Source organism: Diadema setosum, chromosome 10 (genome assembly GCF_964275005.1).
Source record: "Diadema setosum chromosome 10, eeDiaSeto1, whole genome shotgun sequence".
NCBI lineage: Eukaryota > Metazoa > Echinodermata > Echinoidea > Diadematoida > Diadematidae > Diadema > Diadema setosum.
The window spans coordinates 28,505,803-28,794,160 of record NC_092694.1 but is presented as its reverse complement, the minus strand read 5'-3'; the positions used below and the strand labels follow the sequence as shown (position 1 = coordinate 28,794,160).

At 39.1% G+C, this 288,358-nt stretch overlaps 2 protein-coding genes and 1 long non-coding RNA gene across 3 annotated transcripts; all 3 read left to right on the top strand.

Annotated features, from left to right (window-relative positions):
• Positions 1–69,972: 69,972 nt before the first annotated feature.
• On the top strand, positions 69,973–135,134 carry LOC140233700 (nucleolar protein 4-like). The gene is made up of 8 exons (XM_072313799.1): positions 69,973–70,335; positions 110,521–110,665; positions 121,963–122,123; positions 123,943–124,122; positions 127,492–127,695; positions 130,450–130,584; positions 132,059–132,293; positions 134,963–135,134. Exons 1-8 carry the CDS (start codon positions 70,294–70,296, stop codon positions 135,121–135,123), a joined length of 1,263 nt encoding a protein of 420 aa, XP_072169900.1. The 5' UTR covers positions 69,973–70,293; the 3' UTR covers positions 135,124–135,134.
• Positions 135,135–147,484: 12,350 nt separating this feature from the next.
• LOC140234169 (protein EFR3 homolog B-like) lies at positions 147,485–182,411 on the top strand. Its single transcript, XM_072314241.1, has 22 exons — positions 147,485–147,495; positions 148,724–148,800; positions 150,179–150,306; positions 151,896–152,046; positions 152,543–152,664; positions 154,772–154,918; positions 156,516–156,644; positions 159,291–159,369; positions 160,719–160,854; positions 161,763–161,933; positions 162,505–162,637; positions 163,601–163,649; positions 164,053–164,146; positions 165,714–165,871; positions 168,540–168,701; positions 171,719–171,850; positions 172,586–172,653; positions 173,387–173,511; positions 175,040–175,125; positions 176,600–176,767; positions 178,027–178,076; positions 182,300–182,411. The coding sequence occupies exons 1-22, from the start codon at positions 147,489–147,491 to the stop codon at positions 182,409–182,411; spliced, it is 2,484 nt and encodes an 827-aa protein (XP_072170342.1). The 5' UTR covers positions 147,485–147,488.
• A 47,328-nt stretch (positions 182,412–229,739) lies between these two features.
• On the top strand, positions 229,740–233,021 carry LOC140234152 (uncharacterized). The gene is made up of 3 exons (XR_011901589.1): positions 229,740–229,865; positions 231,390–231,475; positions 232,932–233,021. It is a non-coding gene; the product is annotated as an uncharacterized lncRNA (long non-coding RNA).
• The last annotated feature ends 55,337 nt before the right edge of the window (positions 233,022–288,358 follow it).

Genomic DNA, 288,358 nt, shown 5'->3' with positions numbered 1-288,358 from the left:
CATCCCGTTTTCGGTTTATCGGGCAGATGGGGGATGGGGGGAGCGGAAGGGGTGTGGTATAATCCGGAGGAGCCCATCCGCATGTTGGAGTCTGACAGTGTATCGGTTGGAGATGGACAGAGATGCAGAAAAATGAACAGATAGATGGATGGATGGATGGATAGATAGGATTAAAGAAATAGGCAGAGTGAGATGATAGATACTTGAGTAGATGAATATGATAGATGAATAAATATATATATATATATATATATATAGAGAGAGAGAGAGAGAGAGAGATAGAATATATATATATATATATATATATATGTATGTATATATGTATATATATATATATGTATATATATATATATATATATAGAGAGAGAGAGAGAGAGAGAGAGAGAGAGAGATAAATAGATTAATAGATAGATAGATTGGTGGATAGATAACTGGAGAGAAAGAGAGAATTAGATAGAGACAAAATAGTAGAAGAAAACAGGAACGAAAATTTCAACCGCAAAATAATACAGAGGAGGAAGTTAATGAAGTTAAAAACAACAAACAAATTAACTATCAATGGTACTTTTTTTCTCATTCAAATACTACATGAGTGACGGCAATAGAACTACACATGATAAGACGCTGCTGGAAATTTGGGATGCAAGTACAATATCATGCATACATGTATATAGTCATACACGTTTACTCACATGTTTATATATCTATATATATCTTTGTATTTATACATTCATATATTAATATAGAGAGGTGTATGGGACCATGCGACTACTTTTCGTATACACATATGCTTGCATGTATCGCTTGGTAAAGCAATATCTATAGCAGGATAAATGAATTACTGTAGCTGTGTAGGGTTGCAATGGGGAAATTTCAGTCCATCCCACTTTCTGTTGCATGACGGTGTTACCACAACACGGTATATCCCGAACCAGTACTGCTACATGGCCCTTTTTGCTGTATCGCTTTCTTTTCTTTCTATATTTTTTTTTCTTGGTCGTTTCTAACGTCTCTTTCCCTCTCTCCGACTCTTTGTTAGGGCATTGATAGAATTATCCACGCCGTCCCGGCTTCAGTAAAGAGCCGGAGCAAATCAAGAGGGGTTTCCATAGCAACTGGTGATTTCCGTCAGTGCATCGCAGACCGTGGTTATTCAAAGTGAAACAAAATTGTGAGAGCGCGCTAATAGCTGGGATATGACAAGATGGCGAAGAGAAGAGGGAGACAGCGGGTATAGAGCCTTAAAAAGAAGGAGAGAGCGCTAAAGAGAAAGAGAGAGAGAGAAGAATATATAAAGAAGGAAAAAACTTGCTTAATGATGAATATCAGGCAGTAGAACGGGAAAGGGACATACTGACGGTTGAAATCAAATAGAATGGCGAAGCCCAGAATATCACAAGGGAGATGGTTTGAATGCATTTCATTTTGTGGCAAAAAAAAAAAAATACCACCCTACAAAGGGAAATATAGCTAGACGGAGATGGCTTGAATTGTATGGACATGGGATGGTATAAGGACGGAGGTAACCACACCAAGCCCGTGCCATTCAATGAAACGTAGAGATCTGCTTTTACAATAATATGGGAACTCGGGTCACGCGCTTCTTTCTTTCTTTTTCACGCGTATGAAATAGTCAGAAGATTTTTTTTTTTCAAATATCTTATTTTATCTAGCTCTCATTCATTACCTTACGTTTCGGCTGAATGTTCAAATCAACAAAAATAAATATAAATAATGATAATCTCCCATCTGGAAGCTACGCTTGAACATTCCACTTGAATGTTCAAATGTTCAAATGTACCCATTTTCAAATATACAAAATATATTATTTCCTGTATAGCACATGAATTAATCTAAAAGAAATCTTCTATGAAAAAACAAATAAATGAAAGAAAAATATTATTCAGAGGGGTGAAGGTTCAGGTGCGAGTTTCTTCACTTTGTCTCCCTCTTCAAATTAACTTTGTTAAGATAGCAACTGCTGATCTGTAAATTAACAAACATGTCGGAAAAAAAGGAACCAGTGGGACTCGAACCTGTCATCTACTGCTTTCCGGGCAGCGACACTACCACCAGGCTGTCCCTGGTTGTCGGCAGTGACACGATGAACATGGAACAAATACCCAAGCTCCGAAATTCCGACATTGTTATGTTAAGTAGTTCAAGGCGGACAAGGCATATTAAATGAAAGAAAAATATTATATTAACAAAGTTAATTTGAAGAGGGGGACAAAGTGAAGAAACTCGCACCTGAAAAAACAAATAACCACACTTTGTAAATGACACATTTAAAAGCTCTTCCTTTATAACTGTAAGTTGGTTCGTATGCCCTTTGCTAGCCCCCCTCCTTTTTTTCTTTTCTCCTCCCTTTCACTTATATCAATCTAATCCTATCCGTATTCCCTAACCCAGAAAAACCCCGACCCAAACACACTCCATCCACTTCTATTTTACCTGTTTATCTGTTACGAATTGTTCCCCTTGTCAAGACACAGACATGATTATTTTGAAACTGCAAAAATTCCAAAGCTTTCTGAGAGAGACGGATGCGAAAAAGAAACACAAGGAAGAGAGACAGAAAGAAGAGAAAAAGAGAAAGAGAGACAGACACACGAACAAAGACAGAAGTTCTCTCTTTTTGATAGTGGATAGAATCCTCCTATTAACCTGCAGAATCTTCTTTCATAGATGTATGTGCATTTCTTTATCTATAAGTATTTTTTTTTTTGTCTCATTGTGAACAAATGGCGTGCATTTGAATATCATCTTTATAGGCAAAGGTCACAGTGTACTTTACTTTGTTTATATGCAAATTTCATATTGTATAACTTTCTTCGGAAATGAAATAAAATGATATGAATGAAATGTATAGTTTTCTCTGAATACACATACCCCACCTAGACATATCAAAGTAGAATTGACACACGTTAACCCTCTGTGTGCTGTGCAATAATTTCCTGTCCACTGAAATGTGTGCACATGCTCGACTCAATGACACCGAACGGGTTAAAGAAAGTGAGGAAGCATCAAGCCATATCAAGAAGAGACAAAGATATTATATTCCGAAATGATTCCTCGCTATCTCTATCAGCCGAGTCTTGACTGGGACAGGTCATTATGTAACATCTCATCTTGCTAATTGAAAAAAAAAACAAAAAAACATACGCACACCAAGAGAAGGAAAAATAGTTAAGACAAATCCCTTGTTCGGGATATGGAGTGCGTATTAAACTCAAAGGAGCGCGATGATAGAATAGAGTATGGTATAAGGAGGTGATTAGGCATAAGTTGTGTGATTATCGCAGCATGCTCTTGAGAGAAAAGACGGAGAGATCTCGCCACCTCGGATGCCTCCAAGGGATGGCGCGGCTACCCGCCCCACCGGGGTGGAAGGGCCTGCGAGGCATCGTCCTGCGTCTTTAAACCCCGAGACCGACCACTCATCCGCCTTGCGCGTGGATGCTCACTCGTCGTCCTTCTCCCCTCTCTATCCGATCTCGCAGCTAGCTCAAAAAGAGGTTTAAATGAATCAGCAACATCATCCTTATGTGTTGGAAATCTTGAGGAATGTTAGCCTTATCATCATTGTTATCATTCATTTTGAGGGGGAGATGTTAGCTGCATCCAGCGTAAACCCTGATCATATTACTAATCTACGTGATTTACGTGAAGCTTTTTTTTTTAAATCTTTGCTGAGATACTCTGGAAAAGTGGACAAGACTCTTGACGTTACATAATTATGTTTATGACTTTATTTCATAATTTTGACAAAAATAAAGTGTGTATTTCAATTTCGATAAAGCCGTATTTATTCATTTATTTATTTTCTTATTTATCTATCTATTTATTTATTAATTCATTCATTTATTCATTCATTTATTTTTAGGATCGTTGACGCACCAGGATGATGTCACTAGTATAAAGTTATAAATGCAAACATTAGAAGGTATTCACATGCATGTCATGTATGTCCTAATACTATTGACCATCAACCTTCAGTTTATCTGCGATAACCCAATCTATCACTTGGACCATCACCAATGTGTATGCAGTCTTTTATCAGGTACAGCATGGAGCTACGAATAGCTGCAAAGTTTAAGTGTGTGTACGTGACATGCGAGCCCGTTTTTAAGTATTATGTGTGAATTTTTAGGTTCAGATTTTACCGCTAGATTTCTCAGTCGTCAGTTTGCAACGTTAATCAACAGATGACGCTTTCGCGACCTAGAATTAAGGATAGCACATAATTGTATCAACATCTCATACACTCAGACACATACTACTACTATGCACAAGCACATACACAGACACATAAATACACACACACGCTCATATACAAACACATACACACACATACACTTACATGCACAGAAACATCCTAATCGATAGTCAATAATTATCATCATTGCTTGCGAATATCACGCTTCGTTGATTATTCGTTCGTGTTTTCGTGCCCCGCCCTAATTTGATACCCGTGTAGTCGGCAGAGCACGTTGGGCAGATTCCCAATATTTTCATCATCGATTAGTCGGGTCTGTCGTCTTTGATGCCAATTTCAAGAGGACAAAATCTTCTCCCCTTCTCAGATTAGGAGGATGGAGATAATCTCTTTGTAGTAGGGTATTCTCTCAATAGATATCTGCTCATGGTTTGATCTTCACTCACCGACAACGGAGCTGTTGTTCCTCTGTTTGTTCTGAATTTTTCGGCACTCTTCCTTTGAGAAAATTTGGGCACATCGTATTGGTAAAAAAAAAAAAAACTGATCCTGACTTTATTGTCGAACTGTATCAACATGACCAGGAACTGAAAAAAAAGAACGCTTTATATCAGTTATAGGAAGAAAACTTGTTTGATTAGTTCTTCAATAGGGTCCAATGTTGTCCAAAAATAGGCACTAGAGATGTCCTCTGTCATGTATGTTCAAAGGTGAATTGTGTTCGTTGTATTTATTCATTTTGTTTTGTTTTTTACTTTCAACAAAGTACAGAATGTACAAAACATATCATGTTAGAAATAACAGTAAACATATCCTAAATATATCCAAATATGGTATAATCACAATATAATAGGGTTTAAAGCAAAGATGCATGAAATTAACTACTTAGTGTCGAAAATGGAGGGGAAGCTAGAAAGCAGGGCTTGTATAATATGCATTTCCCTCAAATCAATTATTACTGAAAATGTAGGCCTACATAAAAAGTGGCATATATAGTGAATCATAATTGAAGCAAGCAATGAGCAAATGGAAAATCAAATCTTTTTCCACCACTTACATTTTTCGAAGAATACATTTCTCCCAAATGGAATTCAGCCCACACTTCTTCCGTGTTGTTGATATCAAAGTTTCATCCGCTAAGAATGTGAAATAGGAAACGTTACCTTAATCATTAGTCTGTCAAAATATTACTCACACTGGAATTACCTAGCCGACTGTTAGAAAAAAAAAAGTAATACCGGACGACATACTTTTATTATAAATCTCAGCATGAGCAAACAAATCCAAGGTGAGCACATAAGTGAGGATATTGATTCTCCTACCTATTAACCGATAACAGGACATGATATATGTATATCTATATATAGATACATCTATTTATGTACACATGGAATGAAAACTCCTCGCTGTATTACCATGCCCTTCAGCGCACAGGCATAGTTTTTAAATATACCCTTGCGACTGAAGATATACATTCATCAATAAGGGAAAGAGAAAGGAAATTCCATTAAAGCATTCATGGTTTTCCCAGCATAGTGACCAGTGTTCAGGACTTAAAGGTATTAATTGTTTACCATTGGGAGCAGTGATTTAAAAAAAAAAATATTCGAAATATCATACTTGATGCATATGTGTAGGTCAGATGTATCACAAAACATCCTACCATACATAAGGAATATGGCAATAAAGCCTTAAACATAGGGAGATATCACTATTTTTCTCACTAATCATAACTGTAGACGGTTTAGTCTACAAACATTTTTTGTTCAAATTCATTGTACATTTAACAATAGCTAACATTGACTGTAATGATTGAAATCTTAACATTGGTTGTTTCTATCCCTACCGCACATTTTAGAACTACTTTGAAGCACTAGAGCTGGGTTTTTGTTTAATCTGCAAAATTAATGGTAAACGAGATATGAAACTCGTCACACTGAAGACGAGTTAGGTGATACGCTGGGGGTCATCAGATGTCGGTCATCCGTGATCGACAAAGAAAAGAATGTAATATAGCACCTTGAAGTTATAATGAGATACTTAGTTGAACTTTTTTAGGCCTACATTATTCAGATCACATTTGCCGCGGCCGCGGCCAACCTCAATTGCGAGGCCGAACCCCGCAAGTTAGTCCGTTTACACTGCCGGCAGCGTTGCCAGGTCCCAACAGAGCAAAATCACCAAAAGGCTTGTAAAAAATCACCAAAACCCATCAAAAATCACCAAATTTGGAAAAGCGTTGGTAAAGCTTCAATTTCAAGACAAAATTATATCAATAAACCTTTATCAAACACTGCGCGAGTCTCGGTGCAATTTTCGGCGCACCGTAGTCACACACACTAAGTGCAAAATGTGTATGATGTGTATGGATATATGACTATGAGTGTTTGTGTGTGTCGCTGTGACCCCCCCCCCCCCCCCAAAAAAAAAAAAAAGGGGGGGGGGGGCACATGTTATGTTTCTGCAGGAAATAAGGGGAAAACTTTGGGCAAAATGCATTTTCGTTTTCAATTAGTGTGATTATTTTTTATGGGTCTAAAAATCACCAAAAAGTTACCAAAAATCACCAAATTTTGATTTGGTTACCAGGCTAAAATTTTGTCACCAAACAACTTCAAAAATCACCAAATTTCACCCTTTTTGGTTCCCGAAATCACCATCTGGCAACACTGACTGCCGGGCTCGGCCGCGCTTTTGATTCAAACCTTTCAATATTTTGTCGTAGTGGCGCTCTACTTGTAAACAAACGCAATTTGGTATTGTCTGGTTTTCAGATCCTTTGCCAACTGAATTCCGTGGCGACAAAGTCGCCGTTCGGGCAAAGGCCTTTGCCGAAGGAGAAAATCCTTTGCAGGACAAAACTACCTTAAACTATACTAGTTTTCGACGTTGAAGTGGTTAATATCCTGAATAGCGAAATAGTACAGGCTAGGGTTTGGAAACCAGACTAAAATTGGCCGCGCATTTAGCCCAGTTTGCGTTTAATACACTGAGAAAAAGGCCGGGCGCGACCGCGGCTCGGCCGCGGCCGAGACCACCTCCAGAGCGTGGCCTAATGCGAGGCCAATTTTGGCCCCGCATTGGGCCTTTTGCGCATTTACACCGAAATGAAGGTGGGCTCGGCGCGGCCGAGCCGCGGACGAGCCTCGCACTGTAAACGGGGTCCAAGTGATCCTCGACACGTACAACTAAAACATGACAATTAAGTGTTTATAACCATCTTGGCTTTAACAGTGGCCTTTTAAAACATGACCTTTGACCATTATGACTCCCTCTAATCTTGCTATCATAGTGATTCTTTCAGAGAGCTCTTACAGCTATATACAAGCCTGTGAGATTTACCAGCAGTAAAACCAATGAAGCCTCCGATACAAAACAAGGGATATTGAGCAAGTGAGTCTGTTTACATGAGAATGTGATTTATCCTGGACGAAAGTGATGCCTCAATTAAAGAGAAAAGGGCAAAAGAAAAACGGGCCAAACGTACGGCTCCAGCGAAAGAGACATCGCCTTTAACCATGTAACTATAGGTCTCCTCCAACTAAGAGTACACTTTGAACGTAAGCTTATTACGTGAATGATAATTTATGACGATCTCACGTGATCGACACACATTCAAAGGGGACAGTTAGAAGTGGAAGGAGTGCTTAATCGTGTCATTAATTCCTAATCAATGACACCACTACTATAGGCATGTCATAATTTCTCATCTAAAATCAATGGCCTATAGGACTCATGCACCATTACTTGTATCGTGCATAAACTTTGTTTTTTAAGCTTTGAGTGAAACGTGTCATAACATAATTCTGTAATTCCATCAGCAGTGATTGACATAATAAAGAAGAGAGATATATCACCGTATTGAACGCTTAGAACCTAACGGGGGGGGGGGGGGGTATTATAGCATGATACTCGGTTCTTTTCTGCCCAGATGCCAACAACACCCATCACCCACGGCCACGCATAGAGAAACAGCCATGGCGAAAATAAAACTTTGCTTTCTCATAGGCAGAATGACACAGAACCCCGTCAAACACACTTCACTTTTATTGGCAGGGATGGACATGAAAAAATTCATTACTAATACTAAACAGCGTATGCATTCCATTCATGTGGCGCGAGATACCTCTATAGCAACATAAAGCCTGTCTTCAACTCCGTTGATCGAACAATGACAACCTGAAATTTCAAAGAGATGAGCGAGACGCTATATACACCTGGCCTAGAGTTAATCTATATTCAGTTCTCATTCCTACTTCAAGTTGGGTTATGTTATTGTAATCATTCCCATCTGCAGTATAACAAAACCAAAGTGAGGGAAAAGGGGAGAGAAAAACGAAAGGTGGCGGAAGTAAAACTGCATGCACAACTGCAATCCATATCATTGCGTGTGACATGTGAAGCAAATGTATTAGTTGTTATAGCAGTGTTTTATGAGCATAAACAGGCAAATAGACAGACAATGTCAAATATAAAAACCATCAATTTAATGTCAGAGAAGATGGTAAACAAGATGCATTGAAACTGTAACTAAATCGCTGCTCGGTCACGGAACGTCCAACTTTATATTCAACCAAAAAACATGTTAGGGGAAAGAAACAAATTTAGATATAACATTCTTAAATTAAAAACAAGAAAAAGAAAATGTCCACGTCAGGATTAAAAAAAAAAAAAAACGCCGCACGAACATGCATTATATTCTAGATGGGAATACGGTCTTGATGCAAAGGTCCAATGATTGTCTCATTACTTTAAAAGCAATCTATGGTTCCCTTACCATCACCAGTACCACACCACAATGACGTCTCTAAAATCAATGGTAGCACATTTATCATTGCATCGTGCATTAACTCCCTTTTCCTTAACTACCAATGGAACGTGTCATATTATATTGTGTATTTCGATCAGTAGTGATTGACTTTAAAGAAGAAAGATAATGCAAAAAATTGAACGCTTACCACATTGCTTATAGGGCTATTCCAGTTTGGTACTCATCTGTTCTATTCTCCCAGATGCCAACAACATAATATCACCTATGGCTAAACTAGTGAAACAGCCATGACGAAAATAAACGACAGAGAACCCCGTCATAATCACTACACTTGGAAAGGTGTTGCCCGAAATTCCTCATTATGAAGCAATATCAAGTCACTTCCTTCCCTGCCTGTCTTTAACTCCGTTATTTGGTCAAACAATAACCGACAACCTGGAATTCCAAAGAGATACAAAGCGAGACGCCATGCACCTGTCCTGGACTAGAGTTAATTAATTCAGTTCCCATTCCTGTTAGTTATGTAAACGTACACATTCCTAAATATCCTACTACAGTATAACAAGAACAAATGAAGAGAAAAGGAAAGAGAAAACGAATGGTGGCAAGCGGGGTACTGTTTCAAGGGGCAATTTACAACATAACGTGTGACAAAATTAAAGAAGCAAACCCAACCTCCAAACTCCAATACAAAACAAGGGAAATAGAGTAGCTGTGTTCATGACATCAGAGTGAAGCTGAACTGCAGAAAAAAAAAGAAAAAAGAAATAAAAGGAAAAAGTCCTGCGGGACTCGATTAACTTCTCTCCTTCCGGTCGGGCATTATAAACACGCAGCGTGCTAAGCGATTCTGCCTCACGGAAGATCCGAAGATCTTCTGCGAAACTTAAATCTATCTATGGATGCTATACACAACACAAATTTACATTGATATTCAGTTTTTTGGCGATATACGTCAAGTGACTGATAGCGCTATTCAACTTCCCACGAGTGGCCGCGTAGATTCGATCATTATACAGTTGCAAAGATAAATCGGGAATCGTTTCGACCAGATTCCATTCTCATTTTCAGTGATCGACAACGAAAATAATGTTATGTAGCGACTTGAAGTAATATTGAGAAATATTCGTGAAGTCCAATTCTTTATACAGTCCTACATAATTCAGATGGAATTGTTTCTGTCATGCAACCAATTGAAAATTTCGTGTGGTGTCGGCGTGTCCAAGTAAGTTGATTGGAAAGGATATGTGAATGAGTATTTACCAATAGGTCTTTATATTGTAAAAGAAAATCAAACATGGCCATGCGGTCTTTTAAGAGCCATCTTCACTTTAACATTTGTAATTTCAAGTCCAAGTTGACAGTCAAAGCAATGTGGTCTCCAGCACAAAACAAAGGGATATTGTATGTGTGTGTGTGTGTGTGTGTGTGTACCTGTGTGTGTGTGTACGTTTACATGAAAACGTGATTTCTACATGGACGAAGGTGAATACTCCATAAAAGAAAAAAAGCAAAAGATGTAAGCATTTTAATTGTTTCGTGCTCTTATGGGGTTCGAACCCGTACGTATGCAACCTCACGTCTCTTGTGACGTCGCCTTTATCCTCTCGGCCATGTACGTCTTGACGAGAAAATGTGAGGAACGTAAGCTTACTATGTGAAAGATAATTCAGGAATCGTTTGGTCCACATTCCATTCTCATTTTCAGTTTTTAGCGGCAAAATTATCAACCTGATGAGGAGATTTGAAAAAAATAAAATGCATGATTACTGCAGCTTATTGTCTGAGCTACCACATACTTAAGTTTCAGAGGAAATGGAGCAAAATCAGCTGAAATAAAGGTGCTTAAACGTTGTCAAGTCAATGCATGGTTTTAAAAAAAATCACCTCCCATAGACATAACACGTCAACTTGTCTGATTTTGAGTCTTTACCTTTAATCATAATTTGAAGTATGATGGTAAGTCTTCTCGAACTAAGAGTGTGGAACGGAAGCTTCTACGTGAAAGATGAATCACGATGATCACCCGTGACCGACACATCTTCAAAGGGATCAGTTATCAGAAGTGGAAGCCCTCGTGCCAAGATAATTATTGTCTCAGCAATTCCAAGGCAATGATACCCTTATATTTAGGTATACCATAATTTCCCTCTGAAATCATTGGTATTATTCATGTACAATTGCTTGCCTTGTCCATAAACTTTGCTTTACAAACTTTCAGTGAAAGGTGTCATAACATAATTCTGTAACTCCATTAGCAGGGATTGACTACATAAATAAAGATATATCAAATTGAACGCTTAGCGCGTATAACTAGGGGGGATTTTAGCCTGATGCTGTGTTATTCACTGCTCAGATACCAACAACACTCATCACCTACGGTTACGTATAGAGAAATAGCAATGACGAAAATAAGGTTTTCCTTTTGTTCGGCAGATAGACACACAACCCCTTTGAACACACTATAATTGACATGGAGGGACATGAAAAAGTTCATTACTACTACTAAACAGTGATGCCTTCTACTCATGTGGCACAAAATACCTCTATAGCAACATAAAACCTGTCTACAATTCCGTTATTGGGTCAAACAATAACAACCTGGAATTTCAAAGAGACGAGCGAGACGCCATACACCTGGCCTAGAGTTGATTTATTCAGTTGCCATTCCTGCTCCAGTTGAGTTATGTTAATTATTTTCCGACCTGTCTTGTGCAGTGTATAACAGGAACAAACGTAGAGAAAAGGAAAGAGAAAACGAAAGGTGGCAAGCGGGGCACTGTATACCAAGGGCAATTTACAACATTACGTATGATAAATGAAGCAAATCCAACCTCCAGCCTCCGACAAAAAAAAAGGAACTTGAGTGACTGTGTGTCGTGGGGTAATGACATCGGAATGAAGCTGAACTGCCAAAAGAAAAACAAAGAAAGAGAGAGAAAAAAAAATAATAGCGTCCTGCTGGTCCCGAACATCTCGTCCTAAGGTAGTGCATAATGACCATGCAGCGCGCTAAGCGACTATAAGGCCACACGGCTGTCCCGAAGATTGGATGTGAAATTCATATCTTTATATCATTTACAACATGAAAAAGTTCATTACTACTACTAAACAGTGATGCCTTCCATTCATGTGGCACAAGATACCTCTATAGCAACATAATACCTGTATACAACTCCGATATTGGGTCAAACAATAACAACCTGGAATTTCAAAGAGATGAGCGAGACGCCATACACCTGGACTAGAGTTAATCATATCAGCTCCCATTCCTGCCAGTTATCTAAACGTACATGTTCCTACCTATCCTGTTACAATATAACAAGAACCAATGAAGAGAAAAGGAACGAGCAAACGAAAGGTGGCAAGCGGGACACTGTAACAAGGGGCAATTTACAACATTAAGTGTGACAAAATTAATGAAGCAAACCCAATCTCCAAATCTCCAATACAAAACAAGGGAAATAGAGCAGCCGTGCTCACGAGTTACGTATACTTGATAAAATAATACGATAAATGACATCGGAGTAAAGCTGAACTGCCGAAAAAAAAAAAGAAAGAAAGAGAAAACTCCTGCGGGAGTCGAACTTCTCGCCGTCCGGGTATGGAGTTATTAACACCCAGCGCGCTAAGCGATTACGCCACACGGCTATCCTGAAGATCCCATGAGAAACTTAAATATATGATAATACTATCGTGACACTGCTGATTGAGATGGCGCTATTCAACTTCCCACAAGTGGCCGCGTGGATTCGACCAATATACAGTTGCAAAGAACAATCGGGAATCGTTCCGTACAGATTCCGTTCTCATTTTCAGTCTTTAACTACAAAATTGTCGACCTGATGAGGAGATTTGAAAATATAAAATGCATGATGACTGCAGCTTATTGTCTGAGCTACAACATACTTAAGTTTCAGAGGAAATGAAGCAAAATCAGCTGAGGTAAAGGTGCTTAAACGTTGTCAAGTGAATGCATGGTTCTAAAAAAAATCACCTCCCATAGACATAACACGTAAACCTGTCCAATTTTGAGTCTTTACCTTTAATCACAATTACTAGTATGATGACGTCATCATATTTCAAAACCATCACGTGGACTTGAGAGGCAAATGTTCAAAGTACAACATATCTGAATTTGGGATAATATTGAGCTTAAACAACAGAGATACGAGCAAATGAATGTCAGAAACAGTACCTCAAAAAAATCAATTCCACTTTTTTTATTTAAAATGACGATATGATGACGTCATCGCGTTTTCCTGGCAATATTGATACTTGGAATGTTATTTACAATTCATATACTTTTGTAATATGCAATAGAAATATAGGGTCGACGGACGATTTAAAGAGCTATGGCGAAATAAACAAAGACATATTTTTTCACTATATTTGCAGAAAGACGCGCACGCGGAAATTCAACTTTGACGCCAGTGCATTCCTTTGTTATAGGTCGAAATCGATCGGAAATCAATGGATATTGTTACTCAAAGTATCAGAAATCCAAATCAGTCAAAAAAAATGCATTTTCATGTTGCTTACCGGCTCTGCGCGCGAAATTGCGCGGACGGACGCGCACGCGAGAAAATGTTTGAAACGCTTAAAATTGTCTGAAACTTCGAGATTTCCCATTGGGAAGTCGTTTTGAGCCTTTTAAAATTTTGACGCGCGCTTACGCGCGCGTAATGATGACCTGTGTAACTAGCGTTAAAAAGTAAGATAGAGCGTGACCTGAACTTCATGTCCACCGAAAATGATACAGAAATGACATCTAGTTATGAAGTTATGATCGATCCTGTGACAAGGTCCGAAAATCACAAAATGGCGCCTAGATGACGTCATAGATATGTTACTGTAATGAAAACCTTATTGTGGCTAGATTTTGTCATGAGACATGTTGACTGAAAATGTCATGTTATTTCGTAATGTCATTCTTGAGATATTGACGACACAAAATTGTCCAGAAAGAAAGAAGAATAAAAAAAAATAGAGATTTTGACAATCACAATAGGTGATACGCTGATAGCGTATCACCTAATAATGCCTTTCAGACTTTCATATCGATGAACTCGTGATTTCCACTTATCGAACTATCATGTTCTGTCCAAACTTTGGTATCACTCTGGCGGGCCTCGTGTAAGAGGGAGATTAAACCTGCGATAAAAACACAAAAACTTGATGCAGCCCCCTCCACTTCTTTGCATTATAGCTCCTTATTAAGGCAAACACAGCTCATTTCTTCTGCGTAAGATCGTCGGATCATTTCTACTCCTCTTGAAAAATTATGAGATCATCTTGAAGAGGGCTGGTGTGTCACCCCCTCCTTCCCCATCCCTTTTAACCCGGGCATTTCTTTTTTTCTTTTAAAGAATCTCCTACCAAGAAGACACCCGCCATCATCATGGTGTATTTTCATGCCATATGGCATGCCAGGGCTCCACAAGTGTTGGAACCATAAAAAGGAGCCCTGCCTTTATGATATTATAAAATATATAACAGACACAGAAACTGGGGGAAAAGGAGAGATGGAGGAAGGTAGGGATGGAGAGTGAGGAAAGGGGGGGGGGGGGTTGAGAGAAGAGAGAGAGAACATGTGATACGAGAGGCCCATTATATTCCATTCTTGCAGCGTATTCATTCACTTTGATCATTTTGATGGGACGGGTTTGACGGGGCCGCCTCTTCCAGACGTGATATCCCGCCTACAGCGGGCTGCTATCTTGTCTAATCAGTCACGGATTTGTTCATAATTAATTACATATTGGGAATAATGGACGCTTGCGTACTCGAACTCTCTCCTCTCTCCTCTTACTTTGGGTTGATTTTTTTTTTCTTTTTTGGTTATCTCGATGAGTGGATCGAAAAATATATTCCCGTCGTGTCCCGAAGCATACGGTTTGTGTCATGCACGTCCGAGATGCATATCTTGGTTGTTGTTTGGCTGTGTGGATATGCATACTGGCTTATGCCTGGGTCTCATTTACTTTAAGGTGGGCTTGGGGTACCAATTGCTCTTAACGTCCTTGCTTCCACCGTTCTCCTCCTCCTCCTCCTCTCCCTCCTCCTTGTTTTCCTCCTCCTCCCCTCCTCCTCCTCCTCCTCCTCCTTCTATTTTCCTTCTTCCCTTTGTCCTTCATCATCATTATTTTGTTCTTCTTTTCTTGTTTTTCTTTGTTGCCTTCCTCGTTTTTATCTTCTTTATTTTTTGCTTCTTCTCTTCTTCCGTCTCCTCTTGCTCTTTCTTTTTTCCTCTTACTCTGTAATTATCATGTTTGCCTTCTTCTTTTTCTCCCTATTCCTCCCAGATTAACCATTCTTATTCCATTCTTCTTCCTGGCAAAGCATAATCCTTAGCGTATGATTGCTCCAGAGTTTACCACTAAACTGAAAAAAAAAAGAAAAGAAATAGAATTGATAGTTTGTGTAATGATTGGAAGAGGCACGGCTTCTACTCTGCCAAAGTTCAGTGGGGCGTGGGAAGTTCATTTAGTTGATTGTTTAGCGTTATACGTTGTGTCAAAATCAAGATGTGCCGCGACAATGTCCTCTGCCATTCCGTGGCAAAAGGATTCAACAGACAATTCATCCAAAAGCGTGATGATTTTTTTTATAGATTGGATTTGGATACCAAGCTCTGAGCAGAAATGCGCATCCTTCCCGAGATATAGCTGGGTCAAGATGTTTCAACATTCTGGGATGTCAGTGTATTTGCAATGTATTTTGTTCATATCATAGGAAATGATACCGTTACTCTTACTACGTTGCGTTCACTTCTTTCAGCCAAATTCTGTCAATGCCGTGATTTGGCTTAGCTGATAGCTCGTCTGACTCCAGATCCGAAAGGACCCGGGTTCGACTCCCGAGTCAAACTGAGCGATGCTGCGTGTATACCATTCCCTCCTATACGAGGCAAAACCTGCCCCTCAGCTAAGACATAAACTTGAGGTCCCGTTTGCGAGTAAGTCACAACTCATGCACGTAAAAGATCAAACTTCGTTCATTCCTCGCAGAAAAAAAAAGAAAGAAAAAAGCACGGTACATAACCTGGTGAAGTAGTCTGGCCTCACACCCAACTGGACCCCATAGAAGACCAGCTATAGTGTAGCTGAATATAGGCTATCTACTCATCTTCTCAGGTGGGAAAATGAAACAGAGTAGAGCTCCTGTTCTGCGACCAGTTTCATGATCTCACAGTTCACAGCATCAGTAACCATGGCAACATCCTCCTTCTTTTCACCACCATTCCATCACTTATCTTTGCTTTTCGGAATATTTATGTCAAACAGCAAAATATCAGCTTATTAGGATTTGACATAGTATGATATGATAACATATCGCAAAATGACACATTAAATAATATGCGTGGTAAGAGCTAGGGTTGTGCATAAGAACTCGTCATTAGGTATTTTCTTATTATGAATGTGTAAACTACAAAGAATACGAATAATGTGTACCAAGGCGTGCGTTGCTTTAGTGTCATTATGGAATTGTCAAAGAAACACGCCTGAAAGAGAATGGAATAAAATGGTATCGATGTCTTCCCCATTATCGGCGTCAACTCCGTAATCATTATCATCATCATCAGCACCAGCACCAGCACCACCACCATCATCATCATGAATACCACCATCATTATTATCATCATCATCATCGTCATCATCACCATCATCATCATCATCATCATCGACATCATCAATAACTTCATAGTCATTGTCATTTTCCCCAGTTAGCACTATCAACCTGCAATCCTGTTTATTTAGTTTTATTTGGTTTGGTTGCGCAGTGATATTATAGGTATTCGATCCACTACCATTCTCATGATCAATACTGTTACCACCAGCGTCATCATCAAAATCATCACCATCATCATCACCGTCTTCATCATCACCATCCTTATCGTCACCATCATCATCATCATCATCATCATCATCATCATCATCATCATCATCATCATAATCATCATCGTCATCATCATTAAAGTTTTATCACTTTTGTCATTGCTGTAAATACAGTCATAGTAACTGTGATTCAAATGTTTTGTATTTTCATTTTTCGTGCTTGCTCCATGTGTATAAGAGGCAGTGACACCTCCAACCCACCTTAGTGTAATGAAAGCTTATGTCCTGGCGTCTTTATTTTCTATTCATTCATTTATTTACTTATTTTTACTCACAAAAAAATCGCTAGTATTGAGCTCTGTGCCTGCATTGTATATTCATGATTAAACAAAGCAATAGTTCTACCTGGACGTAATGAGAACGCTTGGGATGATAAGAAAAAAAAAATTGTTAATAGATGTACGATAATGAGTGCCATTATGTACGCAGGTGATCATGTGTGTGTGATTTTTTTTTTCTTTTGTCCTCGGAATGTAACCATGGGACGGGTCACCTAAAAACAACAACAATATCGTACATGGATTCGTGTGGGCTCTCGGCAACGGGGAGATGTAGGTGAATAAATTAGAGATCTGTAGCATCATCTCTCGTCTTTGTGAATTCGGATATGTTAATCCCAGGCTACATGCTGCGTGCACAGACCCAAACGAGCGCGGCTTTCCCCAATTCTGAGAGCTTGCGCTAGTTTGACTCGCATATATTCAAGGACCCACATAAGCTCGGTCAGTCAGAATGGTTCCCCTTAGCGGCCGGCCACTCCCAAAGGCAGTTCGGCAATACATTCATGGTCGTCAGCGGGTTAAATCCAAAGAACCATTATCGCTCAAGTGCGGAACAATATCGCGCCTTGTGTTCTGCTCTTTTTTCTCCCTTTCTTTTCCTTTTCGCTTTTTATTGCTACCATTGCCGAGCTTAGCGTGTACTACCATCAGAATTTTTGCCCGGCGTGGAGGCCGAAGAACGTGACTCCAGCGAGAAAATCGCCCATTATGAATGCCTTCGGTATTTTTCAAACACGCCTCAGTCTTACCGCTTCAGTGTACAGGGTTGCCGAAGGAAGAAAAAAAAAATCATCTCCCCGTCCTTCCCAAACGAGGAAGAATCTTACCAAGAGTTTGACTAGCTATGTTTTTACTAGGCTTTCCTGCTTTCATTTCTTAATTCATTTTTTTTTTTCCTTCTGATGTTGAATTGTACGATTTTTGCGATCATATACTGCTGTGAATGTCATATTACATTTTCAAAGTCTTATCACTTTGAACAGAAATTGGCAATCATGGTTTGGGATGATCATAGGCCTTTGTCTTTCGAAAGTAGGCGCCACTCTGGTACCTCTGTCGTGTAACGATGAGCTCGCTTTTTTTTTTGTCCGCCACTCCTGTCGGAGAGGGAGAGGAGGAAGAGGAAAGACAGCGAAAAAGATAGATGAATAGGTAGAGAAAGAGGGATGAATAGATAGATAGATAAATAGACAGATAGACAGACAGATAGATAGATAGATAGATAGATAGATAGATAGATAGATCGATAGGTAGGTAGATAAATAGGTATATAGAAATATAGATAGAAAGAAAGATAAATAGGTAGGTAGATAGATAGAAAGATAGAAAGATAAATAGATAGATAGATAGATAGATAGATAGATAGATAGATAGATAGATAGATAGATAGATAGATATGTAGGTAGATAGATAGATATAGACAGACAGATACACATTGTGGATAGATACGTAAATAAATAAGATGGATAGATATGTTGGTAGATATGGAGATAGATAGAGATGGAGAGAGAGGGAGAGAGAGAGAGAGGGAGAGACTGGGGGGGGGGGGGGAACGTTTTGACATGATTATATGCTGTATGACCACGAGTCATTCACCATGACTAGTAAACGACTCGCTGTCCGATGCCTGAATCCGTTTCAGACCAGCACGAACTGATTGACCGGAAACGCTGGCAGCCAACATCTCATATCCGATACTTCTCACCCAACTCGCGAGTTCTCAGTCATTTCGTCGACTTTCTTCACACTGTCAAATTTCTTCGAGTAAGAGAAGAATAACATTTATGATTGGATGGCAAATTTGGTTGTGCGTCTATAATGATTATCGTGAGGATTCGATTACATAGAGGTGCACCCATTTCGTCCCATTTCCTAGAAGTATTTTAGGCCTGATAATTGGGTGAACGCTTCTATTCCGTTTGTAAATAGTTTGTCAGAACAAGGCTTTGCTTTCAGACAGAGCGCATCCATCCAATCATTGCTTTTGTCAGCTGGGACCCTGTGCACACACGTCGCCTACTTGCACAATCCACATGTTCTTCAAGTTGCGCCAACCAACGATTGTAAAAATCTCCTTACCAGCTTTCAGAACACCAGCCCCATACATTATACATCGGCAGAAACGACTACACCTTTAAGCTTACAATATCTGTTACAGCCATCATAGACCCCTCCAAGATTTCTTCCCATCCTCGAGCCATCCGCGCCAGTTCTGGGACTGTCTACCACCTCAAGCAGTGACTGCACAAACTCTTACTGCTTCCCAGGAGGCTGCCCTTGACTTATAAAAAGATAAAACCTGCTATTAGTGACAGGATGCCGAAATTAAAGAGCATCTTTAACTTGCACTTGTTAACATGTTTTAAATTTGCATTTTGGAATTGCACACTCACCATCACATACTGAAACCCAACCGATCCCAGTTTTGCTGTGTTGCAGAATGATGCTATAGGGATTTTTTTTTTCTTTTTCCATCAAGACTCGGAGTTATACATGTATCTGGAGTTCCTCTATTGCGGGGATTGCAACCGTGTGGAAGCGTTTGGCGTTTCCTGTGCAGCGATGCAAAGTGCTCACGGGTTAGAGATCGGCACAAATCTAATGGAAGGGCGCCCTCATCGTGGAATCGAGAACAATGAAACTTTATCGCAATCAATGGGATGTTGGCAATCATGGGAATTCTACGCGTACCTACATGCCGTTCAACGTTTGGTGTTTAATCATTCGTGGGATCTTGGGAGTTTTCTCTTAACCCACCCTCCTCCCCCAACATGGAAGATCTTTCAAGAGAAGTAGCGATTGGTCTTCTATCGATTTATGAAATCTAATAATAGGATATTATTCTCCCTCCCACTCACACAAGCTAAGTCTTCACTATCATGACCGGGCACAAACATCTTTTGTTATCATGAAAAGCACGGAAGAAATTTATACCCAGCATGTGCATTTCTTCAATATGTGTTATGCAAACTGCATTCACGTTACCAGTCCTTTCGAAGAATGTGCCATTCCAGTCATTAGTAATCTACTATGCCTTCCAGTTTGACCGGGAGAGTATGAGATATTAAGCGTAAGGAGAAAAACAAAAACAAGAAACAGATGAAAAGTACCGTTCTCCGATTATAAATCCTCCCACACCCACCCACTCAAACCCACCTAGAGTCCAGCCTGTGAAAGAAACGACTCAAATTATCATCCCGATTTTACAAACGCGCCCAAGGAAAGAAAAAGGAGAAAGAGAAGACATTAAGAGGTGAACTCAACAGGCCCGCAGTGAAGATTAATGGTGTGATATAACGCGGGACAATGAGACACGGGAATACAATTCGTCTTGTCTCCCTTGCCTCGGCAAGCCACGGCCCCTCGCAGCCGGCGGCGGTCTTGTTGGCACGTAACCATGGCAACGGGAGGCATGAATCTCCGTGGTTACATAATCGCACCCTTGCCTGAGCCGTTGGTCAATCGGGCGTCCAAAGCGAGGTGACTTGAAAAAAAAAAATGCTGTTCAATGATATTCATTTCCGTCAAAAATGCGTATAACTTTTCCCAACAGAAAATAGGGTAAACAAGACTATCCGAAATGAAAAGAGCATGCAGCAGTATCGGAACCTTACCGTAGTGATTGTGCTGTATAATAAAATACTGAAGTGATAAAAATGAAGGAAAATACAAGTATGCAATACGCGAAAATGGAGAGATCCAATGAAAAGACAATGCTTGTAGGTGTAGAATGTGAGCAGGCGCGCCGGAAGCAGTTTTGGATTGGGGGGGCAAACATTGGAGGGGGCTCAAGATTAGACCATGCATATGTTACACAATATACACATACACACACACACACACATTAGACCATGCATGTGTTACACAATATACACATACACATACACACACACACACACACACACACGCACACACATCTATTAGATATATATATATATATATATATATATATATATATATATATATATGTAAAGTGGCGTATACGGTGGGTCGAAACATGGGGGGAACCATAAAGTAATTTTGACGGTCTGTATGCTTGTGCGTGTGTGCGTGAGCAATAACGGGACTACAATACATTACGGAATGTGATTTCAACAACGCAGTCATTGAGGAGTTTTCCTCACATGGATTATTCCTCACATGGATTATGGAATGACGGTGTGAAACGATCGACAAATTATATACTGTCAGCAACATAAGGTGAATGGCATAACAATAAAATGCGAGCGAGCGAAGCGAGCGAGCTTGAAAATTTTGATGTTCTACAGTTCCAAAACTGGAGTTTTAATTGTAGCTACATATTTATAACATATATAACATTATAGTTTTAATTGTAGCTACAACTGCTGGCAATTATTGGCAGCAACATTAGGAGAATGGCATAACGATTCAATGCGAGCGAGCGAAGCGAGGTAGCTTGGAAATTTGACATTCTACCGTCCCAAAACTGGGGTTTGTAGCTATATCTTTCACTTTGGAAATTAATGGGGCGGCGCATCGGGCGCAACTGCTGGCAATTACTGGCAGCAACATTAGGAGAATGGCATAACGATTCAATGCGAGCGAGCGAAGCGAGCGAGCTTGAAAATTTTGACATGTTACAGTCCAAAAACTCCCGTTTGTAACTATACCTTTCGCTTTGGAAATTAAGGGGGGGGGGAGGCATCGGGCGCAACTGCTGGCAATTACTGGCAGCAACTTTAGGAGAATGGCATAACGATTCAATGCGAGCGAGCGAAGCGAGCGAGCTTGAAAATTTTGATATTCTACAGTCCAAAAACTCCCGTTTGTAACTATACCTTTCGCTTTGGAAATTAAGGGGGGGGGGGAGGCATCGGGCGCAACTGCTGGCAATTACTTGCAGCAACTTTAGGAGAATGGCATAACGATTCAATGCGAGCGAGCGAAGCGAGCGAGCTTGAAAATTTTGATATTCTACAGTCCCCAAACTCCCGTTTGTAGCTATATTTATCTTTCGCTTTGGAAATTAAGGGGTGGGGGCATCGGGCGCAACTACTGGCAAATTACTGTCAGCAACATTAGGAGAATGGCATAACGATTCGATGCGAGCGAGCGAAGCGAGCGAGCTTGAAAATTTTGACATTCTAGAGTCCAACAACTGCCGTCGTAGCTATGTTTTTCGCTATAGAAATTAAGGGGGAGGCGCACCGGGCTCAAATGCTGGATGCGAGCGAGCGAAGCGAGCGAGCTTGAAAATTTTGACATTTTACAGTCCAAAAGCTGCCGTTTGTAGCCATATTTTTCCCTTTTATTCATATATATACATATTTATTTTATTTTCTTTGTTTATTCATTTATTTTTATTATTATCATTTTTTTTTTTTTTTTGGGGGGGGGGGCTTTTTGGGGGGGCAAAAATGCGTTTTGCCCCCCCACTTTTTGGATTGGGGGGGCGGCCGCCCCCCTGCCCCCCCACTTCCGGCGCCTATGAATGTGAGTCTCTCTGGTGACGAAGATCATCAGAAAGTATTTCCATCGATACATTTTGAGGTAATTTTGACTCCTACAAAATCTTGCAATTCATTCAGAACATCTTTTTCCAGGAAGCATCTACAAAACTTGGTGCAATATGACATGATATCTCGTTGTGATGTTATTAAAGATCACATAGGAACAGACTACCAATAATGAGTGCAGAGAAATGCAAAAGTCGGATAGAATCATGAAAAAACGCAGGATACGCACAAACGCACTGAAATGGAGACTTCCGTTAAATCATCTAATGAACAGGGCGGTGAGTTGGCTCAGTCGGTAGCGCGTCTGCCTCACGATCACGCGGCCCGGGTTCGAACCCGAGTCTGGACTGAGCAATGTTGTGTGTAAGCATACCGTCCCCTCTAGCAAGAGGCAAAACACCCTGTCCCTCGAATAGGACATAAAATGGAGGTCCCGTGTCTGAAAGAGCAACAACTCACGCACGCAAAAGATCCCGCTTCATTCATTCATCGCAAAGAGCAGGGTGTTTAACCCGGTGAAGTGGTCCCACATCACATCCAACTGGACCCCATGGAAGACCAGCTTAACGTAGCTGAATATAGGCTATCCAGCCATCTTCTCATATGGAAAATGAACAAACAAACAAACAAACACAATACTCCTGAGCAAAACGGAAATCATTTCATATATGACGCAATCATGTTATTTTAGTAACTTTTGCGGTGGGGGGGGGGGGGTGCGGGGGCAAGGAAGACAAGAGAAGATTTGCTGTTGTTGTTGTTGTTGTTGTTTGTTGCTGTTGTTGTTGTTGTTGTTTTTTTTTTCCAAGCAGATTCTCCTCTCCATAAACGTTTAACTTTACTTTAGTCAGTCACGTGTCGCCATGTTCCGGAGCTTTCCTATCGGTCCATTTAGTAGAATAATTCTTATTCAGGCACTGCTGCGGCATATTGCTACCCTCTTCACACCCTCAAACCACTTTAACTGCACATGATAGCCGTTACTTCACGCATGGTGATTGTGCCCTTGCGCAGTTCGCATGAAGAAATAAAACCCTTGTGACTGCATAGTTATAGACACGTGAACGCTGCGACGTGACACATAAACGGCACTGCCGTATTAGACAACTTCATTACAGCTAACCTAAATAAGCCAGTACTATATGTTGCATTTGACATGTCTCACGTATATACAGCACCGACCAAAAGAAATGGAATTTAATTGGTCAGTCAATAGTTATTTTGTTTGTATCGATCACTAAAATTGCATTGTCTCTGCTTTTGCATAAACCGTACAGTTTTGATATGGATGAATTATATTCAACTGACTGTGGAAGTTGTGGGTTTTATGATATCATCTTACAATAAGTATTAAAGTCAGTTAAAGTATTAAAGCAATATACAACGCATTTTGCAACGTCCAATGCCGTGATATCAACAGGGTAAGACTGGGCTGTTATTGCAGCCACCCTGAAAGTCCGAATACGAAAGCAAGTTCTCTTCATTTGTGCCCCTACAAAGGTTGTGGTGATAAGAAGTAATAATTTGACCCCAGTTTATACCTTACAGTGACATTTTCTTAAGTTGATGTAGGGAGGCGAATAGTGACAAATGGTGAATGCGATCAAAGTGTATAGCAAATGCGTGATGACTCCATCCTAAAATTGCCTTGCGAGCTTGCCTGCGAAGCTCCACAAGATATCAATATACCACGTAGGAGAGGGTAAAAATGATTTCCCTCATCCTGTGGGTAATCTTATGAGGCTTCAGGAACTGAAGGTACAAAATGATAGGTCTATCCCTGCTGAAAGGAACAGATTGTCCCACAGTGTGAGGACACAATGTCAAACAACAGTGGGAACACAGTGTGAAATCTCGTCACATTGTTTAATTCAAGCGTTTTAAACAGTCTGTGTGAATCATCAATTTACAGTGTGAAACAGAACATTACTAAGCGAACGCTGCAAAACACACACACACACACACACACACACACGGACACACACACACACACACACACACACACACACACACACAAAGCAGTGTGAAAATTTTACACCACACTGTGTTGGATTTGAGCGTTTTCACATAGCAGACTATATGTGGATACGCTGTGAACACACTGTGGGACACTGTGTTCTTTCAAGCTGGGATAGTTATACTATAGTTATACTTCGAAACACACAGCTGACATGGTATTTATACCTCTCCTCACCCCCTCCCCGAGATCAGGCTGTATTTCCGTGTGGTGACATTACCTAATGGGATACCGAACAGTCGGTATCTGTCTTCTCTTTACCTGTCCATCCTGATCACTTATGATCCATTCTTTCTTCACATTTTCAGTATCACTGCCATTCATTATTATAATGACACAGGTAATATACCATTCTTGCCTCATTATACTGCAATTCTCGCTCCATGTCACAATCTCTCCACTGCTGTCCAGATATTAGTGAGAAACGCGACTATAAATATTAGCACTACAGATCATGATTTAACCAAAATATTGTTTTAACACTGATCTGAGCTGAATATTCCATCAAAGGCAAGATTCTTATCTCATGGATTTGCGTCTTTATTTTGTTCGTTTGTTCATTAATTCATTCAGTCTCAGTGGGGCAAGCATAAAGTCCCGAAATTTTGTTTCATTTTGATAATCACACATCAGTGGTAATGTAATTACAACATACTCCTTTCGTTTGTTTTGAAGATCTGCAAGTAAAATCGATAGAATGTCGTGCAGACACATAAAAAGCAAAGTAAAACAAAACCCCTTACCTCCGCAACAAGTTCATTCATTTGCAATTTAAATTTTAAGCGCCTTGAAGAATCCAAAATTACGTCAGTTGTAACGGAAGCCATGCTGAAACCATGATAACCATGACCCATGCTGTGTTTTAACACTGCAACATTTGATTCAGTGTCTATAAATACGTGCAGCCCCGACCCGACGCCTCCACGTTTAACCGTCCGGTGCGTGACGGCGCCGGCCCCTTGTACAGACGATAACAGTTTCCTGCCGCTTTTTGTCTTAATCCTGATTCATTGTATTCGATTTTGGCTTCTCCTCCTCTCTCTCCCTACCCCCTCCCCGTCATTTTTGTGATTATCTCATGAAATCGTCAAGTGTTTATTTCCCTCTTTGGTTTGTCGAATTTCTGTGCCTGAGTGTGCTTGCGTTAACTATAGTCTGTGTTTGTGTGTGAATATTCATTTCTCGCCAGTGAATAGAGTATTGCATCCTTATCCATTCTTTGGGACGACGCGACGTGACAAAAACTTATCATCCCCTTAGCACAATAGGATCATCTAATATCGTAATTACAGCTATTACGTAAGACTACACTTCGACATTTGAGAATAGTAGTCGCCTCTCTGGACATGCGATCTATACTCTATGACAGGGATAAAAAATAACCATGTTGGCAGGTATTAATGTTGTACACTTGTATCTGTTCCTGCACTTACATGCAAAAATTAATGTCTTAACCATAGCCCCTCTTTTTTTTTCACTTTTATGTTAAGATTCTCAAAAATTGTGTGCGAACCTCTGGATATGCACTTTTTAATCTGACACAGTGATGACATTCGTGTTAGTTTATTAATATATTCATTCACTTATCTATTTATCTATCTATCTTTTTTTTTTAATTGATAGACATTCATTTATGCATTTTGTTTATGCATTAATTCATTAATTTTCTTGTCCATTTATTTTGAGGAGAATACATATCAATTTTCATATTTCTTTTAGACTATTCAATTTCGTTCATGGTTTTAGTTGCCGACAATGGTCACGCGGACGGGTCTGTATCAATTTTTCCCGTAAACTTTTTTTTCTTCATTGACTATTTCGTCCAATGATACTATTCATGATGATAGCTAGTCGCCCTCTTTTACACACACACACACACACACACACACACACAGGTGGTTAAACACATGCCTTCCAGCCTCTATGGCACCCTTGAAAAGCAATCAAATCTTCATTAGAGGGGAAATACAAGTTGATCTGAAAGGAGAGAGTAAAGTATGAGAAGCGCAAAGGTGAAAATTTGGCCAAAAGCGCATTAAAAGGAAGGAAGTTACAAAGGTTTGAAGATTCGCAAATGTTTGCAGAACATTTCTGGAACAGTTGATATGAATATGTAAATGAGTGAGCAGATGTTGTTATCGCCTCACATTTTCAATTGATCGCGTACCAAAGATGACACAATTTTTTTCTCTTTTTTGCTATAAAAGTGTAAAACATGAAGTTATTTCTGGTTGAATGATTTGAAACTAATGATCAGTCAGATATATCAGGATTTAATACTGAGGCATCATTACATTCGAACAAAAAAAAAAAAGAAGAAGAAATTTTCACTATTTTATGGCAACCGTTATGAAAAATTGTGTGTTGATGATGATTATCATCATCAATTCACTATTTACACATTCATATTGACTGTTCACGACCGTTTCGTGAAAATCAGCGAAACTTCACAATTTCTTAACTTCTTTAATTTTCATTCACCTTTGATCAAACTTTGTATGCTGTGCCTTGAAAATTTTACTCTTTCTTTTCAGACAGAAATCTGTAAATTAGACTAGAATTCCCTCTTAAGGGCCACAGTTAACTCGCTCGTTGCCGTTGTCATCCACACTGCATCTTTTTTGAGGTGTTTGCGCGCTGGCCGTTCTGCGTACTCATGACGAAAGGGTTAAATTTCTCACGCTATAGCTTTGGGTTTTCCTCATTGGCTGAGAATAGAGAAGCGCCGCGACGTGCCAACCCAGCAACCAATCTTCACCAACCTTTGAGAAGAGCAAAGAAAAGAAAACAGAATAGAAGACAGAAAACAAAAACCGTCCAGGTCAAATTCTTTCATCGCGTTCGTCCCCTTTTCATCGATGCATTTTGAGTGCTTCCTCCACCACTTTCTTCTCCCCTTTGCACTCCAGCACCCATTTCTGTATTAAAGTCCCCACTTTTCGCTATAGCGAACAATGGAAGAATTTCGTGATGTCGGAGAATACCCCGCCTTGACTTTAATTGTGTACCAATTAGAAGACATGATTCAACAGGGCCCAATCAGTGGCTACGCCGTATATTTCTCACATATTTTGTAGTCGGAATAATTTTCCAAGCTTCACTTAGCATGAGACGCCCAGTCCAGCTATTCTTGAGAGAGAGAGAGAGAGAGAGAGAGAGAGAGAAAGAGAAATAAATAAAAAAAAAGAGTAAGAAGGAAATTAAAACAAGAAAAAAAAATCGGCATCGAAGGGAATATAGCGGTTGCCAAGGCAACGAACTACTTTTTCCCCCTCCTCTATTGGTATCCCGCCATCTCGCACGCGATGGAACCGACCGGCATTGTTACAATTTCAGCGCCTATGCAAATCTGGTTTCGCTACAGGACAACCGAGAGGCTGCTAGTCTCTGCAACGAGACCGCCTTGTTGCTTTTAACTATCCGAAAGCGGTTCTATTTGGAGGCCATACAAAGTAATAAGGTTCTTGTTCATTGACGGCAGAATATACAACAAATCTTGTCCAGTAGGTTTCAGGAGTGTGGCATTCAAGACTATTTTGAGAGTACATAGCTTGTACATTCAAAGGTATTATAAACACTATTATCATTAAAAAAAAAAATAAACATAGTGATACGTACGTGACAATCCAATAATTATACTAGAAATCATGGTAATATTCATGGAAATAATGATGTGAATGATATGCGAATTTGTCGTGACGTTCTTGGATAATATTTCAGTATGGCGATGTCACCGGTGAACGCTGCAAGCTTGATTCTTTACGTCAGGTATTCGAAATCATCATCCATTGGGTTTTGTGTTCTTTGTTTTGTTTTATTTTGTTTCACTCAGCTGCTGAAAAATGGTGCTCGTGAGAACTTCGCAATGATAATCGCTTTTTTTGGGGGGGGGGGGGGGGTGTGAGCCGCGTTCGAATGGTCTACCACTTATTTCTTTAAAAAAGTCACAATTTATGAAGATTCAGTGTCAATGATACAGGCTAAACATCGATAAATAGGTGAAATGTTTTCAAAGAAATTGAATGTGGTTCATATGTTTATAATGTAACGATATCAAAATAAACATGAACATATTATTATGTAAATACATTTGCATACATACATACATACACCTAAACACAAACATAAACATAATACTATACATATAGATATACAAAAATACAAACACATATACACACATATATATTATTATATCATAACTTTGGAACCTACATCCTACAAGCATTGCTTTTTAGTAGGTTTCTCATATTACACATCATTTTATCATAATTATGTCTTTATAAAATTATGTCTAAAATTAACTGTTGTGTTAAACGTATTTTACTTCGAAATCAAATGGAATATGAAACCTGAATATGAAATGTGGAATATCGAACATGAATAAAAAAAACAAACAAACATATGCATAAACAAGGTTTTGTACATACGTGTATCATTTTGAAGGGTGCAGTCACGGCGCTCAACTCTAAAGGTATAGAACACGTCATTTTTCCTTTGGAGGCTGAATAACGAGACTAGAGCAAAGAGAGTTTTCGCAGTAATACTGACTCTCGTCGCTCGGCTATCACTAACGATTTGAATTCAGATAAAAAAAAATAATGCATAAATTTATGGGTTAGAAAACATTAGAAAAAATCATTAAGAAGAACAGGAAGATAAAAAAGGAAGCCTTGCGATGCATTTGTTTTCTTTATCCGTGAGTACCTTGGGCAATGTATCGGAGCATGGTTGACTAGGTTTGATTTATTCAATCAATTTATTACGCTTTATTTCATCGCCTGGCACCATATCAATGCCGCAAACTTGTTTAACTCGAGAAAGATCTATACCGATAGAGGAAGACAAGGGAAAAAACGTGAACTGGTGAGAACAGTCTAAAGATAAGCGAGGCGCAAAGGGGGATACTTCTTTCGTTCTGAGTTTCGTAGGGTTTTGTTGTTGCTGTTTCTTATGGCGCGCCTAATTTAGCTCAAGTATGACTAGGCAGGTAGTGCTGTGAGAAACGCAGGAATCCTAGAAGGGAATTATCCCTCAAGATCAATGATACCCAAGCGGCGGGAACATCTTTGAATATTTCACGCGACAGAATATAGACGTATTATATAACAGTGACAGAAAATACTAATGAAAGTAACAACAGCAACAACAATGATAATGGCAGTAGGATTAATATGATGATGATGATGATTGTAATCATCATCATTATCAATGATACCCAAGCGGCGGGAACATCTTTGAATCGTTGTCATTGCCGTCATCAAGAAACAAATAACAAGAATGTTAACAATAATAATGATACTGAAAGCATTGATAAAACCATTATGATTAGATTGTCATTGTTTTAATAATTCTTCTTAATAGATTGGTAATGGAACGGAATTGTGGCAGCAATGAAAGCTTGTTGGTTGAAGTCGCAAATGGCTGCAAAACGGTCTATGTGCCATTTTTTTTTATTGTTAAGTAAGTCATCATCAGATAGGGCAATTAAAACCTTTCCAATTATATCCGTCATTTGTTACATAACGAAATATTCTTGAAGGTATGGTTAAAGGGAATGGCTAGTAACTGATCAGTGGGAATCAGTGGGAATGTTGGGGGATGATTGTTTCGATCCTTGTGGGATTCATTCAAGAGTACATTATATATTTACTGTTGCGTGAAAATTATTTGCTTCAGAACGGTCTCATATTCAAGTAATGTGCAGTTTAATGCCCCGACACTGTACAGGCATGCTAACCTGGAAACATTAAACTGCACATTACTTGAATATGAGACCGTCCTGAAGCAAATAATTTTCACACAACAACAGATAATGTACTCTTAAATGAATCACACAAGGACTGGAATAATCATCCCCAAGCATTCCCACTGATTCCCACTGATCAGTTACTAGCCATCCCCTTTAAAATATCTCACATTTTCCTGTAGCTTTCTTCGTTTTTTGAAAGCAATTTAAATAGCAAATATCTCAAACTAACAAAAATGGAGATAACTCGCTTTGTGATCAAACACTTCAAATGATTTAGATGGAGACGACTAGTGATCGATGGTCATAATAATGATAATAATGATTTAGAGGAGGTGGTGGACCTATTAGTATCATAGTTTTTAGCTTCGATGCCACCTCCCTCCCTCATTCTTTTTTTTTATAGAGTTAAGAATAGAGTCTCCCGAAGGGTTACAATTTGGATTTAATGACAGGATTCTATATAAAGTTGTGTTCGAATCCACAGGATCATGAGCAAATCCACTCTTTGTGTATAATCGTGTTCATGAACGCCTGACGACCCAAGCCGCGAAAAGCGGTATCGATGTCGCGCTGTTGGACCACTGAGGGCGCACATCATGTTACAACTCGGTTTTATCTTTGACACAAACCGATTCATGAAGCGGCCTTGTCTTCAGTGTATTAATTTCTTCTGATTGTTTATCTATTTTGGCGGGCTTTGTTCACTCGGGGGAGCAAACTTTACACAGGCCGTCGTACACAACGTGACTAAAATGGAATCTTAAAGGGAATAACGATAATATAAATGCTTTGTCAAGAATGCAACTGTTTTTTTTTTAATCTCTTTCCCTCTTTCTCTCTCCCCCTCTCTCTCTCCTCTTTCTCTCTCTATACAGTGAGATATTGGACAACCACAGGACCTATATAGTTACGACACAAAGGTTTATGGATTGATGTTTTCCTTTTCTCATATACATTCTGTCTTTTCTCATCTGCTCAAGTAATTATGATCGTATTACAATAGAAGTACTGTAGATCTACTTCAAAGGCGAGCGCAACAACTATACAGTAAAACCAGTCTATAGCGTTCAGCAAGCGAGGAGGAAAATGGCCTTTATAGAAAGGTGACCGCTTTAAACAGGTTCTTGAGCGTGTTTTTTCTATCCGGAGGAATTTGTTTTAGTGACGGTATACGGCAGGTAGCCGCTATGGACAGGTGACCGCTAAAGAAGGCTTGACTGCACTCCAATTACTGTGTGTGCTCTCTTCCTTCTTCGTCTGTTCCCTCTTAGCATGATTGTCATGATGATGATGACGACGACGACGACAGTGATGATAATAATGGTTATAGTTATTAATATGAAGAGTTTCCTTACAAAGGAGATAACTCCATATTGTGATTTTGAGATGTTTGCTGGAAAAAAAAAACTAATAGAGTGACATAAAAATGAGATATTCTTGTTCCTAATTTTAGGAATATTCCTTGTTTTGAAGCATCACTGGAAAAGTTCTATTTGTTGCTACTCTGATGATGGACCTACTTTAATTGTTTAACAATGGCGCACTATTTGTGCCATCATCGTCTTCGTATTATCATAATCAATGTTATTATTATCATTACAGCGATAAATGTTATATTTGTCATAATTATTACCATATTCAGCATTGTGATTATTGTTATCATTATTGCTATCATATCATAATCATCACAATAATTAGCATAATTTGTTGGTCATTGTCGTTGGCTTGCAGGAATCGGATGGGACGATCGTGGACCGCGGCTACAAGCGCGTGGCCGTGGTCGAAGACTTCTACACCATCATCCATAGTGTACACGTCGGGACGGACAGTAAGAACGGCAAGCATGCGGGGCAGAAGCGGACCTACAGAGCGGTGAGTAAAGGAAATTTACTAATAGTTAAAACCACTAATAAAAGTTGTCCAGCACTATAGACACTTATTTCTTTATCTGTGTGTATCTGTCTCCCTCCCTTCCTCCTCATCTCTTTCCCCATATATATAATTTGATATTGCAACTTGAATTTGAAATTCCTTGTCGTCTCATTAGTGCTGGGCAGCCCAGAGTGCGTCTTACATAAAAAATAAATAAATAAATAAATAAATATTCTACATAAAACATTTAGTGGCCGCTTCCTTCTTCGTTATTATGAACGGTAAATAAGAATGGAAGGAAAAGGTCAAAGGGAACAATCTAGACATATTTTCCTGGAAATAATTTCGATTACCAAAACTGACGTAAGGTTTAAAAGGGCAGTACATTTTCTCCTGTGTTATTTCACAATCGATTCTATACATTAAAAAAAATTACCCAAACAAAATGTATTTTGGTATCTTTTATTTTATTAAACTTTTGGTCTTGAATAGAAGGGAATCATCAACATATTCGTTCATGTTCTTGGGTACCTCCACTTAAGTCTGTGGGCTTAAAATAACCCTGTGTGCCCACTATTTTTGCAACATGCAGGTCGCAGAGAGCTACGCCTTTCTCCCGCGCGAGGCCGTTACCCGTTTCCTCATGAGCTGCAGCGAATGTCAGAAGCGCATGCATCTGACCTTTGACATGTGCGCCGAGGGGGGTCAGGCGGGGCGGGCCGCAAAACCTTCGACCAATGGGAACGCAGCATGCGACGAGGCGGTGAAGGACATTGACTACAACCTGCCAATCACAACCACGTATCTCAATCACCTCAGGAACATGCGCATCACACAGAATGAAAATGGCGAGGTAAGTCCAGGCACGCTTCTTCATGCTGCTGGTGTTGATTGTTGCTGGTGTAGTTGCCCTTGTCGTTGTTGTTGCTGTCGTCGCTGTTAGTTTCAAAACCAGAAGGGCACATGTGAATCTACCCATGGTGTTATTATGATATGGAATATTAGTACACAGATGCCAAAGAAAGAAAGAAAGAAAGAAGATCGATACACCATGAGATGCTCAGACACAGACATGACAGAAGAAACGATAACACAACACCTGAACAACAAGAGTAGGCCTACGCCAGGAAAGGTCAGTGTCGAAGTTCAATAGCAGGAGATAAAATCAATTTTGACAGGTGAGTTTTATGATATTTCTAGTTCGAAATGTCCATGCGCTGGAATACTCACTCTTCTCTCGTCTAGAATGCCCGTGAGAGTGAGATCATGTCTTTGTTTGTGCCCGTACCCTCATCAAAGTCTGGATTAGTGAAATACCGCCATCACGTGGTCGGATTTGTCACAGTCTAAAGTGGTTGTCGGCGAAAAGAATCTGAAATGGTGACATGCCGTACATTATGTATGACAGGCGTAATGTACTGCACTTTCCGTGTAACGCTAATAGACCCCAAGTATCTGGAAATGATCAATCTCATCAGGAATAGCGATGATTAGTATCACCAGCAGCTAGTTCTGGTTAACAACGCATTGCTACTGCACGGTTATGTCGTTATGTACTGGCGATCCTGGCGAACAATGGAGTACCGTGAGTCAGTTCAGTTCAGTTCAGTTTTTATTTCTGCATTTCAAAATCAATACAAATCAACACATCAACAAAATACTTACATAGTCATTTACACAGCTAATATTCGTAACGTTTGGAGCTTACATACATTTTCTTTTTTTCAAGAACGAATATCATATATGAAAGGAAGCAATAGGAAATGATAAAAATGAAATGCAGGGGACCATCATCATAAGCTAAGTTTGACGAGGAAGTTGGCCCCAGGTAAAGAGATACATAAAGAAAATCTTGCCACTCACTGAGTGGGGGGTCATTGTGCGAAGGGCACAATCAAGAGCAATCATAGAATTAATAAAAAGCAATCATAAAATGCAGTCAAATATCAAAGGAATGGTTCTGGTTTAGATGGGGATTTAGATTTCATATTTTGGGGAGATAGTTAGAAACCCCTCATATTACAAATCAAAGAACATGCAATTATCAGAGGAATTGAAAGTTTATGGATGAAATTTGGTTTGGAAATGGCGGAGATATCCAAAACACAAAGAGGTCCCAATAAAAATTGGGACCCAAAACTATATAAACTATTTCATACGGCAGTAATGAATGATATTTATATCTTACGTTAGTGGCTTTGTGTCTGACCTCGGACAAAAAATTCGCGTGAATATTGTCCTCGGACAATATTACACAAAGGGGGAATAATATCACGTCAATGATATAATCACATCTCATCAAAGCTGTTTCAGTCACATTCAGCCAAGAGTTGAATGTCCACACGAGGGGTTAAAATCTTCCACAGATGACTGCCCGTTGACACTTCACCTAAGAAGTTGTCGCGTTTGGAAATAGTAATTCAGAAATAATTACTCTCGAGATAGCCGTCCAGATATTTCCATTCAATTCAAGTCAGTTTATTCTATTTTCAATTCGTTATTATCATTATTATTATTATTATTATTATTATTATTATTATTATTATTATTATTATTATTATTATTATTACTCTTACTACTACTACTACTACTACTAATATGACTATGACTATTATTATTATTATTATTATTATTATCATTATCGGAATGATTCGCCATTATCACCTATGTGCAGACATGAATTTATAGATGGTGTGCAAAGGTGATATCTGTCTCCTCGTATTCATTTGAATGTGACACAATTCTGCCACTGTATAACAGTGAAGGAGACGTGGCTAGAAGAATAAAAACAACATCTCCCCCATCTATGTATACATACCCCAATGATGATACTTCCCATTGCTTCTGCGACAATGTTGCTCCCATGAAATATCTACACTCTAAGCCAAACGTAAAAGTTAATTGTACCCACAAACATAATCCTATATCCCTAATCCTAATCCTCTCATCACACTAAACCTAAAACCCTATCACAACCCTAACCCTAACCCTAAGTTTTGGGGGGAAATAAGACCGGAACAATAATTGTCGCAAGTCCTACTTCAAACCTGTGCGTGTTCTCCAGGTGATGCATCTTACCCAAAAGGCAGCACTGTCACGAGCGAGAGCAATGGGAAATTGGAAAAAAAATCATCCTGAAAGAGTTAACGTTTGGCCAAATCAGGGACCGTCTGTTTTAGGCCGTCATTATAGCAGAGAGACCTTTAGTCCCACCGACCTACCCCAGCGGGGCCCCTGGCTCGCGTTGTGTGCCTCCCCCATCAAAAATTCAATCTCCTCTTAACTGTAACACAGTGATTCTTTTTTCCACACACTTTCTCTATGTGCGCGTGTGTGTTGTTGTCGTTATTGTTCCTTTTTGGATACGAAGTAGCTCGAGTCTGTCCCCTGTTGGCGTGCAAGCGCAATGGCGGATGGGGGGGGGGGGCACCGTGCGCCCCCTGTATATAATTATATATATATATATATATATATATATATATATATATATATATATATATATATATATTTCTTTTTACAATAAAAGAAATGAAAAGGTCAGCCGATAAAACCGGAAGTGGCAGAAATAATTTTCGCCCCGCTCCCCTTTTACGGAATTCCTGGATCTGCCACTGAAGCTTAAATCTTGTATACTAAGAGTCTTGTAACCCAGCTTGAAATTAATGAGCAATATAATTACGAAGAGAGCATTTCCGAGGACTATACTATATTAGGCCTTACTTTGTATGGCTTCTGGCTGCAGAAGCTCCGGAGATCTTTGGTAATCGCATGATGTGCACTCTAAAAAACAATCCGGGTCAAAACTGACCAGTGGCGTATCTAGGGAAAACGGCGCCCGGGGCAAGCGCGAAAATTGCGCCCCTAATTTCTGAAAAAGTGTTCAACCCCATCCCGGTAGGGACTTTAAAAAAGTCTGCATGATATGCTTTTTCAAGCACTTAAAAGGGGTCTTTTGAGGGTAATTTAAATGTAATAAATTTAGATAAATTTTGGCGAGCGAGCCGAAAATTTTTGTATATTTCCGCGTCATCATCACGTTTTGTTCTTATCTTTTTTTGTGTGATAAATTTCGGCGAGCGAGCGCAGCGAGCGAGCCGAAAATTTATACCAACAAACTGAGGACTTGAAAAAAATACTACAAATTAGTACGCGCGTGTGAGCTGAAATTTGTATATTTCCGCGCCATCATCACGTTTTGTTCTTATCTCTTTTTTTTTGGAGAAATTTTAGCGAGCGAGCGCAGCGAGCGAGCCGAAAATTTCTGTATTTCAGCTTACAAGACATGGAATTGTTGTCATTTTTTGCTTATTAAATCTTACAATTCTAATAAAGATAGAGTGACGGCCTTATAGAATGAGGGTAATTTAAATGTAATAAATTTAGATAGATTTTGGCGAGCGAGCGCAGCGAGCGAGCCGAAAATTTTTGTATATTTCCGCGTCATCATCACGTTTTGTTCTTAGTTTTTTTTTTGTGATAAATTTTGGCGAGCGAGCGCAGCGAGCGAGCCGAAAATTTTTGTATTTCAGCTTACAAAACATGGAATTCTTGTCATTTTTTGCTTATTAAATCTTACAATTCTAATCAAGAAAATTAATGGTGACGGCCTTATAGATAACGATTTATACCAACAAACTGAGGACTTCAAAAAAAATACTCTAAATTAGTACGCGGGAGTGAGCCGAAATTTGTATATTTCCGCGTTTTGTTCTTATCTTGTTTGATTTGGTTTTTTGCGCCCCCCCCCCCGTATGTTCGACACCTTTGGCGCCCTCGTTTGATCCAATAGGCGATCGCTTCAGAACGAAAGAAATAAAATTGCAGCCGCTGCTCCGTGTTACATTTTGCCTTCTAACGATGGCATGTGTGAACACAATATACATAGTCATTTTGTCCGCGTCATCATCACGTTTTGTTCTTATCTTCTTTTTTCTCTTTATATGAATTTTGGCGAGCGAGCGCAACGAGCGAGCCAAAATTTCAGCTTACAAAACATGGAATTCCTGTGTGAACACAATAAACATTGTCATTTTTTGTTTTAATCTTGTTTGATTTGGTTTTCTCCCCCCCCCCCCCCCCACCCCCGTTCTCCCTCCTTCCCGGTCCGGGCGAGTTTTTTTTTTTTTTTTTTTTTTTTTTTTTCTTCTTCTTCTTCTTCTTCTTCTTCTTCTTCTTCTTCTTCTTCTTTTTCCCTTCTTTTTTTCTTTTTCTTCTTCGTTTTTTTTTCTTTTTTTTTCTTTTTTTTTCGTTTTCGGCGCCCCCAAAAAGTGGCGCCCGGGGCACGTGCCCCCCTTGCCCCCCCCCCCCCCCCCCCTAGATACGCCACTGAAACTGACCCGGCGAAACTGGGTCCGTTTGGGTCACACACCGTTCCGGGTCAGAAATGACAAGGAATGGGGTCAGGGTGGATGACCCCATCCAGAGACATGAATTGGGTCAGGGTGAACCCATTCCGGGTCTTCATGACCAAATTCCAAGTCATTCTTGACCCGGAACGGTGTGTGACCCCAACGGACTCAGTTCCGGGTCAGTTTTGACCCGGATTTTTTTTTTTTAGAGTGTGTTTTTGCAATTTTTTCGGAAGCATTAGAGCATTCCATTCAATTCCGGCGTCTGGAAATATTTCAGTGTTTCATTTGCCACATTTGAACACAATATTTCCACATTGTATGCCTTATGTCATGTTTGCCTGCAGCTATTCTAATGTCACCCCCCCCCCTCTCTCTCTCTCTTCATCCGAGCTGCCCAAGTTTGATTTTTTTTTTTTTAATGTCATTCAACCCTCATGATTATTCATACTTTGGATACACTCATATCTAGCATTTTAATCATTGGTAAAAACATGTACTTCTTGGTCGCTGAGCTCTCTCTGTAACTGTATGAAAAAAAAAAGGAAATTAGAATAAATCTTATACGGTCGAAATTCATTCACTTTGGACAAGTATCAATACATCAGTGGGGGACACTGTTACATGGTGAAAAAGACTCTATACTTTCAGTCGGAGGTTCCGAGTTCAAAACCTGTCAAGTACCTACATCAGTGGACAAGATATTTTTACCCACCACGGCTATCTCGACCCAGGTGTATAATTGGGTTCCAGCAACGCTAGTGTAATAATGACAGCACGGAACTCTCTGGTAGAGGTTTGACAACATTGAAGAGGCTACCCTGGATAAAGAAGACCATAATTGTCGTTACACCATCTTCTCTTTTTTTTTTTTTCATATCTTTCAATGGTTTCTATTCATCTCAACTGGAACTAGCAACATGCTTACCTGAAAAATCTTAACTGACCACTGTCACCCGTCATGAGCCTCCTAATTTCTTACACTTCTCGGGTCCTTGCGGTTCTCTTAGAGAGTCACTTTCTCTTCATTCCTTTTCTCCGTCCTCCCCTTTCTCTCGTGCTCACCTTATACATGACACCAGTGGACGTTGACTATTCCTTTGAGAATTAATCAAAATGTATGAGTGAAGCGTGTCTTTACTTAATAGATAGTATACATGCACCACCATTCTTTCTGCGATATTTTCGTAGTGCATGGTATTCTGCCAGTACACGCTTTTCATTATTCTGAAGTTTAGCTTCAAAGCTAACTCGCTTGGACTGTGGATGAACGAAGAAATCTCCAAGTTTTTAGCGCTTTTATCAATTCATCCTTTGTTGTCTATTCCAATTTCATTTGTGTAAGTGTCGTCGTTTAATTGCGTATTCCTTTCAATACATTATGTACGTATTCCTTTCAACACATTATGTAGAGCTTTATTCAGTACTTGATGATGAACAGAAGTACTGTACTTCGTATTATATTGCCCACTCCCGTACTCTTCTTTTTTTTTTCCCCCAGGTTTAAACATTGATGTCATGATTTTTGTTTTTTGTTAATTTCGACATTATTTCAACCCCTTCTAATGCAAGAGCAATATGATTAAACTTTGATTAGCTTCACGACTGATATCAAGCACACTACCTATGGTCTCGAGGTTTGTCCATCTGCTTTATTGCAAAGTAACGTGGCCCCTCGTGTCAAAGCAACTTTATTTCATTATGATTAATAACTATTATCATTACCATCATCAGCAACAAAAGGCAACGCCTTGTACGTAGGGGAGACAAGAACGTTTGAGTGCGTGTGATGCGTCGTAATCAATTTCATCGCATGCTTAGAATTGATTTTGTTCCACGGCTTATATTCAAGTAACATGATAAACAAATTCAATAATGTTTGCATCATTGCAATGCATCATGTAGCTACACATACATTTAGTTTGTCAGTCCATGATAGTTCCTTCTAATTTGACAACGATATACCACCATAATGGACGCGAGAGTCATCTGAACTATCGCTATAGTGTGTGTTGATTTTGGAAATGGTAAGCATCTTTCTACACACGGACGTGAAAGGAGGCTTGTCTCAGGCTATTTGCTAATAGCCTTCACTCCTCAATATCTTCGACGATTATGCAACATCACACACCCTCATCGCAAAATGGTTGTGCATACTCCCTCTCTTCCTCTCGAAGTAGCGGGCTGGGGTTGTGGGCTGCGGGTGCAGTAGATGCACGGCAGCTCCTGGTGGCCATAGCAACGTTACCTGGCAGCGCCCGGTAGCCATGGCAACGAGTAGATGGCGTGCCACTTGCGGTTTGAGTCGGCTCCGTAGCGCGCTCCTTCTTCTCATCATTACACGCTATGCGGGGGCAAGTCCCATACAGCCAGTACGCGGCGGTGATTCCACGGGGGCGTTTTGTGTGCCATCAAGGAGCTCTTCCGCACCCCATCATCATTTCGCCGCAACATAACGCATGCATCGCATATCTCACTCAGCCCGTGTGCCATTATGCCACGCCATGCATTGTTCAGTCAAGTACCCAGCGTTTAATAGCCCGACTGTGTCATAGCACCGTCTGGACTGAACAGGTACAGTCCGAAATGACTGCATGCCCGTCACGTTCGCGCGGGGTCGGCTAGAAAATGGTTGCTTTGAGTAAAGTCCCAAGATTTTTTTATTAAAGCTAGCAGCCCAAAGCGATGACACTTCAATGTGTTATTTCATCCTTCAAAGTACAGGAGTTTGGTAATAGAGGCAAATACCATGACATTGTTGCAGCATTGCTTGATTTATTCAGAGCTGCAGTAGAGCTGTTAAATTCCTAATGTATACATAATATATCAAATAAACAAATCTATGTACACACACACACACACACACACACACACACACACACACATATATATATACATATATACTGAAAGAAATTAGACTATATACACACACACATATAATAGCGTGTGTGTGCGTGTGAGCGTGTATGTGTGTGTGTGTGTGTGCGTGCGTGTGTGTGTGTGTGTGAATGTGTGTGTTTGTTAAACCAGTTACCAACGATAATCTTGTGCATACTGTAAAGAGCTTTAGAATGGGGATTTCAGAATCTCCCAGGGAAACGGTTTAATCGTCAGACGGTCCTTCCTCACCCGCATTAGGACGACATCTTAACAGAACTAATTTATGTGAAAGTGAGGTCTGACCAAGGACAGACCTTTAGCAATGCAAGTGATATCTTCATATGATAGTTCAGAGAGATATAAGACAAAACAGAGAAAAAAAAAACACAACAACATTTTGGTTATGACGGTTAATGTTCTATAACTCCTGCGTCCGCTAGAACAGTATGTGAGGTACGTTGCCAATAGTGGCCACAGTAGCCTTTTGCCAATGCCGTCTCGCCGTATGGTGGCGAGCGAATTGGGGCGAACGAAGCAAACCCAGTCTGGCGGGGCCTTGTCTAAAGGCTATCAGCGTAGACAGCGTCACAGTGAACCCAAATTACGACATGCAATGTCCACAGAGTTTCGCCATATGGACAGCAACCAGAGGTAATGGCGCCCAAACTTGGTGGCAGTTGGCGCCACTCCGCTCCATAGCACAGTCAGTCCTGACGTGCGGGCCGCATTTCAAGGCTTTCTAGGGAAGACTGCAAGTTTGGTAAAGAGAAGGAATCGATACCCAAGGATGTATAATATTTATTTTAAAAGTATAAACTCTCAGAAACTTTTCCAGCCCTACGTGAGAGGTGCTGCCTTCAGCTTCCAGGAAAGACTGAAGGGAATTCCCCTTGCCTGAATGAGTATCCTTTCTTCAAGATCATACACGGTTACATACGTACATACGTACACACGCACATACACCCACACACACATACGTACAGACAACACACACACACACACACACACACACACACACATACCTATACTGTACCAAATGCATACACACACATACACACACACACGCACCATATGCATAAATTATAATACACTGTACTTACATGGCCTTCAGCTGGTTTTAATAGTTTCGGCCAACTCAACACAACTATTAAGAACGAAATACTTTCGAAATGTAATTTCTTTCTACCGCTACTAGACTAGGACAATAACTATAAGTGGATATCACTTATCATGAGAAAAGGGGAGAAATAGAAAGGGAAAGAGGGAAAGGGGGAGAGATGGGGGTGGAAACCAAACGCGACACGACCTTCCGCCAGGCAATGTTTTCAACGGCTACTTTGTACTCATCAATTCAAAAACAATTGATCATCTGAAAACAAGCATTGTTCTTCGTGTGCTGGAGCACAGGATGCATTGAGCACTGACTTGGGAAGCCAGCAACCTCAAGATGGTGGAGCAGCATTGGTAGGCAATCAACCTAAATAAAGGATTCTTGATATCCAATTCCGGTACTGTGTCCATGATGATGACTGCTAATATGAATTGATCTTGAAATCACAAATTCATGAACTGTGTCATTGAAATGTGTATCAGTATTCTAAATCATTTCATCTTTTGTTTTCACACAGTCACCTCCATACTAACACACACACACACACACACACACACACACACACACACACACACTGTGACGATGATATTTTTGCCTGAAGAAGAGTTATGTTTATGTAGTATATTTTGTGCTACTTGATATTCGAAATCGTATTGAATAACATGCCAGATTAAAAGTTATTACATAATGTTTGAAAAGCAGAAAGTTGCCTCGGCCAACTAAGATGTTTACAAAGTTTAAACCTCTTTACCCGCTGTAGTGATCCCGCCAAAGTTACTATTGTTTTGGCGATCCCTGCGTTCTAGATGTCAGTACCTCCCGTTTTAGCCGGCCCGAGTAGACTCTGCCCACAGCCGGTTAATATTATAATCATAGTTTGTGACTGCCACAGCCAGATTTCGAGCTAATTTCATCTGATAAGAGACGAACACTTGTGTACAAAAGGAATCTCCATGACACACGATCATAAAATTCTAGGTCGTATAGTTACGTATTATAACATACGCTGCGTTTGCCGCTCTCTGCGCCTCGTTCATTAGGAACCAATCGCATCCATCGTCTGATGAGCACGATCAAATTTCGCCATCTCGAGCATTCCCATCGTTGATGGAACATAACCTCTGTGTGAAGTGGCCAGGTGGACTCCGCTCTGTACAGACAAGGAAAAGTATAAACTACATTGAAATTTAAGGATAGAAAATGCTGCCTCGCTGAAAGGCCAAAACAACAACCAAAATGCATCTGAAATGTGTAAAAACGAAACTATGAAAAAGAATTATCTTTTATATTATATTTATTCTATATTATATTTATTATTCATTTATGCTTCAAAAGAACGATACTCTATGAGTGACTCGATTTGCCATTCTCAGTTTACCGTTATTATAAGAATTATCGAATGAAGCCTTTCAGAAACTGTTTGCTAACATGGTGATAGCTGCATATTGTACGTCTTGATATTCAAGTGACAGCATTCCATTGTCAAAACTTTCGTGTCAATGAAAGATTCTTATTTCATAGTAAACGTTCACACACAACCCTTGCAGCCATCCAAGTTCAGCAAACTTTGTGAGCTGAGGCACCCTTTGGCGAGAACAACGGCGGTGTTTCGTGCCGTGTTTCGGATCGAACATTACATTCTTGGCTCTTTCTCTTTGGTGCATCTTACATGATACGAATACGGTCATAGCAGTTGAAACGTGATGGACTTTACAGTACAGTACTATAGGCAGAGCCAACATCTCTGGGAACACCATAAAACTGGCAAGACCACTTGCACGGTCTTCTCCAGAGCACTGGGCCGTGACGATAAGGTTCCGGACGCTTGAAAAGAATGACGTCAACCTCCTCAAAAACAGCTTTTTTTAGTTCAAGACAAAAGAGGACAGTTGGTAAGGATGATTTGTGGGCAGGAGAAAACAGGACGATTTTTAGCATCCACTCGTCTAAATCTATATAATTATTAAACTGCGACTAGTTTCACTTCACTACTTAATGAAACCACGCAAGTGTGACTTTAATGTCCCACAACTTTCGTCCTTGGTGTCCAATTTCCCGAATTGTTCTTCTGTTTTTTGTTGTTGTTGTTTTTCTATTTGACAATATTCATTCAGATTAAAGTTGAACTTGGAAAAGAAATGCAAATCAGCAGAAATCAATGAAATAGTTTGAGGTGATAACAAGACTCCCATCTTTTTTGCAAAGGAGATGACGCTATTCCTATCTAAAGGGACATTCCAGATGATTTTTATAATTTCACATCATGTAATACAAAAATCGACAACTCCGTGTATAGATTTGTGGAATTTATAGTGGTTCTTGAGCAGAGAAACAATACTTTGAAAAACCTTAAACAAATTACACTGAACAAGGATGATGACATAGGAGGTTCACATATTTCAGAAATGTAGCAGTGTAATTCCATTACAATACCGCTTGCTTGCGAGTTCACCTGTGTATAATCTATGCATGCCTTCTTCTTTTGTTCTGCTTCCTTGAACCCCAACTTATGCATTCTTATGGTGACTCTGCTATGTCATCATCCTTGTTCATTGCAATTTGTTCTAAATTTTGAAAATATTCTTATTCTTCATCCCAATTATCACAAATTCTGAAACTCTGTCCTCAGTATAACTAATTTATAGTTGTTCAAATGTAAAAATCTAAAAATCATCCGGAGGTCTCCTTTAACAACAATAAATGTGTGTAGTTGCCGGTCTTCCCACTACTCGTAGTGGTCAGCTTGACGTCATTGCTAGAATTTATTTTCGTGTTAAGAAAATGAGGGCCGTTGAGAAATTGATTTGTGTCTTCCTTCACAGCGCTTGGATGCACGTAGATTTAGCGACTGCAAAACCGCAAGAAAAATATTCCTTGAAGTACTAGTATCTTACATTAGAGAATGATTTGCCGCATTAGAAATGACTGAATGACTGGAAAGAAGTCAAACTGAAAACTGGTCCTCAATCAGCACGTCAAAATATTTCTTCCTAAAAAATGTGTGGTTGAGTAAGCGAGCATGAAAATCATTTGTCGATCTATTGCTCAAATGGGTCGAAAGTTGACTTATCCTCAATTCTTTTGCTTGACTATAATGATTATATACGGATACTGTGTTCTAGGCGACCTCATTACACATTCCACTGTTTGTGCAAATAACCTATTGGCATGCTATAATACATAATGATCGCACTAAATAAACGATCGTCATGAACATGTCCATACCATAACTGCAAAAGATTCAATTTTATTCATCATTCATTTATGATGTTTTTAAGTGCGCGCGTGTGTGCGTTTTAGGAGCTGCAGACATAGTGTATAGTCTCGCCATTTGCTTTTTACCCTATCAAAGGAAAATTGTGAGGGTATGACATGGGCAGCTCACTAATTTGCATATTCATATTCCCTGTACAATAACTGTTTTGCAGAAATTAGCAAAACTTCAAAATGTCATAATTTTCTTATTTTTCATCCGATTTCAATCAAACTTTTACCATTTAACTCATAAGATTTTACTTTCTTTTTATCAGACTAACTTACATTTTGACTGGATTTCCCCTTTAAGTTATATCATTAGCAACACTTTGATATTGACACATATTTGCACGACCTTTTTCATTGATAATAGGGTAAGTGCATTTACATTCATTGCAGAGGTGTATTGTATAATGAATACAATCAAATTAAAAGGAGGTAAAATACCTCCTTGATACAATGTACTTGAACGATCTCTGAATTTACACGCGAGGCCTATCGCACACAATCCAGACACGTACAGACGCAGATAAAAAGTTGTGTGTTCAGAATCATAGAGAAAGTGAAAGGCTTGAGTGGGAAGGATATGTATGGAGATAGCTGTGCACTGAGAAACAGGGGGCATGAGAGAATGCTATATAGAAGCCCCTTTCAAAACACACACATACTAACCATGTAAATACGCTTTCTTTGAATACAATGCCCTACTGATGATCCGATGAAGAGAACAAAACTATACACTTAATATAGCATTCACAAGTTGCCGGGTATAACAATGGAGGCCTTGCTACCAACGCGTGGGTGTGCGTTCATAACGATCGCGACTTTCAGGCCCAATGCATGCATGATCGTGTTGCTCAAATCGCAGCCAAATCTTGGCTTTGAATAAAACAACAATAAACAAATAGCCTATTGGAAATTTACTACAGTTGTTTTGGGTCAATATATCTAAACCAGTTATTACTTATAGCCTCACATACAGTGAAAATGTTATAAAACAGCAAAACATCAAAGGCAAGACCTCAAGAGTAAGTAACGAAATGACAATATACCATAGACTTTTCACTTCTTGTTTAAATCACTAATGCTGACACTCTTATGTTGGAACTAGATATCCATTTATTCCTGTTTGTGTTATTCATGATATTTGCTTTTACAGTAATATTAGTTTTACAGTAGCAGTAAAATATTCCATCAAATTTTGTCCTTTGTTGCTTGTTTATCCCGATTGCAGAATTTTCTTAAAAAACCTCACTGATCACTAATTTTAAAATTGACACTTAAATTGACAACACACGTGAAAAAAAAAGTTCATGCTTCTGTTGGAAACGTTTTTATGATACTGCGTAGGTTGACATTAAAGTTGAACCAGTTTTAGGTAATCTTTCCCAAAATACAGAATGTGCTGAAAAATTGAGAGTTTTCAATTTGATAAGGAAAAATCGTTAATTTCTGTGGCAAAATTAGTCCAGAACTTGATCGATTAAAGTGCACATATGGATCTACCCACGCCTCCTCGCTTTCCTTGTCGAAAGTGGAACTTCGCTGTACCATCGTATGTCGAATCCCCTGAAAGCTAATTGTGGACTTGGGGTCAACACGCGAACTTCAATATTATCATGTGCTGAACATAACGCACAAAAATTGAAAAATTAAACGTCTCACACTGTTCACAAACCTAATAGCTTCATACCCAAAATCATTGCTCTTTCAACCGCTAACTTTCCCAATTCTATAACATTTTTTTGTAATCAATATTAAGTCTACTTAGAGAGATATGAATGCATCTAAAGTTGTGGTTTTCAGTAGAAATCACCGGTATAAAACAAAAGAATTAAAAACTGATTTGAAATAAACAACAGCAACAACGCTGTAGAACTAGCTAACGATCGAATGAGTGCATAAAAGAATGAACGTGATGCCTCTTGAATATCTGTACATCAACAAAGAATGGTGTCCTGTGCGCATGTCCAAATGACAACAATGATTATTGATGTTAATAGTTCTATAGTCCTTACCCTCATTTGTTACACATTGAGAAAAGTTAGAGTGTAGTACGTGAGTACCTCTCTTGTAAGGAAATATAAGTTATTTATATCATACCTCAGGGTAGTTCAAACGCATGGATGTCGTACACTGCAGTTGCTCTTTATCCTTTTCTTGGCATAGAATGGACGCCAGGAGAGGGCCCCTTTGTAATTAGAGGGGTAGCAGAGGGGTGCAATATCCGAAGATAGGGGGTACAATAATCTGCTTAAAAGAAATAGAGAGAAAGAAAAAGGAGGGAGAGAGACAGCGTCCGAGAGGGGGTGAGTGGAAGAGGGGGGAAAGAGGTACATGGCAGGGGTAAATTACAGGGTCAATTTAGTTAATATTGACTTCCCTTTGCCACGGGTGAGAAGGGGCTCCGCTTGGGGATAAGGGGCCCTTTGGTGAAAGGGGCGCGGTGGGGAGCCCGCTTCGGGCACGCTTGCCAAAGGGGGTACACAGATGCCGCGTATATCGTGATTATCATTATTATTCAGACATGTCAGAGACAAAGGAATTTGCTGGCACTCAGAGGGTGAGCCATCACATGGGGGGGGGGGAGCGGGGGGGGGGGGGGGGCGAAGAAGGGGAAGCACTATGCTACTACGACAAAGAAGAGACAAAAATTGACTTGGAAATCATCGCCCAAACACTTCTCTATTATCATAGCTTTCCTACTTTGGTTTGACATGGCGATGTATATGTGAAGACTCGTTGAGAAGTATCGTTCATATTGATAACGTATGGGGATGGGTCTGACGAAAGCAACTATTAGGCTTGACTACAGCGTATAACTATACTTAAGTACCCCAAACGAATCATACACGAAAAATCGGGATATAACATAACATCACACTCATTATTCGGAGGATCCGTCTATACAAACAATGGGACCTACGGGCAGCCCGTCAGCACCATAATAACTTTCAAAGGGAAATTCAGCAAACGCTTTCACATTTTGTTTTTTGTTTCTATCGATTGTTTGACTCTTTCATCCGTAATGGCAATTACACCGCATTGATTATTAACGGTGTAATCAAAGTGTAGGCATTGAGAGAGTTAAATCAGGTTGGAATGAGTATTCCCTCTGACCCGACTTAAACTTCGACGAGAGTTGGACGGAGATGCCGTTGGAGGCGCTTGCCTCTATTATGGTATAGCCTCTATCTTCTTTAGCCCGCTCAGAATAACATATGGTTTGTTGAAGCCATGGGTACAAATCACTGGTATGTGAAATTTTCTTTATCAAAATATGACAACCGATTGTTGAATCAGTGACAGGACGCCGGGCTATCTTAAAACAGATGAATCTTGACTGAAAATTAAATACTTATATCTGCAAAAAAAATGTTGATTCATTTCATCTCATGCATTTAACTCTTCTTTTACTCTTACTCTTTAACTCTGCTTTTTCACACGTGTGAAAGAGTTGTATAGAAATCAATCTTATTACGAAAAATGATCCCAACATGTATATCTCCTATCTTAAGTATTTTTCTTTTGCGTGTAGAGTGTGTCTGTGTGTGTGTGTGTGTGCGTGTGCGTGCGCTCAAAAACTTTATTTGTCACCTCCCCCCCCCCCCCCTCTCTCTCTCTCTTAAGCTGAAGCGGGGATGGAGTGGCTGAAAAGCATATTAATTTGTTCCTATACGCAGGCTTTGAAAGCGTGCCCTACCAGCTTAAAACGGAAGATTACGTGGGTATAACCAGACCAGCGCCAGAATATGAGCGATGAATATGTGGGTGTGATACCGGCCCCTCCCCTGCTCCCCGTGTAGCGTTATAAGATACAGACCTTTGGTTGGTATAATGGAAACAAAGAAGGGGCTTGTAATAGCTTCTTGATAGCATCGCTTTGATGCAGTATAAATGCAGCCTGGTGTGGTAGATATATATATATATATATATATATATATATATATATTGAAGAGTTTGTTTGCAAAAACCGATAAGTCCATATTTGCCAAATGGAGATATTTGCGATTAAAGGTCAAGAAAAATAAAGGGAATAATAAGAAAATTTGTGCTTCTTTTGACCATATCTTCAAAGATATAGCTTTATATGTAGTAACCAATATATCATTTAAAAGGTATTATTTTGTACTTTATGAAAGAGATCTTACTTCAAAATCTTCAAAAATGGACTTATCGGTTTTTGCAAACAAACCCTTCATATATATATATATATATATATATATATATAATAGACAGATATAATAGATACATAGATAGCTAGCTAGCTAGCTAGATAGATAGATAGATAGATAGATAGATAGAGAGATAGATAGATAGATAGATAAATATAGATAGTGGTCTGATAGACAGAGATAGATAGATTGATAGAAAGATAGGTTGATTGATGGAAATATGAACAGATAGATAGACGAGACAAAAATTGATGGGGGAGGGACTGGCATGAAGAAAGATTGAGGAAAGTAATAAACAAAAATGGAGGGGGGGGGGTTGGGGTTACAACAATGTGGAATTACTTTGCGGGAGATATTCTGGGATGAAGCATTGAACGTGTAGAAGAAAAAGGGGTGGGGTAGAGAAGTATTGTCCTCGACCGAACACGGAAAAGGTAAGGGTAGGCCAGAAAGAAGAGCCTTGCCACCCCCGCGCTAAAAAAAAAAAATAAAAAAAATAAATAAATAAAATAAAAAATAAAAAGAATAAAACATTTCAGTTTCAGCTATCAAGTTTAATGTGTATCCATGCGCTTAACGACTACCTTCATGTTTGATTGTTGTCATGCTTAATAGCGATAGCAGACTAGAGAGCTCCATCATACAAGTAATGTCCCTCCCACCAAGCATAGAAAAAAAAAAATCTGCCTGGTCCATCGCAACAACCAGGAAAGACAATCTTCACCCTCAATAATGTCGAACCTTTCTTCACAAGGGCATGATTTTAATCGCCTTATTTCATCTTTCATAAAGCTTTCATCTCGTGAGCGAGTGAGGTACTTACTTTTAACACAAGGTACTTCAAAAAAAAAAGCGTAATAGCCGTGTGTGGTTTATACTCGCAGTGTACGTGGTGTAGTCTGGATGTTGAAAATCCCTTTCGGTGACAACGCTCACCCTGTAGTAGGACAAGATGTAAGCTTTACCCACTTTGTCCCCCTCGACGCGGATGTAGGTACGGGTACCTGCCATGGGGTAATAATGACGGCAGGGGCCCTCCGAGGCTCTGTAGGGGACACTGTCAGTACTGACGATGTAGACCGGAGTATTACTTCGTCAAAATCTTCCCCCTTTTTCGCTCATGTATCGATTTAATGCATGTAAGTTTAAACAAAGACACGTTGATTTACATCGGTGTGTTGAGTTGTACTCAGATATGCATTCTCTGTTTTCAAATGACAGAATTCACTATGGAAGTGAAGAGTTAAGTCTATACTTCTTCAGTTTGACAGAGGCTCCTAACTTTTGTCAGGAAGGGTTCAGCCGGGTGGAGAACGTGTTCCCTTACATGATCAAGAGCCACGTGATTGCGCAGTTTTTACTCCATCAAAATCAGACCATGCTGATTAAAGGTTTTCTCCCCTTTCTACCCCTTTCCTACCGCACTGAGTTTTGTCGGTGTTATTTTTTTTTTTAATTCAAGGTGTGTAGGTATTATTTCTATTAATAAGTAAGGACATGGTCCCAGATACTTAAAGTAGCATCTTAATCGTCCCAGTGGCTACTTTAGGTACAGTCTTTTTATTGCGAAAAAGCACTCGGTGGACTTTTGGGTCCCCTCATTATCATGTCAATCCAACATTACGAGATACTCATGCCAACTGTATTAAGAGGGAAAGGGAATAGTATTATGGGGTGTCCTTTCCGGCCAGGTTTCGAACCCATGGTCTCCTGTGTTCTGAGTCTGGAGTCTTGTCCACTATACCACAACACTCCTAATGAGAACAATTGCAAAAGCACACTATTATAACATGCATTTTTATTTTTTTTTTTATTTTGGGGTACATTTTCCAAATTTGGTACTCATGAGTTGTTGTACACTTCTATATATATTCGTCGCAGTTGAATAGGTTTCTCATTTGATATTGTCAAACCTTCAAATTAACATTTATTTCTAAGAGCTCCATTGGTGGCGTGTATAAACTACGACTTAAGAAAATGAGAAATCCGAAATAACACAAGCAAACACCAGCGCAGAGATCTGCTCCTTCAATATTATGTCTTTATCAAGAAATATATTTTCTTTCTTTTGCTTTCTGCTTCCAAAGCTAGTCCCTTCCCTGATTGTACACACGGAACCGACCCCCTCTTTTCTTCTTCTTCTCTTTTTTCTCTCTTGGTCTTTGTACCCCAACTCCTTGCTCCTTCTCCATCCTTTGTTCCCTCTTCTCCTTCCTCTTAACCTTCTTTTTCTCGTCCTCTTCTAGGAGAAGGACGTCCTCTCCTCTACCTCCTCTCCTCATTAGTTTCCTCTTCTCCTTCTGTAGTCATATCTTACTCCTCTTCCTACTCCTCTGCCTGGGCTTCTCTGCCTTCTCCTCCTGCTGCTCTTATTTCGTCTTCTCCTCCTATTCCTTAGCAACCTCTTCCTCTTTTGTTATCTTCGTTTTTCATTTCTTTTCCTTTTCTTTTTCACTTTCATCTTCTGTCTGCTTGTTCTTTTTAATTTTCTTGTCCTTCTTCTTCTTCCACTTAACCTGCTTTTTTTCTTTCCCTCTTCTTCGAGGACGTCCTCTCCTCTTCATCCTCCTCCCCCTCATTCGTTTCCTATTCTCCTTCTGTAATCGTCTTCTGCTCCTATCCCTTAGCTACCTCTACCTCGTTCGTTATCTCCTTGTTTTTCTTCTCCTTTTTCATCATCTTCTTCTTTATACTATTCGTTCTTCATATTGTTTTCCTTTTTTCTACTTTTTCTTTTTGATCTTCTTCTTGTTTTTCTTTCTGCTTTTTCTTCTTCCTGCTATTCTTGTTCTTGTTGTTGTTCTTATTCTTTTCTTCTTCTCGATCCCGTACCCCCTCTTTCTCTTTCCGATCCTACCCGTGCTCCTGTACCTAATTGTCTGTCCCATTGTCCTTCGTATCGTTTTCGCTGTTTGTACATACCATTTGTTCTCTCGCTATAGAACGTTGTCTATCTCCATAGTGACCTTGTTTTGTTTTCCTTTTCAACGTTGAAATATATATATATATATATATGTGTGTGTGTGTGTGTGTGTGTGTGTGTGTGCGTGTGTGTGTGTGTGTGTGTGTGTGCGTGTGTGTGTGTGTGTGTGTGTGTGTGTGTGTCCGTCTTTCTTCTGTGAAAGGAATTGGGGTGGCTTCACCACTGGCTGCTATAGTGAATCCCGTCCGGTTAAATATGTTCGGATATCCAGCTTTTTTCTTTTCCGTCGAGTCGTAAATGCAACCAACTCCATGCGTGAAAAAAAAAAAACGGAAAGAAACAAAAACTAAACCAAAGCAAACACAAACACGACGAAAGAAAGAAATAACGAAAACTGAAGTCATGCACATTTGCAAGTCCATGTCGTGAGGTGAAACCAATCGAATGAAGATCGCTTTTTCCGAGGCGTGCGCCCCTTTTCCAGACGAACAAAAGATTTCCGCACTCCGTGCGCCCGCTTTTAGATAAATATTTGCCCGGTCCCGCTCTCGAGAATGCGCGTTATTATTCACGGAGTGCTCCAATTACAAGTGTGCATTTCGCGGATTGGTCAAAGGTTAAAGCAGCCGGAGGGTGAGAATTTGTAAACATGTGTATCCACTTTTATCAATATGAACGGTGAGTCGGGGAGAAATACACCTTCATGAAAGATAAGTGATTGGTTGCTATGATTTTTTTCATAAGGTAGTGAATTCAATTCAGTAAAAGTACGGTTCATATTTTATGTATGACCTAAAATACTTACCATTACTTTCATGTTGATGACTTGAATTTTTAACTCACATTTTGGAACTATCTACGATTACGATATATCAACGATAACGTTTGCGAATGTATAATTTGTGTCTAATGACCGTCTTCAGAAGTTTACGTGGAAAACACAACAACATGTCCAGGATGTCATTAAAGGTCGCCAACAATTCATAAAATCAGTGGCCTGCGTGTCTGGCGAGTTTGAACTCCGACAACTTGGTCCCAAATACCTGTTGCCATAACACCTTGATTTGAATTCGTGTTGTGCAAATCTCACGTTCTCTACGTGTATGTGAGTGTGTATGTTTTGTTTTCAATTCAGTTCATGGTTTATTCAATTATCTTCGCAGCTGATTAGCTGAAATGCAATTATTGTACACTGTAATATCATGACATTTAATACGCGATAATCATTGCTTTATAAAAGTCGATTAAAGCACACAAAAGATATATACTAGTAGTATTTACTTCTACTTCATACATAAAATAGCATTAAAATCTGACTAAATAATTTCATTCATCACTAAAGAATCATATAATTATCAAACGCTTTAAGTAAGCACCTAAGTTAATAGATAGTATTTCATATTATGATAAAATATAATATAAATTCACCATCAAAAATTAACATATTTGACTTGAAACATCTTAGTTGTGAATAAATGATAAACAGAATACTATTGATGCTATGTGATTTATATCTAATTCATTTTGAAATTAAATATAATGAAAGAAAAAATGATGTAAGAAATTCAAATTAAACTAAAATAAGGATTAGAGTGATACACAAAAATGGCTTATCATTGCTACTTAATTCATGCAATTGCACAAGAATTTAGCGTACACTGGTACTTGAGGAAATTGTGTAAACATTGCGTAAATGTAACTGTAAATAAAATTGATTTTCAACGATGAAATTATATAATAATGTCATTATCTTATGACAAAAGTTAATAACACCAATGTCCTAAAATCACTCCATATTACACAGTTGCATAAAGTAAAAGTAGGGTCTCTCCTCCTCCTCACCCTCCCCAACCCCACCCCACCCCCTGCCAGCCTCCAGCCAGCACTATAGACGGGCTGAGTGGCAGATAAAACAATTTGCAAATATCAATATCAGAGGTCAATTATTATTGGTATCAGCGCTATCCAACGAAATTAGTCCTGGCGTACACGTATCTTATTGTGTCTGTGCCATTTGATCTCCGAATTAATTTGATTTGATTTGATTTTTGCATTCCTTTTCTATACAAGAAAATATCACAAAAGTAAGTTGAACAAAGTAATTCGTCGCTGTCACCACGAACTGGCATTTTAGCGCTCTAGCGCACGAAAGTTGATTTCGAGTAAATCACGTTTAAAGTTTTCATGTTTTTAAACTTTATGTTTGAATGCGTTAATGGAATAAGATTACACTAAATTTGATATGTAGTCAATCTACATGACTTAGGCTTTCTATTGGAGTATTTTTTTATGATCAATCATCAAGAATTTCGTCAGAATTAGCTTCCATACAAAAATGTCAGTTCGTGGTGATTAAAGAAATCGTTTTCCCGCTGTGCGCAGTCACCACGAAGTGACATATTCAGTGTTGCGTACGCATTGTCAATGGAGTATCCAGCACAAATCATAAGAAATCGGGCAATCGTTTGTTTGTTCATATTTCTATACTTGAACTTATTGAAAATATTTCAAAATTGATTAATGAGAATAAACAGCACACAAACTTTCTATAGATATGAATTGTGCTGAAATATCAGTTCTCAGTATGCCAATATGGGCTCCCAAACAAAAATGTCATTTTGTGAAAACTTCACTACACAGTCCGAAGTTTTGACAAAGAGACATAAATGCGCATTCTCACATTTGATAACACAAGGTGTACACAGACATTATGGGTACACACAGACAAACACACACACTCACAACCCCCTCCCCACACACACACACACCCACACACACAACACACATACACACCAACAGAAGCTCACACAGCTAATATGCAGTATGACATATTCAGCCATCTCGACTAAAACAAAAAAGGTGACTTTTCGGTGATCTTCGGGCGCTCACCATCCCCCCCCCCCCCCACGCGTGATATTATGAAAAAAAAAGAAAATATGCGACGCGCGAAAACAAATGCAAAACAAAACAAAAACAAACAAACTAAAAAGGTTTGGGGGAGGAGTCGAGGCATCAAAAATGGTCAAAAATGGTCTGAAAAATAAAAACAAATTTGGATTCGCGGGGGGGGGGGGGGCAATTTGCGCTCGCGCCCCACCCCACAGACACTAAATCCTCGCCTGGACACAATGAAGAAATGTGTAACACATTTACATGTGAGCAAAACACTCTTCTGGTACAATACAACCATATCAGAATGCTGATCATCATTCCAAAGGTAAACAAGTATGCAAATGATTGAAAAAATGAAATTTTTGTCAGCATCCAAATTTGTTTTATTTCATAACACTGGCACTAGTATTTCATTACAAGAATTCAAAAGCGTATGTTCGCTTTATTGTTGAATATTTCTAAGATTTGATTCAAGAGAAGAATGTGATTTGTTGGCTGTACCAAGTTGTTCAAAAGGGAAAAAAAAAAAGATCAGTTTCTGAAACCGAAGTATTAAACGGATGCTATCACTATATCAAATGGAATTAGCTAACTTACTATCTGCATATCTACAAACCATCCCCCATGAGGTTTTATCAAACTACAACAACCATATCTCGGAGAAGTATGATGAAATTCGTTGCTTTCACTTCTTGAAGCACCTAACAAACTATTTGAAGTGAAAGTTTCGGGGCTCCATATTTACACAGCACCAGGGACAGTGAAAGCATACTAGAGCTACACATCTAACAGATTTGAGAAACTGCAAAAATATAGTAAACAATGTTCTTACGACTATAAACAGCATATCACCAATTACACATTCCCTAGACTCCGGCACATAGAATTGGGAAATGTTTCATGCTGAGCTCATATCACGGTTATTATGAAATAAAATGGATATATTAATACATAATTGTTCAGCTTTTTGAATGGAAGAGTGAGTCGTTGTCAGGAGCATTGCTACTTCCATCAGGAGAAAAGTCTGTCTCACCCCACACGACTGTTAGAAGCGCCTAGTTACTCCCACTGAAACAGATTTTACCTCATATAAGTAGGCACCTATTTTCACTCAAAATGCTCAAAACAACATCAGGTAAATTTGATTTTGTGCTTGCCACTGTAAAATTGACACATTTTTGTGTCTGGAGATGAGTACTTTGCTCACACCTTTCCTTTTGTGATGAATTCTGAAATCATGGAATAGAACCAATGTTAATACAATGCAGGTGATTCATGATGGCTATGCAATGGGATAGGTCCATATTAGTCAAGGGGCTTGATTTACACCCGTTTGCCTCCACCTCTATAGGGTGATCTGCTGCTGCCCAGCCCTCGCGATCGCAACCCCTGCAATCATGCAATTGCCTTACAAGGTACTTAGGGGTCACTGGGTGATCTTGCCATAGAGATAGGGTGAAGGCATGGGGACTTGCTTGAGCACTCCTAATACAGAAGATCCAAAGCCCAACCTTACCAGCAACCATCCACAGAGCTATCTGACAATAGGCATGCTGACATTGTGGCCTAAATGCAGCCATAAGTGAAAGGCTTCACTGTTCTCGGGGTATAAGATATAGATGGATTTTACCGCCAGTTTTCTCGGAGTGAATGTATTTGCATATATTATGATGTCAAGGGAGCCTTTGAGATCTGTAAGGTGCTACCTCATTCTCATCAATGCCTCTGAAATCCCACAAGCCAATCTAGATTTCCCTCCCATCACTTGAAACCTTTGACACCCCTCCCCCCCCCCCCCCAAAAAAAAAAAAAAAAAAAAAATGGTGGTGCAGATGCTGGTCTGATGCCATCTCTGATACCGCCCAAGTTACCTACAATCTGGCCTGGCAACAAAGCCAAAGGGCTTCAACGGGTGGTGAAGCAAATCTTCATGTCTTCATCCTGTTTCTATGGCAAATGATTACCCTCTGACCCCCGAGGAAGTTCTGAACATCATCAGATGTGGTTGTAATTAAGGCAATTGCAGGACTGATATGCATCTTTCGCCTGAGAATCCTGCAAATTTGGGGCTGATGTCGCCTGCTGCCAAACATCAAATTAAAGAGATCTTTGAAGACAATAAAAAGGACAGTTTTAGTTTTAAGACAAGAATGAATGACCTCATGATGTCAAAGTGTATAAATCAACACCTGAGAACTGAGAGAGAATTGAAAAAGGTACCTCACATTGCTCGATGGTTGATGTTTAATGAATAGTTTGTACGGTATTGCGTTACGACAGTTTCATTTATGCCTTCACCAGTTTTTGTTGTTGTTTTAATTCAAGAAGAAAATCAAGTTTGCTCGATAATATCAAGGCGGTACTCCTAAAATATATCATATCGCAGTGATGGAGGTTATGATCCATTTCAAACTCGCCTCAGGACCCCCCCCCCCCAACTCCTTGCTAAAAAAAGCTACATTGTAAAGGGTTTTTAGTTAATGTCCGATGAGTTTTTGTCAGCAGCCATGTATCTCTGCATTACTGTATAGGATTTTCTGTACCTTATTAATAATGGTTTTAGGGAAATGCATATTACAAGCTTTGCTTTCTAGCTTTCCCTCCATTTTTAACATGATTTGATAAATACAATGCATCTGGGCATCTTAATATATTGTGTAAGTATGACATTTTTATATTCAACCTGCATGTAGAACATGATGGTATATTGATTTTTTGCGTGATGTTAAGTGCACTTTTATTCTTTGTTGAAACAAAATAAAAGATATGAAATTGTGTTAAACATCGTAAGGCTTTTGAATATCAAATGCTCAAAACTCTATTCATAATTCCTGGCAAGAATCCTAATCTATTTGCTAAGTTACGACTTTTGCATCACAAAAGAAATTTTTTTTTTGTTCAGAACATTCTTCAGATATATTATGATCAGCACTAAATGCTAATAAACGATGTAGCTGCATGTCAGAAAAAAGAAACCCAGCAAATTGGTTTTCTATTTCCACATATATTTTTGTTATACATCTTATACAGGAGAATAAGAGTGGCGACCATTTCGAAATTTAGAATTTAAAAGAATAAAAATACATGTAGGCCCTCTATATTGTAAGTAGCACCCAATATATTTCTATTGCACACGCAGCACATTATAACCGCGTAGGTACGGGACTGGAAATACTTCTAAATTGTTCCATACTTCCATGCATATTTTTTGCCATTCATATTGTACATGAGCATAGGAATGGCGGCCATTTTGAATTGAAAATGAGCTTTAAATACTAACTGAACCCTATGAAATGAAAATTCTCTTGCAAATGCAGATGAAGTAACTCTAGGAACATAAATGTACAAAGTTTAGTGGAATAATTGGTCATAGAATGCATATTATTGTGATTATCACGGCCAAATTAGCATATTTCGGCCATTTTGGATTTTGGATTTTGCCGAAAATGCTCAAGGTTTCGCGAGTGGCATCAATCAGATTTGGAATCAGTACCCTCGAATTGACAAGAAACCATTAAAAAACATTGTATAAATAAAAAGAAACAATTTTAGGTGCCTTCTAGCCTGGACTAAAGAGGCATTTTAGTGCGCGTTGCAAAGTGTCTCTTTTGTGATATCTTGATCCGTGGATTTAGTTACGAAGTTAATTTTCACAAAGAGACATTTCAGCGCGTGTTGCAAAGTGTCTCTTTTGTGATATCTGAATCCGCGGATTTAGCTAAATGTCGTTTCATGTGTACGTCATAATTACGTAACCATTGAAATATGAGTCTCCAAATTTAGCAGGAATGTAAAGGGTCTAGAGTAGAATCGAAAAATGTGAAAATCTCGAAAACGTGAAATCCAATCATTTTCTACTAAAATGCCAGTTCGTGGTGACAGCGACGAATTGACCTTCTTTTTGACCTTCTTTTTTTTTTCTTCCTCTTCTCGGATAAGTACGTATTTTTCTTCTTCTCCTCCTCCTCCTCATCCACCTCCTCTTTTCCTCTTTCTAATTTGCTTTCTCTTGATGTAAGGAGAATCAGGAGAATCAGGAATCAAGAATTACTCTGTGTGAATGAGATATAAGAAATCGTTTAATGATATGCTGTAACTCAGTGTCAGCCTCACTATAATTTTTGTTTTTATTGTATAGTCCGATTTCATTTACATTAAGGTATGATGATTAAAATTTTTGGATGACATTTTAGAGTGTGGTTAATAGGATATGGCCTATCTAATCGCAGTAGGCAGTTATACGGAGACGTAGAGAAATTCTGGAAAAGTATCTTCAATTCATTTCAAGTAATAATTTTATTCTTAATTGTATAATATGGAAAAGAGGAATCCACACAAAAAGGCACAGCTTGTACATTTTGTGAATTACTCTAGAAGATAAGGGCATCTCAAGATATGTCAAGGCCTCCATAAGATCTTGACATCATGACATCAGGCGAAACGGACAAGAACGAAAAGAAGGACAGAACAGGCAAGAAAAACAAACTAAAGATAGGCAAAAGAAAGAAACAAAAGGAAGCCCCCAAAACGTGTGGTGCACATTTTTTTTCTTTGCTTCTTTGGTTTTTAAAAGGTCGACAAGATGTGGGTAAACACTTGAGGTTCAATGAAATTTTACCAACTAATAAAACCCAGCTATATTGGTATACTTATACACTCTCGACGGCGGCGCAGTGACACAAATTTGGTTTATATCAATGATGATGTTTGTCATGTTGATCTCTTTTTTTCAACTTTGGTAAGTAATTTTGTAACTTATTCTTGTCATTTACTCTCGATCCTGAGACATACAAGATATTTACACGAATTCATGATTATAGAAAAAAAAATCGAGAAATTGTTGAAAGGATGGAATTTTATTGTATGAACTTCAATATCTGCCCACGGGCAAGCACACCCACAATTTTTGTTTTGTTTTGTTTTGTAGGTTAATTCTATATGTGTGTTTGTTTGTTTGTTTCTTTGTTTGTTTTCGATGAATGTAAATGTCTTCCGTACACCTAAAGAAGAAATTTCCACTTTCAAGTACGTTGCATATTTGGTTTTAATTACCATGATATGAATTGAATGTTGCGGCATCGATTGTGCATCGCAGTGATCCTGTTTCTATTTCGAATGAAAGCTGCCGAATGCAATGAGTAGTAAAAACATCCGGTAATAATTTTTTATGTGCATATGTGTGTGTGGGAGGGAGCGGCATTAGAATTTGACCTATAAAAATTTGCGATGTTTCCAGTTTACCGAAGTTTGAAATTGTAATATTGATTCGTTTTGTTGTGACCAAATTCTTATACAGCTGTACATAATAAATATACCCTCTACATGCATGCCATCCCGAAAGATCATTCATGTATTACAAATTACAATCTCGAATGACATACCAAACCCTCCCGTTTTGACGGAAAGGAAAAAAAAATAAACAGATTCTGCAAAACATGATGAAGTTGATAATCAAAAGAATAGAAGATGATAGGCGCAGTTTTTCTTTTTTAACCCACGCAAGAAAGCGTCGGATTTTGCTATATTTGGCGAGGAAATGGAGGGAGGAAGTGTGTATAAATAGTGGTTTCCTCCGACAAACGTTGTCCGAAGGTGTGGGTAGACGAAAATAGACGGTTTAGTGCCGAATGACATGAATGAGCTGGAAATTACAAGCCGATTATATTCTCGTCCTTGTCCATTTTGTATGTAACCATGGCAACACACACCATTACAATGGCGAAGCTGGAGATTCCGGAATGATCCGGAGGTATGGGAGAAAAATATATCCACACCGTTCCCACGACTATTTATGAAAACAATAACAACAACAAAATGGCCCAGGATGATGCACCGCTGACATTTAACTTAAGAAACATGACGTCCGATTAAATGCTGTACATCCAGGGTCATGAGAAGAATGACTTGCGTAATTACGTGTTGTATTTTTCCCGTCTTTGTTTGGCTCTGGAGGAAGAAAAATGTCTTTGAAACAATTTCCTGTTTCAGCCAGGTATGACATTATGTTGGTATCAGAAGCAGCGTCACTTTTAATTTGCTCCTACGAACAATTGTTGCTCCAATGAAATATCTGCACGGTAATAAAATCATAAATTCTACACACAAACATAACCTTAACCCTAATCCTCATATCAAACTATAATAAACCTCAAACCCCATCACATCCCTAACCCTATAATTATAATCCTTGGAGAAAATAAGACCGGAACAATATATTGTTGCAGGAGCAATAATGTCGTGTTACCCCCTTCAAGTTCAAGTTCAAGTTCAATCATAGTTTATTTCCAATCAACGAAAATCAAAACGTAATACAAAGTACACATATCATGAAATGATATTGTCTAAACTTTTACAAAAGGTTCATGTAATATACGAAATAAATTACATACATCAACATAATATGTACAATAATCAGAAGGAACGATGCGTATACATGTATACTTCGCGAGCTTTCAGAAAATAACTTCAATTTTTTTTTTTTGTTGGAAAATAGCGATCCACTAAAAAGCTAAGCTTGTAGGACGTGGATCGCTAGATAATTGAATGTAGATTACTTAAGTCGTTTGCAAAAATATATTAGAACCAAACTACCTGAAGAGAGAGAAAGAGAGCGAGAGAGAGAGAGAGAGAGAGAGAGAGAGAGAGAGTCACATAAATCATGGAATGTTGAGATCTCCTCTAAAAACATATACCTATAAAGATCTTATAATAATTATGCATTGTTAAGTCTTGATAAAAATACCATGAGGCGTTTACCGCAAATTGTTTCCTTTTTTTTGTCAGCGTTGGTCATTTTCTTTTGTGTGTGCATAGTATCGAACTAAGGTTGAATAGTCAGAAAATGAAGGGCCCGAACCCTCCCCCCCCCCCCACCCCCCACATCAGTGAAAGATTGCATATCTTGATATCTGTCTTCCGGTTTCTCCTAGGCAGAGAATCGATTTACTTTTTTCCCAGTGAATGAAAGATGCAAGTGTCAATAACTGGATTACGAAGTGTCAGAATGCGGCAATATGATATTATTGAGGTCCTTTTTTTTTGGGGGGGGGGTCTTATTGATCTTTTATGGATGCTATGCACCTTATACACGCTGATTCATTTTGATAAGGTCGGATCTAAACGAGCGAATTGTGATATAAGCCTGGTGTAGAAAAATATTCGGAGCAATGTGAACGAAGCAAAATAGAAAAAAAAAGAGAGAAAAAAAAAGTCTAATCAGATACTTACTGCTAGATGCTCCGATGTTCAACAGTATTTATTTCAGATAATTTTGAAAAAGTATATCATATATATACATCGTTATTCAAACAATCCTGGTTTATCTGTTGTACTCCGCAGATAACCGGATTGCAGTTGTAAGCGGGTAACCTCGCGGGTCAACAATAAGGTGGATAAACCGCAAACCAACATCGACAATATAGGAAGATTCTATAGATTCATCCTTGTAGTCCTGTCCAACAGTGTCCAGTGGATAATAGGTTTCTGTATTATCCAGAAGGGACAGAGCTTGAAGTCATATCTATAGTCCTGTGTTGCTTCATCTCGGTCAACATAACAATTATTAAAAACAATTATTATCATTGTCGTTAATCAACCACCTCACTAATTAAATCAAGATAAAGTTCAAATTCAAGTACATTTCAGTGTTATCCACTCCTACCTAATCGATAACACAATACTCCCATACATAAAAGTAAAGATATATCAACATAAGTAATCAATAAAAAGAGATGTACATTATACTTTTGATGGCGATTGCAGAAATACTCATTTTGGTAATAAAAAAAAAATTATTGGAGGATAGAGATGGAGGGGGGGGGGACCAACGTGTTACTGAAAAGCGAAGCTTGTAGATTGTGGGTCCCCTCATTTACAATATACGTTCGGCTCATTCATTCAACTCACAGCTACGAAGATCTTTGATAGCATTGTTGGCTGGTTAGGCCCAAAATGCACAACACTGATCCCTCATTAATCTCGCTTCCTCAGTCCTCTACAAACCCAACACCAAAGTACATAATGCCCTCATCAGCATTTTGTGGAACGTTATAAGCCAAAGATTTGCTTTGTCAAGTCACCGATGAACCGTAAAAATAAATATCATGAGTGAAAATCTAAAACAACAGCAACTTCCCTCCGAAAACCTCAACATGCCATTAACCAAAGAAACAAGTTCGCAGTGTCAAATATAATTATAATAACACAACTCTGTCTATACCATAACAACAGTTTTATGTATTCTATAGGATTGACTATAATGTATACGTATTTGTGTATGTACGTATTTGTACAATGTATGTATGTGAAGTATATAGTTTGTTGATTATCATCTTCCTATAAAGCCACTTCTTGGTAATTATGCATCCATTTATCTCTTTAACATGTTTTTACTTCTTTTTGAAATAAAAATCATAAGATTCTGTTCATGCATTTATCTATCTATCTATCAATCTAACAATCTATCTAGCTAGCTAGCTGGCTATAGCTAGCTAGCTATATCCTATCAATCTATCCTATCTTTCTGTCTATCAATCTATCTATCTATCTATCCATCTATCTATCTATCTATCTATCTATCTATCTATCTATCTATCTATCTATCTGTCTATCTATCTATCTATCTGTCTGTCTATCTATCTATCTATCTATCTATCTATCTATCTATCTATCTATCTATCTATCTATCTATATCGATTAACTTATCTGTCACTGTTCATTATTTTATGTACTTCTTCATTAATTCATGTACACTTTTACACATATTCTCAAAAAGGACCCAAACAGCAAACGCAATCTCATGCAAGGCAAATTTCATAAGGCTATGTATTGTTACATTGACATAATCATCAGCCTTCACCCAGATCCGCAGATCCACAGATCGCTGTCAAAAATAATTATGACGTTGTATTCGATCTGCATACTTATTCTTGATGCACTATAATCTTATTGAATAATAATCGATATTATACTTCTTGCGAAGTTGTTCAACGAATCAATTCAGCATTGTTTACAATGTAGAGATCAAGTTTCGTCATAATATATATGGACTCTTCCTCTCAGTCAAAATTTGCTGAAATTATGTATCAAATTTCTCTTCTTTTGGATGTTTTATACCCTCTTTAAGGATCGCGGAATAGGAAGTGGGGAGAATAGGGATGAGATTTCAGGAATGCCGAAGTAACCGTGGCGTCGCTCTGGTTACCCCTCCCCAAAGTGTGGGGAAAATGGGACAATCCGATCAAAAGATATGAATTTTTACAGTATCTGCGCAGTCACTGCTGGATGAGAAGACTACTACAGCGTATGATGTCACATTCTCATTATAGAACGATATAAGGAAAAAATAAAGAGAATTTCACTTTTTTTTTCTTAAATCGCACATTTCTTAGGCTTGTTACTGACGTCTATCGGGTGATATCATTCCCCCTGCCTTCTGAAGAGGCAAGTCAAATGTTCTTTTATTATGCGAGAAAAGTGAAAAATATATGTCGAATTTTCTTTATAATTCCTTTATATCGTTCTACATGAAATCATGTACATCAAAAACTGTTGTAGTCTTCTCATCCAGCGATGGCAGCATTGAAACTTCAAAAAAAATCATAACTTTTGAACGAATTGTCCGATTTTCCTCAAGCTCTCACTGATGCGTTCTACTATAGTAGTGCTGCATTCACTCAATCCACGTGTTTATGAAGGTGAACTTGTCCTTTAAGTCTTCGTACAGATTTTCTCAATGGATATTAAACAAAGCAAAAATCCCTTCTAATGACCTTTGCACCGAAGTGATTACTCGCGGCAATTGGCCATTAGTCTTTCTCTATACGCGTGGTGTCATCTTTCATGGATTAACTCTTCCACTCCGATGAAGTGACAATGACATTGTGTGTTTAAGCCAGGTGGCGAAAGTGTAACTGCAGAGTTGAAAAACGACATTGTTCGACGAAGTTTATCCAACACGGAATACGTCCATGTAATAGTCTTAAGAATGGTGTTGGTCAAGTTATGTTAATGCGTGGATCTTTTCACCATAGAGTATACTTGTCACAAAAAGACCTGGGCGACATTTTTCCCCCTTTCATTCTATTTTCCCGGATTTTGCTTCATAACATCACGCACTCAACGCAGTTCTGCCAGCGACTATGGCTAGACCAACTGCAAGCCAAGGTATAGCAATCCACGTTGTTTTCTTTCTGAGTTTCGGTTTCTACTTTCAGCGACAATGTATATGCAACGATGCGTTGTCTTTGGCTTTTTCCCGCTGAGAATGAACACTGCTAATTATTGTGGGCTGTCTTCTCCATTTACACTTTCGCTTCTTTTGTGCGAAATAGATTTGATTTTATCTTCCTCATGTGTGTTGAATAAACTTTAACAATATTAACAGTTAAAACTTTTGAAATATTCACACCCATTGTGTGAATTGCGAAATACCGTCTTGGCTCATTGATTGTGTTGCGGGTGCCCCGCGAGTAAAATAATGATGCACGGGATTATACGTGAGAGCTAATTCATTCACGTCATGTTTTGTCGTTATATCTCTTTGCTATAGGAAGACCAGTCATTTTCTTTCCGCTTATAGAGATGGCATTCTTGTCTTTGTATTGGTCGCCTCGGCCGTAGGGCGATTTGTCTCTTTGGTACCCTCACCGGCAAGGATTAACGCTGCCCAGTTGTCCGTATGGGAAAATGCAGTATGAGGGCTGGGTGTGTGAGAAAAAGTCTTCGCCCTGACCCCCTCCGGGACCTCCCGTTCTCCGACCCGCTTTTTGTATGGCCTCGCCCGCTCAAGGACCCCCCATGGAGGGTGTACAATAAGGGCACGCGGCAGCCCGCGACTCGCTGAAGAGAATCCACGGTAGCCACGCGACCAGGCGCACCCATTTTGCGTGCAGGGGTGATAGCTTGTACCTGTCGAAGTACACGGTGTACGACAGCCACTCGGGTGTTTGGCGTAATGTGTGCAGAAAGACCTCCCCTCACCAGCGGGGCCACGTAAATGAAGGTGCGTTGTGTTGTTGTTGCTGTTTCTTTGTATCACTCCTTTTCCATCCATTGCCGTAATCGCATCGCCATTGAAAGGTACGAGCAGTGGCGGCTTGTGGGCTGCAAGCCAATACAATTGCAGATATACTTCCTATAGTGACCTTCTGCCTAGAAACGATACACGATTTGTCCTTTTTGCCTCAAATGAATATTTCATTAATTTGTTTTTCCTGTGAATGAATCCATTTATCAAGCGTCGATGTGTTATCTGTTTATATTTTATATGTAGGCCTATAGCTGCTATTTACGTATGTTATTTTACAAATGAAGAGTTTGTTTGCAAAACCCGATAAGTCCATATTTGCCAAATGGAGATATTTGCGATTAAAGGTCAAGAAAAATAAAGAGAATAATAAGAAAATTTTTGCTTCTTTTGACCATAACTTCAAAAATATACCTTTATATGTAGTGAACAATATATCATTTAAAAGGTATTATTTTGTACTTTATGACAGAGATCGTACTTCAAAATCTTCAAAAATGGACTTATCGGTTTTTGCAAACAAACCCTTCAAATGTATGTGAATTGATACACATTCTAAATCCCGGTTTTCATGTTTTTTCTATTTTCTTCTCTTCTTTCCTTAGTCTGGTTCCTGGACTTCTACATTTTCTCCCCTCCCCTTATTTCTTTTTCTTCTTCTCCTCTTCCTTATCCATTTCTTCTTCTTCTTCTTCTTCTTCTTTTTCCTCCTCCTTTTTTTCTTTTTCTTTTTCCTTCTTCGTCATGTTGTCAGAACTATCGTTGTCATTATTATCAGCTGATCATCATCAACAATATGCCCTCATAATTCTCGTAATTACTTCAGATGCCATCAACGAAATATGACGACAATTTTCTGCTGCAAGAATGTAGTGAAGCTAAAATCTGATATTGATGTTGTTTTATTTTTCCTGAGGAGTAAAAAAGAAGTCATTAAGAGATCAGTAATTTATTGTCATTATTATTTTAGACATCGTTAAATCATCGAAGCAGGCATATTATTAAATAAACAAAAAAACCCTTGGCCACGTGACTAAGATATTGATTGAATATTTCAGCATTGTTTTGTCTTGTCACTATATACACACAAAAAAAGAAAACTGTATTTTGCAGGACGAGCTTCATAAATGCACTCCAAGCTTCATCGTAGACCATCGTACATGTGATTAGTGATACTTTTAAATGCGCAAGATTCATTGCTCTGTCCCCGTGTCATGTACAAAAATAGATCAACATTATTTCTCTGCAACCGACTGCATGGCCACTTGGTCTTTCACTTTGGCTCCCATATCACTATGTCCCCTTTTATAATAGTATTATTGGAGGCTCCATGTTAAAGGACAGATTGTTTTGCTACTAATAAATACTGCATTTTTCTGCATTTTTGTAACTTTCTCTGAAGGACAACTTTGATTTCATCTCTGTTGTTAGATTAAACTTTCCTTTAAAATAGTTCAGAAATTATCTTATGTCACTTTTTTCCATTTTGTTTTTGTTCATGTTTCTCAACACAGATATACATCAAAGCAACAATATAACTGCTTAGTTTTATTTAGCAAATACAGTGAATAAAACGGTCAGTGATACAATAATGCTGCAGTACCTATACGGAATATACGTACATAATATACTGAAGACTATTTAATTAAAAAGCTTATAATTTGCATATTCCAAGTAGGAAACCCTTGGAATTTTGAAATGAGAAAATCGGAGTGACCGAAACAAAGGTATAGGAATATCAGTCACAGCCACCTAATTATGCAAGATAGCTGCCATGACGTCATAAACTCATTACTCTTCCATTAGTTTGTGGAATAAACGAAAACTTTTTAAATGTCATGTTTTCGGTCAACAATTAAGCAACTTATTCAAACCCTATAGAGCTTCTCCTCCATAATCCATCGATGCCACTTTGTCGCAACTCAGCAAATGTTTGGTGTAAAAGAAATCGGTTTTTATTCCTTTTTATATCACGTCAGAAAGAAAAGAAATGTATATAATTAAGATTGTATGTGCAGGGTAACGGGAGACTTGAAAGGTCATGACTTTTACACCTTCTCAAATCTGAATGACTCATTGCATGCGGCTGTCACTCATATCACTGTTTCACGAAATAATCATAACATAGTTATGACCCTTTACAGTATTTCATGTTTCCTTATATAATAGATGCATGTCTGTTCTATTTTCACAATGTTATTAAGAGTTTAATAGTCGTAAGCAACTCTGGATATTACCATCAATCACTCCTATAGATTGTACTCCACCCCACATTCATCATGTATGAAAATGCAGACTTGATTAACAACAGTTATTGCGCATAGGTGAAACAGTCTTGTGCTTTATAGGTGGCCCATTTCCTCGCTATTTGAAAGAGCGATTAAAAGATAATGTTATTGCTAACCAAAGTATCAGATAACCGACACTTTAAGGGGGAGGGGTATTTCTAGGTAAGGAAGTGACGAGGGAGGGTTTTCACAGTCCCCAATGTTTTAACCACACGGCTGCAAGTGCACAATAATGACATGTGGGGTGCATGGGACCTGAACGAGGAAGCTAGTTGTCTGAATATATATAACCAAATTCGTTTCAAATAAGTAAACCTTAGATATAATGTGAACTAAAAAAATCAAACAAGTAACGACATGATAGAGGTTTCTTTACTGTAATTCCTTGAAACACGTGAAACCTTGAGATTCCATAACTTCCCCATGCTGACGTCATTATTGCTTGGTTATTGCAACATAAAGACAGTTTGTTGCGGGAGATGCATTCTATTTATCTATTTATTTATTTCATGGCCCCGCCCCTGAAAAAACCCAAAGTTTCTTTTTTTAAGTGAACATCAATTTTGGTGTGTATAGGACATTTGTTGGAGACTTATGCGGCAGTGATGTCACAACGTATATCTTGTTTGCACAGGTGGTTACTATTGACATCACTGTTTCATTAAAACATGTAGATCATTAACACTTTCATAACAATCTTCTTTCTTTTCTTTTCTTGTGTTTTTTTTTTTGGGGGGGGGGTCAGGATAATGATGAAACCGCTACTACCTAGTTTTCTTGATTTATTCACTCTCCCATTCTCTTTCTTTATTCTTCTTCTTTTTTTTTAAATCAAAGCCAGCTTCAACATGATGAGGAATCGCATGCTATTGTTTACCACTAGCCTACTATCATTATCTCGTCACATATTATTGCAATTAACCTGAGTAAAAACAATCATGTAAAATAAGAAAAAAGTTAAGCATATTCTTTCAGATATTCTCGTTTCTTCAAGTGATTTATTCTGCTCTACATCTAAAGGATTGTTGCAATGAGCACTGTAATATTATAGAATCTATATTCATTTCAATGAAGGCATTAAGGTATTCTATTTTGTTTAAAACGTTCTCAGTTTCTCGTTATTTAGTGATTGTAGATCCAAGATCGATGATGCTTCCTGTTAAGATCTAATGTTTGATATCCTATCAATTCTCGGGGCGTCTCGATGAAATTATATGTCATGAATTTAACATTCAGTGTCAAGATAATCAGCCACTAGCAGGCCCAAAGTAAGAAGCGAAGATTGCTACATGTCCTGCAACAAAACACAAAACAACAACAAGAAACCGCTATGTGACTGAAGCGCAAAGAAAGTATTGTACCTCTTTCCAAAGAGGAAGCAAAATCCAACCCCAATGAGTACCGCCCACTGCGCGTGCGCCTTTTAGAAGGGGCCTCACCGAAGCCCCCCGCTCAGAGTCGACTCCGCGAGCTCAGTGAGTGAGAGAGAGAAAGAAAAAAACTAAACCAAAAAACAAAGGCTTTGTCTCTACGTAACATACACAGACACCGAAAGCTTGGCCCTGCGAACCCATACCATTCGTCAGTGTGCACCCGTGCGGCTCACGCCTGGCACACGACAGGCACGCGAATGCACTCCCCATATCAAACTACGCGGTGCGACTTGTGTGTACGAAACCCCCACCACTATTGATTAGTATTCTGCTTGCATGGGAATCAGAATCGGGAACAGCGCTGCACCCACGACGACACCTACACATACACACAAGCGGTTTGAGAAGGGGACACTAGGCAACGACTCAAAGGGGGGCTGCTTAAAGTTTCGAGTATCACGTTAGAATAAGCAGTCAAACTTCAACTCCGAATCGAAGAAAGTTGAGTCCAAATAGTTTTGGTGTCGGACGGTCTCCGACAATTTCGTGATTGTTACAAGCCCCCCATCTTAACGCTCTTTTCTAGACCCAACGTCTGGTTTGGGTTTCGGGGGTGTGTGGAGTGCACTGGAATACAGAAAGCGGGCGACCACATAAGACAGCGAGCGGTACAAGCACAGCACCCCGACACGGGTTCACGAGCGGGCCTACTGCGGGAGCAAGCTGGCTTCGACTACGATGTGGAAGCGGGGATTGCGAAGAAAGACGCCCCGGACCGAGGTAGGCTTTCGCTGTGTTCACTCTCGAATAAATTTTGTGACGTAGTGAATTTTAGATGCGTTCGATGTCTATCAAATCATTAGGAGCTTTCGCAGTCACGTAATGGCATGCCTGCTCGACTTCGTTTCAGGGAGGTCTGCTCGAGTTGCACACTTTTCAAATTAAGATCGCCTCGTATTTTCACTGTTGTGTTGCTGCAGCAAGCTCATGTTTTACTCACAATGCAATATTCAACCGTTTTAATGTGCCATGAAACTACACAGCACGTTTTAGCGTATTATCAACATAACGTCTTGGATCAATGTAAGGTGTTTTCAACCCGCACTAGATCTAGATCGTTTCTGCACAGTCGCAACACTTGTACCAATGCGATCGCTCGCTCAATATCACATTTGAGTCTGCATACATAGTAAGCACTCAATTCCCCCAGCCAGATAACCGAGTGGTATAGTGGTACCTGCACGGGTTTCTTAGCTCTTAGAAGTCACTGGTCTGTGTACCCATCATGATTTAGTCGTATTTAAACAGCTCCCCGGTTTATCGGTACACGCATCTGCATTTTACATCCGTGAATGTTCTACTCGTGGATTTTTCATTTTGGATCACCTCAATGTTCGGCGTGTCTGTGATAGACTGTGTGTGGGGCAAAATGGGGGTACGGTGGCCTACAACTTGCTAAAATAGCAAGAGGTACCATGAGACAGGGCTGGGGTGTACGTGCACGGCAATGGGAACAAATTAGTCGGCTGCCATATGCCAGTTGCGACGAAAATTCTTTCCCAGTTCACCTTCGTCTACCCTCTCCCTCCCTCTCTCCCTCTCTTTATCTGCCACACCAAAGTGTACATGGTGTGTGCATCTATATAGTTCTACAAAGCGAAATTGCCCGGCTGGTGCGAATAGGCCCACTGCATATTGATCGAACGCGAAGTGTGTGTATATTGAGCCATATATTTTTTTTTTTTTTCCAGACAATTTTCTTCCGTGCGTGCAGGTCGAGTAGTGCCCCATCCAGCGGTGCTACTCCCTACATTCTTCCCCGTGCGTTGGACAGCGAGCCAGCTCTCGGAATATGGAAGGACACCCGTTAGTCTCAAAATGCAGCCCGTTGCAACGCCTTATTTGGTTTTATTTGGTTTTGTTTAAATGCATGCGTGTGTTTACGCTTATACATGTACATGTGCCCGTGTGTTTGCGTGTCTACTGACATAATCAAGAGGAACATTTTCACGAGAAGTAAATATTTAAGGAAACAACAATAACGACAACAACAATGCAGTGGTGAGACCATAAAGATCACCGATGTTGTTGATGTTGTTTTGTTTAAGGTATAGCTTTATATCATTTAAGTTGTTGGTTGTCAATCATTGCGAAATTGAAAAAAAAAAATCACGAGCTAAACAAACCTCAGGGATGTGTTGTAAGAATATGAAGAAAAGCCAATGTATGTATTTTTTTTTTTCCTTCGAAACTTATGAATACTTAAGTGTTACATTTTCTCACACTTTTAATAGACTAGGATGCCATCGCTGACTCACTCGTTTATTCCGTCTATTGTTTGATAGCTTTATGATAAGCTAAAATGAACGAAATAAATTTCAAAGGCATATATAAAAGGCATCTGTCCTATTTTCCTTTCTAGGATCTTAATATCCTTCCCGATTTGAAAGGAATTGGAAAATAAGCGATTGGACAAGTCAAGAGTCTGTTAAACAATAATATTTTCAAACATTGATTGTCAGTCTATTATATTAATCTCTGTCTGTGATTTGAACTTCAAACTGATACAAGCGAGGTCATTGACCCCACAAACAAAAGCATCGTGTTCATTCACGTTACTTCATGAAATGAAATCATATCGAAAACATACAAAAAATGCCAAAACTGTAGCTCACATCAAACGCTTCGTATTGTGAATCATGCACAAAACACGGGTGGAACAATGCGTGTAACAAGTGCGAGTTCATTCACGGCTTGTCACAGCAAGGAAACGGCTGTGTCGACAGACTATTTTGCCACGAAGCGGGTATCTCCTATTGTTCTGCGCGCATCGCCCGAACTGACCTTCGGAGTAGGAATATCTCGTAGATAAATACAATTTCTCCAACGTCGTGTTGCCTTTTTTCCCCTTCCGCTCTTCTTCCCCCTTTCGCTGGCAGGCACAGTCACTAATTGCAGAGCCCGTAAGCTCAGGTGACCATGGGCGGAAGGAGAGGTCCTTTGTTGGCAAAGATTGGGAAATGAGACGTTTATGTATGCATGTATGAATGTATGTATGAATGTAAATCGGTAAGTCGGTACTATCGTGGTGTACATTGTCGTGAGGCTATAAACGCAGAGCAAGTTGTCTCATCTCACGTATGGTAAGGGAGAATTGTGTGAGGTGCGTTTCTTTGAGAAATGGTTCCGCTATCGGATAAGGAAAGTATTTCAAAAAAAAAAGACAAAAAGAAACTGAGGAAAACTTATAGTAATACTCTAAGGTATAGGCGCATGTATATATACTCATTCGCACATGCATACACCACTGTCTTATCCCCAAGCCCCCACACCCCCCCCCCCAAAAAAAAAAAGAAAAGAAAAAGGAACAATCGAGCACAAATATCACGTTCGATGATCGACGTGCACTCGATGAACTTGCGCGATGTTTTTCTGCGCTTTGAAATCGGAAATGCAGAGCAAAGCAAATCCAAAGCAAATCCATTAAAGTCCACGCGGATTGCCATTAAAAGGAATAACGCTCGAACTGCCTGACGTGTTAAGAATGGATCAAAGATACAAGGGGTGCATGGATTTAGAGTGGTTTCCTTTATTTGTTGACACTGAGAATACACCAATACCCGCTTTAAGGCAGGAGAGCTGTTGCTGCTTCGTTATCTATTGGTCTCTCAAGTATTTTGCTCCGTATTTTACTTTCAATCATCATGGGAAACTAGCATGCGAGGAAAATGAACCGCTTTCCCGTGCAGAATTGAAACAAAACCAATCAGTCCATCCAAAGCATGTTGACCTCATCTTGTGTCCACGAAGTATACGTAAAGCAATGAACCCTTTCTGAGTCAATGAGACAAAATGTGCACAAATTTTGCACACAAACCTAAATATAGGTATAGTTTTTATAGGTGGCACGCAGAGGGAACATTAAGCAACTTAAATCCGCAACTTAACTCTTAAAATATGTTTGTCATATTGGTGGTGCTGGAAAGATGGAAAAATACAAGATGACTTCTTCTAAACGAATATATTTTATTTTTCAGCTGATGCCCTTATACACTTGGCCAACTGTAGCCCCATACAAACGTTTGCCCGCGCAAGAAACAATATACGAATGAGGTAGAATGTTGAAGGTGATATATAAGTGGTTGGTTCTTCAGTCATAAATTTGAGTCCACTTAGCTGCTCTTGTTTTGTCTCATGATGATTATGATTTCATCTTTCCTATCATTAAGTCTGTCTAAAGATTCATTAGGAGTCAGTGTATGTGCATGCTCACTTATTTTGGCAAAATATCATGCCTTGATTTACCTTTATGTTATTTAGTCTTATATTCAGCAGCGGGCGCCTGTTGAATTGATTAATATGGCAAAGATCACTATTACATTACATGTATTATATTTTGTTAACTTTTCATAGAACATAAACATACAGTCATAGCGTTGTATTTTATGTTCATAATCCATGGGATAAGCAAATTCAGTCAGCAATTTGATAAGCTCTATTGCACGATGATGGATCATTTTATGTTTGTGTTTGTGTAGGCCATTCTCTTGTGCTTACCTATGGCAGAATCTACATGCAAAGCAATCGATGTATAGAGACTCTTCCCGGGTTTTCGTGATAACCTTAAGGTGGATTATACTCGAGTATAAATATGATATGATGATAATAATTCTGTTTAGGGAGTACTGGAACTACTTTTTAATATCACATGATTGGGATTGACAATAATCAGTGAAGGTGAACACGTAGCAATTAAAGAAAACAGTAACACCGACCGTCATTGGTATCTTAAATTCCACACTTGATCGATAGGAGTATTTAGCACCGTGTGTTGGCTGTGTTTCGCCTATACGAGCAAGCGCTCAAGGGGAGCGCTGTATGTAAAAAGTATCTTTTTTTCCCTTGTCAAACGGCAGGTTCTTATTTAAGTCATTCGTTTTTATTTATGGAAAGAGGGGTAAGAGGAGAGAGAGAGAGAGAGAGAGAGGGGGGGGGGGGAGAGAGATACACAGAGAGAAACCAAAGATGACAGACCGCACCGTGCAATGTATACAAGGGTCCAAGTAACGCAGTTAACATGATTTGCTTCATAAACCAATTACCTGTCGGAAGTTATTAATAAGATGAGACTGTTATCGATTTAGGCCCCTTTTCGCACCATCTTTCCGACATCCCGTGTTGCCGTGGTATAATACACAGAAAGGGGCTCACGCCCAGCCTGTCGGCTGAACTGAAACTTCACGTAGAAAATTACTACATGTATTGTACAACAGTGTATTTACATCTTTAATCATCGTATTTTGACGGTACCTTCCTTTTCACTTTAGAGGGAAATCCGCACGATTGGAAATTGTGGATGGGAGGGCTGTTTGGACTGGCACATGCATGCAAGACAACGCCGGAGGAATTTACTTGACTTTACGTGCTTGTAGTTTATGTGTAAAGTGAGGTGTTTTTTTTTTTTGTCGGTGTTGTTAAATATCATCTTTTAGGATGACTATAAAACCGTGTTATGTGGACACAGCGGTATAAATCAAAACAAACCAACAAATCACTAGAATACAAACAAACATACAAATGTACATACACACACTCGAACATGTAACTTCAAAGCGATGACTGCATGAAAAAAAAAAATCGCTTTGAGTGATTCATTATCAGTGATTATACAACTTCCATTGCTTAGTGATCATGGAAAGGGTTGAACTTGAAATTGTTTAGAATGGCGAATCATTTGAGAACACTTTATTGCAGGTATGATAGGAACGTTCTTATTTGCTAATCGCCCTGAGCCCTGGGAATGTGTGTGTGTGTGTGGGGGGGGGGGGGTGTTGAGCTGGGGTGTGGTCTTGATAAGGTTCGACTAAAAAACACGGTGATGGTCCCTTCTTGTAATTGGTCACAAGCTTATTCCGCACGCTACCAACGTCTCAATTGTGAGTGTACCTCAGAATTTAGACGATATTTTTTTTTTTTCTCTCCCCAATGTTCATTTATATAGGACGGCATTAGAAGCAGCGAAGTGATACGAAAGAAAAGAGAGAGAGAAAAAAATCAATAAAAACTATACATCACATCACTTATCAATGCTAAAGTCGGTGGCATTTGTGACCTGTACAAGCCCTTTATCGAAGTTGTTCCGTCTTTAATGAGGCTGGGTTTTTTCAAAGTGATTGGGCATTTTCATATTATAGACCTGTCTGTGCATAGACTTGAGAGGTTTTCTTGTATCCGGATGCTTGGCAGGGCTCTATCAACTTAAAGGTACACAACAGATCAATTTCTCAGAGTTTGGATTTTATGGAAGTCACTGATGTATAAGTCAAGACGGATGAAGCGGCTTATATCTGTATGACTTGAAAGGTGTCATGTGTATTAGAATATGCATTTAGCATGTATATGTGTGTATCATATGCGTGTGTATATAATTATATGTGTATTTGTGCACTAGCTTGTTATGCATATTACTAGTATGGTATATAGTATATCTCTCTAGTTATCTCTCAAGTATACCTCCTTCAAGCTACCTTCACCTGTCGATCTCTCTGTCGTCTTTCTTATTGTTTGTGGGGTTTTATAGTATTGGACGTGTGTATGCTATCTACACCGAATGTTACGGATATAGGCACATAGACCTGAAAGGCAAGAAAATGGACATGGTCCGATTGTGGCTGTATCAAGGCTTAAAACATGATCACATCGCAGTTAGTACCAGTATTACTATATGCCAAAAATGGCTGTCATTTTATATTGCGTGCAAAAACAATGGACCGCAATCAAATGAGGTGTGTTATAGCGCAGTGCGGCGTCCAAAGCCAAAAATGAAAGTCATAAAGTAATGTACGACTGTCACACAATGATTAAGTCCCCGTAAATGTGAAATTGTTTATCAAATATTTACGCAAGAGGTACCACGTCGCCGGCTGAAATTCTCTGTTCTCCTCCCCAGGTCCAATTCTTACGTGCTTGTCTGCACTTTGGAATGACACTGTACCCCTTCCACTCTTATTAAAAATCGAGCGGATAAGGCGGAAAAGGGATGAGAAAAAATAAGAAAGGAACCAACGTATGTACCGCGAGGGTTACAAGCGTGTCTCGATTGATTTCATTTCATAACGGCAGTCATTTATTTTCTGTGCATTTGCGTTGAAACTTTAATGATCAGCACTAAACAGGCGGGAATCAACCAGTATACAGTGCGTGACCTCGGTTAGTGGTATACACTGCGCAGTCTCGTATCATGCAGTCTCGTGATGCACTTTTAGAACACTAAAAAACCGTCCAATCACAGGCTTTGTTTTCTACACCCCTTTTTGTTTCGCTCTCACACCAATGATCAGCACTGACGAAACGTTCCTTTTAGGCTTCACACAGATAAACGTTCTCCGAAAGACACGAGTTTGACATACTATCTAAAAAAAAAAGTGCAGTAGAATACACTGAATATTCAACACACTTGGGGGTTACACCGTGGCACGCAAAGTTGAATCAAACAGGAAATCAAGAACAAATTTCATGAATTTTCTCCGATTTACTTTGGTAGCTTTGGCATGACAATGTAATGGGGGTGGGGACGGTCTACTTTACTGATATAGATGTGGGAAGACAAAAGTCATTGCATAATCATCGCTCATTTGCCCGGCTACTAGTAGCTTGCCGGTAGTCGAAAATCAGTCAATACAGCATGCAGACATAGATTTCATGTTTGTTTATTTGTTTGTTCGTTCGTTCGTCCGTTCGTTTGTTTGTTTGTTTGTTTGTTTGTTTTTTAATCTCGCGAGCTCAAGCATTGCGCAATGACCATGCAGTGAATAATTCGCTTCTCAGTCACTGTCAACTACTTGCCCCCCCCCCCCCCATGTTTAATGTGCGATTCGGACACAGAAACGCCAAATCTCCATTGCACATTCAAACGCAATTCATCTTTTAAATGACGTGCCCAAATGGAATATCATGGAAGCGTGGGCATTACGAAGCCATCTAAGAGGTCATATACAACCAGGATCACTCTCACGATAACTGATATGAATATTCATGAGCGTGAAATTAGACACTCATATTATAACGCAAATGAGAGCAAAAAAGTGATCGGAGTGAATGATCGAGATGGGAAAGGCAAAATGACTTAAAAAGAGAACTGTATTCGAGATGCAAAGGTCAACGGCGTATAAAGAGATCAAGTGCTAGCAGTCGAGATCCTAAACCATTATGAGGTCATAACAATGAGTTTGCACGAAATAATGAATCACGTGTGACATGAAACGTCATTCCCCTTCACACCCCGACAACGACAACCAAAAAAAAAAAAGAAAGAAAGAAGAGAGAGAGAGAGAGAGAGAGAGAGTTTTTCCCTTCTTCTTCTTTTTAGCACCTTATTACCTGAGACTGTCAATCTGCTTTCACATTAATATTTCGCTGTTGGCATCTGTCAAATGAAAAATTCATATTATATTATAGTGATGGAAATTCTGACCTTCTCGATCATTACCACGAGTGAAGGGAGTCTGTTTACATTGTGATATCCTCTTGTTTTGCTAGATCATTATTATTATCATCATTATTATTATTATTATTATTATTATTATTATTATTATTATTATTATTAATGCTCTTTTATGATTATCATTTTTATCGCTATTATCATTATCATTATTATCATCATCATTGCTTTCATTATTATTTGTATTATTATTATTTATTTTTTTTTTTTTAGACCAGAGTTTGCGTAGTTGTGACAAATCTATCATTTCGACGAATGTCACGTATGTAATAGGTACCTTTGGCTACGGAAAATCACGTACAGATTCTTTCCCATAGAATGACCGTTTGAGAGCAAGGAGGAGTCAGATACGAGTAATACCGTACGCATTGCGTTTTATGGCAAATTATGAAAGTTATCATTAGCTCAGATGGGGGGGGGGGGGAATCATTGATGAGAACTCCGTTAGTCTTTTAAACAGATCCCAAATTTGAACTTTCGAGATTGCCTGTAAGCAAGGGGTGCCTCAACAATCCTGAGAGGCAACGCAGGGGTGCGCCTCCCCCCCCCCCTCCTTTCTACCTTACCCGCTTATATGCTCGGTTCGCCGCAGCTCCCGATACCATCTGGTACTCAAGGGGAAGATATAAATTGAAATGTGTGTGGGGGCCAGTGGTTAGTAAGAGAAGAGAAGAGAGAGAGAGAGAGAGAGGGAGAGAGTGGGGGAAGAGGTAGAGGGTCGGGGTTGAAATGATTTATGAGGCCGTGTAATATAGGCGCAGTTCTGAATATAGGCTTTGTATATAATGCATAAATAACATACGTCCGTATGATGTGTAGTTGAGGCTACATTATAGGGAAGATTGATGATTATCACTAAGGGGATGCGAGGGACAGTTTTTTTTTCTTCTTATAATATGTGTGTGTGTGTGTGTGTGTGTTTGTGTGTGTGTGGGTGTGTGTCTGTGCGTGCGTTTGCGTCTGTGTGGTAATGTATGTGTTATGTGTGTATTGCTGGGGTATGATATGTGACGGTAAATGAAGGGGGTACGGGGTAACGTGAGTGCGGTATGGGGGTAAGGAATACGTACTTGAAAAGTAGATCGATGATTGGCGGTAAATCAAACTCGCCCTTCTTTTTTTTGTCTTTTTCTCAGCAGGTCATATTCAAAGTGTTGTTGATTTACATATCATACGATTATGATCGGTGCCTTGAATACTGAGTACAGCGTTGGAAAACGACCGGCCGGAAATACCGCAATATTTCGTTTCCTTCTTAGGCCAATGAAACAAGAGATCATGTGATATGAGTGCAAGTTGAGTTTCGACAAGGAAATTGCCGTAGGACAGAGAGAAAAAACAACCATAAAACGAGCAAAATAAAGAGCTAACGTGTTGTTTTTAGAAAAACAGTAATAATCGTATTTTCGTAATTTCAAAATACTCGTATTCATAGTGATATAGGCCTATAACAATGTGTAAGCGCCAATGTTATTCAGCGAGTTATACATGTTATGCGATGCTGTTGCAATATGGTGCTTGTCGTCCATGTGCAATTATCAACAGCGTCATTAATACGTGTGAGCGTTATGAGAAAAAAAAGTTTCTCTTGTTACAATTTCCGCGAAAACAAAAAATTCAAACGAGTAAATACACTTCCCATTGGCAAGTCAAAATACAGTCAGTCTCCTGACTGTTATCAATTTCGAAAGGAAAATTCCCTCCAAATTGCTGTTTTGAATGAAAACAGTTATATTACCTTTTGAGAGTGCAAATAGTTCATGTTTTATTTCGCATTTCAGTGTTTGTCTTTTTTCTAATGTGATTTTGTGTCTTTGATGTATTACGCTGGAATATACGTATTCAAAGGTTATCTTGCCAAAGCATGGCCAGTAACATGATTTTGATATATAAAATTCTATATTTTTTGTATAGAAATCAAAGAGAGTGTTTAGATAATGGCAATCACCTCCTTTTTGCTTATTTGCTTATTAATCTTTTGACTTCAAGACGTTTGGCTCCCTTGTTATTTCATGTGGGATATTGATGAAACTTCTACTAAACTTACCTGTTTGCGTTTTCTATTAGTTCAATGTCAACTTCATATACATGGAGTGGTGTTAAACAGGGACTCGTATTAAGAACCATCCATTATATTTTTGCACTTTGAAAAGCACACCGAGCAAATTCCCAACGTCCTCTCATATACCATTGATATATACATTTTTAGCATTCAAATTGATTCTTCGGGCCATTCTGACAATTATAGTACCCTGATAAAGACAATAACAGTCAGTCATCAGAGTATCCCCCCCCCCCGCCATACAAAACGTTATAAGCTTCGGAAATGGGAGAGCATGAGTGTCACGATTGAATCTCATATATCATGTAGTGCATAATTATGATGATGTTCCAGAACCCCCCCCCCAAAAAAAAAAAGAAAAAAGAAAAAACCAACAACAACAACAAATAAACAAAAAAAAAACACACACAACAACAACAACAACAAACAAACAAACAATAACAAAACAACAACAAAAACAACAATAACGATTAAGTTATTTAGTATAAAAGCAAATGTGTTTTCAATACCGCACTTTAGAAAAACATTTTGTCAACATTATGGTCACATGAATGCACACAATCTTTATGATGAAACATGTCATCCGGTATATAGTCTTCTCATATATTAAGCTTGGTTGATATATTACTACGTTTGTTTGTCTATCTTACTGTTTGCATATGTTGATAAAGGTTTATCCATCCAGACTCTTTGACACCCTAAAGTTCTGACACAAATTGTGTTCAACGGATGAAATATTGAAATTTGAAGGGGGTTGTATGACGAATGACAGGTTCTACTTTCAATGCAATAACTCTACGCCGAAGATCAGCTCAGCGTTGTCTTATAGTATAATACAACAAAACCATACAAACAAAACCCCACCTCCACCAACACCACCACCACCACCAACACCACCACCTCCACCAACACCACCACCACCACCACCACCTCCACCAACACCACCACCAACACCACCACCAACACCACCACCTCCACCAACACCACCATCAACACCACCACCTCCACCAACACCACCACCACCAACACCACCACCTCCACCAACACCACCACCTCCACCAACACCACCACCACCACCACCAACACCACCACCTCCACCAACACCACCACCAACTCCACCACCTCCACCACCACCAACAGCAACAGCAACAGCAACAACTACAACAACTACACATTAACTGATGTTGTGTCACTCATGCAGAAAATAATAAGAAAGGAAATAATCCATCAAAGTGCATTGCCTGAAATCATTGTAAAAAAAAAAACAAAACAATAATGAAAATTTGAACCGCAGTTCTTAGTTTCTCAGATACCGTCAATTATGCAAATTTACACTTGCATGTATAAATGACAGGCGGATGAAAACAAATAAACAAACAAACTAACAAACAAACGTAAACGTAAACATGTGACATGGTTAGTATAATGGGAATAGTGCAAATATATTTTAAATGTATTTTATGTGTCAGTGATTGGATGACCCAAATTTGTTTTCCGATTTGTCCGTACCAATGAATGACATGTTAGTTATTAGGTCCTATCTTCATCTGATTTCGTCGTACATTTGCGCCTTCATTTCCACGAAAACGATGTTGTTAGTATAAATCAACAACCACTTTCTCTCCTCATTACCTCTCTATAACCTCCGTTTCAGGCGCTTAAATGGCACGATATCCCTGCAGTGCCCAGCGAGTGTTACAATTAATTATTCATTTTAAAGCAATTGCGTAATAACAATGATAATGTCAGATCTACTGCCTAATCTTCGGGAGAACCCTGTATAACAACCACCATAAACAAACGCACGACACTCACGCGATGATCACTGTTTGCGCATAGTATACAGAGATCCAGAGAATATGCCGTGCAATTAGCAAATTGCTGCCTGATGATGATAATATTGTCAAAAATATGCTCAATGATAATCTCCATTGGGCAATGATTGTTACACACACAGAACCCCCCACCCCCTACCCCATCCCAACAGGCCCTTCCACAAAATGTAGAAGGGAAATATATGGCGGGCCTCTTTGAGAGGGCTGCTGCTGTGAGATTCAGTGTGAGGATTTAATATTGTAGCACGATGACAAACCTTGGATTTAGAATAAATAGCATCTCTTTAGTACAGTGCAGGGTTAAACATGATACATCAAAATTGTTGGCAGAGTATATACCGCTTGGTTTCCCAACTCCAGCCTGTCTACGCGAAACACTCCAAAAGTATCAGACATTATGCTTGTTTAATCATGCACGTTTCGCAGTCCCGATCAGCGTTTAGACTTGTGTGCTTTGGGGTTTTATTATAAAGCTTTATATTAAACAGCACGTTTTGCCAATCGGATGAAGCTCAATAAGCCCCTGCTCATGAGGGTTATTGAAACTATTTTAGATTTTTGTAATATTACATACATAGTATGCATTTACCTGTGTGTGTGTGTAAGCTTGTGTCGATGTCGATGTGTGGAGAGAGAAAAAAAAAACAAGGAGAAGAAAAAGAATGCAAAGAAAGGACAGCTCAACTCCCATAAAACAAGAAAGAAACTGGACAGGTTTAGTGGCACAATGTACTATTTTATATGAGGGTACCTGGTGTTAAGGTCTCGGGTTATCATAAAGCACATCATTTGCGGGATCGCCTGGGATGAAGTTTGACCCATAAACTATCAATGAGAGTCGTGTTGCACGTCTTTCAATTTTAAGCGAATCGAAGAACAACGATGCCTGCTCAATGTCTAGTACGTATTCCGCACGGAGTAAAAGTTTGTTGGTAGGCAAACTGATATCAATAGTAAGAAACGGCTGGTAGGCAGACTAAGCGCGGAGGCCACAGATGATGGCAGGGTGTGCGGTGGTGGATTTTATGCGGGTAAGAGGCGGCCTCTCTCTTTTTTATTTCATAGAGGCAGCTAGGGGACAGTGTGTACACTACCCATCGCTCGTGGGGAGCACCTTCAGACCCCTAAAGAGGAGAATATTATAATGAGTTTCTGGTAGAGTTATATACATCATAGCGCACACACAGCCCGGCGGGTTAGTGATATAGAAAAAAAGAAACGTAATCACAATTACTCATAGACGATTTACATACTTTCGGCTATCTGAAAGAAGAAAAAGTACAATATGGTTTGGTGAGAGTACGTTGATAATTGTCCGTTTCATACGGTTTTGCAACTTGGTCATAAGTTGTCATGGTGCAATAGTCACATTTACGTGTTTACATCATAATGTGCGTACAGCCATCAGGCGGGTAGGCCAGGAGATGTAAACACGATTGTAATCACCAAAACAATGCGTGCATATATACGCTCAAGAGAGATTTTCGAAAACATATGACATGATGGGGGTACGTTGAGGATTCCTTTTTCACAGAGTTTTGTACCTCAATCGCAAGTTGTTTTGAAATCGTGACGGCACATTTTGATGAAAATGGCAGCCATGACTAATCCACTTCCCTCCGTTCACATTGGAGCGTAGCCTCCCACATGCTTTACATACAGGACTGGCCATGTAAACCTTGACTCCTAAGCCAAAAGCGGTGGAGAAAGTTCCAATCTTATATTTCGTGCCGTGTCATTCGAAGTAGAAATCCGAGCAAGATGTAGTACGTTATGTGAAGAATACAACGTATACATTCGCATACAATTTAAGTTGATTTTAACAATATGTAAATGGTTATTCTGTTTTAAGTTGGGTTGCGTGTCGGTTTTTCTTTCAGACATTCAGCCGAAACCTGGAAGTGGTGTGTTGGGGTTAGACACCACCACATGCACACCCCTTGATGGTTTCTGACGCGGCCTTAGTCTGATGGCGCCAAAAATTTTGGCGTCTTGACACACTCGTCTGAGCGTCACTGTATCTTCCAGACGGTATACAGACGGAACGTGTGCTGTGCGAGTCTGAGACGTCAGATCTTAGACGAATGCGAGTGGAAAAGTAGATGGATAGGAACATATGGAGATGAGTTGATTGATTGACAGGTAGATAGATGGATGGATGGATGGATGGATGACAGAGAGAAAGAGATCGAGCGACAGACAGAAGGAGAGAGAGAACGAGGGAGAGATTGGAAGAAAAAAGGGGGAGGTGAGGGACGAGGTTTGTGTGATATTGACAAGTAAATGTATTTGTGTGTGTGTGTGAGTGTGTGAGTGTGTGCGTGTGTGTGTCTTCATAAGATAGGAAGGCATTTGTAGTCTTCAAAGAAGATGTAATTATGTAATGTTAACAACGACAACATCATACGAAGATGAAGTGAGCATATGTCTTGAGAATGATAGCCAAAACTGTAGCGATCATTGTTTTCGTCTTCAGAAGATGTGAAAAGAGTTTTTGATTCAGGACTTAGGCTTGTCTTTTTTTCATTCATTTCTTTCCCTCTTTTTTTTTTTTTTGAGAAGGATGGGTAGGGCAGATTCGGGATGTAAAGAGGTGTGTTTTTCACCTTCGCGCTTGTCTCAAGCAGCAAATCGGAACAAGACGAAACAAAGCACAAACAAAAACATGTTGAGTGGCAAGAGGACTGGGTAAGATGGACATCCTTTGATATCATGCCCTGAGATTCGAGGTGGGGTGGTTTGGAGGGACTAAAGATGAAAAAGAGGATTTGATCAAAAGATGCGTGTGTTTGTATGTTGGGGGGGGGGGGTTGTTGTAGCAGCAACAACAGCAACGGCAAGACTTTGCAGGAGATTGCGGGAATCAAACGCAGCAACGTACTACCGAAAATCTTCTACTGCCTCTCCCGGTTATTTCTCCTCCCCTCCCTCCCTCCCTCCCTCCTCTCTTTACTGTTTATGCTCCAAGCCAGCGCACGCGAGCAACACCATATCAGGACGGTTGAACGTATACCCGCCATACCTCCCTGATTACAGGATGCAGACGGGGGGCAAGTGATTGCATAAGAGAGTCGAGCAAGGCCCGAGGAAGACGGCGCATTTCATCGCTGAATGTAAATCGCCTGGCGATTTTATCTGGAAATTTGCCTTCATGATTCGCATCCTATATAGCTGATGAAACCACTGGCGGGTCGGCAGGTCTGCAATGTCCTCTTCCCTCGACCATTATACTCTAAGTTGATATTCACATGCATTTGCTCTGGTGTATCATAAGAATAGTCCTGATGATATTGGGTAATGATGATATGAACATTTCCAATGTCACAGTTCTGGGAAACTCTCTTCACCCTCTCAATCTTTTCGGAGGAATATACGACACTTCTTCCCCTCCCTTCCTTCTCTCCCCTTCCCCTCCTTCCCACGCAAACGGTAATGTATTATCCTTCAGCAGGGCAACCAATGGATTTCCATGTAACAACAAATATGGGCTTGCGTACCGACATATTATTGTACAATTTCGAGATGATTATTTCTCTTTTGACCATTTCCCCCCTCCTCTTCTGTATCCCCTTTTCATCATCATCGTCGTCGTCGTCGTCGTCATCATTATTATCATCATCATCATCATCATCATCATCATCCCCTTCTCCATTATCATCATCATCGTTATCATCAGCTGTCTCATCATCATAGTAATAACCACCACCTAAAGGGTGCAAACTGATCAAGGTGATCAACACTTCGTATGACCATTGCACCCTCCCCACCCCCTCTCGATATCATTAATGGGCTAGTAGTCTCAACTACCTCTGCAAATATGTTTGGGAGGTGAGCTAATTTTGATCGAAACGGTTGACACAAGTCCACAGACTTTATAAATACCCTGTTTTATCTAAAGTGGTTTAAGTGTATACTATACATGTTTGTGTTTTACCTACATGCATTGAAGACGGTCACGCATAATCAAGATGGCATTCTGGTGAAGATTGGTATGCGTTATCTCCTGGAGCGTCTAAGCTTCCTCAGAAAACATTTTCATCTGTTGTCGTAGAAAACCGTCATAAAATTCTGAAGTGATATCATTTTGGTCATGATGAGTGTACGGAGAACCGTGGTGCTTGAGGTCGGATTCTATCAGGGTTCTTCGTCCAGCACCCATTTGTCAAGGTAGAGAACACGCATCGCCCCTCGCCCCCCTCCTCCTCCTCCAATCACCCCCTACTCCCTCTCCTCTCCCCCTCTCCCACTCCTCTTCACTCATAATGAGGAGCGAGCCGCTGCACCCATCGAAGGCGGTGAGGTGAACCAGTGACGGTCGGCCAGGGTCTACCTGCTACAGGCGTGGTATACTGGCACAGGGGAGACAACGTACCTCTGTACGCCATGCCGCTCCCTCCGTAAAACCACATCATTTGCCATCATGGTGTACTTACTCCCTCCCTCTCTCCCTCGTATAAAGATGGTGTACTATATTGTATGCTCTATCACATACCAGAAAGACGTACTGACAAATCTTTATTCACTCTCTCATTGTGAAGAACCTCATTGTACCTTAACGCTGGTCTCAGTCTGATATAGTTTCATGAGATTATGTTTTCTCTTTTCCTTGTCTACTTGGGTACTGGACGTTCGGTGTTTTTATCCTTTTTTTTTCGGATGTAATCCTTTGCCTTGAAGTATTTTCCTCACCGCGGCATCGAATAATTTCATGTAGTCCTCATCTTCAATCTTTAATCCTTTTACTTTCTTTCCTCTTTGAGCACGGGAAATGACATCTTAAAGTGATGTCGGACGATTTCGTCATGAACTTGAGTCTCTGTGCCCTAGATGGTTTGAATAAAGTCATTAGAAATTTGGCGCTCGTATGAGAAATGTCGAAGTGCGCGTTGGCCACCTTCCTCACTCGATCGCGAGTCCACTGATCGATCGGCTGTCTGGCCGATCGATACCGATATCATGCCCAATCAGCCAACGCGGAAGGCTACCGCATGAACATGAGGAGGTGCAAAACCAATGACCTGAGGTATACCGATCGCTGGTAGTCCGCATTTTCTGTTTATCTATTTTTTGGGGTTACTTTTGGCTCTCTTTCTGTGAATGTTCAGTCCCCTCCCCTGTTAACGGATTGATATTTAATGTATTCGTAAATGTAGAAAGGATATATCTATCTATCTATCTATCTATCTATCTATCTATCTATCTATCTATCTATCTGTTATGTCTATCTCGGGGCTCTTTTATTGCGCGAGTATATCCTACGTAGCATTCTGTTATAATCAAGGTTTGTACAGGTGAAGATCAAGAGGAGAATGGACACACATGAAATGAAGAGGTCCGTACCAGCAAAATTCTCTACCTTTTAACTCGCTTTGATATTGTAAAGAGGGTTTTGATGAGCTTCTCCTGCGGTTGTGGGCATGGAATTAAAAGGGAGAGAGAGAGAGAGAGAGAGAGAGAGTGTGTGTGTGTGTGTGTGTGTGGCATTTTAAAAATAAGAAATGAACAAACAACAACGACAAACGTTATAAAGAGACGACACCTGTTAGATTTGCCCCAGCCTGAATTTCGATTAAGCGTTCAGTTACTATAGATACATCATTCTCCATTCACCAACGCACGCACACACACAAGCACACACACAGACACACACACACACACACACCCACACTCACACACACACCCACACACACACACACATGTTAGTGTTAAGAACCCAAACTTGATGCCGCCACTTCCAGAAAGTGTGAGAAGAAGCAAATACAATTAATCATTCATGTTATCCGCACGTGCGAAATAACAGTAAAGATTTAGCCGAACAGAAATGAGGCGTACAGGCCCGCTAACTGTGTGCCTCGTGGCTGAGGACGGTGGAGTAGGTTATTGTAAGGGGGATGTAAGGGGAGGATAGTCAGGACCTATTTTGGGCATCACTGGTTTCAGAACATGGTGGTACAGAGTGGTATTGTCCCGGCCATCGAAACAAATTCCTACTCCACCTCGGAGGGGCTGAACACTCAACAACAACTTCCCACTCTTTCCTCTCTCGTGGTATTATGGGCCTGTAAATACAGCATAAGATGGTGAGGATTCGATACTTTTCAATGAGTAAGAGCACTTTCCGATACCCTCTTCCGACTCATTATATTAATAATTGTTACTTTCCTTTGTCTTAATGTGTGCCTGTATTCACATCTGCGCTATTTTGAGACTCGCTCAGTGATGTGAATGGAGAAGACAGTATGTATACCAACAGTGCCGGTCCTTTATTATTCGGGATCATAATTGTATTATGTGGCCAGCGCTTCGATACAAATTCTGCGAAGCCTGGTAATATAGCTTTTAATTTTCCAGATATTAAATCACTATAACAAACAGGTAGTATAGCCCGAGAGGAGATGAAACAAAGCGAACGACAATGCGACAAGAAAGATGGAAAAAAATAAAAACAAACAAATAAGGAGAATAAGATACACACGAACAGATGAAAGGACGGAAGAACTGGAAGGAGAGAATGAATAACAGAAAGAAATGCACTAAAACACGTTATGCGAGGGGAAAAAGTTGCAGGTACAAGTATGCACACGGATGAAGCTCCAAAACTTCTGAATATGCATTACACCATAAGGTAAACCCATGGGCAAGGACTTGCCTTTGTCATGAACCTGAGTAGATATATCGCAGGGTCTTTGCCGGGGTAGGTTTGACGATCGTCACTGACAAAAATGCATAAGTTGTATGTTTGTTGGTTGGTTTGTTTGTTTGTTTTTACGAGGAGGAGGAGGAGGAGGACGGAGGATAGAAGAGGAAGAAAGAAGAAGAGGAGGATGAGGAGGAGGAGGAGTAGGGGGAAAAGGAAGGAAAAGAACAAGGAATAATAATGATTACTTGTGTATTCAACTTATTATACCGTATAGTCTGTTTCTTTTCTTCCTCTTCTTCTTTTTTTTGTTTGCCTTTACCTGTGCTCAACTTCGAGATATTCTGTTCGCCTCTATCTCCTAGATAATACATATACCTATAGCTAGTAAAACGTGGAATCGCGCTTACATGGATTTGTTGTTGCTATGTCGGGCAAGCCTCAGCAGAGCTCTCTGGTTGTTTGCTACACCATTTTATTTTGTCACCAAGCCATGCATAGATTTTCATCGTTGTTGCAAACCCCATTCCTGACGGTTGATAGTAACGGTCCGTACATAAAGGAAATATACGAAATCCATACACCATGTTATACTGAAGCTAAATACCGGGTAGCGTCTGTAATTTCAGCTTATAGGCCTTGCTTATGCTGTCACACCCTGGCAGTCTGGCATATTGCTCTGTTGAATTATAGGCTACCCAACGAAACGAAAAAGAGAAGAACGAAAACTTAAAGTACTACGGGTATGTGTATACGTGCAATTCTGCACGCTGTATCATCACTAAAAGCGATAGCTTTATCAGATTATCCTAACTCTGTGGTCTCCCAAAGCACGGTAAATGGGCATTTGTGAAGAAAAAATATGAGCTATATACAGTACATCATAGTTGTGTCCAGACCATAGAAGTGTACGCGGGTCTCTCTGGTCCAACAGTGCTTCGCCCAACTGTTACTTCAGCAATCTTGCGTATCACCCTCTATCAACCACTGATACGGCGCGGCGTAGCCTTTCACACCGATCTCTATTAATAGTTCGCCTTTGAGCCGCCTTTGTGCTTCCCTATTATACCCACGTGGCTAATTCTCGGATATCCCTTTACGCGCGCAGTGTTCGGTGCAAACTCGCCGCAAGTGGAAAGTTCACGAGTTGTTCCAGTTTGTCCGCCACAAATCAAGTCAAATCGAACAACTTTAAACTTAGCTGTAAACTGTTTTTACTATCTCCCATTTTGATCAATCCTCCCCTTTTCTGTATCTTTGAGTTTACCCTTTGATTTTGTCAAGTTTAGGCTCTGCGTGTAGTTTCAAGTACACCAGATTCGAATCCGTATTAACATGGCAGATCCGAATGAACCTAATACCATTTTTGTCAGTATTCAACTTTTATAACAGTGAAAATAAGAATGTCTTGGGTGTCGTTCTAGAACTTCTTGATTTGTCTTTTCCTCTATATGACGATGTCGTCAAGTACAATAGTAAATCACATATTTCTGTGTCTATAGTCGGTGACTAATGATTCTCACCGGGGCGTATACGTCATTGTACGTAGTGCCCTAGACGCTTTCTGCCTGACTTTCTCAAGGCTGAGAGCTCACCGCGTGAGCAGTCTATAAAAGCCTTGAGCAAAGACTATGTCCTCACCTCGTTCGAGGAGTCGTGCGTTGCAGAGGGGGGTTTTCATGTCCCACTCGTCGCAATAGTGCGTGCTTTCGGTTTTCACTCGAGAGGCGGCCGTTTGGTGACACGCCCTTCGGTGGCGCAGTGTGGTATACGAGACCCATCCGCCAATAGCGCTGTCCAATAAATCGGATAGACCAGGTGCGCCTCTCATTATAGCCATCATAGGTATATAGTATCACACATGATCATTGGTCATGAAAGTTTTACTGTACTTTCACACTAATTCTGTTTGCCTCGTCTTGTCTAGTTTGTGTAGTCTAGTTAACCTTGCAATTGAGTCGATTTAATGAATACTTGCATGGGGGCAAAGTGGCTACAGTGTCGGAAAACAAAAACAAAAACATGTGACATCGTAAAGTACGTACATTATTGCTCAGCAAACACTTCCATGTCCGTCTTTGAAAAGGATGCCTCCCCTCTCTCTCTAAATATTAGATATTATTTCATATCATTTGTTTTGAATATGTTTATAAATGTCAATGTACTTTAACAAACGCGGATGTTTTTCAAATGTATGTTAGCATTATTATCTCGGTCAGTCGGACGTAAATAGGAAGGCCAATGATGCAATCCTCCAAATGTAGCGCAGAATGTGTGCAACTTTTGCATGGGTTTCCCTCGTCTCGTAAGATTTAGAGTTAGCAATGCTGCCTGCTTCCTCAAATGAATGCTCACTTGACGTGAGTGGTCTTTTCTCTGTTTGTTGTTTGTTTGTATGTTGTTTTGTTAAGGCTGTGTGTGTGTGGGGGGGGGGGGGCGGGGAGGGATGTACGCGGTGGCTAAGTGAAAGTTCTGTTCTGAAAGGTTTGGCAGTGCTAAGTGTAATATCCTCATTAGCAGGAATACTTGTCTTGTATTGCGTAAGTTTGTTTGTTTGTTAGTTTGGGTTTTTTTGTGGTAAAATAAAATGCAAACAATTTTAGAATTAAATCACCGGACCGTGAAAGAATGGCGTTTCAGACTATATGCGATACCACTCGATTAAACAGTGAACGGTATAACAGATGCCCTTTTATCATTCTTTACTTGCCCGTCACGGACATGAGGAAGAACAGTCGTCTGGCTGAATCGTGTGCCGTGCTGAAATAGATAAATGAAATGAAATGAAATGAAAGTGTATATGCGGTTGGCTGATCCCTTTGGCGTTGGGAAGTGATTTAAAACTTCTTGCTGTACTTTGAACAAGACGAGTTGGTGACGATCACAGGATTGTGATTTTTTTTATCTCATTTTGTCTCGATTTGATTCGTGTTGTTTTGTTTGCAGTTATGGGTTGCAGGGGATTTTGCTTTTTCAGATTTACGTTTCAGCTGTAGCTCTTGGACCCGCAACCATGCGGGTCAAGCGAGCGCTGTGGTATCCGTAGTGATATCCTGTAACATGAATAGAAGCGCCTACATGTTTTTTTTTTTTTTTTTTCCTACTCCACAATGAGTCTACAAAACTGGCGCGTGATTTTCGCTTTCGCTTCTTCGCCTGGGTCGTTGGAAGAAGGATTAATTTAGATGTGAAGTGTGTAAATTAGAACGCTGACTCAACTTTGACCACATAGATGCACACACACAACCCCCCCCCCCTCACACACACACGAACGCACACTTACACACGGAGCCGGAAGGAGCCAATGCCTTATAATATAAAAGAACACAATTTGTGTGTCTTGGTGAGCGTGGACATCATGGAAGCGGGTGGAATGGAATAAAGTCTTTATGTGGGGGGGGGGGGGGCGTATACAAAGCGATATTGAAAAAGTTGGATTGTCGCGGAAGAAAGATTCTGAGTTGACATTCTATTAGAAATTCGACTGTATGAAATGGTGCCAAGGTGACTTTTGCGGAAAGAGGGGGGGGGGGGGGTGAGAGAGAGAAAGAGAGACTGAGAGAGACTGAGGAAAGAAAGGGAGGTAGAAGAAGACACTCACATAAGGGAGAAAAAGTAACAGAAAATATAGTCAGGGAGGCAGACAAGGAGAGATAGCTGGGAAGAGAAAGATAGATGCCGGGGTGGCAAAAAAAAAAAAAAAGGAGAAAGAAGAGAAGAGGGATAGTTCGAGAGAGGGAGAGATAGAAAAAGAGAGGGAGAAAGAAATTGAGATGCATGGAGAGGAGACTTGGCTCCAATGGAATACATCGTGCCATTGGTCCTGATTCTTTTTTTTTTTTTTTTCTAAACGGATGGTATAATTTTGGTTGAGATGGGGCTTTAGAGTTGGTTTTTTTGTGAGATAATGAGAAACTACTTATGAAATATGAAAGAGCATAAATATGAAGAAATTTCAACCAAAAGGCGCTAAATCCATTGAAAATGATGGATTTAGCGCCTTATGGAAGCAAGCTCTTTTATACAATTCTACAAAGAAATCAAAGTCTATTTGATGAAAATCGGTTTGAAATGGCTGAGATATTCGAAAACAAAGTGGTCCTGACGAAAGCTGCTGCACAACTTTCATTAGGACCACTTTGTTTTTGGATTTCTCGGCCATTTCAAAACCGATTTTCATCAAATAAACCACTTGTAAAATATGAAAGAGCGTAAAGAGGAACTCAAAGTTTGTTTAATGAAAATTGGTTTTGAAACGGCTGATTGTAACGCACCTTTTATTAGGAACACTTTTATCTAAAATATCTCAGCCATTTCTCAACCAATTTTCATCGAATAAACTTTGAATTTCTCTTAGAATTGTATGCTCTTTAATATTTTGTAAGTGGTCTCTCATTATCTCACCAAAAAAAACCCAACAAAAAACAAACAAACTTGAAGCCCCATCTCAACCGAAACTATACCATCCCTTTAAAGCGAAGCGAAAAATAAAATGATGATAACAATATAGACTTAAGAGGGCACAAAGTCCCAACCCTGAACATTGAATATAATATGATAACCGCACACATGATGTAAAGACACAGAAGCGTGTGCATCGCGGAGGGAACGTTAGAAAGAAAAAAAAAAGAGTAAAGAGGGATCGAGGGGGAACGATAGAAGAAGAGAAGATGCAGGTATATGGGGTCCACATACAGACGGGGCATAGTACACCAACTCTGAATATGATTATATGCATTCTCTCTTCCCCCCAACAGGAGCGAGTTCATTTATCAGAAATAAAATATACCGAGGTCCCTCTGATCATAAATGGGGTTTACAGAGAGGGAGTTGGCAGGTTATAGCTGGCAGCCGCATATGGCAGACACTATCTCCCTTTCAGCTCTCCTGACTAGGAAAAAAAAATACAGGGGGGAGGGGGAGTTACACATTGGTACAATACTTATGCAGAGGCGGTTTCAAGCTAAATCGCGTATGATGGTATACCGTCATTTTGATTCATTTTTTTTCCTTTCCTATAGGGAAGTTGCTTATATCTATCATGGTTTATCTGAAGGAAGGCAATGCATTAAACAATAAATGAATGAATGAATGAAACGTTGAAACACGCACAAGGTTCGACTGGCATTTTGAAAGGTATAGCTATTCGAATGTGGGCAAGAAAACGACGTGAAATTTCTCTCACGTGATCCTTAATATCATTACAGGTAGTAATTGTCTTTATACGTTTTTAAAGGCATGGAACATCGCGCATCTTATGTTTCCTAGAAAGAATACTTTTCTATGTAGGCATTGATATCTCTGTACGAATTAGGACATAGTAACAGCCAGCGTCAATCCGCAAATTTCGAAAATAAAACGGTGGGCCTTATTTCAGCCCTTCAAAAAGTTCCCGCGCTTTCTCAAGCAGTAAAACAGAATGTACAATACTAAGGGGATATGCATGTATCTCGAATCATGTATTGGATACTGTGATCACTGGACAATATATGGAAATACTAAGTATATGAACTGTGGGCACTACCTTAGTTAATATTTTTCCCGCTTCTAAAGCAGTAAAATAGAATACTGAGGTAAACTATAGTAGTGGTTATGCATATAATTATCTCGATTCATATTGTAACAATTAGAATAACTTTGCAATATTTCGAAAGATAGGAACGACGGGAAGAAGAGAGAACGGGCAAGATAGATAGATAGATAGAAAGATATATAGATAGATAGATAGATAGATAGATAGATAGATAGATAGATAGATAGATAGATAGATAGATAGATAGATATAGATAGATAGATAGATAGATAGATAGATAGATAGATAGATAGATAGATAGATATAGATAGATAGATAGATAGATAGATAGATAGATAGATAGATAGATAAAGAGAGAGGGATAGAGAGAGATGGGGGAGCAATGCGAGGACAAGTTACAGTCACGTGGACAGACGTGTACGGGTGGTGTTGACGTACACCCTCTGCTACGCGGTCGACAAAGGACCAGTCAGTGCAGGGGTTAAAGAATAGCAAACAAAACATACAACTAAACGAGTGATGACGTGCTGTTATTATGCCCATAAACACGTAATATCGGGTGGAGTCGCCTTGATCGTGAATTTCGCCCTCTCTCTTTTGGAGCGAGGCAGTGCGTCACATTGTCTGGGGGCAATATTCATATGAATATAGGATCGTTTGGAGACACCATCGAAGTTAGAGCTACGCCAGCCCTGGGAAAGGATAAAAAAAAAAGAAGGAGAAGAAGGAAAAGAAGAAGCATAAAAAGGTTTATCAAATGAAAGGGAAAGACGAACGAATTTTGAAAACATCGGGACTAGTCTTTTTGTCCAGGCGCTTATGTTCGTTACCCATCTGGGCACTGATGTCATCCTTATAGGACTATGGATGATATATTTTGTTCTCTTCGTCATGACTGCGTATAGAACACATATTATTATATTTTTTTTTCGATGATTATTACGTCACATCCGACAAACATCTGCGCCGCGGTATACCGAAATACTGTCACATAATAAAAAGCATCGTGAATATTCGAACGCAGTAGCCAGGAGGGGAACTTGTTGATGCTGAGCTGAATGTTTTCGAACGATGGTGAACTTTAATGCAAAAGAACAAGAAAATATACTTGCGGTTTTCAAACGGCAAATGCGTGCACGTCACATAATAGACCTGACGCCCTTGTCAAAACTAACAGTGAGCGTTACGTCCCCACCCTCCTCCCCAAACTCACCCACTTGCGTAGTCAATTACGCAAACAGGTTTGATTGTTATGGGGTTTTCTTCAGTTTGTAGTACATCGCACATGCTGGCAAAATTATGTGCATGAAGGAGGAATATAGACGAGGTCCTCGAAGAAAAAAAAGGCCAGATAATCAAAGGTATCCGAAATGCGCAAACTGTTCCCTCTGACGGAGTTGGGACTAAAAGGAAACAAAACACACCGCCGTAAAAGACACACCATGCTCGTTTGAATGCGTGAATCGATGCTGCTTTTGCAAACCAGACAGACAGAAAGACATAAGCGACTGACTTATGACGTTAGCAGATGTCATGATAGTGTAAATAAATGTGTGATACTTATAATCACAACTAAATCCAAGCGACAAGGGTTCACGCGTTCACTAAACCTCGTCAACAGCTATACATATTTTGTTTTTCTTCCGTGCAAAAAAAAAAAAAAATAAAAGTTCAAATATTCGTAATATGCATGTCACATACTGCATCAATATAAGCGCTCGAATCAATCACTATGACGCGCAGTACGCTCTTAGCAGCCAGGGCACAGACGACAAACTGAATGATGAAAATAAGTTCAGGTTCTCATCGTCATTGAAAAACTTAGCTTTGGGAGCAAGACAAACTCGACTTCACTCCTTCCCGATCAAAACATCCTCGAGGAATGTCAAAAAGACCACCTTCACCACCACCACCAACAACAACAACAACAACAGGAAAAAGCTACAATAGACCGGGAAATAGAAATGTCACTCTATGATTATGCCATGCGTTGTTCTGAAGATAAGCATCATTATGGTAATGGGTGCTGTACTTTTATGTTCTGTGTTTTATCGTTTATGTCTTCATTATATATTTCACTAGGGATGTAGAAAAAAGGTATCAGATTTTGAGTAGGTTTTTCCCACAGATGAAGAAAAAGAATATTTGTAACTTTTATTGAACAACATATCTCACACACACATTTATTATATTCTTGTATTATTCTAACGTTTTATATATATGACAGCCGTGATACTCTGCCATCGGTTTCTAAATTAATTGTCCTTTTGTTGGATACCCCATTCCATATACATCTGTATTACAAAAATTGTCACGTTCCAAATTCGCGCGTGCTCAGTCTGTATCATGTTATTGTATGCGAAATGTAGAAAAATCAATGAACGTAAGAGTGTGAAATGTGAAATTATGATATGACTTTCCCTCATCCCAGGCAAAACAATCTCACCCCCTGAGGATCGGTGTCGGTCGTTGAATTTTTCGTATCAAGCTGTCCACGTGACATAAAAGAAATGAAAACTTCATCACTCTTGACTGACGCCGTGTCCTGAATGTCGATGAACCTCGGGCCGTATCACTGAGCCAGAAGCCCGGACAGTACATATAAGTAGCACTGTCGGGCACATTCCATTATGGTTGCCATGGAAATGGCAGGGAGTTGATGCAAACCAGTCGAGCTCGTCAGGTCGATAGCGATTAAGTTGCCCTGTATCGATCACGGCGGATAAGTCTGAATCTTCAGACGATAAGGGGACAGCTGAGGCAGAGACGCAGCTGATGCCACGGCCTTTCGTTGTGTTTGAGTCAAGGGAAGATTACAACGGAGAAACTACAACACTTATAGGACTTCTGATCCTTTACCCATCTAATACTAGGTCGCACCCCGCTGGGTCACCCTCTGACATGAAGGGCGTGGCTTACAGGAGGAGGAGGGGAGCAGATATGCCCCCCTGTCTTTGTCTCCGGTACCCCCATTTTGTCTATATAGGCCTAAGAACAGCAATTGAGTGATCTTCAGTCTGGCCGAGTTGGGTATACACTCGTAAGACAAAGGTTCTTGAAAGAAAGGCCCGGTTGAAACACGTGCATCGTGTACCATGTGTGGTATATACCCACAAAACTATAGTAGTGGTATTACCCCGCTTCAGAAACCAGCCCTGTTTCAAGATCGGAGGTTTTTGTTTTTCCGTGAAAGGGTGCTCTTGTCTCCGGCGAATGTAACAGCTCCGTATGATAATAGCACGCATCGAGTATATAACAATGGGCGGGATCAAACAAAGAGTGATCTGGTTTCGATGTATGGTGTCATTCCCATACGACAGAGGAGTGGATTCACTACAGTGTATATCGGATGACATAATAATGAATCTATATACCATCGCTATATCTCTTCCCCTCTATCCATATCTCCTACTTTCACTTTTCTCCTTCTCCATGCATATATCCATAATATACATCAACCAACATTGCTCTGCCTCTCTCCCTCTCCATCAATGCCCCCCCCCCTCCCGATTCCCCACCCTCTTCCTTCTCTCCTCAATATATTATTGTTATCAAGAGAATCACCCAATCACTCATACGCAATTACGACGTTCGCTCAGAAATCCAGACTATTCGAACAGCACATCACTTTTAATCCTCAGAGAGAGAGAAAAGAAAATGTGTATACTAATAAGATACGTCTCGCTAAAACGTGACATTATAACATGACTACGTAAACAGAACTGACATCGCGTCATTGCATTACTGTTCGTTCTTTACCGATTGCACATCATTTTCTGTCAAAGTAGATATAGTGCCATACTGATCAATCTATTGATTGTGGACATCTTTGGCAAGATAAGACATAATCCCGTTCTTCAGCATCTACGGCACGGTGATGGAGCCAATGTTTTGCTATCGATAACTCTATCGATAACTCTATCGATAAAAGTGGCATTCTACGCATGGACACTGTATAGCTGTGCAAAGATTCTGTAAGAAGTCTGGTTATAGAGTCTGACAGCGTTTTCTTATGATTTTGTTTCGCATTTCTGACGTTGTCAACCTTGCCAGCAAGCTGTTGCCCAATCAACAGATCAATGACCTCATGATAGTGTTGGTTTTTTTTTTTCATTCTTCAAAGAATTCACAAATAATTTTCAAACTTGTAACTACCATCGTAATTAGATTTCGGTTTCATTCAGAAAATCCTTTGCAGAAATTTAAAAGAATGCCTCATTCAAAGTCGACATGCCCGAATCTAAATTTTTGCAACGAACACCTAGAAAACACATTCGAATGATGTAAATAATATGTTTACTTTCATATCAAGAATCTCAATTCTTTTTTTCCCCTGTTTTCTAAGAGAGAAAGAGAGAGAGAGCTTTGCACGCAATCAGTCTTGAGAGAGGGGGAAAAGTAGAGAGAGAAAGAGATGGGGGAGAGGGATGGGGAGGGATAGAAGAGGGGACTCATCTTGTTTAGCCTCATGACGCGTTTTTCTCGAACATGTCACCGGATGACTTGAAACGTATCAAGGGGGTTTTGCTTTTGTTTTGTTTTTTCTGTTTCTTATTTTTGTTTCCGAGTTTAAGCACTTGCTTTCAATATTCATGGTGGCGAAGATAAGGTGGTGGGCGCTATACAAATGCAAGTATACTGGGGGGGGGGGGGGGTACATACAGAAGCGCCCGACCAATGCATGCAATTACAAAGAATGATTTGAGGCGCCCCACAGAATGCTGAAGAGCCGCGTTTGCGTTAATTAGCCTGCAGCGGGCATGGCGGTCCATGAAGAAGGGGTGAGTTCACGTATACCACTCCTTCAATTTCACGACTTCCAGAACACCCCCATCGCTGCTTGGTGCGTACATTCTGCAGTGCCAACGTAGTTCACGTGAGAGGTGCGCAGGAGAAGTGCGTTGTGGGCGGAGGGGGTGGGATGGGGGGAAAGGGGGTGGTTTATGCTTCTCGCAAGATAAATGTGTAAGACGAAATGATACTCGAAGAAGCAGAGAAAAGACTTCGCAACGTTTTCGCCTGCAGGCTAGGTTTAGCAAGTAATACGGCTGTGATTGCAACCTGGAAAAATTTTCTGGTATCAACTGTTTGCATTCTTCTAGCTCATTGTATTTTCCCCCTTTTAGATAGTGCAAGAGTTTTCGTCGTCTCTATGGATCATTTCGTCCATCATTCTATCTATTTATCTATCTATCTATCTATCTATCTATCTATCTATCTATCTTTCTATCTATCTATCTATCTATCTATCTATCTGTCTATCTATCTATCTATCTATCTATCTATCTATCTATCTATCTATCTATCTATCTATCTCTACAACCCCAAGCACATTGACTTTATTCAAGTACAATGAGCAATATACTACGAACTCGCTTGCAAATTATTTGGGTTTTCTCCTCATTATTTCCTGTTTTAAAGGCGTTTTTTTCTTCTTCTTCCTTTCCTTCTGTGGATATATGCTTCGATTGAAATGAGTGAAGGATAGCTGTGAGATATATAGGAAAAGTGATGGAGTTGGACGAATCGGTATTTTAAATGCAAACGTGCCAACGAACGCGCCGTGTTTGTGAAAGCGTCTTTCAGAGGTAGTAAGATAGGGAGCCGGCTTGTGAAACAAATCCCTTTAAATCCCGGTAATAATAGCCCTGAGAAAGTTTTAGGAAGGGTACATTCAAGGAAATAGTTCACTCCATGAATTCGTAATAGCATAATAGTTCGAAAGAAATGTTCGCGCTATAATCATCATCATCAATATTCTAAGGTGGGACTCCCCCTACTTAGTCTTTAGTAAAGTACACGCAGAAGGGTTAGATACACTTTTCAACACCGGTAATTTCAATTTCATGTTTTTCCACTTCTTGGCCCCTACAATAGCCCAAGGTAATGAGTGTGTATGCTGACTTTAGCCAATAGCCTACAGTATCATCATCTATAAGGTGATGCATATATTATCAGGTATGAAAAACTGATTCTGTTAATGCAATTTTGCTTATTAATGATATCTTATACGTTAGTTGAATGCGAACTGCGAGTAATTCTTGTCTAATAGCTGTTCATCCTAAATTTTGCGTCGTCAATACGCGAGCAGCGCGTGCCAAGGAAACGTTTTGAAAAACACCCCATATATACAGCCCCGCTTGTGAGTCTTGAAAGCACAGCCTCCCCGTTTGTGCGATCTCCTTCTGAGGCAGCTTTTCCACTTAGGATGTTCAGACTTGTAATTAGGTATTGTCTTCTCAAATTACTTTGTTTTTGAGACGTCAGTGGGATGTGTTCATGAACACTTCGTGGCGGAAAGAAAGAGGCTTCTAGTCTCGACTCCCGACGATGCCGTATACAGTGTGTGATATCGCTGATGAGTATAAAAGGACTTACATCCACCTCCCTCCTTTTCCCTCACCCACTAACCCAGACACTCTTCAAAAAAAAAAAAGGGAAAAAAAAAGGGAAAAAAAATCGTTGGACCGCGCTATGCATGGCGGATGCTCTCGTTTTATCAAATATCAATAGAAGTGTCTTGCATGGTCTTGTTAATTCACTTAGCCGTATTATAGCTGAGGCGTTTTCATGCTAAAGCAACTTTGACACGATGACACGGCCGACTTTGGTAACAGTAAATAGCTGTATCTCCGGCTGGACTAGATACGGTACCATACACTGAGATACCGCGAATCTTTTATTCTGTGTAGTTGCCATCGGTAACGCTATATAGCGTTGATGAACTCGTTGGGGTGATGCTTATGCAGCGTGTTTAGTGTGGTACCAATACGTGAATCGGAGTTATCTTGACCATAGCCATGACAGAGGGTGAATATTTTGTCAGATCTTACTGATATGACTGACCAAGGGCATGCGAGAGATTCTTTTCGCGCTATCACACCATGGTGACTGTTATACTTTGCCGGTGGTTTATAGTAGCTTCTTCTTTTCTTCTGTATTTTGTTTTTGTTTTTTGCTGTTGTTTTTCTTATTTTAAGGGCACTTGTTATTGCGAAGTAACACCCACTCTTCAGAGGTAAAGCGTCACCTCTTGCAAATGGGAAACTAGCCGGCTGTATATTTATGTATGCAATCAATAGTTACGGCCATTTCGCATAAGCTATAGGCTCTCGGCCTTTCGGTTAAGATCATGTGGCTTCGTAGGGATAGCTGGAGGGGGGGGGGGAGGGGAGAAGGGGGGGGGGGAGGAGAGAAAGAAAAGATGAGTAGTACAAATTGCCTGTCAAGCACATACGAGTAGGGTGAGATAGAGTTTGATGTATCGTTGGAGTGACTGACCCTCCGGGTGCCAGCCGCACGCAAAGGGTTAACCCGATACACTTGGCAAGCGGGAACGAGCACCGACCGTCGCGGGCGTAAGGTCATCAACGAGCCATTGTTTCCTTCGTGATCTTGGCTCTCCTCTACCCCGTTGCCTTGAAGCTGTATTTTAGTTTGTGGGGGGGGGGGGCGTTTACTACTTCTTTTTTTTTTTGGGGGGGGGGGATGGGGAGAGCAGGAGCTACAGGTTACTTGAGAAGTATGGCTTTTTAAAACGCGAAACAAAGCAAGGAAGGATATACGCGAAGGAAAATAAACTAATCCTGTTTTCCGTGATACAACTCCTCTTCACGGAATGAACACTTCTTCTTTTATATCTTCACTATACTGACTTCAGGTCAGCCTTATTTTCTTGGTCAAAATTATTCTATCAAAAGAGGGGGGAAAGTGAGCTCTTAATCCGTAAAAGAATCGTTTAATCGCTCTATGTGCGAAATTGTGTATCACATTAATCTACGGTAGATGTTGAACTCTTTTCCACAATTCACTCTGAAACATAACAATCATGACAATTTCGACGAGAGTGAACTTAACCTGAGATCATCAGGTAATATTGAATTAGATGATACGCTCTTAGCCAGATATTGATCAATCTTGAAGATAAACAATGAACAAAGTCGATTTCAGTGACACATTCTCAGCTAATGCTGATGTACACGTAAGAGAGCATGGTAATACCAATGATTATTTAAGATCAATACCTTGAAGTTCTGATGTATCTATTTTTTGACTAGTTTAAACAATTATATTTGAATTTCGTTCTGTTTGTCCCGACAATGCGGATTAGGTATCGTCGAAACGCCTGTGTTCGAGTCTAACCCAGACAGTGACTTCTGTGCCCCCCTATGCATGCATGCAACAGCCCGTCGACACCGATCGTCTGTTGGCTGCGTGCGTAGAAACGGGCATGGGAGCGGCGCAAAGTAGATGCCCTTTTCATATTATATTAGTTCCCTTTTCACAATGCCCTCGCCCCCGTCACCACGGCAGCGAGGCTTTCCAACAACCATCCAGGGTCGCTTGTATCAATAGCGATGTACATCAATTCCCTTTTCACCCAACCTGCGTCCTCGTTTTAAGCCGACGTTGGAACTAGGCGCTCTCCCCCTCGCCCGCCTTTTGTGCTGTGTTTTTTTCGCTCCAAGGACTTCACCGCGCCCCTCACAGCTAGCGCTCTCTCTCCCCCCTTTTCCCCTCTCCAGCTCTCAAATTGTCTCCTCGTTCGCAACGTCTCCTTTCCGCTGTTTGGCTGGAGTGAAAGCCTTTAGTCACATCTGATGTTGACGTTACGCTGCCTATTCGTTTCATAAAAGAGAACCTTTGCATATTTGATGATATCGCACCATGCGAGTCGGTTGGGGGGCTACCGGACAGTATCGAATGCGATACGAATTTAAATGAAAGTTGCAAAAAAAAAAAGGAAAGGAAGGAATGAAATAAAGAGCTGGTTGTGTCCAAACAGTGCTGAACCCCAGTGCCACACGCAGGTAATCTCCCCACATACGGTTCGAAAGAACTGTGGAGTGACGTGTGGGTTTTCCTATTTGCCCACTACCGACAAAATCCGTGTCGTATCGTCATCTCCACTGACTTTTTTACGATCAGCTAGTATAGGGTCACTCAGAAAAGCGTCGCGAAAGTGACTAATTCGAGTGTGAACTTACCACTTCCAAACTGAGTGAGAGAAGCTGTTTCGATAGCCTTTCTTTTCTTTTTTTTTGTTTTTGTTTTTGCAACCCTGAGAAAAAACAGTGATAATCTTCCAACACACCCCGTCATGAAGTTGTAAGACGTGAGCCAATTTGAAGGGAATTCTCTTCGAAGAGAAAACTGGATGATCAAAACCGATGAGAGCGTAGAACAAGTCCTCCCCCCCCCCCCCATATACTGAGCAAAATCAGGCAACTCATGGGAACATATAAAGACAGAAGATTATTACGCGTTTCGGGACTTGATTATGTACGTGTTTTACCTGCGTTGGATTCTTCATTATGTGTACACAAAGAGAAAAAAGCAAACATGTATTACATTTTCATAGAGATGCAGTGATGTTCAGAATGTGGACATGGCTTCAGATAGATATTCTCATCACATAAATTTGACATACGAACTCTTCAACAGTTATATGCATGAACGCGCCGAGCTCATTTCCAACAACATAGCAAAAAAAAAAAAAACAAAAAACAAAAACAAACAAACAGCTAATATCTGGACAAAGTCATTGCCGAAGCAATTAGCTGATAAGACGATAGCAATGATATGGCATACTGGTATAGAATATGGGATTATAAATAGAGAGAATTGAAGAAAAAAAAATGCAAATTTTGCTGTTGAGATGCATGATCGTTCCCATGGAAATCCATCGGAACAAACAATGCCAAATAACCAAATTGATAGAGATTTATTGACCGCGAGATAGACTGGCAGCATATATGGGTATATAAGAATAGATCTTGAAGGCGCACAGCTAATAAAGCCACTGGTATCGATACTTGATTCTCCTCTCTGATTTTTTTTTTCTTTTTAATACCATTTATCTGCCCATCTCCCGCAAATAATGAACTTAATCTGCGAGCGATATCTGCGCGGGCGACCCCAAATTCGGAAACAAGAGGAAAGTGATCCCCATTAGAGGAGAAGATAGCCAGATGCCTCGGATAATTGCCGCGCACATCCAGTCAACTGACAAGTCGATTAGGAAGTATACCTACATTTGGAGAACGACAACGTCAACGACAACAACAGCAACAGCAACAACAACAAAAAAAAAAAAAAATAACCAGAGAGATCAGGGAAGTAAAATGTGCAGGAGATGTGGAAGCTTCATGTTAGCATTAGGCGGTTGCCTCCGAGACGTGGTTACTTTCCACAGATTTGAATCACAGCACACCCGGATCCCGAACAATGAGGGTGAATCGTCTGCATTTTATCTCGAGCCATGCACGAGTGGAATCCCATTGCTCGAATAGAATCTGATATGAGTATTATGTTCGACGTGTATTTGGAGTGACCGCTCACGAAAGAGGGTGAATATGCCAGGACATTCGCCATAATATACCCCAATCATGAGCTCGTCGAATTCGGTCGGTTCTTTAACGTCTACCCTGTCGGCAGAAAAACCATGCAGATATTGGTGTATATAACGGAAACAAGATGTAAACATCCGTGATTTTATTATAGAGTTTTGAATAGTAAAGGTCTTCGGCGGCTTCCACGACCTCGCCCTTTATTCCTCTTCGTCATCGAGTTCATTACTGCCTCATACTGTAATGTGCACCATCTTCCACTTCATCGTAATCATAAAATAGGATACAATAGTATTTGTGTTTCTGTTTATTTTATTTTATTTTGTTGTTGTTGTTGTTGTTGTTTTGTTTTTGTTTTTGTGTTGTTTTTTTGCTTTTGCTGCTGTGCATTAGATGTGCGCTTTTGCAGGGGTGCATGAAATTGTTGTATACCTTGAACCTAAATAAATTTGAACAAAGATACGAATCGTACATTGATATTACCATATGTCACTATATGCAAAGTTTGTGTGTGTGTATAGTCGTGTACGATATGTGAACATGATAATGCAGAATTTTTAATAATAGGATTTGTTTGTGTTCTCTACAATAGTTTCAAATGAAGGAGAAACTGGCGTTATTTTTGCCGGTTGTTAGCCTTATTTTAATCTTCTCTGTTAGTTTCCAGTGACACATTCCTACATAATTATAATCTTTCCGTGAAAGTAAATCATAATACTATTCATGACAAAATAGATATAATATTATTATACTGGAAGTGTTCTCTTTCATAATTTCGTGACACATTACTTCTTATAAATGCACTTTGGCACTAGCCTGTGTATTTTAATTATCACAAACATTTTATTATCATGACCAAGCATCAACAACACGTACCCCATTGCATCCACCCCACTAACAAAAGAAAACAAATAATATACAGTGTATAGGGAAGCCAATGCAATATGTTTACGGGTGTTTGATTTAGTTCAGTTTTCCTAATTATTTCTTGGGAGTGGGAAGGTCATTCAGAGGAGCTTGAGAGAGAGAGAGAGATTAGATGAGCATGAATATCACTGAAAAATATTCTTCGATATTATACCAGCTCCCTGACCCCCGCCTGAAAATGAATGAACACTCTCCTCTATACGCACTCCCCTCTCTCTCCATCACGCTACCAGTGAGCACAAAGAAAAATCGTCCCTCCATCATTAGCAGAGTTACGTAATAGGGTACTAATCCGCCACTCGCTTCCCCCTCTCCGTGCTCATCAAATACTCCCCTATGGCTTGTTTCTGTCCTCCCTTACAAAGTCTCGCTGATGAGAATTAAAAAAAAGGAAAAAAAGAACAACAACAACAAGAGGAGGGCTGAGATGCCTAGCTGACAAACATATACTAATTAGATGCGCTTTCCAGAATTGGAGGCCGGCTGGACAGCGGAAACGGGACTACATCTTGTACAAAGACTTTCATGATTACTATTTTTCTTTTTCGTTATCCTCTGCTATAAAAGGTTTTTCCCCTTGATTTTTCCCCCAAGCCGATGAGTGAAATTCTGAAGTCAGTTTTGAAGTCATTATCGAGTCACCATTGAAGTGGAAATATGATATAATAATGTAATATAATATGATATAATATAATTTAAAATGATATAATATAATATAAAATAAAATAATATAATATAATATATTATAATATAATATAATATAATATAATATAATATAATATAATATAATATAATATAATATAATATAATATAATATAACATAATATAATATAATATAATATAATATAATATAACATAATATAATATAATATAATATAATATAATATAATAACATGATATGATATTATATCATATAATATAATACAATATTATGTGGTGTTAGGTTCATTATGAAATTAATCAGTTAATTTCTTTCTGGAGTCTTTCGTTTGCATGTGTAAGTGTTATTTATGCGTTGTTGGTCAATGAAGGCATATCAGTGGAATAGCTGTATACACGGCTTAATAATCACATACATGTCATATATCTATACTTCAACTATTGATCTACATTATTAAGTACGTAGGTCCTTGTATGCGCCTACGCATGTATCCATGTATGTCTGTATGTACATACACGCACACATACGTATACAGACATACATGCATACATACATACACACAGTGATTGCTGATAATGAGACAGGCGTAGTGTTACTCTGTTTCTTTTTCTTTTGTAGCGCGCTGTTCTCGCTCAGTTACCTTCTCACTTATGAATTCATTTTGACATCCCCCTAATGCTTTCTCCGCCACCCATCCACAGTAGATCCTCAGTGTCGGAAGTGTCGTCTCCCCATCCCCCTCTCTTTCTCTCGGTCTCTCTTCCTCTCTCTCTCTCTCCCTGTCTTGTCTCATTACTCGCGTGTTACTCCCTTTCTCAAACTCTATCGTTATCATGTCAATGTCTCATCTCGAACTTTTTCCCTCTTTTCTCTTTCTCATCAATTGTGACTTTCCGTTGTCATCTTCCGCTTCGTCTTTGCTTGGGGTGTAAAACCCTTTGTATGCGTAATGATATAAGATCTTGCCTATGGTGGATTCCCCTTCTTCAAGATAGGAGGCAAGTCGTCCACAGTAAGGTGATATCAGATGCAGCGTCTTTACGACGCTCGGCTCCTATCCATTGTCTTTCAGCAATGTGTTCAGTGCCGTTTGACTCGGTGACGTGAAGTGGACGTGCGCGCGTCCGCGCGGTTTCATGCGGAGCGTGTAGCGCCTCAATCAATATCTGCACGCGCGCTACATCTTCTTTTCCGATCAGATCGCGTGCACCCGCGACGCGGCCTCACGGCAGAAGGCTAAATGCACTGGCTGCGATAGAGAGAGAGAGATTCAAGGTCCACTGCTGTGCTGTCGCCCCCCTGTGTAACTCGGCGTTCCGCTCATTCGTACCGATTGGCTGACATATTCCACCCCTCTCCCCCTTACCTCACCCCATCCCCAAGTCCAGTATGCACGTTCAAACACGCAAAGAGAGGACACATGCCACACACAGATACACTCACCCCTCCCTTGCCCCCCCCCCCCCATCACAACTCTACCCTTTAGCTCTGTAACGACTTGCCTTAACGCGTTCATACCCTCAGGCAAGATTTACCTGCGACACAGCTATGACACTCAAAAAGAGTCTATTGATCATGCATGATGTGAAAATAACTTAAACATAAAATAGAAATACTCCTCCACGACACCGTTGAATGGTTACATCGAACAATATTTAGGGATATTGTGTACGAAAAAAAAAAAAAAAAACTCTTCAAAGCTTTACAACAAGTCTCTGGGCCGTAAACAGGAAATCCTGGGTTCAACATCCGTATGCCCCTCCCTGACCCAAGTGCCTGAGCGGTGAATGACAGTCCTTCGATAGTGGTTACGAGAAGGCCCTGTAACACCTTTAAAAATGGCGTTCACATAGAATAGTCTTTTATGACTTTCCTTTTATTTCTGTTTTCTGGTGATGATGATAATAAGTATTATTTTCGTCATCATAATCATTGTTGTTAAAATGATTATCATTAATGCATCACCATCATCTTCACCATCATCATCGTCATCATCACCATCATCATCTTCATCATCATCATTATCATCATCGTCATCACCATCATCATCATCATCATCATCATCACCATCATCACCATCATCATCATCATCATCATCATCATCATCATCATCACCATCATCACCATCATCATCATCATCATCATCATCATCATCATCATCACCATCATTATCAACATTATACCGTGACCATCACCATCGTCGTTATCACTACAATACTCGCTCCCAGCCCTCCTCTCAAAGTGAAATGCATTTCTTCACGTGTAATAACTTGCGAGATGATATTTTGTCTTAGTAAATAATGGTCGAGATGCTTGAACACAAATGAAAAACTGTTCATGCCCGAACAATTATGTTGCTGTGATGATACATACTGTATCAGCAGTCAAGTTTGAAGCTTTTAATTTGGGGAGAGGTTGTAAAAGGTATCAACTTTTCTCCATCGCAAGCACCTTGATTGTTTAGAATAGCATACAATCCGTCATACTTAAACGCTAAATTAAGTTTGTGACTCATGTGACTAATGTGCCACAGCCTATAAGCGCCATCGCTATCTAATCAATGCCAATTTGCCCCGGGGAAATTATGATCTATAGCTTCAGGGTAAAAATATACCCTATAAGGTTTCAGAGGGTGCATAAGCCGTAGGAAGACCAAGGAACATCTTAAAATCCATTTCAACCTCGGCTGCGGTTCAATGTTAACTTTTAAACATCACATCTCCCATGCCTCATGCTGTCTTCAAAATATGCACTGAGAGGGAGGTTAGACGTTCTCCCCAAACATGCCAAAGGTGGATTCAACCTTTAAGAACTCTTCTCTTCGAGAGGGAGGGCTTTTAAGCGGTGCGTCAGAGTCGCCCTCCCTTGCTCGTTGGCCGCGGCCTCCGCCTAGCTCGGGCCTCCCCCGTGCCTCTCGGAGCGGCAGCTGCTCGCATGCCGTTTGCTACCAAATAAGGTCGCTAGCGGCTGTGATGGGGGTTGAAGGGGTAGGGGGTAAGGGGCCAGGGCATGGCTGGAGGAACTACCTCACCCACGCCGAAAATGAAAGTAAGGAAGAAAGGGTCAATTTGTTCCCCCTTTAGGCTCACTGATAACCCCTCTGTCTCTTGTGAAAGGTATTCGTCATTGTGCTCGAATGCGATTGATATTAAGCAGGTATGCAAAGTACTAAAGGAGGCGCAGGTGCACCATCAACCAGAGTTTGTCTATTTGGTTCTCTACATCCAACGTTTGACAATAATAATACTTTGATTAAAGAAGGTTTTACACAGCCAGTAAGTTCACTTTAATGTTCTTCATTGGATTCTACGAATATACGAAAACTTTCAAAGTTAAAAGCTGGTTCATGTATATATAGTTGCAAAAGTTTTGTCAAACTTGTTGTGTGACAAAAATCCATGAGAACTTTTCTCTATCTTCTCTCAGTATTGATTGTTTGATTGTGTGAATGTGTGTGTCTGTCTGTTGGTTTGTTTGTGCAGTATGATACATATTGGCTGCATTTTGTCAAACGGTTTTTAACAACAAGTAGAAAATAGACCATTCCTCACCTTGTTAACTGAATCGTGTCGGATTAAATTTTCAAGTTAACAAATTATTTCACTCATAGAGTTGTAAAATGAGAACTGTGGCACTCTTGATCGATGTATATTTTTTATCAGTTGGTTAGCAGTCATGAGTAAGGCTGTTGCTTTTAGTCTCTCAGAAGTTGAGAAATTTAGGGGAAAAAGAACTTGTGGTAGGTGAAATACTATCTCAAAACACAGTTTAAAACTGTTTCTCTCCCTATACGGCCACTGTTAATAACCCATGCACGCTTGCAAAAACAGAAATAGATCATTCCTCTTTCGAAATCTGATGCCTTAAGGGGGTCTATCTTGGTTAAATGGTTGGAAACCCTGACTCTTAAATGGAAGGTCCCGAATTCGAGTCATGCTCGTCGCTTCGTACATCCTTGGACAATATTTTATTCAGGATGATCCTCTCAATCAATGCTCACAAAATGAGTAATCATGATGATTTCATGGTAATGGCAATGCTAACACCAAACACAAGGCTTGCCAGTTGAATTTGACCATACCAATAATGTTAGTATTATTGTTCTTATCAATATCACAATAATTTTGTTTCTACAGTTATCAATATCATTTTCATTATCTTGTCATTATCGTTATTGTCATTGATGCCCATAATTATGGCTATCAATGTTGTTATTACTGACGTCACAATCATCAGCATTATCATCATCATCGTCGTCGTCGTCGTCGTCATCATCATCATCCTCACCTTCATCGCTGCCATTGCCACTATAATCACTAATGTGAAATATCAGCAATTCATAACGAATCTTGCTGCCAGTAGTTTATGCATAAAGTGGAATCAGCATTTGGTATATATGCACTATATAGTAATCAAAATTCATCTTTATTTTTTTTCGCCCTCCCTCCTTCTGTTCTCCAGGACGAAACATCCCTTTCCAGCGCAGATACAGAGATCAGTGACCCCAGTCTTCTCTCGGAGACCAGTGCCTCGCAGGCCGTTGAAGGAGTCAGCACGCCGGCGGAACCGGACAGGCTAAGCCCGCTACCACTGGACCTCAAGAAAGGTGAGAGGGCATCAGGGGACCACGCCCATGATGTACTAGAGTCTGCTGGTATAGCTTTATCATGGAGCTACAGGTTATCAAGGAGGAACCAGGGTCCCGTTTCATAAACTTGTTATCTGAAACAACTGCCACTTTTCTATGACAGTGACAAATTTGATCAGATGCAAGGATTTCGGTAGCTTATTTATGACTTGTTATTGATAATAAGTTTTATGAATCGGGGCCCAGGCTCGCCCATGGTGTACCCCCTGGGTTATACCACTCATATGCGTGCACTCCTAAAATCATTCACTGTGCCGGTACCTTGATCTAACGCTATGACACGTATCGAAAATTTCAAAGCGAAATGCAGAAGGGGCATATATACGGAAATGAACTTTGCTCTCTCTATACTCCTTAGGTTTTCTTATCGCATTATAGAGCATCACTCTTTGTCCAAATAGAGACAACGCACATTCAAACGGGACCATCTAAATCGTGTAATAAATCTACATCTGTTTCCTTACGAGACAGTGCTTCTCCCGTGATGATTTAGTACAAGATGTCAGGAATATGACCGTACGGTAGACAGAGGCTCATATAAATATTACCCTCCGTTTTCTATGTATTATACGACATCAATCAAAATCATTATTTCCTGTTGATGTTATCATCACTGCGGAATGATTTATGAAATTGTAACAATCTATAGTCAAAATTTTGTTCATTGATGTGTAAAATGTTGTTTCATTGATGAAGAATAAAACATTCCTGAAGAAAAGCATTATCACTGACATCATCGTCAATAGCTGCTATATTCTAAAATTGCAAGGGTATCATCTGCGTAGAATCCAGTTCTACCTCTCTTTCCCCCGAAGCCCTTTGCACCAATTTAAGGAGGTATGCCTCCTTACTTGCACTAAAACGCTGAAGTTGAATAGGTCAGGCTTGAGAAAGAGGAGCCCGGTTAGAGCCCTCGGACCCAAATGGCACCTAATAACACGATGTAGCTACATCGGGAGCTTGTGCGTGAGAGCAGGCGGGCCAGCTAATCACGAACCACCCTAAATCATAATCGCCTCCGACTCTGTATTGGGTTAAAAAAAAAAGAGGGGAGGCAGCACATGGAAATAGAGATGGGGAAGAGGGTACCCAAACCATTAACGCGCCACTCTCGGACTTGCCGGGCCGCTAGGGGACGCGATATACCAACAGACAACGAGAGATAATTAGCACGGAGATGGGAATATGGGAGAGAAAGGGCAGGGAGGAGGAGGAGGAGGAGGAGGGAGGAGGGGGGGGGTCAAAAGCAGGGAGGGAGGAAGTACGGATGTGGGGAGAGGAGGAAAGATATAAAGAGAGATGGGAGGTAAAGAGGGGTGGGGTGGGAGGGGGAGATAGAGGCAAGAGGAGGGAAGGGTAAGAGAAAGAGAGGGAGAGAAAGGAAAAAAAGAGAATGGGAGACGAGGTTATGGGGAAGATGAAAATGGCGATATTGTAATTGAAGCTTTGGATGGGAGTGTCGGGAAAAAAATAGCCACATACTTCAGATAAACAATGACATCTGACTCGTGCCCTTGACAAGGACGATAAACCAAAAGACAAATATTGAGTTGAACTATTATACCTAACCATGTTAGGTATGATAACATGGATATAGGACGATGGTTTTGATGATGACAATAACGATGATATTATAATGGTATTGTGATTACACGAGAAAGATGATATCGGTGTTGACTGGGCTGTTGACTCTGTTGATGATATCAATAATGCCCTTAGCGGAATTTGGTATAGCGACAAGGATGATGCTGGTAATGATGATAAACAATGAGGACCAGAAGGACAGGTACGCTAATGATGATGGTGGCGTTGTCAAAAGTGACGGGATGTGCCAATGATGAGGAGGATAACCATGATTAGAACAAGAGAAAATATCGATCTCGTCGGGTTTGGCGCACAAAGATGACCTCGTGTGTTTCGAACTGAATCCGTGCGTTGCTTGGACAACACCAGAAATGATTCCACGGATAATGTCTCTCTCCCCTCTCGGCCCCCTTCATCCTGTAGAGCTCCCACCGTTGGTGACCCCCTTCGCATTAGATATTCTTGTCGGAGGACTCCGTAAGCCTGCTTTTAATGCGGAGGCCTTCATCTTAACAATGACGAGTCGATAGGGGCACCGACGGACGGTCGCTTCCTCCTCCCGTAGAAGCAATCGTGGTGGAGGCTCCCAGGTAGAATGTTCAGCATGCCCGCGTTAACTCTTCATCTCTTCCCCCGTTCCGCATCTCTCTCTCTCTCTCTCTCTCTCTCTCTCTCTCTCTCTCTTAACCCTCTCACACCCGCCATCTCTAGATGCCATTGGCATCGCACACATACACGATGTCAACGGGATACGACGGGAGTAAATTATGTTTGCCCCTATCGCCCCCATATTTTTTCTCCTTATCTCTACCCATCTCCCCTCCGTATTCATCCTTTATCTGTCTGTGCCCCGCTAGTATATTTCCTTTACCCAACTCGACCTCTCCCAAGCTATTTATATATTTATCAATGCATCCATCTCCCCTCTCCTTGATGTGAATCATATACCAATTGATTTATATGTACGCGTTTATTACCTCTCTTTGCTCGAGTTTAACCGTGCAGTTATCTCCCTATACCATCAGTGACAAATATCGAATCGAAGTGCATAAAATGTCCGCACCAACTATTGCAGTCTGTTGCGTCACAAGATAGCCATTCTTCTTTTTCTTTTTGTTATCTTTAAAATTTACCCCCACCATGTTTAGAATATTCCCTCTCTGTTTTCAAAGTATTTTTTTTTCTTATTGCCCCGGTGCCTCTTCGTGAGGAATGGAACAAACAGAGCAAGGAGGTACCTCCTTGCATAGAGGAAGAATCCACTTCTCCCCCTGTCGACTCGCCCACCCCACAGATCGTGACGACGTTAAAAAATGACATAGCCGGCACAGGGTACCCGGATGTGCCCCTGCGTGTCTTCTGCGCCACCCCCCGAGTCGGCCCCACCCTTATTGGAGGGCTCCCTGCGCATGGAAAAGAAGGGGGAAGCCGTAGTGGCTATAGGCTTATCTGCTTTAACATTCATTGGCAGAATTGGAGGCCCCTACCTCCGCAGTACGTGCTTGCTTTCCACGGGTTGTGCCAATGCCTATATGAAGCCGCCGGAGAAGATTACGAATGGCCTTCCACAATTGAAGAATAAAAAAATAGAGTGAGAACCAAAAGGATGTAGGCTTTGAATGCACAGATTTCTGTGTCTTCAGGAGTGTAGAATATTACAGAACCCACATTAATATCATCACACTTCATCTATTCATTTCTTGGTTTACGATTAAGCAAGGAAACGAAATAATTCCGAAAGCTGTTATAATCAGATACAATAACAATACGTTCCGGATAGTTGCCGCCACCTCTTCACTTAAAAGGCTGTACCCTATCAGATTCTGAATTTCATTGATTTCATGTCGCGTGGAAAGAGGGTTTTTAAATAAAGTGATTGTCATTGGCATGCCCCGCGGAGCTAATCCATGCTCAAGCGATCATACACGAATCACAAATACTACACAATTTAGTGTATTACTGGCATCATCCTGGTTTCCCTCAACAACTATACGCTAAAACCACAATGAACGGTCACGTCCAGAGAGCACACCGCACTTAAAGGGAAATTACAGACCAGTTGAAAGTGGTCTGCAAAACAAAAACAATATAGACAGGTATAGAGTAAAATGTGGCAAGCCCAACTGTGAAAATTTGATCAAAAACCGTTTAAAAGTAAGGAAGTTAGGACATTTCAAAGATTCGCTCATTTTTGTACAACAGTTCTTGAACATTTGATATGAATATGTAAATGAGTGAGCTGATGATGTCATCACCTCACTGATCGTCTGATCGTCCTGTACCAAAAAAAAAAAAGGTGAAAATTCAATTTTTCTGGGCTCAAAGTACAAAACCTATTGTCACTGAATAACATCAAAATAATTATCAGTCAGATACGTCAGAATTTGAGACTGGTGCACAATTGTGTTTGATCAAATAACTGGAAATTTCATGATTTCATGTACATACTGTACAACAAATTTGAGGGGATGACATCATCAATTCACTATTTGTTTATTCATATTGACTGTTCAGCAACTGTGTCGGGAAAATTAGTGAAACTTCATGATTTCATAACTTCCTTAATTTTCATACGATTTTGATCAAACTCACATTGTTGTGCTTGTAAAATTGAACTCTTCCTTTTTAGATTAACTTTTATTTGTTCCAGATTTTCCCTTTAACCCGTTGAAGGCTTGCCCCGAGTATACTCGAGCAGACATGGGAACATTGGTTATAGCAAAATCAGCTCACCCTCAACGGGTTTGGATGTCTTGTTTACAAAAATTTTCATCAATATTGCAAGATTCCTGACGAAGAACAACATATTATTATTATGATTCTTTTTGTGTATTTCAGGGGAATAAAAAACAAACAAAGCAGAGAGCTTCTTAAAAACAACAAACAAACAAACAAACAATCTCAGTATCAACGAAATAACGAGAAAAAAAAAAGTGATATCATGGAAGTAAATAAGGGAGGGAAACGTGTGCTATCCATCTTCTTGGCGATCACGTAACCATAGGGAGAGATAGGGATAATGATGTCAATCAGGCTATAAAGGGATATCCACTGTGTCAAATTTCGCACCGAATTTCCGTCTTCTACAATGGTGATTAAAGGTCAGCGTGTTCGTAGAAATCTATTCAAAATGAGTTAAAGGAAAACATTGGTTGAATATCGAGTAGAAGACGTTCTCCCTTCAGTTGCATGACGTGTTTTAAGCTTCGATTCCAGGCCATGTTCAATTTGACAAGTGGAGTAAATTCAGACAGACAGACTGGTATAATGTTCCGAGGTACTCTTTATTTTCAGTCATCAAGAGCATGATGATAGAAATATGCCACCCGTCACCATGATACTGTCATAAGCCCCAAAAGGTAAAGTTGGGGAAAATCACATGTGATTTTCCCCAACTTTACCTTTTGGGGCTTATGACAGTATCATGGTGACTGTGCACAGTCTGGTGATTTGGTTCAAAATGTAAATAACAAATATCAAAGAACCCTTTTTAGATTGGAACATTTCTTTTTTTTTTCAGGAAGCATGTTACCCTCCTTCTTCTTCTTCTTCTTCTTCTTCTTCTTCTTCTTCTTCTTCTTCTTCTTCTTCTTCTTCTTCAACTTCTTGTTCTTCTTCTCTTTCCTTCTTCCTTCTTTTCCTTTCATAAATTCCTGAAAAGTATAGCGAAAAAAGGCCGCTGTTTTCGCAAGATACTTCTTCGAAATTTCTGAAGGGAAATGCGTCCCGGAATCGATACCGACAGCTGAGCGCGCATGTTAAAACAGCGCTATCAGCTCTGAATATATGCTTACAGAAATGTGTGGTCATAGCCATGTTAGATTCTGGAACAACCGGAACTCGTAATGATATTGTCAATGATGTGTTATTGCTGTAATTCTTTGATGAAATTGATCCGTTTTTCCATTTCCTCATACAACATACAAATTGTCTACACGAGTCCAAACAAGATTCATGAAGTTGAGCAGGTTCTTGCATGATATTTTTCATTGCAAATACAATTAATTTAATACAATTTCTTATAGGAAAACGTTTTTGATTTTGTTTTTTCCCTTTTTTTCCCCCTCTGCTATACCAAGTCAAAGAGGATGATTTACGTTGGGAACGTTTCCATCTTGTGGTAAAAAACTTTGGATCAAGTCTTTGGAGTTCCAACAGGAGAAAGATTCATTGATGATTGTATAACATTCGAACTACTTTGACTTTGAAAGCAAGAGAATATTTATCAGAGGGGTGAAGGTTAAGCTGTGAATCTTCTTCAATATGTCTCCCTCTAACAAATGAAATTTGTAAGATCGCAACTGATCTGTTATTTAACAAACATGTCGGAAAAAGGAACCAGTGGGACTCGAACCTGTCATCTACCGCTTTCCGGGCAGCGACACTACCATCAGGCTCTCCCTGGTTGCCGGCAGCGACACGATAAACTTGGAACAAAATTTTACCCAAGCTCTGAAATGCCGACATTGTTATGTTGAGAAGTCCGAGGCGGACAAGGCATTAATAAAAGCAAGAGAATATTAAGCTTAAGCATATTACTTTGACTTTGTTATTTCTTGGCGGATTTTGCAGATCTGTTTGTCGAAGCCCTAGCTTTCTATTGTGTTAGAGCAGCATCGTGTCAAATATTGATGTTGAAAATATGCTAAATCTTTAAGAGTCCCTACCCTCCCCCCCCCCCCATAATTCTTCACACAAGTGGGTGACTGTTGCTGCAGTGCACGTAGACAGTAAAAAAATGACTGCTATTCTCCGTACTTGGTCCAAATTTCCTCGTATACTGTGATCAGCGGAGCATCAGTTTTGGCGCTGATCGGTGAAAAACGAATCATTCAGATTACACCGACTCAGGGTGAACGTACGGCATGATAATGAAAATCGAAAATCATTTCACGAGTTTCCTGTTATCACATGACTGTACTGCCAAAATTATCCATGTATACACGGTGTACCGCATGCTCATGGCGGATCGACCCCACCCGCTTTCATATTTTTATAATTTGACTCTACAGTTGGAGTACTAAGATGTTTATTTGATTTTTTTTTCCCCCCAAGCGAGTTGTAGTTTTTACCACAATGGAAAGTTTTTCGTCAACACATACCTTGTGATAGCATGAACTGGTATAACCTATATTAATATCTTGGTGAGATGACCCATTGCCGCATATTTTTTCGATGTCGTTGGTATGTTATGGACTTGATTGATATAGTTTGCTGCTAATTCTTTTGTAAGAGGGAAGAGTGGTATCTTGTTATCCCAACCACAAAATTATTGCGCCCCCATTGCGGTCCGAGATGAGCTCACAATCACATCACGAAACCAGAAGAAGCGGGGATGTCCAGGCCAGTGACATTGTCATCTTAAATTCCACTTTTAGAGTCACGGCTATCAAAATTAAGGGCACTTTGCCTGTAATAGCTCTCTCTGAAGCCCCCGATATCGTCACATGCACTCCTCAGTAATATATATACGTATATTTTTTTCATTTTTTATTTTTATTTATTTATTTATTTATTCATTTATTTATCTATTTATTTATTTATTTATTTATTTATTTATTTATTTATTTATTTATTTATTTATCTATCTATTTATTTATTTATTTATTTATTTATTTATTTATTTATTTATTTATTTATTTATTTATTCATTTATCTATCTATCTATCTATTTATTTATTTATCTTTTTTTTGGGGGGGGGGGGGGAGGAGGGTTCTTCCAGCATCTGACACTTCAAGAGACCGTTACCTCAGGAAGAGTTCTTTTCCTGTCACCCGACTAATTTCATTATGAAACCAACTTGAGGCTATTTACACCCCTTTGTGATGATTGTTTGAACGAAAAATGGTTTCTCGTTTGTTTCTCGTCTTCAACTTTTCTTAATTGGTGCTGTTGTTGCTCTTTATTGTTTCTCTTTCTACCCGTAAATGAGTTCGTTTATAGAATTTAATCCGTAACATTAATTTTACTATTAATTACAAAATTGACTCCAAGCTATTTACAGAGCCTGAATGGAGACCCATCGCGCTATTTAAGCATCATATACCACACCCACGTATTCTAGTTCTCTGTTAGAAGACAGCAAATTCCTGTGACGGAGACTAGTCCTAACTTTGCTAAAGGTGACTGGTATATAATAACTTATGCCGTATAAGCAGGGACTCTCACCTCGCTGGTATAAGATAGAGATATGTGTCAGTACGTGCGAGGGATAGATTTCACTCCTAACCCTTTGCCTATGTTGGGATCCTGCATGGATGCGATGAAGTGCCCTATATCTGTATTGACTGTAAGACAATACAGATGTAACTGTTGAAATTACCAGGTAGTTTGAGTGGGAAAGGTTATGATTTTATCAGACTAATGATTAGTCTGACCATTTTTTTTCCGTGATTGGGGTGGGGAGGAGATTGTGGGCCTCCCAAAGAGTTCTTTTCTTCTTCTTTTTTTTAACCCCGAAATGGCTTGATATCAATGTGTTTGCGGCCGTCAAATGATGGCCATCGACAGCCCAAGAAATTCGATGATATTAAAAAAGAAGGAAGAAGAAATAATAATAATAAAAAAAAAGGAGAGGTACCATTGATGTTGGCTGTAGATGACGTCATGGATATATTTAGCCTTATAGTCATACTACAATCCAAAATCCAACTCCAACGGGGAACGGCGAGTCTGCCGGTGGAAGTCGTCCAGACATCGACATGTCACGTGCCTTACATCAACCGTAGTGGCGAGCTCGAACGGTGCGGGGGGCAAAGGGCGCCTAAACACTGTCTTCTCTTTCGGTAGAAAGGAAACCGCCCCAAAGAAGTGTTCCCTATGCATATGCACGTGTCAGTGGAAAAGTCAGATAGATCATACGTAGATAGATAGATAGATAGATATATAGATAGATAGATAGATAAATAGATGGGTCTAGATAGATAGGTAGATAGATATATAGATAGACAGACAGACAGATGGATAGAAAGATAAATAGATAGATAGATAGATAGATAGATAGATAGATAGATAGATAGATAATGGATGGATGGATACACTTTGAAAAATGAAATGATTAATCAACATCTTAAATGCTTTTACTCTTCCGACCTTTCCGTCGATGTTTAAATTCAACACTCAATTATGTTGGATTTACCATATCTAAAACGGTAATTCAACATTATTGCATGCTACATGTAACATTTTGATTGTTAAATTCAATATGTTACAAAAGATTGGAGGTTTGACAACATTTAAAATGTGGATCTACCATTTAATCTTTTAGCGCGTATAATAGATAGAGATAGGTAACTAGATAATAGACGCATACGTACATACACTGCAAAAATTCCTGTGTTGAATACGAAACACCGAACTGGTTTTAAATTTTCAGTGCTCAGTTGTGGTGTTGGATCAACACCTCCGGGTGTCACTTCCAAAATATAAAATTGCTTTTTGAATAGTTTCTTAGTTACTATTTTTCTTGTTGACTTTGAACTTCAACAAGACAATCAAGAATTTTCGGATGAAGTACTTGATTTTTGAAAAAAAAAGTGTGAACACATTTACACCACAGTAACACCAGTTGATGTGGTCTCTTATTGAAGATGGACGGGCGTTATACCATTGACATTAACACCAACAATATCAAATTAACACCATGCGGTGTCATTGTTGAATTAACACCAGCGCAGTGTCAAAATATCATTAACACCATGAAGTGCCAGGAGAACACTTTTCAACACTATCACAACATACTTTCTACACCTGTGGGTGTGGTCCTCTATTGGCACTTGATCGGTGTTAGATTTAATACCCGCGGTGTTAAATCTAACACCGATGTTTTTGCAGTGTACAAAGAGAGTAAAAGAGAGAGGGAGGAGGGGGGAATTAAAGAGAGAGGAGTGAATGTTTAACAGAGATCACGGACAACCAACAACCAAAGAACACCTACTCCAACACGGATCTTGGTTCCTTCAAACAAATTTAAAATATATATATTTTTAAATCATATCGATAATTATGTAAATATTGATAATGTATCAATGAACAGTAAGAGTAGTACGAAAAATAAAAAGGGAAACGCATCATACTTCTTGTTAGTTGCTTAGGTATTTTCATGGTTTTTGTTTGTTTCATGTGTTTGATTTTACATCTCGGTATCTTTCTTAGCGAGGGGACTGCACTTGTTTGAAGGAACTGCAATTTCTATTTTTGTGCACAAAAGAAAGAACAACAAAAATCTATCAGTTGCATATCTTTGGTCATGCGCTGTATCACTTTACCGTGTTTTTTTTTTATTTTAACTATTTATTGCTAATAAGTCATAGCGAAAATAGCGTTAAAATATCAGTTAACCTTTATGTAGTAATGAAGGTATATAGTTTTTTATTTTGTTGCCAGTGTTTCCTGAATGTTCTTTTTTTATCCCTAACTTATTCATAGATTGGCATCACCTTTTAGAAGAGTATAAAAGTTCTTTTTTCTCCCTAAAATTAGGATTTTTGTACATGTATTTGCAAATGCCTTTCTGCATGACTTCATGCAGATTTAGTGACTGTAGTCAGTCTAATCTCTCTCCATCATGAGACTAAGATTTGCTGACGACGAGATTATCAGTTCCTGCAGAAAAAACAACAACAACCAAATTTCCTTAGGATTTTGTGGGTAATTCATCAGCAAGTGACCGTGTGTTCAGCTATAAGATTTGCTCCATGAATTAATTATCTATTTCTCGTATAGTCAATGAGATATTATAATTATGATTGTCCTGTAATTGCTCGATACAATCAGAGAGAGCAATTTGTACGTGACAGCTTCCCGAGTCTTTTTCCACAATCATTTAAATCATATGCAAAAAAAAAAGAATACGTCAATGGATATAACTGAAGATTTTGAATACTTTATTTTCTGCGTATGATTTTTATGTACATGTATTTTCTGCGTATTATGTACATTCTGCGAAGAACTGTGTTAGAATTATCGCCTAATGCCTGTAGATATGCAGAACGTGCTTCTACAAATCTTGTCAATGCTGTAATAATAGATGATAAGATTGCACGACAACAATGTTAATGCATATCAGGCGATGCAATTCATTATCTATACGTCTTCACTTGTTGTTATCGTTGCTTACTTTGCTACTAGAGTGTGATACACAAGTCTTTCACAAAAACAAATAACCCTGTATCTACTGAATGCTATCGTTAATTATCACGTGATATAGTGCCCCAAAATACCTCAGCACCTCAGCAAAGTGTCATTTGAACTCAAATGATCGTGTTTGTTTGTTTGTTTTTATGTCATTAAATACATGCATGGTGTATCTAAAAATATTTCCCATTCCTTCCCTTGATGGTGGTTTCTATTCCACCTGTCTGGTCAGACTGGTTCTAGCTGGGGTGGGGGGCGGGGCTGAAGATAATATTACAAATTATCAGGACGCTATAGATTTGAAACAAAACAAGACAAACAACAACTGAACACAGTATTACTGTTGACCCAGCACAAAGTGTAGGCTTCGTGTACAGGTGACAATTATAATGATAGGCATAATTACGTATTTTATATATGCAATATTGTGATCAAGGAAAACCTGATTTCCAGCAAACTTTCTTCTCGTGCACCTCACGTGATTTTCTCCCATTCTATTCCTAATTCTTATATGACCTCTTCCCCGCGTTTCCAGGCGAAACGATGAAAGAGAGCGGTAACCAAGGGACACACACACCGGACGAGCACGGGAGATCGTCGGCGGAGCCAGACACACAAGCCAAGACCGACGGCGCACCCAAATCGTCGATAATGCGGGCACCCCCGGATGCGCCGTCACCCGGCCAAGTTTTCGGGGTATTCATTTAGTCATTTTCCCCCCTTCTCTCTTTTATTAGAATTTTATTGAAATTCCTTCTTAGTCTCAGCTGGAAAGATGATTGTAATTGTTTCAAGCGAGCCTTGCTATCAATGTCGAGCAAAATGTCTTCGTTGAATGTCCTAAAAATAATCAATTACTTGCCATTATAAGTTGGAAATTGGTAGGGGGATGTGGGGCAGAGTGTGATGTCGGCAAACTTCTACATCACTGCAGTAACAATAGAATGGTGTCCGTGGTTTGCTTAGAGCATCGGCAAAGGGATAATGGTAGAATAAGGAGGAGGAGGAGAAGGAAAAGAAGAAGAAGAAGAGGAAGAAGAAGAAGAAGAAGAAGAAGAAGAAGAAGAAGAAGAAGAAGAAGAGGAAGAAGAAGAAGAAGAAGAAGACGACGACGACGAAGAAGAATAATAGTAGTAGTAGTAGTAGTAGTAGCAGAGGTAGTAGTAGTAGTAGAAGTAGTAATAGTAATAGTAGTAATAGTAATAGTAATAGTAGTAGTAGTAGTAGTAGTAGTAGTAGTAGTAGTAGTAGAAGTAGTTATAGTAATAGTAGTAATAGTAATAGTAGTAGTAGTAGTAGTAGTAGTAGTAGTAGTAGTAGTAGTAGTAGAAGTAGTTATAGTAATAGTAGTAATAGTAGTAGTAGTAGTAGTAGTAGTAGTAGTAGTAGTATAGTAGTAGTAGTAGTAGTAGTATAGTAGAAGTAGTAGTAGTAGTAGTAGTAGTAGTAGTAGTAGTAGTAGTAGTAGTAGTAGAAGTAGTAGTAGAAGTAGTAATAATAGTAGTGGTAGTAGTATAAGTAGCGGTAGTAGTAGAAGTAGTGGCAGTAGTAGAAGTGGTAGTTTGTGGCAAAAGTGGTAGTATAATGTAGTAGTTATTGAAGTAGTTGGTAGTAGTATAGAGGTTGTCAATGTCGTGGTAGTCGTCATAGTTCAGTGCAACAGTTTTCAGAACATTTTATCTCACGTGTGAAAACGATTGAAATCCACATCTGCCGAAGCCATATTTGTTCTTGGGCTTTTCACGGAATCGAAAGGGGTGGATTTTGCTTGTCCTTTCCTGGAGTCAAATTTCAAGCGCAGGAGTAGTAATTCTGTCTACATTTTGGTAAATCCCCCGTAGTTCATAACGTAATGCTGACGTTATGACATGATATTGACTGCAACAACAAAGAACCGGATTTGTAGGCGGGTCCGCGTAGAATCATTTCCAACTCCGCCACCCCTTATTATGATCGGTGGCAGTGCTCATACCCTTAGGTTTATTGCGCTGCTTTCTCACCAGATGGCCCGTAGATTTTCCCCCTCGGACAACTGTAACTCGAACACGTTGGCTTCCGTGTTCCAACGAAATCCTTCAGTCCTTTGAAATCATTTTGAAAAACAAATAAGGAGACATGGCACTGAAGCTACGGGGATACCACTATCCATGCACTATCTTGGTAAAATAAAAATGATCAATAAGAGAAGAAAACATTGTGTATCCAAGTGTCAAAGTTGTTCGCCTAAAAATGAAATTGACAAATGCCCTACAATTGTGTTTCCTTGCAAGACCGCGTTTTATGTCAGTCCGTTGTTGTGACGACCCGATGATTATGATCATGAGAACATCTATGTGTAGACACGACTAAATCCATATCCATCTGCTAATCTTCCATACCTATAGAATGTCATCTCTCAGAGCTAAAAACAAGCAAGCAAACATGTACACAAATAAATAAACAAACAAACGCACAGAAACAACAAGTGATAGTTCTTTCACTTTATTTAATTCGTATCCATTTTTTCCCCCGGCAGGCGTCTTCAAACGGGTACGGGTACAGCCTCCTGACCGCAGCCACTGGCGAGTCGAGTCGGGAGACGCCCGAAGATCTCACGGTCAAGGATGAGGACGACGATGACGATGGTGACGACGACAGCGACAAGCTGCCCGACAACGCACCGGGAGTCGATCCGGAGCGATTGAAAGCATTTAACGTGAGTGTCAAAGAAGAGATAGCGTGTGCTTGTAAGTGGGCAGGAGTACGCGTCCACAGGCATTTTTTATTCTTTTATTTTTACCATCATAATTCCCCTGCTTGCAGGTGATTGGAAAACTTGGGGCATATTCAGCTGTTGAAAAACGTAAGTAGCTGGTAGGAGAGTCTCATGTGACCAGCAGGACGGCAATATAAATAGAGCCATAACATATAATGCTCAGTAGAGTATATTATCATAATAGCTCCGCAACATAAATGTTCTTTATTATTATTATGTTTTATGGATAACTGTGAACGATGAGGCGTATTGCGACGATGGATATACCTGCAATTGTACAGACATGGTATAGTATTCGATGACCCTATTGTACTTAGTCATCAACTGTTCCATTAAACCCCCTCTTTACCAGAAGCTATGTGATAACTACTAGCTTGAGTTACCACAGTCTCAGATATAACGGTTACTAATGTTTTAACTTATATAGTGGCATTCTATCAACTAGGGAAAAGTAAAGATCAACGTATGATGTGTACGCTTGCGCCACAGAGCTTGCAAGTCAAAAAAGAGCAAAAAACGTTACACAAGACCTTTTTGAGTGCGTCTTATTTTAGTGGTTTCATCACGTCATCAAATCAATTCCTTGAACTCTAGCGTTCAGCATTTTGTCAACTCAACTTTCGTACAACATAGAAGTTTGCACAATATCACTCTCTGATATAAGATCCGTCTAACGTAGATGCACTGTGGCGTCATTTCGACAATCGACTTCATGTACAAAATGATTATTATTCGTCTGTACACCTTTGGTCGCTGGGAGAATACTTTTTTCAAGTTGTCAGTCAAATTCTTGGAGAGAAAGATAACCTGGTCATGTCCCCCTTTAAAGGAACACGAGTGAAGAGCATGCTCCCCTTTGAGGATGTGTGTGTGTGTTTGTGTGTTCTGTGTATGTGTGTCTAAGGGTGTGTGTGTGTCTGTGTGTGTATGCCATGGTGTATATACTATAAATTTAGGACCCCTCCGAAGCGAAACAAGGAAGTGAATGCCCGTAATCGGACTCGCCGGGGATCGTTCGAAGGGTGCAGCAACACACACGCTTAGAAACCAGTGTCTCAATTTCCCCCACCCGGCCTCTGGGTTTTTTCTTTCCACCACAGCATCGTGTATAAGTAGGATTATACTCTGTATAACTATATACGAGAGAGAATGATATTCTCACCCTCTCTCTTTCTTTTCCCACCCTCTCTTGTTATACCTGTGTCTCTCTCGTTAAGTGCATATAGGTACTTATTTCCTGATTTTCTTCTCACCGCGTTTATCCTTTTTCCCCACTTCTGTCCATAATATCTCCTTTTGTGGACAGTCGTACTTGAGCCGTATGTTATCAAATCTTGTATGGCTTTGTAAGAGCAGTCTAGGATGGACTTTTGTGTCGCTTCCTCGATTATTTCTGGATGTTACATGATTAGGAACGGGGGGGGGGGGTGGTGTCGGAGAGCATGGGTATAATCGCGTATCTGTACTTTCCAGGGCTGGTACGTTATAATGTCGTTGTTTTTGCACTTTGCGTTTTCCCCATCTTTAGAGAGAAAAAATGGGAGAGAAACATATAGAACGGAAGAGATTATGAAAGATGGGGAGGAAGAGAGAGGGAGAGAAGAAAGTGAAGTGAGAGGGGAAGAACGGAGGAGGGGGAGGGAGGGGGAGGGGGGGGGGGGGGGTTGAGAGGGAAAACAACTTTGATGAAGTACAGGGTTTTCCCGGTAAGTGAGCTCTGGGTCTGAGGCCCTCTTCAACATACTTCCTTGTGTGTTTCGATGAACAAGGAAGTACGAGGGGAAAGCGGAGGATATTGCCTATCTGTAGGCTGCAGAATGTATGAGTGCTATGTCTGCACCTCTTCTGCGTTTGTGTGTATTATGAATGTGTATGTGTGTGTTTGTGTGCGTTTTTTTTTCTGTGTGTGTGTGTGTGTGTGTTTGTGTGTGTATAATGAATATGTATAATGGTGTCAGTGTGTGTATGTATTTGTGTATGTGTTCGTGTGCGTTTCTGCGTTTTTGAATTATGTGCTCGTCTGTGTAGGTAGGACAAGACAAGTGGGGTGCAGTGCTGAATTGTGCACGAGTCAAGTTGAGGGAACTCGATGAATAATAATTATCATAAACACATCTCCCGTGGGGATGGGCGGAGTTAATTGTGCCATATATCTCGACATAACTGGTACACCTGAATTTTCAACCGTACTATAGATGGTAAAGAGGGAATATTTTACAGGTGTGTATAGATTGTAAAGCCAAGAAAATGTTTTTGTTGCTAATTGAATTTAGAAGATAGTAAAATATGTTTCACAAAATATTTTCACAAAATCTTATATATCTCTTCAAACAACTTTAACTGGCAAAGCTAACTTTTTAATCGCATATAAAAAAAGGAAATATTGCATATAAACTGTGAAGCCAGGAAAGCATTGTTATTGTTGCTAATTGCATTTAGATAATGTTCAGTAAAAAGACAAAGTTCACAAAGAACTTATATTTTTCTTCAAACAACTGGAAAGACTGATTTTTTCAATCATACATGTATTTGATAATAAAAAGGGAACCATTTTATATACAAACTGTGAACCAAGAACTTATTGCTATTGTTGCTGAATACATCTAGATGACAGTAAAAAAAAAAAAAAAAAAAAAAAAAAAAAACAGTTCCCAAAGAATTACTCTTTGGTAAAGTTGGGTTTGGGAGATGAATATTTGTATTACATAAGCACGAAAGAAAACATTTATATTACAAATATTATCCCTTACCACGGTCGTGCAAACTAAATCCTTTCAAGGAAGAGGAGGTGTTTTGCAAGCTACACTTTCTGCCCATAACAAATACTGGACATTCAGTTGAGTAAGGTGAGCTGCAGAAAGCAGTTTTAGTCACATCATGAAATACGTTTTCTCTTTCTCTCCCCCCCCCCCTCTATTTCTTTCCTGATTTTACTTCTCTTTTTTTTATTATTCAAGTGACTGCAAACTGTCTCTGGTGATAATGAAGTGGGAATATATTTGGAGAAAAAATATCCGGTAAAACGTTTTCAAGTTATTCAAAGTAGAAAACATACAAAAAAGACCAAACCCATGTTTCAGGCTGATATGTTTTCATATCATTCAACTTTCAACGGATACTGCATGTAAATTAAGAAGCGTTGCGAATGTGAAATTGCCATTCTTATACAGTACATTTGGGACGGAGAATTAACTCTAATTTGTGGTTTTATGTCTTTACCAAAATAAATATCATTATATCCCATGCATAAGTTGCACTTTGCATGCGACTTTTTATGTTTTTACTAAAGAAAACGATCTATTTCTACAGATGTTCGTCAGGTTGTTCGTGGACGAAAACCTGGACCGGATGGTTCCGATCTCGAAGCAGCCCAAAGAGAAGATCCAGGCTATCATCGAGGCCTGCTACCGACAGTTTCCGGAATTCCACGAGCGCGCCCGAAAGAGAATTCGCACCTACCTCAAGAGTTGTCGACGAATGAAACGCCAAAGGGACCAAAATGGACTCGACTCGGTAAATACACAGATTAAATTAAACTCTTGTTACAACCATCATATCATATTAAGACCACACAAGACCATAGTTATGCTATAAGACCACACATATTATAAGACCACATAATATGGTATGAGAACAGATATATCATAAGGCCATATTATCATAAAGATAACATTATTAATTTTAGCTTCGATGAACAGCTCGTGTTCGTACGAAGTGTAAAGGGTATAATTATGTAGATAGTGGTTCTGTGAAGGCAATTGGTATTTCCCAAGAACTTATCTCGCTGATACAGTCAAATTCAACTGTTTAAATAGCCATCCTCGAGCAAGTAAAAATATCTGGCTAGACCGAAGAGAAATTCTACCCCACATTAGCTGTACCATAATTACATCAATGCTATCGTGTAAGTCGAAATTCACATAAGTCGAACGATTTTCTCCCCGTCCCTGAGATACAACCGAGTTCCTCTCACATTTTTCGTGAACACTTTATACTCTGAAATTGATGAACACCGGTTCAACCACTACCACTATCTCCTGTTCCGTTGTCTATGAAGTGTCAAAAAAGTTGGAAAGATTTTCGCTGTGTCTTAAATGCACGTCTACTTTGCAGGAAAATCCCCATCGATTGCCTAACCTCGTAAGCTGCTATATGTGCTTTTGAGCATAGGGGAAAAGATTGAAACCCGCCAGCCACTGGCCGAAGTTATGGTTATAAATTGATTTATTCGCGCGTTCTCTCTATATTTTGTTGAAACCAGTTAGCATCAACCTATCAAAGTTGCTTAAAAACGAATTGTAAACAAATTGCCTTTGATGGTCGGGGTACGTAAGGGTTTCGTAATAAGTAATTGTATACAAAGTACTCTGCATTGGCAGCTTCTTTGAACTTGCCTGTGCCAAAATGTAACTGGATGTCTCATCGAGTTTCTTGTAGAATGTGAAGGTTAATAGTGTTGTAAATGATAGGGCATCACTATAGTATTCACATTCTATCAATCCCAAGCAAAAATAGTTGGCTCTGAGTCAAATATAATTTGTGGGCTATATTTTGCATCTCTATCATTCTTATAAAGTTCTGTTTTGTTGTGTTGGGGTTTCTTATGTTATTTTTATTATTTTTTTATCTCATTGCCATAAACACGATGAATGATACTCCTAATATTGACAGACTTTATCACTATTCTAAAGGGAGTCTGAACATATCGCTGTCTGATCAATCTTCTTTTACCTCCGCGAGACCTGTTTGTCTAATATTATCATTATCGGGGGGGGGGGGGTCACCTTTGCGAGTCTGTTGATGACGGGTCGACAGTTTCCTTGTGTGAACGTTGAGGGCTCACTCGGTCACGCGCGACGAAAATCCGCGGGACCGAGGCCAAGTAAAAATAAAAGTCCGGGTTTTGCATCCCTTTCGCTTTTCATTTTGGCACTCGTGTGACTGTCTCGGCAGCTGGAAATAGATGTGAGGCGAGCTCTTCTCACGGCCAAAGATAATGTTTCTGTCTACCTTCTTTTTATATCGCAATCATGTGAACTCTTGTGGCCGTATACCTTCCACAGGAATAACATTGACTCATACTGCGGTATACATAGTGGATGTTTCTAGTAGTGCCATATCATGGTTCTTTATTAATCACCAACTCATATGAAAGGTTTGAAAAGACTTTTTATTTTTCATTACTCGCTGAGGAAATTCGGGCAATATACATAATAGTATGATCTTGAATGCACTACGTGTATATAAGACTATAATTATAAGCACTTTATAAATCTAAGGATGATTAATAAGCAAAAATGTATTTCTATTGAAACTAAAATAGAATTGCACAAGGACTCGATATTATTTGTATTGGACATTGGCTAGAATTGAGCATGAAAGATTATGTACCGTTTGTTAAGAAATAAACTGTATTCAAAACATGTTTTATAAAATACTATTTGTTTAACACGGGATTCCCCGCGCAAGGATAAAACAAAATATAGTTCACAACCGCGATGACGAATTCGATGGACGCCACATGTTATCAGGGAACTGGACCCCCTCCCCACCTCCGTGTTGGTACTAAATCGACTAATCACAAATCTTGATATCAAAACACCATTTAATGTTGGCCTGTGTACATACATACACACATACACCTTTCACACACTTACGTACATACACACACACGTACATGCATAAATACACACATGCATACAAACATTCACATAATTATGTATGTACATATATATCTACATAATCTACATTCATGGAAAGAGTGGTGGGTGAATATCATATTTAAGAAAGGATGATAGTAGGAAGATTAGTGACAGAGAAAAAATTGCTGGCAGACTGAAAGGGTTACAGCTCGTTGTTCCGAAGGTTCGTTATTCCGAAGGCTCTTTAGTCCGAAGATTCGTTATTCCGAAGGTTCGTTATTCCGAATTTCATTTCCGGATTAACAAAATAATCTCCGGAATAACGAACCTTCAGAATAACGCCACAATATGATGTTCGGATTGACGAACCCATTTTCATTTTCGGATTAACGAACCTCTATAGGTATAGCGAATGTGTGTGTTTCGGATTAACGAACCTTCGGAATAACGAACCTTCGGAATAGCGAACCTTCGGAATAACGAACAGCACCCGACTGAAAGATCATAGTTACACTTTTGGGAACACCGTGGGAATCCTAATCAGAAATGTTTGTGTGACTCTGTTACCATTCGTCCGCACTGTGTTCTAGTAATGCTCTCATAATAGTATTTCTCTCCCGCCCAGACGCTGAGGCCGACACCGCCGCACCTGACGTCCGCTCGGGCGGAGCACATACTCGCCGCGGCGTGCGAGAGCGAGAGCGAGAACGCCAAAAGATTACGCATGGAACTTATGCAGGCCGGCCACACAGTAACTACGGTAAGTGGGCGAGACAGGCAGACAGACAGACAGACAGACAGGCAGACAGACAAACAGACAGACAGACAGAAAGACAGACAGACAGACAGAAAGAAAGACAGACAAACAGACAAACAGAGAGAGTACAGTGTACAAAGATATAGAAATGGATATTATTATGTACCCACTCCCTCCCACCCGCTTCCCCCCTCATAAAAAATACATGAATGAAATAAGAGAAGATATAAAAACTTAGAAAAAAAATGTGAACGTCCATTCGTATGTATACCCTCTTTTAGTCAACTGTTCTTTGGTCTATTCAACTGTTATCCGACCTCTGGCTCTCCGTTTATTTATGAATCAACACATGCGTCTATTTATTTCTCCCCCGCTTGGAAATGTATTTATTTTAAGTTACTTTTCTACGCCTAAAATGCATCCTTCTAGCTCTCATATTACCGTCTAACTGCCCATCCACATCTGACGTGCATTCGTCCATACCGACAACCGTCCATCCACCTTCTGCTTGTTTGTTTGTTTGTTTTTTTCATTCTTCTGTCAGTTCCCATAGATTTTACTTCCTTTGATAATTTGTCCATTTCTGAAATCACTAAATCACTGTCTTGTTGATACCACCAAGATTATCCATCTATTCGTTACAATTAAAGGTCTTCTATACGGCTACCAGTGCAGTATCTATTCATTCTTGCACCCATCCATCCATCCATCCATCCATCCACCCATCCATCCGCCTATTCACTTTATAAAAGATTCATCTATCCTTGCAACTCTTGCACAATCGAAACTTTATTACCCATTCATGATTTAACATATTGATAATCTTTGCTTCCGTCGTTTATCCCGTCACCCTGCCAAATACCTTTCTATGCCTGTGCGTCATCAGTCTGTGTACTTTCGTAATTGATATCAATTCATGTATTCGTCGATCAATTGATTCAATAATCGTTCGTCTGCAACATGGGCGCAGCAAAAACATGCACTTTGTCACCCTTTGGTATGCGTTTAGCATGGCTTGTGTTTGTCTTTGAATCGGACCCATTTTTATCTGGCAACATCTTACTCAGTTCCCCCCCCCCCCCACCCCCATTATTATACATCGTAGGTCTCGTACTGACTGCATATCGCTCCATCATCCACGCAACAATCTATTCCTCAAATCGTCTTTTTATTTGTCCCTTCGTCTTCATGTATGAATGTTCTTACTCCTGTATCTCGTGAGAATAAAGAGAAGGTGATAACTGTTTGATATCAAAAGTCATTAAACCTCATTATCCTCATGAATCATGCCGTGTCACTTGGCTACGAATCAATCAGTATACGGAGTGTACAATAATAAGTAACTTATATTTCACAAGGATTTCACGAGATCTTTCATAAAATCATCAATCATGAAAACCGAGACTAGGTCTTAAGAGTCATGAAGATGTCACTCCTCAACATGAATTTCTTTGCGTGAACCAATGAACTCCCACAGAGCGAATCAGTACGCGTGGAACCTCAACAGCACACGCCCACCCAACCTCAGACCACACCCACACCCACGCCGAGAACGAGTTACGAGGAGCCGCCGGCGAAACTCGCTCCGCGAACCATCGACTACCGCTTCACCAACGGAGTGGGCACACACGATCCGTACTATGCGAGCATCGCCCCGCACCACACGGCCAACGTGTTGCAGGCTACGCAGCAGCACGCCCAACTCACGAATGGTAAGGCCCTCAGCCCACCACGTGTGCTACTGTACCCCGTCTTGAATCTCTCAGTCTTAACATTGGCAGAGTGTCTGCACAGAGCGAGAATGTTTTAACAATTTAGTCTGTGTGGCAATGTCATTTAGATAACGTTGGTTTTAACACGAGATCTAACAGAAATAATCATTCGAGTTTGCTTGCCAGGACACCTACAACATATGATTCAAATATATTTGTGTCGATATCTTGTGGTTACAAAATCGTCTCCTACCCTAGTCAAGAAAAAGAGACGATGCACCGTCAAGTTCTCGAAAGATACAAATTCTCCAGTCTTGATATTTTTTCGTGTATAACTCGTGCTGGACGCAGTGATTCTGTCACAGAAAGAGATTACAGGAGCAACGAGGACTGCTATCACTGAAACTTAAAGAAAGGGTCACACCAGAGAACAGCTTCTTCAAGATCCAAGTCTGCCGTATTTTGTACAGGGATTATACAAACCAGGGCCCCATTCATAAAATGCTGACATAAACGCGACTCCTTCTGCACCTCGGTGTGTGAGAAAACTTTGTTAGAAAAACAATACAATTTGAATAATAATCCCATATCTTATATTAGCTTGAATCTATTTCACCGCATTTAGTTAGTAGTGCCCTCTGTCAAATCGTGTATCTAATACTTTGTATCTTGTAGAAAAGTTAATGTTTGTATGTGGGTGAGGAAAGATAAAGCTGTAGTTTCTCAGTGACCAGTCAGGGAGACTACCTATTTTGAGGGAAGATTGAAATCCCCCCAAAGAGGGAACATTGAACCGCGAGCAGATGTTACGTAACGGAGCGACGCGATATGGTCAGAGCGAACCGTTACAGATGTTCTTTTTCCAGTCGCTATGAGAATAATTCACCGAGAGGGAGAGAGAGAAACACATGTACACACACGCGAGCGTACACACACGGAGGGTCATCCGCATCGAGTTGGAGGACGGATCGTTGTGTGTAGCTATTTTTAGCGCTTCTCTCTCTCCCCCTCTCTCCTCCATCGTTCTGTTGCTGCGTACCCGTGATCAGTGATGATGCTGATAAGCAAAATCCCAAATCACTTACCTTTCGTGACCCCCATGGCAGAAAAAACAAAACAGCAAGTGAATTGACCATGCATATCGACATTGTGTGTTGTTTGAAGGCGGAGCATGGTCGTGCAGACCTATGTTTTGATCGAAGTTAGAGCTCGAGGAAGAGACATGCAAGTTTGAAGAACAACAAAAACCTTCACAAGACAAGACTAATAGTGAGAGGTAATTATCATCTATTAACTCTATTTCAATTTCAACTATTTTAGTTAAAAGCATATGTGATTGTGACGTGTTGATCAAACATTTCTAGAGACAAAGTGAGGGTGGATGTCGCAATATAGTTCCCTGGTTCATTACCGTGATAGTGTACGTGTGATGTTGCGATGATCTAGATGAGGTAACCTTGTGGTTGCATGAGGCTTGTAACTTTTAACACAGTGAGCATGATCGCAAGAGAGCAAGAAAGTATGAGGACACTGATGGTCATGTAGCAAAAGAAAGAACCCTGGAGCTTCGGCGGTACGCAGTTGACGTTCGACGGCTGTGCGAGAGCTCCAGCGTCATGCAACCTATTAGAACACCTACGGTGGCGGTGCCTTCCGTCTCTTGCTCTTTTCATTCGGACATTCCACAGAAATACGGGCAAACCAGGAGTTTAGGGGACCGGACTATCAAGTATAATACCAGTTCTCACCCACTCTTGATCATTTGACGAAAAAATAACTGAATTGTTGATAGAAATATCGGCAAAAACATGACAGGCTATATACCACAATTCCCATAGACGTTGAAGCTCAGCGGTAACAGCGCTCACGTACGCACGGTTCATGCATAGCGCATTGCAGACACACACACAGTCCGTCCCTGTGTTTCGTTGAATAATCGCTGCAAAATAAGAACGCCTTGAAAGAAACTATTACACGGAGATTCAAAAAATACACTTTGGATTCGCGTTTTCATCCTTCAATTACAAATTTTCCTCACTATATGTGAATATTGATTTTTGGAGGAGATAAACTTTATTTATTCATCTTTCATTGGGTGAAATTTCGATATCAACATTAAATGAGGATTTTTTAAGGTGAATTTTTAAAGACATGCATGTCAAAACGATGCAGTGATAGCCATTGACTTTGTACGCGTCGAGCTTCGGCCGGAGACTGCGGAAAGGTCATGAATAATTCATTAAGTCCAACTTTCCCGATTATTCGCGAATATCTCCATTCCCTAAAAATCGGCTGTCTCCCTGACTGGTGACAAAAACAAAAAAATGATTATTGGTCGTTTAAAACAAACACCTATGGGGATTTATTTTTACTGTGGGTTTGTTTGTTTGTTTGTTTTTGTTGGATTATCACCTTTGCCCATGTACCCATGTCCCCCCCCCCCCCCAACTGGGATATTCATTATTCTACATCAAACATATATTCATGTGAACACATAATACATCATAATATTTCAAATAAAATACTTTGAAAAACAGACCATGAAATATCGTGACTCAGACAATCATAATACACATCAAGAAAACAGGTGTCTAAACAGACGCCATTTTTTTTTTCTGAAACACTTGCAACTTATGATTATTTCTTGCATGTTTTTGGTGTCTCTTTAGGACCAACAGACCTGAGCGTCAAGAAGATGACGTCGAAAACGCAACTGAGCCAGACGGAAGTGGCAAACATCCGGCAGCTCATCACCAGCTACCGGGAGTCGGCTGCCTTCCTCTACCGCTCCGCCGACGAGCTTGAACAAATGCTGCTGCAACTCAACTGATGACCGGCGCGTGGGGGAGGGGCCCCCGAGTCACGTGTATAAAAAGAAAACAACAACAACAACATCAACAACAATCATCTCCTTAGCACACAATTTGAAATAATTGGTTCCTTTTTTATTGTTTTGTTTCTTTGTTTGTTTAAATGTCCAGAGGACCACGATTTTTTTTTTTTTTTTTTTAATAACCACGTGGTCTTTGAAGAGCGTACCGCTGCAAGGTTGTTGTAGCTTTGGAGGGCACAGTGCTGCAAGCATTTGCTCAGTGCGTCGGTCGGCAACTAAAAAGGGGCCAAGGTGGAACCATTCATGGCATTGTCAATCACAGCTCGCACTGATGCACCTTCTTCTCTGAAAGCCCTGACATGACATCTGGCGTCACTTCTGCATTCTGTTCAGAGAAGTCAATGGGCTTCTTCGTAGTCTTGTTGTATATCGAGAGGGTTAGTGCAACTCAAGAGAGTTGTGTGTGCTCTGAGATGTCACGAATGTCCGTGTCCTGTCGTCCCTTTTCCACCGCGACCAACGAGATTTCACTACGGGCTGCAAAGACAGCGCGACGGAAATCCCTTCGGTTTTGTTCGGAGGATGACGACTTCTCGCGATCTGTTTCGGAGACCTCACGAACCTGCTTCGGGAGAGGACATTCGGCTGCGACCCAAACCTATGGTTAGCTCTGGAGTTCTCCTTTTTTCCTGATGGGAAAAAAGGAATTATCAAACGATGCTCACGTGCTATAGGTCTACGTCGACAAGACGTCGCCCATGGCGACAAATAGCCCCAGCAAAACCGATGTTGAACAGTTTGGTTATTCACCCATATGTATGGAAACAAACAAACAGACAAATAGACAAACATACAATGTACGTGCGTTAAATGATACATACATAAATGCATACATACATGTACACACGAACATCCATACAGTTATTCATTCATGCATGCACTAGTTTACATACGTACATACATACATACATACATACATACATACATACATACATCATGCACACATACGCACATACATACAAAAATACACAGAAGCAAACGGGCAAGCAAAAAAGCAAACAGAATCGAACCAATACCGAGTGTGCTGGGAGGGAATGCCAAGTTGTGTTTGGATGAGTTAAGAGGACGACCGACAACCGAATCCTGTCGATAATAATATGGAAATGCTCCGAGGCCCTTTTCAAGAAATTCAGAACACTTTCATTATGATGTCGAGGAAACCACTGTATGATTTCCAAATTATTCTACTCTTGAATCGCGAATGAAACCGTTTGCAGACCAAAATGTGAGCGTTTGTTCTTTCCAATTTCTTTTTTTTTCTTCTTTTTTGTTTTTTATATCTTACAGTAGTACCCATACTCAGTCGTACCTTAATTGTCATGCTATGGTTAAGTTGCAAAAGTTATGATAACTTGGCAGCATATTGTTTGGGTGTAGAGTGTGCCCACATCGTATGAAGGTTGTAGTTTCACAGATTGGTTGGCGGAAAATATGTTATACGAACTTGTATGAGTCTTTTTTTTTTATGGCAAACGGGTAGTTGTTTGAGATTGCTTGTCGACTTCTCTGTATATTTGTCTAAACACGAAGATGTCGCTATGTTCACGTTTACAGTGCAATTTAAGTTTCGTTTTACGTTTTCGTTTACTCCACAAAACTTTATTTTTCTTCGTCTGATCATGCTGTTGTTTCATAGTCGGAAAGGTCGTTATCTATCCATCGCAAAGGCGCATGGGAATCGCGAGGCCGCATTTTGCTTTCGATGTATTATTGGTGGTGTAAGACTTTGAAGATACACCAGACATGGTGTTCGCATTTTTATTTTTGTCCACCAGAGCAATGTTGCATCTATGGATCTGCACCTGTTTCCATGTAAGGCAACCACATGTAGTAATCTATCCGTTGGTGACTAGGTGTAACATCAAAATTCAACTTTAAGATTTATGGAATCATTCAACATTTCGGGGGGGGGGGTGTTGTTATAAGCAGCGAGGTTTGATACTCTTGAAGGTTTCCAAGTTTTGCCAATTTCTGTCCCCTTAATGTTCCTTTTTCTTTTATTGCTTTCTTATTTCTATGGAATAGAGGTGAAAAAGCGCAACTACCAGCAGTCCTGTATATCTGATTTACTTGCGACGGATAACGCCTAGCCCCTCACTCATAAATGTTTTTTTTTTTTTTTTTTGTCTCTTGTGTACATGGCGGTACCAGTGGAATATTCACAAGTGATGAGTGAAACGCTTTGCTCCTTTTAAGGTGAACCCGTAAAGCCAAGGTTAGAGGCATTCTTGTTTTGTTGGGGGTTTTTTGTGGAAAAAAAATGGAGAAAGAATCACACTTGATCGATAACACACCTGATTGTTTTCTAATACTACGAGTTTGCACCGCAAGGCACAGGTTTCAAACTCATTTCTAATCTATTCACCTACTCTGCCTCATTCTTTCCTTTGTGGATTTGCGCCTTCGGGCGAAATTTTAGCGGTCTTGTGAAGCTACACTGCACGAGTCGATATTATTGTTTGCGCTCTTATTTTATGCTACCTTAGTTGACGGTAGACGGAAATATCAAAGCAGGAATCGTTTCCTAGGTCCATGATGATGGTTAGTAACAAAAAAAAAAAAAGCAAGGAAAATCAAAAGGCAGGCGGATCTGAACAGCAATTCTTTCATACATGTCTACTTTTAAGTTCAATCAATAATTCATAATGCCTGGTTCGAGTTCTGTTGTATTTGTTGTTGTTGATTTCTAAACAACATGTTTATGAATGAATACGTATATGGATATGGTATCATTTTGTGTATTTGAATTGTAAATATTGTCTCCTTTTTTTTCTTTCTGTCTTACCTTCGGGGTTTCACACAGAGGTTTTTTATACGTCTTCTTCTTTCATAATCCAGACAAGGTTCGTTTGTACTGGCGTGTGCTCTGCGAAAGATGTGCAATATTATCTTTGTTCTTATCTCATAGTCTCAATTTTAAGGAAACAAATGAGGAGAAAGCAAAGACACAACCAAAGCCAAGGTACAGTGCTGTTTCATTGTCCGATGCAAGTCGGCAGGTTGGCTCTGATCATACGCTTTTGTAGCGAATCTGATAACATCAAGACATTTCTTGTGATTGGACACACTTGAAATGTCCATCACAGTTGATGTGGCTGTAAGACAGACTAATAACACGTGACAATTAATACTTGTGTAATCGCCATGTTTACTTCGACGCGACGGTGCCCGTGTGCTATAGCTATATCGCGAGTTTAGATAGAAGGGCGACATGCTAATACACAAACAACCGAAACAACCCCAAAACGACCTCAGACATCTTTCAAGCAGACAATGAATCAAGATAGTAATGGCGCGAAGTCGCAGTCTGTTTGACGATAGATGCAATGTTGAAATTGCGAGTTTTTATTTGTTTGTTTGTTCGTGCTTTTTTAAAAATAATTTTCTCAGAATAACAGTACTTGAAGCGAGTTCATTTGTCTCTAAAGTATGGAGGAATGGATTATTCTTTATTAACGAGAGTACTATTACAGAACACGACCCGGGTGTGGTAGCAATCAAGATGGGGTGAGGGGGAGGGGACGATCTTAATCTACTTTTAATCTTTAAAGATTACTGGCAGCGATACAGTTTACAAAGGGTTCTAGGTTCTACTTCAGTTGGAACACCGTGTTCATTAGTTTTATGTTCGTCATGATCATTATGGAGGCTTGGGCCAAACTGTTGGTTATGGGATGGAGGCAGTATTAATGTCTTGGCCTCTCCAAGAGATATGATTGCATGACAATGACGAAAATAAAAACAAAAATAGTTTTATATCAATCTTTCCATGAAAGAGCATAAATTATTTTGTTTTACTTGTTTTTATCTTTTTGTCTATGATATAAAGCACAGAAATTGTCAAATGGACACGACGTTGCACGGTTTACTTGCCTTAAGTGTGAGATTTGACTTCGTTATGACAATTTATCGCATTGTATTATTCAAGAGTTGCGATCATAATAGACAGTAATGTGTAGAATTGATCACATAAGAGTTAATTGAGTCACGTTTTGTTTGTGATGATTATTTGTGCGTTTTATCTTACCTCACTGTACCTCTCACATGGTTATTTAATATGCCCAAGGCATTTCATTTTTCTGTTTATATTATTACTATCATGATCATAATTATTTTACAGACAAGCATAAAGGTGGTTAAACGTCATTTTCTAGTTGTCTTAGGTCTGATTCTCAAATGAGATCGAAGTCAGTGTTGCCACATGTTTGAGAAATTCTCAATGTTGATCTTGGTTCTTGATATTGCATATACTCAGACAAGACTTTAATGTGGAATGCTGATCGCATCGCTATGATGTCCAGAAAAAAAAAATAGACAACACAAAAACAACACGGCAACAGAGATGATTATGAATTGAAGAGAAAGATACAAATAACCAGATAATCGCTGTAACTTTCGAGCTCTCTATAGCGTTACTGCTTTGGGATTTTCACCAAGTTAGCCTTCTTCTTCCAGGCTTGTTAACATGCTGTTTTATTTGACATTGTTTAAATTGTTTAATGTAGCGGTTGTTTATTCAGGATATTGAAAGATTGTATAAAAAGGACTCGTGTCAAGACTATCCCTGGACGGACATAAAGCTATGTAATTTAACCCTTTTTGTGCCAGGGACAGTGTGTACAACACTATGATGTTTTCTTTTGTGCCAAGCGGCACTCAAAGCACATAAAGGGTTAAATCGGAATCCAAGATTATCTTATGATATTCGCCTTTGTCCAAGACGTTGTGTTTTGTTTAGTGTATTATGTTTCATTATTGCTACTATTTGACGTCTATTTGTGGCGCATGTTTATTCAGGAAGTCGGAACTTTGTACAGCAGCGTCAACAAAAAGTTTCATGAAACGTAAGATTTGTGCCACTACTTCTCCTGAATAGACCTACAGCAATCTACTTTTAACTCAGGTTACCGGTTTACCAACATTGATGCTAAATCAAACGCGTAGCTTGCCCTGTTGCATGTGCTCATACATCCTGTTTTGTAGGCGATTTATTTGTGACCTGTCTGTGTTATTTAAAATCTACAGTATAGTATATTATTCCCTTGCCCTTATTTATTTCCTCTTTAAAAGCGTAGACCTTTCCGTTTGCCCGAGAAAGTGTTGGGAGATGCATCAGTGCAATATTTTTTGTTCAACTCTACGTTTGCTGAAATGCGATACTATAATTTGTTATTTGCGTTTGTCACAGATTTGGACATTGACAGTGCAGTTTTTGTTTGCGTTTGTATCTGTGTTGTTTCATTTTGAGTGTGTACATTTGTACGTACACAAGGTTTTATGTACCTATTTTTTTTTCATTTACTCAAGAATCTAGAGATTTACATCAAATGATCTGTTTTCTACCATAGGATTTGACCAGGCCCTTGTGTATATCTGCGTGGATGTGGTATATTTCTATATATACATGAGCATAAAAAGATATAAATCTTTGAATTACCTTCGTAGTTTAGTATCAGTTGAGTTGTTTAAGTTTACGAATAGAAGTGCAAATGAGTTGCGTGTTTCAATCAGAGTTTATGCGGAATGGACTTCAAGCTACATTGAGCATCTCATACACAACAGGGTGTCTTCACAATGCTTTCGCGTTGCTTTGTTGTATTTGTTTACTTATTTGAGAGCAGAGTATTTATGTCATCCAAATGGAAATCATTTTGAAGAAGGTAAATTTAGGTGGAACGGGGAAAAATAAAGTCAAACTGTATACATGTTTGTCAACGCATGAATTAGACTGTTCAATTATCTATGCTTACTCTAAATCCATCATGACTTTGATAGCGGTAGCGCTTAACACACAGTGTGTCCAGTTGTGATAAAAATGGCTCGGGCAGTGGCAACAGTACCACTCACATGTTTCTCCGTAGGAAGGCTCGCGATTCACACGAGACAATGATCATATTCACCCGTTCACTCCTCAACAAGTTAAGGTGACTACCCAAGCTTTTCATACAAACTTTGGCATCACAACTAGAAAAGCATGTTGCATATATTTATGGTGTCTATACAAAGGTGGTGGTGGTGGTGGGGGGGGGGGGGAAGACATTTTCTGACAGGGCTATTGCCAGGTGTCACTAAATACATGTACAAGCAAACATACGTATACTCCGCGACAGTGAAAAAAAGGATTTGGATCGAACGGAAAAAGTTTCAGCTCGAACTCGCGGCTTTCGACCAATTAATCCGTTGCCTCAGATGTGTTGTAATTTCAAATACATGTATTGTTAACATACAGTATAACAGACCGCTCTCCCGTTGCAAATAGGTTATGTTTGTTTGTTTGATTTTTTTTTAACAGTTTGCTGGTGTTAAATATTTTGAAATGTGCCATTGCGCATTATTTGAACAGACCACCTGCGCATGCTAAAAATGGCATGTGATCATATTTGCAATTGTCTGTAACAAAAATAAAGAGACAAAGGGAGTCACTTTTGTTGTTTTTTTATTTTTTGATTGAATATCATTGATTAGAACCCGATGAACGTGTAAAAAAAATGGTGAATTGTAATAACATATCTGCGTTTTGTTACAGCGTTTTGATTCCAGTCGTTACTCATCTTTCAGAAAACAAGGTAGTTATAAAACTTGTGTATTTTATGTTCAAATGGACGTACATTTGATGTGTCAACTTTTTGGTTTCTTTACCTTTCGTCAAGTCACTGTGGGTTGTCGATGAAATGGATTCTTTCATTATTTTTCCATGCACTTAAATGTTCAAACATTGTCGTAGAAAAACAAAAACAGATGGATTTAAAGCTTGCCTTGGCTTGAATAGTTTATACATTTATTACTTGTGTAGATTTATAAAATGAACACAATGAGAAAGAAATGTTGTTTACTTACTATTTATATGTGATCTACTTGTACTGAAGAGAAGACGATTTTTCATAGATTTATATCTCGTTCGAGTTTTAGCGTGTCACCTTTGGCGCGTTTTTAGATATTTTCAAATGTTAGGAACTTTCTTAAACTTGGTGGCTCCACTTTGGAGCGTTTTTGTCAAACTTATTTATTTTGCACTTTGTCATTAATAGACGAAATACACAAAATATTGCACAAAAGCAAGGTATGCGTTCCCACTTTGTCTTCATTTACGTCTGTCGGTCTGTATAGATAGTTGATGATTTTATGGTATCAAAAGTTGAATGCCATTTTTTTTTAAGGTCTGGCTGCGATGATTCCCCCAACGTACAACAGTAACCAAGTTATACTAAAAACTTTCATCGGCTGGGGATGACAATAAGTTCAAATGTTTAAGCTTCTACCAACCTTTAATTGTAGTGGACAAGCTTTCGTCCTACTCCTGAGGACTTCCTCAAGCCTAGCACAGTGAAGTGTTGTCTTGCTGCCGTCGCCGGTCTTTGTTGACCACTGGACCATAGATGGGTGAGAGGGTGTAGCCAGAGTCTCTATTGAGATGGATTAATCCTTCTGATCCAAAGTGATTCCTTTACTTTTCTTTTTAACCAGTTGCTTTCAAAGTCAATGATAAGAGCCTCACCCCATCCAATGTTGTGTCCTGTATTGTAAGCGTGTTCAGCTATCGCCGAGTGTGATGGGTTGTTTAGCCTCAGTGCCCTTTTGTGTTCCCTAAGTCTCTCATTCAAAGTTCTGCTAGTTTCTCCGATGTAACAACCATGGTAATTAAAGGTTGGTAGAAGCTTAAACATTTGAATTTATAGGAACCAAGTTGTTCACTTTTTTTTTTATTACGATGGACAAAAGTAGTAGTTTGTAAAACCAGCAAACAATCAAACAAACAACTAAATACAATTAATCCAAGAATCGACTTTCCCAGTTCAGATTTGAAACAATAACTAATGTTAAATACAGAATTGTCTACAATGCTCACGAAATCGCAGTGCTATGTATGAGAATACATGATCATGATACACTATGTTTTATACATATAATTTTATGAAAACTTTCCATTGATTTATTTTTAGTGACGAATTTTCGGGGGCCTCTCCATTCTTCAAAATTTTGATTAACAAATACAGTGTACTGAATTGTCGAAAGCATAGAGGATCTACTCTCTGATTGTTAATCAAAGCCTCGAAGATGGATGGATGTTGATGTTCGTGTTGATTTGTATACTGGTCATTGCTGGGTATAGCGTTCGTAGTGTCAGAAGTGAAAGTAGTCGAGAACAGCCACATCAGTCATTATGATCGACGGTGAAGGATTACTGAGTATGATTACAATATATATAGTATGATATATGATATATATATATATGTATATTCATAATATATATATATATATATATATATATATATATATATATATATATATATACATATATGTATAATATATACATATATATATATGTATATATATATATATATACATGTATAATATATACATATATATGTATATATATATATATATATATATATATATATATATATATATATATATATATATATAGGATGACATGTATCGGGTACATCATAAAATTAATCCAAATGGGGTATACATTAGTACTGCATGGTCAGATGGTCGGTGATTGGTGATTGTTCATAATGCAATTACGTGACTAGTGTAGGGAGGGTCAAACACATTATGAATTTAATATGTAACGTATTATATTTTTAATCTCTTGGAAAAAAATATAACCAAGTGTTTTGATACACTCTTCAAAAGGCAATATCTTTATGATGCTTTATCAAATAAATTATGATACCTGTCATTTTGAGCATGTTCTGCACAACTTTAATTACAACATCAATATTAAGGTCATGTTACACTGTACAAGATTGGCCATTGGCATGAATTCATTATGAATCCGTCTATAGGAGATGACCTTTTATATACATGGTCGTGCGGTGAATAACACATGTATTGTCATGCAGCATCATCGCGATCACCTTCCCAACGCGTGTGTGCTACTTTTGTAGCAATTATGTAAAACGTTTATCATTGTACGCTGAGACGCGGCGGTTTGCAGCCGCAAACAATATTATGACACGTAATATTATGCACAATCTACAACTTTGAGACGCTGCAAATATGGCTACCACCGAAAATAAAGTCGAAGGTATACGTTTTTTTCAAAGCACTTATGACATATAATAAATGTTATACATGATGATGTAATACTATTTTCTTGACGGGATCAGCCAACATGTTTTGACCACAGGGCTCGAAAAGTTACTTTGGGAAGGCAAAAATCATCTCTCTCGGCTTCGTCTCGAGCCTCAACGATCCATCTAAGAATAATCATTTTCCCTCCAACGTCGGCCGGAGGTCGTGTCTCCTGAAAGACTACGAAAATGAAGATTTTCGTCTGACATGTTTTGCCTATATGTAGCAGCATAAGACAACTCATATCTCACATCTTGAAGCAGCTGTCTCTTCCATCTCATGTTATAGGCCTACTGAAGTCTTAGAGACAGAGAGAGAGAGAGAGAGAGAGAGAGAGAGAGAGAGAGAGAGAGATAGAGAGGGGGAGGGGGAGGGGGGGGGGAGAGGGGAGAAAGAGAAAGTGGGAGATGGTGAGATAGAGACTATAGAGGGAGAGAAGGGAGGGAGAGAGGGGTGGAAGAGATGACGAAAGGGTTTTAGATCTATCTATACTTCATGCGAGGGGGAAAATGAAAACACAGAGAACCCTACGTGAGATCAAAATGTAATTATAGGGCTTCAGGTTTCAAGTACATAAGGGATGAAAAAAGAAAAGAAAGTTATCCAAAGCTTATAAGATCATGTTTTACATAGTTTTGCCTTTATTTATTCCTTGTGCAATGTGCAATCAGAAAAGCAAAACAATTTCTCATTACGGGGGAAAAAAAAAACCAGATATGATTTTGAACAGCTGCGATGTCGTCGCAATTTCCATTGGGAGGGTATCTACATAAATATTTTCTGTTGCATCCAAATGTGTAAAATATGCGAGAGTGGTTCAATTGGCAAAGCATCGTCGAAACCAATGAGATAATGTTGACTCACAACATACGTCGTCAAATTACACGTTTTAATCAACCAAAGACAACAATCCCTGTAGCTGCATCAGGGTTTTTGATGTAACGACATTATAGGGACCATGAAGAGTAAGTGTTCATTTTCGTAAGGCTCAGTTCACACAAACTATGTGTTCGTAAACCATAGGTAGGGAATGCTTTTTTTTTTTTTTGACAAACGATAGACCTATAATACACAGACGAAATACACACACAATTGTGACCGTGCATCACAAAGCGAACAAAAAGTCGCACACACTGATTTTGTGTGAGGACTGAAAATAGGTGAAATGGGTCAAATCAGCCAATCCCGACTTTTTCATATTTTCTGAAAGAGCAAGTCTTCTTCTACATCATGCTAAAATTTGGGATCATTAAACGGGCAGGAAAATGTGCCTTTTTAGCAGTTTATCTCAAACATTTTTTTTTTTTTTTGGGGGGGGGGGGTAGAATAGTGTGATTAGGTGTGTCCTTATAGTCCCCTTTTCATTTCTTAAGAACCTTGCACATACTCTTCACTTTCAAGTTTAATAACTTTTGAAAGGATGATGCTACTGCTTTCAAAGTTGGCATAAATTACGAACAGAATGCTCAATTGACAGCATGCTCAATTTCAGTTTAATATGATAATCCCTTCATTGTTGTTACTCCAGTGGTTTTCATCCTTTTTTTGTCCCATTCATGGCACAGCAAGCACGGCTTGGTAAAGATTAAGCACTTGAATAGACCCTGTACTTCAGAGCCTCCTTTCTCAGTTCACACTTTTCCTGAGTGTGTGCTTTCTTTCCAATATTTAGATAGGTTAGAGGAGTCCATTTGATTTGAGTTATACATCATTTTAAAGCTTAAAGCCTGCTCTTTCAGAATATACTCTTATAACTAAAATTGCATGTCTGGCGACTTTTTGTTTGTTTTGTGATGCAGTGTCACAATTAATGTCTAGGCTGTGAAGTGTATGTCATCAGTTGGTACTATGCTTCGAATAATCAAATAAAATATTACCGATTTCGCGGCTGAAAGCCACCAAGGTCCCAAGCTTATAATCTGGTCTATCATTCAATATTGTATCATTGTCGTATTATCCTGTTGCTTGTAAATGGTAAAGGTGCATTACCTGCCTCTGCAAGACTGAGATACTTGATAAGGCTCTGTTCTTTTCTTTTTTTTTTTTTTTTTTGGACGGGGGGGGGGGGGTCATCAAGTTTTACATAATACGCAAAATATAATACTTTGCAACACAAACAACAGCACAACAGACCGATGAAGAAGAACATAGTCCACTTTGAGCTGACAAACAAGTTACAGTCAATTCACCCGAATTCACCCAGATCGGAAACATTATGTACACCGACACAAAAATCGTAAATATTGTGATCGTCATTGTTGCTGTTGTTGTCGTAGTTTTGTCTCTTCATAAGTTCGCCTGAATTGAGCAGCTGTAGGCCTATAGATGAGAACCCGAACTTGATGAACATCATAGTGCTGCTAAGCTCCTGGCTCCCGGCTTTTGATTTCAAGGTGAAACAATGTCTGGTTTCCTTCATACCTCTCTCGTAATCTCTTAGCTGCAAAACATGGCCAGGGAAAGGGAAATGAATCCATTGCCATTAATCAAATCCTTTCTGTGTTAGTGAGTCAGATGTGCACAAAATCCGCACACATGCCTATGGACAGGAAATAATGTGGCATTAATTTGGGCATAATACATACTGGTAACATAAAGTGGGAAATGGCAACTGTTTGCAGCTCATTAAATGGGTACCGGTACTTACTAGGTGAATATTTGTCTGTGTGTAAAGAATGTTAGGGTACCGTACGTGTGTGTGTGTGTGGAGGGGGTGGGGGGGTGGGGGATGGGTGGGTATTCGTGTGAGTTTTCTGCATCTCCCCCCTTCTATTCAGTCTCATGTCGTGACAAGCTACATCGTACCACTATATTATGTATATATATATATATATATATATATATATATATATATATATATATATATATATATATATATATATATATATATATATATATATATATATATATATATATATATATATATATATATATATATATATATACATACATACATATATATATATATATTATTATATATATTATTATATATATATATGTGTATATATATATATTATATATATATATATATATTACTTTTTTAAATGTCAATGATAAAATAAAGCGCTGCTTTGATTAAAAAAAACAAACAGATAAAACCAGAAAAAAAAAAAAAAAAACTACCTTCTCGTACATGTTGTAAACTAAGACTGTTGAGGGCAGCATTACTTATAATTTATCAGAATTTAGAGAGAAAGGCGTTCCTGACATCTACTGTGAAAATGCCAGGTATTATTCGTTGTATTCTAGTTGATTTCTATTAATTAATGCCATACCACTCTAATTATGAGAGCTTTTCGTGTAACATCTATAGTCTTCTGTCCTATACGGAGGTTAAATTAGCGGAAAATGTGCACGACCCAGTTTATGCATATTCGCACGCAAGATATATTGCACAGTCCCACATGCTGTTATTGCTGTCGGTGTCAAATAATCTCTTGTAGTTAAGCTGGTGCTGCTGGATTGTGTGATGCCCTGCCCTGGCACCGATGTCCAACTTCTCATTTGATACTGTCCAATATGGCAACACCCCTATGCAGGGGCCAAGCGGACAGAGGACATCAACCTTTATGTATCATTGAATACTGATTTGACTGATTTACGGGCAAAATAAGAGGAGGAATGATTTAAATTTCAGGCAACCTCGGCAGCTCGGCCTCGGATTGGGTGACCATGAGCATGACTAACACGTTAAACTAGAATCTAGAACTGTGTTGTGTAATGTTAGGTTTTGTACAACATTTGTAGATCTAACAAGTTAGTAGGCCCTAGTTGTGTATAATGTCAGCCTTTTTTTTTTTTTTTTTTTGGGGGGGGGGGAGACACAGCTTGCCTCAAGAGTAGCCTGTGTATACACTAATACATATAGACTGTAGCACTGCGTAGTATGAAAACTTAATGGCCTCTTAGGCTCTGATTGAAAACAACAACAAAAACCCATGCTTATTTCATCAAATAGTAGTAGACAGCTCAACTCTGTAATTTTGCTGCTAAATCTGCCTTATTGAACAAAAATGCAGACTTTTTGCTACTGTGAATTTGTTAGCAGCCTTTTCTTTATTTTCTTCTTCTGTTTCTCTTTGTATACCTTGCTGCATGAATAATACCTTTCCCCATTCATCGTGATGTTTATATCTTTTGCTCTTGTCCTTTTCTTTCTTTATCTTTGTACGCTGAATGAAATGTTTCGTAAATTATACTGAATGTTGTTATGCATTATTGTGCCCTTGTACTATATAACAACCGTCATGTATTTGATTTACTTACCAATAAATGTATTTCCGTACTTCTGTTCTTAATGATTGTGTCTCGTGATTACATTTGATTTGCGCTTTGATTTGTAAATTCATCATTTATTTCTTTCCATTCTTCAAACTTGGTCACTCAAACCCATGCTTCCCATGTTGTGCTCGTACAAGTTTAGGCTTTACCACCATACCCCATAATATCTATACAGGTTGTTGTAACTGTTTTGCGGCATGCAAGCCTCGGTACAAAAGACTGGTGGACAACATCTATCCAGACACCCCTGAGGTATGGCTGATCACGTGTGTTTCCACTTTGTTTTTTTTTTTTTTTTTTTAAATTACATTTTGTATATTGGTCATTGTACAGATGCTTAGAACATACCCAGTACATACAATGAACAGTCTGATTCGCAGACGTAGTTTCATTAGCATTTGGGAGAGGGACTCTCCAGATTGAATGGGTTAAAATTATGATACATACACACAACTGATATGAAAACATTCTGAAACGTGTCAAACATAACCACAAAGTACTGTTGATATAAACATGCTAAATGTTGGATTCTTTTCATCTTCACATGTTCACCTATTGAAGACTTATATTGTATCCCAAGTATACTCTGGCAGGTGTCTATGGGAAATGCTTGTTATTTAACCACATCGGCTCATCCTTAACAGGTTGTAGACAAAAGCACCATGATACGTGTACATGTACATTATGTACATTTGTGTGCCTTGGAGGAACTGGGACAAATTGTGTTAGTTCTTATAATTGCTAATGCCATCAGAAGTTTGAACATGCAAATGAGACTTGCCTTTGATCTCAAACAAAATGCTTACATGAGAAAAAACATTTGGTGTATTGTATATGCAGAGGGCTTACAACCCCCAAATTACGATAGCCCAGTCTATGATAGGGCGCAGCATACATCGTACCTGCTAATGATTGCCGTTAGTTGAGAAAAATTATTGGTCTATTATTGTTGTAATTAATATACATATATATATATATATATATATATATATATATATATATATATATATATATATATGTTATCATTTATTTATTTATTTTTTTTTTTTAACTTGACCACAATACACTGGTGTATAATTTTTGCAGGTCGTTTTTCCTTTCAAGGTGTCTGTCAAAGAGGAGTATCACAGGCTCATGATACTGTGCCAAGGAATGCAATTATAATAATGGTGTAGAATCTAAATCTAGTGCCAGAGTTCTACATAGTGGTGATGCATTTTATATCTTGAGCAATTAGTTTCTGTCCAGTGCTAAGGTAAACTTTCCAATCATGATCAATGTCATATTGCTGTAATAGATCTTCTTTCCAATTATAATCAATGCCATATTGCTTTAAAACTACTAAGTTTCAAAATTACAGTGAAAGAAAGTCATATGAACCTGCCCAATGCTAAGGTAAACTTTCAAAAGCATGATCAATGTCATATTGCTTTAAAACTACATGTAGTAAGTTTGAAAATTATAGTGAAAGAAGGTCATATGTACCTAAATTCATGCAAATAGAAACAAACATACTTATGAGAAAAAAATAAACAGACAGGGAAAGTTTGAGTGACTGATACACCTGTATGCTTAATCCTGTTGCTCATTATCTGTCTGTGAATGTTTTATTTCACTTTTGAATAACTAGGAGGGTCTCGTTCGGAGCAACATGGAGAAGCTGACCTTCTACGCTGTGTCACACAATGAGAAGCTGGACCGGATTGGGAGCTACCTCGCCCAGCGGCTGGACAGGGATGTCTACAGACAGCGGATAGGGTGAGCTGAAACACTCCTACTAGATGAATGAGAAGGGCGTTAAGTTGCCTTGAACACTTTATAGGTTTAGTGGCAACTTATTGCCCTTCTCGTTCTCACCCGATGTAATGTTCAAAGGAATGTGAATTTTCAGACTGTGAGAGGTGTTTTTGTTATGCTATGATGTTATTCACTGCAATGTGTGGTGGGAAAAAATTACGCTGTATCTTCCTGAACATCTGATACAACTACATGTGCAAGTGGTTATGTATGAAAAAAAAAAGTATAGTACCAGTAGCCTCATACCCTAATGTGCTCTGTTTGCTGGCTGGCATGTGTAATGGCATGCTTTCTTCCCTGATTGCACAGAAAGCTTGAATCGAGGGTTTAATGTCATTAATAGAGATTACCTAATCCACTAATCCCTATCATGTCACTATGGCCTTCCTGTTGAACTGAGGCACATTGCTACACCTGACTGGGCTTGTTAAACTTTACAACCAGGTCAGGTTTGGATGAATAAATGAATACTGATGAAAAAGCTTTGCAAGTTAAGCAAGTGCCTGGGTACATACATTGTATACTCCATTTATGCACAAAGTTGGGCTCAGAAGTGCTCCTGAAGCGCTTTGACTTTTATACCCCTTTGCATCTATTCATAGAGAGAACCAGTGCTCGCCAAGACCACACCCGAAGTGGCTGAGAGGGGCGTATTAATGTCATGGTGACCTTCGATTGCACAGGACATACACACTGTATGCCCAGCGAGCACCACATACCACTTCCAGAGTGCTCCAGATGTTGGTGGCCATTACACAGTGTTAGAGCCCCCCTCCAGATATCGGCCGTCGACCGCGCGATCGCGACGAAAATTGGCACACACATTGCCTATGACGTAATCTAAAGTACCATGCAGTTAATTTTTCAAAAAAATTATCATTTATGCTAAATTATGTTAATTTATGCATAATAATGCATGAAATCAGACAATTTGGTATAAATCACTAAATAAGCCACAAAACAGGCACATTTTTTTGTGTAAATATTCCTTTTAGTGTCCTTAGCAAATGTAACGACAACAAAAAATTGTGCCATGGGAAAAAATTCATGAGTATTTTATTGTTTTTTGAATTTCTTATGTTTTTCCTTGTTTTTTCGACTTTATGCTTTTCATTGTTTTTTCGACGAAATTTGTCTGTGACATTGTTCCCAAAAGGAAAACATGTTATTAATTGATTTTAATCAATAAAACCCCAAAATAATCATGCTTTTATGAAATTTGATTGTAGTGCAAGCACAGTTTGCATTGGAATTGTACATGAATTCACGTTTTTGAGCAATTTTTGGTCTGACATGCATGCATGTACATATTTATGCGCAACTTCAGAACCGCACGCCCGGGCATCGCAAATTTGGTGTCAAAAGATGCTGGAGACTCGAAAGAAAAAAGTCATGAAACATCACGGCGATAGCTTTTTTCGCGATAGCGATACATCGCACGGAACGTCCCCCCTGCGATACATCGCACGGAAACCCCCCCGGCTTAGTTAGGGTTAATATCAATTCACATTTCTCTTTCTGTTGTTTGCATCTCTCATTTTCAACTGCAGGTATGTCCTGATCTCCATGCAAGCCTTGGACCAGCTACTCCTCGCTTGCCACGCCCAGAGTCTCAATCTCTTCGTGGAAAGCTTCTTGAAGATGGTACACAAGCTGCTGGAGTCGAACAACATTGAACTGCAAATCTATGGTACACAATCGGTAAGGAAACACAATCAAATGCTCTCTTGATAACATGATTCTTAGCTCACCTGAGCCAGAGGTGCAAGGCTAAAAATAAATTTGGCAAAATAGATACAAACAACATTTACATCATCTTGAACCCATGTGAGAGGTGGTTTCAAGGGTGCTAATATTTGGTATAGCCCTATCTGGTATTGCAACTGTAGAATCACGGTTTGACAAAACAAGAGTGCCAGGATGATTAAACTTTGTGCAATTTCTCCACATACAACTCGTACAGTTTGGTGTCCAAAATGAAAATGGGGTTTATGCTGTTTGTTAGTAGTGGAACCTTTCTCAAGAGTGGGTATCAGTTTAGATTAGAGCAGTCAGTTTGCTTGTTTACTCTCTTTGAGGTCAGTCCAGCTGTCATGATCACTGGGATCACTGTCTAGACAAGACAAAACAGCGCCCTCTGTCCAAACTCTGCCCATGTCGTAATGCAAGAACGTCTCTATGCTTTGACTCCATGCAGTTTGTGAAGTTTGCCAACATCGAGGAGGACACACCCTCTTACCACCGCCGCTACGACTTCTTCATCTCCAAATTCAGCTCCATGTGTCACAACAACTACGAGACTTTGGCAGTCAGGAGAAAGTGAGTTGCTCCACGCAAATGTGTTACTGTGCCACAGTGTTAGTGATGATGATGATGGTGATAACTATTATGGTCAGGTTTCTCGTGAATTTGTATGGTGCTAAAAATGACAGTGATGCGCATTATAGCACTTTTGTATTTTATTTTAAAAAATGATAAAGAAGAAGAAAAAGAAAAAAGTAAAAAAAAAGAGAGAAGAATCGAGGATGGGGCTGAGAGACCTGTAGCCCCCCCCCCCCCATGTAACCCTGTTGAGGACGGACTGATTATGCTACAAAATACATTTCCCATAGACACCTGCCCAAGTGTACTTCGGACTCGTCTTCAACGGGCTAAAACCTTGCCTGGCCCCTGATGTGTATTGGTCATGCATAGCTCTCAAGGTGTTTATGATTTTGGCCAGTGTGGTTGATAAATGCTATTGCAGAGAATTAAAGGGATGGTACAGTATTGGTGGAGATGAGAATTGGGCTTTTAACCCTTTGCGAGATACCAAGAAAACACTTATGAAATAGTACAGAGCATACCATTCTAAGAGGAATTCAAAGTTTATTTGAACATCATCATCATCTCGTGTCATCACACAACCATTTCCCAATGTCTAGCGCATGCAAGAGCCACGTCATTCGCCACTGCCAGGTCCCTCTCGGTGCAAGGTTGTAACATTGTATTGCAGCTCAGAAGATGAGGCATAGTCCGGCTGCCCTGCCCACACTCACATTCTGCAGAGCTATCAGTGTACCCCCACTTCAGCATGTTTGCCTTGCACTTCCCCATGCGCGATCTTTAAATTTGTTCAAACTACGCCAGGTGATCCATGGCTGTTTGGAACCTGCAGTGAGTGACTCAGTTGGATTGATTTGCATGTGATTGTCGTATCCGGATTCCCTCAATCTGTCATCCCACAGTTTCATACGTTCTGTTGATACGTTGCTTTCTAAGGGGGAGACAGTGGCCAGGAAGCTTCTGCGTGATTTCAGGCGTTGTGTACTTTATTTGATGAAAATCAGGTTTTGAATGATTGAAACATCCAAAAACAAAGTAAAACAAAGCGATTGTAATAAAAGGTGGGTCCCACACTTTATTAGAATTGCTCTGTTTTCGATATCTTAGCCATTTCAAAACCAATTTTCATCAAATAAACATTGAATTCCTCATGGAATGACATGCTCTTTCATATTTCAAGAGGTTTCTCATTATCTCACCAAAAAATGTTAGAAACCTGAAGTTATGTCCCAACCAAAACTGTACGATCCCATTAAAATCGAAGGTATATTATAAATTGCAATTCTCAGAGTACTCACCCATATGAATTTACAAAGTTTGACTTATTGTTGTTAGGGAATGTACGCAATGTTGTAATGCCCAGAGCACTAGAAGCTACACGTATATGTGGAGGTCATCTATCCCTTATGGCTTCCCTCAAGGGCATTTCAAACACTTGGCTCGTTTGTTATGTTCCCTCCGATGGCCATTATTTTTTATCTTCGCTCCCAATGCCAGTTATCTGTTGATACAAATATGGCCTTTTTAAAGGAGTTATATAACATGTGAAATCCCTATGGGAGTTATATTTCCCCAAAGAGAGCGGGGAAAATATTCCTTGAGGGGACAATGTACGTAACTTCCAAGGGACTGTCGAATGATGTATAACATTGATAGACTAGGCAATAATTATGTTATACTATAATGGTCTCAACATTTCATTCTAGCCTCACTGGCCGCCAGTCATATTCCTACATTACTGTACATATTACCTGATGTGATATTACTGCTCGTAACATTTGATCCTTACTGCATTACTGTAGGAGTGGATATTTTTGTGTGAGTAATTTTTCGGGCATGGCTGGGTAAGATGAATTTTACGTGCCCTTAATTCCGTGGATTCAGGACATTGAATTAAAACTAGCATGTATGGCATGCAAAAACATTTGCGTGCTTTAATTTTTGCGCTACCTTCTGGTTGCGCAAAATGTGCAAAAATTTCAACACTGCGAAAATTTCCACTTTCACTGTAGTCACATGATTGTGTTATGACCAATCACTGATCAGTACTCATGTAGACTGTTCAATATCAAATGATATTACATGGGCGGTTCTTTTACAGAATCCGCATCGCAGGCCTGAAAGGGATCCAGGGTGTGATCAGGAAGACGGTCAGCGATGAGCTCCAGGTCTCCAAGATTTGGGAGAAACAACACATGGAGAAGATCATCCCTTCCCTGCTCTTCAACATGCAGGAAGGCTTTGAGAAGTGAGTTCAGGATTATTTCTAATATGTTGGTTTGGGTGTGCATGTTTGTTTTCTGTCTGCATGTGTGTGCGCTTGCTTGTCCATTTGTGTGTCATTGGGTCTGTTTTTCTGTTTTGTTTCGTTTTTTCCCCTCCCACTGGGATGGCATTGTTCTATGTCATAGAATACAAAATGATACTCATCGAAACAAACACACATCGTAACATTTGTATCTAACAATGAGGTCTTGTTTTCTCAGTTTTTGTGTCTGTAGTCCTGTTTGCTTGTTTGCATTTGTGTCTGTGCGTTTTTTAAAGTGTGTATGTAGAACTGTCTGTGGACTGCTTTATTTGTATGGTGGCTTGTTTTTGTTTGTGTGTCTGTGTCTTTGTTTATCTATGTGCCTGTTTGTTTGTTTGTTTATTTGTGTAATGTGATAGACAAGCTCTGTGGCTATGCGGGCATGTATGCATACATCCATGGAGAAGATGCTTTAATATGAAAGATTTATATCTTGATATCAGAGTCTCATTATGATCCGAAGTGGAAAACTTGAAGTATGTTACTATCTTTGATTTCGCTTGACCAACTGTGTTCATGGCTGTACCTAATGATAGTTATTCGTGCTTGACAGCAGGTGATACAACGGATGAACTTCAGAGCGGACTTTCTACAAACTGTTTAATCCAACCACCAGCCTTGAGACTGTTTTGACGGTAGGATTTCTGGAATGCAGTGAGCCAAATTATATATCATTGGGAAGTTCAGCACATAAGGCCAAAAAAAAAAATTGTTGCATTGGCGTAACATGAGATTTTCAAATAGGGTCAGTCGGGCGGATTTTTTTTTTTTTTTTTTGCTACCTACATTTTACGTGTAAAACTCGTGCTCAGCTCGGTAAACAGTTACAACTGCTGCACCGAATGTGCTGTGTTCATCTATTCTACAAATCATTTGTGAGGCCGATATTACTGGAATTATACCCCTTCACAGAATTTAAAGATGTTGAAATCCCTATCCTGAATGTTTTCACTTCATATTTTACTATTTTGACTTAGATAAGATAGATGCAAATTGACCCATATGTACGATCTTTTCATCGCACACGGCGATCTCTATTACAGTCCCACATATACAGATTCGTGTAAGTTCTCCACACAAGAAACCTACGGCAAAACTGTGCACAATACATCGCAGTCTGAATGCTACGTATACACTGAATAAATCTTGTTAGAGTACGTGTCTGTGTTGGAAACAGATGACGTACTGATCAAGGAAGGCTTATGCGTGGCGCTAGATCTCTCCCTCGTACATCCGATATTCCCAGAGCCGTTTCCACTTTCGGGTTTGTGCGATCGCGATCGCAATCAACAAGATATTTGATATCGATAGCAAAAAAATAATAAAAAAACATGGGGTCGGCGGAATTTTTAGGGTCGGGCGGGTTACGCCAATGCAACAATTTTTTTTTTTTGGCCTAATGTAGAAGTTGTTACATGAGAACAAAAATTAAAAATGTTAAACCAAATCGCTGGCAAGAAGCAATCAAAAGCACCCACTCTCTGCCATGCTGACGTGCGATTGATTGATGATAATCTCTTCCCTTTTCCTCCAAAAGCAATCACGAATCTCCAGCGTCGGACAACGTGGAGGAGAATCCGGCCGCTCTGGCAGAGACGTGCCTTCGCAACGTCATGTGCAGCGCCGCCTACAACAACATCCACTCTGTACTCAAACCAGTCCTCAGGTGAGACATAGCCCTGGGTTGGACCAAAGAGATTTTTTCTCACTACCTATAGACCGATTCTGTGAGGCGATTTGTGTATTATCGGCATGGGCAGCGCCATTACTGCGGTGTCCCGTCGACCCCCCCCCCCCCCACTCCCCCACCCCCTCCCTACTTTAGCACGCGAATGGAATGAAAAACTGATGCATGGTTGTTTTAGCCAATAGGCGTCTCGTACTGAGTGCGCGAACGCTTGCTTAATGCGCGAACCTTGTTACAAGTGCGCATACTCCTGCTACAAGTGCGCGATAAACATGTTGCCGGGGGGTGGGGGAGGGGGGTAGGCTGGGACACCGCAGTTAGAGCTAATGGCTGCTGCCCTCAATGAACCTGAATCGGTCTATAGAGAACAAACTATACAATAATGTCTGTGATCAGAAGGAGCCACACATATGTTACCCACTTTAGCAGTGGCTAACTTTGCCCCGTGTGTGCTCTATGTACGCACTCGAGTAAACGTTTTTACAGGGCATACTACAAATGTAGAGCTTTTGAACTGTTATGCGAGTCTGAGCTCCTTGATTTGGCCGCTCCTTGATTGCTCATATGCATGAATGCTAGCACGAGGGGTAAGCCTAGTGCCTCATGTCTATCTGCGCAACCACAAAGAAATGATAAAGGGTGTATGGTGAGTAAGCACTCTAGGTTATAATGTTTCAAGTTTCAGTAATGTTTTATTTTCACGAAACAAAAAGTAAGATATGATAATACGTATACAATTGTCGAGTCATAAAATATTATACAAGATAAATGTACGGATGATTGTTTAAGGGAAGGTAATACGCACTTTGCTATGGAATAAATAGAGCGATGGAAGAGAGTGCCTACTGTACTCATATAATGTACAATGTAAGCTCTTTGGGTTAGAGGGGGGGGGGGTGGTCATTGTATGATTGACCCTTGCTGTACTTCCTATGCCCGTTGGCATACACACTACAATGCTTTGTTTGCCAATGGGCACATGTCTGGGAACTAATTATCCGTGAATAGAGATTACCTAACCCCCCTTATCCCTATTGTGTCATCATTGACTTCTTGTTGGACTTAAAGGAGAAGTCCACCTTCATGTACATAAAGATTGAGAGAATGCAGCAATATTAGTAGAACACATCAGTGAAAGCTTGAGGAAAATCGGACAATCCGTTCAAAATTTATGAATTTTTGAAGTATCTGCGCAGTCACTGCTTTATGAGCAGACTACTACAGTGCATGATGTCACCTGCGTACAATGATATAAGGAAAATAAAAAGAGAAGGTCACAAAACTTCACTTTTTCAATAAAGTGCACATTTCTTCGACTTGTCACTGACGTATATTAAGGGTAATAGTATTCCCCCTGCCTTCTGACAGAGAGAAGTTGAGTGTTCTTTCGTTATGCGAGAAAAATGGAAATATGTTGAATTTTCTTTATTCTTTCTTTATATCATTGTACTCATGTGACATCACAAGCCATAGTAGTCTTCACATCCAGTCGTGACTGAGCGGAAACTTCAAAAATTCATAACTTTTAAACGGATTGTCCGATTTTCCTCAAACTCTTGCTGATGTGTTCTATTAATATTGCTGCATTCACTAAACCCACATGTCTATGAAGGTGAACTTGTCCTTTAAGATCATTATTACACCTGGGTTTGCTTACTAATCTACACAAAGGTCATGTTGGATGTAAGTATACTGAATGCAGATGAAAGTGCTTCAATTTGGGAAGTTTATAAGCTACATGCCTCGCAACATAGAGGGTTAGATATTTGTGATTTGCACACAGAGCTATGCTTGAAGATGTGGGGCTGAAAATGTGCAAACAAATGTGAAAATATCTATATACACTGTAGAATGAGATTTCTCTTTGGATACAGTGTCCTCAATTCATATACAGAATACAAGACACTATGCCTGCCAGTTCTGGTCTCCATTACTGAGGAGGGAGACTAATGTGCATAAACTTGTGCATCATGATTGGTGGCTTTGAGAGCCTGATGGATCCCTTCTGTAAATGTGTGGTGATTTTAGAATCTCAAATTGAATAGGCAACCTCTCTTTACCCCTTGTTTCAAATTGTGATGTCAGAGAGATGAGGCAGGGGGTTGCCTCATTATGGAACCTTGGTATGAGTGAGTTTTTGTCTGATTCTGAAATAATGTGTCTGTTCAAAAAGGATTGGAACAAAAATGTACGATAGTAATTTTGTTCTAAAACGTGGTGCATGACTTGTGTGTGCTGTGACAGAGCAGTGTGCATTACTAATGGCAGTTGCTGATCAATGTTTAACAAAATCGGGTCAGACGTCAAGTTAGCCATGTCCGTGGGATAACAGAGGCATAAAACCAAGTCCCCCGTGATTCCTAGATATCTTTTCATGTCCTTAAAAGAGAATATAAATATCTCCCTGATTTGGAAATGATTTTTGCCCACCGAGCTGTTTGTGAATAATCAAAACAGGTACAGCGTATCTCCCTGAATGCCCTTTGGAAACCACCCTGATTTCGATGCGCAAATAACGGCAGCCCTGCATGGCGAGCAGTCGGAGAAAGTTGGATCAGACTTCAAGTGATGAGAAGGAGAGTGTGTAAAAGGTTGACTTCGATGTTTTTTTGTTTTCTCCTGCAGACATCTGGATCTCCATGAGATATGGCTTCCAACTAACTTTGCCGTCAAGGTCTTCAAAGTCATTATGTACTCTATGCAGGTATCTATACAGAGGTCTCCACCAATCTCGGTATTAAGTCTTCCCCCTCAAAAAAATGCAGATGCCGGAACAAACTGAAACACAAATAGGGTGCCAGTAAGCTAATTAGTTTATGATGCCACAGTCGTGGAAGACAACAAAAAACTGACAACACCAACAAAAATAAGCTGGTATTTCCCCTCTTTTTCTTTTTTTTTTTTCTCTTTTAATTTTGAAGCCATACAGGAAAAAATAATAAGGCACCAGACTATCTTTAACCTTGCAGCAATCTTGAGAGCATGGTTATGTTATCATCACAACCCTTGTGGGTTCTTAAAAATAAGCTGTTTGATACTGGTTTGTTAGCCTATGCCCTTCCCATACTGACCTTTGTTCACGAGTCCTCGATTCATTCTTTCTTTTTTAAAAAGTCATTTTTTGAATTGAATGAATAAAGAGGATGTGCTTATTTGTACATCACAATACCCCCCCCTTCCAATATGTGTTACTTCCAAGAGATCATCATCATTTTTTTGTGTGTGTTTTTGTTTCCTTGTTCAAGTCTTGAAAGTGGCTGCCATGGGACGTTGCAATCTGACATCCAATCTTATGATATCCTCTCAAGACCTAACCAGTTGTGCTCATATTTTTCAAATGTGCATGTGTGGCTCGTTATTTCAAATATGTTGTCTTCACTTTGAAGGTATTGTTTACCGTTGGGAGCAGTGATAAAAAAAAAAAAAAGTTTGAGTTATCACATTGTATGCATACATGTATGTGTAGGTCAGTTGTATCACAAAACATCCTACCATATAAAAAATTTGCAGTAAAGCCTAAAGTGTAAGATGTCACTATTATTCTTCTCAATAAAACATAACTGTAGATTGTTTATTCTATTATAACTATTCACATTTTGTTTGTTTAGCATTGCTTAACACTGATTACAATTTGTATACCGATTAACATTTCTACATTGGTTATTTCTATCCTGATTTGACATTTTAGAACTATTTTGAAGCACTTAAGCTGTGCTATTAATTCATCTGCAAATTGTAAATAATGGCTTAAAAAAAGAGAAATATATAATATCCTGGTATAAGATGAACCCCACATCCCACATAGTGGATACAGGGGCGGATCCAGGAATTCCGTAAAGAGGGAGCGTGTTTACAAATTTAAAGGGATGGGGGCGCACGCATCCCTCCCCCATTTTTCTTTTTATTTCTTTTGTTTCAACAAAAAATAAAGGGGGGCGTGCGCCCGGTGCGGTCCTCCCTGGATCCGCCACTGTGGATATCTTGTATTTAGCTACACGTAGCTTTATCTTTATGATTGCTTGAGTTTGTCATGTGCCCCTTGTGTTTGTACAGTCGCAATATCTGAATGTGGCACCCCACTATCTGCTCCTTCACCTGGACGACAACATGAACAGCGCCCCTCGCATCAAGCGCAGCATCGTGGAGGTGCTCAAGGAGACGGTTGCCATAGCAGCAGACGGGGCCGTTGGTGAGTGATGCAGAATCTCATTGCAACCCTCAGTATGGATTCTCCAGTGCCGTTGGTTGGCATTGTGTTATGAATAGATACCTGGATGAGAATTGGTGAGATTCGTCAGTACTGTGTGTTGTTTAGATAGTTTAGTAACATGTTCTAGAGTCGACGATCAAAACATATTAGTTATGGAAGTTGAATGTTGAATGTGGAGGACAGAAGAATGAAGAGTGTATAAAGAAACTCAAATCAGTTGAAACCAATTTGTGACACTGAGCAAATTTAGAGATTGCGACTGATTGACGAATTTGCCCTTGCAATGAAAATAGCTTGACTCAAGAATCATTAATTTGAATATATGCTATACCTTCTGCTACCAGGGATCAGAACCATCAATGTCTATGAGGCAGAATCTCGGTAGTCTAGTGGATATCGACGCTTGTCTAGCAATCAGGAGGTCGTGTGTTTAAATCCTAGTTTAAATCCTAGTACTCTATATGATAGTGTATATCTGCCCATAATTTCTTTATCATGGCAACTACTACAACATTGGATAACCAAACATTGATGAAGGGCATTTTGTCAATCAACTGCAATTGCAATAGCAACGCTGCACACTGGCACTGGTCTTATGGTCCAGGGCCAGTAAAATTCACTGTGGGACCATAACTTTTTCAGGAATAAACCAGTAAAAGATGGAAAAAAAAAAACTGGGTACCTACTAGTCAGACAGACAGGTTGAACCAGTAGAAAAAATGGGTTGGAGTGCATCCCTGGCAGTAGAAATGATGTAATGCAAGAAACATTACCAGTAATTTGAATAAGTTTAGAGGTGTATTTTAGCAACATTGTTACAAGTTCAGTCAGAAATGTGAAATCTCCTCTCCATACCCATTGATGAATCATGCTCTTATGCTTCTCAGGAACTTCTGTCCTTGAGGTCTTCAACACACTGCTGCGTCACCTCAGGGCGTCAGTGGAGCAGAGGCTCTCAGGTGGCCAAAGGACACCGTCCCCCAAGCCCACCCGGCAGGTGCCGAACTTTGACGAGCGCGAGGAGGCGCTGTTCGAAGAGGCCATCATCGACACGATGGGTGAGTGTGGAGTCAGCTTTCTTGCAAACAGGAATCAATGGACCATGATTGTGTGATCAACAAACTTCGTAGGTGGCTCAACTATCATTCAGGATTTGGGGTTCCAAAATTCAAGAATAGCAGCAGTATTCAGAATATTGAAGGACCAAAATTTACCAGGTAGGATGCTAACAGTACAGTCAGAAATCATAGCCACATAATCAGTATAGCTCACTCCCGCTCAAAAAAAGAAAAAGAAAAAAAAAGATTGAAAGAAATAGTCAGTCAGAGAGTGTGCCTTAATGCAAGAGCAAGATAGAATGTGTACGCTTTTAAAAGGCAATTTGAGAAATTCAACAGATTGTAATATTGCACATTCGTCATGGAAGTTCATTCCAGAGCAGTGGTTCTGCGTGTGCTTTGGCCGTGTCACTAATTCAGGTCTTGGTGCTCTTTGGTGCTTCAACCAAACCAATGTTTGATGTGGTCGCACTCTCAAGAACTCATAACAGACAAAATCAAAATTGTTGTGAATGACACACCGATTTCATTGGTTCCTTTGCATGTCTGTCTTTCCTGAAAAAAATGACAGGTGCATTTGCCCGGATCCTACCGGACTACCAGAAGATTGAGATCATGATGTTCATCATGGGTAAGATTCCGCTGCCCCGTCCCAGCGGAAGTCAGGAGCATTTAGGGAGAGATTCAGCCATCTACTCCAAGGGGTGAGTGTTGCGCCTTATATTTCCACCCCGTCTTCCTTGCTTTAACAAAGCAATACATTGGGAAACCAGCTTTTAAACCATGATCGTGCAAAATCTACAATATACGCCAAATATTTTGTGAGGTTTTAATTTTTGCAAATTTCACAAGTCAGGTGCTGTTCGCTGTTAAATTTAAAGACATGCAAAATATCGACTCTGATCCCAACTCATTTCTGCACTCAGTACTGTACTCCACAATTGCGAATTTAACCACTTGCGAAATCATTGACAAGTCCCGCTTCGCGATTTGCAGTGAGTCCTGACTCACTAAATGTGTGGCATGGTATGCATACTCTTCTACCAAATGGTGTTCTTTACAGCTCAGACGCTTCCCCTGATATAGCAACAACTGTTGTGTGGGAATTTGATTTCAAGTACGAAAATGTCTTTACACGTAATAGGAGCGAGTGAGATGCATTGCATGTTACCAAGCCCTCAGGGGAATACATGCATATCAAACTGTTTGACCTTTCTATCTGTAATAGCTTTTTGATAAGCACATACTCCTAATGTATTGATAGAGATAATTTCTGGTATTGGCTCATGTGATGTTCAGTTTTTGTAGGTATCTCCACTTTTTGATTATTCTCTATTCTAAGAGAGTTGGAATATTTATTGTAATCACGATATTGGCAGTAAATTAAGATTAGTCATTCTTCTTGACATAAGTAGGTTGTGTAGTAAATTGTTACCTTGTTTGGAGGTGTCTCTGAATTCGCCCTGGAGTCACCTTTTAGGGTGACAGTGCAAGCCTTTTCTGGTCTAAGGAGTTGCATGAGTTGCAGCAACTGATCAGGAGTAGCAGTGACATCAATGGCTCCTCCAGTGAGATAGGCCCCGCATGGTGCCCAAATGTGTACATGTTGTAATTTATGGAGAATGGTGTTTTGGCTGGAGTTATCTCTCAATCACTTTCTTTTTCAGAGAGGGCGACATTCTGATGCAGAACATCCTTCTCAAAAGTTTGTTGGAGGTAAGTTTGCACGTTGCACAGAGACATTGCACGTGTACTTTTCCTGGCATTTGTTGAAGCTAGGAATGATACCTTTCTGATCACATGATAATGACAATTACATGTCTCACAATGATCGTAACAGTGATGCAAATTTGCAGTAACCCAGTCTAGACATCTTTTGTGTTCCTGCAAGCAAAAGTTGGCCCAAACAAGATTTTAGCTCAATGCTCTACTGAGCTGATGCAACAATAGAAAACCATGAAAAGTAACCACGCAGTGTGTACGAAGAGGAAATAAAATCATTGCTTTGAAATCACTGCAGGCATATGTTTGAAGTACACGTTCAAGTTAACTTGAACTGCTTCCAATCATTGCTTCTTTTTTTAATGCCTCTGCTTTGTTTTTTCCCCCGTCATGATAGGTTGGCACAAAATACGTCACTGTTTCCATGGCATCCACATTCCCAGCATCCTTCCTGCAGCCGCTGCTCAACATGTCCGTTGTGCCCGACCCTGGTGAGCTTCCGTCAGCTTGAATTTTCATTTTCTCACAGATTTCTTTGAGCGCAAGAAACCAAAGTTGTGATACTTTGCACTTCTGAGAATAATACCCATCATGCAATATCTCTAAATGTGATGTATTACATAATCATGACTCTGACTCAAGGTTGTGTGCAGGTAGTCACTTGTAAAGAAAATGCTGTACATGCATCACTTTGTTGTCATGGTTTCAATCTGGACTACCAGCCTGCCTTTCCACTTTCATAAATGTTTACTTTGGACTCCTGCACATAAGGAAACTTGTATGACTAGTGTCATAGTGACTGCCTATCAGGGAACTGTTCTCATATGAGCTTCAGGCCCTGTTTAAACACGGGCCAGCCTTATGTTGCCTTTCTGGAACTTGCCAGTAGAGGGCCCTTTGTAAAATGGCTTGACACGTAACTGGTCAATTGCAAAGCAGAGTTAAACAAGTTGACCTTCCCTTCTAGTGCATGACAAAATTATGTCATAATATTCGTAGCTTCAGTGTCACTTGCTTCCAATAGTTTCCATTCTAAATTCTCCATGAAATGCGGGAGTGTGGTTTTATGATTCAATGATGCAAATGTTTGTTGCTGCTTCTTTTTTCTTCTTCTTCTTCTTCTTCTTCTCCTCCTCCTCTTCTCCTTCTCCTTCTTATGGAGGTGGCTCTTTAGTTATATGTGACCCGCTGCAACAAAAGGATCCGAAAGTCGGGAGAGGACAATTTTCTGAAATTGCATTACATTATAATAATAATAATGATACAGGGTACTTATAATGCGCCAGTTCCACATAGTCAACGTGCTCATATACTTTAATGTCATATGTAACATGACTCATAAAAGAACTCAGTTGCGGATGCGGTTGCTATTAGCGCATGTAGAGTCGTTTAGGAAATCAGCGTTTTGAGTAAACTGCCTTCAAAGTTTTCCTTCCGACGCTATCATGATCAAGGGGAGGCAAGACAGTTTTCACCGCTTGACAATGGAAGGTATGCTCCTAGCAACCTCCGCGATATTCATTCAAGCTTAGTGCCAGCGGTCTACGCATGACCAATCAGTAACCAGGATGCCACGCACTGACTAATGAGATCACGATCCCTTGTTGCTAGGGGCGGAGTCTAGCTGTGGCGCTAAATCCAAATCTTCGGACACGTATCTGTTCCGTTGAAGGTCGGAAAATCATGGCCCAGAAAATTGCTATTTTCTTGCCTTTCCTTTGATCATTTAGCTTCGAAATTTTGGCAGATTATAGAAGATATATTAGACTACAAAATTATGTCAAAAACAGAAATTGGAACGTTTTGACGGATTGTGATGATCTGAGTTCAAACTTGATTTTCTCTGCTCGCCTGTCAGCGACTTTAGGATCTTTTTGTTGTAGCGGGTCACATACATGTATGAACTTAAACACTCCATCGTGTGAGGTGCACAATGTTTGCAGCCATTTCATCCTGGAGAGCTGTACATATTACACACATGGTATTGTGTAATTTATATTCCCCATTAAAAAAAAAAAATGAATTGTAGCATCTTTATGTCGCTTCATTTTCTAACAGACATCAGATACATCGTCCAGGAGATCCTGCACACACTCATCGATCGCCATGACAACACGGACAAGCTGCGGAGGAACATCAGCATACCGAGGAACATCTCGGAGCTGAACCTGAGAGTAGAGAAACCATCTCGGCAAGACGTCTCCTTCTTGAGAAAGGTAGATTTCTTTTAACTCTTCGTCTGCCAGGGACTTTGGCTGGTGTACATACAAGGCTATGGGATTTTCTGTGCCAATCAGCCCTCAAAGCAGGCAAAGGGTGAAACACTGAAATTCAATTTAAAAAAAAATGAATCCCTTTCAGATTATCTATTTGAGCACTGAGCAGGGCAAATCAAATGAGACATTTTCAGCTTTTGAACAATTGTTAATGTGCTTTTTCAATATTCGTATCGTGAGATTTAAAAGATTGTTTATGACTTTTACTTCAATTTCATTTTAGTTTCAGTATGTGAAGAGAAGAATGTCCCATACATGTTGTTTCTTTTTTATTTTTCAAGTCTATGTGGAGTAGTTAATTTGTGAGTAGCTTTGATTCAGAAATGGTGAACATTTGCAGGGAGAGTTGTTTAGGTTGCTTAATTTCTGACCAAAATGAAGAGGATTTTCAGATACTTTTCATGTAATCGCAAAATTTGAAAGTGGTATGAGGATGATATTGTAACACTTATCTCATTTGCACACTGTACTGCCGTTTGTTTGTTTGTTCGTCCGTGGCTGTGTAAACTCCATCGAACCTGTTTTATTAGTCACTAGATAGAGGGCATCGAGTATTTAACCTAATTTCATTTCTATTTCATCTCATTGATTTTAGCATAAGAACAAATTGAGATCCATCAATTTAAGGAAACCTTTTTTTTTTTTTTTTTTTTTTTTACTGAGAGAACTGTTGTGGTGGAGCCTATAGGAGGCACTGCCCCCCCCCCCCCCACGGAAGAAAGCAGTAACTGCATAGCTGCTGAGCTGAGATAAATGCGATTTTGTGTTTTTTGCAGATTCTTTAAAAACACAGAAACATTCAAAAATAATTTTGTGGTATGATTATGCACCAAACCTAGTTGTCTAACAATACCTAGGAAAAAATTATGTTTCCGTTATTTTTTAAATGTTATTTAGGAAAATGTAGTTACTGCGGTGACTCACCCTTGATTCTGGGTAGTTTCCCCACGGAAAAAAGCAGTAACTGCAGACGGCCAGGAGTAACTGGACATGTCACATGACCATAGGAAGAGAATTGTTACCACCACCAGCTTATAAAGTTCTTCTACTTTCTGGTTAGTCTAGATCTATAAGATCTAGGACCTAACGCTAGACCTAGACTAGGTCTCGTCGATTGAATGGCATTCTGTGTAACAATAAGGTACCCTAATTGAACTTTGAAGTGCCCGGCCTGGCCCCTGACACATCACCGTGGACTACACAATAAAGTATCAAGTCTCTTCGTCTTAGATCCTAGTCGAACTCTGACGTTACACTTAAGCTAGACTACAGATCTATGCCCAATGTTAGTGCTAGACCTAGATCTATTACGTTAGATTAGGCCTACTGACATTTTGTCTAACACTAAACAGTTAACAATTGATCTACTCTGTAACGTAATAGATCTGGTACGCGGTAGACCTAACTTCAAGGCCTAATATGTTACATCTAACGTTAGACTAACGTTAGTGTATTAATACTAGTGCTCATCTCCCTTCAATATATTTTCAGCTCACCTAGATTTTCTGGTTCTGGCCAAAGCCATGGCTACCATGACTTTTCCTCTGCAATTCATGCCTGGACCGCAGAAACTGTGTGACAGCATGGTTAGCACTGGCATGATCACTCAGACTGTACCAGACCTGCAATACTGTGCAAGTGATGACTGTGATGTGATGCAGTGTTTAGCTAACTAGTTACTGTATGCTGCAGAATTTATGCGCATGCAGCTAGCTGCACGCGTATTCTGCACTCTGAGCGCGCTGAGTCTGCCAGGTTTGCTAGTCTCCAGAAAGAAGCTTTTTCTACAACTTGTCGTATGATTCCCTGCGGGCAGAGTCAAGTTACTGGTGAAACAATCTTTTTATATCTACTCCCCTAAATTATGGAAGAAACTGCTGTTTATATTGTTTAAAGAATAATTAGTAGAAAAAAATAAATGGCATTAGGGAAAAAATATACAGGAAGGACTATACAGAGTCTGAATGATTAGACTAAATTGTTAGTTACTGCTTTCTTCCGTGGGCTTTGTTAGTTACTGCTTTCTTCCGTGGGGAAACTTGCAAAGTTGAATCAACTGGATGCAGTTACTGCTTTCTGCAAAAGTGAAAAATTGCATTTTTGGTCACTTTCATTTTTTGTGTGTGCAAAACTGACCTATTAACATTGGAGAGCATTGGGTAAACTATTCATTTTTGCAAAAAAGTAAACATTAATAAAAATGTCAGTTACTGCTTTTTTCCGTGGGGGGGGGGGGGGGGCAGTACTGTTGCTTACGGAGCAAGGCCCCATTCATGTCAAGTATCAACTAATATTATAGTACAGAATGTTCCAAAAGTATACAATGGACAAAGAGGATGTGTGTCTATGTGCAAGTGAATTCTATGGATAGAACAACTTATGTGTATTGGGGAATTGTATGGTAGGATAGAGTAGAAAGGAAATTGGATATTGACATAGATGTGAATGCGTGCCGTAGTGATCTTTTCTGAAAATATAAGTTGAAAGTTGATTCTGTCAACAGTGTCTTGTGATTTTTTTTTTTGTGTGGAATGGAAATGTAATCATGAAGCAGTCGTACGAATGATTATTGATAGAAGGCAACTTCCTCCCTTCCCCGTCCCGTTAGAATGGGGCCGACATCCAGTGGCACATCTACGAGAACCTGCGCTGCAGCGAGAACAAGACGGAGAACTACGTGGCGGTCTTCACCACCCTGGCGCTGCTCTGCGTCGAGTTCGGCACGGACGACATCCTGGTCGACCTCGTCAAGGTCTCGCTCGCCCTGCAGGTAATGGGGAGGTCACTCTTTGTCATAGCTTTTCTGAATTAAATGAATTTTTACTGTATTATGCAGTGTCATGCGTATGAATTCCCGCTCCATTATTTGATGGCATGCATCAATTTTGATTTGTAAGAACTCCTAGCTGTGTATGATTTATACAAATTAAGTGCATGAATTCGTCTGTAGGCATGATCACTCAGTGTAAATAATGTTCAGCTCTTTGTAATCTCTGATGTGAAAACTAATATATGTAATGTTACAATGTATTACAACTTTAGCCCTATTCTAACCGGGGGGGGGGGGGGGGGTCAAATTGACCCCCCCCCTCGATGTTTTGCGCCACGATTTCACAACGCGCAAAGCTTTTGCCGCGTCGTTTCACTACTTTTTTCATTGAAGTCTCCCGCATATTATGAGACCAAATTTGCGACGTCCGGGTACACCGTTTTGAAGTTACGTAATGTTTTGCATATGCATGTCAACCAAAAAAACAGCTCAAATTCATGATATCGTGTGCAAATCCAATGCAAATTGTTTTTTTGGTTAAATTGATATAAATTAGATTATTTCAACTTTTAACCATTGAAAGTAATCAATTCTAGTGTAGATAAGCCTGAAAAAGTGCCTGCAACAAGTTTTGGCAAAAAAACAATAGAAAACAAAAGGTTGAAAAAACAGTAAAATACATAAGAAATTAACAAAACAATAAAAAACAAAATAAATTAATTTCAATTGAGCTATTTTTTTACACAAAAATTGTTTGATGTGTCTTGAGGAATTCTGACACAAAAATTTAGCAATCCTCCAGTCTTTTTAATGGAGTTATAGGTGAAAATATGATTTCATGCACAAATTTGCATAATTAATTCATTAAAAACAGAAAGGCAATATTTTTTATGCCTCCGCCACGAAGTGGTGCCGGAGGCATTATGTTTTCGGGTTGTCTGTCCGTCCGCTTTCGTTTACGCGATAACTTGAGTAATATTTACTGGAATTTTACCAAACTTGGTCCAAGTATGAAGTATGATGGGGCAACGATTTGATTTTGGGTGAAATCGGCTAAAGGTCAAAGGTCAAAGGTCAAGGTCAAATCATGAAATTGTATCCGTTTACGCGATAACTCAAGACTGTATGGAGCAAATTTCACCAAACTTTGTTGGAGGATGATGTATGATGGGACAATTACTTGATTAGTTTTTCAGTGAAATCGGACAGAGGTCAAAGGTCAAAGATCAAGGTCAAATCCTAAAATTTATCTGTTTATGTGATAACTCAAAACTGGATGAAGCAGCTTTCACCAAACTTGGTCCAAGGATGATGTATGATGGGACAATTAGTTGAGTAGATTCTAGTGACATTGACAAGAGGTCAAAGGTCAAAAGGTCAAGGTCAAATGCTAAAAATGTTGCTATTTCCCCCATATCTATGCAATGCCCGCAGTTATTTTCTTGAAACTTAGTGTAGACATGTACTACTGCGTAAGAATTCTCCAGAGAGAGTTTCATGTCATAAGGTCAAAGGTCAAAAGGTCAAAGGTTAGGTGAAAATGTTTCAATATCACTTTTCTCGCAAATGGTTCAATGTATCTTCATGGAACATGGTACATATGCATGTACTGACTGGCAGGGATTATCTAGGGAATTTAGGGGTCATGGGTCAATAGTCAGGGGTTCAAAAGTCAAGGTCAACTCCTCAAAATGTTACTGCTGTATTTCCTCATACAGGTATACTAGTATATGCAATGATTGTATTATTAGTTTTAAAAGTGTTTAATGTACATGTATTACTTGATGGAGATTCTCTTGGAAATTTCCAGCCAGAAGGTCAAAGGTCAAAGGTTAAGGGTCAAAGGTCAGGTTTAAATGAAGAAAATATTTTGTACTGTAATTACACTCTTTCTTCATACCTTGAAAATTATACTCAATGCATAAACTTATAATAAGGTCGGTCAGAAGTCAAGTAAAAATTTTCAATTCCCCAAATATGTGTACCGGCACTCTTTAATAGACAATTATAGCAAACCCAGTTCGTGGAAAGTGAACATTCAAGATATTTCTGACAAACCTGTTATTTCGATATTTTGCCAGTAATGTGAAACTGTCATCACACATTGTCAAGACATTGTACTATACACATTATGCATTATGGCGGAGGCATCAGTCGCCGTAGCGACATTTCTAGTCTATTGTATGACGATGTAATCTTGTAGTTGACATCCAGCTCTACCTTCAGGCAAAATTTCGCGGCGATCGTGTGATCGGCGGCCGAGATCTGAAGGGGGGGGGGGGGGGTCAAATTGACCCCCTGTCAGTAAAAACTTGGTCTCAAATAGCCCAGTTAGAATAGGGTTAAAAGACCGACATGTTTTGTGTAAAATACTATTTTTTGGCTCAACTGACAACAGAGAAGGTGTAAAATGTGAATTTTCACCGGGCTGCAATGTTCGACAACTTCTTGGCCAATGAGGAAACTCAGTACAGGCGAATGTGTTTCAGTGAAATGACCTTTCTGTTGACTGAGAGACACATTGCTAAACCTCAGTGGGCTTGCTTTGTAGGTCAAGTCTGAATGGATATCTCAGGTGGGGCCGTGGAACCAGGGGGGGGGGGGGGGTAACCATTGACCTTGACATCCTCATCCATGCAGCCTCCCACCCTGGAAAAACGTTCCAGCTCCTGCAAACTAAATGCAGTGAAAATGTGTGACAAATTAAGCTATTTAAAGTGTTATACAGCACATAAAGGGTTAGGCAAAAGCACCACCTCCCCTCTCTCCACCAGTAAGACCTCTTCAGTGTGTGGTCTGCGAGTGTGAGTGTACCACATGAGGAGACCACTTTTCTTGATTCACTTTAAAGCTCCTCCCATCCATCCGGTTTGGAACCGTGTGCGAGCATGGTTACATGTACAGCGTAGCGACAATACACAACTAGTGTTCACAGATATTAGGGCCAGATGAGATTGTTCACATCCAGTTTCCATGACGAAGATTAGCTGTGATATCACACATGTTTGCGCATGCAGGACATGGTGTGTGACCCAGACTGCCGACTGGAGCCTGCCCACCGCTGCATGGTCCATGCCCTGGTAGCCCGGTACCTCAACCTCATCAGCCAGCTCACAGCCATTCCTGCCCTGGGACAACACGTGTGGTCGGTAAGTGCAGTTACAACCCACTGCTTGTTTGCAGTGGTATCCTAGCTAAAGGTGGAAACTGGCGCACAGATCCAATCAGCAGTCTTTCAAAATGCTCTTGTCTTATTTGTGATGCACACCCCTGTTAAGTTTTTATGCAATGAACTTAGTAACTAAAAGTGTACATATAAACTCTAGATGTTGGTCGCTGCAGGTTTACATACTCCTGTGTTGCTGTAATTTTTCAGGCAATACTGACAATATCAGTTTTTCTTGCATGATACATGTCTGTAGTAACCTGTTGAGCATGAGCTGATATTGCCCAAACACACACTTCCCATAGATGCCTGTCCAGAGGGCCCTTTCATTATCATCACCCAAGCTCTACCAGATACCCTTTTTGTACACTTGTTTTGGGAGGGACAGCACAGGAATAAACGTTTTGTCAAAGGATGTTAGCGCTGGAAGCAGGACTAAAATCTGGGGACCCCAGGTTGAAAGTCAAGAGTATTTTTAACCCGTTAAGGACGGTTTGATTTTGCTACAACACGCATTTCCCATAGACACCTGCCCGACTCGTCCTCAACAGGTAAACATCCACTTTAAATACCACATTGCCCCTCCCCCACCTCCCCCTCCCCCCTTTCAGGGAAGTTCTGTTTTCTTGATGATAGAAAACCTTTTTTGGTCATTTTGTCATTTGTGGTCCCATTTATCATTGTCTCTACACTGCGGTGTATGGTTTGTATTGTGTAGGTGATTGACACAAGGCAGAAGATGGCACCCTACCTCCTCCCACCATTCGACATCAAAGCCAAACAGGGGTAAGCAGGACGTGGCTCATCCACACCGCCCCTCCGAAAGTGCCCCTCTTCATCACTTTCAAGATTTGGTCCAGATTCAAATAATTACCGTATAAGCTGTTATTTTTCGCGAATTTCGTGAATCACATTTGGACTGTGAATTTAACAACACGCAAAAATGTCACCAAGTGCTTTGTTAATACAGCATTAATGCAAGCGTCAGCGTTGATTGGCGAAAACAACATCTCTCAAAAATGTCTATGACCTCGTCATTCATGAAAATATCTACGCAAAAATAACAGCATTTACATGTACAGCCACTGGCTGATGTAAGAATGAAGAACGAAACATAACGTCCTGAACAAGGATTATGAGATGGAGTGCTCGCATACACTGGTGTATTTCAGAAATGTAGCAATAAGTTCCTGCTTAAAAAGTTCACCTGTGTAGAATTTATGTGTGCTTTCTACTTGTGTTCTGTGGATTGAGCATTCAATCATGCATTGTTATGGTGAAGCTGATGGTACGCATGTCATCAACCTTATTCATTGTGATTTGATTTGAATTTTGAAAACATTCTTATTTCTCATGTCAATTCTGAAACTCTGTACCAAGTATAACCAATTCATAGATGTTCAAGTACAAAAGTCTGAAAATCATCCAAATGTCTCCTTTAATGGTCTTTTGACTGTGATGTTGTCATACTTCGTGGGCAAAACTTACAGAAAGTTTTTCCTTCCTCGATGCCGTGCAGGAAACTCCCCAGCGAAGCGCTTGCCGGCAACCTTCTCTTCCAGAAGAGCGCCATCGGTGACGGCCTGAGAAGCAGCGGCCACGACACCTCGCGACTCAACACCCCGTTCATTCACGAACCATCTGGTAAGACCCCGCATTGGTAGTTTAATGGATAACTTTATTTAATGCGAAATAAGGCTCATTAGTCGATGTGGAAAATGACATCATTAGTCAATTTGGAGGTGACATTGTTCTATCATATCGGCGAAGTATCTCAGAAAGAATCATTGCAAGAAGCAGTCCCTATGCACATTGACAGTACATAGAAACATGATATCCAGATATAACTTTTTTTCATCTTTCAAATTTTACATGGAAAACCCGCCATACCCAGTAATTTTCTGATAATAATTTTGTGTTTTTCATGTGAGTTCATATTTCTTCCTTTTGATTGAAATTTATTGAAATTCTAGGTCATACTTGTTATCACGTTTTGCAAATGCATGTGACCAGTGCCAAGACATAAATGTGATTGCCATTGACTGAGCAGTGCAAGTATACAGTATGTCCCCAAAAAAATTACAACGGGGCCCTCCGCAATGATGTCTTTAAAAATATTGCATCAATCTAAATACAAATTCAGGGTATGAAACTGTAACTCATTGCCCACATCTTACAAAAAATCCCATTCAATTTGCTTCAGTGGTTAAAGAAAAATACGGAATTTTGTAGAGGATGTCGGGAATCTCTTCCGTCCAAATTCTGTCTATTATTCACACACAGGAGCATTGAATTGCTAAAATTGGAAGAATCAGAAACATGATATGCTTTTAATACAACAATCCACATTTCTCTGTGACCGCTTAACCAAACTGAATGGGGGTTTCTGCAAAATAGTCCTAAGATGTTATATTTTAAGACCCTAAAGTAGCATTTAAAAGAATTAATCATATTGGGTGTTATCAATGCGAAAATCTGATTGTAATTTTGGGGGGAAATGCTGCAGTAAGTCGCCCCAAAAATTACAATTAGATTTTCAAATTGATAACACCCAATATGATCGACCTGTCTCAAGTGCTACTTCAGGGTTGTGAAATATGACGTCTTAACTCTAATTTGCAGGAAACCCCATTCAATTTGGTGAAGCGGTCACAGAGAAATGTGGTTTGTTGTAAAGCATGTCATGAGTCTGATTCTTCCAATTTTAGCAATTCAATGCTCTTGTGTGTGAATAATAGACTTTGGACAGAAGAGATTCCCGACATCCTCTACAAAATTCCTCATTTCTCTTTGACCACTGAAGCAAATCGAATGGGATTTTCTGTAAGATGTGGGCAATGAGTTATAGTTTCATACCCTGAATTTGTATTTAGATTGATGCAATATTTTTAAAGATATCATTGCAGAGGGCCCCGTTGTAATTTTTATTGGGACATACTGTATAGTTCATCAAGACTACTAGCAGATGGTATTATATAAATGTAGCAGATACTCCTAGTAGCTCAAAGGATCGATTAAAGCATTCAGTTTGATCAGTACGAAGATCACTGTTAGAAGTCATTCACTATGGGTAGTTGCAGCTCGGTACAGTTCTCGTAGCCCATGCTGTTATTTTGTTGTTTATAACTGGATTCATTCATCATCTGCTCTGCTTCTTATTCATTGTGTCCAGTTGACAGCCGACCAAGGAGTGGTGTTGATGTCGGGTCTGTGAACATCGAGCTGGAGTCTGCTCAGTCGTCGCCCACTGGAATAAGGGTACATGTTTTGCCTGCAACAAGGCATAGTTCACAGCATATTATCTCTGCTAAGGAAGACACAGGAACCAATAAGATATCATGGGATATTTTTAATCATAACTTCAAGAATATTCCCTGTTATGTGACATGTGACATATTATTTGAAGAGTTTTACTTAGCTGTATCTGACAATAGACTTACATATGTACTTTGAAATGTTTAAAAATGGTACTTAGCTCATGTCACGATGAAACTCTTCACAGTATTAATTTTTTTTTCTTTTTGTGCAATGAATCAAAGTGGTTGCATAATACTGCGACAGGTAATGGTTACACTGCATAATACGTGTGCATTGTCATGGGAAAAGAGGGTTTGTCACAGGAAACATTAATTAAATGAAAATGAAATGAATCCCTCATTACTTTTGTTTTATGGAGTCAAAAGGGGCCTGAGCTTTTGATCCTAGCAGAATCTTTGTCAGAGGAAAAATGACAGACAGGCTGGAAAGCAGTCACATAATAGACTTTCACACAATAATCACAGTCTGAGGAGGGGTAGGGACACAGAACAATGAAAACAAAAGGTGGTTTTAGAAGTCAAAGGCAGGGAGCCAACCAGGTATTGAGAAGGGGTATTAAAGCAAGGAGGTAAACAGACAAAAGGCAGAGGTGGTCCATTGATGATCTCAAGGATCACAGGGGCAACCTGTGAAGTATAAAGATGAATAGGGGCAAGGCAACATCAAACAAGATAAGGAACAACACAAGGATAAAGAATAGGAAAAGTGTGAAATAGCAACAGCAAGAGTGGGGGGAGGGGGGGGGGGGGGATGAACAAGCAGCGAGTCCAAAACCTGGTGTACAAAGATGTTGCTATATTTTTGTTTTTGTTAATTGATCTGAAACTAACTGCTTATCACTATAAATGTGACTAGAGTTTTGAAGTGCTAAGGGCATGAAAAGTTTGGAATGGAATGATTTGTATGCCAGTGTATTCCAGAACTGATATTGTTTGCAACATCTTGTTGAAATGCAATGTTATATTATGATGTCCAGGTATATCCACAAAATAGAACAAAGTCCTAGATTATCTATGAAATATGGGTGTTATGTGGCAGTTCTGTGAGAGCAAATTCATAGTAATTATATAAGTCCAAGACCTCAGCCTGACACTCTTTGATGCTTCTATAAAGTAGGAATCAGTACGTATACCGGTAATTATTTTGGAATCATTCATGCCCTTTGTTCATGTGACCTTTTTTTTTTTTATTTGTAATTAATGTTCCCCTTTATTCTATAAAGGATTTTGTGTGAAGTGTGTGTGTGTGATTATTCTCACATTCCCAATGTGGTCAGTATATCTATGACATTGTACCATCTTATGAAACAAGCTTCCTCCTTTGTATCTCGTCTGCGACTAAGTTCTGCTTTCTTTTATCCAATCACTTATTTATCTCTTTCTTTCTCCTTCTTCTTCTTTTTTGTTTCAAACAGAAACACCCACAAGAGCTGGTGACCTTTGAGTCTCTGAAGAAAGTGTTGACCCCGACGACCGTCGTCGACGGCATCTCGGTGGAGGAGGAGAGGGAAAAGCGTCTCGCCATCCTCAACATGTTCCAGAACTCCTCACTGGACCAGCTGGCTGCGTCCGCAGAGCAAAGGGTGAGTAGCTGGGTTGTTTGGTTGTGCCCTTTCCTTCTCTTTCCTCCTCATCATCCTCCTCCTCACGCTAAAGTTTCTGTTCATCTGTCTGTTTATCTCATCATCTTATTTATTTAGGCTTAGTTATTTAGTTATTTAGATATTTTGTTATTTTGTTATTGAGTTATTCAGTTTTTCAGTTAGTGGTATTTATTTATTTAGTTATTTAATTATTTAGTTATTTAGTTATTTAATTGTTTAGTTATTTTGTAATTTAATTGATTAGTTATTTTGTTATTTAATTATTTAGTTATTTTGTTATTTAATTGTTTAATTATTTTGTTATTTAGTTGTTTAGTTATTTAGTTATAGTTATTCAGTTATTTAGTTATTAGATTTAGTTTATGGTCTTGTGGATGCATCTTGCCTCAAAATTGTTGTGTAATAATTGTGACTCAAATGCCACAAATAATTGTTATCCTTTCTGTGCCGGGAACTTTCAGCAGTGTGTACAGTGCTGTACAGTTTTCAGTGCCAATCAACACTCAAAGCACACAAGGGATAAGGGTGCACAATTGATAAAAGTCACCATACTCATCATAGAGGTGACATTTTGTCAACAAAAAATCTTTCTCCAAACAACAGGCCTTTCAAGGACTACATACACATGGTGTTTTTCCAAACCGCTCCTCCTCTGTTGAATCACCATGCAAACTGTCAACAACACATGAAGATTGTGTGCTTGTACAGTGTTTTGTCATGAAACCTGATACAGAAAATTCTGTTCTTATTCTTGCTTCAAAAAAGGAGTATGTGTGTTGTAATTTGTCACTTTAATGAAAACAAACTCAAAAGTCCATTGATAGATTGTAGTGTTTCAAGAAAACAGTTAGCCAACAGTAGCATGTGATATTTGTTTAGAGATCTATTGAGAGTGAAAGCATGATTCTCTAAAACCCTTTGTTTGTTGGAGTGTTCTGTCATGCATTTGAAAGACACCACAATCAAGTATATTGCTCAATACGCTCCTGCCTGTGATGGATTGCTTTGTTTTTTATTTTCTATAAAAGCATTGTTGTCTCTCAACACTCGAGAAAACACGAACTGCACGGTTTCACCTTCAAAGATATGTACCCACTCATTTACAATACTCACATGATTTATTGCATGTACTCGCAGTGACACATAGTTTTCTTCTATTTATTGAGAGCACAAGCAAATGTGTAGTGTCTCTATCTGAAGGTTATTTGTGGTTTCTCTTCGGCTTGAATCTCTTCCAGAGCGAGCGATGGCACAAGAAGCTTAACGACATTCTGGACACGGTGGTCAAGTGAGTGAAAAGAACATGCTAATCACATGAAGGTTGACGAGATCACATCGAAGAAGATATTGAGTGAAAGTATCAAGATTATATTGATGGGGAAGTTTTGGTTGGAAGACAATAGTATTTCCAGTGAATGTGTTACCACTTCAGAGTTGCCAATTTAGTGTTAACCTTGTGAGCCTGATGGGGCCTTTTTGGTGTGCCTTGAGAATCCACAGGGTATCGAACAGGGGCTACAGAACTGGGGTTTACATTGCACAACGATCCTTGCCTCCCTCCATTGGCCAATCCCACCCTCCCCCTCCGAAAAAAAAAGCAAAACAAAACAAAACAAAACAAGAAAAGCACTCTGAGAGTGCAGACCTCCGCCAAGCATGCAGCTCACTAAATTTTCCACCACTGATCTTGTTCTTCCATAAAGATATCTTGGTGATTTTCACCCATACGTACTTATAGCATTATGTGCTGAAAGTCACCCGATTTCCCAATATAGAAGCCTTTGTTACGTCATAAACCATCAGCTACACGGCGCGCCTCATCCTAGCAGAAACTGGAGCACGCACTTTAGTGCGCGCATGCAAACCTCGAATACGCGCAGCCTGAACTCCCGAGTTCATTGACCCTACCTGCCAAAATATCAAAAATCCTTCATAAATTCCCCCCAAATTTTTGGATCCCTACCAAAATTTAATCATCTGTTACTTGTATCATTCCCAACCTTTCCTGCAAGTTTCATCCAAATCCATATGCTACTTTTTGAGTTATTTTGCACATGGACAAACAAACAAACAATGAATGAACAAACGAACAAACCAACAGTTACGAAAACATATCTCCCTTGGTGGAAGTAACTAGAAAAGCACTCTGAGAGCGCAGACCTCCGCCAAGCATGCAGCTCATTTCCACCACTGATCGATAAATGCGAGGGCTTTTCAGGGAGTTGTGGTTTGACTGCACTGATCTTGTTCTTCCATAGAGATATCAGTGATTTCCACCCATACGTACTTACAGTATTGTGTGCTGAAAGTCACGCGATATCCCAGCTTAGAAGCATTTGACCCTACCTGCCAAAATATCAAAAATCCTCCATAAATTCCCGCAAAATTCTCGGATCACCACCAAAAGTTACTCATTTGTTACTTGTGTCATTCTAAACCTTTCCAGCAAGTTTCATCCAAATCCGTTAACTACTTTTTGAGTTATTTTGCACACGGACAAACAAACTAACTAACTAACTAACGAACAAAGAAAGAAACAAACAAATTAACGGTAATGAAAACATAACCTCCTCCCTTGGCAGAGGTAACAAAACAAAACAAAACAAAACACTCCATGGCCCCCTTGGAGAGTGAAAAAAGAAAATCATGGTTTCCCATAGACTGTAGTGTTACAATAAAACAGTTATAAATAGCAAACAGTTTATAAGCATGGCAATATTTGTGTAGAGATCTATTGAAAGTGAAAGCATGATTCTCTAAATCTTTTGTATGCTGAAGCGTTTTGTCACGCAATCCGAAGACACCACGAAACTTGCTCAGCAAAGTTGGAAATGTCTGATATTTGTGACGTAGGTACCTATGTAGTGTAACCCTTGTGAGGAGGGAATGCATCTTTGCTCTCACTATGATCTTTGCATTAATCATCACTGTCTTTCCAATAAAAGAGAGATATTGATGAAGCTAAATTACGATCGTGTCTGTGCTTTCCCTATATACAGTGAAACCCCGTTATAACGAGGTCCGTAGGACCGGCGAAATTACCTCGTTATAACCGGTACCTCGTTATAACCGTATGCATCAAAAACAAAGAAAAACATAAGCATGACGTCATATGCCAATCAATCAAACTTAAAACATCTTTTGCGTTCTTATTACACAATTATGGATCATTATTATTGAGAGAATTTAAGGGAAATTATTTGTGAATTGATACAAAAAAGACGAAAAAAGTAGGGGTTGGAATGCGTTAATTCTTTATTTTTTTTCCAAATATCTCTTCGCGTAATAGTTGTTCATGCGTTCTTCAGAAGTAGGCCAACTCGGCAGGATCATATTCGTGATTCTACGCCCATCTCTTCCCCTTGTATTGAACCATTCTGAAAGGATGATTTTTTTTTTTCGTTTGTGAAATGAAATGTAAAATAACAATGAACTAAAAATCAGATGGTATAAAATGCGCTTGTTAAAGTTTTTTCTACACACCAAGGTAGTAACAAACATACGTTGTTTACCGTAACTTGCGAGGTATTTTATGCTGTTGGTGCCCAACGGGAATGCGATGATTTCATGGATCATTTCGGCTGTAATCCTATACAATGTATGATCGTTGCGTCCGAAGGGATTAAAAATACGGTCCTTATTTTCTTCCGAAAATCTTTTCGCGTTTTGTACTTCCGTTCTTGAAAAATATGTGGAAGGATTGAACTTGGAATTGATCCTTTTTACGCAATGCTGTACCTGTTGGTGCCCAGCGGGAATGCGATGATTTCATGAATCAATTTGGCTGTAATGATATTATGATCGTTGCGCCCTAAGGGATTAAAATGCGTTCTTTATTTTCTTCCGAAAATCTTTTCGCGTTTTGTATTTCCGTTCTTGGAAAATATGCGGCAGGATTGAATTTGGAATTGATCCTTTTCACGCAAAGCTGTACCTGTTGGTGCCCAGCGGGAATGCGATGATTTCATGAATCATTTTGGTTCTATGATCGTTGCGTCGGAAGAGATTAAAATGCGTTTTTTTTTTTTTTTCTTCCGAAAATCTCTTTGCGTTTTGTTCATCCGTTCTTGGAAAATGTGCGACAGGATTGAATGTGGAAGGTTGTGATCCTTTTTACGCAAATTTGTACCTGTTGGTGCCCAGCAGGAATGCGATAATTTAATGAATCATTTCGGCTTTAATCCTATACAAGGTAGTATGATCGATGCGCCCGTGCGAACCTTCTTTATTTTCTTCCGAGAATCTATTCGCGTTTTGTTCATCCGTTCTTGGAAAATATGCGACAGGATTGAATTTGAAAGGTTGTGATCCTTTTTACGCAAATCTGTACCTGTTCGTTCTTTTTCTGAACACCGACGCAATTGAAAGTACTGTAGATTAACATGCGTTATTCAACTATTTTTACTCTATAAATACTGTCAGCGGACGGGATCGCGATGATTTCATTATTTCGGCTTTAATCATACACCCTCATATTTACATTGTCATTTTGTTACATGATAATGAACAAACCCCTGATGTATTCAAATTGTTAAATGCGTTTTTTTCTTTTTCTGAACACCGACCCGATTAAGTAGATTAACATGCGTCATTCAACAATTTTTACACTATACTGTCACCCGGCGGGATCGCTATGAATTCATTAAATATTTCGACTTTAATCTTATACACTCACATTTACTAGCCAGCAAAACAACTGGAAGTCGGAACTAAAAAATGGAAAGGATATAATGATGAGTTTTCACGCATTCTAATTGTCCTTTTTTTTTTTGGCCACGAGTGTCGCTACATGAAAAGTTTTTGAATGCGTTTTTTTTTTTTTTCTCGTTGAGGTTGGTCTGACTTAGTATCATGCAAGCTATCTCGCGAAAAAGAAAATCGAATGATTTTATACAATAACTTAGTAACATAGGAGAACATCGGAAGGTATTTCTATGTTTGATCACGTGATTTAGAAGAAAACATGGACGGAACGGTACTCTGCAAAACGGGAAGGAGACTTAGATAGCGTGAATTTGGTTTTCAATGTTTCGTTTGTCGCGGGTTTGAAAGCGGCAAGTCAGGAAAATGGAACCTCGTTATATCCGATCAAATTGCTTATGTTTTTCTTTATCATGATGCACCAAAATTGTCCTCGTTATAACCGGAATCTCGTTATAACCGAACTCGTTATAACCGAATCGTTCCGCCATAGGTTTTCACGCAAAGGAAAACGGGACCGACGCCATCACCTCGTTATAAGCGGTTCCTCGTTATAACTGAACTCGTTATAACGGGGCTCTTGAATTTATTTTTAGTTTGTGTATTCAACATGGAAATATCAAAGAGGGGTCAGGTAACTGAATCTACCCCACTGGACGTCTGTACATTGGTTAAAGTTATGAAACTTTTTATTAACTCTTTCTGTGTCAGTGAGTCAAAGGTGCACACATTTCACACACAAATGTTGCGTGCAGAGGGTTAATTGGTTCTTTCAGTTTTCTTTATCCCGTTGTGTCTCTTGAATCACAGGACTCCTTTGTCTCCCGCTGGTAGTCCGGTGAAGCCTGACCCGTCCACACCGGCTGTCTTCCACTCTGTCCCAACGTACGAGATGAAGTTCCCCGAGCTGTGCGTCTACTGAGTCTAAAACGTGAAGATGAATGACCTCCCACTGGGTTGACCTCTTCTCCATTCGACCTCGCAATGCCACCAGGGTGTGACCAAGAGTGTGCTCCAACTTAGTCCTCTCTGTTTGAGAGTGGTGATCCTGGTTTGTGAAAAGCTATAATAAGGAGGTGCAACAAGCAACCCATAGTTAAGCACATTCCCTGCAAGATTCCTAAAACTTCCCTATAGAGTTCGCTCCAGAAGCACTGAATTGGTATTGGTAGCCACACTGTACACAATGTATACACCATTATGGGCACTGTGTAATACACCTGACCCAGATTGTGTTAAGTGTGGAACTGCCCTTAAAAATAGTAGCTGCCTTATACACAATGTAAACATTCTCTAGTACCACATTGTGTACAACTACCTTGTGTAATGTGTTCCAGCCATGTGGTAGCTCCATTATGCACAGTTCCAAACACTATAACTTGTAGTACCACATGGTTTAGTATTTTAACCACCCATATAGGAGCTACATTTGTACACATTGCCAAACAATTTGTAGGAGTCATACAAAAGCACATTGTGTGGTACAGTGTTGTGTAGTGCGTAGTAACGTCTCACATTGTGAAGTGCCACATCCGGAAGTGTTGCAGCTGCTTCATACATGATGCTAAACACATAGTAGTACCTCAGGACATCATACCCATGTTGCATAGTGTGAAGCACTACCCTGTGTATGATGTTCATATGAGAACCATTTATTGTCTAAACACCATTTAGCATGGAAGTGTGCAATTAGAACACCCTCTCTATACAGTAAGGGCAACTTCTCTGGTTTCGGTCATGCTGTACTGGGTATTTCGAAAGGTACTTGTCAGAGCAGTTTGCAGTACATCTCGCGCTATGGTGACACAACGACGTACCTCCGAGTGTAATCCTCAGCAGAGCATGTAATCATACGCTCTTACACTTCCTTACAGATCCTTAAGGGCAGATCATGTGATATGATAAAGAATGAGCAAAGAAAACGAGATTCTGTCAGGATTTGAACCTGAGACCGAGGGAATGGTAGACCAGTTCTCGTATTGACCGAGCCATAAGAAGCCCTTGTAATATTGCGGTGTTTGTCCTAGGACCCCCTTAATTCTCAATGCTCATGTGGTCTGAAGCTTACATACACCTGGCAGATTACATGTATCACTTTCTCCCTGTACTCATTTACGTCGTCTTCCCTGGAACCTTTCGCACAACTCTTCATAAACTCGTACTGTCATCTTTGTGGGGAACAAATGAATGAGACTGCCATAGTCACAGATACTCCAGAAATGCGACATTCTTAGTATTTTCTTCTTAAATAAAAGTAAGATATTATTAAGAGGGATAAAGGTTCAGGTATTAGTTTGTTCAGTTTGTCTCCCATTGCAAAATAAAAATGACATGTTTGTTAATTCTTGAATCAGCAGTTGTGATCTGTAAGTTAACAAATTTCAATTGTAGAGAGAGACAAATCAAAGAAACTCATAACTTAATCTTTCACCCCTCTGGATGATATCTCTTTTTATCTAATATGCCTTGTCCACCTTGGCTACTTAGCATAAAAAAATTGGAATTTTGAAGCTTGGGTGTTTGTTCCAAGTTCATTGTGTCAGTGCCGGCAACCAGGGACAGCCTGGTGGTAGTGTCACTGCCTGGAAATTAGTAGATGAACAGGTTTGAGTCCCACTGGTTCCCTGTTTTCAACATGTTTATTAATTCATAGATAGGCAGTTGCGATCTTAACAAATTTCAATTGTAGAGGGAGACAAATTGAAGAAACTCATACCTATTTTCGTTTTCTTCTCCATGTATGTTAACAAAGAGGCAGATGCAGCTTGAAATACATTGTAAAAAAATATATCTTAAGTGTGACTAAAGTGCAATTGTAAATATTTATCAACTAAAGAGCTGTAGCTATATTTCAGTGCATTGTTGCACTGCCGCAAGAAGAGCCATTTACTCGATGTGTGCAGGTATGTCCCCCCCCCCCAAAAAAAAAAAAAATACACAGTTGTAATTATTATGATAATCTAGAAAGTTTAACACTTGCAATTGACATCATATGATAATGTAGAAAGTTTAAAACTTGCAATTGAATCAACCATTCAGAAGAAATATATATTGTATAATAATTGAGCAAAGAATTTATGCGGTGGAAAAGAAGTGAGTATTCATATAGGTCTGCTTCTTTCTTTTTTATTTCCAGTAAGATTTAAACCTAGTATGAAAGATGGACTGAGGGGGGAAAGTGCACAAATCTGTTTTAGAGATGCATGAATGTAGTCTTTGTTTTCATTATCTGATGTAGACTGAAATATAGCACCATGTGCATGCTTTAGGTAATGATTTATAGTAATTCATTGTGAGAATAGCGACCATGACGTGACTGAATATTCCATTCCATGATCATATGAATATATGGATGTATTATATATTATATATTTTATATATATATATATATATATATATATATATATACATTTCTATGTTCATATGTGATTATCATAATTGATCTTATGAATATATTAATATCATCATTGTATATGGATGTACAAATGATCATATGAATACATACTTGTGTATGCTCATATCATGTTTTTGGTGTATCAAGTCATATCTTTGTCTAAATGTTATCTATTTTCATGAACATGTTTGATGTGGGAGCCCAAGGAAATGCACCTCCCACCCAGTGTTCATATTGAATGTGATGATTTTGCAATAATTATTATGTAGGTAGAATGTGATAGGACATTCCAAGTGTGTGCACACTATTTTCCAGGGTTAGTACTTACTGTAGATAATGGTTGATATGTAATATACATGTACGTGTGCTACAAGAAAAAAAAAAAAAACAGAACAACGTAAATTCTGTGTGTATTTCCTTGTCATTGAGGGTTGCGCCCAAATATTTTGCTCCATAACTGTGTATTATGAAAAAGAACGCTATCTAGATAGACTAGTAGGAGATTTTCAATCAAGAGTTCATTATTCATGAGAGCGTCTGTAGAATTATATCTTTCCCGTATATCTCATAGCAGTCACTATGTCAAAGATCCATCCATTCCATGGTGGATACAAAATTCCGATGTAATTCTATTCTCTTATACTGTAGAGTCAATATCAGCATTATATACATGTTGTAAATCGTATATTAAATATTAATTAAGAGGATAATTTGAAACTCAACTTTGTTTCCTGCATTACCTTGTGCCCTCTGCTCCTCTTTCTCCCTCTCTCTCTCTCTCTCTCTCTCTCTCTCAATCCTAGTCATCAAGCAAGGAATAAATTATCATCATGATCTGTCACTATACCTAGTGTTACAGATGAGCTATGTATTTCCATATCTCTAACTGTAGAATGAATGTGGCTGTTTATTAATAACAGCAACAGCAGTATTAACCCCCCCCCCGACGTTTCGCGCTATAATTCTTTAACGCGAGAAGGCCTCGTTGCGAGGCTTCTTGACTTTGTTTGTTCAAGTCTTGCCCAACTTTTGATACCAAATTTGCAACGTCCGCGCATACTTTTGTGAAGCCACGCCCATTTTTGTAACGGAATGTCGTCCCAAAACGGGCACAATTTTGTGTACATTTCCTATGAAAAGCAGTGCTCTGTCATGAAAGTCATAAAACCTGATTATTTTTACAATTGATCACTTTCATTGATTAATTCTATATGTCCCTTATGGGCTTGAACATAGCGTATCCTACCCAGAATTACACGCCCATGCATATCGCACATTGGTCCAATATTGGCTTGACGATGTCTTACCCTTTATGACATGCCCATACCCTTCCCATGTGGGTCCCATATAGACTTGGAAATATCCTATTGTAAACCCAGAATGTCATGCCAGTGCTATTCCCATATGCATGCCGTAAGGCATTAAACGTATCTTACCCAGAATGTCATGTCCATTCCATTCCCATATGGGTCCCATATTGGCTGTACCGCATCCTACCTAGAATGGCATGCCCATGCTTTTCCCGTACGAGTTTGTGATTGACATACCCATACCATTACCATATGAGCCCAATATGGGCTTTACCATTATCCTACCCAGAATATTGCATGACCATGCATGTTGATCCGATATGGATCCCACGTAGGCTTAGATACAGTATTTCCTTCCCGGAATATCATACCCACGGTAATCTCATGTGGGTCAAATATGGGCTTGAACACATCCCATCCAGAATGGCATGTCCATGCTTTTGCTCGACACTAACGGTGGCCCGGTGGCCCGGGGCCACCAGAAATGAAAGTCGGGCCACCAAATTTAAAAAAAGGGCAAATTTGGTGGCCCGCCTCGGGCCACCAAAATTTTTTGAAAAGTATGTCAATAAATTCGTAACTTTTTGCGCCGGAAATTAGCAGTTAAATTTGTTCAAAGGATGGATGAAAAGGACTGAATGAATGCCTGAGAGTGAGTGTTGCAAGTTTGTTGAAGTTTATTTATGAGTAGATATGTCCAACTTCTAATTCTTACTCTCATAAATCTTAAATATTTGACTCAAAAAAAAAAAAGGACTACATGTATTAATGTTTTTTATTGTTTTTTTTTCGGGACACCAAATTTTTCTCTCGGGAAACCAAAAATTTGAAATTTAGGATTTTGGTTTTTTTTTGACCCCATCGGGCCACCAAACAAAAAAGTTAGTGTCGAGCCATGCCTATGGGTCCCATATTATTATTATAGGGCGGTGAGTTGGCTCAGTCGGTATCGCTTCTGCCTCACGATCACGCGGCCCGGGTTCGAACCGGAGTCTGGACTGAGCAATGTTGTGTGTAAGCATACCGTCCCCTCTAGCGAGAGACAAAACACTCTGTCCCTCGGATGGGACATAAAATGGAGGTCCCGTGTATGCGAGAGTAACAACTCATATGCACATAAAAGATCCCGTTTCATTCATTCACCGCAAAGAGCAGGGTGTTTAACCCGGTGAAGTGGTCCCACCTCACATCCAACTGGACCCTATGGAAGACCAGCTTAACGAAGCTGAATATGGGCTATCCAGCCATCTTCTCAGATGGAAAAATGAACAAACAATAAATAAACAATTATGGGAAAGAACATAACCTACCCGGAATGGCATGTCCATGCTTTTCCCATATGGGTCCCATATGTGCTTGACCATATCCTGCCCAGAATGGCATGCCCATGATAATCCCATATGGGTCTCACGTGGGCTTTAACATATCCTACCCAGAATGGCATGCCCATGTTAACACTGATCGACGGAATCTGGAAGCTTTGAAGTGGAACCAGCCTCGATTACTAACTCTATTATGTATACACCTTACACTTTACCTATTTTATTTCTAACGCTCAAAACCGAATTCCGTACACAATTTACCTTCTCTTAACATGTTATTTGTTTTGAAGAATATTTTATTCTTCATCAATTGAAAACACAATGTACAAACAAATTTATGCAACAATCTTTACATCAAATTCGTAATCATTTTCATCAATGGAAACAAAAATCATATGAACTGATTTATACCAAGTAGTAATCTTTATACTCTGATGCATTTTCACAATCCATATACATCCTTTTTTTTTTTTTTTTTTTTTTACTATTTTTCACTGTACTAATCACACCTTTTCTCTCTCTAATGTTATTCCTTCATTAACATTAACTTCTCAATCGATTCACAACCACGCTTTGTCCATCCTGGTGTATATCGTACTTATCCTATGAGCGTATATCGATATATACAAATCATAATCATCAGTAATGTCGTAGTTATTACGAGTATCGGACAAAAAAAAATATGAACATCGTAACAATATTACCATAAACAGGAATTGTAGTTACGAATGAGAACCTTACTGCCATTTCTTCTACTCAGACGGTTTCACTTTTGGCGTATAAAAAGCGACGTAACCTTTTCACTATCAGACCAATTGAGTATATGAATATAAGAACGATCCAAGTCCATGGAAGACCATTTCGAGTAAACTAAAAAAAACTTCATATCTTTTTTATTTGTCCAGTAATATTCTATTTAACTGTGATGGGAAGGCAACATTGTATATACAAATTAGAACATACTGTATATTATTATGACAATTAACATTTACATTTGGAGAGGCCATTTTGTGTGGTGGACTTAGGTCATTCTTTGATTCATATACATGATATTCTGCTATAGAGATGAGAGAAGGATGAGAGAGGGCGCTATTATATGAATGTAAGAATGACCCAAGTCCTTCATTTTTACATTAATATAAGATTTAACTCATTCATTTCAGGCACTTCCGAGGGTAATTAGGATTTATTATTTATACACAAGATGAGTCTATGCATAAGCTACAATTTCCCATGTCAAACTGAATTTGGCCAAAAATTGGACGTGGGTCGTTCTTATAATTATTCAGGTCTTCAATTCTCTTTCTGGCTTAGATATTTTCGGCTCATTACATAAACAAAAAGCATGATATCGAGCTACTTTCGAGAACATCCTTTTACTACTACTTCTTCTAGCCAATTCTAGCCTACCGGGTGCTAGATTAAACAATAAAAAAGTCTGAAAAACTTACAGCTTCTCTGTCCCTTATTCCTTTTAGAATAGGGCCTACATGTATCTGAAAAGCGGTGCCCACGGGGAATGCACCAAGCGACGCAGCCGAATTATCACAAAGATGGTTTGGCCCTGGTCTTAGCGTGTAAACCCGTCTTATGGTCAAGGCGCAGGGACCCAGAAAAAATGACTTTGTTCAACCCACCCCGCAGAAAAGGTTTGACTACATGGGGTGGTCGGTTAGACCCTCTGGAACACCCCTAGGTAGTATGTGATTCCAAAGTGTGGTATCAATAAAATTTTAAAGGCCACTTTAGTTGCGACAAGACCTCACTGTTCGAAAAAGAGTCTTCGCACGACAGGACTACTACACGCACCACTAGCACTGCTACAGGCGCCAGTGCCAGTGGCGTATGTAGTAGTCTTAACGCACGCAGACTTTTTCTTCGACAAACAAGGGTTTTTGCCTGCAAACTAACTTTTCATGCCAAGCTGGGGTCAGTGTAGTGTAGTTTCTAGCCGTTTTTATTTCGTCTTTATTTCCTTCGAGTTGCAACAAGCCAAGTGAGGGCCCATACCCAGTGATTGCGACGCCAGAACAGTTTTTTTTTTTTTTTTTCCGGGCGTCGCAATCACTGGGTATGCGCCCTCACTCGGCTTATCGCAATACAGCGGGCTTCTCCACATACACAAGCTGCAACTCGGAGAAATAAAGACGAAATAAAAACGGCTAGAAACTAGACTAGGGTCGGTGACGCTTGGCACTGAAAATGACAAAATAATCAGTTTTTTCATTTATTTCAGGAATAATTAATCAAAACTCCATAAAACCATGTACATGTTGCTAGAGATGTCAGCAATACAATGGGATACATTGTAAGGTATAATATTGTGCATGGTTACCATGGTAACCAGATGCCTACAGGTGATTGGTAACCCCCAAAATGCCTCCCACTGCTGCAAACTTTTGTATGTTTTCTTCATTTTTTTTTTTGTAGATAGATGCAATTAAAAAAAAAAAAATATTGATTATTGTTAAAAAATGTTTTCTCCTGTTGCCATGGCAACCAGTATTATCCAATCAGCATTCAGCTGTCATTAACTTAAAAACTAAAGCCAATAATTTCAAAAAGCTCAATAAGCATGTCCTTCTGCATAATTGTACCACATATAGGAAGAAAATATTGAAGCATTCTCAAGTTACAGCAAAATTTGTGAACAAAGGCATATTATAATAACACATTTTGAGAAAACGCCATTGAAAGGAAGATATCATTTTCGAATAGTAAAATGCATGAAAAAGTTGCATCCGTCGTACTTTCAACACAAATTTGACTTCAAGTACAGGCAAATGTAGTTTTTAGCAATGTATGGACACACATTTCCCTTAAAAATATATGTGAATACAGAGAGCAAAGCCAATGATATTCTAATGTTAGCTCTTTTGAGTGTTTACAGAGTGATGGTTATTCGAAACAACCTTGGAAAAGAACAGAGGAAAGCAATATATTGTTCATGCTCTTAAAGGAAGTTTATTTAAGAATGCAGATAAATTCCTTTCTAAAGAAGGAATACACGTATGCTGTATTACCCATCATAGAATCAAAATCGTACTTTTGTGTTCGTAAGCTATTGTAAAAAAAAAAAAAGTAATAGAATGAAATGAAAAATCATGATAAATATGTGAATTTGTATCAAAATGTGCAGGAATGAATTGATGCTAAGGAGAGAATGAGGGAATAATCTTGGGCGTCCTTTCCCTTTTATCCAGGCTAATCTTATAGTGTTGAGGTAGGTGGTTTAAGATACAATGGGTGATTTGCACGAAAGGCAAAAGAAACAAACCTGTCTGGATTCCAGATTTTTTTTTTTTTTTCACTGTATCCTACTTTGCTGTCAGGCTGTGGCAAAATTATAAACGACCATGGTAAAGTAGAAAGTTGTCTGACCCCGAAATTATTGTAAAAGTAACATCATCATTTCTGCTTGAACACCAATAGAGTAACATCCAAGAAGAAAAAAAAAATGAAGGGGATCCTCAACATGAATTTTATTAGTATATTATTCGAATGCGTATGAACACAAATGAATAGACAGCAAAACTATTTTATTAAATGGCAATTTTATCAAATTATAGGTTGAGAATTAACTTTTACGTAACACATTAACCACAACTGTGATAAATGGCTACTATCTTGAATTTTTGTGTGGATGTTATTTTTGTCTTAAAATATGAAACATTGGAAAATTGATGCCAGATTTCAAACTTTCATCTCTTTTTAAAAGATACTTTCTGTTCAATCTTCCCACATCTGCTTCTTAACAATACAATGTATACTTAAAATGATAGCGACCAGCGTCACCTACCACTTGGCATGAAAAGGAAAGACCGTACTAACACACATTTCCGGGCAAGCCTTGCGTGCGACTTGCGAAGAACAATAAGGTTTTATTTTTGCTACACGGAAGTCCCCGCAGATAACCCGCACATGACATTACTTAGTATGAATCTTGCCCGTAGTTACCCGGAGTTGCGCACGCAAGTCCTATTTACCCGCAGTCAAGTTTAGGCCCTGACACACCTTTCCGGGCAAGCTACGCGGGCTTGTTACGTGTGGGGATTTTCCTGCAAGCAGGACAATTTTTGCGGGCGGACAAGGCTTTAGGCGAGTTTCACGTGCGTTCTACATGGTGGACCCGTGCTACTTGCGTTCGTCTTAAGTGCATTCCATGTGACCTGCGTGTCAGTCGCATGGGTGGCGAATTAGGGCTGACAACTTGGTGAAGGACTCCTTCTAAAGGAATTCGATTTGCAGAGATCCACGGGCAACTTACTTACTTCAAGCGGGTCAACTGCATGCGACTTGCGGCAGCTACGGGCCTCCTACTAGTGTTCTGCGTGGACCTCTGCAGGCAATCTCCGCGACTCACTCGGAAAATGTTTTGGTCATGCTCAAAACTTGGCTGCGGGTAAATGTATCGGACTAGCGTCCGCACCTCCGGGCAACTACGGGCGAGATAAGAACTGTCAGGTGCGGGCCAACTGCGGGGAGCTTCGGGTAGCTATTTTTTCCCCCGCAAGTCAACCCGCAAGGCTTCCCCAGGCACGGTTTGACAAAGCCTTGAGCATGTTCAAAACTTGTTCCGGGTGAGTCCTGCGTGTACCTCTGCGGGGTTTGCCCGCAGAGGTACACGCAGAACTCAAGTAAGAGGCCCTTAGTGGCAGACCTCGCAGGCAACTCCCACGCAGGTACTTTGCAGTCCCCTTTATGTCGCTCGTAACTGAAAACGGGTCGGTTTCGAAGCTTTCACGCAGGTCACACGGAATACACGCAAGTAACAGGTAAGTAGCACTCGTCTAGCAGGTAAGACGCAAGTACGGAACTCGCCAACATCTTTGTCCACCCGCAGAAAATTCTCCTGCGTGCTGAAAAATCCCTACTCGTTACAAGCCGGCGTAGCTTATCCGGAAAGGTGTGACAGCTCCGTTAGTTTGCAGGCACAAACCCCTTTTGTGGTCGAAAAAAAGTCTGCATCAAGACTACTACACGCGTCACTGGCACTGTACGTCCCAAAGACGCTTAATAAATAAGACACGAAAGTGCGCGCTAATCCTGTACAAAACAAATGGACAGCGCGCGGTCTTCAAGCGTATACGCACATCACCTGAGACGCGCTGCCTTGACGCTTGATAAACAACAGCAGCGGCTTCAGGGACAGCGCGTCTCAGGTGATGTGTGTCTTTGCCTGAGACGCGCTGTCTTTGCAGATGTTGTTGTTGTTTATCAAGCGTTTTTGATTGTGAGATCATGTTGTTGCCAAATTTTTACCTCCACGAAATAATCCTTATTACTCTAAAATCTCGTTCTTCAAAATTATCCCCTTCATCGAAAAAAAGCTACGACTATAATTTTTAAATCTTTTTAAGATGACAAGAATACCACTACCTTTGGAAATGAATGATGTTTCTAGGTGTACTGAGTTTGTACTTAGCTCTCTTTTGTATCGTCATGTAGGGTAGCCATTTTGTGTCCATCTTTATCGCGCACCTTCGTATCTTATATCTCTACTATCTTTGGTACGTCCCCTAGAGCTTCCTGCAGTGCCAGTGGTGCGTGTAGCTAGTCTTGGCGTGCGCAGACTTTTTTACGTTAGTTCCAACAAATATTAATGAAAAGTGGCCTGTAAGATTTTATTGATACCACAATTTTGAATCACATACTACCTGGGGGTATTCATGGAGGTCCCATCTACCACCCTGTGTGGTCAAACTTTTTCTGCGGGATGGGTTGAACGAACTCCTTAATTAAGCCCCTTACAGGAATTAGCGCCTTGACTATCTGCACCTTCTCGCAAGCACGACTCACATGTAACTGCTCACTCTCTCTTCTACCTAGCCACACATTCCTCCTACATAACATTCAAATCATATTCAAATTATTATTTCCAAAATATTTGTCTATCTATCATACGCCCCCCCTGTTGGCAATCAAAACGAAATTTACACTCGCGCCGATGTCAGTTTCATTTTTGACACGCTGATTATTCTAAACGGTACTTGTTAATTCGGCTATTCTCTTTATCTGTGCATGTTTATTCTATATATTTCACACTCACTGGCCCCCATCGCCCCCCCCCCTAAGATTTGGACCTGGGATTTGGGAGGCGGAAAAAAAAAAAAAAACTGCGTGTATACTGTATGCATGCACATGAAGCGGGTCTCCTTTGCAACATTTCATCAAATAATATATTTTTTTTGAATATTTCACTCTAAGTGTGCACCAGATCGTTGAATTTCACTTCAAAATATGCAAAATCTCTCGTGCTTGGGAGGGGGTATCCCCCTCCCAAACCATCCCCCTCTGTGCCTCTTTCCCTAGCTTAGTACACTTTTTAGATTTACAAAAATAATTATGAATAATTCTGAGTGCCCAAGACTTATCACTTTTATTCCGAAAACTGAAGGTTCCCTCATGTATAAGGGGAATTTCCCCTTTTAATCGACTCTTTCCTCCCTCGTTCCCCCCCCCCCCCATCAGTTTTTTTTTTTTTTAATTTCCCAAATGTTGATTCCATCAAATATGCGTATACGAAATATTTCAATTTCAACCTTAGAAAGGCAAAAGCTCCATCGGAAGGGAAGGGTGGAGATAACACTCGCCCACGCCTTCTCCCTGCTCGCCCGCCCCTCCCCCCCCCCCCTTCCGCCATGCATAGAAATAGACTGTGGCTATACCCAGATCGCTTTATTTCAATTCTAAAAACGGGGGAATCCCCCTTCCCCTAAGCTCTACCTCACTAGACTTTATACATACACACAGATGGTGCACATTCGGAATAAGAGCTAAATTCCGTGATTTTAACACTTCGATGAAAAAGTATTGCACCAAAAATTTGCACCAGATCGCTGAATTTCAGGTCTGAAAACGCAAAATCACCTTCGTGTGGGAGGGGATATGCCCCTATCTACACCCTCGTGTGCATGCTTTTTCTGTTTGATTGCTGAACAGACAGCGTTCATGATATTCAGTGTAAGAATAAATACAAGAAGATTATTCAAATACCATTTTATAGGCAAATTGTTCAATAATAATCTACACTAAAATATACTGCAACCTTAAACAAGTGGGACTGTTTCAACTCGTTAAAACACGCAAAAACATGCATCAAATTGCACCATTTGCAACATCAAAATGCAAAAAGTTCTTACCGTGGGAGGGGGGACACCCCCCTCCCACACCCTCCCCTCCCCCCTCGCTCGCTCCGCCCGCTCGGGTTCAGTCGCGTTCATGATACTCAGTGAAAATAATCAATACAAGAAGTGTATTTGAATTATACCATTTTATAGGCAGATTGTTCAATAATAATCTACACTAAAATATACTGCTACCTTAAACAAGTGGGACTGTTTCACGTCGATAAAACGCGCAAAAACATGCATCAAATTGCACCATTTGCAACATCAAAATGCAAAAAGTTCTTATCGTGGGAGGGGGGACACCCCCCTCCCACACCCTCCCCTTCCCCCTCGCTCGCTCCGCTCTCTCGGGTTCAGTCGCGTTCATGATATTCAGTGAAAATAATCAATACAAGAAGTGTATTTAAATTATACCAGTTTATAGGCAAATTGTTCAGTAATAATCTACATCAATAAACTGCTACCTTAAACAAGTGGGACTGCTTCACGTCGATGAAACGCGCAAAAACATGCATCAAATTGCACCATTTACAACATCAAAATGCAAAAAGTTCTCACCGTGGGAGGGGGACACCCCCCTCCCACACCCCCCCCCCCTCGCTCGCTCCGCTCGCTCGGGCTCGCTCGCTTCGCTCCCTCGCACACTAACCGCCCCCGCCCCCCTAAGATGAAATCCCGGCTACGCCGTTGTTCACACTTATCACTAAAAAAAGAAAAACAACATGAAAACAATAACATCGCCAATTTACAAGAATGGGCAAACAAAAACACAACCCGCTTAGAGATAATACAAGCATAAATCGTCTGTGAATGTACACAGCTCAACAATATTCTCAAATCTTTACCAATATTCATAACATCCGTTTATAACAGTAGAATAGCAAACATGCTACAAGGAAATATCTGTACAAATGCTTATTATCATGTAAACTGTCTTGTTCACATTGAGGACACCTTGATATATACAGTGAGGACGCCTAAGATTCACACGCGCACACACACACACACACACACACACACACACACACACACACACACACATTTGCTCGCCCACCGAAGATGTCGCCCGAAATAAAGGACAAGAACGAAAGCAGGGACGGAACAGCCAGACAATAAAACTAAAGATAGGCATGACAAAGAAAAGGAGAGAAACAAAACAAGACACAGTCTAAATTCAGTTATCTGGAAATGACACCAAGGCATGAAAAAGAACTTAACATTCTATTCAAATTTGGCTTAAACACAAACTCAGTAAATAATTTAACAAATATTCATCATTAATCAATTTATTTATTTTAATGAAAATGTTTGTCTTCGTGAGGATAACAAAAGAAATTAGTTCAGTTTTGATTTAAAGGAGGGAAAAGTCAGAGTATCTTTTACAATGACCTCCTGAGTTGGGGGGGGGGGATGCACCAGTTAAAACTTTTGATTAAAGTTACTATCAATTATCTGTTAATTGCAAATGGACTAATGAACGAAGTATAGAATTTGTGTCCCTGTGATTCACACTTATCTTTTTGAATGTGCTTCATTGAATGAAACGATTTTACAAATGTTTCTTCGTTGACAAAATTGACAAATTGAATGTGTATCTCTTTTCCTGCCTAACTTCTCTTCTCCTTTTTTTTTTTGGTAAAGGACAAGAAAGCTATTAACGCAAAAATAATGATAATAACAAATTAAACTTTTAAAATGCGACATAACTTTTTTCCCTTATGGGCTTTCCACCGATTATAAGACATTTGCAATCATACAGTTACAAAATTGCAGAATCAAATTGAACTATCAATGATCATTTTATAATCAATCATGGAGCAATTGGGCAAGTGAAACTTCAAATATGTCTTAAATCACTCTGTAGATATATGCATACGTGTCCTCAGGTCGGGCTTAAAGGGATGGTACAGTATTGGTGTAGATGAGAACTGGGCATTTAACCATTTTTTTGCGAGATACCAAGAAAACGCTTATGAAATACTACAGAGCATACCATTTCGAGAGAAATTCAAAGTTTATTTGATGAAAATCGGGTTTGGAATGACTGAAACATCCAAAAACAAAATACACTGTAAAACAAAGCGATCATAACAAGAGGTGTGTCCCACATTTTATTAGAATCGATCTGTTTTGGATATCTCAGCCATTTCAAAACCAATTTTCCTCATATAAACGTTGAATTCCTCATTGAATTACACGGTCTTTCATATTTCATAAGAGGTTTCTCATTATCTCACCCCAAAATGTTAGAAACCTGAAATTAGGTCTCATCCAAACTATGCGATCCCTAACATCGTCCAAAACCTCGCAGCCACGGAAATGAAAGCACCGGTGTCCGAAATCTGTTGGAAACGGACGGATAATGTCAACTAGGGTTTTACCATATTATTGTCGAATTGTTTGATGTGGGTATTCAACAATACTTTGATAGTAATCAGATGTTTATATGAGGTCAGAAATTCTTGTTCCTTGCAAACATAAGGAGATGACTTCACTATATTAGTCCTGCAGCCTGATGTAACCTTAATATACGTGCCACTGTGGAAAAGTGTTTACTCCAAATAATCTAAGTTTAATTTTCACCAACACCAGGGTTCGAGACTACAATTGCAAATGATAGGGCCTATTGATCCTTGAAATAATTTCATTAGGCACACCACGATCGATTTCATACATGATTACTTGCAAAGATTTATATATGCAAATAAACTAACTAGTTTAATAAATAATGTTCTAAAGGGAAAGGCTGGTGAAAAGTTGTCGAAATTAGCTTTGCAAATGAAACTTTCTAAAGATCTTGACCGGCGAATCTTTAAGAAACAATGCGCAAAATGAAATTGGAAAAGAAATGCATATGCCTACAAGGAGGACGGTGGGAGTACCATGTTAAAGATTGGCTTGTTTCTAGCTTTCGTTCCATTACGGCTGAGAAATCAAATTTAAGTGAATATGAGCAACTGATATCTCCCTTCCAGGTGGCCTGTTTGGGAGTGTTTGCCGTTCTCGTCTTCTTCTTCTCCTGCATCTGGCGCACCAACCTCGCAAGACGTCCCTGAAATCCGTGAGTCGAAACCAGTAGATCGCCGGGTTCACAACGGTATTGAGCACCGGGAGAGAATGGCAAACACTTTCTAAAACGTTCGAACCAAAGAGTCCATTATCATACGGATACTTCAAGACGATCATGACATTAAGAGGGCACACACATAGTATGGTCGTCATGGAAATTAAAACAAACGTAATTAAGATTTTCTTATTGGTCCGATTTCTGAGCGATAGACCCATATTCCGAGATGATGACTGGATTGTTCTAAAAATTGTGCAATATATGGCCACGATGGCTACTTGACCGGCGAAGATGGTAACGGCAAATCCCAAAAAAACACGAGGTGACCATACTAAGAAAAACACAAGGAAACTTGTGAGTCCGACAAGAAGCCAAGTTAAAACAACTGCTAGGATCAGTTTTTTAGGAGTGATCCAATAGTCGTGACCTTGTGGGTCGAGGCGTACCACAATCAGCCGATGGATGGCTAGTTCTAGTGTTGCCAATATCGACATAAGCACGGTAGGAAAGAACATATATGCACTAGCATCATGGAGAGCATACAGCCGGTAGTTACTGATCTGATTGATAAAAGACAACAAAGAGAAACCAACATCCAATTGTTAAAACCATAATTCAATGGTATTCCTCTTGCGAATGAAATGACGCAAGAGTAAGGAAAACGTACGCATACTTGTTCTGTGCATGGGCCTTTTAAATGTGTATATGACACTATGGTGTTATTGTTGTTGCTTTTGTGCTAGTTGGCACTCAAAGTACAAAAACGTTGATTAAAAGGCGTGAAAAGGGAAAAGTTAAATATCATATCATAACTGAGTGACCACATGGTCTTTGTTCCAAAGACAAATTTTCGAATGCATATTTCCAAATACTAAAGAGGATATAAACGGATCCGTATATTTCATGTACAAAATTGCTCTTTTTACTCACAAAATGTATCTCTATTTCTGTAAATGAGATACTTTAAGATAACTGAAAGAAGACGATTGAAACGAACCTCATAATAATATGCTTCGAAAACAAAAGCAAGCCATCCAAGTCCAGATAGAGCAGCAAGGCAATCACACAGGGCCAAGTTAAATATGAGAATGTTCCGTTTTCTCCGCAAGTGGCGACTTGCAAGAATCGCGGACATTGTGAAAATGTTGATGATAATAGCAAAACAGGATGTTAAAATTGTTGAGTAGAATGCAGTTTCTTGCCACAAACTTTGTTCCTGGTAGTACATGTAATGGGCGACAGGAATCTCCCATGATGGAGTTACGTATTCCATCTTGCTAGATGGCTTTGATGAAATTACGTATTCCACCCACGATGAAGATATGTATTCCATCTTGCCAGATGATTTCGTAGAGACGCAAAGTTGTACCGGGACAAAGAGTGAATTGTGACGACTGCGCAACAAGCGCACCTTTTTTCTTCGGATTTATATCAAAACGATAAAGCAATGGCACACGAGTTTGTAAAGATGGGTTCAAGAATGTAGCCAATCAGAAGCAGTGATATGAGTCACAAGTGCGCCCTTTGTTTTATTACTAACATGCACGAGTATGCCTATAGTGTGTAGTGTAGCTACAATTTTGTAGCCGTGCATTCTAAGCGAGTACATACGTGCGCGCAAGATGAACCCAAACAATCGCTTTCACCTCGTCGGAGAGCCTTCCAATTGTATTGAAAGTGTTATCAGCTGATATCATACTTAACATAGTTCAAAAAGCCATCTTATAAAAGAAGTAACGTACAAGTTAACGCACTCTCGGGTATTGACATTGTCGTGCAACCTGCTGTGCCTCGTGTATGTCGCACCATGTAAATTATAATAATTATTTAACACACTCGCACCAGTGCATTATTTGTATACCCATATATAAGACGGCATTGTACACTCTGCGGTGCTTGTGCCACAGACTTAGCTAGTTTATGACATCTCATGGACGTTACTCGTTTTGAAAGTCAGCTCTGTTTTGAAAAGCATCAGCATACATTGATGTTTTTTGAAAATGTTACACCTGCAGATCTAAGACATTTATTTCTCTCTCGCATTTACGTTTTTGTAAAAATAGTAAAGTCTGATGAGTAGGCGTGACTGCATTTAAGCATTTAAATGCTTTCAGTGAATTTAGATATTTTTGTGTGATATGGTTACTGTTATCAACTTATTGATTGTTGCGGGTTGTGTTTTTGCAACTGGGTACTTAGTCGTTTCTTAAGACTCAATTTTTCAATTGAAAACTGTAGAAAAGTGCCACAAATGTTAATACAAAGACAGCAGCAACTATTAGCAAGTGTAGACAGACACTAGTTGATACTAAGCACAATCATTATTCTCGGTAATTTCAGCAGACCAACATATATGTTACAGTCGCTATTTCAAAGCAATGCACACCAGAGTATTGCAACTGGACATTCGCCGCAGGTGGCGCTATTCATCGAGATCACCGAGGTAGGACTGGTTGTGAGTATCAAACCTCTTCAAGGAATAATACATGTACACTGATTCTTAACTCTATCCAAACACTAGCGATTAAACTTTATACTACGTAGTAATCTTGTGGTGTAACCTATCACTTATCAAGGAGTTTGACACCAGGAGTGCCGATGGGAATTGATGATACCCGGACGCTAAAAGACGAAAATATCGTGGTTCAAATAAGTGACAATATTCCCAGACTGCACACAAGATAAAACAATTGTAATTCAAAATTAGTGATTATGGATTGTGTTAAGAGTGCTGTGCCATGTATTGATTATCGTCAAGCATTTTGTCAAGAGTCAGTGTTATAGCGACTAAATGGATTGTAGAAAAAAAGAGTATGTCGTCGTCGTCCATTGCAAGAAAGGCAGCCATTTTTTTTTCTTATCCAGAGATCAAGCAGTAGTCATGAGCCATACAGTGAGAGGCCCACATTTTATGGACTAATGATGAAGTTGATGACATCAAGAAAGTGGCTGCGTGCAATTTTATCAGTGATGGGAGCAAATGCGCATGGATAACTACAAGCCTGGATACACGGAAAGGTGCTAGAACTAAAACTGAATGAATAGATGAGTTGGTGAAACAGCACTACATCCCTACATCACCGGCGATGCTTTGGAAGTAAAGTTTCTACCGGCGAAATCAGCATGTGGAAGAGAATACTGCCACTTATTATGAAGAATTGAATATGACCAAACCATGTTACTTTTTAAGACATTTACGGGTAAGGTTCCTTGGGATTAATTCGTATTTGAACTCGCTGAGAAACTTCTTCAGGAGCGTCTTTCGTCAGAGGACAATGTTATGATTGACAAAACAGTCATACTATCTATTAACTTGGCGATGCCGGGTTTATATCCATTTATGAACCTAAGCCAAGAGGGACGTGCTGGGTAAAAACATTGTCCCAGGGTGTAAATACTCCACAAGATTCGAACTCGAGACCTCCTATTGAAAATCAAGAGTCTTACCCACTATACCTTATTGCCTCCTCATGACACTGTATTGATTTTTTTCTTCTTTTCCAACAAGCGTATGAACATTGGGGACTGCCCTGCTGTTAACAGATGAACCTTAATTGTAAATGGTATTGTTTGTATTTATTTTGTAGTCACTATTCTCATGGTTACAGCTGTACGACCTTTGTATCAAATAATCAGTACAGTGTGGTAATCACAGTCCTTTCCAAGGTTCTCCAATTCTTGTTGTTGCCGACAATCACAGCGAGCTAAAACCCAACGCGTCAGCTCCTTTCGCTCTAGTTTTCTCCCTGGTAGCTTAGGTCCAGCTCACGTGGCTCACTCCTCTCCTATCGCATGTAATTACTTCCTATAAGAGGTTCTTAAAAAAAGAATTATTGAAGTTCGAATCTAAATTAATATTGTTTCTATCGCACCTCTTGGTTTCACGTATACCAGAAAATTACAATTTCAACTAGACTTGGAATTTGTCAAGACTGACAAATTAGGTGATCCGATTTTTTTTAATCACTGATTCGAGTCCTGATCGCAATAGGCATGACCATATAGGTTTCATCTGTGTTTAGAGACATTGGACGTGTGATATTTGGATTCTCATTTAGAAAAGAGAGTCAGGTCTGCTATCTTTGTTACCAAATTCGGTATACACTATAACGAAGATACAGAATGAAGTATATTTGACCATTGACCCAACTTTGCACAGCCAAGATGGCATCTGAGCAAAAAGTGGTTATTTTGTGAAATGATTCTTGTAACATGGCCTTTGCGTGTGCAAAATATGGGAAAGATAGGACATGTATTCACCAAGATACAGGTTAAAACATTTATGACCTTTGACCCTAATTTACATACCCAAGATGGTGTCTGATCAAGTAGTTGTTATTTTATGAAATAATGTACGTGACATAAACTAAACATGTGCAAAGTATGGGGATGATAGGGGCTGTTTTTCTTGAGTTATTGCAAAGAAAGTTGCAGAGAGAAAGAAATATCTCAATACATCGAAGATAAGTTTGATGTCAACCAAGTTTTTTGACGTGATCTCGGCGTCGTATGAAAAAATGGAGAATCACTGATGATAGCCCAAAGTCTCAGCTACAACATATTAAAATCTGGGAGAAATTTACAGAAGAGTAAGTGAGGTAGTGCTCGATAAAGACCGTCATGTCAATTTTCATTTCCAGAAAAATTCCCTCCCATAGAGATAACACGTAAACTGGTTAAATTTGACAAGGTTACATTATATCCATTTTCACGTGGTGAAGACATCATCCGATTAAAACTTTGGTTAACAAAACTTAAAGAGTATTACATTGGCTACAACATACTAAAATCTGGAAGAAATTCACCGAAGGGTAATTGAGCTAGTCGGCGATAAAGACAATCATGTCAATTTTCACATCTAGAAAAATTCCCTCCCATAGAGATAACACGTCATAATGAAGATAAAGAAAGAAGTACATATGACCTTTGACCCTACTTTGCACAGACAAGATGGCGTCTGAGCAAAAAGTGGTTATTTTGTGAAATGATTCTTGTAACATGGTCTTTACGTATGCAAAATATGGGAAAGATAAGACATGTATTCACCAAGATACAGGATGAAACATTTTTGACCTTTGACCCTAATTTACATACCCAAGAAGGTGCCCGATCAAGTAGTTGTTATTTTATGAAATAATGTACGTGACATAAACTAAACATGTGCAAAATATTGGGCTGATAGAGCTTGTTTTTCTTGAGTTATTGCAAAGAAAGTTGCAGAAAGAAAGGAATATGAAAATACATGGAAGATAAGCTTTAATTTCAACCAAGTTTTTGGGCATGATGCCGACTCCGTATGAAAAAACGAAGGGCACATTTACGATAGCCCAAAGTCTCAGCTACAACATACTAAAATATGGGAGAAATTCACCGAAGCATAAGTGAGCTAGTGCTCGATAAAGATAGTCATGTCAGTTTTCATTTCCAGAAAAACTGCACTCCCATAGAGATAACACGTAAACTGGTCAAATTTAACAATGTTACTTTTAATCCCTTTTTACGAGGTGATGCCGTCATCCAGTCAAATTGTTGTTATTATATATCTGAAAGACCATTTAATAAGCTACAACATATTGAAATTTGGACGAAAATCAACTAAAGAATAAGTGAGATATGCTTGAATGAACTTGAAATTTGATGACGTCATTTTGAAAATTTACTTTTTTTACTTTATTAAGAAATTTGATACCTTTTAATCATTTTTTCAGCATCGCCAACCCATGAAATGACATGTACAACTCATCAGCTTTCAGAATATGTAAAGAAAATGGGGGGTCACCGTCCATCCTGACGAGTAAAATCGGATTTAAAATTGGCAGTTTTTTGGCATTGTTGCACTGTATATCGCCATTGACGCGCGCGCGGAATTTCAACTTTGACGGGCCCGTATGACGTCATTTTGAGTGGGATTGACTTGAAACTTGGTAGAAATATTCCTTGACATTTCAGACATTCGATCCGTGTGAAAAAACGGGAAATTTCTATTGCATATGAGCTGTGCGTGCGTATATGCGCGCGCGCGTACGCGTCCGTCCGATTTTTTCAATTTTTCAAAAAATGCTCCAAATGGTCTGAAACGTGTGCAAAAAAATTTTGAGCTCGATTGGAGCATACAAATATTTCAACGCGCGCGTACGCGCACGTTTTAAGAGAAAATATGAATTTTGAGAACATGAATAGAATGCGCATAACTTGAAATATATGTGACGTAAATTTCATTGAAAAATTCTGATCCATTAATGAGATATGATTGAGAATGTGTTTTCATATAATGACGTCATAGTGACGTCACGGTCGACTGATCACTTTGATTTTAGTTCGATTGCCGTCTTTGGGACACGATACATACATGGTATCAGTTTGAACTTGATAGGCATAGCACTTTCTGAGCTAACCTCTGCACAACTTTTGGGGAGAAATAAAGAAAGAAGAAGAAAGAATCCGTACAGATACAGAAGGTGATCCGAGAGGATACTCGGATCACCTAATTACATTCATTTAAGGATTGAATGTGCTGAGACTCGAAATATTATACAGGCCAATATACGTGCGGAGAGAGAGCTGGAGAGAGAAAGATCAAGAGATGGGGGCAGGAAGAGGGTGTAATGAGGAAGAGAAAGAGAGAGAGAGAGAGAGGGGGAGGGAGATAGTGAGGAGAGCTAAATGTTTACAGTCGTACACCATACTTTGGTCCGAGAGTCATGTTTTGGTGAATTATTCGATTTTTTTTTTTTTTACTATAAAACAGGTAAAACAAATATCTATTGAGGGAAATGTGTACGGGAGTGGGAATCTTTGCATTTTCAAACTTGAAATTCAGAGAGCTGGTGCATCCTTTCGACGAAATATTTGACGTTTTTATCCTCTCTCTCTCTCCCCCCCCCTCTCTCTCTCTCTCTATATATATATATATATATATACGTGTGTGTGTGTGTGTGTGTGTGTGTGTGTGTGTGTGTGTGTGTGTGTGTGTAAGTATTAAGCTGTCACTAGTCAGTCGTGCGAGCGAACGTCATGTAGAACGCCAAAATCAATACAATCACATTTCTTCTTCCATTTTTTTTTTATATTTCAGGCGGGTGGGGGGGGGGGGGCGGAGGGGGTGTTTGTACATGCCAACCCCGCTCCTCCAAGGTGGGGGGGGGGGGGGGTTGGTGATCCATCTCCCATCCCCACGAGATTTACGCACATGAGTCACATAATTATAAAATTATAGAGAATGCTCCTTGCAAGTTCCGATGATGATAATTTACTATACATACATCCATTGATTGTAAAATCACATGCTGATAACAAAATGCGTACATGCAAACTATTTTGAACACTTCATTTTTCGACTTATTTATCAAGACTATGATTAACAAACATTTCACTTTATTATTTAATAGCAGCTTGCCAGTTGATTGTAACCTTGTGCGAGCGCTTACAAACATGGTAACAATGACACACACGGCATACAATCACTCTCAGTTCAGTATTCAAAAAGAACCTTCACTGATTCTTAAAGAAACAAAACCATTATAAGCATGCACTACAATACCTAATCTGTTTGTTCAGTTCTCCTCGAAATGTCACGTTCAAAAATACGTATATTTCAAAATTGCAAAATGCCTGCCCAGGTACCATTTTTCTTTATTTGATACATTGTTTCAGCATCAAGAACTATCAGAATACTTCCCTGCGAGTTTATACCAGCAAGACCACAAATTGTCCTACATGACCTGCAGCTGTTCATCACGAGTATCATAAACACAGAATAGTCCCGTAATTTTAGTTTTAGAGAGAAAAATTGCATAGGCCCTATTAGTATTTGTGTGTTCTGGTGTGGTTGTAGGATAACTAATATAATTATAATTTAATAGCAACACTATGAGAGGGGATGTTGGGTAAGTCATCAAAATATGAAAATAGATATCTACCTGACCGATAAAGTAGTACCAGCATTTCTTTCAAGAGATAGACCTTAACTACGAATACACAATAGACCCCAGGAGTGTCTGTGTATCGTCGTGACTTCATATTTATTTCACAATTTGATTGTTAGAGTTAATAGAATGCATTTAGAATAATGTCTTCTATGTCTTCTAATTTACATAAAGGGTAGCCTCTTCGGTGTTGCCACTGAATTACCAAAGGGTTCTGCCATGCATCATTACTCCAGTGTTGCCAGGTACCTATTTCTACATCTGGGTCGATGGAACATAGTAGTAATAGTAGTTGTAGTAGTAGTAGTTCTGATTTGAGCTACACTGAATGTGTAAACCATTTTGTAAAGTGCCTATGCACTTCACTTTCATCTGCGTCCTATTCATGTTCACTCAACTCTAACAGAGTGCCCGCCATACTCTAAGTCATTATACTCTGGTAGCATAATGGATCTATTGAGACATTTCGTCTTTCGTCATAGTAAATACTTCAAATACCGACTGCCATACTACAGGAATTCCTCTGCAACATTTCAGCTCAATTTACTGAAAGCCGGTCCAGATGTCGCCCCTAACCCAGGACCATGATGATGTATGATTCTGCATCCATATTAGCTAATCAATTTTCTTTGTTTTTTGTCAGAAAGATAAGAAAAATTAGAGATGAAGTAGATGCTTGCAACAGAATCACTGTAAACCAGTTTTGTGATACTGTAAATGTAAATATTCCTTTTTTTTTGAGAATTTTCAGTTGCTTACACAATCAGATTTGTCCAGAATCATTATGTCATCTGCTACTAAATCTTGTCAACTTAATCCCATTCCAACATGGCTCCTGAAAGAGAACCTCAATCATGTATTACCATCGCTTACAAACATAGTCAATCAATCTTTTTCCGCATGTGTTTTTCCCAAAGGAGCACACTCGGCAATAGTAAAACCACTTTTGAAGAAACCCAGCCTAGCCCAAAACGAACTTCAAAATTATAGACCAGTGTCAAATTTAACATTTTCTAGGTAAACTTATTGAGATAGCAGTTTGTAAACAGTTAGTTCATCACATTGAGTCTAATAATCTTTTTGATCTTTTTCAATCTGCTTACATGTCTCGGCACAGTACTGAATCAGCTCTAGTAAAAGTGAAAAATGATATTATGTTTGCCATTGATTCAAACAAGGTTGTTCTTGCTCTACTTTTAGATCTGTCAGGCGCATTTGATACGATTGACCATCAAATTTTTATTTCCCGTTTATCTAAACGAATAGGTGTTAGGTCAACAGTTTTGTCCTGGTTTCAGTCATACATTTTGGGATGGTCTTCTCAAGATGACATTGCCGGCAATTTGTCAAACCCTACAATGTTAGAGTTTGGACCTTCCCTGGGATCAATAGTAGGACCCATAGGATACTCAATTTATACTTTTCCAGTTGGCGAGATAGCCCAACATTACGATGTTAATTACCATCTTTATGCTGATGACATACAGTTATTATATTTCTTATGACCCGAAGACTCCAGGAGCTTCTTTTAAGGGCATTACTGAAATTCAAACGTGTATTTTAGATATTAAGAAATGGAAGGTATGTAGCAAATAAGTTGAAACTGAATGATTCGAAGACTGAGTTTTTTGTTGCAGCTTCAGCCCACAATCTGCGCGGTCTTCCAAACATTCAGCTCAATGTTGGTTGTACACTAATTAGCCCCTCAGAAACAATAAGAAATCTTGGTGTTATTTTTGATCGTCGAATGTCAATGTCTCAACATATTTCTCAAATTTGAAGTACTCTTACGTTTTATTTAAGAAATAGGGCCATTACTGAACTGCAAACGTGTATTTTAGATATAAGAAATGGATGGTAGCAAATAAGTCGAAACTGAATAATTCGAAGACTGAGTTTTTGTTGCAGCTTCAGCCCACAATCTGCGCGGTCTTCCAAACATTCAGCTCAATGTTGATTGTACACTAATTAGCCCCTCAGAAACAATAAGAAATCTTGGTGTTATTTTTGATCGTCGAATGTCAGTGTCTCAACATATTTCTCAAATTTGTAGTACTGTTACGTTTTATTTAAGAAATATTGTTAGAATTAGGAGATTTATTGATCAATCTGCATGTCATAACGCAGTGCGTTCGTTAGTTCTATCTCGTATAGATTATTGTAACGGGCTTCTCTCTTCCATTCCTTCAACTCAATTGGATCGTGTACAGCGACTTGAAAATTGGGCAGCCCGATTGGTGTTTCAGGTTTCTAGGGACTACCCATCTCAGCCACTTCTGAAGTCGTTGCACTGGCTTCCTTACAAGCAACGGATAATCTTCAAACTAGTTTTGTTTGTCTATAAAATCCTCAACAATCAAGCTCCGAAATATCTAGACGCCTGTTTGACTTTATATATACCTACCAGAAATTTGAGGTCATCCAGTGATCCGCTTCGTTTCACATACTCTGTTACTCACACCTAAGCCGGTGATAGGACATTTACTGTGTCTGCTTCAAAGCACTGGAACAATTTATCACTTACCGTTAGACAGTCTTCATCAGTCTGTGTTTTCAAAAAAAAGCCTTGAAAACACATCTTTTCAGTAGCAACTAGTTCGTATAGATGTAACATTTATCCAATTACAGATATTGTTGTACATGCTTTGAATTGATTTATAAGCGCTTTGGGTCTTGTAGGAAAAGCACACTATAGATTATAGTAATAATAATAATGATAATAATAATAATAATAATAATAATAATAATAATAATAATAATAATAATAATAATAATAGTAGTAGTAGTAGTAGTAGTAGTAGTAGTAGTAATAGTAGAAATAGTAGTAGTGAAACAAGTATAGTAGAACGAGTAATAGAAATAACAACTCAAGTGTGAATCTAAGTTGCTTTTAAATTAAAGAAAAAAGTTTATCTACAAAAATATATACGTCTGATCACTGAAATTTAAAGGATTTTTATATCACTTTTATGAAGTCGCAAAATTGTGTTGATTTTTTAATGGTTGTAAATGATCCGGAATATCAAACTTTATTTCTTGTTATAGTCCTCTACCCTTTTAACTTTTAACTTGATTACTTGTAATCATCTACCTGTTCATCTCCATATCACGTGATTACTTTATCTCTCTCTCTCTCTCTCTCTCTCTCCCTCTCTTTCTTCATCTCAGTCTATTTCATAACAGAAACTTAGTGGAGAGATTTGTCCAGGGTCTCTGTCTGGGGTTCAATATAGTCAGGTTTCCATGTCCTAGTTTGTTTTATAATTCCTCTTTTATATTCGTGTATCAGTGTATGAATCATGTGCTTTGTATAGTTAGTAATGTGGATACACCCTAAGAGTATTTGCCTTTTATCATCCCTCCCAATATCCATCTTTTTTTCCTGTCCATACTGTCAATATTATGCAAAGTTACCTCTTTCCTATGATAAAGGAAATATGTAACATGATGTAACAATCTTCATTCAACATCTGTAAAATACAATATGTTTCTGCTGGATATGAAAAAAAAAATGAAAGAATGAATGAATTAAATTTATTGTATTAAAATAAGCAGTAGTAGTAGAAGAAGAAGAAGAAGAAGAATAGTAGTAGTAAAAGCAGTCGTAATAAAAGTAGTAGTAATAGAACGCTGTAAATTCTAAACTAATTTTAGTTCAGGGCTGCTCAAACTTTGACGGATTATGTGTGTGTGTGTGTGTGTGTGTGTGTGTGTGTGTGTGTGTGGTGGGGGGGGTTCATCCCACGAGACCGACACCCACGAGTCATAAAGCCAATGAGTTTGACACAAGGTAACAACAGCCCACGAGTTCGACAAATTCAATAATTGGCTTTATGTGTCCGTCTCGTGAGCCTAGTTTGCTTTGGTGCTGAATTCATGGGCTGTATAACTCATAGGCTGTGTGACTCGTGGGCTGTATGGCTCATGGGCCCTCTGACTCGTGGCTGTCAGTCTCGTGACGTACACCCGTGTGTGGGTGCGGTCACTACTCCTTTGCGTAGTTGCAATTAGAATACTAAGCAATTTATGTGTCCATTCTTTCCTGCTTGTCAAACGAAGTTTCCCTCCCCCTCCCCAAATGTTAACACGATAATTCCCATCAGTGTATTTAGTGGCAAGTGAAAAATCCGTGGTGAGTTATGCGATATATACCACCAGCACTGCTGAACATATGTCGAATCCAACCACCCCCCCCCCCACCTCTCGCCCAGACCATACACCCAGGCCATTTTTTTTTTTCTCAAAAGTTTCGTTCCTTTACTGTAGAATGAATGGATAGAAGCGGAGGAGACAAGTACCAACTTTGCGTGTAGTGATAGTTGTGATAATACAACTTTATTCCAAAACTCTTGATTATTTTAAAATTCTGTCCATTTGGTTTTACAATAACCAAATAATCTCCCTACAATGACACACACGATCACTAATTCTAAACGTTCATGATGACTAAATATCGGCACACACACTGTCAGTAGTAAGATTACTAACAGAATATACACTGTACACGTCACGCTAAATGGTGGTCGCCTGCAAACTTATCCGTCACCGTTATACATTTTAAGATCTGATCCAAGAACTTAGAATTAGTATGGACATTAGCTTGTTAAGTGATACGCTAACGGCGTATCACTTATTGTGTTTGATCGAAATTCTCATTTCTCATGACGAATTTTGTGAACAAAATATCTCAATAATGACTTCACCAATTTACATGAAATTTTCAGTCATCATATCTCATGACAATATCTCAGTACAGTAACATTTTCATGACGATAACTTTGTGACGTCATCTAGGCGCCATTATGCCATTTTCAATGATCGATCACATCATTGCTCGAGATTATATTTGTAAAAAATATTAATCTTTGAGACAATTTCAACAGGCCCTTCACCTGCGATTTCATACTTTCGTTACTTGCGAAGACAACATGCAAGGAAAATTACTACTATACAGTTTTTAATGTTCACAGATGCAAACCGTGATGTAATATTGTCGAACCAGCTTGGAAAATAAAACACTTAATAAAGATCTCCTGAAAAGAAACGAAACAAAACAATAATAACACTGAATGATAGGAGCACAATTTATGCACCATGTCCAGGATTTGCTAGTTCCTTGCCTTCTTTTCATTATATTTTAGATGTCAAATTTCGGTTTGTATTGAACTTGAACCTGAACTTGAACTTTATTCTGTCGACCCCTTTCGGAGTATGAGAACATATATTTTACATTTTATATACATGTCTATTATACATACATAAAAGCATAAATACATGAAAAAAAAAAGGAATATGAGTAAATGTATAATAATTATAACAATCTAACAGTTATAACAAGATGGCAAAAAGTATCGGAAAGATGAAACTATATTAAATACTGTAACTATCAATTCGCTTTTTCATCACACTTGCAAATCAGAACAGATATAACTTGAATGATATTAATGTTAATAAGTATGTTAAACGACTTGAAAAGAAAAGAAAAAAATATACATATACATATGAACTTATCTACTAAACTTTGACATAATAATATGAGCAAACATGAAAAGTTTTGACACTAATTTGGCATTTGAAGTATTGAATAAACTATTCATTTTTAAAGCATTTGGACGTTTGGCAAACTGAGGGGGAATATATTTGCTTCTGTCTAGCGTAAAATAAGAACACTCAAGTAAATAATGAAATTCGTCACCAATCTTACCCAGGTTACAAAGATTATATAATCTATTCTGTCTAGGAATACCTTCATAACGACCCTTGGTACAGGGTAAATAATGATTGTCACATCTGAATTTACAGAGATTCGTTCGATCTTTATCATTAAGTTGTTTAAGATAAGGCTCTAAAGTAAGGTTGTCTTTAAAAATACTGTAAATTACACATTGGTTATTTGCAAAAATCTCGCTGCGCCAGTCTTGAATGATCATATCATTTTGGCGTAGCTCTAGAGCGGGAATTAGCCATTTACAATTTATTACCTCCAGTTGCGACCAAATGTTCCCCAACCCACAGTTGTCTAAAATGCTTCTAATTCTCGTGATCCATTTAGAATGGGAAGAGTTGTTTAAATCATGATGTAAAATGTTAATCAATTTATATAACATACAAGTGTACATGACAATTTTGTTTGTTTCCCAGTTAAAATTCTACTTTCTACCAGTTTTGATAGTTTATAACGACCAGTCTCACCATAAACAATACAACTCGCTGTGGATTTATGAACTCTCAAAATATTCCGTAAAAATTTCCTATAAAATACCTCTATGTGCATCATGTATGAGTAACAGATGTTTCAGTTGACCTGTTTTCAGATGACATGTCTGGTCGTGTTTACTGTTCTCGTCTTCTTCTCCTACACCTGTCGCACCAACCTCGCAATACGGCCCTGAAATCAGTGAGTCGAAACCAGTAGATCGCAGGATTCAGAACGCTGTTCAGCACCGGGAGGGACTGGCAAACGCCTCCGGCTACACTGTTTGAGCTCCAGATTCCATCATAGAATGGATACATCACGACGATCTGGACGTTTATAGGGCACACACATAGTATGGTCGTCACGGAAATTAAAACAAACGTAATCAAGATTCTCCTGTTGGTCCTATTTGTAGGTGATACACCAGCATTTCGAGATGATGACTTAATTGTTCTATAAACTGTGTAATATGTTGCCACGATGGCTATTTGGCCGGCAAAGCTGGCTGCGACGCAACCCAGAACAACATAATCAAAGAACGATATCATGAGGTAACTTATGAGTCCGACAAGAAACCATGTTAAAACAACTGCTAGGATCAGTCTTTTGGGAGTAGCCCAATGTTCGTGCCCTAGCGGGTCGAGGCGTATCACAACCAACCGATGGATGGCCAGTCCTAGTGCAGTCAATATCGACATAAGCATGGTAGGAAGGAACATATTATACACTCACAATATGGACTTCATACAGCCGTTGTTTACTGACCTGATTGAGAAAAGACAACAAAGAGAAACCAACATCCCATGGTTAAAAACATAATTCAATGGCATTCCTCTTACGAATGAAATAAAGCAGGAGTGAGGAAAACGTATAATGCTTACTTAATTCCTTCTGTTCCTGTATATTTTGATGGTGTGTATTACGCTATGGCAGCACTGTATTTTTTTTTTTTTAAATAGTTGCCACTCAAAGTAACCAAAAGTTGATTAGAAGGTGTAGTCAGTGTAAGTCAAATATCACATTGTAAGTGCATTATCACATGCATGGTCTTTGTTGCAAAGACAAATTTCCGAACGCATACTGTTAACTTCCCAAATACTAGAAGAGATAAAACAGATTCAAATACTTTATGTAGAAAACGGCTCTTTTTACTCACAACTCGTTCTCGACTTCAATGATGACAGAACAATTGAAACGAACCTTATAAAATGCCCTGAAGAGAAAAGCAAGCCATCCAAGTCCACATAGAGCAGCAAGACAATCACACAGGGCCAAGCTGAATATGAGAATATTCTGTTTTCTCCGCAACTGGCGACTTGAAAGAATAGCGGACATGGTAACAATGTTGACGATAATCGCGAAAAAGGCTATTGGAGCTATAGAATAGAACGCAGTCTTTTGCCACAAACTTTGTTGTAGATATGAAGAGCCGGAAGGACTCTCCCGCGATGAAGATACATTTTCCATCTCGCTTGAGGGTCTCGAAAACACGCAAAGTCGTACCGGGGCAAATAGTGAATAATGTGACGAGTGCACACAAATTCGTGCACATTTTCACTTGCGGTGAATATCAGCAGGGCAAATCAATTTCGCATGAGATTATAAAGATTAGGTTCAAGTATGTAGCCAATCAGAAGCGGTGAAATGAGCCATAAGTGAGCTCTTTTTTTTTTTTTTTTTGTAGCGTGCATACTGTGCAAGTACATAAGTGCGAATTGCTTTTGATACGTCGTCATCTGTACGGCCGATCGAAGGGTCTCTCAATAACAGTCCTGTATACGAATTGCTCCCAGGTGATACTATACTAAATGTAGTTCAGAAAGACATTAATAGGAAATATTGCACAAGTTAAAGTTTGTGACGTTTACAGCGAAGATGCAGCGCACTTTTGAGGGTATTCATAGTGTCGCAACCTGTTGTGCCTCGATCGTTCATGTTGAACCATGATTGTAAATACTTTCAAGTGCATGCACAGCATTTACACTCTCACCTGTGCATTATCTGTATACCCGGTGTATGAGACGGCACTGTACACACTACTGTCGTGCTTGTGCGACAGACTCTGCTAATTTATAACATCTCCAGGACTTTAGAAGTCAGCTGTATTTTGTAAAGCATCAGCATTCGTTGATCTTTTTCGAAATTATGTTTATGATGGATACTGTAAAATTAGGTAATTGCACTTGCAGATTAAAGACACATTTATTTGTATTTCGTATAGATAATTTTAAGTTTGTTGTAAGTAGTAAAGTCTGATGAGTTACAGTAGGCGTTACTGTAGTGAAGTGTTTTCAGTTCATTTAGGTAATATTTCTGTCTGGTACGGTTACTGTTATCAACTTACTGATTGTATTGGTTAAGTTTTTGCAACTGGGTATCTGGTGGTTTCTTTCTTTTGTAAAAAATGTAACCGATGCCATAAATCCTATACAAACACAGAAGCAGCTATTCGGAAGTGTAAAAAGACACTAATTTATACTCATAAGGAAGCACACTCATTTTATTCAGGGTAATTCCAGCTGACCAACTGTATGTTACAGTCGCTATTCCAAAATAATGTACTCCAGAGTTTTGAAACTGAACATTCACCACAGGTGGCGCTATTCATCGATATCAACGAGGTAGGACTAGGTTGTGAGTGTCAAACCTCTAATACATGAAGAATGATTCCTAAACTCTATCCAAACATTAGCGATGAAACTTTACACTACGTCTGTTCAGTAATCTTGTGGTGTAACCTGTCACTTATAAAGGAGTTTGACACCAGGAGTGGCGATGAGGAATGAGGATACCCGGACGTTAAAAGATTAAAATATGAATAATTATTGTGATTTAAATGAGTGATATTATTCCCAGACTGCAGACAAGGTAAAAGAATCGTCATTCAACTTTAGTGATTATGGATTGTGTTAAGAGTGCTGTCCCGTGTATTGCTTACAGTCAAGAGTCGGCGTTTTATTGACTTAACAGGTTGTAGAAAAATGTGTAAAAATGTCGTCGTCAACGACAAGAAAAGCCGCCACTTTATCCATTAATCCATTATTTATTTGTTTATTATTATTATCATTATTATTACTATCATTATCATTATTAATTGTCATCAGCCATACAATGAGAGGCCAACAATTTTATGAGCTAATGATGAAGCTGATGAGAAAAAGAAAGTAACTGCAGTTTAATAAGTAATAGAATAAAATTCATGGGGGTGCCTAGAAGCCATGGTAGCACCAAAGAGATGCTAGTACTGCAAGCAAGTGAATTTAGATGACTAGTTGAAACAGCACAACAACCCTTCATCACCAGTGAGCCTTATGAGTTGGTAGAGAAATTTTCTACCAACGAAATGAGAACGTGCAGGATGTGATTACTGCTACATAATGAAGAATCTACTACAGAGGATGTGACACGTGACCCTTTTGAAGATGTTCTAGAGTTAAGTAGGCTGTTTGGGATGAATTTGAATGTGATCTCTCTGACCGTATCAGGGTAATTAGCCCCCCCCCCCCCCCCCCGCTAAATTCTGGTTAGTGGTAATGTTAGAGTAAAGATTAGGGTTAGTGTTAGGTTTAGGGCCAGGGGAGGGGTCCTGGGTAATTGCCAAAGGGGCAATTGCCCTAGACCCCCCTCTGACAAATATTGTGTCTTCTGTCATCAGAGGACAATGTTACGATGGACAAAACCGTTAAACCTGGTGATTTCAGATAGGCCTACTCGTTCATACACATAGGTCGAGAGGGTTAAGACATTGAGCTAGGATACAGTCGACTAGATTTGAACTCGGGACCTCCTAATGAAAATGAAGAGTGCCCCTGCTAATTTTGTACTTTGCAAAGCCTTTTTTTTTCAACCAGTGTATGGACATGGGGGACTCTCCTGCTATGAGCAGATCAAGTTTAATTGTAAATGACATTTTTCGTGTTATATGGGTCATTCTCCGAAAAAGTGTCCAATTACAGTTGTACAAATGACAAAACTTAAACATCAAAGAATTCATTCAAATTTTGTCAATTCAGAAACGTTAATCCCTTACGAATACAAAACAATCGATGGGTGATGTTTGTATGCTTTTCAAGAAACACCTTTTTTTATCATGATTAAAACCACATGTAAGATACGTTACGGGAGGTAGCATCGTAAAAATCGTTGATTGTCTGCATATGTCTTGATTTAAAACGACAATGCGTATGTAAAACTGCAAGCTTAAACATAAACAAATATCATAGGAATATTTTGGAGTCAGCCTTGATATAATCTGCAGTAAAAATGATCTTGATTTAAAAGTGAAGGCTAAATGAAAGTCAGAAACCTACATATATTGTTTTGGCTTGTATACCCTAATTTGAGTTTCTAACTGCAGTTGAATTATATCACTAATCTCATTGATTATGACTAAATTGTGTGAAATATTATGAATAGTACTACACTTCTGATAAATCACAAATGCCAGGACCATCTCATCCAGGTGAATTACATTTTAGATCGAAAGAAGAACGATATGTGGTAACGTATCTGACGCATCAGAAGTTCCGTTGGCGTACAAGTAATAACCCTGGTATACCAGGTTCTCCGGATGGAGACAAGAGTTTCTGCTGTCATGGCCTGAATTCATGTTTCTTTGTGTTATAATGCCCAGAAAATGGGTTTGATTAAAATATAAGAGTTTATTCTATCAGCATTTGTTCTCCTTCCGTTGAAAAATACGTATATCACATAATCATTTACGTGTTTTTTTTTTAAATTCTGATTTAGTTTGCGCTAGTTCTGCTGTAAAACTCGTATGAACATGTAGAGAAGTTCCGTTAGCGTTTAAGTAATAATATTATTATTTCAAACTTAACACCAACATTGCAAATGAATTCATTATAACTTGTAAGGACATCACAATATGACTTTTTTTCGTTAAAAAAAAAAAGTCACCGCACTTCTAGCCATAAAGAATGATCTCGTCATAGATATGATAAGTCTTCGAATTTTTTTTTTTTTTTTTTTTAGATATACGTGAAGTACGTATCAAACAAACACAAAACCACAATGTTTTATTTTGATATAGTCCTGGAAAATTGTAATTACGTGGAAGACGGTAAAAATGAAGTTGGAAAAGATTTCTATGCAAATAATACACAGGAATTCAACTTTCCTTTGTTCCTTTCTGTAATAAATTACGTCTCAAGAATCTTTAAAATATGGTAACGTATCTGGCAAAGCATTTATGGTCATTGACGCACTGAACGCCGATTACTCAAACATGTGTTTCAAGAAACCTGACGCCAAACGTGAGACATCAAATCGTAGAATAATTTTCAGAGCATATACATGCAACTGAGGAAGTGCTCTTGACGTTTAACCAAAATACTGCATGGACAGTGGGCAAAGTACCGGCAAAATACCTGTCGTGTCCAGTTCGTAGGCCTGTTTTACTTTATGTCTAGCGCATTGACCTAATTTACCTGGTGTCCAGCCCTTGGGCTGTATGACTCATAATCTTTTCTTTTTCTCAATGACTTGACTCGTGTGTGTTTAGTTCGTGGGATGACCCCGTAATCATTTCTATACTATCCTGCAACTTTCAAACATATTATGAATTTACAAGGCTAGGGAAGGGTCCATCACCCGAAATGGTTGTTATTGCAGATTAACAACAAACAAACAAACAAACAAACAAACAAACAAACAAACTGTGTTGCCTACCATAAGTTTGCAAACGAGTGTTGTCGTCGTAGATTTTCGAACACCTAAACATCTTATGTGATTAGGGGATGATGAAAAGGAAAGAAATATAAGACGTATATTGAGCTATATTGCAACATGCAATCTCAATTTGGAAACGAAAACGAAAACGAAAACGTTTCCTGGTAGTGGCGATGGAAAATAGGTTTCACGAAAGGTTTGTAAACTTTTAGAATATACTTTTTATTACAGATCTTCACTTCGGATTATTTTTTTAGTGTTCATGTATATTTCATATACAGACTAGCAGGGTTGGAATATGAATCATAATTTTCATGCAATCCTCGTATTACATGCTTTATGTAAAAACTGGAGATGTGCCGATCACTTGCAAATGATCAGCTGAAGATCGTAATGCAGGTGGTCAGTTTTTGGTTTATTTACTTTAAAGACCTGCACATCTGACATATTTGGGGGATAAATTTAGTGGTTATCTTGGACGTAATTCATCTCTAGTTATTAATTACACACGCAGTCTAACTTTACACGTTCAAAGTGATTGCTGCTCAGGTTAATTCGTCTTTTTATCTCCTTGATCTGATTTTGTAGTTGAGGTAAAGAAATATGATTTGGGATAAGTATTAAAGTCGTACAAGTGAACTTGTTTGTTCGTCGTGGCGATGGAAAATAGGTTTTTGCAAAGGTCTGTAAACCTTAAAATAATCTTATAGGTTCTCTCAATTATACTTGAAAATCGCCATGATTAACTTGTATACGGCTAGTGTGTCACGGTAGCATATCAAATTTAGTGGTTATCTTGGATCTTTTCAGAGCAAGGCTTTCGTAGAGGCAATTGAGTCAGCGGTTTGCAAGGCCATTGAAAAGAAGCTTGGAGAGTTCGTTGATCGACTTGAAAAGACCGAGGGGCAGATAATAGATTTGGAGTCCAAGCTCGATCAGAGGACAAAGGAGGTGTCTTCTCTCACAAAGAACCTTGAAACACAGGCTTCTGTCGTCAAGAAACTGCAGGACAATCTGAACACTTTGGAACAATACTCCAGACGCAATTGCTTGATGGTATTTGGAGTACCGGAATCAAAGTCGGAGAACACAACCGAGGTAGTCCGCGGCATATTTTCCCCGACACCTGGGCATTCAATTGAAGGCTGATGACATCGACAGGTCGCACCGTATCCAACCGCGACAAGGGCTGGAAAAAAGCGAAGGCAACAATCGTCGCAAGACACCTACGAGACCGATCATCGTGAAGTTCACAACGTACCGGACACGTAGCGAGGTCATGTCAAAGCGACGACGTTTGAAAGGGATAGGGATCGGAATCGACGAAAACCTCACGAAGCAAAACTCCGAACTTCTCCAATCTGCGAAAAGGGTACCACGAGTCAAAGCCGCATGGTCGTCAGACGGTCGCATCCTAGTGTTGGTCCCAACTACAAATGGTGGAACAATGATACGACAAGTTCATGACAAGGAAGATCTAAATAGACTCTAAGACCCCCCCTTTTTTTTTCTGTAAAGCAGTTTTATAGCAGTAAAAGAAAAGAAGCCCCCTTTGTTAAATTTTATGGGACCCAAGTATCCATGTGTTGGTTGTCAAAAATCTGTTCGAAGTAATCAAAAAGGAATTCAGTGTACACGATGCTCTCAGTGGCTACACATAAAATGTGCTGGTATATGTGTTAAAGATTATGATAATCCAAATGTTGAGTTCTGGAACTGGAAATGTTCAAAGTGTCAACTTACCTACCTTCCGTTGAACACTTCAGTAGAAGAGCAGAGTATCAATGATGAACTATCTGATAATGATGAAAAGGGAATAATTCATTCTCCAATGAAAAACTCATTACATTTTGCAGAACTAAAGGGCAAAGGTGTCAAGATTTTACAGTTGAATATCCGTAGCTTACTACGAAATTTATGTGAGATAAGGTGTATATTACTCGAAAATGATGTGCAAGTCTTAGCTCTAAATGAAACATGGTTAGATGATTCTGTCTCGGATAATGAGCTCAAAGTTGAAGGCTATAATTTGATTCGCAAAGACCGAAATAGAAATGGAGGTGGCGTTGCAGTGTATATACGAGACGATATGAAATATGAATTGTTAAATCATCCATACATAACAAACCTTGAAGTAATACCAGTTCACATAAGGTTTGATTATGAAAAGGCAATTACATTTGTTACATGGTATAGACCGCCAAACAGTGGAAATGATACATTTGATTTGTATGAACAATTTCTGACTTTTGTTGATTCTTTTAATACTGATATTGTTATCATGGGTGACTTAAACTGCGATCTATTGAAAACGCCACCGTCAATACAAACTAGAATGTTAAAACAAATTCATGATATTTTTGCATTACATGAAATCAATGTTACGGAACCTACACGAATCACGAGTAACTCAATGAGTTTGATAGATCATATCCTTACAAACAACCCAGAGATGGTTAGTACGTATGGTGTCATCCATAATGGTCTGAGCGACCACTCAATGTCTTATTTGTTATGGAGATGCAAAACAATTAAATGTAACCCGCGTACGATAATATACAGGAAAATGGCAAATATAGATACTGAATTGTATTTGGATGATTTAAGAAACCAAAACTGGAGTATTGTAGAAGATACTTCAAACCTTGATGATGCTGTTAAAGTGTGGGAAGAGCTTTTCCTTGAGGTAGTGAATAAACACATGCCAGTGAGAAAGACACGTGTCAGGAATAAATACTCACCTTGGATGACTAAGGAGATTATTGTATTAATAAGAAAACGAGATAAGTTAAAAGGAAAAGCTAAAAAGGTACATATGCGTATTTTGGATGGAAATGATGAAATTCATAAACATATTTCAGAAGCTAATTATGATGAATTATGGGAAGAATACAAGACGATAAGAAACAAAGTTACTTCTCTGATTAGGAAATCGAAAAAGAACTACTATAAAAAGAGGCTGTCAGACAAATCTAGGCCAAATCAACCATGGGATGTGTTTAAGGAATTAACCTCATCAGGCAGTAGATCTAAGTCGCCTGATTCAGTCGATGATGATATTGCACGAATTAATGATTTTAATGATTATTTTGCAAATATTGGTGTAAATCTGGCATCACAAATTCCTCATGTACAACGATGTATTGTAAATGAAGTTTCAACACAATCACGTTTGACTCTGCATGTAGTAAATGAGGAAGAGGTACTTAAAGTCATCAAAGGACTCAAAGCGAAAAAGTCAACTGGTCTAGATGGTCTATCAGTTAAAATTGTACAATTATCTGCATCTGGCATAGCGCATTCACTTACTTACCTTATTAATCGATCACTGTTAGAGGGCATCGTTCCTCATCGGTGGAAATGTGCAAAAATAATACCAGTTTTTAAATCTGGAGACAAATCCCTGCCTAACAATTATAGGCCGATCTCAATTCTTTCACCTCTCTCAAAGGTTCTGGAAAAGATCGTCCAGTCACAGCTGTCTCTCTACTTAAAACAGAATAGCATATTGAACCAGGAACAATCTGGATTTAGGTCAAGACACTCAACTGTCACATCATTGTTAAAGGTCACGGATGACTGGTATCGGGCCATAGATGACGGTTGCTATGTCGGTGCAATCTTTATTGACCTACGTAAAGCGTTCGACACTGTGGACACAGATTTGCTTATTCAGAAGCTTTGTAAAATAGGGGTGTCGAAGGAAAGTTTAAAATGGTTCGAAAGTTATTTGAAGAGACGACATATTTGCACTCAGATAAACTCGTCGAGATCACGATTACAACAAGTTGATTACGGCGTGCCTCAGGGCTCAATTCTCGGACCACTGCTGTTTATCATTTATGTCAATGATTTGGTTGACTATATTGAACGATGTAAAGTAAATTTGTATGCAGATGATACAGTGTTGTATTGCTCGGGAAAAAGTGTAAATGAAATAGAGTGTGTATTGAATTCTGAGCTGCAGAACATATATGAATGGATGTGTTTGAATAAGATTAGTGTAAATTGTGAAAAAACAGTATGCATATTACTGGGTTCTCGTTATAATCTAAGTAAATGTAATAAATTAAAATTATTTATTTCTGGAAATATAATAGAACAGAAGGATGTTGTGAAATACCTCGGTGTTATGATTGATCAACAGCTAAAATGGGATATACATATAGATACAATGTGTAAGAATATTGTCAAACTGGTGAAATTTCTGGGCCGTTTACGGAGTTATGTAAATACTTCAACTTTGAAATCGATTTATACAATTTTCATTCTCCCATTATTTGATTATGCCGATATTATCTATGGATCATCGGCGGCAAAACACACAGATAGACTACAAAAATTACAAAATAGGGCACTGAGAATAATTCTTCGAGTAAACCCTTATAAATATGTCTCAAATCAAGAAATTCATACACTGATGAACCTTCAAACATTAGAATCCCGGCGCAAAGATCATTTGTATTCCATGACATTTAAGGCCATAAATAATTTTTCTCCACCGTATTTAAAAGAGATGTTTAGATTTTCTGATACGCCATATAATCTTCGTTCTGTTGGTACTCTTGTTCTTCCAAAACCCAAAACTCAATACTGCCCCAAGTCTTTTAGTTATAGAGGATCGTGTTTATATAATAATATCAAATTTTCAATTTAAGTGTATTTGTAGATGTATTTTTTTTTCTTCTTCTTCTATTTCATTGAAGCATAGACGTATATTTGTTAAATTCATTGATCTGGTTTATTGCCACCATGGTAATAGTGTTCGTATAACTGTAAGGTAGTAGTGGATGTTATTTTAATTCTGTGTAGTGTAGTTTTTGATGATACAAGTTTGCATGTTAATTTCAGATATACCGAGTGTGTTTTCTTCTGGACCCCTCGGTAGAACAGCTCCACCATGAGGGCGGAGCTGAGTAGGGCTATCCAGCCGCAGTTTCAAGTACTTTTGTGAAAATGTCTTTGTATTATTCAAAAAGAAGTGATGTACATATTGTTTTATTTTGCGGAAATAAAATTAATCAATCAATCAATCAATTAAATACTTAAATTCATAAAACTGAAACATTTAATAAAAAAAAATCAATTTACTTTGAATGTTGTAATTTGATGAACACACATTTTCAATAGAAAGATATGGCTTCATGCAGATAAACAATAACATCTCCGTATTTCATTATATCATTAACAACCTTCATGATAATCGGAAGCAAATTAGAAGCCAGTCCTGCTGGGCGTTCGCATAATGACACAACAATCAGCGTAAATGAGCCATGCGTTGGAGTCTCTTGTTGGTCATTAAGCTGTCATGCAATATTAAACATTGAAGTTTTTTCACTTTATATGTTGTTCAACAAGTATATCACAGCAGTATATCCCACAGAACTGCTATCGTCACCTGATATTATTACTTCGGACGTATAAAAAAAATGACGCGAGGTGAAAAATTGAATGTCATTGAGAGGGAAGATTAAAAAACTGAGTATACGTGAAATGTTAATGGTCTCAAAATGATATTAAAGATTTTGCATGAACACAAGTAGTGTTTAAAAGAAACATTCCTATCGGCTTTTTGAAATTGTTCATCTACATGAATGATACCTTTCTGATCACATAATAATGACAATTACATGTCTCACAATGATCGTAACAGTGATGCAAATTTGCAATTACCCAGTCTAGACAACTTTTGTTTTCCTGCAAGTAAAAGTTGGCCCGAACAAGATTTTAGCTCAATGCTCTACTGAGCTGATGCAACAATAAAAAAACCATGAAAAGTAACCACGCAGTGTGTACGAAGAGGAAGTAAAATCATTGCTTTGAAATCACTGCAGGCATACCCATGTTTGAAGTACACGTTCAAGTTAACTTGAACTGCTTCCAATCATTGCTTCTTCTTTTTTTAATGCCTCTGCTTTGTTTTTCCCCCGTTATGATAGGTTGGCACAAAATACGTCACTGTTTCCATGGCATCCACATTCCCAGCATCCTTCCTGCAGCCGCTGCTCAACATGTCCGTTGTGCCCGACCCTGGTGAGCTTCCGTCAGCTTGAATTTCATTTTCTCACAGATTTCTTTGAGCGCAAGAAACCAAAGTTGTGACACTTTGCACTTCTGAGAATAATGCCCATCATGCAATATCTCTATAAAATGTGATGTATTACATAATCATGACTCTGACTCAAGGTTGTGTGCAGGTAATCACTTGTAAGAAAATGCTGTACATGCATCACTTTGTTGTCATGGTTTCAATCTGGACTACCAGCCTGCCTTTCCACTTTCATAAATGTTTACTTTGGCCTCCTGTACATAAGGAAACTTGTATGACTAGTGTCATAGTGACTACCTATCAGGGAACTGTTCTCATATGAGCTTCAGGCCCTTTTTAAGCACGGGCCAGCCTTATGTTGCCTTTCTGGAACTTGCCAGTAGAGGGCCCTTTGTAAAATGGCTTGACACGTAACTGGTCAATTGCAAAGCAGAGTTAAACAAGTTGACCTTCCCTTCTAGTGCATGACAAAATTATGTCATAATATTCTTTTAGCTTCAGTGTCACTTGCTCCCAATAGTTTCCAGTCTAAATTCTCCATGAAATGCGGGAGTGTTGTTTTATGATTCAATGATGCAAATGTTTGTTGCTTCTTCTTCTTCTTCTTCTTCTTCTTCTTCTTCTTCTTCTTCTTCTCCTTCTCCTTCTCCTTCTTATGGAGGTGGCCTTTTAGTTATGATAGAACTTAAACACTCCATCGTGTGAGGTGCACAATGTTTGCAGCCATTTCATCCTGGAGAGCTGTGCATATTACACACATGGTATTGTGTAATTTATAATTATTCCCCATTAAAAAAAAAATGAATTGTAGCATCTTTATGTCGCTTTATTTTCTAACAGACATCAGATACATCGTCCAGGAGATCCTACACACACTCATCGATCGCCATGACAACACGGACAAGCTGAGGAGGAACATCAGCATACCGAGGAACATCTCGGAGCTGAATCTGAGAGTAGAGAAACCATCTCGGCAAGATGTCTCCTTCTTGAGAAAGGTAGATTTCTTTTAACTCTTCGTCTGCCAGGGAATTTGGCTGGTGTACATACAAGGCTATGGGATTTTCTGTGCCAATCAGCCCTCAAAGCAGGCAAAGGGTGAAACACTGAAATTCAATTTAAGAGAATGAATCCCTTTCAGATTATCTATTTGAGCACTGAGCAGGGCAAATCAAATGAGACATTTTCAGCTTTTGAACAGTTGTTTATGTTCTTTTTCAATATTTGTGTCGTGAGGTTTAAAAAATGAATATGACTTACTTCTATTTCATTTTTTTTTTCAGTATGTGAAGAGAAGAATGTCCCGTGTTGTTTTTTTTTATCTTTCAAGTCTATATGGAGTAGTTTATTTGTGAGTAGCATTGATTCAGAAATGGTGAACATTTGCAGGGAGAGTTGTTTAGATTGTTTAATTTCTGACCAAAATGAAGAGGATTTTCAGATACTTTTCATGTAATCACAACATTTGAAAGTCCTGGGTATGAGGATGATATTGTAACACCTATCTCATTTGCACACTGTACTGCCGTGTGTTTGTTCGTCCGTGGCTGTGTAAACTCCATATCGACCTTCCTTTTGCTGACACCTTTACTTTTCTGTTTCGTAAACTATGTTGTTTTTGATTACGTAAATCTGTAGCATGAGATAGAATATTCCCCTAAATTCTTCCTCTACCAAGAACCTGTTTTATTAGTCACTAGATAGAGGGCATCAAGTTATTTAACCTAATTTCATTTCTATTTCATGTCTGATTTTAACATAAGAATTTTTTTTTTTTTTTTTCACAGAGAGAACTGCTGTGGTGGAGCCCAGTGCCGTATATTAAGATACGGCACTGGTGGAGCCTATAGGAGGCACTACTGTTGCTTACGTAACAAGGCCCCCTTCATGTCAAGCATCAACAAACATAGAACGGAATGTTCCAAAAGTATACAATGGACAAAGAGGATGTGTGTCTATACGCAAGTGAATTTTAGGGATAGAACAACTTATGTGTATTGGGGAAACGTATGGTAGGATAGAGTAGAAAGGAAATTGGATATTGACATAGATGTGAATGCGTGCAGTAGTGATCTTTTTTGAAAATATGAGTTGAAAGTTAATTCTGTCAACAATGTCTTGTGATTTTTTTTTTTTTTGTGTGAAAAGGAAATGTAATAATGAAGCAGTCGTCCGAATGATTATTGACAAGGCGATTTCGTTCCTTCCCATCCCATTAGAATGAGGCCGACATCCAGTGGCACATCTACGAGAATCTGCGCTGCAGCGAAAACAAGACGGAGAACTACGTGGCAGTCTTCACCACCCTGGCGCTGCTCTGCGTCGAGTTCGGCACGGACGACATCCTGGTCGACCTCGTCAAGGTCTCGCTCGCCCTGCAGGTATGGCAGAGATCACCCTTTCATGTAGCCCTTCTGAATTACATGAATTTGAATTGTATAATGCAATGTAATGCATATTCGTTCCCGCTCCATTATTTGGTGGCATACTCAGTACATCAATTTCGATTTGCAAGTTCACCTAGCTGTGTATGATTCATACAAATTAAGTGTATGAATTCGTCTGTAGGCATGATCACTCAGTGTAAAATATGTTCAGCTCTTTATAATCTCTGATGTAAAAACTTTATGTCATGTTATTACAACTTTAAAAGACTGACATGTTTTGTGTGATATACTATTTTTTTGGCTCAACTGACAACAGAGAAGGTGTAAAATGTGAATTTTCACAGGGCTGCAATGTTCGACAACTTCTTGGCCAATGAGGAAACTCAGTACAGGCGAATGTGTTTCAGTGAAATGACGTAGGTCCTACCCTTCTGTTGGACTGAGAGACACATTGCTACACCTCAGTGGGCTTGCTTTGTAGGTCAAGTCTGAATGGATATCTCAGGTGGGGCCATGGAACCCAGGGGGGGGGGGGGGTGGGGTAACCATTGACCTTGACATCCTCATCCATGCAGCCTCCCACCCTGGAATGACGTTCCAGCTCCTGTAAACTAAATGCAGTGAAAATGTGTGACAAATTAAATATTACCCTTATTTAAAGTGTCATACAGCACATAAAGGGTTAGGTATAAAGCACCACCTCCCCTCTCTCCACCAGTAAGACCTCTTCAGTTTGTGGTCTGCGAGTGTGAGTGTACCACATGAGAAGACCACTTTTCTTGATTCACTTTAAAGCTCCTCCCATCCATCCAGTTTGGAACTGGGTGCGATCATGGTTACATGTAGTGACAATACACAAGTAGTGTTCACAGATATTAGGGCCAGATGAGATTGTTCACATCCAGTTTCCATGACGAAGATTAGCTGTGATATCACACATGTTTGCGCATGCAGGACATGGTGTGTGACCCAGACTGCCGACTGGAGCCTGCCCACCGCTGCATGGTCCACGCCCTGGTAGCCCGGTACCTCAACCTCATCAGCCAGCTCACAGCCATTCCTGCCCTGGGACAACACGTGTGGTCGGTAAGTGCAGTTACAACCCAGTGCTTGTTTGCAGTGGTATCCTAGCTAAAGGTGGAAACTGGCGCACAGATCCAATCAGCAGTCTTTCAAACTGCTCTTGTCTTATTTGTGATGCACACCCCTGTTAAGTTTTTATGCAATGAACTTAGCAAGTAAAAGTGTACATGTAAACTCTAGATGTTGGTTGCTGAGGTGCACATACTCCCTTGTTGCTGTAATTTTTCAGGCAATACTGACAATATCAGTTTTTCTTGCATGATATGTCTGTAGTAACCTGTTGAGCATGAGCTGATATTGCCCTAACACACATTTCCCATAGATGCCTGTCCAGAGGGCCCTTTCATTATCATCACCCAAGCTCTGCCAGGTACCCTTTTTGTACACTTGTTTTGGGAGGGACAGCGCAGGAATAAACGTTTTGTCAAAGGATGTTAGCGCTGGAAGCAGGACTAAAATCTGGGGACCCCAGGTTGAAAGTCAAGAGTATTTTTAACCCGTTAAGGACGGTTTGATTTTGCTACAACACACATTTCCCATAGACACCTGTCCGAGTATACACTCGGTACTCGTCCTGAACAGGTAAACATCCACTTTAAATACCACATTGCCCCTCCCCCACCTCCCCCCCCCCCCCTTCAGGGAAGTTCTGTTTTCATGATGATAGAAAACTTTTTTTTGGTCATGTTGTCATTTGTTTGTGGTCCCATTTATTATTGTCTCTACACTGCGGTGTATGGTTTGTATTGTGTAGGTGATTGACACAAGGCAGAAGATGGCACCCTACCTCCTCCCACCATTCGACATCAAAGCCAAACAGGGGTAAGCAGGACATGGCTCATCCACACCGCCCCTCCAAAAATACCCCTCTTCATCACTTTTAAGATTTGGTCCAGATTCAAATAATGACTGTATAAGCTGTTATTTTTCGCGAATTTCGTGAATCACATTTGGATTGTGAATTTAACAACACGCAAAAATGTCACCAAGTGCTTTGTTAACTCTTAATGTGCCAAGCCCAAAACCCCTAACGTGCCAGAGGTTTTTACCTAACGCCAGAACGTTTCGAAAGTGGACTGACAATGAAATTTAAAACCGCCATATCTCTGAAACTATTGACTGTTTTGAATTGAGTTCTACACAACATATATCAAGAAATGTTTGTTCTTTCGTGTCATGTAGTCAGTTTGCCATGATATCTATCTGAACCTGAAATATTGCAGAAATAATTGATACATCAGAAAAATTATTAGAAATTTTTGTGTAGTATGGAAAAAAACAGAGTCAGTCGTGTTTTTTCTTCAATAGAACACTCCCTTGACTCTGTGAGAAAGTTTTAGAGCAACATCTCCTCTTTCAAATGATAACAAAATTGCGTTCTAGAATTGTATGATTCAAAAGATACTAGCAGTTTATTTTGTCTTAGCAATTTCTCTTTCTGCCTCAGTAATTCATTCCCAAATCTGAGTCCTTTAGTCCCAGATCCTGTATTTGAAACTGAAGTGATTGTCCCGGGCCCTGGAAGAGTGTCTTTTGTCCACTTGAGAAGGAAGAGCCTACTAATCCTTCTTTTGTCTAAGCGGACCACGGGCGGGGGTACTCTATTGAAATCGGCAGGTCTTTGTCCGCGCGCAATTCCTATGCTAGCGTGGGGACTAGTGACGTTCACCAAAACAAAATGATGAAAGACTTGACCGACGAACGAAAGCTGACCCTCTTTGAGGGACAAAATCAAAAGAGCTTCCCGCAGGATAGCATCCAAGCGGAACAATGCGAGTGGAACCGCATAGACAATACACGCAGATTCAATAGCATACACTCGTGTGGTTTACCAATGAGACTTTTGATCCATACACATCTCGCAGAGGGTGCGCTCGCTGCGGATTTTCCCGACGCGAAAAAAATACATCTAGCTGAAAAATCATGTAATTACTCAAAATTTTCTAATGTAAGCATGCTCACATTTTCAGTGGAAACGATGGCTATGCTAATCAGCTACCACTACATATCATTGGCAGTTTCTTGGTGTAACACATTACGGTACCAGAAGAACTTAAATGATCAATGCTTTTCTCGTTCTTTTTAGTCGCCTATCGGCGACCATGGCACGTCAGGCCTAAGGTCGCCGTTCGGCGACCATGGCACGTTAAGAGTTGTAATACAGCATTTAACGCAAACGTCAGCGTTGATTGGCGAAAACAACATCTCTCAAAAATGTCTATGACCTCGTCATTCATGAAAATATCTACGCAAAAATAACAGCATTTACATGTACAGCCACCGGCTGATGTAAGAATGAAGAACGAAACATAACGTCCTTAACAAGGATTATGAGATTGGGTGCTCGCATACACTGATATATTTCAGAAATGTAGCAATAAGTTCCTGCTTAAAAAGTTCACCTGTGTACTTTCTACTTGTGTTCTGTGGATTGAGCATTCAATCATGCATTGTTATGGTGAAGCTGATGGTACGTATGTCATCAACCTTATTTATTGTGATTTGATTTGAATTTTGAAAACATTCTTATTTCTCATGTCAATTCTGAAACTCTGTACCAAGTATAACCAATTCATAGATGTTCAAGTACAAAGTCTGAAAATCATCCAAATGTCTCCTTTAATGGTCTTTTGACTGTGATGTTGTCATACTTCGTGGGCAAAACTTACAGAAAGTTTTTCCTTCCTCGATGCCGTGCAGGAAACTCCCCAGCGAAGCGCTTGCCGGCAACCTTCTCTTCCAGAAGAGCGCCATCGGTGACGGCCTGAGAAGCAGCGGCCACGACACCTCGCGACTCAACACCCCGTTCATTCACGAACCATCTGGTAAGAACCCGCATTGGTAGTTTAATGGATAACTTTATTTAATGCGAAATAAGGCTCATTAGTCGATGTGGAAAATGACATCATTAGTCAATTTGGAGGTGACATTGTTCTATCATATCGGCGAAGTATCTCAGAAAGAATCATTGCAAGAAGCAGTCCCTATGCACATTGACAGTGCATAGAAACATGATATCCAGATATAACTTTTTTTCATCTTTCAAATTTTACATGGAAAACCCGCCATACCCAGTAATTTTCTGATAATAATTTTGTGTTTTTCATGTGAGTTCATATTTCTTCCTTTTGATTGAAATTTATTGAAATTCTAGGTCATACTTGTTATCACGTTTTGCAAATGCATGTGACCAGTGCCAAGACATAAATGTGATTGCCATTGACTGAGCAGTGCAAGTATACAGTATGTCCCCAAAAAAATTACAACGGGGCCCTCCGCAATGATGTCTTTAAAAATATTGCATCAATCTAAATACAAATTCAGGGTATGAAACTGTAACTCATTGCCCACATCTTACAAAAAATCCCATTCAATTTGCTTCAGTGGTTAAAGAAAAATACGGAATTTTGTAGAGGATGTCGGGAATCTCTTCCGTCCAAATTCTGTCTATTATTCACACACAGGAGCATTGAATTGCTAAAATTGGAAGAATCAGAAACATGATATGCTTTACAACAATCCACATTTCTCTGTGACCGCTTAACCAAACTGAATGGGGGTTTCTGCAAAATAGTCCTAAGATGTTATATTTTAAGACCCTAAAGTAGCATTTAAAAGAATTAATCATATTGGGTGTTATCAATGCGAAAATCTGATTGTAATTTTTGGGGGAAATGCTGCAGTAAGTCGCCCCAAAAATTACAATTAGATTTTCAAATTGATAACACCCAATATGATCGACCTGTCTCAAGTGCTACTTCAGGGTTGTGAAATATGACGTCTTAACTCTAATTTGCAGGAAACCCCATTCAATTTGGTGAAGCGGTCACAGAGAAATGTAGTTTGTTGTAAAGCATGTCATGAGTCTGATTCTTCCAATTTTAGCAATTCAATGCTCTTGTGTGTGAATAATAGACTTTGGACAGAAGAGATTCCCGACATCCTCTACAAAATTCCTCATTTCCCTTTGACCACTGAAGCAAATCGAATGGGATTTTCTGTAAGATGTGGGCAATGAGTTATAGTTTCATACCCTGAATTTGTATTTAGATTGATGCAATATTTTTAAAGATATCATTGCAGAGGGCCCCGTTGTAATTTTTATTGGGACATACTGTATAGTTCATCAAGACTACTAGCAGATGGTATTATATGAATGTAGCAGATACTCCTAGTAGCTCAAAGGATCGATTAAAGCATTCAGTTTGATCAGTACGAAGATCACTGTTAGAAGTCATTCACTATGGGTAGTTGCAGCTCGGTACAGTTCTCGTAGCCCATGCTGTTATTTTGTTGTTTATAACTGGATTCATTCATCATCTGCTCTGCTTCTTATTCATTGTGTCCAGTTGACAGCCGACCAAGGAGTGGTGTTGACGTCGGGTCTGTGAACATCGAGCTGGAGTCTGCTCAGTCGTCGCCCACTGGAATAAGGGTACATGTTTTGCCTGCAACAAGGCATAGTTCACAGCATAATATCTCTGCTAAGGAAGACACAGGAACCAATAAGATATCATGGGATATTTTTAATCATAACTTCAAGAATATTCACTGTTATGTGATATATGACGTATTATTTGAAGAGTTTTACTTAGCTGTATCTGACAATAGACTTACATATGTGCTTTGAAATGTTTAAAAATGGTACTTAGCTCATGTCACGATGAAACTCTTCACAGTATTAATTTTTTTTTCTTTTTGTGCAATGAATCAAAGTGGTTGCATAATACTGCGACTGGTAATGGTTACACTGCATAATACGTGTGCATTGTCATGGGAAAAGAGGGTTTGTCACAGGAAACATTAATTAAATGAAAATGAAATGAATCCCTCATTACTTTTGTTTTATGGAGTCAAAAGGGGCCTGAGCTTTTGATCCTAGCAGAATCTTTGTCAGAGGAAAAATGACAGACAGGCTGGAAAGCAGTCACATAATAGACTTTCACACAATAATCACAGTCTGAGGAGGGGTAGGGACACAGAACAATGAAAACAAAAGGTGGTTTAGAAGTCAAAGGCAGGGAGCCAACCAGGTATTGAGAAGGGGTATTAAAGCAAGGAGGTAAACAGACAAAAGGCAGAGGTGGTCCATTGATGATCTCAAGGATCACAGGGGCAACCTGTGAAGTATAAAGATGAATAGGGGCAAGGCAACATCAAACAAGATAAGGAACAACACAAGGATAAAGAATAGGAAAAGTGTGAAATAGCAACAGCAAGAGTGGGGGAGGGGGGGGGGGGATGAACAAGCAGCGAGTCCAAAACCTGGTGTACAAAGATGTTGCTATATTTTTGTTTTTGTTAATTGATCTGAAACTAACTGCTTATCACTATAAATGTGACTAGAGTTTTGAAGTGCTAAGGGCATGAAAATTTTGGAATGGAATGATTTGTATGCCAGTGTATTCCAGAACTGATATTGTTTGCAACATCTTGTTGTAATGCAATGTTATATTATGATGTCCAGGTATATCCACAAAATAGAACAAAGTCCTAGATTATCTATGAAATATGGGTGTTATGTGGCAGTTCTGTGAGAGCAAATTCATAGTAATTATCTAAGTCCAAGACCTCAGCCTGACACTCTTTGATGCTTCTATAAAGTAGGAATCAGTACGTATACCGGTAATTATTTTGGAATCATTCATGCCCTTTGTTCATGTGACCTTTTTTTTTTTTTATTTGTAATTAATGTTCCCCTTTATTCTATAAAGGATTTTGTGTGAAGTGTGTGTGTGTGATTATTCTCACATTCCCAATGTGGTCAGTATATCTATGACATTGTACCATCTTATGAAACGAGCTTCCTCCTTTGTATCTCGTCTGCGACTAAGTTCTGCTTTCTTTTATCCATACACTTATTTATCTATTTCTTTCTTCTTTTCAAACAGAAACACCCACAAGAGCTGGTGACCTTTGAGTCCCTGAAGAAAGTGTTGACCCCGACGACCGTCGTCGATGGCATCTCGGTGGAGGAGGAGAGGGAGAAGCGTCTCGCCATCCTCAACATGTTCCAGAACTCCTCACTGGACCAGCTGGCTGCGTCCGCAGAGCAAAGAGTGAGTAGCCGGGTGTTTTTGTTGTGCCCTCTCCTTCTCTTTCCTCCTCATCATCCTCCTCCTCACGCTAAAGTGTCTGTTCATTTTTCTGTTTATCTCAACATCTTATCTATTTAGATTTAGTTATATAGTTATTTAGATATTTTGTTATTTTGTTATTGAGTTATTCAGTTTTTCAGTTACTGGTATTTATTTATTTAGTTATTTAATTATTTAGTTATTTAGTTATTTAATTGTTTAGTTATTTTGTTATTTAATTGATTAGTTATTTTGTTATTTAATTATTCGGTTATTTTGTTATTTAATTGTTTAGTTATTTTGTTGTTTAATTATTTTGTTATTTAGTTGTTTAGTTATTTAGTTATAGTTATTCAGTTGTTTAGTTATTTAGTTATAGTTATTCAGTTATTTAGTTATTACATTTAGTTTATGGTCTTGTGGATGCATCTTGCCTCAAAATTGTTGTGTAATAGTTGTGACTCAAACGCCACAAATAATTTTTCGTCCTTTCTGTGCCAGGAACTAGTTGTTTAGTTATTCAGTTATTTAGTTATTTAGTTATTAGATTTAGTTTATAGTCTTGTGGATGCATCTTGCCTCGAAATTGTTGTGTAATAATTGTGACTCAAATGCTACAAATAATTGTTGATCCTTTGTGTGCTGGGAACTTTCAGCAGTGTGTACAGTGCTATAGGATTTTCTGTGCCAATCAGCACTCAAAGCATACAAGGGACAAGGATGCACAATCGATAAAAGCCACCATACTCATCAGAGAGGTGACATTTTGTCAACGAAAATTCTTTCTCCAAACAACAGGCCTATCACAGACTGCACTTACATGGTGTTGTCGCAAACCTCTTTTTTTGTTTTGTTACATCACCATGCAAACTTTCAAGAACACAATGAAGATTGTGTGTTTGTACAGTGTTTGCCATTCAACCCTAATATAGTACATTCTGTTCATTTTCTTGCTTCAACAAAGGAGTTTGCAAAATGCAAGCCATATGTGTTGTAATTTGTCACTTTAATGAAAATAAACTGAAAATCCATTGATAGACGGTAGTGTTACAATAAAACAGCAAACAGTAGCATAGCAATATTTGTGTAGAGATCTATTGAAAGTGAAAGCATGATTCTCTAAAACCTAATTTGTTTGTTGGAGTGTTCTGTCATGCATATGAAAGACACCATGATCAAGTATATTGCTCAATACTGCCCTGCCTGTCATAGATTGCTTTGTTTTAAGAAGTGTCCGTGTCTCTCAGCGCTTAACAAATCACGCCAACACACACCTTCACCTTCACCTTCACAGCCACGTACCCACTCACATGCTCACTTGACACATAATTTTTTTGTCATCGAGAGCACAAGCACATGTGTAGTGTCACTATACTGAAGGTTATTTACGTGTATTCACAATGACACAATTTTTTCTCATCGAGAGCACATGACAAGCACATGTCCAGTAGTGTCTCTATACTGAAGGTTATTTGTGGTTTCTCTTCGGCTTGAATCTCTTCCAGAGCGAGCGATGGCACAAGAAGCTTAACGACATTCTGGACACGGTGGTCAAGTGAGTGAAAAGAACATGCTAATCACAAGAAGGTCGATGAGATCACATCGAAGGAGATCAGGAGTGAAAGTATCAAGATTATATTGATGGGGAAGTTTCGAGTGGACAACAATAGTCTTTCCAGTGAATGTGTTACCACTTCAGAGTTGCCAATTTAGTGTTACCCTTTTGAGTCTGATGGGCGTGTTTGGTGTGCCTTGAGAATCCGCAGGGTATTGAACAGGGGCTACAGAACTGGGGTTTACATTGCACAACGATCCTTGCCTCCCTCCATTGGCCGATTCCACTCCCCCCCCCAAAAAAAGCAAAGCAAAACAAAACAAAACAAAACAAAACACTCCATGGTCCCTGTTGAAGAGTGAAAAAGAAAATCATGGTTCCCCATAGACTGTAGTGTTACAAGAAACAGTTTAATAGCAAAGGGTTTATTAGCATGGCAATATTTGTGTAGAGATCTATTGAAAGTTAGAGCATGATTCTCTAAACCTTTTGTATGTTGGAGTGTTTTGTCATGCAATCGGATGACACCACGAAACTTGCCGAGCAAAGTTGGCAATATCTGATAAGTTTAGCAGCGTCTTTGTGACTTATGTACCTATGTAGTGTAACCCTTGTGAGGAGGGAATGCATCTTTTCTTTCAGTATGATCTTTGCAATAATTATCACCGTCTTTCCAATAAAAGATAGATATTGATGGAGCTAAATTACGATCATGTCTGTGCCTTCCCTATATATCTTGAATTCATTTCAAGTTTGTATATCCAACATGGAAATATCAAAGAGGCGTTGAATAACTGAATCTACCCCACTGGAGGTCCATACATTTGATAAAATCATAAAACTTTTTAACTCTTTCTTTGCCAGTGAGTCAAAGGTGCACAAATTTCATATACAAAGCTTTGGACAGATACGTAATAAATGTGGCCTTGCAGAGGGTTAATTGGCACTTTATCCCATTGTGTCTTTCGAATCACAGGACTCCTTTGTCTCCCGCTGGTAGTCCGGTGAAGCCTGACCCGTCCACGCCGGCCGTCTTCCACTCTGTCCCAACGTACGAGATGAAGTTCCCCGAGCTGTGCGTCTACTGAGTCTAAAACGTGAAGATGAATGACCTGCCATGGTCTTCACCTCTTCTCCATTCAACCTTGTAATGCCACCAGGGCATGACCAAGAGTGTGCTCCAACTTGGTCCTCTCTGTTTGAGAGTGGTGGTCCTGGTTTGTGAAAAGCTATGATAAGGAGGTGCAACAAGCAACCCATAGTTAAGCACATTCCCTGCAAGATTCCTAAAACTTCCTTATAGAGTTTGCTCCAGAAGCACTGAATTGGTATTGGTAGCCACACTGTACACAATGTATACACCATTATGGGCACTGTGTAATACACCTGACCCAGATTGTGTTAAGTGTGGAACTGCCCTTAAAAATAGTAGCTGCCTTATACACAGTGTAAACATTCTGTAGTACCACATTGTGTACAACTACCTTGTGTAATGTGTTCCAGCCATGTGGTAGCTCCGTTATGCACAGTGCCAAACACTATAAGTTGTAGTACCACATGGTTTAGTATTATTACCACCCATATAGGAGCTACATTTATACACATTGCCAAACAATTTGTAGGAGTCATACAAAAGCACATTGTGTACAGCGTTGTGTAGTGTGTAGTAACGTCTCACATTGTGAAGTGCCACACCCAGAAGTGTTGCAGCTGCTTCATACATGATGCTAAACACATAGTAGTACCTCACGACATCATACTCATGTGGCGTAGTGTGAAGCACTACCCTGTGTATGATGTTCATATGAGAACCATTTATTGTCTAAACACCACTTAGCATGGACGTGTGCAATTCGAACACCCTCACTGTACAGTAAGGACAACTTCTCTGGTTTCGGTCATGCTGTACTGGGTATTTCGAAAGGTACTTGTCAGAGCAGTTTGCAGTACATCTCGCGCTATGGTGACACAACGACGTACCTCCGAGTGTAATCCTCAGCGGAGCATGTAATCATACGCTCTTACACTTCCTTACAGATCCTTAAGGGCGGATCATGTGATATGATAAAGAATGAGCAAAGATAATGGGATTCTGTCAGGATTTGAACCTGAGACCGAGGGAATAGTAGAACAGTTCTCGTATTGACCGAGCCATGAGAAGTTTGTAATATTGCGGTGTTTGTCCTAGGACCCCCTTAATTCTCAATGCTCATGTGGTCAGAAGCTTACATACACCTGGCAGATTACATGTATCACTTTCTCCCTGTACTCATTTACGTCATCTTCCCTGGAAGCTTTCGCACAACTCTTCATAAACTCGTACTGTCATCTTTGTGGGGAACAAATGAATTAGACTGCCACAGTCACAGATACTCCAGAAATGCAACATTCTAATAAAGGTTCAGGTATGAGCTTGTTCAGTTTGTCTCCCATTGCAAAATAAAAATGACATGTTTGTTAATTCTTGAATCAGCAGTTGTGATCTGTAATTTAACAAATTTCATTTGTAGAGAGAGACAGATCGAAGAAACTCATACCTATTTTCGTTTTCTTCTCCATGTATGTTAACAAAGAGGCAGATGCAGCTTGAAATACATTGTACAAAATATATCTTAAGTGTGGCTAAAGTGCAATTGTAAATATTTATCAATTCAACTAAAGAGCTGTAGCTATATTTCAGTGCATTGTTGCACTGCCGCAAGAAGAGCTGTTCATTCGATGTGTGCAGGTATATCCCTCCCCCCCCAAAAAAAAAGATGTACAGTTGTAATTACATATGATAATCTAGAAAGTTTAACATTTGCTATTGAATCAACCGTTCGGAAGATATATCTATTGTATGATGATTAAGCAAATAATTTATGCGGTGGAAAAGAAGTGAGTATTCATATATAGGTCTGCTTCTTTCTTTTTTAATTCCAGTAAGTTTTAAAGGGATGGTACAGTATTGATGGAGATGGGAATTGGGCTTTTAACTTTTTGTGAGATACCAAGAAAACACTCATGAAATAGTACATAGCATACCATTTTCAGACAAATTCAAAGTTCATTTGATGAAAATCGGGTTTGGAATGAATGAAACATCGAAAAACAAAGTAAAACAAAGTGATCGTAATAAAATATGAGTCCAAAACTTTATTAGAATCACTCTGTTTTGGATATCTCAGTCATTTCAAAACCAATTTTCATCAAATAAATATTGAATTCCTCATGGAATTACAATGTGCATGCTCTTTTATATTTCATAAGATGTTTCTCATGATCTCACTAACAAATGTTAGAAACCCAAAATTAGGTCTCAGCCAAAACTGTGCGATCCCTTTAAACTTAGTATGAAAGATGGACTGAGGGGGGAAAGTGCACAAATCTGTTTTAGAGATGCAGGAATGTAATCTTTGTCTTCATTATCTGATGTAGACTGATATAGCACCATGTGCTTGCTTTAGATAATGATTGATAGTCATTCATTGTGAGAATAGCAACCATGAGGTGACTGAACTTCTATTCCATTCCATGATCATATGAATATATGGATATGTATATATTCATATGTTCATATGTGATTATTGTAACATATGAATATATGGATATGTATATATTTATATGTTCATATGTGATTATTGTAACATACGAATATATTAATATCATCATTGTATATGGATGTGTGAATGATCAGAATGCGTGTACTTGTGTATGCTCTTATCTTGTTTTTGGTGTATCAAGTCATATCTTTGTCTAAATGTTATCTATTTCCATGAACATGTTTGATGTGGGAGCCCAAGGAAATACTCCTCCCACCCCTTGTTGATATTGGATGTGAAGGTTTTGCAATAATTAATTATTATGTAGGTAGAATGTGAGAGGACATTCCAAGTGTGTGCACACTATTTTCCAGGGTTAGTACTTACTGTAGATAATGGTTGATATGTAATATACATACATGTACGTGTGCTACAAGAAAAAAAAAAAAAAAAACCAGAACAACATACATTCTGTGTGTATTTCCTTGTCATTTAGGGTTGCGCCCAAACATTTTGCTCCATAACTGTGTACGTGTATTATGAAAAAGAACGCTATCTAGATAGACTAGTAGGAGATTTTCAATGAAGAGTTCATTATTCATGAGAGTGTCGGTAGAATTATATCTTTCCCGTATATCTCATAGCAGTCACTATGTCAAAGATCCATCCATTCCATGGTGGATACAAAATTCCGAGGTAATTCTATTCTCTTATACTGTAGAGTCAATATCAGCGTTATATACATGTTGTAAATCGTATATTAAATATTAATTGAGAGAAAATTTGAAACTCAACTTTGTTTCCTGCATTACATTGTGCCCTCTGCTCCTCTCTCTCCCTCTCTCTCTCTCTCTCTCTCTCAATCCTAGTCATCAAGCAAGGAATAAATTATCATCATGATCTGTCACTATACCTAGTGTTACAGTTCAGCTATGTATTTCCATATCTCTAACTGTAGAATGAATGTGGCTGTTTATTAATAACAGCAACAGCAGTATTAACCCCCCCCCCCCCCCGACGTTTCGCGCTATAATTCTGTAACGCGAGAAGGCCTCGTTGCGAGGCTTCGTGACTTTGTTTGTTCAAGTCTTGCCCAACTTTTGATAGCAAATTTGCAACGTCCGCGCATACTTTTGCGAAGCCACGCCCATTTTTGTAACGGAATGTCGTCCCAAAACGGGCACAATTTTGTGTACATTTCCTATGAAAAGCAGTGCTCTGTCATGAAAGTCATCAAACCTGATTATTTTTACAATTGATCACTTTCATTGATTAATTCTATATGTCCATTATGGGCTTGAACATAGCGTATCCTACCCAGAATTACACGCCCATGCATATCGCACATTGGTCCCATATTGGCTTGAAGATGTCGTACCCTTTATGACATACCCATACCCTTCCCATGTGGGTCCCATATGGGCTTACAATATCTACCCGGAATGGCATACCAATGCTTATCCAACATGGGTCCCATATAGACTTGAAAATATCCTATTGTATAGGGCCTACCCAGAATGTCATGCCAGTGTTATTCCCATATGCATGCTGTAAGGCATTAAAGGGGACCTCCGGATGATTTTCAGACTTTTACGTTTGAACAACTATAAATTAGTCAAACTGAGTATAGAGTTTCAGAATTTTTAGTGATAGGGATGAGAAATGAGAATGTTTTAAAAATCTATAACAAATTGCAATGTACAAGGATGATGACATAGCAGCCTCACCATAAGAATGCATGAGTTGGAGCTCAAGGAAGCAGAACAAAAGAACAAGGCATGCATAGATTTTTCACAGCTGAACTTGTTGAGCAAGCGGTATTGTAATGGAATTACACTGCTACATTTCTGAAATATATGAGGCTCTGATGTCATCAACACTGTTCAGTGTAATTTGTTTAAGATTTTCAATTTATTAGTTTCTCTGCTCGAGGACCACAATAAATTCCACAAATATATACATGGAGCTGTCGATTTATGCACTACATGATGTGGAATTATGAAAATCGTCCGGAATGCCCCTTTAAACGTATCTTACCCAGAATGTCATGTCCATTCCATTCCCACATGGATCCCGTATTGGCTGTACCGCATCCTACCTAGAATGGCATGCCCATGCTTTTCCCGTATGAGTCCAATTGTGATTGACCACATCCTTACCAGATTGGCATACCCATACCATTCCCATATGAGCCCAATATGGGCTTTACCATTATCCTACACAGAATTGCATGACCATGTTGATCCGATATGGATCCCACGTAGGGTTAAATATTTCCTTCCCGGAATATCATACCCACGGTAATCCCATATGGGTCAAAATATGGGCTTGAACATATCCCACCCAGAATGACATGTCCATGCTTATCCCCTATGGGTCCCATATTATTATTATTATTATAGGGCGGTGAGTTGGCTCAGTCGGTAGCGCGTCTGCCTCACGATCACGCGGCCCGGGTTCGAACTCGAGTGTGGACTGATCAAGGTTGTGTGTAAGCATACCGTCTCCTCTAGCGAGAGGCAAAACACTCTGTCCCTCGGATAGGACATAAAATGGAGATCCCGTGTATGAGAGAGTAACAACTCATGCACGTAAAAGATCCCGTTTCATTCATTCATCGCAAAGAGCAGGGTGTTTAACCCGGTGAAGTGGTCCCACCTCACATCCAACTGGACCCCATGGAAGACCAGCTTAACGTAGCTGAAAGCTTAACGTAGCATGGAAGACCAGCTTAACGTAGCCATCTTCTCAGATGGAAAAATGAACAAACAATGAACAAACAATTATGGGAAACAACATAACCTGCCCGGAATTACATGTCCATGCTTTTCCCATATAGGTCCCATAATTATGTGCTTGACCATATCCTAACCAGAATGGCATGCCCATGTTAACATTGATCGACGGAATCGCGAAGCTGGAAGTGGAACCAGCCTCGATTACTTAAACTCTATGTATACACTTTACACTGTACCTATTTTATTTCTAACGCTCAAAGCCTAATTCCGCACACAATTTACCTTTTTTATTTATATTTTATTTTTCATCAATTGAAAACAATGTACAAACAAATTTATGCAATAATCTTTACATCAAATTCGTAATCATTTTCATCGATGGAAACAAAAATTATATTAACCGATTTATACCAAGTAGTAATCTTTATACTCTGATGCATTTTTACAATCCATATACATACCTCTTCTTAAAAAAAAAAAAAAAAAAAAAAAAAAAACTATTTTTCACTATACTAATCCCACGTTCTCTTTCTAATGTTATTCCTTCATTAGCATTAACTTCTCAATCGATTCACAACCACGCTTTGTCCATCCTGGTGTATATCGTACTTATCCTATGAGCGTATATCGATATACAAATCATAATCATTATCAGTAATGTAGTTATTATGAGTACCGGACAAAAAAATATGAACATCGTAACAATATTACCATAAACAGAAATTGTAGTTACGAATGAGAACCTTAATTTACTGCCATTTCTTCTCTTTTGGCGTATAAAAAGCGACGTAACCTGTTCACTATCAGACCAATTCTCTTTCTGGCTTAAATATTTTCGGCTCTTTACGTACACAAAAAGCATCATTTCGAGCTACTTTCGAGAACGTCCTTTTACTACTACTACTTCTAGCCAATTCAGAAAAAAACAACTCTTTATTCCTACCGGGTGCTAGATTAAATAATAAAAAAGTCTGCAAAACTTACAGCTTCTCTGCCCCTTATTCCTTTTAGAATACATGTATCTGGAAAGCGGTGCCCACGTCGGGGGATGCACCAAGCGACGCAGCCGAATTATCACAAAGATGGTCAGGCCCTGGTCTTGGCGTGTCAACCCGTGTACACCTTCTCGCAAGCACGACTCACATGTAACTGCTCACTCTCTCTTCTACCTAGCCACACATTCCTCCTACATAACATTCAAATCATATTCAAATTATTATTTCCGAAATATTTGTCTATCTATCATACACTCCCTCTGTTGGCAACCAAAACGAAATCTACACTCGCACCGATGTCAGATTCATTTTGACACGCTGGTTATTCTACACGGCACTTGTTAATTCGGCTATTCTCTTTATCTGTGCATGTTTATTCTATATATTTCACACTTATCACTAAAAAAACAAAACAACAACATGAAAACAATAATAACATCGCCTATTTACAAGAATGGGCAAACAAAAACACAACCGCTTAGAGATAATACAAGCATAAATCGTCTGTGAATGTACACTGCTCAACAATATTCTCAAATCTTTACCAATATTCATAACGTCCATTTATAACAGTAGAATATCAAACATGATACAAGGAAATATCTGTGCAAATGCTTATTATCATGTAAACTGTTTTGTTGACAATGAGGACACCTTGATATATACAGTGAGGACGCCTAAGATTCACACACACACACAAACACACACACACACACTTGCTCGCCCACCGAAGATGTCGCCCGAAATAATCAGAAATTAAAAAAAAAAAACCGACTATGACAAGGACAAGAACGAAAGCAGGGACGGAACAGCCAGAAAATAAAACTAAAGATAGGCATGACAAAGAAAAGGAGAGAAACAAAACAAGACAAAGTCTAAATTCAGCTATCTGGAAATGACACCAAGGCATGACAAAGAACTTAACATTGTATTCAAATTTGGCTTAAACACAAACTCTGTAAATAATTTAACAAATATTCATCATTAATTAATTAATTTATTTTAATGAAAAATGTTTGTCTTCGATGGGATAACAAAAGAAATTTGTTCAGTTTTGATTTAAAGGAGGGAAAAGTCTGAGTATCTTTTACAATGACCTCGTGAGTTGGGGGGGGGGGGCTGCACCAGTTAAAACTTTTGATTAAAGTTACTATCAATTATCTGTTAATTGCAAATGATCTAATGAACGAAGTATAGAATTTGTGTCCCTGTGTGATTCACTGTCTTTTCGAATGTGCTTCATTGAATGAAACGATTTTACAAATGTTTCTTCGTTGATAAAATTGACAAATTGAATGTGTATCTCTTTTCCTGCCTAACTTCTCTTCTCCTTTTCTGGTAAAGGACAGGAAAGCTATTCACGCAAAAATAATGATGATAACAAATTAAACTTATGAAATACGACATAACTTTTTTCTTTTATGGGCTTTCCACCGATTATAAGATATTTGCAATCATACAGATACAAAATTGCAGAATCAAATTCTACTATCAATAATCATTTTCTAATCAATCATGAAGCAATTGGGTAAGTGAAACTTCAAATATTTCTTAAATCACTCTGTAGATATATGCATACGTATCTTAAGGCCGGGCTTAAAGGGATGCTGTAAAAGTGGAAATTTTCGCGGTGTTGTAATTTTCGCTCATTTCGCGCAACCAAAAACTAGCGCGAAAATAGAAGCACGCGAATATTTTTGCTTGCCATATGTTCCTGTGCGTGATGTCTTGATTCCGCGGAATTAAAAACACGCGAAACTCTTCTTACCGGGCCAAGCGCGAAAAATTAGTCGCGCGAAAATATCCACTTTTACAGAGGGTGGTACAGTATTGGTGTAGATGAGAATTGGGCATTTAACTTTTTTTTTTTTTTGCGAGATACCAAGAAAACAGTTATGAAATAGTTCAGAGCATATCATTTTGAGAGGAATTCAAAGTTTATTTGATAAAGGTCGGGTTTGGAATGACTGAAACATCCTAAAACAAAGCGATTATAATAGGAGGTATGTCCCACACTTTATTAAAATCGCTCTCTTTTCGATATCTCAGCAATTTCAAAACCAATTTTCCTCAAATAAACGTTGAATTCCTCATGGAATTACATAGTCTTTCATATTTCATATTTCATAAGAGGTTTCTCATTATCTCACCCAAAAATGTTAGAAACCTAAAATTAGGTCTCATCCAAACTATACGATCCCTTTCACATTGTCCAAAACCTCGCAGCCACGGAAATGAAAGCACCGGTGTCCGAAATCTGTTGGAAACGGATGGATAATGTCAACTAGGTTTTGACGATTATTATTGTCGAATTGTTTTATGTGGGTATTCAACAATACTTTAATAGTAATCAGATGTTTAGATGAGGTCAGAAATTCTTTTGGCAAGTAAACATAAGGAGATGAACTCAAATATTAGTCTAGCAGCCTGATTTAACCTTTATATTATACGTGCCACTGTGGAAAAGTGTCTACTCCAACCTGTCCAAATAATGCAAGTTCAATTTTCACCAACACCACGTTTCGAGACTACATTGCAAATGTATAGGGCCTATTGATCCTTGAAATAATTTCACCAGGCACACCACCATCGATTTCATACATGATTACTTGGAAAGATGATAGCCTTATATGCAAATAAACTAAACTAGTCTAATAATGTTCTGAAAGGGAAAGGCTGATGAAAAATTGGCGAAATTAGCTTTGCAAATAAAACTTTCTAAATATCTTGACCGGGGAATCTTTAGTAAGACTGCGCAAAATGAAATTGAAAAAGAAATACATGTACATAGGTCTACAAGGGACACTATCTGTGTACCATGTTAAGGATTGGCTTGTTTCTTGCTTTCTTTCCATTACGGCTGAGAAATCATATCTGAGTAAATATGAGCAACTGATATTTCCCTTCCAGGTGGCCTGTTTGGGAGCGTTTGCCGTTCTCGTCTTCTTCTTCTCCTGCATCTGTCGCACCAACCTCGCAATACGTCCCTGAAATCCGTGAGTCGAAACCAGTAGATCGCTGGGTTCACAACGGTATTGAGCACCGGGAGAGAATAGCAAACATTTTCAAAAACGTTCGAACTAAAGCGTCCATTATAATACAGATACTTCAAGACGATCATGACATTAACCCGTTGAGGACGAGTCCCGAGAATACTCGGGCAGGTGTCTATGGGAAATGCGTGTTGTAGCAAAATCAAACCGTCCTCAACGGGTTAAGAGGGCACACACATAGTATGGTTGTCATGGAAATTAAAACAAACGTAATTAAAATTTTCTGATTGGTCCGATTTCTGAGCGATAGACCCATATTTCGAGATGATAACTGAATTGTTCTAAAAATTGTGCAATATATTGCCACGATGGCTACTTGACCGGCGAAGATGGTAACGGCAAACCCCAAAATAGCATGAGATGGTACGAAAAACATGAGGAAACTTATGAGTCCGACAAGAAGCCAAGTTAAAACAACTGCTAGGATCAGTCTTTTTGGTGTGATCCAATGGTCGTGACCCAGCGGGTCGAGGCGTACCACAATCAGCCGATGGATGGCCAGTCCTAGTGTAGTCAATATCGACATAAGCATGGTAGGAAGGAACATATATGCAATCGCACGATGAACCTCATACAGCCGGTGGTCACTGATCTGATTGATAAAAGACAACAAAGAGAAACCAACATCCCATGGTTAAAACCACAATTTAATGGCATTCCTCTTACGAATGAAATAAAGCAGGAGTTAGGAAAACGTACGCATACTTTATCTGTTCTGTGAAAAGGCGTTAAAAGGGAAAAGTGAAATATCGCATTACAACTTAGTGACCACATGGTCATTGTTCCAAAGAGAAATTTTCGCATGTATATATCCCAAATACTAAAGAGGATATAAACGGATTCATATATTTAATGTAGAAAATAGCTCTTTCAATCACAAAATATCTCTACTTCTGTAAATGAGATACTTTAAGATAACTGAAAGAAGACGATTGCAACGAATCTCATAATGTGCCTCGAAAACAAACGCAAGCCATCCAAGTCCACATAGAGCAGCAAAACAATCACACAGGGCCAAGTTGAATATGAGAATGTTCCGTTTTCTCCGCAAGTGGCGACTTGCAAGAATGGCGGTCATTGTGAAAATGTTGATGATAATAGCAAAACAGGATATTAGAATTGTAGAATAGAATGCAGTTTCTTGCCACAAACTTTGTTCTGGGTAGTAATGGGCGACAGGAGGAATCTCCCATGATGAAGTCACGTATTCCATTCACAATGAAGATATGTATTCCATCTTGCTAGACGATTTCGTAAAGACGCCAAGTTGTCCCGGGACAAAGAGTGAATTGTGACGACTGCACAGCAACTCAAGCACTTTTTTTTTCTTATGGTACATATCAAAAGGGAAAGCAATGGCACACGAGTTTATAAAGATTGGTTCAAGAATGTAGCCAATCAGAAGCGATGAAATGAGTCAACAAGCGGGCCCTTTGTTTTATTATCACCATGCACGAGCATGCAAATAGTGTGCGACAAAAAGCATCCCTGCAATGCATGCGGCTGCTGCGTGTTTGGTAGTGGCAGATCATCGAATGCTGTGTAGCCGCTGGCAGCTAACGGTGTTTTTTGTAATTAGTAAAGTCTAATGAGTAGGTGTGACGGCATTTAGATGCTTGGGTGTATTTATTAGATATTTTTGTGTGACATGGTTCCCTGTTATCAACTTACTGATTGTTGCGGGTTGTGTTTTTGCAACTGGGTATACTTGGTCGTTTCTTAAGACTCAATTTCCAATTGAAAACTGTAGAAAAGTGCCACAGATGCTAATACAAAGACAGTACCAGCTATAAGCAAGGGTAGAAAGACACTAGTTGATAGGCAAGGAAGCACGATCATTGTATTCTCGGTAATTCCAGCCGATCAACATTATTATGTTATCACAATCGCTATTTGAAAGCAATGCACACCAGAGTTTTGCAAGTCAACATTCACCGTAGGTGGCGCTATTTATCGAGATCACCGATGTAGGACTGGTTGGGAGTATCACAAACCTCTTTAATAGTAGAGCAGATAAGCCTAAAAATTGTGCAAAATTGACTAAAACATGAAACTTTCACCAGTGTTAGCACATGTTATAAGATTCATTTTAAGATCGGGATGTAAGTCTGAATTGACCTCTGATGACCTCCAAAGGTCAATGACCTCACAATTTGATAAAAATTGATATTTTGCGTCATTGATTAATGCTAAATATGGTAATGATGTACTAAAAACTCATTTTTGTTACAGTGGAATTGTTTTCATGTTCCATAGAACCCTGACAGGTTTTTACCTTTGACCTCTGATGACCTCCAGAGGTCAATGACCTCAAAATTTGATAAAAATTGATATTTTGCGTCATTGATTAATGTTGAATAATATGGTAATAATGTACTAAAAACTCATTTTTGTTACAGCGGAATTGTCTTCATGTTCCAATCCTTCACAGGTTTCTACCTTTGACCTCTAATGACCTCCAGAGGTCAATTATTGACCTCAAATTATCAGAATTTTGATATTTGGTGCAATTGGTTGATAAACATAACGATGTCCTAAAAATTCATTTGTGTTACAACTGAATCGTTTTCCTATTCCTCAGATCAAGGGAAATTATTAGCACGTCTCTGCCTTTGACCTCTGAGGACTGTGACAGGTCAATGACCTAAAAATATCAAAATATCGATATTTGATGTAAATTCAATGGTTAACTGTATACCTGGTGTGCAATCATGCATTATGCTATTAGCATTTATACTACATTGTACAAGAAGTGTCTTCTCATTCCACAGAACATTGGTCATTACCCTGTGTATATCCAACTTTGACCTCTAAGGACAATGTGAGGTCAGACTTTTATAGAATATCACTAAAACTTTGTGTAGGATTGCAAATATTGATGTTTGGCTTCATTGGTTTAATCCATGTACAAATCACGCCTTGACGTTATAATCAAAGTATGTATGCACATTCCACAAAGCATTGGTTCATAGTAACAGGTCTCAGGAATGTGAGCGGTCAATTACTTCAGAAATGAAGCTTACGTGTCTTCAGTGATGGCAGTGACCTCAAAATATATGATATTCATGTTTGGTTTAGTTATGCAGACTAGCTTGCATGAAATTAAGTGCAACAGTATCCAATTTGCACTGGACAAAATTTGTACGCTTAAACATGGAAGTTGGGGAGAGGAGCACCATATTTTGGGTTGGTGCTTAATAGTTTGTGAACAGGCATATGGCAAAGTCCCTTGAACTGGATGAAAGGGTGACAGATGCTAACCAGAAAACAACAGGCCCACCTCATCAGATGTACGTCACGATTCAAACACACCGAGTCGTACAGCCCATGAGTTACGCAGCTCACGAGTCATACATCCCGTGACCTAAACAGTATACTAGTAGATGAACAAGGTCAATGAGCTCTACATCAAATATTATACAAATAGTGAATGGTCACGAGTGCAGTGGTACGAGATTTCGCACGAGGTGAAAGATAGAGGCGCTCTATTCAACGAGGCGAAGCCGAGTTGAATAGTGCGCCTCATCTTTCACCGAGTGAGAAATCTCGTTCCATTGCACGAGTAAAGACCATACACTATTTGATTTATACAACGTCCAAGTAGATCTTTTTGGTCTAAGTAGGCCTAGAAGTCTATATATGTATGAAAAATATAGCCATACTTAAATGTGGATCCACTGCGATTCTCTTTCTGGCTTGTGCAATCAATGTAGATACAGGTCACGTACACTAGCACTACGTAGGCCTACGTCCGCGCATGCATGTACCGCACACGTACACTGCGCTAGCTGCATGCGATCCTCAATATGCAACACACAGTACACGCAGTACCGTACAATATTTCTCGAACCGTGGAATAGATCGAAAAAATCGAACCAAGTTGCACGCAAAAATGGAACCAAAATTGCACGGCGCGTTGAATGGAGTACTTATTGAATATCACGTCACCAACAATCCTCCAATCAAATTACAAGGATCTACTTGGACGTTGTATAAAATAGACCCACAAGCTGTGCGGTCCGCGAGCTCGACACTCGAGGAAAACAAGGCCCACGAGATTAATATATGCATTACATCAGAAAGCTTAATCTATTCAGTGTAGGTCTTGTGGACCTCCCCCTCCCCCATGTGTTGGACTCCTATGGGCCTGGTTTGCCTAATTAGTGTCAAGCTCATGGGCAATGCTACCTAGTTTCGAGCTGGCGGGCCTGAGTTGGTCAGCGTCAAGCTCGTGGGCTGTATGGTTCCGGTGAATGACTCATGGTCCTGGAGCATACAGTAACGTCATGGACCATCTGGAAAGCGACATACTGTGAGGCATAACATGCATTCCACATGAAACAACCCTGTGTCTTGCAACTTGCTATTGTCTTCCAATTAAGTTTAGGTCATTACGTCAGGAAATTTTGGGCATTTTTTCAATGACCTGTTTAGGAACCTCAATTCCAAATAGGAGTGGAACTACTATTTACTCTAATTGTCTTCTTTATGCTCGATACTCCTTAACACTTGGGCCTGGCCAAGAGTTGTGCCCCCATGCCCAAATATTGGTTGTTTCAAATATGCCGCCATCCGGTTTGCATCCAATGTGTGAATCAGGGTACGCTGGCAGCGGGTAATATCACCTGCATGATCCGGTTAAGACTCTCTGCCAGCAAGTGATGATTCAGTGTAACCTGCTGAAATTGGTCTAGATCTATACCCTCGATCTCTTTCAAGACAGGGCAGCATCTGCGTCTTCAGTGAAGCACGCGATCGGCACACAGATCTTCTCCACGACTAAACTGGATAGACATCCTGAGGTCAGGCCAGCGTTCTTATAGGTGCACAGCCACTGTATGCGATCATCAGAGTCTTCCAATGGCAATATCTAAACAGTTTGGGTGAAGGCAAGCTTGTCTCTATGATGAGTGCATTGCACATAGAGTACAGGATGCACGAGATGATAAGAAAGCTTCTTTTTGACTCGCGGGATAGTCTACAAGCCTTTCTCATGCAGAGGTTATGAATTGTCGGGTCGTGCTCAGTCTACACACAGTGAGCTGAACACCATATCAAGTATACGTGTGTAATGATTGTGTGTAATGATATGGGAAAATGCATGGAAAATCAAAATACATGTTTATGTATTTTACGTGGAATCAGTTCCTGTCTGTTGTCTTGGAAGAAATGCTTCAATCTTGCGATGTTGTTGTGTACTATTTTCCCTCTCCATCACGAGTATATAAGGAACGTGTTGATCAAAGTTTTTGTGATGTCGGAAAATGCGAGGCTGTATTGCAGGTGGCCTATTGAAGGTGGCCTTCAATTTGTTTTTCACAGTATATTGGCATGTTTAACAGACTGTAACTCACCAAGATGCCTCTTGAAATGTTTTGAAAAACTTCTGCTTGATTTTACATGAGCGGATGATTATCAGTTGTCTTTCTGCTTTTTCATCTTGTGTGAAACAAAGTATTGTTTCTCTTCAAAAGATAGCGTGCCAATTAATCTGCACGTACTGTTGGTGCTCTATCGGCCCTATAAGACATTCAAACCCACCTTCAGCCTAGACATCCGTAGGCGTTGTGGTGTCGAGCGGGATCTGAACATCTCTCATGAAGCGAGACTTCTCTTTTCTTTTCTTTTCCCCACTAACAATGTGAAACAAAGATGCCCGTAGGCGTTTTGGTATGAAGACGTGGTAGAGCGAGACTTCTCTTCTCTTTTCTTTTCTTTTCCCCACTAACAAACAAGTTTAGCAGGAAACATAGAAGCATTCGCACATACTGTTTACATTTCCCATCATATGCTTTTAACATCGGAATTTTCATGTACACATTTTGCCTGGAAAAAAATTACCAAGAACTTTTCAACACACTACATGTTCAAAAGAAGCCATGGTCCTGGAGCATACAGTAACGTCATGGACCATCTGGAAAGCGACATACTGTGAGGCATAACATGCATTCCACATGAAGCAACCCTGTGTCTTGCAACTTGCTATTGTCATCCAATTAAGTTTAGGTCATTACGTCAGGAAATTTTGGGCATTTTTTCAATGACCTGTTTAGGAACCTCAATTCCAAATAGGAGTGGAACTACTATTACTCTAATTGTCTTCTTTATGCTCGATACTCCTTAACACTTGGGCCTGGCCAAGAGTTGTGCCCCCATGCCCAAATATTGGTTGTTTCCAATATGCCGCCATCCGGTTTGCATCCAATGTGTGAATCAGGGTACGCTGGCAGCGGGTAATATCACCTGCATGATCCGGTTAAAACTCTCTGCCAGCAAGTGATGATTCAGTGTAACCTGCTGAAATTGGTCTAGATCTATACCCTCGATCTCTTTCAAGACAGGGCAGCATCTGCGTCTTCAGTGAAGCACGCGATCGGCACACAGATCTTCTCCACGACTAAACTGGATAGACATCCTGAGGTCAGGCCAGCGTTCTTATAGGTGCACAGCCACTGTATGCGATCATCAGAGTCTTCCAATGACAATATCTAAACAGTTTGGGTGAAGGCAAGCTTGTCTCTATGATGAGTGCATTGCACATAGAGTACAGGATGCACGAGATGATAAAAAAAGCTTCGTTTTGACTCGCGGGATAGTCTACAAGCCTTTCTCATGCAGAGGTTATGAATTATCGGGTCGTGCTCAGTCTACACACAGTGAGCTGAACACCATATCAAGTATACGTGTGTAATGATTGTGTGTAATGATATGGGAAAATGCATGGAAAATCAAAATACATATGTACTTTGTTTCACACAAGATGAAAAAGCAGAAAGACAACTGATAATCATCCGCTCATGTAAAATCAAGCAGAAGTTTTTCAAAACATTTCAAGAGGCATCTTGGTGAGTTACAGTCTGTTAAACATGCCAATATACTGTGAAAAACAAATTGAAGGCCACCTTCAATAGGCCACCTGCAATACAGCCTCGCATTTTCCGACATCACAAAAACTTTGATCAACACGTTCCTTATATACTCGTGATGGAGAGGGAAAATAGTACACAACAACATCGCAAGATTGATGCATTTCTTCCAAGACAACAGACAGGAACTGATTCCACGTAAAATACATAAACATGTACACTATTGTTTCTCTTCAAAAGATAGCGTGCCAATTAATCTGCACGTACTGTTGGTGCTCTATCGGCCCTATAAGACATTCAAACCCACCTTCAGCCTAGACATCCGTAGGCGTTGTGGTGTCGAGCGGGATCTGAACATCTCTCATGAAGCGAGACTTCTCTTTTCTTTTCTTTTCCCCACTAACAATGTGAAACAAAGATGCCCGTAGGCGTTTTGGTATGAAGACGTGGTAGAGCGAGACTTCTCTTCTCTTTTCTTTTCTTTTCCCCACTAACAAACAAGTTTAGCAGGAAACATAGAAGCATTCGCACATACTGTTTACATTTCCCATCATATGCTTTTAACATCGGAATTTTCATGTACACATTTTGCCTGGAAAAGAATTACCAAGAACTTTTCAACACACTACATGTTCAAAAGAAGCCATGGTCCTGGAGCATACAGTAACGTCATGGACCATCTGGAAAGCGACATACTGTGAGGCATAACATGCATTCCACATGAAGCAACCCTGTGTCTTGCAACTTGCTATTGTCATCCAATTAAGTTTAGGTCATTACGTCAGGAAATTTTGGGCATTTTTTCAATGACCTGTTTAGGAACCTCAATTCCAAATAGGAGTGGAACTACTATTTGTGACCGTGCACCTCAAAACGAACATAAAGTCGCACACACAGATTTTGCGTGAGGACTGAAAATAAGTGAAATGGGTCAACCTAGCCGAACTTGACTTTTTCATATTTTCTGAAAAAGCGGGTCTTCTTTTACAGTACGCTAAAATTTGGTATCATGAAACGGGCAGGAAAGTGTGTTTTTTTAGCATTTTATCTCGAACATTTTTGGTGAAATATTGTTATTAGGTGTGTCTTCAGAATCCCTTTTTCATTTCTGAAAAACCATGTCCACACTCTTCACTTTCAACTCTAATAACTTTTGAAAGGATAGTGCTACTGCTTTGAAAGTGGGCATTAATTATGGACAGAATGTGTTAATGAGGCATGATTAATTTCAGTTTAATTTGATAATCCCTTCATTGGTGTTACTCTAGTGGTTTATTTCCTGTTGTTTTTTTTTTGTCCCATTCATTGCACAGCCAACACGGTTTGGTAAAGATTAAGCGCTTGAATAGACACTGTACTTCAAAGCCTCTTTTCTCAGTTCACACTTTTCCTGAGTTTGTGCTTTCTTTCCGATATTTAGATAGGTTAGGAGAGTCCATTTGATTTCAGTTATACATCATTTTAAAGCTTAAAGTCTGCTCTTTCAGAATATGGTCTTAACTGAAAATTCATGTCTGGCGACTTTTTGTTTGTTTGGAGGTGCAGTGTCACATTTACTCTAATTGTCTTCTTTATGCTCGATACTCCTTAACACTTGGGCCTGGCCAAGAGTTGTGCCCCCATGCCCAAATATTGGTTGTTTCCAATATGCCGCCATCCGGTTTGCATCCAATGTGTGAATCAGGGTACGCTGGCAGCGGGTAATATCACCTGCATGATCCGGTTAAGACTCTCTGCCAGCAAGTGATGATTCAGTGTAACCTGCTGAAATTGGTCTCGATCTATACCCTCGATCTCTTTCAAGACAGGGCAGCATCTGCGTCTTCAGTGAAGCACGCGATCGGCACTCAGATCTTCTCCACGACTAAACTGGATAGACATCCTGAGGTCAGGCCAGCGTTCTTATAGGTGCACAGCCACTGTATGCGATCATCAGAGTCTTCCAATGGCAATATCTAAACAGTTTGGGTGAAGGCAAGCTTGTCTCTATGATGAGTGCATTGCACATAGAGTACAGGATGCACGAGATGATAAGAAAGCTTCTTTTTGACTCGCGGGATAGTCTACAAGCCTTTCTCAGGCAGAGGTTATGTATTATCGGGTCGTGCTCAGTCTACACACAGTGAGCTGAACACCATATCAAGTACACGTGTGTAATGATTGTGTGTAATGATATGGGAAAATGCATGGAAAATCAAAATACATGTTTATGTATTTTACGTGGAATCAGTTCCTGTCTGTTGTCTTGGAAGAAATGCTTCAATCTTGCGATGTTGTTGTGTACTATTTTCCCTCTCCATCACGAGTATATAAGGAACGTGTTGATCAAAGTTTTTGTGATGTCGGAAAATGCGAGGCTGTATTGCAGGTGGCCTATTGAAGGTGGCCTTCAATTTGTTTTTCACAGTATATTGGCATGTTTAACAGACTGTAACTCACCAAGATGCCTCTTGAAATGTTTTGAAAAACTTCTGCTTGATTTTACATGAGCGGATGATTATCAGTTGTCTTTCTGCTTTTTCATCTTGTGTGAAACAAAGTATTGTTTCTCTTCAAAAGATAGCGTGCCAATTAATCTGCACGTACTGTTGGTGCTCTATCGGCCCTATAAGACATTCAAACCCACCTTCAGCCTAGACATCCGTAGGCGTTGTGGTGTCGAGCGGGATCTGAACATCTCTCATGAAGCGAGACTTCTCTTTTCTTTTCTTTTCCCCACTAACAATGTGAAACAAAGATGCCCGTAGGCGTTTTGGTATGAAGACGTGGTAGAGCGAGACTTCTCTTCTCTTTTCTTTTCTTTTCCCCACTAACAAACAAGTTTAGCAGGAAACATAGAAGCATTCGCACATACTGTTTACATTTCCCATCATATGCTTTTAACATCGGAATTTTCATGTACACATTTTTCCTGGAAAAAAAATTACCAAGAACTTTTCAACACACTACATGTTCAAAAGAAGCCATGGTCCTGGGGCATACAGTAACGTCATGGACCATCTGGAAAGCGACATACTGTGAGGCATAACATGCATTCCACATGAAGCAACCCTGTGTCTTGCAACTTGCTATTGTCATCCAATTAAGTTTAGGTCATTACGTCAGGAAATTTTGGGCATTTTTTCAATGACCTGTTTAGGAACCTCAATTCCAAATAGGAGTGGAACTACTATTTGTGACCGTGCACCTCAAAACGAACATAAAGTCGCACACACAGATTTTGCGTGAGGACTGAAAATAAGTGAAATGGGTCAACCTAGCCGAACTTGACTTTTTCATATTTTCTGAAAGAGCGGGTCTTCTTTTACAGTACGCTAAAATTTGGTATCATAAAACGGGCAGGAAAGTGTGTTTTTTTTAGCACTTTATCTCGAACATTTTTGGTGAAATATTGTTATTAGGTGTGTCTTCAGAATCCCTTTTTCATTTCTGAAAAACCTTGTCCACACTCTTCACTTTCAACTCTAATAACTTTTGAAGGGATAGTGCTACTGCTTTGAAAGTGGGCATTAATTATGGACAGAATGTGTTAATGAGGCATGATTAATTTCAGTTTAATTTGATAATCCCTTCATTGGTGTTACTCTGGTGGTTTATTTCCTGTTTTTTTTTTGTCCCATTCATTGCACAACCAACACGGTTTGGTAAAGATTAAGCGCTTGAATAGACACTGTACTTCAGAGCCTCTTTTCTCAGTTCACACTTTTCCTGAGTTTGTGCTTTCTTTCCGATATTTAGATAGGTTAGGAGAGTCCATTTGATTTCAGTTATACATCATTTTAAAGCTTAAAGTCTGCTCTTTCAGAATATGGTCTTAACTGAAAATTCATGTCTGGCGACTTTTTGTTTGTTTGGAGGTGCAGTGTCACATTTACTCTAATTGTCTTCTTTATGCTCGATACTCCTTAACACTTGGGCCTGGCCAAGAGTTGTGCCCCCATGTCCAAATATTGGTTGTTTCCAATATGCCGCCATCCGGTTTGCATCCAATGTGTGAATCAGGGTACGCTGGCAGCGGGTAATATCACCTGCATGATCCGGTTAAAACTCTCTGCCAGCAAGTGATGATTCAGTGTAACCTGCTGAAATTGGTCTAGATCTATACCCTCGATCTCTTTCAAGACAGGGCAGCATCTGCGTCTTCAGTGAAGCACGCGATCGGCACACAGATCTTCTCCACCACTAAACTGGATAGACATCCTGAGGTCAGGCCAGCGTTCTTATAGGTGCACAGCCACTGTATGCGATCATCAGAGTCTTCCAATGGCAATATCTCAACAGTTTGGGTGAAGGCAAGCTTGTCTCTATGATGAGTGCATTGCACATAGAGTACAGGATGCACGAGATGATAAGAAAGCTTCTTTTTGACTCGCGGGATAGTCTACAAGCCTTTCTCAGGCAGAGGTTATGAATTATCGGGTCGTGCTCAGTCTACAAACAGTGAGCTGAACACCATATCAAGTATACGTGTGTAATGATTGTGTGTAATGATATGGGAAAATGCATGGAAAATCAAAATACATGTTTATGTATTTTACGTGGAATCAGTTCCTGTCTGTTGTCTTGGAAGAAATGCATCAATCTTGCGATGTTGTTGTGTACTATTTTCCCTCTCCATCACGAGTATATAAGGAACGTGTTGATCAAAGTTTTTGTGATGTCGGAAAATGCGAGGCTGTATTGCAGGTGGCCTATTGAAGGTGGCCTTCAATTTGTTTTTCACAGTATATTGGCATGTTTAATAGACTGTAACTCACCAAGATGCCTCTTGAAATGTTTTGAAAAACTTCTGCTTGATTTTACATGAGCGGATGATTATCAGTTGTCCTTCTGCTGTTTCATCTTGTGTGAAACAAAGTATTGTTTCTCTTCAAAAGATAGCGTGCCAATTAATCTGCACTTACTGTTGGTGCTCTATCGGCCCTATAAGACATTCAAACCCACCTTCAGCCTAGACATCCGTAGGCGTTGTGGTGTCGAGCGGGATCTGAACATCTCTCATGAAGCGAGACTTCTCTTTTCTTTTCTTTTCTTTTCCCCACTAACAATGTGAAACAAAGATGCCCGTAGGCGTTTTGGTATGAAGACGTGGTAGAGCGAGACTTCTCTTCTCTTTTCTTTTCTTTTCCCCACTAACACACACGTTTAGCAGGAAACATAGAAGCATTCGCACATACTGTTTACATTTCCCATCATATGCTTTTAACATCGGAATTTTCATGTACACATTTTGCCTGGAAAAGAATTACCAAGAACTTTTCAACACACTACATGTTCAAAAGAAGCCATTTGGTTCATATATAATTTACTCGACAGAGTGATTTATAGGGGCCTACTTATCACTGTCCACGTACTCGAACAGTTTTCGATAAAGATACAAGTATGTTGTTGTTGTTGTTCATTTTTCATCTGTGAAGATGGCTGGATAGCCCATATTCAGCTACACTAAGCTGGTCTTCCATGGGGTCCAGTTGGGTATGGGGTGGGACCACTTCACCGGGTTAGACACCCTGCTCTTTTCGATGAATGAATGAAGCGGGATCTTTTACGTGCGTGAGCTGTGACCCTCTCGTACACGGTACCTCCATTTTATGTCCTATCCGAGGGACAGAGTGTTTTGCCTCTTGCTAGAGGGGACGGTATGTTTACACACAACATTGCTCAGTCCAGACTCGGGTTCGAACCCGGGCCGCGTGATCGTGAGGCAGACGCGCTACCGACTGAGCCAACTCACCGCCCTGTAGTATGTTTGTTGTATGTATTCAAGTTTGTTTACAAGACTGCAAACAGTAGAATGATTTGCCCCTTAACATATGAGACTACTACATCTCTTGAAATGTCTTCAAACGTAAATGAAAGTCATTCCTCTTAAATGATTACTCTCGGTCGACGAATGAGGTCCTCGTCTGCATGTCATTATCGATCTCGTTAGTGTGACTGGGCCGTCCGTTGAGCGGTCTGCCGTCACGCTGTCAGTAGGCCTATTCTCTTCGTCACCATCACTCTCCACTTTGTATCAGTCTGACAGGGCGCTTCAACATCTCTATCTCCGATGACACCAGTTGACTATTTGGAGTTTGTAATTGCGCTCCAAATTGGCGTAAACTAAAGTTTTGTGTTATCGTGACTCATAGTTTTTCCTACTGTCCTGCTGCTCGCCGGTTCAGTCATGACAGTCAGATCCTCATCACATTCACAGCGTAGGTCGACGGTGCATTCAGCGTCGATAAAAATCAGTTGGTTGACTTGGAGGGGGGGGGGGGCATGATGTATCAAGAAAGGGGTACTCTTGACTTTATCTCTGTGGTCTCCAACTATTCTCAAAGTTCCTCAAAATTCTCTCAAAATCCTCAAAACTCTGCAGCCTTTGCTTCACTACATAGAGTGAAGCCGCTCCCACTGTGCTTGCCACTCTAACTGATTTCTCGGCTGAGACATGTTTTTTATAATTAATTTACTAACAAACTTCCTTTCCCTAAAGAATTTCATTGGCTCAATCTTATATTGGGGTGTGGCGTTCACTAGAAATGAATTTCTTACTGGTCGAATGTTCAATTTGCTCCTTCTATTCGTTTCTGTGAAAACTCAATTTTCTATGATTCATCTCATTTTCTGAATAACTCGCCCACTGTCTTTTAGTTTTTCATTCACTTGTTCTCTGTAACCACTAGTAAAGACTTTATTGTTTTTTTGGATATCAAAATGATAAACCAAATGAATATTAGTGTCCTTATGGCAACCAGCGTCATCGTTGTTCTGGGTCATTATCCCTGAATTTGTCTTTGGAGTTCCTGTTCGACCCACTCCACTAAACAATAAATGCTAAATTAGAGGGATAAATTCTGACAGGAGGGCCACCTTCCAGCTCAGAGGGTCATTTATGTTTGGGGATCAGAGGGCAAAAACACGTCATCACGTCATTCTCCGTAATTTGGCGCGGGGCTTTGGGGATGGAGAGTGCTTACCACTATCGGGGGAAAGTAGCCAACATCAAACTTATGAATTCCTATGACCATAGACTTTTCTTGGAGGAGCTGGTTTTGACCCCCCCCCCCAAAAAAAAAAGAAAGAAAGGAAATAGCTGGAAGGAAGATAAACGGTTTCATAAACTCCAAGAAGGGGAAAAGAATGAGCGTATATTGAACTCACAGGGTGTCTAGGAAAACGACTGCAGCGTTCTGTTTTCTTTTACTCTCTATTCTATTCCATTCCAATCTATTCTATTCTTTATCATAAACATGTGCTAGTAGCCATCTGGGCTACAATTGTGTTTGTTTTGTACATCCTCTAAAGGTCACCAGAGGTCAAAGGTAGAGCCCTATCTGTTCTCTTTTGAATATGAAGACACTTTCTTGTAAAACAGGTATGCTTGTTTTGTACATCTTAACCATGTTTATCATTACCTAATGACACTACAGGTCAATATTATGATATTTTGAGGTCATTGACCTCTAAAAGGTCACCAGAGGTCAGAGTTAGAAACCTGTCTTTGCTCTTTGGAATATGAAGACAGTTTCATTGCTAAACAAATATGCTTGTTTTGCACATCTTAACCATGTTTATCATTAACTAATAACATCACAGATCAATATTATGGTATTTTGAGGCCATTGACCTCTAAAGGTCATCAGAGGTCAAAGGTAGAAACCTGTCAATGCCCTGTGGAATCAGAAGATTTGTAGTACAAATGCATATTTAGTGCAGCGTAACCAAGATCTAAGCCTATCATTCACAAATGCCTCCAAACATCAATATTCTGATATTTAAAGTTCATTGACCTCTGGAGGTCATCAGAGGTCAAATCAGACTTACCTCCCGATCTTAAAATGAATCTTATGGTATGTACTAACGCTGGTGAAAGTTTCATACTTTAGTCAAATTTTGCACAATTCTCATTATTTTGAGGGCTTAACCGCTCTACTATAAGAAATAATGCACGTACACTGATTCTCAGCTCTATCCAAACACTGGCGATGAAACTTTACACTACGTATGTTTAGTAATTTTGTGGAGTAACCTATCACTTATCAAGGAGTTTCACACCAGGAGTGACGATGGGAATTAATGATACCCAGACGCTAAATGATGAAAATATGAATAATTGATGTGGTTTGAATTAGTGACAATATTTCACACTGCAGACAAGGTAAAAACATTGTAATCAAGGTAAAACAATTGTAATTCAAATTTAGTGATCATGGATTGTGTTAAGAGTGCTGCAGCTGCTCTCCCGTGTATTGACTGTCGTCAAGAGTCAACGTTATAGCGCCCAAACGGGTTTTAGAAGTTTGTCGAGTTTGTCGTCGTCGTCCATTACTGGAAAGGCAGCCATTTTTTTCTTATCTAGAGATCAAGCAATAGTCATGAGCCATACAGTGAGAAGCCAACATTTTATACACTAATGATGAACGACAATAAGAAAGTGGCTGCATGCACTTTTATAAGTGATGGGAGCAAAAGCGCATAGATAACTACAAGCCTGGAAGCACAACAAGGTGCTAGAATTAAAACTGAATGAATAGATGAGTTGCTGAAACAGCATCAGTACAACCTTACACCAACGGCGATGCTTGATAAATACAATTTTACCGGCGAAATAAGTATGTGGAAGAGAGTGCTCCCAAATTATGAAGAATTGAAGAAGATGACCGAGACATGTTAGTTTTTAAGACATTCAGGAGTAAAGTTCCTTGGGATAAATTCTTATTTGAACTTGCTGACAAACACATACAGGAGCGTCTTTCGTCAGAGGACAATGTTATGATGGACAAAACAGTCATACTATCTACACTGTAAAAAACATCGGTGTTAGATTTAACACCACGGATGTTAAATCTAACACCGATCAAACTTCAATAAAGGACCACACCCAAAGGTGTTGAAAATGCACTCTGATGGTGTTGAAAAGTGTTCACCTGACACTTCGTGGTGTTAATTTGACAATGTACCTGGTGTTATTTTGACACTGTACTGGTGTTAATTAAAAAATGACACCACATGGTGTTGATTTGATATTTGTTGGTGTTCATATCAATGGTTTAACACCCGTCCAGCTTCAATAAGAGACCACACCAGCTGGTGTTACTGTGGTGTAAATTTATTTTCACATTTTTTCAAAAATCTAGTATTTTAATGTAAAATTCTTGATCGTCTTGTTTAAATTAAAAATCAACAAGAAGTGCAATTACTAAGAAACTCTTCAAAAAACAGTTTGAAATTTGGAAATGACACCCGGAGGTGTTAATTTAACACCATAAATGAGCACCGAAAATTTAACACCAGCTCGGTGTTCACTATTTAACACCGGACTTTTTGCAGTGTATTATCTTGGCGATGCCGGGTGTATACCCATTTATGAACCTAAGCCGAGAAAAACGTGCTGGGTAAAACATTGTCCTGGGGTGTAGATACTCTACAAGATTCGAACTCGGGACCTCCTATTGAAAATCAAGGGTCTTACCCACTATGCCTTGTTACCCCTTCATGATAGTGTATACTGTAATTTTTCTTTGTTTCTTTTCTTTCTAACGTATGGACATTGGGGACCCTACTACTGTTAATAGACGAACCTTAATTGTAAATGGTATTGTCTGTATTTGTTTGGTAGTCACATTGCTCGTGGTTACAGCTGTACGCCCTTTGTATCAAATAATTGGTACTGTGTGTTAATCACAGTCCTTTCCAAAGGCTCTCCAATTCTTGTTGTTGTCACAGTGACCTAAAACCCAATGCGTCGGCCCCTTTCGCTCTGGTTCTCTCCCTGGTAGCTTAGATCCAGCTTATATGGCTCACTCCTCTCCTATCGCATGTAATTACTGCCTATAAGAGGTTCTTAAAAAAAGAATTATTGAAGTACGAATCTAGATTAATATTGTTTCTGTCGCACCTCTTGGTTTCACGTTTAACTGAAAATTAAGTCCATTTTTTCCCCTGATGAACTGCACATAAGTGTACTTTTCAATAACATTCATTCAATAAGGACTGAAAGTGCTGAAACTCGAAATATCATACAGGTCCATACGTACGGAGAGAGAGATGGAGAGAGGAAGATCAAGAGATGGGGGCAGGAAGAGGATGTAATAAGGAAGAGAAAGATAGCGAGAGAGAGAGGGAGGTAGAGAGGAGAGCTAAATATTTACAGTCGTACACCATACTTTGGTCTGAGAGTCATGTTTTGGTAAATTATTCGATTTTTTTTTACTATAAATAAGGTAAAACAAATATCTATTAAGAGAAATGTGCACGCTAGTGGGAATCTTCGCATTTTCAAACTTGAAATTCAGAGAGCTGGTGCATCCTTTTGACGAAATATTTAATCTTTTTATTCTATATACATAAAAAAAATATACGCTTGCGCGTGTGTGTGTGTGTGTATTACACATATTCAAAACAGTATTAAGCTGTCACTAGTCAGTCGTGCGAGCGAACGTCATGTAGAACGCCAAAATCAATACAATCACATTTTTTCTTCCATTTTTTTTTTATTTCAGGCGGCGGGGGGGGGGGTGTTTTTACAAGCCAACCCCGCTCCTCCAAAGTTGGGGGGGGGGGGGTGGTGATCCATCCCCCATCCCTACGAGATCTACGCACATGACTCACATATAGAATATTACCCAGAGAATGCTCCTTGCAAGTTCCGATGATGATAATTTACTATACATACATCCATTGATTGTAAAATCACGTGATTGATAACAAAATGCGTACATACAAACTATTTTGAACACCTTATTTTTTGACTTATTCATCAAGACTATGATAAGCAAACAATTCACTTGATTATTCAATAGCATCGTGTCAGTTGACTGTAAACTTGTTCGAGTGCTTACAAAAATGGTAACAATGATACACACTGCATACAATCACTCTCAGTTCAGTATTCAAAAAGCTGAAATTGACAAATTCGACATCGGCAAATGAATCTTCGGTGATTCTTAAAGATATAAAACCATTGTAAGCAAGCACTACACAATACATAAACTGTTTTTTTCAGTACTCCTGGAAATGTCACGTTAAAAATATGTACATTTCAAAATTGTAAAATGCCTGTCGAGGTACCATCAATTGCCTTTTTTTTATTCAATACATGTTTCAGCATCAAGAACTAAAAGAATAAATTTACTACCAGTTACCAGCAAGACCACAAATTGTCCTATACCATGACCTCCAATTGGTCATCAAGAGTCTCATGATTGTAGCTTTAGGTGTGTTAGTGACATATCCGTTTTTGTGTGTTCTGGTGCTGTTGTTGGATAATTATATTTTAATAGCGACCAAAGTTAAGAGTGGGAGGGTGGGTAAGTCATCAAAGTATGAAAATGAATACCTACCTGATCGATAAAGTAGTACCAGCATTTCTTTCAAGAGATAGACCTTAACTACGAATACACAATAGACCCCAGGAGTGTCTGTATATCATGGTGAGTTCATATTTATTTGATTGTTCGAGTTGATAGTATGCGTTTAGAAATAGTAGGGGAGAGCGGGGAGAAGTGGGACATTATTTCAAGTTCGCCTATTTTCTTCTTATATCTTTTTTTTTTTAGAAGAGATGATTACATTTCCTTTTGGGCTTGCATGAAGGTTCATATGATAGGCTACATAAAGAGCTATAAGCTGGGGGTGGCACTGTTCTCAATTTTCTGCAGTTAATGAAAAGAAAAAACCTTATTTTGGGGGAGAAGTTGACCCACCCGTGGGTAAAGTGGGACAACGGCAAGGGAGAATTGGGACTGTGGGGGTAAAGTGTGACATCCTAGATGGTCTATGGAAATGTCAAAGTTCGAAGGCGTAATGGAACATTGGTAATGACAGCAGTCAAACATGCTTTAAAATTATCTTTATTTCAACAAAACAAGTTTGAACAACTTGTTTGAAAATCTGAACTGCTTAACATGTACTTCTATTATGAGAGACAAATGGGACACGTTGTCCCAACTGTCCCTCACATGACATATGCATAAATATGTACGACTGCTCAGTAACCATGCAGGCATTTGTCAAAAACAAGCTGTATTAGTTGCATATTAATAAGGCTTACTAGCAGCTTCAATTGTGCCCTTGAAATCATGAATGCAAAGACAACAGGTTAATTAACTTGATATTATATAAATATATATATAATATAGATATTATATTTTGGGGAAAATTTTCAATAACAATTTACAGATACTTAGAATTTGCCGAACTGCAGGGCTTTCTTAGTGTGATGTGTGGTTCCAAGGGGCTTATTGTAGATATAAGCCAATCGCTGATTTGTTGAACAATTTTTGATTTAGAGAACGTGTCCCACTTGACCCGCGTCCCAACTCACCCCGCTTCCCCTAGTCTTCTATGTCTTCTAATCAAGGGTAGCCTCTTTACTGTGTTGCCACTGCCAAAGGGTTCTGCCATGCATCATTACTCTAGTGTTGCCAAGTAACTATTTCTACATCTGGGTCGAGGGGACATAGTAGTAGGAGAAGTAGTAGTAGTAGTAGTAGTAGTCGTCGTAGAAATAGTTATAGTAGAACAAGTATAGTAGAACGAGTAATAGAAATACTAGCTCAACTGTGAATCCAAGTTGTTTTTGAATTAAAGAAAAAAAAAAACGTTTATTTACAAAAAGATATAAGTCTCATCACCCAGATTTACCATTTCTTCTGTCACTTTTATGAAGTCGTAAAATTGTGTTGATCTTTTAATGATTGTAAATGACCCGGAATATCAAACTTTATTTCTTGTTATAGTCCTCTACTCTTTTAAACTTGTAACGTGATTACTTGTAATCTTGTACCTTTTCATCTCCATATACCAAGTGATTACTTTCTTCTTCTTTTTTCCATCTCTCTTTCTTCATCATTGTCTACTTCATGGCAGAGACTTAGTGGAGGGAATTGTCCATGGTCTCTGTTTGGGGTTCAATATAGTCGGGTTACCTATACGATTTGTCCTAGTTTGTTTTGTAATTCCTCTACACGTGCTTTGTCTTTAATAATGTGGGTACACCCTAAAGAGTATTTGCCTTTTAGCATTCCTCCCAATTTCCAACTTTTGTTCCAGTCCATACTTTCAATATCATGAAAGGAACGTATTTCCTTTATTATATATCATGGTGTATTAATCTTCATTCAGCATCTGTAAAAAAAAAAACAAACAAACAATATGTTTCAGCCGGATAGGAAAAGAAAAAGATGAAATAATGAATGAATTGAATTTATTGTATCAAATGAGCAGTAGTAGTAGTGGTAGAAGAAGAAGAAGAATAGTAGTAGTAAAAACAGTCATAATAAAAGTAGTAGTAATAGAACGCTTAAAATTTTAAACTAATTTTCGTTCAGGGCTGCTCAAACTTTGAAGGATTGTGTGTGTGTGTGTGTGTGTGTGTGTGTGTGTGTGTGTGTGTGTGTGTGTGTGTGTGTGTTTTGGGGGGTCATTCCACGAGACCAAAACTCACGAGTCATAAAGCCCATGAGTTCGACACAAGGTAAAAACAGCCCACGAGTTCGACAAAATGCAATAATTGGCTTTATGTGTCCGTCTCGTGAGTCTTGTTTGCTTTGGTCCTGAATTCATGGGCTGTTTAACTAATAGGCTGTGTGACTCGTGGGCTGTATGATTCATCGGCCCTCTAGCTCTTGGGCTGTATGATTCATCGGCCCTCTAACTCGTGGCTGTCGGTCTCGTGATTATGCACCCTTGTGTGGGTGCGGTCACTACCCCTTTGCGTAGTTGCAATTAGAATACTAAACAACTTATGTGTCCATTCTTTTCTGCTTGTCAAACGGAGTTTTCTCCCAAATGTTACCGCAATAATTCTCATCAGTGTATTTAGTGGAAAGTGAAAAATCCGTGATAAGTAATGCGATATATACTATCAGTACTGCTGAACATGATTATGTCAATTCCAACCCCCCCCCCCCCCAAAAAAAAAAAAAACCTCTCGCCAAGTCCATACACCAGGGCGGTTTTTTTTTTTTCTTCAGAAGTTTCTTTCCTTAACTGTGAATGGATGAAAGCGGAGGTGAGAAGTACTAACTTTGCGTGTAATGGTAGTCATGATAATACAACTTTTTTTCCCAAAAAAGTCTTGATTATTTAAAAAAAAATTCCATTCGGTTTTACAATTACCAAATAAACTTCTTACAAGGACACATACGATCGCTAATGTGTTGTCATTCTTAACTTTAGGCCCTAATGATGACTGATTATCACACACAGTGTAGTAGTAAGATTACTAACAGAATATACACTGTACATTATACGATAAATGGTGGTCGCCTGCAAACTCTTATCCGTCACCATTATACATATTAAGATCTGATCAAATAACTTACAATTAATATGGACATTAGCTTGTTTTTCCGTTCCGGTCGGATTACTTCAAGCCAACGACAACCTTACACGGCCAATAGTGACATTCTTATACTCATTGGCAACTATCACAAATCTCAGACCAACGCTTCACTTAAGATTGTAATTATTTGCTCACAGAAAGCAACACATTTTGATTTTCTCTGAACATGGGACTGTCATTTGCACCATAAAACAGTTTATGAATTGAAGTTATTCTCATCATTCTCATTTGGAGATGAACTAGTCCAGAGTTAATGAAGTGATTCCGTCACGGTGATTCGCTATATCTTTTCGAAATGATCTTCATGAACTGCAACGATTTACCAAGTCCATTCTTTCTTAAAGGATGTGGCAAATTGAATCTTGGCACACCTCTTTCCCTGCCTAGGTTTCCTTCTTCTCCATTTCTTGTAAAGAACAACAAAGTTATTAAACAAATATAATGACAATTATGAATACTTTGAAACTGACATGAGTACAATATGATACTTTTCCATATTCAATTCAATTCAATTCAATTCATGCTTTATTTCATTTTTCGAAAAGAACATAAACATTTCACTTTCTTTGGTAACAGAGAATAAGGTTGCATAGTCAAGACAAAAGTAAATTGAGAAAAATAAAATCGAGGAAACTTGGAATAAGAAATACGTTGTAATGAAACTTGACTGAAGTGATAAAGACGAAATAATACGTAAGACATCGAAAAATGGAGGGACCCACTAAAAAGACAATGCTTGTAAAATGTGGGCCCCTCAAGTACAGAATGTCAATAGAAATTGAACTGATGCAAAAAGGGGAAGAAAGACTGGGAATAAAGTAAAAAAGAAAAAAGTCTGGAAGCCCTCTAGGAAGATAGAGTATCAAACAGACATACATACTCAGGCGAGTAAACAGAAAACGAAACTGGGACGGCGAAACTAATAAAGGGGGACTCATAGACAAGACAGAACGAGACAAGACTAATATAACAGGAAGACAATACAACGGACAGAAAGACAGAGCAGATCCAGTGATCCTCCACAGAATTCATTGAAAAAAATGATGGGATGCGTGCAAAGGATACCATTATATAGAAAAGTATAGAGAAATAGATGCAGAAATAATATAAATGAAATCAAACCTACTCTGTAGGTGTCTCAGGACAAGAGAGACGAGAAAATACGGTATATCACCTGTAAGTCAAATTCTTCGAAAAGGAATTGAAATAAGCCAACAGGCTAATTCAATTCTGTGGGATCATAGAATTGCAATAAAGAAAACTGTAATCTTCTTTTAAATGAATATATAGAGGGGGAATCTTTTATATCATTATTCAGGGAATTCCAGTAAGTTGGGCCAGGGTAAATAAGTGTGCTCTTAGCAAACATCGTTCGTAAAAGAGGTAAATGAAATTCATTGGAGCGTCGAGTGGGATACTGATGGAATGATTGATTTCTTTGAAACATAGAAGCAAAAATGGACGGGAGTGAGTCGTTGCTGTACATGTACATAAATTGCCCCAAATTATATAAAAACAAATCTTTAATTTTTAATAGCTTATTGGAGGAAAATAACAAATTTGAGTGGGAGGGTATGGAAGGATAACAGATGATACGGAGAGCTTTCTTTTGTAGAAGGAACAGTCTATCCAGTAGATTCTGATGAGTGTTACCCCATACTAAAACACCATAATTAAGATAAGGCAATATCAATGAAGAATATAACATAAGTAATGATTTTTGTGGTGTATACGAATTCATTCTATTTATAACGCCTATATTACGCGAGATTGTGTTGGATATATAATCAATATGTAACTTCCAGGAAAGTTTGTCGTCAACAATAATTCCAAGAAATTTAAGATGTGAAACTCTTTCTAACTGAATATCATTCAAAACTATAGCTGTACTCAGAGTATCAACAGTATTACTGAACATCATGTATTCCGTTTTTTGGGCATTCAAGGATAATTTGTTGGCTCTTACCCAATTACTCACTTTTTGTAATTCAGAATTAACTTTTTGAACAAGAAAATTAGCATCATTATGGGCAAAAAATACATTAGTATCGTCAGCAAAATGGATGAAAGAAAGTACTTCAGATGCCTGACAAAAATCATTAATATAAGCAATAAATAACAGTGGCCCTAATAAACTTCCCTGCGGAACACCACAATTTACTTCTCTTATCACTGAACAATTATCTTTGATTATAACAAACTGTCTTCTATTTTCCAAATAACTCTTGAACCACTCCAAGGCCTTCCCACGTATTCCGTAATGTGATAACTTGTGGAGGAGAATATCGTGATCAACAGTGTCGAAGGCCTTGGAGAAGTCCAAGAAAATACTAATTAAATGAGAATGATTATTTATTTATTTATTTATTTATTTATTTCACGTATTTTGAAAGGGTTGCTTGCTCAGCAAGATCTGGTTTTCAGCAAGGCCCTTTTTAAAAACAACACATAGAATATACGGTACAGAAAATTAGAATTGCATGAATAATATACACATTTAGCTGTAAAATGTTACAGAATATATAAATCATAAAACAACAATTAAAACTGAATACAACAATTCAATGGACATTATTAGACATCGTAGATGAACTGTAAAATCATCAATATATATATACATAACCATGTATCAATTATCAATTGCGTGAGCCACTTTATCAATAAAATATAAAAGAGCATGAGTTGTATTATGCTTCTCTCGAAAACCGAATTGCGAATTAGTAAAAATATTATGCAACTTCAAAAAACCAATAGTTCTCTTATAAATGAGTTTCTCTAAAACTTTGGACAACGATGATAATGATGAAATTGGACGATAATTACTGACATCGTATTTATCACCCTTCTTAAATAATGGAATTACTTTGGCCAGTTTCATCTTGTCAGGAAACACACCGTTAGAAATTGACAAATTGAATATACGAACAAGTGGATCAACAACTGAAGATATAACACCTTTAAGAATGAAATTATCTATATCATCATACCCAGAACTCCTCTTGTTCTTACGAGAAGATACAATATCAATAATCTCATGTCTATTAGTTGGAGTAAAATAAACAGAATTGGAATTACGCTGGCCTAAATATTCAGTAAAATGATGCTCTGACGCAGGAATATTTTGGGCGTAACTTTCACCTATCTTTGAAAAGTAAGAATTGAAAGCATTTGCAATGTGAACAGGGTCACTGATGATTTCATCATTCAACTTAATGTTGTCGAAACCAGATTTTTTACTCGAGACATTCATAGCTTGCTTTAACACATTCCAAGTATTTTTCATATCAAACTTGTATCTTTGCAATTGCTTGAAATAGTATCTTTTCTTCTCAGAACGTAAAATCATAGTTAGAGTATTTTTATATAAAGTGTATTTACGTTTTGATCGCTCATTTTTTTCCAATTTGTATCTATAATACAATCGATTTTTCCTGTTAATCGACCGAAGAATTGATTTTGTAATCCACGGCAACCTAGGTGTCTTTTTATAATCTGGTTTATTTTTTTGTTTGGGAATTATATTATCCAAATGATAATTAAATGTTTCCATGAAATAATCAAAAGAGAAATTAATATCATCACTTTCAAAAACTCTTGACCAATCAACAGTTTCGAGAACCGCATCAAGACTAGCTAGCTTTTCAGACGAGACTCTACGACTCAATAAAGGAGATGAAAAAAATTTAACATTATTAACTGATAATGGTCTGTCATATCTGAAAGAATTATATAAGAATTAATAAGGGGTAGGGTATTACAAAACATATTGTCGATCAGAGTAGAAGAGTGATCAGTGACACGCGTAGGTTTCGAAATAAGCGGAAGAAAAGAAGAGGACAAAAATGTTTGAAGAAACTCGTGTGCGGCAGTATCATTTTCCAACTTGAGTAAGTCAATATTGAAGTCGCCGAGGAAGAAACAATCCTTATTTTTAAAAACTGGGGATTTTATCAAATCTGAAAGGTAAGTTGAAAAATCCTTGATATTGGAGTTTGGAGGTCTGTACATAATGCCGACCACAATATTCCTAATTCCTGGGATGTAAATTTCTAAAAATAATGATTCAACAATATTATCCATTCTGGAAATATCATCATGAACAATACATTCAAAAGCATTCGATATGTACAGTGCAACACCTCCACCACTCTTATCGGGCCTGTTATTAGCAAATATATTGTAACCGTCAATGTTGAAAAAAATTTTCAGTGTTAGAATTCAACCAGGTTTCACTTAAACCAATAACAGAAAATGCCTGATTTGCATCAGTCTCTAAAAATAATTTTAACTCATCAAAATGCTTATTCAAACTCCTGATATTTAAATGCAACAAAGAAAATGTATCTTCAGAAAAACTTTCGTAAATATCTTTACATTGATTCACAGTAATATATTTACACAACATATTTACACAACATATAAGCTTTAACACTGCATGATTATTATCATTTATTCATTCATTCATACATTCATGGATTTATTCATTTGTTTTTCCCTCTCCAACAAAGCATGTGAATACATTTTGTTTACCCATATATATAAGTGCATATAATACGTATATCGATATTGCTTAATGTGATACGTGAATTTGCATGTAATAATTGATAAGGTAAAAAGAAAAAAAAAAACGTAAAATTTTGAAGATCCTGGAGGTGGGGAGGACTGCAAAACACTACAACAACAGCAACAAACAAGAATGCTTGTAGGGTGCATTCCCAAAAACAAAGTAAAACAAATATACATATATCATTGATTTTTTTTGTATATGAAAACTGGAATTACAACATCGAATTACACGCCATTAAGAACCACAGATTATACACGGACTAAATACAATATTGGAGAGTCAAATTTCACTATCGTTCACAAATGAGATGAGGTAAGCGAATAAGTGAAGTTTCAATTTTTTCTTGCATCATTCTATCGATGTATACGTGTCCTAAGCCCGATCTTAACTCAATAGCCTCAGAGCCACAAATGTAAAATCACTGGTGTTCTAAAAGTGTGAGAATCAGGTGGATGATTTTGGTTAGGCTTTGACCATAATGTGTATGGTCGAGTATCATCATGTCAGAGAAGAGAATTCAACAAGCGAAAGGACATTTATCTTAGACCACACCCTTGTGTGTGTGTGTGTGTGTGTGTGTGTGTGGCTGGTAGAAATATCACCCTGATTTAAAGAGATCGCATAGTTTTGGTTGAGACCTAATTTTCAGGTTTCTAACTTTTTTTGGTGAGATAATGAGAAAACTCTTATGAAATATGGAAGAACATGTAATTCCATAAGAAATTCAACGTTCTTTATTTGACGAAAATTGGTTTTGAAATGGCTGAGATATCCAAAACAGAGCGATTCTAATAAGTGTGGGACCCACACTTTATTATGATCGCTTTGTTTTACTTTGTTGTTGGATGTTTCAGTCATTCCAAACCCGATTTTCATCAAATAAACTTTGAATTCCTCTGGAAATGGTGTGCTCTGTACTATTTTATAAGTGTTTTCTTGGTATCTCGCAAAAAGTTAAAAGCCCGGCCAATTCTCATCTCCACCAATGTACTGTATCATCCCTTTTAGCTTAATCTATCCACCCTATGGAATGCTGAAAAAAATATTTACTCTAAATCATGCAGTAAGCCATATTTTCGCAAACACCATTGCTCGAGAATATTTGTTGAAAAAAACACATTAATCTTTGAGACATTTTTAACAGGCACTTCACCTGTGATTCATACCTGTGTTACTTTCGAAGACAACATGCAAGCAAAATCACTACTTTATAGTTACCTCCGCCAAGGGAGGAGGTCATGTTTTCGTTACAGTTGGTTTGTGTGTTCGTTTGTCCAAGTGCAAAATAACTCAAAAAGTGGTTAACGGATTGGGATGAAACTTGCAGGAAAGGTTGCGAATGACACCAGTAACAAACAGTTAACTTTTGGTAGTGATCCAAGAATTTTGGGGGAATTTATGAAGGATTTGGGTATTTTGGCAGTAGGGTCAATGAACTTAGGAGTTCAGGCTGCGCGTATTTGAGGTTTTATTGTAGAGAGGAGAAAAATCTCGTTGGGAAGAGCAAGGTCATCGGTGGAAAGTAGCCGCTTGGCGGAGACCTAGCTGCGCTCTCATAATCCTTTTCTAGTTTTTAATGTTCTCAGATGCAAACCGTGGTGTAATATTGTCGCACCAGCTTGCAAAATAAAACACGTTATAAAGATCTCCGCAAAAAAGAGAAAAAAGTAACAATAAGGAGCACAATTTATGCACCATGTTCAGGATTTGCTAGTTCCTTGCTTTCTTTCCATTATATCTGAGATGTCAAATTTCGGTTTGTATGAGTAACAGATGTTTCAGTTGACCCGTTGTCTGATGACATATCTGGTCGTGTTTGCTGTTCTCGTCTTCTTCTCCTGCACCTGGCGCACCAACCTCGCAAGACGGTCCTGAAATCATTGAGTCGAAACCAGTAGATCGCAGGATTCAGAACGCTGTTCAGCACCGGGAGGGACTTGAAAACGCCTCCGGCTACATATGAGCTCAAGATTCCATCAATTTCATCATCGAATGGATACGTCAAGACGATCTGGACGTTTACAGGGCACACACATAATATGGTCGTCACAGAAATTAAAACAAACGTAATCAAGATTCTCCTGTTGTTCCTATTCGTAGGTGATATGCCCGCATTTCGAGATGATGACTTAATTGTTTTATAAACTGTGTAATATGTTGCCACGATGGCTATTTGGCCGGCAAAGCTGGCTACGGCGTAACCCAGAATAACATGAGGAAGGAAATCCATAGAATACATGGGGACACTTATGAGTCCCACAAGAAGCCAAGTTAGGACAACTGCTAGGATCAATCTTTTGGGAGTAGCCCAATGTTCATGACCTAACGGGTCGAGGCGTATCACAATCAGCCGATGGATCGCTAGTCCAAGTGTAGTCAATATCGACATAAGCATGGTAGGAAGGAACATATATGCACTCGCTAAAAGGACCTTAGACAGCCGGTCGTCACTCGTCTGATTGATAAAAACAACAAAGAGAAAACAACATCCCATGGTTAAAACCACAATTTAATGGCATTCCTCTTACGAATGAAATAAAGCAGGAGTGAGGAAAACGTGTATATGCATACTTCATTCCTTCTGGTCCTGTGTATTTTAATGGTGTGCATTACGCTATGGTAGCATTGTTAGTTTTCTTTTTAATAGTTGCCATTCAAAGTACCCAAAAGTTGATTTAAAGGTGTAAGAAGTGTGAAGTCAAATATCACATGGCAAGTGAATTATGACATGAATGGTCTTTGTTGCAAAGACAAAATTCCGACGCCATACTGTTAACTTCCCAAATACTGAAGAAGATGAATGTATAAATAGATTTAAATATTTTATGTAGAAAACGGCTCTTTTTACTCACAAATCATTCTCGACTTCATTTATTACAGAAGAACAATCAAAACGAACCTCAAGTTGTATCATGAAAAGGTAAGCAAGCCATCCAAATCCACATAGAGCAGCAAGAAAATCACACAAGGCCAAGCTAAATATGAGAATATTCTGTTTTCTCCGCAACTGGCGACTTGCAAGAATAGCGGACATGGTAACAATGTTGACGATAATCGCGAAAAAGGCTGTTAAACTTGTAAAATTAAACGCAATTATGTGCCACAAACTTTGTGGCACATAATAGCTGTCCTGTCTCTCCGACGATGAAGTTATGTTTTCCATCCACCATGAAGATGTGTTTTCCATCTTGCTAGAGGGTTTCGAAAAAGACACCAAGTCGTACCGAGGCAAAGTCTAGAGTGAATAATGTGACGGTGACGAGTGCACACAAACTCGTGTACCTTTCCACTCGCGGTGAATATCAAAAGGGCAACGCAATTTCACACGAGATTATAAAAAAATAGGTTCAAGAACGTAGCGGTGAAATGAGCCATTTAAGTGAGCTCGGTTGTTGTAGCACGCATTATGTGCGAGTACGTAAGTGCGAATAGCTTGACGTCTCGTCCGTAAGGCCGATCGAAGGGTCTCTCAAGTACGGTATACTCCATACTCAAAAGTACTGTATAGGAATTGCTCCCAGCTGATATTATACTAAACACAGTTCAAAATTTTATTTCACATATTTTGTATAGGAAATACTGCACAAGTTTAAGTTCGTAACGTTTACAGCGGAGATGCAGCGCACTTTTTTTTTTGAGTGGGGGGGGGGGGGTATTCACAGAGTGTCGCAACCTGCTGTGCCTCGATCGTGCATATTGAACCATGATTGTAAATACTTTCGAGTGCACGGCATTTACACTCTCACCTGAGCATTATCTGTACACCCAGTGTATGAGACGGCACTGTCCACTCGATCTGCTGTAGTGCTTGTGCGACAGACAACATCTCCAGGACGTTAGAAGTCAGCTGTATTTTGTAAAGCATCAACATACTATGTACACTGAACTTTGTCGAAAAGTATGTTTATGATGGATATTGTAAAATAGGTAGTTGCACTTGCAGATTTAAGACACATTTATTTCTCCTTCGTATGAATAATTTTACGTTTGTTGTAAGTAGGCCTCCTAGTAAAGCCTGATGAGTATAGGCGTTACTGTAATGAACATGGGCGTCCACGGGTGGGGGGTGGGGGATGTATCCCCCCCCCCCCCTGAAATGGAGGAGGTGGGGGGGGGGTGGCCTGTACAATCATCCCCCAGAAATTTGAGGAAAAATGGAGGAAGCAGAAATGTGATCGTATCAATTTTGGCATATTGCAAGACGTTCGTACGCCCGCCTTCAAACAAGTAACAGAGGTGAAGAGTATTCTATCTCGAAGGATAATCTATACACAATTTCCTTGAGCGCTCGCTCGCTTCTCTCGCTCGCGAAGAAACTAATATCGACATAAGGTATGGTCTAGACGTTGACAACGTCAAATAGCAGAGGCTTAATTACAAGTAAAAATGCTATGACGCGAGCAACTCGGAACCATCTGCAAATTATGTACGCAAACAAACAAACAATAACAAAAACTATACCGCCATAATTGACCCCCTCCATTTCCTGAAAAATTCCTGAAACGATGATGACTCTGATACATCTATGGGCATACCCAAGGATGATCAGGGGCGTCGAATCTATCAAGGAGAAGGGGGGGGGGAGGGGACAAAAGGGCATTTGCCCCGCCCCTACGGAAATGTTGAGGGCAATTCTCGATTTTTCTTTATGGAAAAGTGTCCAACTACCGCCAGAACTATGCACCGGATCGTTGAATTGCAATCATAAATAAGTATGCAAAAGCTCGGCTACTGGGTCCCTTTCGATAGACTTTGCACACTTTTGAGATTGACTTATTTCCGTATATTATATTTCATCAAAGAGTGTGCAGCAGATCTTTTACTTACAAAAGCTCCCTCATATGCAGAGGCATCGATAAAGGGGGAGGGGGATGGTTCCCCCATACAAGTATTGGGGACGACCATATCATTTTGCTCCTTCTCGTAACTCCCGACATGTTGAAATGTTCTTTTTTTGGATACAAAACTGTCTGAATATTTCACCCAAAGATGGCTGAATTTCAATTCTGAAAATACAAAATCTCCCTCGCTTAAGAGGGGGATAGGTCTAACCCCTTCCATACCCTCCCCGTTCAGTCCTTTCTACTTAATACACTTTAGATTGACAGATTTTAGAATGTTTCATCTAAAGTGTGCACCAGGTCTGTTACTTCAGTTAAAAAGGAAAATGCAAATGTTCCGGTGGTGGGAGGAGATATCTAGATACTTTCAATTAACGGAGGGTCACCCCACCCCTAAAAAACAAAATAATAATATACACTTCTGGGATTGACATTTTCCCCGATTACATCATAAATGTGTTTACGAGATATTTTCATCTGAATTCTAAAAATGCAAAAGCACCCTCGTATGCAGGGGTGTCGATCCTGGAGGAAGGGGAGCGCGGACGGGGAAGAGGGGAGGGCCAAACAAAATATTATGCTACCATAAACAAGTGGGACTGTTTCAAGTCGATGAAACACGTAAAAACATGCATCAAATCGCACCATTTACAACATCAAAATGGAAAAAGTTCTCACCGTGGGAGGGGGAACATCTCCCTCCCACACGCTCCTCCTCTCCCTCCCTCGCTCGCTCCGCTCGTTCGGGTTCGGTCGCGTTCATGATCTTCAGGTTAAGAATTAATACGAGAAGTTTATCCAAATAATACCATTTGATAGCAAAATTGTTTAACAAGAATCGACATCGAAATATATTGCTACCTTAAACAAGTGGGACTGTTTCAAGTCGACAAAACGCGCGAAATCATGCATCAAATTGCAACATGTACAACATCAAAATGCAAAGATGGTTCTCACCGTGGGAGGGGGGACACCCCCCTCCCCCTCGCTCACTCCGCTTCCTCGGGCTCGGTCGCGTTCATGACATTCAGTGGAAGAAGTAATACAAGAAGTTTATTCAAATGATACCATTTAAGGCAAATTGTTCAATAATAGGCCGAATCTACATCGAAAATATTCTGCTACCCTTACCCAAGTGGTATTGTTTCAAGTCGATAAAACACGCAAAAACATACATCAAATTGCACCATTTACAACATCAAAATGCAAAAAGTTCTCACCATGGGAGGGGGAACATCTCCCTCCCACACACCCCCTCCCCCCCCCCCCCCCTCCCTCCCTTGCTCCCTCCGCTCGCTCGGGTTCGGTCGCGTTTATGATATTAAGTGTAAGAATTGATACCAGAAGTTAATTCACCTAATGATACCAATTTATAGCCAAATAAGATAATCGACATTAAGATATATTGCGACCTTCAAAAAGTGGGACTGCTTAAACTCGGAAAAACACGCAAAACATGCATCAAATTGCACCATGTACAACATCAAAATGCAAAAAGTTCTTACCGTGGGAGGGGGAACACCCCCTCCCAAACTCTCCCCCTGCCTCGCTCGCTCTGCTCGCTCGGGCTCAGTCGCGTTCATGATATTCAGTGTTAGAATTACTACAAGAAGTCTATTTAAATGATACCATTTTATACCGACATTGTATAATAATCATCGACATCAAAATATATTGCTACCTTAAACAAGTGGGACTGCTTCGAGTCGACAAAACACGCAAAAACATGCATCAAATTGCACCATGTACAAAATAAAAATGCAAAAAGTTCTCACCGTGGGATGGGGGACAACCTCCTCCCACACCCCCCCCCTCGCTCGCTCCGCTCGCTCATGCTCGGTCGCGTTCATGATCTTCAGGTTAAGAATTAATACAAGAAGTTTATTTCAATGATACCATTTTATAGGCAAAATTGTTCAATAATAATCAACATAAAATGTACTGCAACCTTAAACATGTGGGACTGTTTCCAGTCGATAAAACACGCAAAAAAAAATGCATCAAATTGCACCATTTACAACGTCAATATGCAAAAAGGTCTTACTCTGGGAGGGGGAAACCCCCCTCCCACACCCTTCCCCTCGCTCGCTTCGCTCACTCGCAACTAACCGCTCCCCCTAGGATCAAATCCTGGCTATCGCCGGCGGATAGGCCCCACTATTTAGAAGGCCTTCACAGTGATGTCGCACCGGCGCACAGTGGGCCAGAGAGATACCAAAGTGCGCCAGAAGTCATTTTGGGCACTTGGGATTTTTTAATTTTTGACATGCGCTCTTGAGAGGAAATACTTTGAAGAAAATTTCATTTAAATATTTAAATCAGATGATATGTACATTAAAGGGGTATATGTCCTACCTGAAGTAGCAAAATACATTTGAAGAGTTTCACAGCATATTGTAACCTCTTTGATAAATAAGTAATTTCAACATGTAGTTTTTGAGATATCAACCTGTAATTTCTCCCACATATTTCTCAGAGTTTATTTTATGTTATGAATGCCGTAAAAATGCAAAGAAACGTAATCTTCATGAATATTTTACGTAATCTTCATAAATATCCTTGAAAAGAGACTAATTATTTGTCTTTTTAATGTATCCGAATGAAAGGTTTAGATTTCCACGGATTTCCAACTCAATTCTATTACCACCACATTTCCTGTTGTCTCAGCTTTAAGCTGATACCAGATTTGGCTGCCACCTTTTGCCACTTTTTGTGTTAGAGCCGATTTTCGGTGACACATTACGTCTATTTTGGACCTGGTAGCCTCTTAGGAATTCTGTTATCATACGGCGCCGCATGAGGGCGGCATTATTTTTTAATTATTCTTTTTTCTTGCACGTCAAAGGCCCAGAAACGTGATTAACACTGAATAAGAGGTAAACAGAGTTATAAACTACATGTATAGGGCTATAGTTCCGGCAACTAAAAGACCCCTCTTCCAAAGATAAAAGAGTACATAATTGCACAAAGCCAAGGCCATAGCCATATTGTCCATAATTGTCATAGCCACGACTGTAAACAAGCTATTGTCTCTGCGATACATACTGTATGGGCACATATTTCAATTCAATTCAATCATAGTTTTAATATTTCCAATCAACGAAAATCAAAAACATAGTACAAAGTATACATGGCATGAATTAATATTGTTCAAACATTTGCAAAAGATTCATGTAGTATACGAGATGAATTATAGAACAACGTATTAGGAGGAAAACTGTATAAATACTTCGTGGGCGAGAGGAAAATAAATTCGATTATGGAAAATAGTGATCCACAAGAAAAACTTGTCGGACGTGGATCGCTAGATAAATAATGAATAAATGATATACTATTCTATAACAATATACATGTAGTTATTTTGAGATACACAGGTAGAATATAGAATACCAATGCTAATGCCCGGACACTGTTCACTGAACCACAAGTGTGTACCGGGAAAATATGACAAGGACAACACATTCGTACACACATTCAATTACCCACACGCATATGCACTGTAAGACGCGAGACAGTACCGAGAGGAGAGAAGACGGTAACAATACAAGTCTACGAAGAACAAAAGACAGGAAAGGAAGAGGAGAGAAGAAAGAAGAGAGGTCTACATACAGAACGTGCCAAGTGCTGCGACATCAGGACAGGTGAAAGCACAAGCATGAATTAAAGCAATTTGAATTATCTGAAATTATAATTAGAGAGTAAATGTTTTCTGAGTTTGTATTTAGATGTGCCAAATTTTGGGGAATCTTTTAAACTATTTCTAAATTATTCCAAAGTCTGGGTCCAGTGTAAAGAAATGTATTTTGGGCATGTGCGGTTCTCATTAATGGAAGATGAAATTCGTCGGATCGTCGCGTGGAATAGTTATGAACATGATTGTTTCGATGAAATGAATCGTGGAATATTTTAGGTAAAAAGTTAGTGCTGTATAAATTAAACACGAACTGGCCAAGGTGAATGTTACTTTGAGTATTTTGTGGTCAGAAAACAAAGCATCAGTATGTTCTCGGGTATGTAAATTAAAAACAGTTGTTATTCTAAGCGCTGTCTTTTGCAATAAAAAAAGTTTATCAAGTAATATCTGATATATATTACCCCAAGCAAGGATCCCGTAGTTTAAATAAGGTAGTATCAAACTAGAATAAAGAGTTAATAATGCAGATGAAGGAAGATAATATTTTAATCTGTTCATTACGCCAATGTTACGTGAAATAACTTTACCTATGTTATCTGTTTTACACCTAAACACTTCGATCCTATACTCTTGACATATGCAGATAGAACGTTATACACCAAAACACAGAGATTTTTATTCTCATCGGTTACTCGTTGGAAGCAAAGTCTGTTGCTTTCCGGCCGCTCACCAAAGTGTATCGGATCGCAGTCTGATGAATCTGATTGTGTCGGTCGACTATCAGGTCAGTGACAGACATTGCTCGCGTGATCCTCATCGGACAACCTTGCCTCATCGGATCATGCCCGACCTGTCTGACATTGACCTGATAGGCGACCAATACAAGTCGGATTCATCAGACTGTGATCCCATACACTTTGTGGGTTGCCGGAAGCAAAAAACTTTGCTTCCGACGACTGACTGATGAGAAAAAAAAAATCCTTGTGGAACGGGGGATGAATTAACAATTTCAAATGATAGTAATTCCGATAGATTTTTCATTAACAAATCATTAATTATAGCTTTTTCAAGTAAACTTTCATACGCGGCAGACTCATTCTTAGTTGCTAAGTCATAACCTTTCATTTTCCTGATAACTGACTGACTGACTATCTTTCCAGAAAAATTAGACCCCCCCAAAAAAAATGTTTTTTCGAGTGTTGCGCTTGTATGAATAGATATGGCATAGGCATAAGGTTATAAAGTAGAGAGATTGATGTTATATCACACATTTATGTCCTGCTAGAACAGAGTGAAGAAATTCACTCAAAAGTATATAGGCCTAGAGAGTACATCATAAACTTATATTCTCACTAATTTACACGGACAACAATATTATTTTGCAGTACGTATGTATAATATGGAACTTCCAGCATGAATTCGATTCTTTTAACGAAACCCGAATGTTTATACACTTTATGTGACATGATATGTAGGCATCTTGTACTCAATGGTAGTATATAAGCAGTGTCAGTGAGTGTGAAAAGATAAATCAACCCCTTTTCAAATTAATTTTTAAAGAAAAAAAAAACAGCTTAAATTTTGCTTTGCTTTATTCGTCATTTACAGACAGATTTTTGGTAGCAAATGACAAATCAGCATCATAGTGACGTCATATGAGTTTGACATTACGTTCAATCAATTCTACGCCCCAAATTACCCCTAAACACCAAATTTGGGTAAAAAGATACCATGGAATTTAATTTTGGCGCACTTTGAGCTTATTCAGGTCCACTGTGCAGCGTATTGACTTTGGAGACTGTCCTGTTGCTGTTGTGAAAAGATCTACTTTAATCGTAAATCACATTTTCGTATATATATATATATATATATATATATATGTATATGAGGACTATTCTCCGAGAAAGTGTGCAATTAAGTTGTTTAAATGACAAGAATTCAACATCAAAGATTTCATAAAATAGTTATCATTTCGGAACCGTTAATCCCTTACAAATACAATACAAAACAAAACAATATATGGGTGATGTTTGGAAGCTCATTTTGTTTTCGAGAAACGTTTCCTTTTTATTATTTTAAAACCACATGACACGTTACGGGAGGTAGCATCGTAGAAAATCGTTAATTGTCTGCTTATGCCTTGTTTTAAAATGGCAATGCTTATGTAAAATATCATGGCAACATTTTGGTTGGGAGGAGAAAAATCTCTTTGGCGTTTCCTTATCGTACAATACTGTAAAATGCAAAGGGCCTACTCTGCTCCGTCATCAAAGTGGCTCGAGTTGTCCCTTGACCTTGATCGGGTAAGTTCTGTGATGAGATTATTTTTGGTTAATATTTCGCATTTTCGTCGTTACCCAACGAGTTCTCATTATCATCCTCGTTCCACTCATTTCTTAGGCACACGTGTACATTTCGGAGAGAAATTTGACAATTTGCTGGCGTACCAGAAATATGTTTTTTTTTTAGCCTATACTTGAAAATCGTCGTGAAAGATATCAATTTCTATACGGCTTGTGTGTCACAGTAGTATATCAATTAGATGCTAAAATTCGTAAAAACTGAAACGTTTGATTAAAAAAAAAAATCAATTCATGTTGAATGTTGTAGCTTGAAGAACGCACATTTTCAATACAAAGATATGGCTTCAGACAGATATACAATATTGCCTCCATATTTCATTATATCATTATCAATTCATAATGATTGGTAGCCTGTCTTACTGGGCGTTCGCAAAGTAGCACATCAATCAGCGTAAATGAGCCGTACGTTAAAGTCCCTTGTTGGTTATTAACGCATGCAACATTAAACATTTAAGTTTTTTTTTCACATTATGTTGTTCAACAAGAATATCACAGCTAGATATCCCACGTTACCTACCATCGTCACCTGATATTATTCAAAAAAAAAAAAAAAAAAAAACTGACGCGAGGTGAAAAATTGCATGTCATTGAGAGGGAAAATCAAACAAACAAACACAAACAAAAAACCCAGAGTAGGCTATGCGTGAAGTGTTGATACTCCCAAAATGATATTAAACATTTTGCATACGCACCAGTGGTTTTCAAAAGAAATATTCACATTGTGTGTGATTTTTTTTGTTGTTGTAATATTGCTCATGCATATTTCATGCACAGATTACCTGAGATGCAACATCTAGAGAATTTCCCGCAATTCCGCCCATCACATGAGTTATGTAAAGCGAAGCAAGTCATCATCACTTTTATCAAAAATATGTTTTGAGAATGGTGATACATAGGCATATCTTAATAAGATTTCACATCACGGCATAGTTTTTCCCCAAACTGTCAATTCGATGTTATTAGAAACGGTATCAACATGACAATTTTGCAATAAAAGAGGGCTTTACAAAATCAAAACTCTCATTGTAAACGCCACTATTATCTTTTTTTGTGTGTGTGTTTTATTTTGCCGAATAAATTACCGAAATTGGCCTCAATTAAAAAAAAATAATTCAGGGTCAAAAGTCATGTTCAAGATTGAATTAAAAAGTATTAATTCACCCATATTTGTGTAATGCCCTAAGGTTTGTTTGTTTGTTTATTTGAAACTCAATGTATATATTTGTCATCAGACAAAGTTTCCTCAGGGCAGGTTCTTGGCAATGGGTTCAAAGGTCAAAGGTTAAAGTCAAGTGACAATATTGAGTCAGGAGAAGAATCATGGTTCGGACAGTGCGATGGTATACATTTTTGTCAAAATACTATAGACCTACATTTTTGTACGTTCACAGTCACACACACGCGCATATAACCTTCACGATTTTTATACAATCATTTATTCAGACAAAACATGCATTAGTTCACTCATATGTTTAAAACTCTAGATATCATTCATTTGACACATATTTACACAGCCGTAGTTATGCACATCATACCTAACACAATGTTGACTCATATAGATTAATAATTCCTTTAATTTGATGTATTTTGACAATGACATTGATATTGTATTGGTATATCCAAGGAGGTTCGAGAAATGGAGTCACAACAGTCTTATTCGCTTTGATCCCATGCTCGAAGCCGCTACTCAAAAATATTTGATGTATAATTATGTCAAACTGGATCTGCCTCTCAGATGCGAAGACATTGACTCGTGTCTCATTGCATAATCACCAGCTACTTTCCAAGGAAGATTATGTCTTTGTGATGGTAATTACTTTTCGCTATCCCTATATACTTGCAGATGATGGGCCGTAGACAATGGTAAAGGCAAGGGGGTGAGCGAATAGAAATTGCTCAAATATTGCTGAAATACATATCAAAATTACTCGAATGTACGTGATTGTACGCTAATCTGACATATTCATTTATACAGAACTATACTTGAAGATGAAACCACAATAGTTTCATTTTGAGGATATTAGAAAAGTGATAAAACCGGCTGTCCATGAGGTTAAAATTTCAAACACTGTCACATAATACAGCTCAGATTTACACTTTTGCACATATTTTCGAACGGAATAGACTTGTATTTTATATGCTTTATCAAGAGGTGAAATTTCATTGCATTTGATATATAAACGAGCAGCATATACCCGATATTATGTTATACATTAAAAATTAATCTTCAGATTGCTCAGAAAGATGACGGCTTCAAGCATCGAACATCAAAGGCACAGATGCACCTGTGGAATTCTTTTGTCCATCCATAGAAAACTGACAGCTGATTGAATAATTTCAGTCAGTTGGAACTCCATCTCTCGAACCTCCATGGTTATACTTGTGTTTTGTGTTTTGTAGTCTATGTACTGACGTAACATGTATGCAAAAAAAAAAAAAAAAAGGTTCACGAAACCGACAGTAAGCAAAAGAGACTTATGAGACCGACACTAGGCAAAAAACAAAAAACACCAACAACAACAACAACAAGACCGACACTACGCAAAGAAGGCCCACGAGACCGACTGGATGAACAGTGCAATTTACATGTCAATATTACAAGTATGTTGCCTGGGTGTTCCATTAATGCGCAAATAACATACTGACAAATGCAATTTCATCACGCTATCGAGCGAGAAATTGGAACAAATTGAAAAGAATTTTACTTTATATAAACCTTGTTTTTCTATTCAACCCAGCATAATGGAATCATGCCCTTTTTCTCTGTAGAATGCTAGCAGTCACTTTTCTTTATCGATGATCCCTCTAGAGTACAATAACCATGGCCGTAGGCATGGGGGGGGGGGGAATAAAAGTACCTCAAAGACGTCAAAGATTTAGCAAGCAAATGATAGTGTTTCGCCATTTTTTTTAGATTAATGTGGAAAGATATGATGCACATTTTTAATTGAATTTTGTTTATTTATTTATTTATTTTTTTTTTTTTGGCACAAAAGCTCATACACGCAAATACAACTAGAGATCTTGAACATTTCAGGGGGTGAGGGAGGGCAACTTACGGGATGGACCCTATATAGCAACTCTCCTTTTTCATGTCTCATAAAAAAATATATTCCTAATGCCATTATCTGGACACCCCATACAATAAAATGGTATATAGTTGGCGCTGTTCATCCTGTCGGTCTTGTTGGTCCTCTTTGCCTAGTGTGGGTCTCATGAGCCTCCTTTGCATGTCGGTCTGGTGAGCATTTTAAGCGTGTTGTCGGTCTTGTGGGCTTTGTTGGCGTAACTTTGCTTGTCGGTCCCGTGAGCCTTTTAAGAGTACCAGTGTCGAACTCATGGGCTGTATGACTCACGGGCCTATTTTACTTGATGTCGAACTCGTGGGCTGTATAACTAGTGGGTTAGTGGGCTAGTTGGCTAAAAAAAACAACTTACAAATCATATATCATATAGTTCGAGTTTGTTTCTATTTAAAAAAGTAACAAAAAGACAAATATTGGTGCGGGGAGTTCGAGTTTGAGTTCTAGTTCTAGTTCGAGTTCGAATTTATCCGTTTTCCACAGTAAAGTAATACAAACATAATACATCTCACTTTCTTGAGTGACAGAAACAATGCATGTAAGTTTGTATAAAGAAAACAACAATAATGGGAAAAACTAACAGTATCAATACATTGCAATTGTTGCCGAGGTAACGAAAGTGAAAGAATTGTCAATATGAACTGTGTGAAAAACGAAGGAACCACTAAAAAGACAGTGCTTATAGAGTGTGGGTCCCTCTTGTAAAAAAAAAGCAAAGCAGCACGAAAAGTTTGGCAAAAAAAGTTTAGCAGCCCACTATGAGACAGACGGACAAACAGTTACATACAAAACAATAACAAACAAAATAATGAGTATGAGACAAGACTGGGACAGCAACAAGACTACTTGTAGGAGAGAAAACTGACTTGAGAACACGAGAGGAAACAAGACTCTAGCGCGACAAAGAGGTAACAAAATAGACAGGAATATGCAACATCTATAGAATTTATAGACAACGATCCTCGGAGGTTTGAGGAAGAAAGAGAAGAAGAAGAAGAAAAGAAGAATATACAACAAGCCCTTCAACTGCGAGGTATATGTTAAAGAAGATCTTATCATAATCAAAGCTTAGGCAACAGTATCAACAATAAAAAGAACGGCAATAAAGATTTTGCGGACGGGTAACAAAATAAGCCCATAAACTGGGGGTCGTCATTATAGGATTGCAAAGGAAAAAACTTCAATCTCCCTTTGCAGCGGTATATTGACCGATTCTGTGACGCGCTTTGTGTATTATCGACATGGGCAGCGCCATAACTGCGGTGTCCCAGCCGACCCCCCCCCCCCCCTCCTCACTCCCCTACCCCCTCCCCACATTATCACGCGCACGGAATTAAAAACTGATGAAGTTTGAAGCTTGAAGTTTGATTTATTACTCAACGACCCTCATGGGGAATGGGAGTATAATGTCAATTGAAAATACACAAAATAGAAAATTTTCAAATAAGAATTAACATATGTACAAGTGTATAATACAAATATATACAAGATATCAACATACTTTTCAAAAAAAAATTGCATAGAAGTAGGTTATAAATAATATACTATACAAATGTATAATCTATCACATGAATAACGAACAATGCAGGCACTGCCTGATGCAAATAATCACGCAAAGGGTACATAAAATAAACTAAATCAAACGAAATAATAAAGTGCGGTAGAAGGGGGTATACATCAATGAAGACTTGAAGGCAATGCGGCATTCAATCCTCATGAAGGTAAAGACGGCCCCAAATGTCAAATCAACAACAAGCAAGTACGGGAACGTGTCTTGCAAACTAACAAGCGGAGAGACAAAGATCATCAAGAACCCGGATGATCTGTTTGATCTGGGTTTTGATGATGTCTCCTATGGTGATTTCAAACTTCACTTTGATAGTATAGCCTGTGACCTTGTTAATCCCAATTTAAGATAAACTCCAACCCAATAAGTAATGATAGAAAATGAAGTCAATACTTTGGAAGTTCATGAATACAAATTATGTCCCAGTGATTTTGATAATGAAATAAATAAAATAAATGAGAACTCTCTTAGTATCACTCATGTCAATGTTAGGTCTTTAAATAGAAATATAAGTGGACTGCAATTATTGTATGATCACATCCTTAGATTCAAGTTTGATATCATTGCACTTTCTGAAGTTTGGAACGTTAGTACATGTAATGTTAACACATTACCACTACAGGATTATGTTTTGGAGGTCAATTGCCGCCAGGGAAAGGAGAGGGGTGGAGGAGTAGGAGCTTATATTCATAAGATGCTTAACTATGTTACACTCAATTATTATGTTGAACACACGGAAAGTCCTTGATTGAGGATAAATCAGAATTGTTTTGATAAGACTGTGATAGGAATAATAGAGAAAACCAAATACTGATGTTGAACAATGATTTCGAAATAGCTTGCTTAATGTTTTAGAGGAGCTTAATGTTGGAAAAACAGGCATTGTACTTCTTGGTGATTACAACATAGATGTATCTCAAACGAATAATCAACAGGTATATGATTATCTGAGTATGGTAGAGAGTACAGGAGTGCAACAGATATATCTCGTCACCCACAAGGGTGACGGATTCTACGTCGTCTATTATTGATCATATTTATACTAATGTGTACAGTCATAGAATTCATTCAGGTGTCATTGAGACAGATGTGTCAGATCATTTTCCAATTTTTGCAATTTTTGAAAACGGGAACAAAAATACGAATGTCTTTGTACAGAAATTTGCCCGATCCTCTCAGTCATTTAATGCCCAGTCATTTCACGAGGATCTGGGGAAAACTGAATGGGCACATGTATCTAGATACGACAATGTAAACACAGCTTATAAAGTTTTTCATGATATGTTTGAGAAAATATGTGATAAGCATGCACCTACAATAGAATATAATGTATCCCAGAAAAAGAACAGTCCAAAGAAACCTTGGATCTCATCAGCGATTCTTAAATCCATCAAGAAGAAGCACAACTTATACAAAGAATACAGGTCTTCAAATTTTAGTGACGAATACGGAAACAAGTATAAAAGGTATCAAAACACTTTGGTAACAGTCATTAAGAATGCAAAGAGATTATATTATTGCAATTCTTTTAATCGTAATAAAAGTAACATGACAAAGACATGGGATACTATTAATGAGTTCATTGGTAGAAACGGTAAGACTATTAACATTTGGATATAGAAAAGTTAACTGTTAATCAAGGTGGAATTGATAAAGTTGTATCTTCTGAAAATGAAATAGCCCAAGAACTCAATAACTACTTTGTCACTGTTGGGTCAAATTTGGCAGAACAGATACCAATTGGGCCTCCTGATAGCTGTTTTCAAGATTATTTGGGTACCAGAAACACAAAGTCTTTGGCTTGGAAACCTATATGAGAAGAAGAAATTATGGATATTGTATATGCTCTTGATGCTACAAAGTCTCATGGTTATGATAATTTGTCAATAAGATTGATCAAGGACGCAGCACCATATATTGTTTCCCCATTGACTTATATCTTTAATTTGTCATTCGAAATGGGCCAATTCCCAGATGCACTTGTGCAAGATTGCAAAAGTGACGCCTTTGTTCAAGAAAGGTTCGAAAGATGACCCAGGTAATTACAGACCTATTTCGGTTCTGCCAGTAATTGCAAAAAAATTCGAGAAATTAGTCAATGGGCGTCTAATGGACTTTTTGGA

What these genes read in the sequence shown, in the direction of transcription:
- LOC140233700 (XM_072313799.1), top strand. Translation starts at nt 70,294, where the DNA reads ATGTGGAAGCGGGGATTGCGAAGAAAGACGCCCCGGACCGAG. An exon ending in CCGGCCACACAGTAACTACG is followed by an intron (nt 130,585 to 132,058) that starts GTAAGTGGGCGA and finishes GAACTCCCACAG; the next exon opens with AGCGAATCAGTACGCGTGGA. An exon ending in GCACGCCCAACTCACGAATG is followed by an intron (nt 132,294 to 134,962) that starts GTAAGGCCCTCA and finishes GTGTCTCTTTAG; the next exon opens with GACCAACAGACCTGAGCGTC.
- LOC140234169 (XM_072314241.1), top strand. An exon ending in CGTCGCCCACTGGAATAAGG is followed by an intron (nt 175,126 to 176,599) that starts GTACATGTTTTG and finishes TGTTTCAAACAG; the next exon opens with AAACACCCACAAGAGCTGGT. An exon ending in CTGCGTCCGCAGAGCAAAGG is followed by an intron (nt 176,768 to 178,026) that starts GTGAGTAGCTGG and finishes AATCTCTTCCAG; the next exon opens with AGCGAGCGATGGCACAAGAA.